Below are 260,115 nucleotides of genomic sequence, written 5' to 3'. Positions count from 1 at the left end.
TGTACGAGGTGAGGGACACCAGTAGTGTTCCTGCTGATTTTACCTGTAGGAAGTGTGCACACTTGCAGCTTCTGGAGGATCATGTTAAGGAGCTGGAGCTGGAATTGGAGGAACTCCGGATAATTCGGGAGGTTGAGGCGGACATTGATAGGAGTTACAAAGAGATAGTCACTCCTAAAAATGAGTCTTGGGTAACTGCTAGGAAGAGGGGTAAGAAGCAATCGGGGAGACAATCCCCTAGGGCTGTTCCCCTCCAAAATAAGTTTTCTGACCTGGAGGCTACAGTTGAGGAAGAATCAACTGGAGATAGCCAAAGGGAGCAGGTCTCTGGAGGTGAGCCTGCTGTGAAGGCTCAGGTGGGTAGGGGAAGTAAAAGATTGGGCCTGGTGATTGGGGACTCCATAGTTAGGGGGACAGATAGGAGAGTCAACAGTAATGGAAGGGACTCAGGGCCGGTGTGTTGCCTCCCAGGGGCTGGGGTCCGGGATGTTTCAGAGCGGGTGTTTAAGACCCTCAAGGGAAAGGGGAGTCAGCCCCAAATCATAGTTCATGTGGGGACACATGACATAGGGAGGATAAGGGAAGGGGATATTAAACAGAAATTTATGGAGTTGGGGTGGAAACTTAGGGCCAAATCAAACAGAGTGGTTATCTCGGGACTCTTGCCTGTGCCACGGGATAGTTTAGAGAAGAACAGAGAGAGGGAAAGTTTGAACTCGTGGCTGAGGGGATGGTGCAGGAGGGAGGGGTTCAGGTTCTTGAACAATTGGGGCTCATTCTGGGGAAGGTGAGACCTCTACAAGAGTGATGGTCTACACCTGAATCAGAGGGGAACCAATATCTTGGGGGGAAAATTTGCAAAGGCTATGCAGGGGGGTTTAAACTGATTCAGAGGGGGGGTGGGATCCTGAGTAGCAGGGATGAAATTGAGGGGGTCATAGATGAGCACTGCAAAGCGCGGCATGGTGGGGGTGGAGTAGAGCATGGTTTGAAATGCGTATACTTTAATGCGAGCAGTATTCGCAATAAGGTGGATGAACTTGCAGCATGGATCAGTACCTGGAACTTTGATGTTGTGGCCATTTCAGAGACATGGATAGAGCAGGGACAGGAATGATTGTTGCAGGTTCCGGGGTTCAAATGCTTCAGTCGGAGTAGAGAAGGAGGTAGAAGGGGGGGAGGAGTAGCATTATTAGTCAAGGATTGTATCACAGTGACAGAAAAGAAGTTTGATGAGGACTTGTCTGTTGAGGTAGTATGGGCTGAGATTAGAAATAGGAGAGGAGAGGTCACCCTGTTGGGAGTCTTTTATAGACCTCCTAAAAGTTCTAGAGAGGTAGAGGAAAGGATTACAGAGACGATCCTGGACAGGAGTGAAAGTAATAGGGTAATTGTTATGGGAGACTTTAACTTTACTAATATTGATTGGAATAGCTATAGCTCTAACTTGTTAGAGGGGTCAGTTTTTACACAAAGCATGCAGGAAGGTTTTTTGACTCAGTATGTAGATAGGCCAACTAGAGGTGAGGCTATATGGGATTTGGTGCTGGGAAATGAGCCAGACCAGTTGTTAGTCTTGGAAGTTGGTGAACGTTTTGGTGATAGTGACCACAATTCGGTTACATTCACCTTAGTGATGGAAAGGGATAGGCATGAACCTCGGGGCAGTAGTTATAGCTGGGGGAAGGGTAATTATGAGGCTATTAGGAGAGAATTAGGGAGCATAGGTTGGACTAGGAAACTACAGGGGCTTGGAACATCCGAAATGTGGAGTTTATTCAAGGAGCAGCTACTGCGAGTCCTTGATAAGTATGTCCCTGTCAGGCAAGGAGGAAATGGTCGAGCGAGGGAACCGTGGTGCACTAAAAAAGTTGATTCGCTGGTTAAAAGGAAAAAGGAGGCTTATGTCAGGATGAGGCTTGAGGGCTCAGGTAGTGCACTGGAAAGCTATAGATTAGCCAGGAGGGAGTTAAAGAGGCGATTACAGAGCCTCTGGCTCTGATCTTCAGGTCGTCGTTGGTCACAGGTATAGTGCCAGAAGACTGGAGGACAGCGAATGTTGTCCCATTGTTTAAGAAGGGGAATAGAGACTTCCCCGGGAATTATAGACCGGTGAGTCTTACTTTGCCCACAACAGAAGTATTAGAAAAAATTATTAGGGATAGGATTTATAGTTATTTAGAGAGTAATGAATTGATTGGAGATAGTCAGCACGGTTTTGTGAAGGATAGGTCGTGCCTTACTAACCTTATTGAGTCTTTTGAGAAAGTGACCAAACAGGTGGATGGGGGTAAGGTAGTTGACGTGGTATATATGGACTTTAGTAAGGCATTTGATAAGGTTCACCATGGAAGGCTTCTGCAGAAAATGCAGATGTATGGGATTGAGGGTGATTTAGTAATTGGATCAGGAATTGGCTAGCTGATGGAAGACAGAGGGTGGTGGTTGATGGAAAGTATTCGTCATGGAGTTCGGTTCCAAGTGGTGTGCCTCAGGGATCTGTTTTGGGGCCACTGCTGTTTGTAATTTTTATAAATGATCTGGATGAGAGTATAGTTGGGTGGATCAGTAAATTTGCTGATGACACCAAAGTCGGAGGAGTGGTAGATAGTGAAGAGGGGTATCATAGTTTACAGAGAGACTTGGACAAGTTGCAGAGCTGGGCTGAGAGGTGGCAGATGGAGTTTAATGCGGAAAAGTGTGAGGTAATTCACTTTGGCAGGAATAACCGATGTGTAGAGTATAGGGCTAATGGTAGGACTCTGAATAGTGTTGACGAACAGAGGGATCTAGGTGTATATGTGCATAGATCCCTGAAAGTTGGAAATCAAGTCGACAAGGTTGTTAGGAAGGCATACGGTGTCTTGGCGTTTATTGGTAGAGGGATTGAATTTAGGAGCCGCAACGTCATGTTGCAACTGTACAAAACTCTAGTGTGGCCACACTTGCAGTATTGTGTGCAGTTCTGGTCCCCACATTATAGGAAGGATGTGGAGGCATTGGAGAGGGTGCAGAGGACGTTTACCAGGATGTTGCCTGGTATGGAGGGAAGGTCCTATGAGGAGAGACTGAGGGATTTGGGGTTGTTTTCGTTGGAAAGAAGGCAGCTAAGAGGAGACCTTATTGAAACATACAAGATGATTAGAGGTTTAGATAGGGTGGACAGTGATAGCCTTTTTCCTCGGATGGAGAAAGCTCGCACGAGGGGACATAGCTTTAAATTAAGGGGTGGTAGTTATAGGACGGATGTCAGAGGTAGGTTCTTTACCCAGAGGGTGGTGGGGGAATGGAATGCCCTGCCTGCTGCAGTTGTAGATGTGCCTAGTTTGGGGGCGTTTAAGAGATCCGTGGATCGGTTTATGGATGGAAAGGGATTGGTTTAGGTTAGAGGGTCATTGCTTTTTCTTAATTGGTCGGCGCAACATCGTGGGCTGAAGGGCCTGTTCTGCGCCGTAACGTTCTATGTTCTAAATGCTGGCCTAGCCCATGGTCCCTTTGTCCCATGAAAGAATTAAATAAATCAATTTGTCTCTTATATCCATTTTGTGAGGTAACTTCCTACGAGGAATCTTGTCAAGCACTTTCAGAATATCCAGCGAGGCAGTATCTCTTATACTTCCCTCACCCACAACTCAAACTACTTCTTCAAAAACTCTTATGCAACATGGAGAACTTTGTGGAGTTGATTTTCAATATTCCTCCTGATGTTCAGGAGTCTCCATGATGACCAAGCTGCAATGACACTTTAGTCTATGTTTAATACAAGATGCTATCTTGATAAAGATCTGAAGGTTTCTGCCAGTAATTACTGCTCAGATATAAAAGAACGTAAGAAATAGGAGCAGGAGTAGGCCATCTAGCCCTTCGAGCCTGCCCGGCTATTCAATAAGATCATGGCTGATCTGACGTGAATCAGTTCCACTTTCCCACTCTCTCCCCATAACCCTTAATTCCCGTGTCTGTCAAAAACCTATCTACCCGTGACTTAAGTATATTTAGTGAAGTAGCCTCCACCGCTTCAACAGGCAGAGAATTCCAGAGATTCACCACCCTTTGAGTGAAGAAGTTCCTCCTCAACTCTGATCTAAACTGCACCCCCCCCCCCCCCCTTATCTTGAGGCTGTGCCCTCTAGTCCTGCTGTCCTTTCTAAGTGGGAAGAATCTCTCTACCTCTACCCTATCCATCCCTTTCATTATCTTATACGTCTCTATAAGATCCCCCCTCATCCTTCTAAACTCCAACGAGTACAGACCCAGTCTATTTAGTCTCCCTTCATAGTCCAATCCCCTCATCTCCGGTATCAGCCTAGGGAACCTCCTCTGCACTCCCTCCAAGTCCAAAATATCCTTGCGCAAGTGCGGCGACCAAAACTGCACACAGTACTCCAGCTGCGGCCTCACCAGTGACCTGTACAGTTGCAGCAAGACTTCCCTGCTTTTATATTCTATCCCCCTCGCTATAAAGGCCAGCATCCCATTTGCCTTCTTGATCACCTGCAGACTGGGTTTTTGCGACTCATGCACAAGGACCCCCAGGTCCCTCTGCACCGTTGCATGCTGCAGCTTTTTGCCCTTTAAATAATAATCCCTCCTACTATTATTTCTGCCAAAGTGGATAACCTCACACTTGCTAACATCGTACTCCATCTGCCAGGTCCTCGCCCACTCGCTCAGCCTATCCAGATCCCTCTGCAGACTTTCCACACTCTCCACACAATTTGCTTTTCCACTCATCTTTGTGTCACCGGCAAATTTCGACACCCTACACTCAGCCCCCTCCTCCATATCACCTATATAAATGGTAAATAGCTGAGGCCCTAGCCCTGATCCCTGCGGCACTCCACTAGTCACCAACCGCCAATCAGAATAGCAATAGCAAATATCAGAGTGGCAAATGTTGTGCCTTTGATTAAAAGGGGCTGCAGAGAAAAGCCTGGGAACTACAGGCCAGTGAGCCTCACATCTGTAGTGGGTAAGTTGTTGGAAGGTATTTTGAGAGACAGGATCTACAGGCATTTAGAGACACAAGGACTGATTAGGGACAGTCAGCATGGCTTTGTGAGTGACAAATCATGTCTCACAAATTTGATTGAGTTGTTTGTAGGGGTAACCAAGAAGATAGATGAGTGCATTTGATGTTGTCTACATGGACTTTAGCAAGTCCTTTCACAAGGTACTGCATGGTAGGTTGTTGCATAATGTTAAATCTCACGGATCCAGTATGAGGTATCTATATGGATACAGAATTGGCTCAGAGGATGGTTGTAGAGAATTATTTTTCAAATTGGAGGCCTGTGACCAGCGGTTTGCCTCAGGGATCATAGAGTCATAGAGGTTTATAGCATTTGGCCCAACTTGTCCATGCCACTCTTTTCTTTTAAGACCCCTAAGCTAATCCCAATTGCCTGCATGTGGCCCATAATCCTCTATACCCATTGTACCCATGTACCTATGTAAATGGATCAGTGCTGGGTTCACTGTTATTTGTCATTTATATTAATGATTTGGATCAGAATAACGGAGGCATGGTTAGTAAGTTTGCAAATGATACCAAGATTGGTGGCATAGTGGACAGTGAAGAAAGTTATCTCCAGTTGCAATGGGATCTTGATCAATTGGGCCAGTGGACTGACGAATGGCAGATGGAGTTTAATTTAGATAAATGCGAGGTGATGCATTTTGGTAGATTGAACCAGGGCAGGACTTACTCAGTTAATGGTAGGGTGTTGGGGAGAGTTACAGAACAAACAGATCTAGGAGTACATGTGCATAGCTCCTTGAAAGTGGAGTCACAGATGGACAGAGTGGTGAAGAAGGCATTCGGCATGCTTGGTTTCATCGGTCAGAACATTGAATTCAGGAGTTGGGACGTCTTGTTGAAGTCGTACAAGACATTGGTAAGGTTCACTCACCATCTGGCACTTGAAAAAGCTCTGCTTATGCGCACTCTGCATCCTATCTGGTAATCAATCCTCTTTCCATGTTAAAATACTACCCCTAATTGTGTATGTCCTTATCTTCCACAATAGACTTTTATGTGGCATCTTACTGAATCCCTTTTGGAAATCCAAATATATTAGATCTACTGGTTTCCCTTTATTTATTCTACTAGTTATTCCTCAAAAAAATCTCAAACAGGAATTCCCCTCAGTACAACCATGTTGACTTCTAATCATGCCATACTTTTCTAAAATAATTGTTCAGATTTCATTTGTAATAGATTCCAGCATTTTCCTAACCCTTTTATATTTGTTCTTGGGATGTAGGTATCACTGGCTGAACTAGCATCTATTGACCACCCCTAATTGCCTTGAAATAAATGACTTGCTAAGGCATTTAGACAACATAGAACATTACAGCGCAGTACAGGCCCTTTGGCCCTTGATGTTGCGCCAACCAGTGGAACCAATCTAATGACCCTCTAACCTAAACTATTCCAATGTTATCCATATGCCTATCCACTCACCATTTGAACACCCTTAAAGTTGGTGAGTCCACAGCTGCTGCAGGCAGGGCATTCCATGCCTTTACTACCCTCTGAGTAAAGAACCTACCTCTGACATCCGCCATATAATTATCACCCCTCAATTTAAAGCTATGTCCCCTCGTGTCAGCCATCACCATCTGAGGAAAAAGGCTCTTACTGTCCACCCTATCTAACCCTCTGATCATCTTGTATGCCTCAATTAGGTCACCTCTTAACCTTCTTCTCTCTAACGAAAACAACCTCAAGTTCCTCAGCCTTTCCTCATAAGACCTTCTCACCATACCAGGCAACATCTTGGTAAACCTCCTCTGCACCCTTTCCAATGCTTCCGCATCTTTCTTACAATTCGGCGACCAGAACTGTACGCGATACCCCAAGTGCAGCCGCACCAGAGTTTTGTACTGTTGCAACATGATCTCTCGGCTCCAAAATTCAATCCCTCTACCAATAAAAGCTAACACACCGTACGCCTTCTTAACAACCTTATCAACCTGGGTGCCAACTTTCAGGGATCTATGCACATGTACCCCGAGATCTCTCTGCTCATCAACACTGACAAGAGTCCTTCTATTAGCCCGATAGTCTGTACTCCTGTTACTCTTACCAAAGTGAATCACCTCACACTTTTCCGCATTAAATTTCATTTGCCACTTCTCAGCCCAGCTCTGCAGCTTATCTATGTCCATCTGCAAACTGTAACATCCATCCTCACTGTCTACAACTCGTCCGACTTTAGTGTCGTCAGCAAATTTACTAACCTGTCCTTCTCCACCCTCATCTAGGTCATTTATAAAAATGACAAACAGCAGTGGCCCCAAAACAGATCCCTGCAGTACATCACTTGTAACTGAACTCCAGGTTGAATATTTCTCATCAACCATCACCCTCTGTCTTCTATCAGCTAGCCAATTCCTGATCCAAACCGCTAAATCACCCTCAATCCCATGCATCCGTATTTTCTGCAGTAGCTTACCACGGGGAACCTTATCAAACGCTTTGCTAAAATCCATATACACCACATCAACTGCCTTACCCTTATCCACCTCTTTGATCACCTTCTCAAAGGACTCGATAAAGTTTGTGAGGTACAACCTACCCGTCACAAAACCGTGTTGACTATCCCTAATCAATTTATTTCTCTCTAGATGATTATAAATCCTATCTCTTATAATTCTTTCCAAAACTTTGCCCACAACAGATGTAAAGCTCACCAGTCTATAATTCCCAGGATGGTCTCTACTCCCCTTCTTGAACAAGGGACAGCATTTGCTATCCTCCAGTCTTCCGGCACTATACCTGTAGCCAATAACAACATGAAGCTCAAAGCCGTAGGCTCTGCAATCCCATCCCCAGCCTCCCAGAGAATCCTAGGATAAATCCCATCCGGCCCAGGGGACTTATCTATTTTCATACTCTCAAGAATTGCGAACACCTCCTCCTTATGTACCTCAATTCAGTCTAGTCTAAAAGCCTGTATCTCAGTATTCTCCTCGACTACATTGACTTTTTCCTGTGTGAATACTGATGAAAAATATTCATTTAGTGCCTCCCCTATCTCTTCAGGCTCCACGCACAACTTCCCACTACTGTCTCTGACTGGCCCTAATCTTGCCCAAACCAATCTTTTATTCTTGACATACCTACAGAAAGCTTTAGGGTTCTCCTTGATCCTACCTGCCAAAGTCTTCTCATGTCCTCTTCTAGCTCTTCTTAAGTCTCTCTTTAGCTCCTTCCTGGCTAGTTTGTAACTCTCCAGTGCCCTAACTGAGCCTTCACGTCTCATCTTTACATAAGCCTTCTTCCTCCTCTTCACCAGAGATTCAACTTCCTTAGTACACCACGGTTCCCTCACTCAACCACTTCCTCCCTGCCTGACAGGTGCATATTTATCAAGGACTTGCAGTAGCTGCTCCTTGAACAAGCTCCACATTTCAGTTGTTCCCAGCCCCTGCAGTTTCCTACTCCAACCTATACATCCTAAATCTCACCTAATCGCCTCATAATTACCTTTCCCCTAGCTATAACTTCTGCCCTTCGGTATATACCTATCCCTTTCCATCACGAAGGTAAACGTAACTGAATTGTGATCACTATCGCCAAAGTGCTCATCTACCTCTGAGTCGAACATCTGGTCTGGTTCAGTACCCAGTCCCAAATCCAATGTAGCTTCACCTCTTGTTGGCCTATCTACATACTGTGTAAGGAAACCTTCCTACACACACTGGACAAAAACTGATCCCTCTAACGTACTTGAACTATAGCTTTTCCAATCAATATTTGTAAAGGGCACAGGAACTGGATGAACTTTATATCATTTGGGAGGCAGAAAGGGTGAGAGAAAGCAATTATAGGAAAGTGGTAACACCTAAAAATGAAGCTAGCTGGATGACCGTCAGGAGGGGGGAGGTGAGGTAGCAGTAAGAACATAAGAACATAAGAAATAGGAGCAGGAGTAGGCCATCTAGCCCTTCGAGCCTGCCCCGCCATTCAATAAGATCATGGCTGATCTGAAGTGGCTCAGTTCCACTTTCCCGCTTTCTCCCCATAACCCTTAATTCCGTTGCCTACCAAAAACCTATCTACCCATGTCTTAAATATATTTAGCGAGGTAGCCTCCACCATTTCAACGGGCAGAGAATCCAGAGATTCACCACCCTTTGAGTGAAGAAGTTCCTCATCAACTCTGTTCTAAACTGCACCCCCCTTATCTTGAGGCTGTGCCCTCTGGTTCTGCTGTCCTTTCTGAGCAGGAAGAATCTCTCTACCACTACCCTATCCATCCCCTTCATTACCTTATATGTCTCTATAAGATCCCCCCCTCATCCTTCTAAACTCCAACGAGTACAGACCCAGTCTATTCAGCCTCTCTTCATAGTCCAACCCCCTCATCTCTGGTATCAGCCTAGTGAACCTCCTCTGTGCTCCCTCCAAGGCCAAAATATCCTTGCGCAAGTGCGATGACCAAAAATGCACATAGTACTCCAGCTGCGGCCTCATCAGTACCCTGTACTGTTGCAGCAAGACCTCCCTGCTTTTATATTCTATCCCCCTCGCTATAAAGGCCAGCATCCTATTCGCCGCCTTGGTCACCTGCTGCACCTGCAGACTGGGTTTTTGTGACTCGTGCACAAGGACCCCCAGGTCCCTCTGCACCGTAGCATGCTGCAGCTTTTCGCCCTTTACATCATAATCCCTCCTTCTATTATTCCTGCCAAAGTGGATAACTTCACACTTGCTAACATTGCCAGGTCCTCGCCCACTCGTTCAGCCTATCTAGATCCCTCTGCAGACTTTCCACACACTCCGCACAATTTGCTTTTCCACTTACCTTCGTGTCATCAGCAAATTTCGACACCCTACACTCAGCCCCTTCCTCCAGATCGTCTATATAAATGGTAAATAGTTGAGGCCCCAGCACCGATCCCTGCGGCACTCCACTTGTCACCAACCGCCAATCAGGATAGCACCCATTGATACCAACTCTCTGCCCCCCCATTAGACAACCAATCCTCTGTCCACGCTAACACCTTACTCCCAACTCCATGCCCCCTAACTGCCTGAAGCAACCCTTTGTGCGGCACCTTATCAAATGCCTTTTGAAAATCGAGAAACACCACATCCACCGGTTCCTCTCTGTCTACCGCACTAGTCGCATCCTCATAGAATTCCAATAAATTTGTCAATCATGACTTCCCCTTAACGAATCCGTGCTGCGTCTGCTCGATCAAACCATTCTTCTCAAGGTGCCTCGCTATTTCTTCTTTGATAACAGATTCAAGCATTTTTCCAACAACAGACATTAAACTGACTGGCCTGTAATTCCCTGCCTTTTGCTTGCTACCTTTTTTAAACAGCGGTGCAGGGATCCCCTGTGGTTGTTCCCCTCCAAAATAAGTATACCGTTTTGGATACTATAGGGGAAGGTGATCTTCCAGGGGTGAGCCACGGTGACCAGGTCCCTGGCACCCAGTCGGGCTCTGTGGCTCAGAAGGAAAACAGGGAGAATCGGAGAGCAATAGTAGTGGGGCACCCGATAGTTAGAGGCACAGACAGGTGGTTCTGTGGGCGTGAACGAGACTCCAGGATGGTAGTTTGCCTCCCTGCTGCCAGGGTCCTGGATGTCTCTGAGCGGGCGGAGAGCATCCTAAAAGGGGCGGGTAATCGGACAGATGTCATTGTCCACATTGGTACAAATGACGTAGGTAGAAAGAGCAGGGAGGTCCTGCAAGAACAATTTAGGGAGTTAGGTAGAAGGCTAAAAAACAGGACTTCGAGGGTAGCAATCTCTGGATTGCTCCCTGAGCCACGAGATAGTGAGCTAGGAACAAGGAGATCATGCAGCTGAACATGTGCTAAAGAACTGGTGCCGGACGGAGGGTTTCAGATTCATGGATAACTGGGAAGTCTTCCAGAGAGGATGGAATCTGTACAAGAAGGACTGTAGGAGAACGGATAACCAGCCATGGTTATCGAAGGAAATAAAGGAGAGTACTAAATTAAAAGCTGATGTGTTCAGAGCGGCTAAAAATTATGGGCAATTAGAAAATTCAGAAAGATTTAAAAAACAACAAAGAATGACTAAGAAGGTGATAAAGAAAGGAAAGATCGAGTATGAAACTAAACTAGCTCTAAATATAAAAAATGATAGTAAAAGTTTTTACAAATATATAAAGAAGAGGAGACTGGCTAGAGTGAATGTTGGACCGTTGGAGGACGAGGGGGGGCATTTAGCGGTGGGCGATGAGGAAATGGCTGAGGCTTTAAATAAGTTTTTTGTGTCGGTCTTCGTGGAGGAGGACACAAATAGTTTGCCGAATATTAAAGATAGAAGGATGGTACAAGATGAGGACCTTAATGTGATTACTGTCACTAGAGAGGTAGTGCTTGATAGACTAATGGGACTGAAGGTAGACAAGTCCCCGGGACCGGATGGAATGCATTCCAGGGTTCTGAAAGAAATGGCAGAGGTGATAGCGGATGCCTTAGTAATATTTATCAAAATTTGCTGGACTCTGGGGAAGTGCCGGCGGATTGGAAAACGCCTAATGTAATGCCGTTGTTTAAAAAAGGTAGCAGACGAAAGGCAGGGAATTATAGGCCGGTTAGTTTAACGTCTGTAAATGCTAGAATCCGTCATCAAAGAAGAAATAGCAAGACACCTAGAAAAGAATGGTTTGATAGAGCAGACGCAGCACGGATTCGTTAAGGGGAGGTCGTGTTTAATGAATTTATTGGGTTTCTATGAGGATGTGACTAGTGTGGTAGACAGAGGGGAACCGGTGGATGTGTGTTTTTAGACTTCCAGAAGGCGTTTGATAAGGTGCCTCACAAAAGGTTGCTGCAAAAGGTGACGGTGCACGGAGTTGGGGGTAAGGTGTTAGCGTGGATAGAGGATTGGTTGTCTAATAGGAAGCAGAGAGTTGGTATCAATGGGTGCTATTCTGGTTGGCAGTTGGTGACTAGTGGAGTGCTGCAGGGATCGGTGCTGGGGCCTCAACTATTTACCATTTATATAGATGATCTGGAGGTGAGGGCTGAATGTAGGGTAACAAAATTTGCTGCTGGCACGATGATGAGTGGAAAAGTAAATTGCGTGGAGGGTGTGGAAAGTCTGCAGAGAGATCTGGATAGGCTGAGTGAGTGGGCGAGGACCTGGCAGATGGAGTATAATGTTAGCAAATGTGAGGTTAACCACTTTGGTAGAAATAATAGTAGGAGGGATTATTATTTAAAAGGCGAAAAGCTGCAGCGTGCTACGGTGCAGAGGGACCTGGGGGTCCTTGTGCATGAATCACAAAAACCCAGTCTGCAGGTGCAGCAGGTGATCAAGAAGGCGAATGGAATGTTGGCCTTTATAGCGAGGGGGATAGAATATAAAAGCAGGGAGGTCTTGCTGCAACTGTACAGGGCACTGGTGAGGCCGCAGCTGGAGGACTGTGCGCAGTTTTGGTCGCCGCACTTGTGGAAGGATATATCAGCCTTGGAGGGAGTGCAGAGAAGGTTCACTAGACTGATACCGGAGATGAGGGGGTTAGACTATGAAGAGAGATTGAATAGACTGGATCTGTACTTGTTGGAGTTTAGAAGGCTGAGGGGGGATCTCATAGAGACATATAAGATAATGAAAGGGATAGATAGGGTAGAGGTAGAGAGATTCTTCCTGCTTAGAAAGGATAGCAGGACTACAGGGCACAGCCTCAAAATAATGGGGGGGGGGACAGTTTAGATCGGAGTTGAGGAGGAACTTCTTCACTCAAAGGGTGGTGAATCTCTGGAATTCTCTGCCCGTTGAAGTGGTGGAGGCTACCTTGCTGAATATATTTAAGTCACGGTTCGGTAGGTTTCTGATAGACAGGGGAATTAAGGGTTATGGGGAGAAAGCGGGAAAATGGACCTGATCCACTTCAGATCAGCCATGATCTTATTGAATGGCGGGGCAGCTGGAAGGGCTAGATGGCCTACTCCTGCTCCTATTTCTTATGTTCTTACGTTCTTATGGGTTACACCTGAACTGGAGGGGCGCCAATATCCTGGCTGGGAGGTTTGCTGGTATGATTCAGGTGGGTTTAAACTAATGTGGCGGAGGGTGGGAATCATAGAACATAGAACATTACAGCGCAGAACAGGCCCTTCGGCCCACGATGTTGCGCTGACCAGTTACAAAAATAATGACCCACTAGCCTATACCAATCCCTTTTCGTCCATAAACCTATCCACAGATCTCTTAAATGCCCCCAAACTAGGCGCATTTACAACTGCAGCAGGCAGGGCATTCCAATCCCTCACCACCCTCTGGGTAAAGAACCTACCCCTGACATCCGTCCTGTAGCTACCCCCCCCTTAATTTAAAGCCATGCCCCCTCGTGCTAGCTTTCTCCATCCTAGGAAAAAGGCTATCACTATCCACCCTATCTAAACCTCTAATCATCTTATATGTTTCAATAAGATCCCCTCTTAGCTGCCTTCTTTCCAACGAAAACAACCCTAAATCCCTCAGTCTCTCCTCATAGGTCCTCCCCACCATACCAGGCAACATCCTAGTAAACCTCCTCTGCACCCTCTCCAAAGCCTCCACATCCTTCTTGTAATGTGGGGACCAGAACTGCACACAGTACTCCAAGTGCGGCCGCACCAGAGTAGTGTACAGTTGCAACATGACGCTGCGACTCCTAAATTCAATCCCCCTACCAATAAACGCCAAGACACCGTACGCCTTCTTAACAACCTTATCTACTTGATTCCCAACTTTCAGGGATCTATGTACACATACACCTAGATCCCTCTGTTCATCCACACTATTCAAAGTCCTCCCGTTAGCCCTATACTCGACACATCTGTTGCTCCTACCAAAGTGAATTACCTCATACTTCTCCGCATTAAATTCCATCTGCCACCTCTCGGCCCAGCTCTGCAACCTATCTAAGTCTCCCTGCAGACTATGACACCCTTCCTCACAATCTACCACACCTCCGACTTTGGTGTCATCAGCAAATTTACTAATCCACCCAACTATACCCTCATCCAGATCATTAATAAAAATTACAAACAACAGTGGCCCCAAAACAGATCCCTGAGGCACACCACTGAATCAGAACAGGTCAGCAAGCGTAGAGACTGGGGATGAGCATGGGGCCAAGACAAGGCTACCTAAGAGGAAGAGCAATCTGGGGGAGGACGAACTCAGTGGGCCTGGACATCTGGAGTGTATGTGTTTCAATGCAAGGAGCGTAATGGGCAAAACAGATGAACTTAGAGCCTTAACACATGTGTGCAACTTGGATGTGGTTGCAGTGACGGAGACTTGATTAAAAAAAGGACAGGACTGGCAGCTGAATATTCCGGGGTAGAAGTGTTTTAGGCGAGATGGGGTTGGGCCGGGGGGCTAGAAGAGGTGGAGGAGTAGCAATACTGGTTAGGGAGCGTATTGCAGCAGTACAGAGGATGGACAGTTTGAAGAGATTAAATAGCGAGACGCTGTGGGTAGAGCTCAGGAACAGGAAGGGTGCAGTCATTCTGCTGGGGGTATACTACAGGCCTTCCAACAGCCCATGGGAAGTTGAGGAATGGAAATGTAAGGAGATTCTGGACAGGTGTAAAAAAAAAATAGGGTTGTTGTAGTGGGAGACTTTAATTTCCCTTGTATTGACTGGAAATCCCTTCGGGTTGGGGGTCTGGATGGGGAGGAATTTGTAAAATGTGTCCAAAGAAATCCTTGGGGATTTCTCTACATTTCTTTGGAACAATATGTTGATAGTCCTACTAAAGAGGCGGCTGTACTGGACCTAGTACTGGGGAATGAGCCCGGTCAGGTCATCAAAGTTTCGGTGGGGGGACATGTGGCGAACAATGACAGCAATTCTGTAAAGTTTCGGATAGTCGTGGAAAAGGATGAGTGTTGTCCTATGGGTAAAGTGCTGAATTGGGAGAAGGCTAACTACAGCCAGATTAGGCAGGAATTGGTGGCTGTTGATTGGGAGAGGCTGTTTGAGGGTAAATCCACATCTGGCATGTGGGAGTCTTTTAAGGAGCAGTTGATAGGACTGTAGGACAGGCATGTGCCTGTAAAAAGAAAGGATAGGAAAGGTCAGATTCGAGAGCCGTGGACAACCGGAGGAATTGTGGGTCTCATCAAAAAGAAAAAAGAGGCATATGTAAGATCCAGGCAGCTAAAAACAGATGAAGCATTAAAGGAATACAGAGAAAGTAGAAAAGAACTCAAACAAAAGTTAGAGGGGCAAAAAAAGGGTTAGGAGATGTCCTTGGCAGACAGGATTAAGGAGAATCCCAAGGCATTTTATGCCTACTTTAGGAGCAAGAGGGTTGTCAGAGAAAGAGTCAGACTTCTCAAGAACAAAGAGGAATTATGCTTAGAACCCAAGGAAGTAGGTGAGATCCTAAATGAATACTTTGCATCAGTATTCACAAAGGAGAGGGATACGTTGATTGTTAGTGTCTCAGAGGGATGTGTAGACCCGTTAGAACAAATCACAATTACAAGGGAGAAAGTGTTAGGTGTTTTAGGAAGCGTTAAGGTAGACAAATCCCCAAGGCCAGATGGCATCTGTCCTAGATTACTGAGGGGAGACAAGAGATGAAATTGCTGGACCTCTAACAGAAATCTTTGTTTCTTCATTGGACACAGGTGAGGTCTCAGAGGATTGGAGGATAGCAAACGGGTCCCGTTATTTAAAAAGGGTAGCGAGGATAACCTGGGTAATTATAGGCCGGTAAGCTTGACGTCCGTGGTAGGGAAATTGTTGGAGAAGATTCTTAGAGATAGGATCTATACGCATTTAGAACAGAAAAGTCTCATTAGCAATAGACAACATGGTTTTGTACAAGGAAAGTCATTACTCACAAATTTGGTTGAGTTTTTTGAGGCGGTGACAAAAATGATTGACAAGGGAAGGGCCGTGGATGTCATCTATATGGATTTTAGTAAAACATTTGACAAGGCCCCTTATGGCAGGCTGGGATCAGGGGTGAACTAGCTGGATGGATTCAGAACTGGCTTGGCCATAGAAAACAGAGCGTGACAGTGGAAGGGTCTTTTTCTGATTGGAGGTCTGTGACTGGTGGTGTTCGCAGGGCTCTGTACTGGGACTTCTGCTGTTTGTGATATATATAAATGATTTGTTAGAAGATGCAGCTGGTCTGATCAGTAAGTTTGCGGATGACACAAAGATTGCTGGAGTTGCGGATAGTGATGAACATTGTCAGAGAATACAGCAGGATATAGATAGGCTGGAAGATTGGGCAGAGAAGTGGCAGATGGAATTTAATCCATATAAATGCAAAGTGATGCATTTTGATAGATCTAATTCAGGGGGGAGCTATACAATAAATGGCAGAACCATCAGGAGTATCAACACACAGAGGTTTCTGGGTGTGCAAGTCTACAGATCCTTAAAGGTGGCAACACAGGTGGAAAAGGTGGTGAAGAAGGCACATGTCATGCTTGCCTTTATTGGACGGGGCATAGAGTATAAAAGTTGGCATGTGATGTTGCAGTTATATAGAATGTTGGTTAGGCCACATTTGGAATACTGGGTCCAGTTCTGGTCGCCACACTACCAGAAGGACGTGGAGAGAGTGCAGAAAAGATTTACCAGATGTTGCCTGGTATGGAGGGTCTTAGCCTGGTATGGAGGGTCTTACCTCCCCAAGCATCAAGTTCCAGGCACCCACCACCCTCTGTGTAAAAAAAAACTTCCCTCGCACCTTAAACCTATACCCCCTAGTAATTAACTGTTCCACCCTGGGAAAAAGCTTCTGACTATCCACTCTATTCATGCCCCTCATAATCTTGTAGACTTCTATCAGGTCATCTCTCAACCTTCGTCGCTCCAGTGAGAACAAACCAAGTTTCTCCAACCTCTCATAACTAATGCCCTCCATACCAGGCAACATCCTGCTAAATCTTTTCTGTACCCTCTCCAAAGCCTCCACACCCTTCTGGTAGTGTGCTGACCAGAATTGAACACTATATTCCAAGTGAGGCTTAACTAAGGTTCTATAAAGCTGCAATATGACTTGCCAATTTTTAAACTCAATACCTCGGCTGATGAAGGCAAGCATGCTTTATGCCTTCTTGACTACCTTCCCCATCTGCGTTGCCACTTTCAGTGACCTGTGTACCTGTATACCCGGATCCCTCTGCCTATCAATACTCTTAAGGGTTTGCTATTTACTGTATATTTGCCATCTATATTAGTCATTCCAAAATCATTACCTCACATTTGTCCAGATGAAACTCCATCTGCCATTTTTCCGCCCAAGTCTCCAACTGATCTATATCCTGCTGTATCCTCTGATGGTCCTCATCGCTATCCGCTAATCCACCAATCTTTTTGTTGTCTGCAAACTTACTAATCAAACCAGTTACATTTTCCTCCAAATAATTTATATATTACAAACTGCAAAAGTCCCAGCTCTGACCCCTGAGGAATGTCACTAGTCACAGCCCTCCATTCAGAAGTGCACCCTTCCACTGCTACTCTCTGTCTTCTGTGACCAAGATGCGGAGATGCCGGCATTGTACTGGGGTAAACACAGTAAGAAGTCTCACAACACCAGGTTAAAGTCCAATGGGTTTATTTGGTAGTACAAGCCACTAGCTTTCGGAGCCTTGAGCCTTGGCAGTGCTCCGAAAGCTAGTGGCTTGTGCTACCAAATAAATCTGTTGGACTTTAACCTGGTGTTGTGAGACTTCTTTCTATGATCAAACCAGTTCTGTATCCACCTTGCCAGCTCACCCCTGATCCCCTGTGACTTCACCTCCTGCATCAGTCTGCCATGAGGGACCTTGTTAAAGGCCTTACTGATGCCCATGCAGACAACATTATCTCATCGGACCTTGGGGGTCCAGGTCCATAGGACTCTTAAATCAGCCTTGCAGGTAGAGGATGTGGTCAAGAAGGCATATGGTGTGCTAGCCTTCATTAATCGAGGGATTGCGTTTCGGAATTGGGGGATAATGCTGCAACTTTATATGACCCTTGTCAGACCCCACTTGGAGTGCTGTGTGCAGTTCTGGTCACCACACTACAGGAAGGATGTGGAAGCTATTGAGAGGGTGCAGAGGAGATTTACAAGGATGTTGCCTGGATTGGGAGGCATGCCTTATGAAGATAGGTTGAGGGAGCTAGGTCTCTTCTTCCTGGAGGACGAAGGTTGAGAGACAACCTGATAGAGGTTTATAAAATGTTGAGAGGTATGGATAGGGTGGATTCTCGGAGGCTATTTCCCAGGGCTGAAATGGTCGCTACGAGAGGACACAGGTTTAAGGTGCTGGGGAGTAGGTACAGAGGAGATGTCAGGGGTAGGCTTTTCACTCAGAGGGTGGTGAGTGAGTGGAATCGGCTGCTGTTGGTGGTGGTAGAGGAGAACTCGCTGGGGTCTTTTAAGAGACTTCTGGATGAGTACATGGGATTTAATGGGATTGAGAGTTATAGATAGTCCTGGTAGGTATGGATATGATCAGTGCAACTTGTGGGCCGAAGGGCCTGTTTGTGCTGTAGTGTTCTATGTTTTAAAAAAAACCTTTCTATGTAAAAACATCCACCGCCCTACCCTTCTCAATCATCTTCGTCACTTCCTCGAAAAACTCGATCAAGTTAGTGACACATGACCTCCGCTTCACAAACCCATGTTACATCCACTTATTTCAAAGTGGGAGTAAATGCTGTCTTGAAGAATCCTTTCTAATAATTTTCCTACCACTGATGTAAAGCTCACCGGCCTGTAATTACCTGGATTATTCTTGCTACCCTTCTTAAACAAAGGAACAACATTGGCTATTGCTAATCCCCTGGGACCTCCCCTGTAGCCAGTGAGGATACAAAGATTTCTCTCAAGGCCCCAGCAATTTCTCTGTGTTTTGGGTATATCCCATCATGCTGTGGAGATTTGTTAACCTAATGTTTCTCAGAAACCCCAATACCTCCTTTTTGATCTCAACATGATCCAAACTATCTGCACACCCTCCCTGAGAGCTGTCATCCACCAAGTCCTTTTCTTTGATGAATACTGATGCAAAATACTCGTTTCATACCTTGCCCATTTCCTCTGGCTCCACACATAGATTCCCTCCCCTATCTTTTAGTGGGCCAACCCTCTCCCTGGCTCCTATCTTGCTTTTTACATATATGCATAAAAAGCCTTGGGATTTTTCTTAATCCTGTTGGCCAGTGACTTTTTGTGACCCCTTTTAGCCCTCCTTACACCTTGCTTAAGTTTCTTTCTCATAAGAACATAAACATAAGAACATAAGAAATAGGAGCAGGAGTAGGCCATCTAGCCCTTCGAGCCTGCCCCGCCATTCAATAAGATCATGGCTGATCTGTTGTGGCTCAGTTCCACATTCCCGCCCTCTCCCCATAACCCTTAATCCCCTCGCTTATCAAAAACCCATCAACCCGGGTCTTAAAAATATTTAGCGAGGCAGCCTCCACCACTTCAACGGGCAGAGAATTCCAGAGATTCACCACCCTTTGAGTGAAGAAGTTCCTCCTCAACTCCGTTCTAAACCGCCCCCCCTTTATCTTGAGGCTGTGCCCCCTAGTCCTACTGTCCTTTCTGAGCGGGAAGAGTCTCTCCACCTCTATCCTATCCATCCCATTCATCATCTTATATGTCTCAATGAGATCTCCCCTCATTCTTCTAAACTCTAACGAATACAAGCCTAGTTTATTCAGCCTCTCCTCATAGCTCAACCCCCTCAACTCTGGTATCAGCCTAGTAAACCTCCTCTGCACTCCCTCCAAGGCCAAAACATCCTTGCGTAAGTGCGGCGACCAAAACTGCACGCAGTACTCCAGCTGCGGCCTCACCAATGCCCTATACAGCTGCAGCAAGACCTCCCTACTTTTATATTCAATCCCCCTCGCTATGAAGGCCAGCATCCCATTCGCCTTCCTGACCACCTGCTGCACCTGCAGGCTGGGTTTTTGCGACTCATGCACAAGGACCCCGAGGTCCCTCTGCACCGTCACCTGCTGCAGTTTTTCGCCACGTAAGTAATAGTCCTTCCTACCATTATTCCTACCAAAGTGGACCACCTCGCACTTGCCAACATTAAATTCCATTTGCCATTTCCTGGCCCATTCGCCCAGCCTATCTAGATCCTTCTGCAGACTCTCCACACCCTCCGCGCAATTTGCCGTTCCACCAATCTTGGTGTCATCAGCAAATTTCGACACCATACACTCGGTTCCCTCCTCCAGATCATCTATATAAATGGTAAATAGCTGAGGCCCCAGCACCGACCCCTGGGGTACTCCACTAGTCACCAACCGCCAATCCGAATAGCCCCCATTAACCCCCACTCTCTGCCTCCTATTTGACAACCAATCCTCTATCCACACTAACACCCTACCCCCAACTCCATGTCCCCTTGCCTTCTGCAGTCACCTCTTGTGAGGTACCTTGTCAAACGCCTTCTGAAAATCTAGAAAGACCACATCCACCGGCTCTCCTCTATCCACCGCCCTAGACACATCCTCATAGAACTCCAATAAATTTGTCAGACACGACTTCCCCTTAACGAAACTGTGCTGCGTCCGCTCTATCAAGCAATTCCTCTCAAGATGCCTCGCTATTTCCTCCTTGATGACGGATTCTAACATTTTACCTACAACAGACGTTAAACTAACCGGCCTATAATTCCCTGCTCTTTGCCTGCCACCCTTCTTAAACAACGGCGTAACATTAGCCATTTTCCAATCTTCCGGCACTTCCCCAGAATCCAGCGACGTTTGGAAAATAACCACCAAGGCATCCACTATCACCTCCGCCGTTTCTTTCAGAACCCTCGGATGCATTCCATCTGGTCCTGGGGACTTCTCCACAATCAGTCCCTCCAGTCTGTCAAGCACTACCTCTCTAGGAACAGTAATGTCATTGAGACCCTCCAGTCGTACCGCCTTTCTATCGCTAACACCCTTTCTCCTTTCCTTGTATTCCACACTTGCTTTGTGTACCTCCAGCCTCCTAGCCATGCCACATGCTTCCTTTTTCTTTTTGACTAGGATTTCCTGTTAAATAGTAGCTATATCCAGTGATATAGCTGATAAGCTGCTTCCACCAGTGTTTTCTGACTCTTTTGTTCCTAATATTCACACAAACCGATTGTACTTAACATCTTTACTGATGCTCTTGCTATTCTCTGCCACTCCCACCACCCCTTCAACAGATTTCGCCAGACTCTTTAACCTTAACTTATCTAAAGGGACACATATATTAGTGAAAACTGTACTAATATATGTGACAATAATAAATCAAATCAAATCGCTATTATTTTCACGATCAATTCCACATATTGCCACCTTTTTAAAAAATTCAATTGTCGTACATGGGTGTCGATGGCTGACCAGCGTTTATTGCCCATCCCTAATTGCCCTTGAGAAGGTGGTGGTGAGCTTTCCTCTTGAATCGCTGAAGTCCATGTTCTGTGGGTAGACCCAGAATGCAATTAGGAAGGGAATTCCAGGATTTTGATCCAGTGACTGAAGGAACGGCGATATATTTCCAAGTCAAGATGGTGAGTGGCTTGGAGAGAAACATGCAGGTGGTGGTGTTCCCATGAATCTGTTGCCCTTGTCCTTCTAGATGGAAGTGGTTGTGTGTTTGGAAGATGCTTTCTAAGAATTGTTCGTGAATTTCTGCACTGCGTCTTAAAGACTATACACACTGCTGCTACTGAGTGTTGGTGGTGGAGAGAGTGGAGTTTGTGGATTTAGTGCCAATCAAGAGGCTGCTTTGTTCTGGAAGGTGTCAAGCTTCTTGAATGTTGTTGGAGCTGCACCCATCCAGGCAATTGGGAAGTATTCCATCACACCCCTGACTTGTGCCTTGTAGGTGATGGAAGGCTTTGGGGAGCCAGGAGGTGAGTTACTTGCTGCAGTATCCTCCGACCTGCTCTTGTAGCCACTGTGTTTATATAATGAGTTCAGTTGGGTTTCTGGTCAATGGTAACCCCACGGATGTTGACAGTAGGAGGTTCAGTGATGGTGACACCATTGAATGTAAAGGGGTGGTGGTTAGATTGCCTCTTATTTACATAGTCTTTGTCTGGCAATGGAAGGTCATTGATGAAGTGACTGAAGGTGGTTGGGACTGAGAGACTACCCTGAGGGATTCCTGCAGCAGTTTCCTGGAGCTGTGATGATTGACCCTCCACAATCACAACCATCTTTTGTGCCAGGTCTGACTCCAACCAGAGGACTGTTTGCCCCCAATTCCATTTTAGCTCAGTTCCTTGATGCCGCACTCAGTTAAATGTGGCAAAACTCCTTTTCTGGCAATGCTCCTTCTAAATTATCTCATCGCTCACCATTAAATTTGACTTGCCCCGTATCTCTTCAAATATTAACTTCTTTGGTCCAGTGAGTTTTCGCTTGCCTATGGGAATGAGCTTCAGCCAGAGTGAGGATATCGGAAATGCAGTGCTGAAGGAAAAGAGGTGCTCATCTTTGGGAGGGGCGGGACTGCGAGGGAGACTCGAGGGCAAGAGAAAGGTAGAAAGAAATCGAACCATGATGTCACAGCCAGCAGGTAAGTGATTGGCTGGTGATCAGTAAGTAGTTTTTCTTTTCTTTCTCTTGGCATTGTAGTTGTTGTTGTAAATTAACTTAATGGCAGGAGACCCCAGACCCATGTCATGCTTCTCTTGTGCAGTGTGGGAATTCAGGGATCCTTCTGTTGTCCCTGGCTCCTCCACGTGCAGGAAATGGATTCACTTTGGACATCTGCGATACTGAAGAAGTCGTGGATAACATGTTCAGTGAGTTGGTCACGCAGCAGATAAAAATTACTGAGGGAGATAGGGAATGGGTGACCACCAGAAAGAGGAAGAGTAGAAAGGCAATGCAGGGGTCCCCTGTGGTCATCTCCCTCCAAAACATATATACTGTTTTGGATACTGTTAGTGGAGATGCTCAGTAAGAAGTCTGACAACACCAGGTTTAAGTCCAACCGACTTATTTGATAGTAAACTCACAAGCTTTCGGGGTTTGCCCCTTCGTCAGGCGAATGGAGACTTCTGGCCTCGGACAGAGCATATAACAGCACAGACTGTTTACAGATTACTGATTAGAATGCGAATCTTTACGCACAACCTGCTATTCAAGTCTTAAAGTGGCCGACAATGTGAGTGGAAGGAGCATTAAGCCCCAGGTTAAGGAGATGTGAATTGTCTCCAGACAGTACAGTAAGTGAGGTTCAGCAAACCCAGGCAAGTCATGGGGGTTACAGATAGTGCGACATGAACCCAAGATCCCTGTTGAGACCGACATCATGTGTGCAGAACTTGGCTATCAGTCTCTGCTCAGCGACTCTATGCTGTCATGTGTTGTGAAGACTGCCTTGGAGAACGACAGCGCAGAGTCGCTGAGCAGAGACTGATAGCCAAGTTCTGTACATATGGACTTTAGTAAGGCGTTTGATAAGGTTCACCATGGAAGGCTTCTGCAGAAAATGCAGATGTATGGGATTGAGGGTGATTTAGTAATTGGATCAGGAATTGGCTAGCAGATACGAGACAGAGGGTGATGGTTGATGGAAAGTATTCGTCATGGAGTTCGGTTCCAAGTGGTGTGCCTCAGGGATCTGTTTTGGGGCCACTGCTGTTTGTAATTTTTATAAATGATCTGGATGAGGGTATAGTTGGGTGGATCAGTAAATTTGCTGATGACACCAAAGTCGGAGGAGTGGTAGATAGTGAAGAGGGGTGTCATAGTTTACAGAGAGACTTGGACAAGTTGCAGAGCTGGGCCGAGAGGTGGCAGATGGAGTTTAATGCAGAAAAGTGTGAGGTAATTCACTTTGGCAGGAATAACAGATGTGTAGAGTATAGGGCTAACGGTAGGACTCTGAATAGTGTTGATGAACAGAGGGATCTAGGTGTATGTGTACATAGATCCCTGAAAGTTGGAAATCAAGTCGATAAGGTTGTTAGGAAGGCATACGGTGTCTTGGCGTTTATTGGTAGGGGGATTGAATTTAGGAGCCGCAGCGTCATGTTGCAACTGTATAAAACTCTGGTGCGTCCGCACTTGGAGTATTGTGTGCAGTTGTGGTCCCCACATTTTAGGAAGGATGTGGAGGCATTGGAGAGGGTGCAGAGGAGGTTTACCAAGATGTTGCCTGGTATGGAGGGAAGGTCCTATGAGGAGAGGCTGAGGGATTTGAGGTTGTTTTCGTTAGAAAGAAGGCGGCTAAGAGGAGACCTTATTGAAACATATAAGATGATTAGAGGTTTAGATAGGGTGGACAGTGATAGCCTTTTTCCTCGGATGGAGAAAGCTAGCACGAGGGGACATAGCTTTAAATTAAGGGGTGGCAGTTATAGGACGGATGTCAGAGGTAGGTTCTTTACCCAGAGGGTGGTGAGGGATTGGAATGCCCTACCTGCTGCAGTTGTAGATGCGCCTAGTTTGGGGGCGTTTAAGAGATCCGTGGATAGGTTTATGGATGGAAAGGGATTGGTTTAGGTTAGAGGGTCATTGCTTTTTTAATTGGTCGGCGCAACATCGTGGGCCGAAGGGCCTGTTCTGCGCTTCTATGTTCTATGAACCTCACTTACTGTACTGTCTGGAGACAATACACATCTCTTTAACCTAGGGCTTAAAGCTCCTTCCAGTCACATTGTCGGCCACTTTAAGACTTGAATAGCAGGTTAGGTGTAAAGATTCGCATTCTAATCAGTAATCTGTAAACTGTCTGTGCTGTTATATGCTTTGTCTGAGGCCAGAACTCTACATTCGCCTGACGAAGGGGCAAACCCCGAAAGCTTGTGAGTTTACTCTCAAATAAATCGGTTGGACTTAAACCTGGTGTTGTCAGACTTCTTACTGTGTTTACCCCAGTCCAACGCCGGCATCTCCACATCAGTGGACATGCTCACCAGGGGAAGATGGCAGCAGCCAGGCTTATGGCACCATGGCTGGCTTTGCTGTGCAGGAGAGCAAGAAAAAGATTGGTAGAGCGATAGATAGGGGATTCAATTGTAAGGGGAATAGACATGCGCCCTGCAGACACAAGTGAGACTCCAGAATGGTATGTTGCCTCCTGGTGCAAGGATCAAGGATGTCTCAGAGTGGCTGCAGGGCATTCTGGAGGGGGAGGGTAACAGCCAGCTGCTGTGGTGCATATAGGCATCAGTGATATAGATAAAAATGTGATGAAGTCCGACAAGCTGAATTTAGGGAGTGAGGAGTTAAACTAAAAAGTAGGACCTTTCTCAGGATTGCTACCAGTGCCACGTGCCAGTCAGAGTAGGAATACCAGGAAAGCTAAGGTGAATACGTGGCAAGAGGGAGGGATTCAAATTTCTGGGATATTGGAACCAGTTCTGGGGGAGGTGGGACCAGTATAAATCAGACAGTCTGCACCTGGGCAGAACTGGAACCAATATCCTAAAGGGAGCATTAGAGCTGTTGAGGGGGATTAAACTAATGTGGCGGAGGGATGGGAACCGATGCAGGAAGTCAGAGGGAAGTAAAGTGGGTCAGAAATAAAAGGCCGTAAGAGGAAAAGTGGAAGGCAGAGAAACCAAAGACAGAAATCAAAAAGGGTGAATGGGTCCAGTAAGGCTAAGAGAAATAAAACACAGGAAAATGTACAAAACATGACAGGACAAATGGTCTGAGGTGTGTTCGCTTTAACGCAAGGAGCATGACAGGTAAGGCAAATGGATTTAAAGCTTGGATTACTACATGAAACTATGATGTTGTGGCAATTACAGAGACTTGGATGAAAGCAGGGCAGGACTGGCAGTTTAGCATTCCAGGATTTCGATGCTTCAGGCAAGGTAGAGATGGTGACAAAAGAGGTGGGATGCTGTTTAGGGAGAATGTCACAGTTATACAGAGGGAGGACACCTTAGTAGGATCATGCAGTGAAGCCATATGGGTAGAACTCAGCAACAGGAGCAGTGCAGCCACTCTGTTAGGGTTGTATTACAGACCTCCCCAACAGCCAGTGTGAAGTGGAGGAACTGATATGTCAGTAGATTATGGGAAGATGCAGAAACAACAGGGTTGCTACGATGGGTGATTTTAACCTCCACAACATAGACTTTAGTGCCAGATGCTTGGATGGGACAGAGTTCGGTGTGTCCAAGAGTGCTTCTGAGGCAATATATAGACAATGCAACTTGGGAAGGGGCTAACTTAGACCTGGTTCTGGGAAACAAGCCCGGACAGGTGATTGATGTTTCAGTGGAAGCCCATTTTGGGAACAGTGATCACAATTCTATAATTTTCAAGATACTTGTAGAAAAGGATAGTAGTCCCAGAGTGAAACTATTAAACTGAGGAAGGCTAACTATTGACAGTATTAGGCAGGAGCTGGGGAATGTAGACTGGGAATGGCAGTTTGAGGGTAAATCCGCATCCGATATGTGGGAATCTTTTAAAAATCAGTTGTTGAGACAAATATCAACTGCTACTAGAAGGTCATCAGCTCGGTGAAGGACGCACTTTGGTCTGCCCGAAACTTGCTGATCTGCCAGCTGAAAGAACTGTCCTCAGCCGAGTGTTGCAGATTGGCACATTCCAAGGTCCAGGACTACGTGCTGAGGGACGCGCTGAAGTTTGGGGCAGCTGCCGCAAAGGCACAATGGGGAAAGGCCACAGTGTAAGGCCTTTTGACGGAGGCAGACCGAGGGCCCGGGAACTGCAGAATACCCTCGACCTGCATAACTGTGTGCCAATCTGAGCACTAACGGCACACAGTAATTTATTGAGGCATGTATATAGCTTTAAGTATTGAAATGTATCGGCTGTAATTTGTATAAAAATGTAAAAATGTTTTGATTCTGCACTGTTTGCAATTCAAAGCCATGTAGATTTGCAACAGTTTATTTGAAATTTTTTATGAATAAAGTATATTTTTGGAAAAAAATCTGTTCTTATCAGTTTGCACAAATCTCCAGAGAACGGAGGGGAAAACGTACCCAATGCCGCCCTCATCCTGATGGCCACCTTTGTGTGCGGCTGCATCAAGCTGTGCGTAGATCCTCGGTACACTAACAGCAAGTGCCACTACTTTTTGAGGTTCTACCTGTCCCGAGTGTTGCGAAGGATGGGTCTGGCCACACTGCCGCGGAATGCTCCGAGTAGTTGGACCGTACCGCAGCACCTGTCCTTCGTGGAGAAATTCTTCTGCAAACACACCTTTGACCACATGACGATTAAGCAGTGGTTAGCGCGTTTGACAAGGTACCTCACAAGAGGTTATTGCAGAAGGTCAGGGGACATGGAGTTGGGGGTAGGGTGTTAGCGTGGATAGAGGATTGGTTGTCAAATAGGAGGCAGAGAGTGGGGGTCAATGGGTGCTATTCGGATTGGCGGATGGTGACTAGTGGGGTGCCCCAGGGGTCGGTGCTGGGGCCTCAGCTATTTACCATTTATATAGATGATCTGGAGGAGGGAACCGAGTGCAGGGTGTCGAAATTTGCTGATGACACCAAGATTGGGGGAACGGCAAATTGTGCGGAGGGTGTGGAGAGTCTGCAGAAGGATCTAGATAGGCTGGGCGAATGGGCCAGGAAATGGCAAATGGAATTTAATGTTGGCAAGTGTGAGGTGGTCCACTTTGGTAGGAAGAATGGTAGGAAGGACTATTACTTACGGGGCGAAAAACTGCAGCAGGCGACGGTGCAGAGGGACCTCGGGGTCCTTGTGCATGAATCGCAAAAACCCAGCTTGCAGGTGCAGCAGGTGGTCAGGAAGGCGAATGGGATGCTGGCCTTCATAGCGAGGGGGATTGAATATAAAAGTAGGGAGGTCTTGCTGCAGCTGTATAGGGCATTGGTGAGGCCGCAGCTGGAGTACTGTGTGCAGTTTTGGGCGCCGCACCTGCGCAAGGATATTTTGGCCCTGGAGGGAGTGCAGAGGAGGTTTACTAGGCTGATACCGGAGTTGAGGGGATTGAGCTATGAGGAGAGGCTGAATAAACTAGGCTTGTACTCGTTAGAGTTTAGAAGAATGAGGGGAGATCTCATTGAGACGTATAAGATGATGAATGGGATGGATAGGATAGAGGTGGAGAGACTCTTCCCGCTCAAAAAAGACAGTAGGACTAGGGGGCACAGCCTCAAGATAAAGGGGAGGCGGTTTAGAACGGAGTTGAGGAGGAACTTCTTCACTCAAAGGGTGGTGAATCTCTGGAATTCTCTGCCCGTTGAAGTGGTGGAGGCTGCCTCGCTAAATATTTTTAAGAAGCGGGTTGATGGGTTTTTGATAAGAGAAGGGATTAAGGGTTATGGGGAGAGGGCGGGAAAGTGGAACTGAGCCACGACAGATCAGCCATGATCTTATTGAATGGCGGGGCAGGCTCGAAGGGCTAGATGGCCTACTCCTGCTCCTATTTCTTATGTTCTTATGTTCTTATGTAATGTCCTTGGGGCCCTGAGAAAAAAGGAGATGGTGGATCCTGTCGGATGGTTCCCTGAGCAGACTGTCAGTGCCATCTGGCAGAATGCCTCATCACCAGAACTGACAAACAAGCACCAAGATCTGGCTTGGCTGGTGGTGAGAAAGGCACTCCCCATCAGATCCTTTATGCTCGTTCGAGGTCTCAACATCACCGCACGCTGCCCTTGAAGCGGCTGCGGGGCTGATGAGACGGTCGCACACCTCCATGTGGAATGTGCCTTTGCAAAGAAGGTCTGGAGTGAGATGCAGTGGTATTTGTCGGGGTTTGTCCGGAACAGCTCGGTGACGCAGGACTCTGTGCTCTATGGGCTGTTTCCGGAGACGCACACCAAAACAAATGTCAACTGCTGCTGGAAGGTCATCAACTTGGTGAAGGACGCACTTTGGTCTGCCCGAAACTTGCTGATCTTCCAGCTGAAAGAACTGTCCTCGACCGAGTGTTGCAGACTGGCACGTTCCAAGGTCCAGGACTATGTGCTGAGGGATGCACTGAAGCTTGGAGCAGCCGCTGCAAAGGCACAGTGGGGAAAGGCCACACTGTAAGGCCTTTTAACGGAGGCAGACCGAGGGCCTGGGAACTGCAGAATACCCTCGACCTGCATAACTGTGTGCCAATCTGAGCACTAACGGCACACAGTAATTTATTGAGGCATGTATATAGCTTTAAGTATTGAAATGTAGTGACTGTAATTTGTATAAAAATGTAAAAATGTTTTGATTCTGCACTGTTTGCAATTCAAAGCCATGTAGATTTGCAATGGGTTATTTGAGATTTTTATGAATAAAGTATATTTTTGGAAAAAAAAATCAGTTAACTGATCTGAGAAATAACGGCACACTTTTTAAGTAAATTTTATTTTAAGGCATGTATATAGTTTTAAGTTTTGAAATGTAATGACTAATTTGTGGAGGCCTGTAAAAATGTTTTTATTCTGCACTATTTGCAATTTATAGACATGTAGGTTTGTAATGTTTTAATTGAGGTTTTTATGAATAAAGTATATTTTTGAAATAAAAAAAATCAGTTGTTAACAATTCAGGACAAGCATGTTTCTGTAAAAATGAAGGATTTTTAATTGGAGCCAGATGAGGTGGGTGAGGTCTTTAATGAGTACTTTGCATGAGCATTCACAAAGGAGAAGGATGATGGTGAGAGTAGAAAGAGGATGTTGACATTCTAGGACATGTTGAGATAAAAAAGGAGGTATTGGAAGTTTAGAAAAAACATTAATCATAGAACTCTACAGTGCAGAAAGAGGGTCTTTGGCCCATCGAGTCTGCACCAAACACAATCCCACCCAGGCCCTACCCCCATATCCCTACATATTATACCCACTAATCCCTCTAACCTCTGCTACCCTGGACACTAAGGGACAATTTCTCAGCATGACCAATCAACCTAACCCGCACATCTTTGGACTGTGGGAGGAAACCCACGCAGACACGAGGAGAACATGCAAACTCCACACAGACAGTGACCCGAGCAGGGAATCGAACCCAGGACCCTAGAGCTGTGAAGCAGCAGTGCTAACCACTGTGCTGCTGTGCCACCCATTAAGGTGGACAAATCCCCAGGCCCAGATAGGGTCTATCCCAGAATATTGAGAGAGGCAAGGGAAAAAATTGCTGAGGCTTTGGCCAAAATTTTTGTATCCTCTTCAGCCACGGACGAGGTACCAGAGGATTGGAGAGTAGCTTTATTGTTCCTCTGTTTAAGAAGGGCAGAAGAGACAATCCGGGAAATTACAGGCTTATAGAACATAAAATAGTACAGCACAGTACAGGCCCTTCGGCCCTCGTTGTTGTGCTGAGCTATGTCCAAACCCAAGATCAAGCTATCCCACTCCCTATCATTCTGGAGTGCTCCATGTGCCTATCCAATAACCACTTGAAAATTCCTAAGGTGTCCGATTCCACTATCTCAGCAGGCAGTGCATTCCACACCCCAACCACTCTGAGTCAAGAATCTACCTCGGACATCCATCCTATATCTCCCACCGTGAACCTTATAGTTATGGCCCCTAGTAACAACTACATCCACCTGAGGAAATAGTTTCTGAACGTCCACTCTATCTATCCCCATCATCTTATAAACCTCAATTAAGTTGCCTCTCATTCTCCTCTGCTCTAAAGAGAAAAGCCCCAGCTCCCTCAACCTTTCCTCATAAGTCCGACCCTCCAAACCAGGCAGCATCCTGGTAAATCTCCACTGATCTCTCTCCAATGCTTCCACATCCTTCTTATAGTGAGGTGACCAGAACTGCACACAATAATCCAAATGTGGTCTCACCAAGGTCTGGTACAGTTTCAGCATAACCCCACAGCTCTTAAACTCAAACCCCCTGTTAATAAACACTAACACACTATAAGCCTTCTTCACGGCCCTATCCACTTGAATGGCAACATTCAGAGATCTGTGGATATGAACCCCAAGTTCTCTCTGTTCCTCCACATTCCTCAGAACCCTGCCATTGACCCTGTAATCCACATTCAAGCTTGTCCTATCAAAATGAATCACCTCACACTGAGTGTTAAACTCCATCTGCCACTTTTCTGCCCAGCTCTGCATCCTATCAATGTCTCTTTGCATCTTATAAGAGCCCTCTACCCCATCCACTACTCCACCAATCTTGGTGTCATCAGCAAATTTACTAACCCACCCTTCAGTCCCTTCTTCCAAGTCATTGATAAAAATCACAGATAGCAGAGGACCCAGCACTGATCCCTATGGTGCACCGCTGGTAACTGGCCTCCAGTCTGAAAATTGTCTCTCTACCACCACCCTCTGTCTTCTATGAGACAGCCAGTTTCTCATCCAACCGGCCAAATTTCCTTCTATCCCACACCTCCTTACTTTCTTCATGAGCTACCATGGGGAACCTTATCAAACGCCTTACTAAAATCCCTGTATACGACATCAACTGCTCTACCTTCATCTACACACTTACTTACCTCCTTAAAGAATTCAGTCAAATTTGTGAGACAGGACTTGGCCCTCACAAAACCGTGCTGACTATCCCTGATTAAGCTGCATCTTATGTTCCAATGAGACAGGGACGTTATGGTAGGTTACAGGAATCATGGTGTACAAAGGCTGTAATAAATCTAGTCAAGAAAAGAAAAGCTTACAAAAGGTTCAGAGAGAAGGTGGTGTAAAAACACAAGAACATGAGAAATAGGAGCAGGAGTGGGCCATCTAGCCCTTCGAGCCTTCCCTGCCATTCAATAAGATCATGGCTGACCTGAAGTGGATCAGTTCCACTTTCCCGCATTCTCCCTATAATCCTTAATTCCCTTGTCTATCAGAAACCTATCTACCCATGACTTAAATATATTCAGCGAGGTAGCCTCCACCACTTCAACGGGCAGAGAATTCCAGAGATTCACCACCCTTTGAGTGAAGAAGTTCCTTCACAACTCCGATCTAAACTGCCCCCCCCACTTATCTTGAGGCTGTGCCCTCTAGTCCTGCTACCCTTTCTAAGTGGGAAGAATCTCCCTACCTCTACCCTAACTATCCCCTTCATTATCTTATATGTCTCTGTAAGATCCCCCTCAGCCTTCTAAACTCCGAGTACAGACCCAGTCTATTCAATCTCTCCTCATAGGCTAACCCCCTTATCTCCGGTATCAGCCTCGTGAACCTTCTCTGCACTCCCTCCAAGGCCAATATATCCTTCTGCAAGTGCAGCAACCAAAACTGCACACAGTACTCCAGCTGCGGCCTCACCAGTACCCTGTACAGTTGCAGCAAGACCTCCCTGCTTTTATATTCTATCCCCCTCGCTATAAAGGCCAACATTCCATTTGCCTTCTTGACCACCTGCTGCACCTACAGACTGAGTTTTTGTGATTCGTGCACAAGGACCCCCAGGTCCCTCTGCACCGTAGCATGCTGCAGCTTTTTCCCTTCTAATAATAATCCCTCCTACTATTATTTCTACCAAAGTGGATAACCTCACACTTGCTAACATTATATTCCATCTGCCAGGTGCTCGCCCAGTCGCTCAGCCTATCCAGATCTCTCTGCAGACTTTCCACACCTTCCATGCAATTTGCTTTTCCACTCATCTTCGTGTCATCAGCAAATTTCGTCACCCTACAAAATGTTAGAGGTCTGGAAGAGTATACGGCTAATAGGAAGGATCTTAAGAAGGAAATTAGGAGAGCCAGAAGGGGTCATGAGGAGGCCTTGGCAGGCAGGATTAAGGAAAACCCCAAGGCATTCTACAAGTATGTGAAGAGCAAGAGGATAAGACGTGAAAGAATAGGACCTTTCAAGTGTGACGGTGGGAAAGTTTATATGGAACCAGAAGAAATAGCAGAGGTACTTAATGAATACTTTACTTCAGTATTCTCAGTGGAAAAGGATCTTGGTGGTTGTAGTGCAGACTTGTAGTGGACTGAAAAGCTTGAGCACATAGATATTAAGAAAGAGGATCTTTTGGAGCTTTTGAAAAGCATCAAGTTGGATAAGTCACTGGGACCAGATGGGATGTAAAACATCACTTACTGTACTGTCTGGAGACAATACACATCTCTTTAACCTGTGATCAGTGCTCCTTCCACTCACATTGTCGGCCACTGTAGGACTTGAACAGCAGGTTAGGTGTAAAGATTCGCATTCTAATCAGTAATCTGTAAACTGTCTGTGCTTTATATGCTCTGTCTGAGGCCAGAACTCTCCATTCACCTGACGAAGGGACAAACCCGAAAGCTAGTGAGTTTACTATCAAATAAATCGGTTGGACTTAAACCTGGTGTTGTCAGACTTTTTACTGTGATGATCTTCGCATCATCAATGGAGACAGGAGAGGTTCTAGAGGATTGGAGGATTGCGGATGTTGTTCCTTTATTCAAGAAAGGGAGTAGAGATAGCCCTGGAAATTATAGACCAGTGAGTCTAACGTCAGTGGTTGGTAAGTTGTTGGAGAAAATCCTGAGAGGCAGAATTTATGAACATTTGGAGAGGTAAAATATGATTAAGAATAGTCAGCACGGCTTTGTCAAAGGCAGATCATGCCTTACGAGCCTGATTGAATTTTTTGAAGATGTGACTAAACACATTGATGAAGGAAGAGCAGTAGATGTGGTTTATATGGACTTCAGCAAGACATTTGATAAGGTGCCCCATGCAAGGCTTATTGAGAAAGTGGGGGGGCATGGGATCCAAGGGGACATTGCTTTGTGGATCCAGAACTGGCTTGCCGACAGAAGGCAGAGAGTGGTTATAGATGGGTCATATTCTGCATAGAGGTCAGTCACCTCTGAGACCCTTACTCTTTGTGATTTTTATAAATGACCTGGATGAGGAAGTGGAGGGATGGGTTGGTAAGTTTGCCGATGACACAAATGTTGGTGGTGTTGTGGATAGTGTGGAGGGATGTCAGAAGTTGCAGTGAGACATTGATAGGATGCAAGACTGGGCAGAGAAGTTGCAGATGGAGTTCAACCCAGATAAGTGTGAAGTGGTTCATTTTGGCAGGTCAAATAGGATGGCAGAATATAATATTAATGATAAAACTCTTGGCAGTGCGGAAGATCAGAAGGATCTTGGGGTCCGAGTTCATAGGACGCTCAAAGCATCTGCGCAGGTTGAAGCTGTGGTTCTGAGCCACAACAGATCAGCCATGATCTTATTGAATGGCGGGGCAGGCTCGAAGGGCTAGATGGCCTACTCCTGCTCCTATTTCTTATGTTCTTATGTTAAGAAGGCGTATGGTGTACTGGCCTTCATCAATCGAGAAATTGAGTTCAGGAGTCGAGAGATAATGTTGCAGCTATATAGGACCCTGGTCAGACCCCACTTGGACTACTGTGCTCAGTTGAATGAGAAATTGCCTCATTACAGAAGGATGTGGAAGCATAGAAAGGGTGCAGAGGAGATTTACAAGGATGTTGTCTGGATTGGGGAGCATGCCTTATGAGGATAGGTTGAAAGAGCTCGGTCTTTTCTCCTTGGAGAGTCAAAGAATGAGGGGTGACCTGATAGAGGTGTATAAGATGTTGAAAGGTATTGATCAAGTGGATAGTCAGAGGCTATTTCCCAGGGCTGAAATGGTCGCCACAAGGGGACACAGGTTTAAGGTGCTGGGGAGTAGGTACAGAGGAGATGTCAGGGGTAAGTTTTTCACTCAGAGAGTGGTGGGTGCGTGGAATGGACTGCCGGCAAGGGTAGTGGAGGCGGATTCAGTAGGGTGTTTTAAGAGACTTTTAGATAAGTACATGGAACTTAGTAAGATAGAGGGTTATAGGTAAGCCTAGTAATCTCTAAGGTAGGGACATGTTCGACACAACTTTGTGCACCGAAGGGACTGTATTGTGCTGCAGTTTTTCTATGTTTCTAAATGTTCCCTGGAGCAAGTTGAGTGGAGGAGCGATTTGTGACTGGTGCAGTAAGGTAAGCGATTGAGTATATTTTTATTTTTTCGTGGGTTTTTTCTTTTAGCGAGTAGTTTAAATTTAAAGCAGAAGTAAGTAGCGGGGTGAGCTGGGAAGGGCGCACTATACAGCGGCAGCGTTGAGAGCAGGCACAGAGTGAGAGGGAGCAGAGTGAAGGCTGAAAGGGCTTCGGCTCAACGGGATTCGGCGAGAACAGGCAGAGGCAGGGCAGGTTGTGGTTTTGGTTCTTCCAAAACTATAAAGGAAAGGGTAATTATGAGTGAGAGGCCAGTTTGCTGCTTTCGGTATCGGATGTGGGAGTTCCTGGAGACAACTTTCCTCCCGGAAGTCCATATCTGTGCCAGGTGCGTGGAACTGCAACTCCTGAGGGACCGTGTTAGGGAGCTGGAGCTGCGGCCCATTGTCCTTAGTTTAGTCAGGGAGAATGAGAAATTCATAGATAAAAGTTATAGGCAGGTAGTCACACTGGGGCCTCGGGTGGAAGACACATGGGTCACAGTTAGGAACGGTAAAAGTCAGAAGGGTGATGTACCAGAGAGTACCCCAGTGGCAGTCTCCCATAATAGTAAGGGCTGGGTGACAGATGGGAGAGGGGAGGGGATTGAGCAGTCAGTGAAGAGATCCCCTGGGGTTGGCCCCCTCCAAAATAGGTATATTGTTTTGGATTCTGTGGAGGGAGATGACCCTCCAGGGGTAAGCCACGAGGACCAGATCGCTGGCACGGAGTCAGGCTCTGTGGCCCAGAAGGGAAAGAGGAGGATTAAGAGAGCAATAGTGGTGGGGGACGCGATGGTTAGAGGCATGGACGGGCGGTTCTGTGGGCGTGAGCGAGACTCCAGGATGGTAGTCTGCCTCCCCGGTGCTGGGGTCCTGGATGTCTCTGAGCGGATAGGAAGCATATTAAAAAGGGAAGGTAATCAAACAGATGTCATTGGTGAAAGTAGGTAGAAAGAGCAGGGGGATCCTGCGAGAGCAATTCAGGGAGATGAGTGCGAGGCTAAAAGGTAGGGCCTCTAGGGTAGCAATCTCTGCACTGCTCCCAGTGCCTCGTGCTAGTGAGGCTAGGAACAGGGGAATTGTACAATTGAACGCATGGCTAAAGGACTGGTGCAGAAGGGAGTGTTTCAAATTTGTGGATCACTGGGAAGTCTTCAGGAGAGGATGGCGCCTGTACAAGAAGGACGGGTTACATCTTAACTGGAACGGCACCAATGTTCTGGCTGGGAGTTTTGCTAGAGTGTTTCGGGAGGGTTTAAACTAATGTGGCAGGGGGGTGGGGAATCAAAACAGTAGGTCACTAAGCACAGAGGGTGGGGACGAGCTTGGGGCCAGGACAAGGCTATCTAAGAAGAAGAGCATTCTGGAGGAGGATGACCTAAGTGGGCCTGGAGGTCTGGCGTGCATCTGCTTCAATGCAAGGGGTGTAACAGGTAAGACAGACGAACTTAGGGCCTTAATGCTTACGCAAAATTTGGATGTGGTTGCGGTGAAGGAGACTTGGTTAAAAGAAGGACAGGACTGGCAGCTGAATATTCCAGGGTGTAAGTGTTTTAGGCAAGACAGAGGAGGGGCTAAAAGAGGTGGAGGAGTAGCAATATTAGTTAGGGAGCATATTACAGTGGTGCAGAGGGTGGACAGTTTAGAGGGGTCGTGTAACGAGTCGCTGTGGGTGGAGCTCAGAAATAGGGCGCAGTCACTATGCTGGGGGTATACTACAAACCTCCCAACAGCCCACGGGAAGTGGAGGAACAGATATGTGAGGAGATTCTGGATAGGTGCAGAAAAAATAGGGTTGTTGTAGTGGGAGACTTTAATTTCCCTTGTATAGCCTGGAAAGTGCTGAGGGCTGGGGGTCTGGACGGGGAGGAATTTGTAAAATGCGTACAGGAAGGTTCTTTGGAATAGTATGTACATGGCCCAACTAGAGAGGGGGCTATACTGGACCTAGTTCTGGGAAATGAGCCCGGTCAGGTCATCAAAGTTTCAGTTTTAACCCTCTGCTCTGCCACATGAGTTCACTACATCATAAGAACATAAGAAATAGGAGCAGGAGTAGGCCATCTAGCCCTTCGAGCCTGCCCCGCCATTCAATAAGATCATGGCTGATCTGAAGTGGATCAGTTCCACTTTCCCACTTTCTCCCCATAACCTTTAATTCCCTTGTCTATCAGCCTATCCAGAAACCCTCTGCAAACTTTCCACACCCTCCACGCAATTTGCTTTACCACTCATCTTCGTGTCATCAGCAAATTTCATTACCCTACACTCAGCCCCCTCCTCCAGATCATCTATATAAATGGGAAATAGCTGAGGCCCCAGCACCGATCCCTGCGGCACTCCACACTCCACTAGTTACCAACCGCCAACCAGAATAGCAACCATTGACACCAATTTCCTATTAGACAACCAATCCTCTATCCACGCTAATCAGGAAGTGAATTTTTAAACTCTTCCAAAATAATAATTTCTCTAAAAGCCTCATGAGCCTGGTCTATTTTCAGTGGCCTTACCTAGCTGTCAAAATTATTTTATTTGATCGTTTCAAGTTCTATGTACATTTGACCAGGTTTCTTCCTTAGATTTCTAAACTGTTTTCCGTATGTTTCTGGCACTAGTTCACATCTACTTAAGTGTCTTTTATCACCCCTTCGTACTACCCAGATACCTCTTCTGATAGTGATGTAAACATCTCACTAGCTCTGCCTAGCAACTTCATTTGAATCATTTGAAAATTTTCTTTTTCCTTTGCTTTTAATCCCAATTCAAACTGTTTCAATTCCTTTCCATGTCCCAGCTGTTTAAATTCTTTTGCTCTTTGTTTCTCACTCCATCTTGCTTTTGTTTCTAACGCCTTGCTATTGAAAGTTGGATCGGAAAGACTTTGGCGAAGTGCACAAGCTTTCAAAGGAGGCTGAATGTTTTAAGTGAGCATGTTTTAAAGGAGAAATGAGCCTGCTCAAGTGCCGGGACTAACTTTGGACTTGTTCCTGTAGTGCTACACAGAAGTGTGCTAAATGGCAAAAAACGTATTTCGATTGCATGAGTTAATGCAAAAATGGCTTTTCTTTGGATTGGTTTATGAGTTGCCTGTGAAGTCATGTTTTACTGATGTTGATTTTAGTTTGCTTGTTACAATAGAAGTCTTAAAACGTGAAATCTTGCTCTATAATAATCTGTCGGTCACTGGGAACTTCATCTTTTCTTTTAAAGTTATGGTTCAGTACTGGGATCATAACACCAACCATATAAAGCGCTCCTGGAAAAACTCCATTCAGCACCTGCAGATTGCTGTTTAAACTCAATTTACTCAAGTTGCATTATGTTAATCAGCAGTTTAGAACATAGAACACTACAGCACAAACAGGCCCTTTGGCCCACAAGTTGTGTCGATCATATCCATACCTACCAGTCCTATCTATAACTCTCAATCCCATTAAGCCAGAATAGTACAAAATTCCTGACTTTCAAACTGGCATATCTTATTAACACAGCACCCATTTATCATTCATTCATCCATGGGATGTAGGTCTATAGATTCATTGACATTTACAGCACAGAAGGAGGTTAATCACCCCAGCATGTCCACACGAGCCAAATATGATCTGACCACAGTAATTCCATTTCCAGCACTTGGCCATAGCCATGGAGGTTATGGCAATGCAACTGAATATCTAAATAAATGCAGTCATCACTGGCTTAGAATTTATTGCCCTTCCTTAATTGCCCTTGAGAAGATGCAGTTCCTGTAGGTGCACCCATGGTGCTATTAGGATGGGAGTTCCTAGATTTTAACCCAGTGATAGTAAAGGGACGGCCAATGTATTTCCAGATCAAGATAGTTACTGTTCTGTGAATTACTCACTTGTGCAACAAATTCTAAATCATCTAAATTGAACATATCCACAAAATTGTCCATTTGATTTTCTTGAACCAGTTTAACAAGTTCTCCCTCCTGTAATCCCATGTGCCAGTCACACTCTGAGTGCAGAAAGACTTCATCTCTCTCTTCACAACCATAATGATAATTTCAAATGAATGATACTTTATCATTAACTCTTTGGAATTATTAGTTGCAGAGTGACAGCTTACACCTTGGAAGACAATGGTTTCTACTTTACTGACTAACGCTGTGTTAAACATTGCCTGGTGTGGCTCAGGAGCTCCATTCCAACATGACATCTCCATACATTCGTTGCAGATCAGGGTACATAAGAACATAAGAAATAGGAGCAGGAGTAGGCCATCTGGCCCTTCGAGCCTGCCCCGCCATTCAATAAGATCATGGCTGATCTGTCGTGGCTCAGTTCCACTTTCCCGCCCTCTCCCCATAACCCTTAATCCCCTCTCTTATCAAAAACCCATCAACCCGCGTCTTAAAAATATTTAGCGAGGTAGCCTCCACCACTTCAACGGGCAGAGAATTCCAGAGATTCACCACCCTTCGAGTGAAGAAATTCTTCCTCAACTCCGTTCTAAACCGCCCCCCCCTTTATCTTGAGGCTGTGCCCCCTATGGGACACCTTATCAAAGACTTCTTGAAAATTTGTCTTAATTCAGGAGCCAAGGAGTAAACAACACTGATCCAGTAACATTAATTTTGCACTGTAAGTTCAAGTGTCACATTACTGAAAGAAAGCGCACACAATTCCATAAAGAATGGTGGCAGTTTAGAAGATTGGACAGAACGTAAAACACAGCAAGGGATGATTAAGTGAAAAAGAGGCAGAAAATAGAGTACAAGAGAAAGCTAGCTATAAATATATAAACAGATAGTAAGAGTTTCCACGGGTATTTAAGAGATAGTGTGGGGATTTGGAGAGGAATTTGCTGGTGATACTGTAAAGTGGTCCTCTACAGAGGGAGTCTGGGGAATTAATGGAAAATAAGGAAATGGTAGATTGATTGAACAGATGTTTTGTATGTCTTTATTGTACAGGCTACAGATAACATCCCAGAAATAAGTGTGCATCAGGAGGTGAAAGGGAGGAACTTGAAACAACCACAATCACCAGGGAAAGAGTATTTATAAAATTATTAGAAGTAAAAGCAGACACATCCCAGGTCCTGATGGACTTCATCCTAGGATCGTAAAAGAAAGGGCTGATGAGATGAGAATTAGGAAGCATAGGTTGGACTAGGAGACTATAGGGTCTCGGAACGTCCAAAATGTGGAAATTTTTCAAGGAGCAGCTACTGCGAGTCCTTGATATGTATGTCCCTGTCAGGCAAGGAGGAATTGGTCGAGCTAGGGAACCGTGGTGCACTAGGAAAGTTGATTCGCTGGTTAAAAAGAAAAAGGAGGCTTATGTCCGGATGAGACTTGAGGGCTCAGGTAGTGCACTAGAGAGCTTTAGATTGGCTAGGAGGGAGTTCAAGAGAGAGTTAAGAAGGGCTAAAAGAGGACATGAGAAGACTTTGGCTGATAGGGTTAAGGAGAATCCTAAGGCGTTCTATAGATATGTTAAGAACAAAAGGTTGGTTAGGGCAAGATTAGGGCCAGTTAGAGACAGCAGTGGGAATTTATGTGTGGAACCGGAAGAGATTGGTGAGGCATTGAACCAATATTTCTCTTCGGTGTTCACGCAGGGGGACATAAATGTAGTTGTAGAGAACACTGGGTTACAGGGTTGTAAACTGGACAGTATTGCAGTTGATAAGGAGGATGTGCTAGTTATTCTTGAGGGTTTGAAAATAGATAAGTCCCCTGGGCCAGACGGGATTTACCCTAGGATTCTCTGGGAGGCAAGGGAGGAGATTGCAGAGCCTCTGGCTCTGATCTTCAGGTCGTCGTTGGTCACCGGTATAGTGCCAGAAGATTGAAGGTTAGCGAATGTTGTCCCATTGTTTAAGAAGGGGAACAGAGACTTCCCCGGGAATTATAGACCGGTGAGTCTTACTTCTGTTGTGGGCAAGGTTTTAGAAAAAATTATTAGGGATAGGATTTATAGTTATTTGGAGAGTAATGAAATGATTAGAGATAGTCAGCATGGTTTTGTGGAGGGTAGGTCGTGCCTTACTAACCTTATTGAGTTTTTTGAGAAAGTGACCAAAGAGGTGGATGGGGGTAAGGCAGTTGACGTATATATGGACTTTAGTAAGGCGTTTGATAAGGTTCACCATGGAAGGCTTCTGCAGAAATTGCAGATGTATGGGATTGAGGGTGATTTAGGAAATTGGATTAGGAATTGGCTGGCGGATAGGAGACAGAGGGTGGTGGTTGATGGTAAGTATTCGACATGGAGTTCAGTTACGAGTGGTGTGCTTCAAGGATCTGTTTTGGGGCCACTGCTGTTTGTAATTTTTATAAATGATCTGGATGAGGGTATAGCTGGGTGGATTAGTAAATTTGCTGATGACACCAAAGTCGGAGGTGTGGTTGATAGTGAGGAAGGGTGTCTTAGTCTACAGGGAGACTTGGACAAGTTGCAGAGCTGGGCCGAGAGGTGGAGGATGGAGTTTAATGCGGAAAAGTGTGAGGTAATTCACTTTGGCAGGAATAATGGATGTGTAGAGTATGGGGCTAACGGTAGGACTCTGAATAGTGTGGATGAACAGAGGGATCTAGGTGTATGTATACATAGATCCCTGAAAGTTGGGAATCAAGTAGGTAGGGTTGTTAGGGAGGCATACGGTGTCTTGGAGTTTATTGGTAGGGGGATTCAATTTAGGAGCCGCAGCGTCATGTTGCAACTGTACAAGACTCTGGTGCGGCCGCACTTGGAGTATTGTGTGCAGTTCTGGTCCCCACATTATAGGAAGGATGTGGAGGCTTTGGAGAGGGTGCAGAGGAGGTTTACCAGGATGTTGCCTGGTATGGCGGGGAGGTCCTATGAGGACAGACTGAGGGATTTGAGGTTGTTTTTGTTAGAAAGAAGGCGGCTGCGAGGGGACCTTATTGAGACGTATAAGATGATTAGAGGTTTGGATAGGGTGGACAGTGATAGCCTTTTTCCTCGGATGGAGAAAGCTAGCATGAGGGGGCATAGCTTTAAATTGAGGGGTGGTAGTTATAGGACGGATGTCAGGGGTAGGTTCTTTACCCAGAGGGTGGTGAGGGATTGGAATGCCCTGCCTGCTGCAGTTGTAAATGCGCCTAGTTTGGGGGCGTTTAAGAGATCTGTGGATAGGTTTATGGATGGAAAGGGTTTGGTTTAGGTTAGAGGGTCATTTTTTTTTAACTGGTCGGCACAACATCGTGGGCCGAAGGGCCTGTTCTGCGCTGTATTATTCTATGTTCTATGAGATGGTAGCTGCACTGATTTTAATTTTTTGACATTCCCTATATTCTGGAAGGTCCCATTAGATTGGAAATAACAAATATAACTCCTCTATTTAGGTGTCAGGAAACTACATAGTTTAACATCTGTCACAAGGAAAATGCTAGAATTTATTATTAAGGAGGGCATTTACAAAACCTCAATACAATCACGCAAAATCAACATGTGTTCTCCAAAAGTCAGTTTTGGGTTCATTGCTCTTGAATTTTAATAAACAACCTCACCTCAGATGCACGAAAGAATATTATACAATTTGCAAATTATACAAAACTTGGAACATAGTGGAGAGTAATGATAGTTAGAGACATTAGGACGACTGACATGAAAGTGAAATAAGCTGCATCGCGTTAGATGGAGGTCACTGTAGAGAAGTGTGAAGCGAGTAATTTTGGGAGGACAAATGTGGAAAACTAATATATTATAAATGGCTTAATTTTAAAAAGCATAGGCAAGCAGAAAAACCTTGGTGCCAAAATACACAAACCCTCCAAGGTTGGAGGGCAAATTGAAATGCAGTTAAAAACATTGTACGGGTTTATAAATATAGAGACATAAAATATAAAAGCAAAGTGATTGGGCTAGAGCTTGATAGATCATTGGTTAGGCCGCCTCTGGAATACTGTGGACAATTCTGGCACCACATTTTAGAAAAAAATGTAACAGCCATAGAAAGAACACAGATAAGGGCTACCAGGATGTTACTAAGAACGAAGGCTTCAGATATAGAATCCTACAGTGCAGAAGGAAGCCACTCAGTCCATTGAGTCCGCACCAACCACAATGCCACCCAGGCCCCATCCCCATACATTTACCATAACTGTCCCCCTGACACTGAAGGGCAATTTAGCATGGCAAATCCACAAATCCGCACATCTTTGGACTGTGGGGTTAGCAGGGTAAGTATGTGGGGTTACAGGAATAGGGCCTGAGTGGGACCGTGGCTGGTGCAGACGCAATGGGCAGAAGCGGAGAAGATACAAGCCCCTTTTCTCAGGTTTTTGTTTAACTGATTTCCAATGCCCTAACAAGTAGTCAGCCTCCAAAGGTCACTGTTGTCAGTGACTTTGTCTTTCAGGGGAGGACTATGGTTGGTTAGCTGGGCAATATGTCTCTGGTCTACAGTTCAACCTCTGGAAGGTCACTGGCTGTGCCCTTTGTCCCTGCTTAGTTGGAACTGGGGCCCTTTAATTAGTGCCCCTCCTTATGACTGTATGCAATACTCCAAGTGCGGCCGCACCGGAGTTTTGTACAGTTGCAACATGATCTCACGGCTCCGAAATTCAATCCCTCTACCAATAAAAGCTAACACACCGTATGCCTTCTTAACAACCTTATCAACCTGGGTGCCAACTTTCAGGGAGCCATGCACATGTACACTGAGATCTCTCTGCTCGTCAACACTACCAAGAGTCCTTCCATTAGCCCTATATTCTGTAATCCTGTTACTCTTTCCAAAGTGAAACAGCGCACACTTTTCCGCATTAAACTCCATTTGCCACCTCTCAGCCCAGCTCTGCAGCTTATCTATGTCCCTCTGCAAACTGTAACATCCATCCTCACTGTCTACAACTCCTCCGACTTTGGTGTCGTCAGCAAATTTACTAACCCATCCTTCTACACCCTCATCTAGGTCATTTATAAAAATGACAAACAGCAGTGGCCTCAAAACAGATCCCTGAGGGTACACCACTTGTAACTAAACTCCAGGTTGAATATTTCTCATCAACCACCACCCTCTGTCTTCTATCAGCTAGCCAATTCCTGATCCAAACTGCTAAATCACCGTCAATCCCATGCATCCGTATTTTCTGCAGTAGCTTACCATGGGGAACCTTATTAAACGCTTTGCTAAAGTCCATATACACCACATCAACTGCTTTACCCTTATCTACCTCTTTGGTCACCTTCTCAAAGAACTCAATAAAGTTTGTGAGGCACATAGATAAGCTGCAGAGTTGAAAATAGGAACCACATCCTCAATCCTCCAATCCTCCGGAACCTCTCCGGTCTCCATGGACGATGCAAAGATCACCGCCAGATGAAAGATGTGGAGGCATTGGAAAGGGTGCAGAGGAGGTTTACCAGGATGTTGCCTGGTATGGTGGGAAGGTTTTATGAGGAAAGGCTGAGGGACTTGAGGTTGTTTTCGATAGAGAGAAGTTTAAGAAGTGACCTAATTGAGGCATACAGGATGATCAGAGGATTAGGTAGCGTGGACAGTGAGAGCCTTTTCCCTCAGATGGTGATGGCTAACATGAGGGGACATAGCTTTAAATTGAGGGGTGATAATTATAGGACGGATACCTTAATTATAGGATGGATGTCAGAGGTAGGTTCTTTACTCAGAGGGTACTAAGGGCGTGGAATGCCCTGCCTGCAGCAGTTGTGGACTCGCCAACGTTAAGGGCGTTCAAATGGTCAATGGATAGGCATTGGAATAGTTTAGGTTAGAGGGTCATTAGATTCGTTCCACTGGTTGGTGCAACATCGAGGGCCGAAGGGCCTGTACTGTTCTATGTTCTTATCACTCTCATAGTTGTGGGGAGGTGAGGATGATTGTGCCAAGAGGGAATTGATGGTCCCATGGATTTACTCACAAGATACCCGCCATGTACCTGTATATAAAGTCGAGGAGTTCTCTGGTAGACAGAGTGGCATCACATAGTCTGTTATTTCCACTTCATTTGGCAGTTCTAACAATGCAATGTCAAATTCAAAGGTTGAGCCGTTGTAACTGGGATGAGAGATAATTCTTTCAGCATGAAACACTTGTTCTGTGTTTTCTTTTCTCAATGTTTTGTGCCTCCCTGAAAGAGAGAGTCCAGAAGGTGAGAGAAAATAAGCATATCCATGGGTCCCAATCCGAAACAAATCACAGTGTGAAGTTTCTGATTGTGCTAGATTTCCCAATTCTCCCAATCTCATCACAACAATCACAAAAAAAGTTACAGAATTTGAAGCACAAATTGGATTCAGTATAACTTAAGATTTGGAGGTCTTTGTAGCTGGAAGCATGTCCCCCTAGAAAAGTGGCCAAATTTCAAGGCCAATCTTATATCATTTGTACTCATGTAGATGGGGGTTTCCTTTCAAGGTTTATGCAGTGCACTGATTTTGAAGACATAAATTTATTTAACCAAACAATCGAATTGGGGAATGATGTGAGGAAGCCCTGCAATCAAGGTTTAGAATATTGGCAGCCGGATATCATTTTCCCATTCGATCGTTTGTTAAATAAAATCATGTACACTGTTAAATAAAGTCAAAATCAGTACACTGCATTTTTGAGTCTTTGTATTAGCTTTAGTAGCTATACGTAGCTTCGAGAGGAAACCCCTGTCAACAGCTCATTTATTAAATTTTGAGTAGGTACAAAACTTAAATTAAACTGGAACTTTTGTGTATAAGGACATTGTTAAATATATTTGCAATGATTTTGAATATATTTTTCTTAAAAAATGATCACGGAATGAAATACTGTCTTATATTTCTGAAAGCCAGATGGGGAAGGATAGATCTGGATCTTTATCCACTTTCAAATGTATTTATTAACAAACATTTTAAATATACACCTCCTGACCCATGGAACATAGAACACAGAACATTACAGCGTAGTACGGGCCTTCGGCCCTCAATGTTGCGCCGACCTGTGGAATCAATCTAATGACCCTCTAACCTAAACTATTCCAATGTTATCCATATGTCTATCCACTGACCATTTGAACGCCCTTAAAGTTGGCGAGTCCACAACTGCTGCAGGCGGGGCATTCCACGCCCTTACTACCCTCTGAGTAAAGAACTTCCCTCTGACATTCGTCCTATAATTATCACCCCTTATCACCCAGCAACCATAACTGGTTCATTCCCAATTATTTGAGTGCAATTGAATCCCCAGTTAATGATGTAATCTGCATATAATTTAACACAATTAATATTCAATTAATAGATTATCTTCTCTTGCAAAATGAAAATTAGACTTGATATATAAAGGCTGAAATTCAAAACAATTTTGATTAAAATCTTCAATTGTCAGCACAAAGTATTCATTTGTGAGAGGTCCATCCACTCACACTCTTCATAACATATTTATAATTGCATATATTCTGCAAACAGTTTGACAGTGAATGTCATGCACCAAACCTTTAATATTGAGAATTACAAATTCTTCATTATTTGTTTCAAGCCAGTAAGGTCACTGTGTAAACCTCTCTCACTCACGGCCTGATTTTACCAACAACTTGCGCCCGTTTCGGGTGTGAAATTGTGGTAAAGTCGGGTGTGAGGCCTTTATCATGATCAGCACCCGAGTCCGTGCAGATTGCCTCTTTACCGAGACCCGTGAATGGCAGGATCCGTTCTGTGCCCACATCGGGAGCAACGACAATTTAAATGCATTTGCATACATTTAATTTGAATTAATGATCTGCCTGCCAACTCTATCAGCATTTCTCCCTTTACCACCGTGTTTACCAATCCGGAACTGCGTTTTTAGGGACCTGCTGAATAAAAGTCAAAGTCGGGTGCTCCAGCTCTGAAGAGCGCGTTCAGTGTTTCCAGTGGCTCCCTGACTCAGATCAGTGGTTGGGGTGGAGGGGGGTCAGATCATTCTCTGGTTGGAGGGAGGAGGAGGGGAGCGAGATTAGATTGTTGTCTGGTTGGAGTGGGGGAAAGGAGGAGGAGTTGGTCAGACATATCTCTGGCGGGGGGATAGGGCTGATCATTGTCTGGTGGTGGGGGAGAGGAGATGGGTCAGATGTTCATCTTGAGAGGAGGGGGAGTGAGGCCAGACCATTCTCTGGCGGGAGGGGGTTGGGGGGGAGTGAGGCAAGTTCATTGTCAGGGGTGGGAGAGTGAGGCCAGATCATTGTCTTGGGGAGGGAGGGAGGAGAGAAGTGGGTCAGATGGATCTCTGGTAGAGAGCAGGGGGGTCCGCTGCCACTCTGTGGGTGATCGGTGGGGGAGAGGGGGGGGCAGGGGTGGCGATCGTTCTGGGTAGTGGGTGTTGTGGATAAGGGGAGCAGTGATGTGTGTATGTAGCAGAATTAGAGGGCACAGCCTCAAAATAAGGGGGGGGGGTGCAGTTTAGATCGGAGTTGAGGAGGAACTTCTTCACTCAAAGGATGGTGAATCTCTGGAATTCTCTGCCCGTTGAAGTGGTGGAGGCTATCTCGCTGAATATATTTAAGATATGGGTAGATAGGTTTCTGATAGACAAGGCGATTAAGGGTTATGGGGAGAAAGCGAGAAAGTGGAACTTCAGATCAGCCATGATCTTATTGAATGGTGGGGCAGGCTCGAAGGGCTAGATGGCCTACACCTGCTCCTATTTCTTATGTTCTTATGTACCCTTTATCCAGCTCCCCTCACTACCCACATACATCACTGCCCCCTTATCCACCCCCCCCCACTACCCAGACCGATTGCCACCCCTGCCCCCACCCCCCCCAACCAATCATCCACAGAGTGGCAGAGGACCCCCCTGCCCCCCTCCTCCACCAGAGATCCATCTGCCCCTCCCCAGCAGATGGATGTCCCTCCTCACACTATGGTTGAACTAAGGTTCACACTAACCTTACACTCTTTGGCTTTGGACTGGGTCTGGACCGGGTCTTTATTAGCTCCTTGCTAGGTATAGTCTGGATCTAGTTTGGGATTGGACTAGATTGTCAGAGTTGTCTTTTACAGTGCAGTGTAGTGCACAATATGTAAATACCAACCTAAAATAACTTTAAATGATGTGGTGTTAATGAGATCGCAGTTGCTGAGATTTGTATTATCGGGGTCATACGGTGGGTGAAGGCAATGGGCTGCTGTTAAGATCCACTTCTTTCCTGTAGCACACATAAAAGCAGGCGGATTAGTCTTCAAGACCATAATGCTTTTATTTGGATTGCTGTAAAAGTGAAAAAACAAAAATAATAACAACGATAAAACAACAATTGGCAGTTTCAGGTTTCATACAGTAGACCAGAACATTACATTCTGCATTCTCTCATTTCCTTCTCTATGAATGGTATGCAATACTCTTCACTGTATACTAATACACGTGACAATAATAAATCAAATGAAATCAGGAGTTCTGTGGAATACAGATTCAGGGTCAATCAGGTCCCTATGTGAATCCATTACTCATAGCCTATGGTTGAAGCCTGACCCAGATAGGACAAGTGGCTACATGATAGATGCCATCCCTGTGGACAAGCACGCTCTAAAGCACTTCCTTGGTATGAGAAATAAACTTTATGTTTGTCCCACGTTATAGTGAATCTCTTTGTCAACTTCTCCACCAGGATGTCGAATGGTTTTGACAAGAGCATCACACAGCGACCTTCAACAGTTTTTTGGTTTATAAATAGTTTTTAAGTTATTTTATTGAGTGGGTGCAACTCTTTCCAAGACACTGCATTTGGCAACAAGGGTAAATGGAGCACTTTCCATCTACCATAATTCTCCAATATACAACGGTTAATAGACGCAACAAATAGCAAGGGCCCCAGGCAACACCACTGGAAACAGTTTTCCATTCACAAAGACATCTATCAGCCATTACCCTTTGTTTCATGTCACACTGGATCCAACTTTCCTCTTCCTCTGTATCCTATGGGCTTTTGGTTTTCTGACCAATCTGCCATGTGGGACCTTGTCAATGCCTTACTGATATCCATGTAGACAACATCCACTGCACTACCCTCATCAATACTCCTTATTTCTTCCTCAAAATATCATAAGATCATAACACACATCTTCACCTAACAAAACCATGTAGATTATCCCTAATCAATTTGTGCACTTCTAAGTGACAGTTTATCCTGTCCCTCAAAATTGCTTCCAATAATTTGCCCAGCACTGAATTCAGACTGACCGGCCTATAATTTTCTGGCCTATCCTTTGTATCCTTTTTATATTATGGTACAACATTTGCAGACCTCCAATCCTCTGACACCTTATTTGTATCGAGTGAGGATTGGGAATGATTCTCAGAGCATCCAATATTTCTCCCTTGGTTTCCTTCAACGATCTTGGATACTATCTCTCTGGCCCTGTTGATTTATCCACCTACAAGGATATCAGTACCTCCAATACTTCCTCTCTCACAATGCTTATTGCATCTAATATCATACTCCTCCAAAACTAAGCAGTCTCTATAACAAACAAATCTCTCAGAATGAACATCTGCGTGATGTTCTAGACTCTGGGTTGAATTACTGGATGGTAAACTGTGTCCATCAATTTGTGTCTGAGTAGTGGGTTCCTCTGGAGAGAATGCTAAAAGTAATGTAAACAATTAACTTTACTCACCAAGTAAAGAGCCTCCACAGAAAGGAATGCCATTCTTTGACAACATTACAATCCAAGGTGCTGATCCTTTAGTCACAACTTTCCCTTGGGCTATTTTAGGCTGGATTGATGATCTTTTTATTTTTGGTTTCCCGCACTCTGCAATGTTTCACACAAAACAATTGGCGATGAGAAATGAGCGCAAAATAATATTTAAAACTGCAGAACAGGCAAAACAAGATTATTCACTTCATGCAATTGTCTGAAGCCCCTGATGTTTTCCAGGGTCACATACACCTGCGGTGGGCCAATCACAAGGTTGCAGATTTGTGCCCGTCACACGCATTGAACTGATAACCTACGCTTTAAATCATTTCCCATCAACAACTGTTTCAGAGCAACGATTAAGTAGACATGCCATGTGAGAATGTGTGTGCTTCTGAGGAGAGGTGAGGTTAGATAGATCAATGTAACAAGCGCTTCACACTGTATGGAATTAACTTATATCTGAATTATAGATACAAATATGAAGATACTTATTACCAGGCACTGGAAAAGGAAAGTGCTGTTCAGTTCAAAGTCTTTGTAAATTCTGCTCACCCGACCCCTTAAAATTCCTCAAGATTTCTGCCTTCACATATCCTTCAGCAGATCCTGGAATTGAGAGATCCCACTGCCAACAACACCGTAATCAGTAAGGATAGGCAACAACACCCCCATGATCTTCCTCAACATTAGTGCCCCACAAGACTATGTCCTCAGCCCCTTAATATACTCCTTATACATCTATGACTGAATGGCAAAATTTCCCTCCAACTCCATTTTCAAGTTTGCTGATGACACCACCATAGTGATGTGGACTTAAACAATGATGAGACAGAGCACAGGAAAGCGATAGAGAATCTGGTGAACTGGTATGATGACCATAATCTCTTTCTCAATGTCAGCAAAATGAAGGAGATTGTCTTTGACTTCAGGAAACATAGTGGAGGGCGTGTTCTTGTCTACGTCAGCGGGGATGAAGTGGACATGGTCGAGAGCCTCAAGTTTCTAGGTGTCCAGATCACCAAATACCTGTCTTGGTCCCTCCATGCTGACATTACAGTTAAGGAAGCCCATCAACTCCTCTATTTTCTCAGGAGGCTGAGGAAATTTGGCATATCTGCTATGACTGTCACCAACGTTTACAGATGCACCGTAGAAAGCATTGTTTCTGGTTGTGTCACAGCTTGGTATAGCTCCTGCACCCCAGACATACTCTCTTCCGCCTTCTTCTGTCGTGAAAAAATACAAAAGTCTGAGGACACATACCAAACAACTCAAGAACAGCTTCCTCCCTGTTCTGTCAGACTTTTGAATGGACCTACCTCACATTAAGTTGATCTTTCTCTACACCCTAGCTATGACTGTAACACTTCATTCTGCACTCGCTCCTTTCCTTCTCTATGAACAGTATGTTTTTGTCTGTAAAGCGCGCAAGAAACAAAACTTTTCACTGTATGTTAATACATGTGACAATAATAAACCAAATCAAATCATTGACTGAGTTTTTCCTGACCAAGAATGTGTCTTTCTTTCCTCTCACACTAATGTGTAGTTAATTACCTACATAACAGTAACTGCTGAAATTGTAACATGCTGACAGATGTAAAGAAGATCTGGATAAATTTACATTTTTATCATAGTTTGTAAAGTTGAGAATCTGGAGACTTGTGCTGCACCTGGACAGCAAGTCAATGGAGAGGCCTTGCCCAGGATTCTGTGGTCTCACACACCCTATTAGCCCTGTCAGCTGCACGGGAGAATCCCTGCTGCTCATAAGAACATAAGAATTAGGAGCAGGAGTAGGCCATCTAGCCCCTCGAGCCTGCCCCGCCATTCAATAAGATCATGGCTGATCTGAAGTGGATCAGTTCCACTTTCCCGCTTTCTCCCCATAACCCTTATTTCCCTTGTCTGTCAGAAACCTATCTACCTGTGACTTAAATATATTTAGCGAGGTAGCCTCCACCACTTCAATGGCCAGAGAATTCCAGAGATTCACTACCCTTTGAGTGAAGAAGTTCCTCCTCAACTCCGTTCTAAACTGCACCCCCCCCCCCCTTATCTTGAGGCTGTGCACTCTAGTCCTGCTATCCTTTCTAAGCAGGAAGAATCTCCCTACCTCTACCCTATCCATCCCCTTCATTATCTTATACGCCTCTATAAGATGCCCCCTCAGCCTTCTAAACTCCAATGAGTACAGACCCAGTCTATTTAGTCTCACTTCATAGGCTAATTTTCCACATATAGATTGGGACTCGCAAACTGTTAAAGGTTTAGATGGGGTAGAGTTTGTAAAATGTGTTCAGGAGAATTTTCTACATCAGTATGTAGAGCTGCCAACGAGAGAGGATGCGATATTGGATCTCCTATTGGGAAATGAGTTAGGGCAGGTGATGGATATGAGTGTGAGGGAACACTTTGGATCCAGTGATCATAATGCCATTAGTTCAACCTGATCATGGATAAGGATAGATCTGGTCCTCGGGTTGAAGTTCTGAACTGGAAAAAGGCCAAATTTGATGAAATGAGAAGGGATCTGGGAAGTGTGGATTGGCACAGGCTGTTCTCTGATAAGGATGTAAATGGAAAGTGGGAGGCCTTCAAAGGAGAAATTTTGAGAGTGCGGAGTTTGTACGTTCCTGTCAGGATTAAAGGCAAAGTAAATAGGGATAAGGAACCTTGGTTCTCGAGGGAGATTGTAACACTGATTACATAGAAGATAGAACACTACAGCACAAACAGGCCCTTTGGACCACAAGTTGCGCTGATCATATCCATACCTACCAGGCCATAGAACTATCTATAACTCCCAATCCCATTAAATCCCATGTATTCATCCAGAAGTCTTTTAAAAGACCCCAGCGAGTTCGCCTCTACCACTACCGACAGCAGCTGATTCCACTCATCTACCACCCTCTGAGTGAAAAACTTACCCCGGCATCTCCTCTGTACCTGCTCCCCAGCACCTTAAACCTGTGTCCTCTCGTAGCGACCATTTCAGCCCTGGGAAATAGCCTCCAAGAATCCACCCTATCTATTCCTCTCAACATTTTATAAACCTCTGTCAGGTCGCCTCTCAACCTTCGTCTCTCCAGGGAGGAGACCTAGCTCCCTCAACCTATCTCCATAACGCATGCCTCCCAATCCAGGCAACATCCTTTAAATCTCCTCTGCACCCTCTCAATAGCTTCCACATCCTTCTTGTAGTGAGGCGACCAAAACTGCACACAGTACAGTGATAGACTAACGGGACTGATGGTGGACAAGTCCCCAGGACCGGATGGAATGCATCCCAGGGTTCTGAAGGAAATGGCAGAGGTGATAGTGGATGCCCTAGTGATTATTTACCAAAATTCACTGGATTCTGGGGAAGTGCTGGAAGATTGGAAAACGGCTAATGTTACACCGCTGTTCAAAAAAGATAGCAGACAAAAGGCAGGGAATTATAGGCCAGTTAGTTTAACATCTGTAGTTGGAAAAATGCTTGAATCCGTCATCAAAGAAGAAATAGCGAGGCACCTGGAAAGAAATGGTTTGATAGAGCAGACGCAGCACGGATTCGTTAAGGCGAAGCCGTGTTTGACGCATTTATTGGATTTCTATGAAGATGCGACTAGTGCGGTAGACAGAGGGGAACCGGTGGATATGGTGTTTCTCGATTTTCAAAAGGCATTTGATAAGATGCTTCACAAAAGGTTGCTTCAGAAGGTTAGGGGGCATGGAGTTGGGGGTAAGGTGTTAGCGTGGATAGAGGATTGGTTGTCTAATAGGAGGCAGAGAGCTGGTATCAATGGGTGCTATTCTATTTGGCAGCTGGTGACTAGTGGAGTGCACAGTAAAAAGTCTGACAACACCAGGTTTTAGTCCAACCTATTTATTTGATAATATACTCACAAGCTTTCGGGGTTAGCCCCTTCGTCAGGTGAATGGAGAGTTCTGGCCTCAGACAGAGCATATAAAGCACAGACAGTTTAGAGATTACTGATTAGAATGCGAATCCTTACACCTAACCTGCTGTTCAAGACCTGAAGTGGCTGATAATGTGAGTGGAAGGAGCACTGGTCACAGTTTAAAGAGATGTGTATTGTCTCCAGACAGTACAGTAAGTGAGGTTTTGCAAACCCAGGCAAGTCACGGGGGTTACAGATAGTGCGACATGAACCCAAGATCCCTGTTAAGACCGTCCTCATGTGTGCGGAACTTGGCTACCAGTCTCTGTTCAGCGACTATGCGATGTCGTGTGTCGTGAAGGCCGCCTTGGAGAATGCTTACCCGAAGGTCAGAGGCTGAATGCCCGTGACCACTGAAGTGTTCGCCAACAGGAAGGGAACAGTCTTGCCTGGTGACTGTCGAGCGATGTTCATTCATCCGTTGTCGTAGTGTCTGCATGGTCTCCCCAATGTACCATGCTTCGGGACATCCTTTCTTGCAACGTATCAGGTAGACAATGTTGGCCGAGTTGCAAGAGTATTTACCATGTACCTGGTGGATGGTATTCTCACGTGTGATGATGGTATCCATGTCGATGATCCGGCATGTCTTGCAGAGGTTGCTGTGGCAGGGTTGTGTGGTATTGTGGTCACTGTTCTCCTGAAGGCTGGGTAGTTTGCTGCGAACAATGGTCTGTTAGAGGTTGTGCAGTTGTCTGAAAGCAAGAAGTCGGGGTGTGGGGATAGCCCTGGCGAGATGTTCGTCTTCATCAATGATATGTTGAAGACTCCGGAGAAGATGTCGTAGCTTCTCCGCTCCGGGGAAGTACTGGACGACGAAGGGTACTCTGTCCACTGTGTCCTGTGTTTGCCTTCTGAGGAGATCGGTGCGGTTTTTCGCTGTGGCGCATTGGAACTGCCGATCTATGAGTCGAGCACCATATCCTGTTCTTATGAGGGCATCTTTCAGGGTCTGGACGTGTCTGTCACGATCCTCCTCATCTGAGCAAATCCTGTGTATACGGAGGGCTTGTCCATAGGGAATGGCTTCTTTAACATGTTTAGGGTGGAAACTGGAGAAGTGGAGCATTGTGAGATTGTCTGTGGGCTTGTGGTACAGTGAGGTGCTGAGGTGACCGTCCTTAATGGAGATGCGTGTGTCCAAGAATGCAACTGATTCTGGGGAATAGTCCATGGTGAGTCTGATGGTGGGGTGGAATTTGTTGATATCATCATATAGTTGTTTCAGTGATTGGCCATGAGGCCAAAGGAAGAAAATGTCATCGATGTATCTAGTGTACAGCATCGGTTGAAGATTCTGTGCAGTGAAGAAGTCTTGTTCGAACCTGTGCATGAAGATGTTGGCATATTGAGGTGCAAATTTGGTCCCCATGGCTGTTCCATGTGTCTGGATGAAAAACTGGTTACATAGAACATAGAACACTACAGCACAAACAGGCCCTTCGGCCCACAAGTTGCGCCGACCACATCACCTACCAACCTACAGACCTATCTATAACCCTCAATCTCATTAAACCCCATATACTCATCCAGAAGTCTTTTAAAAGACCCCAGCGAGTTCGCCTCCACCACCACTGACGGCAGCCGATTCCATTCACTCACCACCCTCTGAGTGAAAAACTTACCCCTAACATCACTTCTGAACCTCCCTCCCCGCACCTTAAATCTGTGTCCTCTCGTAGCGACCATTTCAAACCGGGGAAATAGCCTCTGAGAGTCCACCCTATCTATTCCTCTCAACATTTTGTAAACTTCTATCAGGTCGCCTCTCAACCTTCGTCTCTCCAGGGAAAAGAGTCCCAGCTCCCTCAACCTAACTTCATAAGGCATGCCTCCCAGTCCAGGCAACATCCTTGTAAATCTCCTCTGCACCCTTTCAATAGCTTCTACATCTTTCCTATAGTGAGGCGACCAGAACTGCGCACAATACTCCAAATGAGGCCTGACAAGGGTCTTATAAAGTTCCAGCATTACCTCCCGACTCCTAAACTCAATCCCTCGATTAATGAAGGCCAGTACACCATACGCCTTCTTGACCACCTCCTCCACCTGCGAGGCCGATTTAAGAGTCCTGTGGACCCGGACCCCAAGATCCTTCTGCTCCTCAACACTACTCAGACTTCTGCCCTTAATAGTGTACTCGTTCATCCCGTTGGTTCTGCCAAAATGGACGACAACACATTTATCCGCGTTGAAGTCCATCTGCCACTTCTCCGCCCAGTCCTGCATCCTATCTATGTCCTGCTGCAACTTTTGCCATCCTTCCAGATCATCCACAACACCACCGACCTTCGTGTCATCAGCGAACTTACTTACCCATCCCTCCACTTCCTCATCCAGGTCATTTATGAAAATGACAAACAACAAGGGTCCCAGAACAGATCCTTGAGGCACTCCGCTGGTGACTGACCTCCATTCAGAAAAAGCCCCATCCACAACCACTCTCTGCCTTCTGCAGGCAAGCCAGTTCTGGATCCACAAGGCCAAAGGCCCTTGGATCCCATGCCCTCTCACCTGTTGAAGGTGAAGACATTGTGGTCCAGGATAAAGCGGATGAGTTGTAAAATTGCATCTGGAAACTGGCAGTTGTCAGCATTGAGTACTGAGGCAGTCGCAGCAATGCCATCGTTGTGGGGGATGTTGGTGTAGAGCACTGAGACATCCATTGTGACGAGGAGTGTCCCTGGTTCAACTGCTCCGTGTGTGCTGAGTTTCAGTAGGAAGTCCATAGTGTCGCGACAAAAGCTGGGGGTTCTTTGTACAATGGGTTTCAGGATGCCCTCGACGTAGCCGGAGAGGTTCTTACACAGAGTTCCATTGCCCGATACGATGGGACGGCCGGGTGTGTTTGCCTTGTGTATCTTTGGGAGGCAGTAGAGATCTCCAATGCGGGGAGTACGTGGAATGAGAGCACGGAGGGTGCTCTGAAGGTCCGGATCAAAGGTCTTGATCAGATTGTTGAGTTGACGAGTGTGTTCTTTGGTCGGATCTGTGGGTAATTGTCTGTAGTGTTCCTCATTGTTTAGTTGTCGGTACATTTCTTTACAGTAATCCGTTCTGTTCAGTATGACAATGGCCCCTCCTTTGTCTGCTGGTTTGATGACAATGTTGCGGTTTGTCTTGAGAGCGTGGATGGCGTTGCGTTGTGCTTGGGTGATGTTCGGGGCTGTCTTGTGAGTGCGGCTGATGAACCTGGTGTTAACGCACCTCCTGATGGTTTGGGCATACAAGTCCAGTCGAGGGCAGCGGCCTTCCGGAGGAGTCCAATTGGATTCCTTCCTCTTAGGCTGTTGCACTGCGGATCTCTCTGTCGGCTGTTCTGGTTCATCGACTGTCTCATTGTGTTCGTTGCTGGCCTCTTGGGGTTTGTGGAAAAACTCCCGCAGCCTCATTCGCCTGATGAATTCCTCTGTGTCCGCTGCGAGACTGATGGGGTCCATTTTGGTGGTGGGGCAGAAATTGAGCCCTCGGCTGAGAACTTCGATTTCATCTGGTTGAAGTGTGTAGTCCGACAAGTTGACACCTCAGCACCTCACTGTACCGCAAGCCCACAGACAATCTCACAATGCTCCACTTCTCCAGTTTCCACCCTAAACATGTTAAAGAAGCCATTCCCTATGGACAAGCCCTCCGTATACACAGGATTTGCTCAGATGAGGAGGATCGTGACAGACACGTCCAGACCCTGAAAGATGCCCTCATAAGAACAGGATATGGTGCTCGACTCATAGATCGGCAGGTCCGATGCGCCACAGCGAAAAACCGCACCGATCTCCTCAGAAGGCAAACACAGGACACAGTGGACAGAGTACCCTTCGTCGTCCAGTACTTCCCCGGAGCGGAGAAGCTACGACATCTTCTCCGGAGTCTTCAACATATCATTGATGAAGACGAACATCTCACCAGGGCTATCCCCACACCCCAACTTCTTGCTTTCAGACAACCGCACAACCTCTAACAGACCATTGTTCGCAGCAAACTACCCAGTCTTCAGGAGAACAGTGACCACAATACCACACGACCCTGCCACAGCAACCTCTGCAAGACATGCCGGATCATCGACATGGATACCATCATCACACGTGAGAATACCATCCACCAGGTACATGGTAAATACTCTTGCAACTCGGCCAACATTGTCTACCTGATACGTTGCAAGAAAGGATGTCCCGAAGCATGGTACATTGGGGAGACCATGCAGACACTACGACAACGGATGAATGAACATCGCTCGACAGTCACCAGGCAAGACTGTTCCCTTCCTGTTGGCGAACACTTCAGTGGTCACGGGCATTCAGCCTCTGACCTTCGGGTAAGCATTCTCCAAGGCGGCCTTCACGACACACGACAGCGCAGAGTCGCTGAACAGAGACTGGTAGCCAAGTTCCGCACACATGAGGACGGTCTCAACAGGGATCTTGGGTTCATGTCGCACTATCTGTAACCCCCGTGACTTGCCTGGGTTTGCAAAACCTCACTTACTGTACTGTCTGGAGACAATACACATCTCTTTAAACTGTGATCAGTGCTCCTTCCACTCACATTATCAGCCACTTCAGGTCTTGAACAGCAGGTTAGGTGTAAGGATTCGCATTCTAATCAGTAATCTCTAAACTGTCTGTGCTTTATATGCTCTGTCTGAGGCCAGAACTCTCCATTCACCTGACGAAGGGGCTAACCCCGAAAGCTTGTGAGTATATTATCAAATAAATAGGTTGGACTAAAACCTGGTGTTGTCAGACTTTTTACTGTGTTTACGCCAGTCCAACGCCGGCATACCCACATCATGACTAGTGGAGTGCCCCAGGGATCGGTGCTGGGGCCTCAACTATTTACCATTTATATAGATGATCTGGAGGAGGGGGCTGAGTGTAGGGTAACAAAATTTGCTGATGACACAAAGATGAGTGGAAAAGCAAATTGTGCGGAGGGTGTGGAAAGTCTGCAGAGGGATCTGGATAGGCTGAGCGAGTGGGCGAGGACCTGGCAGATGGAGTACAATGTTAGCAAGTGTGAGGTTTGGCAGAAATAATAGTAGGAGGGATTACTATTTAAAGGGCGAAAAGCTGCAGCATGCTACGGTGCAGAGGGACCTGGGGGTCCTTATGCATGAGTCGCAAAAACCCAGTCTGCAGGTGCAGCAGGTGATCAAGAAGGCGAATGGAATGCTGGCCTTTATAGCGAGGGGGATTGAATATAAAAGCAGGGAGGTCTTGCTGCAACTGTACAGGGCACTGGTGAGGCCGCAGCTGGAGGACTGTGTGCAGTTTTGGTCTCCGAACTTGCGCAAGGATATTTTGGCCTTGGAGGGAGTGCAGAGGAGGTTCACTGGGCTGATACCGGAGATGAGGGGATTGGACTATGAAGAGAGACTAAATAGACTGGGTCTGTACTCGTTGGAGTTTAGAAGGATGAGGGGGGATTTATAGAGACGTATGAGATAATGAAGGGGATGGATAGGGTAGAGGTAGAGAGATTCTTCCCGCTCAGAAAGGACAGCAGGACTAGAGGGCACAGCCTCAAGATAAGGGGGGGGGGGGTCAGTTTAGAACGGAGTTGAGGAGGAACTTCTTCACTCAAAGGGTGGTGAACCTCTGAAAATTCTCTGCCCGTTGAAATGGTGGAGGCTACCTCGCTAAATATATTTAAGTCATGGGTAGATCGGTTTTTGATAGACAGGGAATTAAGGGTTATGGGGAGAAAGCGGGAAAGTGGAACTGATCCACTTCAGATCAGCCATGATCTTATTGAATGGCGGGGCAGGCTCGAAGGGCTAGATGGCCTACTCCTGCTCCTATTTCTTATGTTCTTATGTTCTTACTCCAAGCGGAGTCTGACAAGGGTCTTATAAAGTTGCAGCATTACCTCCCAACTCCTAAACTCAATCCCTCGATTAATGAAGGCTAGCATACCATACGCCTTCTTGATCACGTCCTCCACCTGCGAGGCCGATTTAAGAGTCCTATGGACCCAGACCCCAAGGTCCTTCTACTCCTCAACACTGCTAAGACTCCTACCCTTGATATTGTACTCCTTCAACCCATTGGACCTGCCAAAATGCACCACTACACATTTATCCGCGTTGAAGTCCATCTGCCACTTCTCCGCCCAGTCTTGCATCCTATCTGTGTCACGCTGCAACTTCTGACATCCCTCCAGACTATCCACAACAGCACCAACCTTTGTGTTGTTGGCGAACTTACTAACCCATCCCTCCACTTCCTCATCCAGGTCATTTATGAAAATGACAAACAGCCAGGGTCCTAGAACAGATCCCTGGGGCACTCCACTGGTGACCAACCTCCATGCAGAAAAAGACCCATCCACATCCACTCTCTGCCTTCTGCAGGCAAGCCAGTTCTGGATTCACAAGGCCAAAGCCCCTTGGATCCCATGCCCTCTCACCTTTTCAAGAAGTCTTGCATGGGGGAACCTTATCAAACGCCTTGCTGAAGTCCATGTAAACCACATCCACCGCTCTTCCTTCGCCAATGTGTTTAGTCACATTTTCAAAGAACTCAAGTAGGCTCATAAGGCACGATCTGCCCTTGACAAACCCGTGCTGACTATTTCTGATCATACTAAACTTCTCTAAATGCTCATAAATCCTGTCCCTCAGAATCCTCTCCATCAACATACCAACCACTGAGGTCAGACTCACCATTCGGTAATTTCCCAGGCTATCCCTGTTCCCTTTCTTGAAAACAGGAACCACATCCGCAATCCTCCGGAATGTCTCCCATCTCCATCGACGATGCAAAGATCATCACCAGGGGCTCTGCAATCTCTTCCCTCACCTGCCACAGTAACCTGGGGTACATCCCATCCGGTCCTGGCGACATCTATCTTGATAGAATTTAAAAGTTCCAACACATCCTGTTTAACATAGAACATAGGACACTACAGCACAAACAGGCCCTTTGGCCCACAAGTTGCACCGATCAAATCTATACCTACCAAGCTATAGAACTATCTGTAACTTGCAATGCCATTAGATCCCATATACTCATCCAGAAGACTTTTAAAAGACCCCAGTGAGTTCGCCTCTACCACCACTGACGGCAGCCGATTCCACTCACTCACCACCGTCTGAGTGAAAAACTTTCCCCTAACATCTCCTCTGTATTTCTTTCTTAAAGTCCACATACTCAATCTTTTCAGTCTGCCGCAAACCTGCAATAGAACCTCCCAGATCATTTTCCACCGTGAATGCTGAGGTAAAGTATTCATTAAGCACCTCTGCCATTTCTTCCGGTTCTACACAGACCTTTCCCCCTTCACCTTTTATCGGTCCAATCCTTTCACTTCTCATCCTTTTACTCTTCACATATTTGTAGAACACCTTGGGGTTCTCCTTAATCTTACCCACCAAGGCCTTCTCATGACCCCTTCTGGCTCTCCTAATTTCCTTTTTAAGCTCCTTTCTACAACCCGTATACTCCTCTAGATCCTTAACATCTCCTAGCTCCCGGAACCTTTTATACGCCTTTCTTTCCTTCCTGGCTAGGTTCATCACAACCTTCACGCACCATGGTTCCCGCGACCTACCAAAACCTCCTTCTCTCATCGGAACGTTGTCATGCAGAACTCCAGACAAACATTCCTTGAAAATCCGCCACCTTCCTTCAGTACTTTTCCCCAAGAACACCTCCTTCCAGTTTACTCGTCAAGTTTTCTGCCTGATATCTTCATATTTCCCCTTACTCCAGAGGAAGAGAGAGTTGTATGAAATGTACAGGCGGCAAGAGGAACAAATCAGATGCTGGAGGAGTATAAAAAATGCAAGAAGCTACTTAAGAGGGAAATCAGGAGGGCTAAAAGAAAGCATGAGGTTGCTTTGGCAGACAGGGTGAAAGAAAATCCAAAGAGCTTCTATAGGTATGTAAAGAGCAAAAGGATCGTGAGGGATAAAATTGGTCCTCTTGAAGACCAGAGTGGTAGACTGTGTATGGAACCAAAAGAGATGGGGGAGATACTAAATGGGTGTTTTGCATCCGTATTTACTGAGGAAACGAGCATGGAGTCTACGGAAATCAGGCAAACAGGTAGGGAGGTCATGGAACCTTTACAGATTAAAGAGGAGGAAATGCTGGCTGTCTTGAGGCAAATCAGAGTGGATAAATCCCCAGGATCGGACAGGGTATTCCCACGGACCTTGAGGGAGGCTAGTGTTGAACTTGCAGGGGCCCTGGCAGACATATATAAAATGTCAATATTCAGGGGGGAGGTGCCAGATGATTGGAGGGTGGCTCATGTTGTTCCGTTGTTTTTAAAAAAGGTTCCAAAAGAAATCCGGGAAATTATAGGCCAGTACGTTTGACGTTGGTGGTGGGCAAGTTATTGGAAGGTGTAATAAGGGATAGGATCTACAAATATTTGGATAGACAGGGACTTATTAGGGGGAGTCAACATGGCTTTGTGTGTGGTAGGTCACGTTTGACCAATCTAGTAGAGTTTTTCCAGGAGGTTATCAGGAATGTGGATGAAGGGAAGGTGGTGGATGTTGTCTACCTGGATTTCAGCAAGGCATTTGACAAGGTCCCTCATGGGAGGTTAGTTAGGAAGGGTCAGTCGCTAGGTATAGATGTGGAGGTAGTAAATGGGATTAGACACTGGCTCCATGGAAGAATGATGTGGAGGTGCCGGCGTTGGACTGGGGTCCTGAAGAAGGGGCAAACCCCGAAAGCTTGTGAGTTTACTATCAAATAAATTGTTTGGACTTAAACCTGGTGTTGTCAGACTTTTCAATGGAAGAAGCCAGAGAGTGGTTGTGGAGGATTGCATCTCTGAGTGGAAACCTGTGACTAGTGGAATGCCGCAGGAATCGGTGTTGGGTCCATTGTTGTTTGTCAACTATATCAATGATCTGGATGATAACGTGGTAAATTGGATCAGCAAATTTGCTGATGATACAAAGATTGGAGGTGTAGTGGACAGTGAGGAAGGTTTTCAAGCTTGCAGAGGGACTTGGACCAACTAGAAAAATGGGCTGAAAAATGGCAAATGGAATTTAATGCATACAAGTGTGAGGTATTGCACTTTGGAAGGACAAACCGAAGTAGAACGTACAGGCTAAATGGTATGACTCTGAAGAGTGCAATTGAACAGAGGGATCTGGGAATATAGATAAAGAACTCCCTAAAAGTGACGTCACAGGTGGATAGGGTCATAAAGAGTGCTTTTGGTACATTGGCCTTTATAAATCGGAGTATTGAGTATGAAAGTTGGAGTGTTATGGTAAGGTTATATAAGAACATAAGAAATAGGAGCAGGAGTAGGCCATCTAGCCCTTCGAGCCTGCCCCGCCATTCAATAAGATCATGGCTGATCTGAAGTGGCTCAGTTCCACTTTCCCGCCTTCTCCCCATAACCCTTAATCCCCTTGCCTATCAGAAACCTATCTACCCGCATCTTAAATATATTTAGCGAGGCAGCCTCCACCACTTCAACGGGCAGAGAATTCCAGAGATTCACTACCCTTTGAGTGAAGAAGTTCCTTCTCAACTCCGTTCTAAACTGCACCCCCCCCCCCATCTTGAGGCTGTGCCCTCTAGTCCTACTGTCCTTTCTGAGCAGGAAGAGCCTCTCCACCTCTATCCTATCCATCCCATTCATCATCTTGTACGTCTCAATGAGATCTCCCCTCATCCTTCTAAACTCTAACGAGTACAAGCCTAATTTATTCAGCCTCTCCTCATAGCTCAACCCCCTCAACTCCGGTATCAGCCTAGTGAACCTCCTCTGCACTCCCTCCAAGGCCAAAATATCCTTGCGTAAGTGCGGCGACCAAAACTGCACATAGTAGTCCAGCTGCGGCCTCACCAGTGCCCTGTACAGTTGCAGCAAGACCTCCCTACTTTTATATTCAATCTCCCTCGCTATGAAGGCCAGCATCCCATTCGCCTTCCTGACCACCTGCTGCACCTGCAGGCTGGGTTTTTGCGACTCATGCACAAGGACTCCGAGGTCCCTCTGCACCGTAGCATGCTGCAGTTTTTCGCCATGTAAGTAGTCCTTCCTACCATTATTCCTACCAAAGTGGACAACTTCACACTTGCCAACATTAAATTCCATTTGCCAGTTCCTGGCCCATTCGCCCAGCCTATCTAGATCCCTCTGTAGACTTTCCACACCCTCCACACAATTTGCCGTTCCACCAATCTTGGTGTCATCAGCAAATTTTGACACCATACACTCGGTTCCCTCCTCCAGATCATCTATATAAATGGTCAATAGCTGAGGCCCCAGCACCGATCCCTGGGGCACTCCACTAGTCACCAACCGCCAATCCGAATAGCACCCATTGACCCCCACTCTCTGCCTCCTATTTGACAGCCAATCCCCTGTCCACGCTAACACCCTACCTCCAACTCCATGCCCCCTAACCTTCTGTAACAACCTCTTGTGCGGCACCTTATCAAACGCCTTCTGAAAATCAAGAAACACCACATCCACCGGCTCTCCTCTATCCACCGCACTAGACACATCCTCCTTTCACCCTTAACCCATGGCATTGGTGAGGCCGAATTTAGAGTATTGTGTACAGTTTTGGTCACCTAGTTACAGGAAGGATGTAAATACGGTTGAAAGAGTGCAGAGAAGGTTTACAAGGATGTTGCCAGGACTTGAGAAACTGAGTTACAGGGAGAAATTGAATAGGTTAGGACTTAATTCCCTGGAGCGTAGAAGAATGAGGGGAGATTTGATAGAGGTGTATAAGATTTTGATGGGTATAGATAGAGTGAATGTAAGCAGGCTTTTTCCACTGAGGCTAGGGGAGAAAAAAAACAGAGGGCATGGGTTAAGAGTGAAAGGAGAAAAGTTTAAAGGGAATATTAGGGGGGGCTTCTTCACACAGGGAGTGGTGGGAGTGTGGAATGAGCTGCCAGATAAAGTGGTAAATGTGGAGTCACTTTTAACATTTAAGAAAAGCTTGGACAGGTTCATGGATGAGAGGGGTGTGGAGGGATATGGTTCAAGTGCAGGTCAGTGGGACTAGGCATAGAATGGTTCGGCACAGACAAGAAGGGCCAAAAGGCCTGTTTCTGAGCTGTAATTTTCTATGGTTTCTATGGAAAGTGGATGAAGGGAAGGCAGTAGACGTGGTCTACATGGACTTCAGTAAGGCCTTTGACAAGGTCCCTCATGGGAGGTTAATTAGGATGGTTCAGTCGCTAGGTATGCATGGAGTGGTAGTAAATTGGATTAGACATTGGCTCAATGGAAGAAGCCAGAGAGTAGTAGTGGAGGATTGCTTCTCTGAGTGGAGGCCTGTGACTAGTGGTGTGCCACAGAGATCAGTGCTGGGTCCATTGTTGTTTGTCATCTATATCAATGATCTGGATGATGATGTGATAAATTGGATCAGCAAATTTGCTGATGATACAAAGAGTGGAGGTGTAGTAGACAATGACGAAGGTTTTCAAAGCTTGCAGAGGGATTTGGACCAGCTCGAAAAATGGGCTGAAAAATAGCAGATGGAGTTTAATGCAGACAAACGTGAGGTATTGTACTTTGGAAGGACAAACCAAGGTAGAACACACAAGGTAAATGATGGGACACTGAAGAGTGCAATAGGACAGAGGGATCTGGGAATACAGATACATAATTCCCTAAAAGTGACGTCACAGGTAGATAGGGTTGTAAAGAGTGCTTTTGATTCATTGGCCTTTATAAATCAAAGTATTGAGTATAAGAGTTGGAATGTTATGATGAGGTTGTATAAGACATTGGCAAGGCTGAATTTAGAGTATTTTGTGCAGTTTTGCTCACCTAATTACAGGAAGGATATTAATAAGGTCGAAAGAGTGCAGAGAAAGTTTACAAGGATGTTGCCAGGACTTGAGAAACCGAGTTACAGAGAAAGGTTGAATAGGTTAGGACTTTATTCCCTGGAGCGTAGAAGAATGAGGGGAGATTTGATAGAGGTGTATAAAATTATGATAGGTATAGATAGAGTGAATGTAAGCAAGCTTTTTCCACTGAGGCTAGGGGAGAAAAAAATTAGAGGACATGAGTTAAGAGTGAAAGGAGAAAAGTTTAAAGGGAATATTAGGGGTGGGTTCTTCACGCAGAGAGTGGTGGAGTGTGGAATGAGCTGTCAGTTGAAGTGGTGAAAGAGGGCTCACTTTTAACATTTAAGAAAAGTTTGGAGAGGTAATGGATGAGACGGGTGTGGAGGGATATGGTCCAGGTGCAGGTCAGTGGGACTAAGCAAAAAAATGGTTCGGCACAGACAAGAAGGGTCAAAAGGCTTGTTTCTGTGCTGTAATGTTCTTTGGTTCTTTGGTTCCAACATGACTCGAACTGTCTACACATCCTTTCCCAGATTCATCACCCACCAAGTCCTTTTTTGGTGAATACTAATGCAAAGTACTCATTTAATACCCCACCCATTTCATAGAAATCATAGAAGCCCTCCAGTACAGAAGGAGGCCATTCAGCCCATCGAGTCTGCACTGACCACAATCCCACCCAGGCCCTACCCCAATATCCCTACATATTTACCCACTAATCGCTCGAACCGACACATCTCCAGACACTAAGGGCAATTTTTAACATGGCCAATCAACGTAACCCACACATCTTTGGACGGTGGGAGGAAACCGGAGTATCCGGAGGAAACCCATACAGACAGAGGAGAATGTGCAAACTCCACACAGACAGTGACCCAAGCTGGGAATCGAACCCAGGTCCCTGGAGTTGTGAAGAAGCAGTGCTAACCACTGTGCCACCGTGCTGCCCTGGTAGCACAGTGGTTTCATCTGGCTCCATGCATAGATTCCTCCCTTGTCCTTGAGTGGGCCAACTCTCTCCCTGGCTACCCTCTTGCTCTTTATATATGTATAAAAAGCCTTGGGATTTTCCTTAATCCTGCTGGCCAAAGACTGTCATGACCCCTTACTCCTTGCTTAAGTTTCTTTCTACTTTCCTTGTGTTCCACACTTGCTTCGTGTGTTCCCAGCCTCCTAGCTTTGACAACTTCTTCCTGTTTCTCTGACTCAGCTCCCAATATCCTTCATTATCCAAGGTTCTCAAAATTTGCCATACTTATCCTTCATCCTTCCAGGAATGTGCCATTCCTGTCAACTTACACTTGAAAGCCTCCCATATGCCAGGTGTTGATTTGCCCTCAAACATCTGCCCCCAATCTACATTCTTCAATTCCTGTCTAATATTGTTGTAATTAGCCTTCCCCCAATTTAGCACTTCACTTCAGTGCTGCTGTTATTTTTATCCATCAGTATCTTAAAGCTTACTGAATTGTGGTCACTGTTCCTGAACTGCTCCCCTACTGAAACATCGACCACCTGGCTGGGCTCATTCCCCAATATCTGGACCAATATGGCTCCTTCTCCAGTTAGACTATCTACATGTTTTAAGAAGCCATCCTGGATGCTCCTTACAAACTCTGCCCCATCCATGCCTCTAGCACTAAGTGAGTCCCAGTCAATATAGGGGAAATTAAAATCTCTGAGCACAACAACCCTGTTACTTTTACACTTTGCCAAAATCTGCCTGCATATTTATCCCTCTATCCCCTGCTGGCTGTTGGGCGACCTTTGGTAAACCCCCAACATTGTGACTACGCCCTTCCTATTCCTGAGCTCTACCCATATTGCCTCACTGTACGAGCCATCAGAGGTGTCCTCCCAATACAGCTGTGATATTCCCCTTAACCAGTAGTGCAACTCCCTCATCCCTTTTACATCCCCCTCTATCCCGCCTGAAACATCTGTATCCTGGAACATTAAGCTGCCAATCCTGTCCTTCCCTTAACCAAGTCTCTGTAATAGCAACAACATCATAGTTCCAAATACTAATCCAAGCTCTAAGTTCAGCTGCTTTATCTGTTATACTTCTCCCATTGAAACAAACACACTTCAGTCCACCAGACCCTCTTTGATTAGCAACCCCACCCTGCCTGCTCTTCCTTTGGCCCTACTTTCTGGTTCCCTTTCAGTTAAATCACCTTTGCTTTAATTCCCACCCCCACACTAGCAAACCTCCCGGCCAGAATGTTTATGCTCTTCCAGTTTCGTTGTAACCCATCCTTCTTGTACAGGTCATACCTGCCCTGGAAGAGACCCCAATGGTCCAGATATCTGAAACCCTCCCTCCTACACCAGCTGTTTAGCCATGTGTTGAGCTGCACTATCTTCCTATTCCTAGCCTCATTGGCACATGGCACAGGGAGTAATCCTGAGATTATAACCCTAGAGATCCTGCTTTTTAACTTTCTACCTAATTCCCTAAACTCCTGCTGCAGGACCTCATCACTCTTCCTGCCTAGTCATTAGTACCAGTATGTACCACACCCACTGGCTGTTCACCCTCTCCCTTCAGAATGCTTTCTGCCCATTCAGAGACATCCTGGACCCATGTACCATGGAGGCAAAATACCTTCCTGGACTCTATTTCACGTCCACAGAAGTGCCTATCTGCACCCCTAACTATAGAGTCCCCTATAACGATTGCTCTAGTCCTTTTTGTCCTTCCCTGCTTAACAACTGAGCCAGATGATGTACCACTGCTTTGGCTGCTGCTGCTGTTATCTCCTAATAGCCCATCCTCCCAACAGTATCCAAAACGTATACTTGTTAGAGAGGGAGACAACTAGAGGGGATTTCTGCACCGACTTGCCTGCTCCTTCTTGTGGACACCCATCTATCTGGCTGCACCTTGGGTGTGACCACGTCTCCAAAGCTCCTATGAATGATACTTGCCATCACCTTCATGCTCCCAAGTACATTCAACTGCTGCTCCAACTTATCCATGCGGTTTCCTCCCATTGGAGGACCCCTTAGCAATCCCATTCCTGAGCTCCAAACAGCAAAGGAGCATTGGAAATAGAGAACAGTGTCCATCAGATATAAACCAGGGTGGCAGCAGGAGGGGGTTTCAGCAAATTCCTTCAACTATTCAGTCGTGGTGGAACTGATTGGTGTAACGAATGGGTCGGTTCTATTTGGGCTGAAAATGAGGAAATGATGACCAGGCTGGAATGAAGGGAAGAAATTGGAAGGAGGAGTGAGGAAGAGTAGAATGATGATTATGGGATTATTGTATTTTGGGGATTGCTTGGAGGAATGCTTTTGGCCTGAATGAATAACTGTTCCTCATCTCTCCTCACAATGACAATGCTCTGAAGAAGATGGCAAGAGGCCTCAACCCTGTTCAGGGTGTTACTCCATGGTTACCGATCACAGCACCCAGCCCTCTCCCTGAAGCCCCCACCAACAGAATGCAGGCAATCCAAGTGTTGCTTCAAGACACCAAATCAATAATCATTCGGCTGGAATCACCACTCTTGCCTTTGGTCTGCTCTGCAGCTGTGGTGTTTCTGACTGCATTGGGGAACATTCTGAGTGATTGGCCCATGCCATCCAATAGCCAGCCTGTAACTGGGAGAGTCTAACTGAAATAAAGATGAGACAGGGGATTCATGCAGTATGAAAGGATGGCGATTGCTGTCAGGACAGCGGGCACAGACCGACGGCTTCTCTGCCTGAGTTTACAAAGCAGCTGCTTGTTGAGAGAGTGACATCCATCTCCACTGGTTAAAATGGCAGGTCCTCATGGGGAGAGGTGAGCCACACACCTTTTCATTTAAGCAATGAAAGCAAGTGGACAATACCGAGTGCTCTGTCCTGTTTCAGTGGGGAGAGTGATGTCTGTGTTCCTTCTGGAATAGAGATCCTGGGTGACCTTCCTGAGGCAGAAAATCAGCAACTTTAGCTGCCAGGCATTGGAAGGAGCCCGTGGGTTTAAGGAACCAGGAGGTTAGGTACCACAGTTTGTGCTGCCTCTGACTTGAAGCCACAGTATTTATATTTATGTGGGAATTTAGCAATGGTAATGCTATTGAATATCAAGGAAAGAGAGCCAGGTTCTCTCTTGTTGGAGATGGTCATTGCCTGGCACTTGTGAGGGGTGAATGGTACTTGCCACTTGTCAGCCCAAGCTTGGATATTGTTCAGGTCCTGCTGCATTTGGACATTAACTGCTTCAGTATCTGAGGAGTCATGAATGATACAGAACATCGTGCAGTCTTCAGCAAACATCCACACTTCTGACCTTATGATCAGTGGTACAGCAGCTGACGATCTTTAAGCCTAAGACCTCTTCCCCTACTCCTCTTTGATTAGGCTACTTCTATTCTGCTGCCTTCCACAGTATTCAGATATACCACCAATGTGTTCTCTCCACTGCCCAAAGGTAGCCCACCAAACAACCCAGAGAAACTACACCAGCAACAACAACACGTTTACAAAGTGAACTTCCAAAACCCTGGATCAATCACCAGAAATTGACAGGAGCCTGAAATAACAGACCAGCAACTGACCTGAAAGTTCTGGATGATCTCTTTAACTAGCTCTGGTGAGGGGTCCTTCCAGCCGTTTAGTGCCTGTGGTTTCTGGGTGTGGTCAGCAGAATCAGAATCAATCCTGCAAGGAGCACAGGATGCTGATTTTAATTACGTTCAATCCTTCAAACGTTCTGGCTCATTGCTCATTATAGCCAGAAATAAGCACACTTCCAGCTCCATGTAATCCAGCACACCACAAACAAACTGAAATCTGATTACTGAACCCCGGTGCTGTAATCATTCCGACTACTGAACCCTCGTACTGTAATCATTAGTTTACTCAACCCCAGAGAGTAATCATCCCAATTACTGATACTGTAATCATCCTAACTACTGACCCACGATACTGCAATCATCCTGATTACCGAACCTCAATATTGTAATCATCCTGATTACTGAACCTTAATATTGTAATCATCCTGATTACTGAACCCTAATATTGAAATCATCCTGATTACTGGATCCTAATACTTTAATACTGTAATGGTAATGTTGGAAAAAGCATTAGGTAGGAAATCAGAGATGCATGTGTTAAAGGAACATCTGTGATTATGGGTGACTTTAATCTGCATTTAGATTGGGAGAGTCAAATTGGTCACAGTGTAATAGAGGAGGAATATCTGGAGTGCGTACAGAATGGTTTTCTGGAGCAATAAGTTAAGGAAGCACCAAGGGAGCAGGCCACCTTGGACTGGGTGTTGTGCAATGAGAAAGGTTTATTGGCAATCTAGTTGTGAGAGAACCCTTGGGGACAAGTGACCATAATATGGTAGAATTCTTTGTCAAGGTGGATAATGATTCTGAGAATAGGTGATTCTCAATAAAGGTAACTATGATGGTATCAGGCATAAATTGGCCATGATGGACTGGGAAACATTACTGAAAGGAAAGATAGTGAACAGGCAATGGCAGGCATTTAAAGAATGAATAGGTGAACTCCAGAAGTTATTTATTCCTGTCTGGTATAGGAGTGATAAGGGAATTGAGCCAAACCATGGCTTACAAGGGAAATTAGAGATAGTATCAGATTCAAGGAGGAAACACACAAATTGGCAAGAAAAAGCAATAGACCTGAGGAGTTTAAACCAAGCAGTTTAAAATTCAGCAAAGGCAGGCCAAAGGATTGGTTGAGAAGAGAAAAATGGATATGAAAGTACCTAGCAGGGAACATAAAAACTGACTGCAAAAGCTTTGTAAAGAGAAAAAGGTTAGAGTCACAGAGGTTTAGAGCATGGAAACAGGCCCTTCGACCCAACTTATCCATGCCACCCTTGTTTTTTTAAACCCCTAAGCTAATCCCCATTACCTGCATTTGGCCCATATCCCTCTATACCCATCGTACCCATGTAACTATCTAAACCTTTTTAAAAGACAAAATTGTACCTGCCTCTACTACTACCTAAGAACATAAGAACATAAGAAATAGGAGCAGGATTGGATAGGGTGGACAGTGAGAGCCTTTTACCTCGGATGCTGATGGCTAACACAAGGGGACATAGCTTTAAATTAAGGGGTGGTAATTATAGGATGGATGTCAGAGGTAGGTTCTTTACTCAGAGGGTAGTAAGGTCGTGGAATGCCCTGACTGCAGCAGTTGTGGACTCGCCAACGTTAAGGGCGTTCAAATGGTCAGTGGATAGGCATACGGATAACATTGGAATAGTTTAGGTTAGAGGGTCATTAGATTGGTTCCACTGGTTGGCGCAACATCGAGGGCCGAAGGGCCTGTACTGCGCTGTAATGCTCGATGTTCTATGTTCTATCTAGCCCTTAGAACCTGCCCCGCCATTCAATAAGATTATGGCTGATCTGAAGTGGATCAGTTTCACTTTCCCGCTTTCTCCCCATAACCCTTAATTCCCTTGTCTGTCAAAAACCTATCGACCCGTGACTTAAATATATTTAGCGAGGTAGCCTCCATCACTTCAACGGGCAGAGAATTCCAGAGGTTCACCACCCTTTAAGTGAAGAAGTTCCTTCTCAGCTCTGATCTAAACTGCTCCCCCCTTATCTTGAGGCTGTGCCCTCTAATCTTGCTATCCTTTCTAAGCAGGAAAAATCTCTCTACCTCTACCCTATCCATCCCCTTCATTATCTTATATGTCTCTATAAGATCCCCCCTCCTTCTTCTAAACTCCAACGAGTACAGACCCAGTCTATTTAGTCTCTCTTCATAGTCCAACCCCCTCATCTCCGGTATCAGCCTAGTGAACCTCCTCTGCACTCTCTCCAAGGTCAATATATCCTTCCGCAAGTGCGGCGACCAAAACTGCACACAGTACTCCAGCTGCTGCCTCACCAGTGCCCTGTACAGTTGCAGCAAGACCTCCCTACTTTTAAATTCTATCCCCCTCACTATAAAGGCCAGCATTCCATTCGCCTTCTTGATCACCTGGTGCACCTGCAGACTGGGTTTTTGCGACTCATGCACACGGACCCCCAGGTCCCTCTGCACCGTAGCATGCTGCAGCTTTTCGCCTTTTAAATAATAATCCCTCCTGCTATTATTTTTGCCAAAGTGGATAACCTCACACTTGCTAACATTATACTCCATCTGCCAGGTCCTTGCCCACTTGCTCAGCCTATCCAGATCTCTCTGCAGACTTTCCACACCTTCCACGCAATTTGCTTTTCCACTCATCTTCGTGTCATCAGCAAATTTTGTCACCCTACACTCAGCCCCCTCCTCCAGATCATCTATATAAATGGTAAATAGTTGAGGCCCCAGCACCGATCCCTGCGGCACTCCACTAGTCACTAACCACCAACCAGAATAGCACCCATTGATACCAACTGTGCTTCCTATTAGACAGCCAACCTCTATCCACGCTAACACCTTACCCCCAACTCCGTGCACCCTCACCTTCTGTAGCAACCTTTTATGAGGCACCTTATCAAACGCCTTTTGGAAATCTAAAAACACCACATCCACCGGTTCCCCCCTGTCTACCGCACTAGTCACATCCTCATACAAATCCAATAAATTCGTCAAACATGACTTCCCCTTAATGAATCCATGCTGCGTCTGCTCAGTCAAACCATTCTTTTCTAGGTGCCTCGCTATTTCTTCTTTGATGATGGATTCTAGCATTTTTCCAACTACAGACGTTAAACTAACCGGCCTATAATTCCCTGCCTTTCGTCTGCTACCTTTTTTAAACTGCCGTGTAACATTAGCCGTTATCCAATCTTCCGGCACTTCCCCAGAGTCCAGCGAATTTTGATAAATAATTACTAAGGCATCCACTATCACCTCCACCATTTCTTTCAGAACCCTGGGATGCATTCCATCCGGTCCTGGGGACTTGTCCACCTTCAGTCCCATTAGTCTATCAAGCAGTACCTCTCTAGTGACAGTAATCGCATTTTGGCCCTTAACTCCTACCATCCTTCTACCTTTAATATCCGGCAAACTATTTGTGACCTCCTCCGTGAAGACCGAGGCAAAAAACTTATTTAAAGCCTCAGCCATTTCTTCATCTCCCACCACTAAATCCCCCCTCTCATCCTCTAAGGGTCCAACATTTACTCTAGCCAGCCTCCTCCTCTTTATGTATTTGTAAAAACTTTTACTGTCATTTTTTATATTTAGTGCTAGTTTAGCTTCATAGTCTATCTTTCTTTATCAACTTCTTAGTCATTCTTTGTTGATTTTTAAATCTTTCCCAATCTTCTAATCGCTCACTATTTTTAGCCACTCTGAACGCATCAGCTTTTAATTTAATACTCTCCCTTATTTCCTTAGATAACCACGGTTGGTTATCCCTTCTCCTACAGCCCTTCTTTACCATCGGAATATAGAACATAGAACATAGAACACTACAGCACAAACAGGCCCTTCGGCCCACGAGTTGCGCCGAACACATCAACACCTACCAATCTATAGACCTATCTATAACCCCCAATCCCATTAAACCCCATATACTCATCCAGAAGTCTTTTAAAAGACCCCAGCGAGTTCGCCTCCACCACCACTGACGGCAGCCGATTCCATTCACTCACCACCCTCTGAGTGAAAAACTTACCCCTAACATCACTTCTGTACTTTCCTCCCCGCACCTTAAATCTGTGTCCTCTCGTAGCGACCATTTCAACCCGGGGAAATAGCCTCTGAGAATCCACCCTATCTATTCCTCTCAACATTTTATATACTTCTATCAGGTTGCCTCTCAACCTTCGTCTCTCCAGGGAAACGAGTCCCAGCTCCCTCAACCTAACTTCATAAGGCATGTCTCCCAGTCCAGGCAACATATGTACAAGTACCGACAAAGATCTCCTTAAAAATCCTCTACTGTTTCTCAGCCATCCTACCAACCAATCTGCGCCCCCAATCTACATTCACCAATTCCTCTTTCATCCTATCATACTTCCCTCTGTTCAAGCAGAGGACACAGGTTCGGGACCCTACTTTCTTATCCTCCATCGGTATCAAAATTTCAACCATACTATGATCACTCATCTCAAGAGGATCCCTCACAAGAAGATCCCTAATTCTACCTGCCTCGTTACACAACACCAGATCTAAGATAGTTCGCTCCTTCGTAGGTTCCGTTACACACTGTTCAAGGAAACTATCCCGACATCATCCCAAGAACTCTTCCTCAAGCCCACCGCGTCCGACTTGGGTCATCCAATCAATATGCAGATTAAAATCCCCGATAATTATCACCGTTCCATTTTTGCACGCATCAATTATTTGCTTGTTTATAGCTCGCCCCACCTCAACGTTATTATTTGGGGGCCTATAGACCACACCCACCAGTGTCTTCCTCCCCTTACTATTCCTTATCTCCACCCACAACAATTCCACGTTCTGCTCTTTGGAGCCTATGTCTTCTCTTACTACCGCCCTGATATTATCCTTAATTAACAGAGGTAATTAATTTACCTTGGGCAACTTGTTCCAGGCACTCACCACCCTCTGTATAAAAAAAAACTGCCCCTTTGGACCCTTTTGTATCTCTTCCCTCTTACTTTAAATCTGTGCCATCTAGATTTAGACTACACTGCCTTTGGGAAAAGAAATTGACTATCAAACTGATCTATTCCCCTCATTATTTCATAGCCCTCTATAACCACACCCCTAAGCCTCCTACACTCCAGGGAAACAAGTCCCAGTCTATCCAGCCTCTCGTTGTAACTCAAATCATCAAATCCCTGAAGCATCCTAGTAAATCTCCTCTGCATTCTTTCTAGTTTAATGATGTCCTTTCTTGTTGAAGTTGTACAAAACATCCCAACTCTGTATTCAATGTTCTGACCAATGAAACAAAGCATGGTAAATGGCTTCTTCACCTTCTGTCCATCTGTGACTCCACTTTCAAGGGGCTATGAAGCTGTACCCCTAAATCTCTTTGTTCGATAACTCTCCCCAACGACCTACCATTAACTGAGTAAGTCCTGCCCAGGATCAATCTATCAAAATGCATCACCTTGTACTTATCAAAATTAAACTGTATCTGCCATTCATCAGCCCACTGGCCCAATTGATCAAGATCCCATTGCAATTGGAGATAACCTTCTTCATTGTCCACTCTGCCACCAATCTTGGTGTCACCTGCAAACTTATTAACCATGCCCCCTGTATTCTCATCCAAATCATTATATAAATGACAAATAACAGTCATTTGTCCCAGCACTGATCCCTGAGGCATACCACAGGTCACAGGCCTCCATTTGAAAAACAACCCTTTACAACCACTCTCTGTCTTGCGTCATCAAGCCAATTTTGTATCCATTTGGCTACCCCATCCTGGTGAATTCATAATGGAGAATAAGTAAATTGCCAAGGAATTAAACTCATACTTTGCTTCAGTCTTCACAAAAGAAGATATGAATAAGGTACCAGAAGTTTGAGAGAAACAAGTTTTAGTGAGGAGCTGAAGAAAATGTTAGTATCATCTGCAAACTTTGAGATGTTACATTTTGTTCCCTCATCCAAATCATTAATATATATTGTGAATAGCTGGGGTCTCAGCACCAATCCCTGTGGCACTCCATTAGTTACTGCCTGCCAATTTGAAAAGCACCCATTAATTCCTACACTTCGTTTACTCTCTGCCAACCAGTTATCTATCCAAGACAAATGGTATGTTGGCCTTCATAGCGAGAGGATTTGAGTACAGGGATAGGAGTGTTTTGCTGCAATCGAGCCCACACCTGGAGTATTGTGTGCAGTTTTGGTGTCCTTATCCGAGGAAGGATGCTCTAGCTCTTGAGGGAGTACAGCGAAGGTTCACCAGGCTGATTCCTGGGATGGCAGGAATGTCATATGAGGAGAGATGAAGGCGTTTAGACTAATAGTCACTGGAGTTTGGAAGAATGAGAAGGGATCTCATACAAACTTATAAATTCTAACAGGATTCGACAGGGCAGATTCAGAAACAATGTTTCCAATTCTGGGGGAGTCCAGAACTAGGGGTCATAGTTTGAGGATAAGGGGTAAACCTTTTAGAACTGAGATGAGGAAAAATGTCTTCACCCAGAGGATAGTGAATGTATGGAATTCACTCCCACAGAATGTAGTTGAGGCCAAAACATTGTCTGATTTCAATAATAAATTAGAGACAGCTCTTGAGGCTAAAGGGATCAAGGGATATGGGAGGAAGGGGAATCAGGATATTGAATCTGATGATCAGCAATGAACAAAATGAATAGTGGAGCAGGCCCGATGGGCCGAATAGTTTTCCCCTGTTTCTGGTTTCTATGTATTCATCCTGATTACTGAACTCCGATACTATAATCGTCCCAAATACTGAACGATGTTACTCTCCCCCGTTGCCTTATACCACATATATTAGTATACAACGAAAAGTATTGTTTCTTACAAGCTATAGAGACAATGCATACTGTTCATAGAGTGCATCGCAGAGAAGGAAAGGAGAGGGTGCAGAGTATAGTGTTGCAGTCATAGCTAGGGTGTAGAAAACAATAAATTTAATATGAGGTAAGTCCATTCAAAAGTCTGATGACAGCAAGGAAGAAACTGTTCTTGAGTCAGTTGGTATGTTATCTCAGACTTTTGTATCTTTTTCCTGACGGAAGATGGTGGAAGAAAAGATGTCCTGGTTGGCTGCTTTTACATAAGAACATAAGAAATAGGAGCAGGAGTAGGCCAACTAGCCCTTCGAGCCTGCCCCGCCATTCAATAAGATCATGGCTGATCTGTCTTGGCTCAGTTCCACTTTCCCGCCCTCTCCCCATAACCCTTAATCCCTTCTCTTATCAAAAACCCATCAACCCGCGTCTTAAAAATATTTAGCGAGGCAGCCTCCACCACTTCAACGGGCAGAGAATTCCAGAGATTCACCACCCTTTGAGTGAAGAAGTTCCTCCTCAACTCTGTTCTAAACCGCCCTCCCTTTATCTTGAGGCTGTGCCCCCTAGTCCTACTGTCCTTTCTCAGCGGGAAGAGTCTCGCCACCTCTATCCTATCCATCCCATTCATCATCTTATACGTCTCATAAGGACATAAGAAATAGGAGCAGGAGTAGGCCATCTAGCCCTTCGAGCCTGCCCCGCCATTCAATAAGATCATGGCTGATCTGTCGTGGCTCAGTTCCACTTTCCCGCCCTCTCCCCATAACCCTTAATCCCTTCTCTTATCAAAAACCCATCAACCCGCGTCTTAAAAATATTTAGCGAGGCAGCCTCCACCACTTCAACGGGCAGAGAATTCCAGAGATTCACCACCCTTTGAGTGAAGAAGTTCCTCCTCAACTCCGTTCTAAACCGCCCCCCCTTTATCCTGAGGCTGTGCCCCCTAGTCCTACTGTCTTTTTTGAGCGGGAAGAGTCTCTCCACCTCTATCCTATCCATCCCATTCATCATCTTATACGTCTCAATGAGATCTCCCCTCATTCTTCTAAACTCTAACGAGTATAAGCCTAGTTTATTCAGCCTCTCCTCATAGCTCAACCCCCTCAACTCCGGTATCAGCCTAGTAAACCTCCTCTGCACTCCCTCCAAGGCCAAAATATCTTTGCGCAGGTGCGGCGCCCAAAACTGCACACAGTACTCCAGCTGCGGCCTCACCAATGCCCTATATAGCTGCAGCAAGACCTCCCTACTTTTGTATTCAATCCCCCTCGCTATGAAGGCCAGCATCCCATTCGCCTTCCTGACCACCTGCTGCACCTGCAAGCTGGGTTTTTGCGACTCATGCACAAGGACCCCGAGGTCCCTCTGCACCGTCGCATGCTGCAGTTTTTCTCCATGTAAGTAATAATCCTTCCTACCATTATTCCTACCAAAGTGGACCACCCCGCACTTGCCAACATTAAATTCCATTTGCCATTTCCTGGCCCATTCGCCCAGCCTATCTAGATCCTTCTGTAGACTCTCCCCACCCTCCGCACAATTTGCCTTTCCCCCAATTTTGGTGTCATCAGCAAATTTCGACACCCTACACTCGGTTCCCTCCTCCAGATCATCTATATAAATGGTAAATAGCTGAGGCCCCAGCACCGAACTCCAAGGCAGCAGGAAGTGTAGATAGAGTCGATGGATGGAAAAATTGTTTGCATGATGGACTGGGCTTTGTTCATGTCCCTTTGTCATTTCTTGTGGTCTTGGGATAAGCAGGAATCATACCAAGCTGTGATTCATCCAGAAAGGATGCTTTCTACGGTGTATCTGTTAAAATTGGTGAGAGTCGTAGCGGACGTGTGGGCAAAAATTTGGCAAATGGAATATAATCTGTTTTTTCAGATGATGCAGTTTTCCATCTCACTGCCCGGTGGGGACCAGCTGGCGGACATCAGCTTCCACTGAACCAGGCATCAACTATGACGCTATGACTCTAACTGGCTCAGGGTAAGACTCCCACCCTCATCCCCTCTTCAATAACTGCTGATCAATCATCCTCCTGCACCTCCCTGCCAAGGAAATAATTTTGTAAACCTTTGCTGTAGTGACCCCAAAGTGTATGGCACATAAAAACATAAGAACATAAGAAGTAGGAGCAGGAGTAGGTCATCTAGCCCTTCGAGCCTGCCCCGCCATTCAATAAGATCATGGCTGATCTGAAGTGGATCAGTTCCACTTTCCCGCTTTCTCCCCATAACCCTTAATTCCCTTGTCTATCAGAAACCTATCTACCCGTGACTTAAATATATTTAGCGAGGTAGCCTCCACCACTTCAACGGGCAGATAATTCCAGAGATTCACCACCCTTTGAATGAAGAAGTTCCTCCTCAACTCCGATCTAAACTGCCACTCCCTTATCTTGAGGCTGTGCCCTCTAGTCCTGCTATCCTTTCTGAGCGGGAAGAATCTCTCTACCTCTACCCTATCCACCCCCTTCATTATCTTCTACGTCTCTGTAAGATCCCCCCTCATCCTTCTAAACTCCAACGAGTACAGACCCAATCTATTTAGACTCTCTTCATAGTCCAACCCCCTCATCTCCGGTAACAGCCTAGTGAACCTCCTCTGCACTCCCTCCAAGGCCAAAATATCCTTGCGTAAGTGCGGCGACCAAAACTGCACACAGTACTTCTGAAGGTAAATGCCAAGCTGTCCCAATCCAAATAGGGAAACTTGAAATAGCTGCCAAAACCGTTTTTGCAATTTGTATATTGTATAAAATATTGTATATTGTATAAAATTCTGAAATCAGGTAAGCCCATGGTAAAGGGTCTAACCTATTGGTATGAATTAAAGTTTAGCTGGCTAAACGGAAAAAGAGTGCTGGCATAAATGGGTCTTTTTCTGGTTGGCAGGATTTGACAAGCGTTGTGCCACAGGGATCAGTGCTGTGTCCCCAACTGTCATATCAATGACTTGGAAGAAGGGACTGAAGGTGTTCTTGCTAAATTTGCTGATGATACAAAGATGGGAATGAAACTACATTGTAAAGTGAATACGTGGAGGCTACAAAGGGACATTGTTAAGTTCAGTGAGTGATGTGATTTAATTTGATTTATTATTATCACATTTATTGGAATACAATGAAAAGTATTGTTTCTTGCGCACTATACAGACAATGCATACCATTCATTGAGTACATAGCGGAGAAGGAAAGGAGAGAGTGCAGCGTACAGTGTTATAGTCATAGCTAGGGTGTAGAAAAAGATTAACTTAATATCTGATGTCTGATGACAGCAGGCAAGAAGCTGTTCTTGAGTCAAGTTGGTACATTATCTCAGACTTTTGTATCTTTTTCCTGACCATAGAAGATGGAAGAAAGTATGTCAGGGTTGGCTGCTTTTCCAAGGCAGCAGGAAGTGTAGACAGAGTCAATGTATGGGAGTCTTGTTTGTGTGACTAACTGGGCTTCATTATGTCCCTTTGTCATTCCTTGTGGTCTTGGGATGAGCAGGAGCTATACCAAGTTTTGGTACATCCAGGAAGGACACTTTCTATGATGTATCTGTAAAAATTGGTGAGAGTCGTAGCGGACATGTGGGCAAAAATCTGGCAAATGGAGTATAATGTGGATGAATATGAAATTGTCCATGTTGGGCAGTAAGAATATAAAAGCTTATTATCTAATTGGTGAGAGATTGCAGAACCCTGAGGTTCAGAGGGATCTGGGTGTCCTAGCGCATAAATCACAAAATGCTAGTTTACAGGAATAGCAAGTAATTAGGAAAACAGTAGAATATTATCATTTATTGTGAGGGGTATTAATTACAAAGGTAGGGGGTTATGCTTCAGTTGAACAGATCATTGATGAGGCCATATCTGGAGGACTGTATATAGCATTGGTTTTCTTATTTAGGAAAAGATGTAAACACATTAGAAGCCATTCAGAGAATTTTACGAGATGAATGCCAGGAATAAGCAGGTTGTCTTATGAGGAAAGGTTAGAACATAGAACATTACAGTGCAGTACAGGCCCTTCAGCCCTCGATGTTGCACCAACCAGTGGAACCAATCTAATGACCCTCTAACCTAAACTATTCCAATGTTATCCATATGTCTATCCGTTGACCATTTGAACGCCCTTAAAGTTGACAAGTCCACAACTGCTGCAGGCAGAGCATTCCACGCCCTTACTACCCTCTGAGTAAAGAACCTACCTCTGACATCTGCCCTATAATTACCACCCCTTAATTTAAAGCTATGTCCTTCGTGTTAGCCATCACCATCTAAGGAAAAAGGCTCTCACTGTCAACCCTATCTAACCCTCTGATCATCATGTATGCCTCAATAAGGCCACCTCGTAACCTTCTTCTCTCTAATGAAAATAACCTCAAGTCCCTCAGACTTTCCTCATAAGACCTTCCCACCATACCAAGCAACATCCTGGTAAACCTCCTCTGCACCCTTTCCAATGCCTCCATAAGAACATAAGAAATAGGAGCAGGAGTAGGCCATCTCGCCCTTCGAGCCTGCCCCGCCATTCAATAAGATCATGGCTGATCTGAAGTGGATCAGTTCCATTTCCCGCTTTCTCCCCATAACCCTTAATTCCCTTGTCTGTCAAAAACTTATCGACCCGTGACTTAAATATATTCACCGAGGTAGCCTCCACCACTTCAACGGGCAGAGAATTCCAGAGATTCACCACCCTTTGAGTGAAGAAGTTCCTCCTCAACTCTGATCTAAACTGCCCCTCCCTTATCTTGAGGCTGTGCCCTCTAGTCTTGCTATCCTTTCTAAGCAGGAAGAATCTCTCTACCTCTACCCTATCCATCCCCTTCATTATCTTATATGTCTCTATAAGATCCCCCCTCCTCCTTCTAAACTCCAACGAGTCCAGACCCAGTCTATTTAGTGTCTCTTCATAGCCCAACCCCCTCATCTCCGGTATCAGCCTAGTGAACCTCCTCTGCACTCCCTCCAAGGCCAAAATATCCTTGCGCAAATGCGGCGACCAAAACTGCACACAGTCCTCCAGCTGCGGCCTCACCAGTGCCCTGTACAGTTGCAGCAAGACCTCCCTGCTTTTATATTCTATCCCCCTCGCTATAAAGGCCAGCATTCCATTCGCCTTCGTGATCACCTGCTGCACCTGCAGACTGAGTTTTTGCGACTCGTGCACAAGGACCCCCAGGTCCCTCTGCACCGCAGCATGCTGCAGCTTTTCGCCTTTTAAATAATAATTCATCCTACTATTATTTCTGCCAAAGTGGATAACCTCACACTTGCTAACATTATACTCCATCTGCCAGGTCCTCGCCCACTCGCTCTGCCTATCCAGATCCCTCTGCAGACTTTCCACACCCTCCACGCAATTTGCTTTTCCACTCATCTTCGTGTCATCAGCAAATTTCGTCACCCTACACTCAGCCCCCTCCTCCAGATCATCAATATAAATGGTAAATAGCTGAAGCCCCAGCACCGATCCCTGCAGCACTCCACTAGTCACCAACCGTCAACCAGAATAGCACCCATTGATACCAACTCTCTGCTTCCTATTAGACAGCCAACCTCTATCCACGCTAACACCTTACCCCCAACTCCGTGCACCCATACCTTCTGTAGCAACCTTTTATGAGGCACCTTATCAAACGCCTTTTGGAATTCTAAAAACATACATCCACCAGTTCCCCTCTGCTACCACACTAGTCACATCCTCATAGAAATCCAATAAATGCGTCAAACACGACTTCCCCTTAACGAATCCGTTCTCCACATCTTTCTTATAATGCGGCGACCAGAACTGTACGCAATACTCCAAGTGCGGCCGCACCAGAGTTTTGTACAGTTGCAACATGACCTCACAGCTCCAAAATTCAATCCCTCTTCCAATAAAAGCTAACACACCGTACGCCTTCTTAACAACCTTATCAACCTGGGTGCCAACTCTCAGGGAGCTATGCACATGTACACCGAGATCTCTCTGCTTGTCAACACTACTAAGAGTCCTTCCATTAGCCCTATATTCTGTATTCCTGTTACTCTTCCCAAAGTGAATCACCTCACACTTTTCCGTATTAAACTCCATTTGCCATCTCTCGGCCCAGCTCTGCAGCTTATCTATGTCCCTCTGCAAACTGTAACATCCATCCTCGCTGTCTACAACTCCTCCGACTTTGGTGTCATCAGCAAATTTACTAACCCATCCTTCTACACCCTCATCTAGGTCATTTATAAAGATGACAAACAGCAGTGGCCCCAAAACAGATCCTTGAGGTACACCACTTGTAACTGAACTCCAGGTTGAATATTTCCCATCAACCACCACCCTCTGTCTTCTATCAGCAAGCCAATTCCTGATCCAAACTGCTAAATCACCGTCAATCCCATGCATCTGCATTTTCTGCAGTAGCCTACCATGGGGAACCTTATCAAACGCTTTGCTAAAATCCATTTACACCACGTCAACTGCCTTACCCTTATCCAAGTCTTTGTTCACCTTTTCAAAAAACTCGATAAGGTTTGTGAGGCACGACCTACCCTTCACAAAATTGTGTTAACTATCCCTAATCAATTTGTTTCTCTCTAGATGATTATAAGTCCTATCCCTTATAATTCTTTCCAAAACTTTGCCCACAACAGAAGTAAGGCTCACCGGTTTATAATTCCCAGGATGGTCTCTACTCCCCTTCTTGAACAAGGGGACAACATTTGCTATCCTCCAGTCTTCCGGCACTATACCTGTAGCCAATGACGACATGAAGATCAAAACCAAAGGCTCTGCAATCTCCTCCCTAGCCTCTCAGAGAACCCCGGGGTAAATCCCATCCAGCCCAGGTTGGAGAGGTTAGGTTTGTATTCACTGGAGTTTTGGGTATTGAAAGGTTGGATGTGAAGAGAATGTTTTCCCTTGTCAGACAACCTCGTGTAGCCATATGGCTAACAGCAAGACCTCTTCTGATGGGAAAATAGCCAATCTCAGAAATATCAGAAGTATTAACAACTGAGTTTGAGATTCAGTGTACAGCAAAAAGAAAACGTGAGGTGAAATTAGACAGTTGAAAGACCAGGTCCCTGCACTAAGTGGTAGTGTTGGGCAAATTAATGGGACTAAAGGTAGACAAGTCTCCAGGGGACTAAAAGTGATGGCAGGAGAAATAACAAATGCACTAGCGGTAATTTACCAAAATTCGCTGGACTCTGGGGTGGTTCCCACAGATTGGAAAACAGCAAATGTGACGCCACTGTTTAAAAAAGGAGGTAGACAAAAGTCAGGTAACTATAGGCCGGTTAGCTTAACTTCTGTAGTAGGGAAAATGTTTGAATCTATCATCAAGGAAGAAATAGCGAGACATCTGGATATAAATTGTCCCATTGGTAAGATGCAGCATGGGTTCATGAAGGGCAGGTCATGTTTGAGTAATTTGGTGGAATTTAGAACATAGAACATCACAGCACAAACAGGCCCTTCAGCCCACAAGTTGCGCTGATCATATCCCTACCTACCAGGCCTATCTATAACCCACAATCCCATTAAATCCCATGTACTCATCCAGAAGTCTCTTAAAAGACCCCAACGAGTTTGCCTCCACCGCCACCGATGGCAGCTGATTCCACTCACCCACCACCCTCTGAGTGAAAAACTTACTCCTGACATCTCCTCTGTGCCTACTTCCCAGCACCTAAAATCTGAGTTCTCTCATAGCGACCATTTCAGCTCTGGGAAAAAGCCTCTGAGAATCCACCCGATCAATACATAGAACATAGAACACTACAGCACAAACAGGCCCTTCGGCCCACAAGTTGCGCCGATCACATCAACACCTACCAATCTATAGACCTACCTATAACCCCCAATCCCATTAAATCCCATATACTCATCCAGAAGTCTTTTAAAAGACCCCAGCGAGTTCGCCTCCACCATCACTGACGGCAGCCGATTCCACTCACTCACCACCCTCTGAGTGAAAAACTTACCCCTAACATCACTTCTGTACTTGCCTCCCCGCACCTTAAATCTGTGTCCTCTCGTAGCGACCATTTCAACCCGGGGAAATAGCCTCTGAGAATCCACCCTATCTATTCCTCTCAACATTTTATAAACTTCTATCAGGTCGCCTCTCAACCTTCGTCTCTCCAGGGAAACGAGTCCCAGCTCCCTCAACCTAACTTCATAAGGCATGCCTCCCAGTCCAGGCAACATCCTTGTAAATCTCCTCTGTACCCTTTCAATAGCTTCTACGTCCTTCCTATAGTGAGGCGACCAGAACTGCGCACAGTACTCCAAATGAGGCCTGACAAGGGTCTTACAAAGTTGCAGCATTACCTCCCGATTCCTAAACTCAATCCCTCGATTAATGAAGGCCAGTACACCATACGCCTTCTTGACCACATCCTCCACCTGTGAGGCCGATTTAAGAGTCCTGTGGACCCGGACCCCAAGATCCTTCTGCTCTTCAACACTACTAAGACTCCTGCCCTTGATAGTGTACTCGTTCAATCCATTGGTTCTGCCAAAATGGACGACTACACATTTATCCGCGTTGAAGTCCATCTGCCACTTCTCCGCCCAGTCCTGCATCCTATTTATGTCCTGCTGCAACTTCTGACATCCTTCCAGACCATCCACAACACCACCGACCTTCGTGTCATCAGCGAACTTACTTACCCATCCCTCCACTTCCTCATCTAGGTCATTTATGAAAATAACAAACAGCAAGGGTCCTGGAACAGATCCCTGGGGCACTCCTCTCAACATCTTATAAACCTGTATCACGTCACCTCTCATCCTTTGTCTCTCCAGGGAGAAAAGACCGAGTCCTCATAAGGCATGCCACCCAATCCAGGCAACATTACATGTGCAGTGGATAATGGGGAACCTGTGGATGTGGTGTATCTGGATTTCCAGAAGGCATTTGACAAGGTGCCACACCAAAGACTGTTACATAAGATAAAGGTGCACAGAGTTACGGGTAATGTATTAGCATGAATAGAGGATTGGTTAACTAACAGAAAGCAAAGAATGGGGGTAAATGGTTGGCGATCAATGACTAGTGGTGTGCCTCAGGGATCAGTGTTGGGACTGCAATTGTTTACGATTTACATAGATGATTTGGAGTTGGGGACCATGTGTAGTGTGTCAAAATTGGCAGATGACATTAAGATAAGTGGAACAGCAAAGTGTGCAGAGGATGCTGAAAGTCTGCAAAGGAGTATATGTAACCGAAGTGAGTGGGCGAGGGCCTGGCAGATGGAGTACAATGTTGGTAAATGCGAGGTCATCCATTTTGGTAGGAATAACAGCAAAATGGACTATTATTTAAATGGTAAAAAATTGCAGCATGCTGCTGTGCAGAAGGACCTGGGTGTCCTTTGCAGGAATCTCAAGGAGTTGGTTTGCAGTTGCAGCAGGTAATTAAGAAGGCAAATGGAATGTTGTCCTTCATTGCTAGAGGGATGGAATTTAAAAACAGTGAGGTTATGTTGCAGCTGTATAAGGTACTGGTGAGGCCACACCTGGAGTACTGTGTACAGTTTTGGTCTCCTTACTTGAGAAAGGATATACTGGCACTGGAGGGGGTGCAGAGGAGATTCACTAGGTTGATTCCAGAGTTGAGAGGGTTGGCTTATGAGGAGAGACTGAGTAGACTGGGACTATACTGTACAAAACTAATCTGTACAAAACTCTGGTGCGGCCGCACTTGGAGTATTGTGTGCAGTTCTGGTCCCCACATTATAGGAAGGATGTGGAGGCTTTGGAGAGGGTGCAGAGGAGGTTTACCAGGATGTTGCCTGGTGTGGAGGGAAGGTCCTATGAGGAGAGACTGAGGGATTTGAGGTTGTTTTCGTTAGAAAGAAGGCGGCTAAGAGGGGACCTTATTGAAACATATAAGATGATTAGAGGTTTAGATAGGGTGGACAGTGATAGCCTTTTTCCTCGGATGGAGAAAGCTAGCACGAGGGGGCATAGCTTTAAATTAAGGGGTGGTAGTTATAGGACGGATGTCAGGGGTAGGTTCTTTACCCAGAGGGTGGTGAGGGATTGGAATGCCCTGCCGCTGCAGTTGTAAATGCGCCTAGTTTGGGGGCGTTTAAGAGATCCGTGGATAGGTTTATGGATGGAAAGGGATTGGTTTAGGTTAGAGGGTCATTGTTTTTTAACTGGTCGGCGCAACATCGTGGGCCGAAGGGCCTGTTCTGCGCTGTAATGTTCTATGTTCTATACTCACTGGAATTCAGAAGAATGAGGGGAGATCTTATTGAAACATATAAGATTATGAAGGGAATAGATAAGATAGAAGCAGGGAAGTTGTTTCCATTGGCGGGTGAAACTAGAATTAGGGGGCGTAGCCTCAAAATAAGAGGGAGCAGATTTAGGACTGAGTTGAGGAGGAATTTCTTCACACAAAGGGTTGTGAATCTGTGGAATTTCCTGCCCAGTGAAGCAGTTGAGGCTCCCTCATTGAATGTTTTTAAGGCAAGGATAGATAAATTTTTGAACAGTAAAGGAATTAAGGGTTATGGTGAGCGGGCAGGTAAGTGGAGCTGAATCCATGAAAAGATCAGCCATGATTTTATTGAATGATGAAGCAGGCTCGAGGGGCCAGATGGTTTATTCCCGCTCCTAGTTCTTATGTTCTTCTGTAAGGGTCCTGTGGTTACAAAGGTCACTGTTGATAGGGAACAATGGATCAGGCGTTTTCCTGTTTTCATGATCCATGGACAGATTATCTCAACATTGGGAGGTCTTGGACAGGCAAGCAGAAATTGTATAAAGGTGGAAGACTTAAAATCTCGGCAGTGACAACCTGCGGTGAACCATCATGAAGGAAGACCCTGAGTTCAGAACTCAGAGAAAGCTACAGACCATGAAATGAACCTGGCTAGTTCAACACAGATGGATAGTATTTTAAATCCAAGTTGTGAGTCTTGCAACCTGTCATAGGTACGTGCTGAAGTAGAGTAGTGTGCTAAACACATGATCTTTATGAAAGAAGGTATATTGAGTATTTTTATGTCTTGTGTGTTCAAGTTTAAACAATAAACTGTAAGCTGAACCAGTTTATCGACTGGGATCTTCGTCTGATACGATAATTAGAAAATAAACAGTTGACATCCTCAAGAGATGAGAAAGGTCAACACAAGGACTAAGGGTCACTGTTTAAAAATAAGGGGTCATTCATTTAAGACAGGGATGAGAAGAATTTATTTGCTCAGAGACTTATGAATCTGTGGAACCCACTCCTTAGAGGATAGTGGGAGCAGAATATTTTTCTGGCAGATCTAGAGACATTCTTGATTAACAAGGAGATGTAAGGTTATTAAGGTAAAATGCATGTGGGGTTGAGGTTACAATTTGCTCAACTGTGATTTTATTGAATGGCAGGGCAGGCTTGAGGGATTGAGTGGCCAACTCCAGCTCTAATTCGTGTGTTTGTGTAAAATTATATCCCAGACTACTTGTGTTGATTTCATTGTAAATATTTATTAAAATATAAAGACAAACAAAATTACATTGAAACACAAGAATGGCTTCATCCAGTAAATAATATTTTAACAGTTTCAAAAGATCTTAAACTATCCTCAGAGCTAACCCTCCCCATTTCTCTTTAGCAATTGTTCTGATAGATTTTAAAATTTATTCCAGTATTTTTTTCCACGTAGTGCTCTCTTTCTCTTGGTCTGATCTCTGAGGCGTACAGCAGCTGCTTCTCCGGATCTGGCCTTATTCTCACTCTCTTCTGAGAGTTCTGATCAGCTACCCTGATGTGTTCTGGGAGAACTAAGCAGCTACTTCCTCACAAAGCCTTCGATATTTCCTTAAATACATTTTTTCCCTTTGATCTTGGTATTATCTCACCCAGTCTCTGTAGAGATACTTTTTTCCCAGAATTAATTAACTTTCTTTCCTTTAGCTCTCAGGTTCAGAGAAACAGAGGCATCTTGGGGTACTTATTCACAGATTCCTGAAGGTGGCAGGTGGTTAATATTGGAGTTGAGAAGGCAAATGGGACACTTGCTTTCTTTATCTGTCGTGGCATTAGAGGAGTAGGGAGGTTCTGTTGGATCTGTACAAAACCTTGGTGAGGCCACAGCTGGGGTACTGCAGTTCTGGTCACCTCACTATTGAAGGAGGTGATTGCACTAGAGGAGGTATAGAGAAGATTCACCAGGATGCTGCCTGGGAAGGAACATTTGAGCTATAAGGAGAGGCTGAATAGGCTTGGACTGTTTTCTTCAGAGCCGAAAAGGCTGAGGGACAACCTGATTGAGGTGTATTAGATTATGAGGGCTATGGACAGGATGGATAGGAGGCAGCTGTGCCCTTAGTTGAAGGGTCAATAATGAGGGGCAGGAGATATAGAGGAGATTTGAGGAAAGATCTTTTCATCCTGATAGTGGTGGGAATCTAGAATGTACAGCTTGGAGAGTAATGGAGGTGGGAACCTCACAACCTTTAAAAGTGGGTGAGCACTTGAAATGTCACAATGTTCAAGGCTATTGCCCAAATTCCAGGGAGTTGGATTAGTGTAGATTTAATGTAGTTTTGTTGGTGCAGACTTGATGGATTGACGGGCCTCTTCTGTACTGTATCACTCTATAACTTTATGACTCTAAAAAATATAAATTTACCCTATCCTTACTTTACTTATTTACATCTTTTACAATCTATATATAGTCCCCTTTGAACTAAAACAGCTCAATATAAAACTACTCAAGTTATTGCTTTTTGCAAAATTCTGATTGAAGCTGCTTTTTGTCCATTAACGTATCAAACTATTTCTTAATTTTAGTTTTAGATTCTTACAGCCATTGTGTCTCTTACTTCAATTACATAATCACAAACCCCCACAACAACCTGTCTTCCAGTACTGCAGAAATATGACAATGACGTTAACAAAGAGAAATATTGCATTTTCTTGACAAATGCAAATATATCTTTCCTCTGAGAAAAAGAGTAACTGTGCAAATTGTATTCCTAATGTGATCTCATCAAAACAACTGCAGCGAGACTTCTTTGCTCCTTTACTCCAATCCTGCAATAAAGCCCACATACCACTTGATTTCCTAATTATTCAGAATCATAGAACATAGAAAAACTACAGCACAAACAGGCCCTTCGGCCCACAAGTTGCGCCAATCTTATCTCAGGATTGAGGGTTATAGGTAAGCCTACTAGATAGAGATAGGATTGAGGGTTATAGGTAAGCCTACTAGATAACTAAATCCCATGTACTCATCCAGAAGCCTCTTAAAAGACCCTATCGAATTTGCCTCCACCACCACCGACGGCAGCCGATTCCACTCACTCACCACCCTCTGAGTGAAAAACTTACCCCTGACATCTCCTCTGTACCTACTCCCCAGCACCTTAAACCTGTGTCCTCTTGTGGCAGCCATTTCAGCCCTGGGAAAAAGCCTCTGAGAATCCAACTGATCTATACCTCTCAACATCTTATACACCTCTATCAGGTCACCCTTCATCCTTCGTCTCTCCAAGGAGAAAAGATCAAGCTCTCTCAACCAATCCTCATAAGGCACGCCACCCAATCCGGGTAACATCCTTGTAAATCTCCTCTGCACCCTTTCTATGGCTTCCACATCCTTTCTGCAATGAGGCGACCAGAGCTGCGCACAGTACAGGGTCTTGTAAAACTGCAGCATTATCTCCCAACTCCTAAACTCAATTCCTCGATTGATGAAGGCCAGTACACCATACGCCTTCTTAACCACACCCTCTACCTGCGAAGCCAATTTGAGAGTCCTATGAACCCGGACCCCAAGATCCTTCCGATCTTCCACACTGCTAAGAGCCTTACCCTTAATATTATATTCCTTCATCCCATTTGACCTGCCAAAATGTACCACTACACACTTATCTGGGTTGAAGTCCATTTGCCACTTCTCTGCCCAGTCTTGCATCCTATCAATGTCTCGCTGCAACTTCTGATATCCCTCCATACTATCCACAACACCTTATCAGCAAACTTACAACCCATCCCTCCACTTCCTCATCCAGGTCATTTATAAAAATCCCAAACAGCAGGGATCCCAGAACAGATCCCTGGGGCACTCCACTAGTGACCGACCTCCATGCAGAAAAAGATCAATCTACAACCACTCTTTGCCTTCTGCACGCAAGCCAGTTCTGGATCCACAAAGTAATGTCCCCTTGGATCCCATGCCCCCTCACTTTCTCAATAAGCCTTGCGTGGGGGACTTTATCAAATGCCTTGCTGAAGTCCATGTAACCACATCTACCGCTCTTCCTTTGTCAGTGTGTTTAGTCACACTTTCAAAAAACTCAACCAGGCTCGTAAGACACGATCTGCCTTTGACAAAGCCGTGCTGACTACTTTTGATCATACTAAACTTCTCTAAATGTTCATAAATCCTGTCTCTCAGGATTTTCTCCATCAACTTACCAACCACTGAGGTTAGACTCTCCGGTCTATAATTTCCAGGGCTATCTCTGCTCCCTTTCTTGAATATAGGAACCACATTCGCAATCCTCCAATCCTCCGGAACCTCTCCCGTCTCCATCGATGATGCAAAGGTCATCGCCAGAGGCTCTGCAATCTCTTCCCTTGCCTCCCAGAGTAAGATGGGGCATATCCCATCTGGTCCTGGTGACTTATCTATCTTGATGCTATTCAAAAGCTCCAACACATCCTCTTTCTTAATGTCCACATACTCAAGCTTTTCAGGCTGCTGCAAGCCTGCAGTACAACCACCAAGATCTTTTTCCACCGTGAAAACCAAAGTAAAGTATTTATTGAGCAATCTGCTATTTCTACCAGTTCTATACAAACTTTCCCACCGTCGCATTTTATAGGTCCTGTTCCTTCACATTTCCTCCTTTTACTCTTCACACATTTGTCGAATGCCTTGGGGTTTTCCTTAATCTTACCTGCGAAGGCCTTCTCATGACTCCTTCTGGCTCTCCTAATTTCCTTCTTAAGTTCCTTCCTACAAGCTGTATACTCCTCTAGATCCCAAACATTACCTGGCTGTTATACCTGTACACTGACTTTCTGTGTTCTGTGTATGAACACGTCCATGTCTCTTAGAACAAATTCAATCTCTCTGAAGAGTCATTTGGACTCATAGAAACATAGAAAATAGGAGCAGGAGGAAGCCATTTGGCTGATCGTCCAATTCAGTAGCCTAATCTTGTTTTTTCCCCATAACCTTTGACCCCATTTGCCCCAAGTGCTATATCAGCTGCCTCTTTCATTCAGTGTTTTGGCATCAACTACTTCCTGTGGTAATGAATTCCACAGGCTCACCACTCTTTGGGTGAAGAAATGTCTCCTCACCTCCATACTAAATGGTCTACCCTGAATCCTCAGATTGTGACCCCCGATTCTGGACTCCCCCACCATCGGGAACATCCTCCCTGCATCTGTCCTGTCTAGTTTTCTTAGAATTTTATAAGTCTCTATCAGATCCACCCTCATTCGTGTGAACTCCAGCGAAAACAATTCTAACCTGGTCAATCTGTCCTCATACATCAGTCCCGCCATCCCCGGAATCAGCCTGGTAAATCTTTGCTGCACTCCCTCGAGAGCAAGAACATCCTTCTTCAGAAAAGGAGACCAAAACTGCACATAATACTCTAGGTGTGACCTCACCAAGGCCCTGTATAATCGCAACAACACGTCATGAAGGCCAACATACCATTCGCCTTCTTTACCGCCTGCTGCACCTGCACGCTTACCTTCAGTGACTGGTGCACAAGGACACCCAGATCCCTCTGCACACTCCCCTCTCCCAATTTACAGCCATTCAGGTAGTAACCCGTTTTCTTGTTTCTGCTTCCAAAATGAATAACCTCACATTTATCCAAATTATACTGCATCTGCCATTGATTTGCCCATTCACCCAACCTGTCCCGATCATTCTGAAAGATCTCTGCATCCGCGTCACAGTTCACTCTCCCACCCAACTTGGTATCATCTGCAAACTTTGAGAACTTTGTTCCCTTATCCAAATCATTAATCTATATTGTGAATAACTGGGGTCTCAGCACTGATTCCTGTGGCATCTCATTAGTTACAGCCTGCCAATTTGAAAAGCACTCATTAATTCCTACTGTTTGTTTCCTCTCTGCCAGCTAGATTTCTATCACATCTCAATATACTCCCTCCAATCCCATGTGCTTTAATCTTGCTCGATAGTCTCTTGTGCAAGACTTTGCCAAATGCTTTCTGAAAGTCCAAATATACCACATCGACTGGCTCCTCCTTCTTAACTCTACTAGTTACATCTTCAAAGAATTCCAACAGATTTGTCAAGCATGATTTTCCCTTTATAAATCCACGCTGACTCTGTCTGATCCTGCCACTGCTTTCTAAGTGCTCCGCTATAAAGGCCTTGATAATGGGTCTGAGAATCTTCCCCATGACTGATGTTATGCTTACTGGTCTAGACTCAAAATGATAACTCTTATTGTCTCACTTCTCAGGTTTGCCAGAGCTGCTGAGTTTTCCAACATTTTCTGTTTTTGGAACAACATTTAAGATTTTATACTTCTTAAAACTTATATTGCTTTTCTGTTCTTCTGACCAAATGAAAAACCTCACACTTCCTCACATTAATATGGGAATTAGGTGCAAATTTAGCTCTCCTTTGACCTGTCTATATCTTTATGCAGCCTCTTTCTGTCCTTTCTATGAGCTAACCTTTCCAATTAGCCTGAATCTTCGGAAAACTTGGCAACACGGTGGCACAGTGGTTAGCACTGCTGCCTCACAGTGTTAGGGACCTGGCTTCAATTCCCAGCTTAGGGGGTCACTGTCTGTGTGGAGTTTGCACATTCTCCCCGTGTCTGTGTGGGTTTCCTCTGGTGCTCCAGTTTCCTCCAACAGTATGAAAGACATGCTGGTTAGGTGCAGTGACCTGAACAGGCGCCGGAGTGTGGCGACTAGGGAAATTGCACAGAACTTCATTGCAGTATTAATGTTAGCCATTGTGACTAATAAATGAACTTTAAACTTTAAAACGTTGATATGTTCCTCTCTATCTATTCATCTAAGTTATTAATATCAGTTGTAAATAGCTGAGGCCCCAGCACTGGTCCTTGCGGTGTTCCACCAATCACAGCCCACTAATTTGAAAATGCTCCATCTACCCCTATTTTCTGCTTCCTGTCCTTTAACCAGTCTGCCACCCTTGCTGCTCCAAACAGACACACAGATAGGCAGTAATGTGTTGGGGCTGCAAACGGCAATCTGCTTTCTGAATTTTGGGTCACAAAAAATCATTGGCCAGCAGGATTAAGGAAAATCCCAAGGCTTTTTAAACATATATAAAGAGCAACAGGGGAGCCAGGGAGAGGGTTGGCCCACTCAAAGACAGGGGAGGGAATCTATGCATGGAGCCAGAGGAAATAGCAAGGTATTAAATGAGTACTTTGATCAGTATTCACCAAAGAGAAGGACTTGGTGGGTGATGAGTCTGGGAAAGGATGTGTCATGTTAAGATCAAAAAGGAGGAGGTATTGGGGTTCTTGAGAAACATTAAGGTAGACAAGTCCCCAGGGCCTGCTGGGATATACCCCAGAATACTGAGAGAGGCAAGGGAGGAAATTGCTGGGGCCTTGAGAGAAATCTTTGTATCCTCACTGGCTACAGGGGAGGTCCCAGTGGATTGGAGAAGAGCCAATGTTGTTCCTTTGTTTAAGAAGGATAGCAAGAATAATCCAGGTAATTACAGGCCGGTGAGCCTTAGATCAGTGGTTGGGAAATTATTGGCGAGGATTCTTCGAGTGAATTTATTCCCACTTGGAAATAAGTGGACTTATTAGTGAAAGGCAACATGGTTTTGTGAAGGAGATGTCATGTCTCACGAACTTGATCAAGTTTTTTGAGGAAGTGACAAAGATGATTGATGAGGGTAGGGCAGTGGATGTTGGCTACATGGACTTCAGTAAGGCCTTTTGATAAGGTCCCTCATGGCTGACTGGTGCAGAAGGTGAAGTCGCATGGGATCAGAGGTGAGCTGGCAAGGTGGATACAAAGCTGTCTCAGTCGAAGAAGACAGAGGGTAGCAGTGGAAGGGTGTGTTTCTGAATGGAGGGCTGTGACAAGTGGTGTTCCTCAGGGATCAGTGCTGGGACCTTTGCTGTTTGTAATATATATAAATGATTTGGAGGAAAATGTAACTGGTTTGATTAGTAAGTTTGCAGACAACACAAAGATTGGTGGATTTGTGGATAGCGATGAGGACCGTCAGAGGATACAGCAAGATATGGACCAGTTGGAGACTTGAGCGGAGAGATATCAGATGGAGTTTAATCCGGACAAATGTGAGATAATGCATATTGGAAGGTCTAATACAGATAGGAAATATACAGTAAATGGCAGAACCCTTAAGAGTATTGATAGGCAAAGGGATCTGGGTGCACAGGTACACAGGTGACTGAAAGTGGCAATGTAGGTGGAGAAGGTAGTCAAGAAGGCATATGGCATGCTTGCCAGGACACTGAGCTTAAAAATTGGCAGGTCATGTTGCAGCTTTATAGAACTTTAGTTAGACCACACTTGGAATATAGTATTCAATTCTGGTCACTACACTACCAGAAGGATGTGGAGGCTTTGGAGAGTGTACAGAAAAGATTTACCAGGGTGTTGCCTGGTATGGAGGGCATTAGCTATGAGGAGAGGTTGGAGAAACTTGGTTTGTTCTCACTGGAGCGACGGAGGTTGAGGGGAGACCTGATAGAAGTCTACAAGATAATGAGAGGCATGGACAGAGTGGATAGTCAGAAGCTTTTTCCCAGGGTGAAAGAGTCAATTACTCGGGGGTTTAGGTTTAAGGTGCAAGGGGCAAAGTTGAAAGGAGATGTATGAGGCAAGTGTTTTTTACAGAGAGAGTGGTGGGTGCCAGGGGAGTAGAGGAAGCGGATATGATAGTGACTTTTAAGGGGCATCTTGACAAATACATGAATAGGGTGGGAATAGAGGGATATGGTTCCCGGAAGGGTGGGGGGTTTTAGTTAAGTTGGGCAGCATGGTCAGTGCAGGCATGGAGGACCGAAGGGCCTGATCTTGTGCTGTAATTTCCTTTGTTCTTTGAATTTTGAAGGTACGCAACAAAATGAAGATGAGGATTGGGATATTGTGTGGTGTACTTCACTAAATAGGAAATAAAAATACTTCAAAGTAATTTATCTTTGTATTTGTGCGTATTGAAAATAAGGTCTAGCTTTAGGTAAGTTTAATTTTCTGATTCTGTTGTTGGATGCCAAGAAGTGGTTAAAACTTAAGTTTTAGTTTGATTTTAAAAGAGATGCTTGCAAGTCTGTTGGTTGGTTTAGATGCCTGCATTCTAATGAGAATTTTGCAATCTTAAAGCAAATATGGGGTTTAAACAAAAATTAATAATCAGGGACTGACAGGGAAAAACAATAATAGTTTGTTGAGTTGAAAGTAGCTCTCACAGAATCTGCTCGAACAGGCAGGACAATGGACACGGACAGAAAGTCAATCACAAGCTCCTGAAATTTGGGAATTGGCCAGGAGAGAGTTCCAAGAAGACTGTGAAGTTAAAGGAACAAAGGACAGGAATCTGAACAAATTAAAGTAAGGAGCAGAGATAGGGCTGCAGATTATAGACACACTTGCAGGAAGCAGATTTAAAGATAGTTTGAGAGAAGCCACAAGTCCAAAATTAACCATAGGGTGGTAACACTTTAACGTAGCCTGTGCAGCTGTGGTGTTCTGTTGGCTTGGCTGGGTATCTGAGAGATCGTGTGGAATCTAGAATGGACAGGTGAATACCGGAAGGAGGAGTTGAAACCCTTGAGGTAGATCCTTGTAACCAAGGAAAGTCATTGCTTGGGAGAAGATACCAAGTGTGTTCTTTAAGAGTGGAATTTAGAAATCCTCCTGTGAGAGACAGTGTTCCAATCAGACCAGTTGGCTCATAGTGTGAAATAATCGGACAGGATCAGTCGCTTAGTTCTGAATGTGGGGTGTCTGACCACATTTTACCTGTCGGTTCATGCACAAAGCCGTGCTGACTATCCCTCATCAGTGCTTGCCTTTCCAAATGCATGTAGATCCTATCTCTCAGAATTCCCTCCAACAACTTTCCCACGACTGATGTTAGGCTCACCCTGTCTGTTGGTTTGTCCCTGCTGCCTTTCCTAAATAACAGCACAACATTCCCTCCAGTCTTCTGGCATCTCACCCTTGGCCGTCTATGACACAAGTATCTCTGCTAAGGACCCCACAATTTCTTCCCTAGCTTCCCCAACATCCTGGGCTACACTTGATCAGGCCTCAGGAATTTAATTACCTTTACGCATTTTAAGACCTCCAAAATCTCCTCTTCTACAATGTGGATGCTTTTCAAGACATCACTCCTTACTTCCCTGAGTTCGCTAGCTTCCGTGCTTTTTTTTACTTTATATATTGATGAGAAATATTCATTTAGGATCTCACCCATCTCTTGTGATTCCACACACAGACGACCATGTTGATCTTTAAGGGGCCCTATTCTCTCCCCACTCACATTTTTTGCCGTTAATATCCTTGTAGAATTTCTTTGGATTCTCCTTTACTTTATCTGCCAAAACGACCTAATGTCCCCTTTTCACCCCCCCGATTTCCCTTTAAAGTGTACTCCTACACCCCATATATTTCTCAAGGGATTCACTTGACCCCTGCTGCCTACACTGGACATATGCTTCCTTTTCTTTATTGACCAGAGCCTCAATATCTTTAATCATCCAGTGTTTGCTACTCCTGCCAGCCTTGTCCTTCACTCTAATAGAAACATGCTAGCCCTGACCTCCTGTTATCTCACTTCTCAAAGCTAGAGTTTACCAAAGGAGCAGACAGAATTCAAGTAATTGTGCACCATTTGAAATTGGAAGAGACACCAAGAGACCACATTCTCCCAGCGGTGAATCAATTGCATTGGCTAAGATTCAGCTACCACTTGGGAAAACTTGAAATAGAGGCAGAAAAAAAAGAGAGAGAAACATAGAAAAACTACAGCACTATACAGGCCCTTCAGCCCACAAAGTTGTGCCGAACATGTCCCTACTTTAGGGATTAGGCTGACCTGTAACCCTCTATCTTACTAAGTTCCATGTACTTATCTAAAAGTCTCTTAAAAGGCCCAATCGAATCCGCCTCCACCACTGTTGCCGGCAGCCCATTCCACGCACCCACCACCCTCTGAGTGAAAAACTTACCCCTGTCATCTCCTCTGTACCTACTCCCCAGCACCTTAAACCTGTATCCCCTTGTGGCAACCATTTCAGCACTGGGAAAAAGCCTCTGACTATCCACTTGATCGATACCTCTCAACATCTTATAAACCTCTATCAGGTCACCCCTCATCCTTTGTCTCTCCAAGAAAAGACCGAGCTCTTTCAACCTATCCTCATAAGGCATGATCCCCAATCCAGGCAACATCCTTGTTAATCTCCTCTGCACCCTTTCTATGGCTTCCACATCCTTCCTGTAATGAGGCGACCAGAACTGAGCACAGTAGTCCAAGTGGGGTCTGACCAGGGTCCTATATAGCTGCAACATTATCTCTCAACTCCTAAACTTGATTCCTCGATTGATGAAGGCCAGTACACCATATGCCTTCTTAACCACAGCTTCAACCTGCGCAGCTGCTTTGAGCATCCTATGAACTTGGACCCCAAGATTCTTCTGATCTTCCACACTGCCAAGAGTCCTACCATTAATATTATATTCTGCCATACTATTTGACCTGCCAAAATGAACCACTTCACATTTATCTGGGTTGAACTCCATCTGCCACTTCTCTGCCCAGTCTTGCATCCTATCAGTGTCTCGTTGCAACTTCTGACATCCCCCCCACTATCCACAACACCTCCAACCTTTGTATCATCAGCAAACTTACCAACCCATCCCTCCACTTCCTCATCCAGGTCATTTATAAAAATCACAAACAGTAAGGATCCCAGAACAGATCCCTGGGGCACTCCGCTGGTGATTGACCTCCATGCAGAATGTGACCCATCTATAACCACTCTTTGCCTTCTGTGGACAAGCCAGTTCTGGATCCACAAAGCAATGTCCCCTTGGATCCCATGCCCCCTCACTTTCTCAATAAGCCTTGCATGGGTACCCCTTGCTGTTCCTAACTTCCACCCACAGAGACTCCGTAGACAATCCCTCCATGGTGTCCACCTTCTCTACAGCCGTGACACTATCCCTGATCAACAGTGCCACTCCGCCACTTCTTTTGCCTCCCTCCCTGTCATAGCACAAACAGGCCCTTCGGCCCACAAGTTGCACCGATCACATCTATACCTACTAAGCCATAGACCTATCTATAACCCCCAATCCCATTAGATCCCATATACTCTTCCAGAAGTCTTTTAAAAGACCCCAGCGAGCTTGCCTCCACCACCACTGATGGCAGCCGATTCCATTCACTCACCACCCTCTGAGTGAAAAACTTACCCCTGTCCTTCCTGAAACATCTGAATCCTGGCACCTGAAGTACCCAGTCCTGTTCCTGAGACATCCAAGTCTCCATAATGGCCACCACATCACATTCTCAAGAAGCAATCCATGCTCTAAGCTCATCGACTTTATTCACTACATTCCTGGCGTTAAAATAGACACACCTCAGACCTTCGGTCTGGACGCTTCCTTTCTCCATCACCCGTCTATCCTCCCTTTTACACTGTCTATAGTCCTTCTCTACTTGCGAGCTAACCTCCTCGCTCTCAGTCACCTCATCTCGATTCCCTCCCCCCTACCTTTCTAGTTTAAAGTCCCCCCAGTAGCCCTAGCCAACCTTCCCGCCAAGATATTGGTCCCCCTGTGATTCAAGTGCCACCCGTCTTTATTGTACAGGTCACACCTGCCCCTAAAGAGGTCCCAATGATCCAGGAAGTTGAATCCCTGCCCCCTGCTCCAGTCCCTCAGCCACACATTCATTCTCCACCTCATTCCATTCCTGCTCTCACTCTCCCACAGCGCAGGCAGCAATCCCAAGATTACTACCTTTGCATTCCTCTTTCTCAGCTGTCTACCTAACTCCTTATAATCTATTTTCATGACCCCTTCCCTCTTCCTGACTATGTCAGCGGTACCAATATGTACCATGACCTCCAGCTCCTCTCCCTCCCCTTTCAGGATTTCTGGGACGCGCCCAGAGACATCCCAGATCCTGGCACCAGGGAGGCAAACCACCATCTGCGGCTCCCGTCGGTGTCCGCAAAAATGCCTGTCTGACCCCCCTCACTGTAGACTCCCTGATTAACACTGCCTTCCTCCTCCTTTCCTTATCTTTTTGAACTACTGGGTCGGGCTCAGCTCCAGAGACATGGCCACTGCTGCTTCCCCCGGGTGAACTGTGCCCCTAGCAGTACTCAGACAGAATCTTGGGATTCTTATCCACAGAAACCAGAACTAGAGAGCCTCAAAATAAGTGGGGGGGGGGGGGGGAGGGTGCAGTTTAGAACAGAGTTGAGGAGGAACTTCTTCACTCAAAGGGTGGTGAATCTCTGGAATTCCCTGCCCACTGCAGTGGTGGAGGCTGCCTCATTGAATATATTTGAGTCAGGGTAGATAGATTTCTGATAGACAAGGGAATTAAGGGTTATGGGGAGCAGGCAGGAAAGTGGAACTGATCCACTTCAGATCAGCCATGATCTCATTGAATGGCGGGGCAGGCTCGAAGGGCTAGATGGCCAACTCCTGCTCCTATTTCTGTTGTTCTTACAGATCTCTGAAGATTGCCAGTCAAGTGGATAGAGCTGTGAAGCATACTTATAATGTGTTAGTGTTTATTAACAGGGGGTTTGAGTTTAAGAGCCGTGGGGTTATGCTAAAATTATACTGGACATTGGTGAGACCACATTCGGAATGTTGTGTTCAGTTCTGGTCACCTAACTACAAGAAGGATGTGGAAGCATTGGAGAGAGTGCAGAGGAGATTTACCAAGATGCTGCCTGGTTTGGAGGGTAGGTCTTATGAGGAAAGGTTGAGGGAGCTGGGGCTTTTCTCTTTAGAGCGGAGGAGGATGAGAGGCGACTTAATAGAGGTTTATAAGATGATGAGGGGGATAGATAGAGTGTACGTGCAGAGACTATTTCCTCGGGTGGATGTAGCTGTTACTAGGGGACATAACTATAAGGTTCATGGTGAGAGATATAGGAGGGATGTCCGAGGTAGATTCTTTATTCAGCGAGTGGTTGGGGTGTGGAATGCACTGCCTGCTGTGATAGTGGAGTCGGACACTTTAGGAACTTTCAAGTGGTTATTGGATAGGCACATGGAGCACACCAGAATGATAGGGAGTGGGATAGCTTGATCTTAGGTTCGGACATAGCTCGGCACAACATCGAGGGCCGAAGGGCCTGTACTGTGCTGTACTGTTCCACGTCCTATGTTCTAAGACGTACTCAAAACCCAGACTTAAAATCACAGCATCTTATAGCATGAGAGAGGCACATCGCCTGCTTCCTGAAGCTGGCTGTTAGAAACAGTGGTTTAAACTGAACTCCATTGCTCCCAAATCTTGGAAATTCATCCTCTTCAAACACATGTCAACTTTTCTTTGCATTGTTGCTATGGAGTCTGATTCCACTATCTAGACCATTCCAAATAACTTCTCCTCATTTACCCTATTTTCCAATGATGAGAAACCTATAGCCTTAGTTTACACACCCGCTTACTCTATCAAAGAACCTTCATCATTTTAAACAGCTTATTAAATCTCCTCTTAATCTTCTCCACTCTGATGAAAACAATTCCTCTTTTCTTCATCGCCTCACATAACTGAAGTCTCTAATTCCAGTAACCTTCCTTTGCACCCTTCTCCAAGGTCCTAGCATCCTTCTAAGATGCAACGGCAGAATTGAACACAATACTCTTATGGGGCTTAACCAGTGATTTGCAAAGGTTTAGTAGATACTAAATCCAACACCTTTCTTAACCACCTTAGCAATGTTCTGCCACTTTCAAAGGTGAATATGTTCATTTAAGTCACACAGAATCCAGATCAGTGAGTGTAAATCACATAGAATCCAGATCAGTGAATATAAATCACACAGAATCCAGATCATATAGAACATAGAACATAGAACACTACAGCACAAACAGGCCCTTCGGCCCACAAGTTGCGCCGAACACATCAACACCTACCAATCTATAGACCTATCTATAACCCCCAATCCCATTAAACCCCATATACTCATCCAGAAGTCTTTTAAAAGACCCCAGCGAGTTCGCCTCCACCACCACTGACGGCGGCCGATTCCATTCACTCACCACCCTCTGAGTGAAAAACTTACCCCTAACATCACTTCTGTACTTTCCTCCCCGCACCTTAAATCTGTGTCCTCTCGTAGCGACCATTTCAACCCGGGGAAATAGCCTCTGAGAATCCACCCTATCTATTCCTCTCAACATTTTATAAACTTCTATCAGGTCGCCTCTCAACCTTCGTCTCTCCAGGGAAAAGAGTCCCAGCTCCCTCAACCTAACTTCATAAGGCATGCCTCCCAGTCCAGGCAACATCCTTGTAAATCTCCTCTGTACCCTTTCAATAGCTTCTACGTCTTTCCTATAGTGAGGCGACCAGAACTGCGCACAGTACTCCAAATGAGGCCTGACAAGGGTCTTATAAAGAGTGAGTGTAAATCACATAGAATCCAGATCAGTGAATGTAAATCACACAGAATCCAGATCAGTGAGTATAAATCACACGGAATCCAGATCAGTGAGTATAAATCACACTGAATCCAAATCAGTGAGTATAAATCACACAGAATCCAGATCAGTGAATATAAATCACACAGAATCCAGATCAGTGAGTGTAAATCACACAGAATCCAGATCAGTGAATATAAATCACACAGAATCCAGATCAGTGAGTATAAATCACATAGAATCCAGATCAGTGAATATAAATCTCACAGAATCCAGATCAGTGAGTATAAATCACACTAATCGCACAGAATCTAGATCAGTGAATATAAATCACACAGAATCCAGATCAGTGAGTATAAATCACACAGAATCCAGATCAGTGAGTATAAATCACACAGAATACAGATCAGTGAATATAAATCACACAGAATCCAGATCAGTGAGTGTAAATCACACAGAATCCAAATCAGTGAGTATAAATCACATAGAATCCAGATCAGTGAGTATAAATCACACAGAATCCAGATCAGTGAGTATAAATCACACAGAATCCAGATCAGTGAGTGTAAATCACATAGAATCCGGATCAGTGAATATAAATCACACAGAATCCAGATCAGTGAGTATAAATCACATAGAATCCAGATCAGTGAGTATGAATCACACAGAATCCAGGCCAATGAATATAAAACACACAGAATTTAGACCAGTCCATGTTCAATCAACAGGATCCTTGCTTTGAAAGGCAGTTTGTTTTTCTCTTCAGGCACTGTTCACATGTTAAGCATTACTCAGAGGAATTGCTCATTTTATCTGCCAGCCAGCTTGCATATTTGGAAATCTTGGTGTAAACTCCATATACCCGTTTACTGCCACACTTCTCAGGACCACCCCAAGACACCAGCCCTTGAGCCACCCAGCTCTGTGTGCTTGAGTCATATGTAATGAATGCCCCTCCACTGTCCCCTAGACATGTGTCTTTCCCACCTTCGTAGAAGCCAGCGCAGAACATGTTATCTGTCACATTGTAGCTATCAGAACGTGACTCGTAACTGCTCTTGCACTCAGCCTGCAGGGTGACCGGAAGCTTCACATACTGTAAGATGTTTGAGAGTGTTGCCTGGTCACTGCCACTGGCATCGTCCAGGGTCAGGTTCGGGTTGGTAATGCCCCAACCAGCTACTAATCCCAGAGTATTTGGCTGTGGTTCTTCCATCTCTTGGTGAAGACTGGGAAGACACAAAGGCATCACAAAGACATTCATCGACACTTTATCCTTCATCTTCACCAGAGCAATATCATTATTGTAAGTTCTGGGGTCAAAGGCTTTGTGAAGAATGATTTTCTCGACAGTTCTCTTCACAGCAGCTTCCTTCTGTCGGACGTCGTGGAGACCCAGATAGATAGTGACATATTCACTTGGAACCAGAGTGATGGTATCCTGTCTTTGTGAGCGCAACACGTGAGCTGCTGTCAGTACCCATGTTCGAGAGAGCAAAGCTCCACTCCCAAACCACTTGTCCTTTGGGACTCGGCTCACATCCTCTACCACTATCAATAACTGCCAGGGGAAGAAGCCTGGAGCTGCAGTCCGCCCTCCAATAATCCGCTTGTTGTGTGGTGGCAGGGGTCGAGCAGGCCTTCCACAGACTATTATTAACAAATAAAAACACAACAGTGAGAGTCCAGTTAAATAATCAGTGCACAACGAGAACATTTCTGTACAATTGTCAGGGTGCAGGTTACAAAGCGATCAATGGTTTCTCCCTCAGTATTTCCGTCTATTTCTAATGAAACCTCTCTGACTCTATAACGGACTTCAACATAAATTTTCCATTTTTCCTCAAAATGAAGTAGATAATGGATTTCAAATACAGAGAATGGAATTGTTAGTTATCCGATCGGGTTGGACAAATGTTGCAAGTAGAAATCTCAGCTGGAATCGGGTCAGTTGAGAATCAGAAATTAAAATAGTTGGAGCAAGAAAGGATGTAATTCTTCAATTTGAAACACAACTCATATGGGCTGCGATAAAGGTGGCGATTGGTTATCTGACAAGCAGATTCTCAAACTGTCTGGGCCATGATGATACCAACGCAGAGAGATTTATTTCAGCAAATACTTAAACTAATGAAAAAACAGGATTTTAACATGATTGAGAGATTATACCGAGTGCAAAAAACAAGGTTAACATAGAACATGGAACATTACAGCGCAGTACAGGCCCTTTGGCCCTCGATGTTGCGCCGACCAGTAAAACCAATCTAATGACCCTCTAACCTAAACTATTCCAATGTTATCCATATGCCTATCCACTCACCATTTGAACGCCATTAAAGTTGGCGAGTCCACAACTGCTGCAGGCAAGGCATTCCACGACCTTACTACCCTCTGAGTAAAGAACCTACCTCTGACATCCATCCTATAATTACTACCCCTTAATTTAAAGCTACGTCCCCGCGTGTTATCCATCACCATCTGAGGAAAAAGGCTCTCACTGTCTACGCTACCTAACCCTCTGATCATGTTGTATGCCTCAATTAGGTCAGGTCTTAACCTTCATCTCTCTAACGAAAATAACCTCAAGTCCCTCAGCCTTTCCTCATAAAACCTTCCCACCATACCAGGCAACATCCTGGTAAACCTCCTCTGCACCCTTTCCAATGCCTCCACATCTTTCTTACAATGCGGCGACCAGAACTGTACGCAATACTCCAAGTGCAGCCGCACCAGAGTTTTGGACAGCTGCAACATGACCTCACGGCTCCGAAATTCAATCCCTCTATCAATAAAAGCTAACACACCGTACACCTTCTTAACAGCCTTATCAACCTGGGTGCCAACTTTCAGGGAGCTATGCACATGTACACCCAGATCTCTCTGCTCGTTGACACTACCAAGAGTCCTTCCATTAGCCCTATATTCTGTACTCCTGTTACTCTTACCAAAGTGAATCACCTCACACTTTTCCGTATTAAACTCCATTTGCCATCTCTCGGCCCAGCTCTGCAGCTTATCTATGTCCCTCTGCAAACTGTAACATCCATCTTCACTGTCTACAACTCCTCCAACTTTAGTGTCATCCACAAATTTATTAACCCATCCTTCTACACCCTCATCTAGGTCATTTATAAAAATGACAAACAGCAGTGGCCCCAAAACAGATCCTTGAGGTACACCCCTTGTAACTGAACTCCAGGTTGAATATTTCCCATCAACCATCACCCTCTGTCTTCTATCAGCAAGCCAATTCCTGATCCAAACTGCTAAATCACCCTCAATCCCATGCATCTGCATTTTCTGCAGTAGCCTACCATGGGGAAGCTTATCAAACACTTTGCTAAAATCCATATACACCATGTCAACTGCCTTACCCTTATCCACCTCTTTGGTCACCTTTTAAAAAACTCGATACCCTTCACAAAACGGTGTTGACTGTCCCTAATCAAATTATTTCTCTCTAGATGATTATAAATCCTATCCCTTACAATCCTTTCCAAAACTTTGCCCACAACAGAAGTAAGGCTCACCGGTCTATAATTCCCAGGATGGTTTCTACTCCCCTTCTTGAACAAGGGGACAACATTTGCCATCCTCCAGTCTTCCAGCACTATACCTGTAGCCAATGACGACATGAAGATCAAAGCCAAAGGCTCTGCAATCTCCTCCCTAGCCTCCCAGAGAATCCTAGGATAAATCCCATCCAGCCCAGGGGACTTATCTATTTTCATACTCTCAAGAATTGCTAATACCTCCTCCTTATGTACCTCAATTCCTTCTAGTCTAAAAGCCTGTATCTCAGTATTCTCCTCAACTACATTGACTTTTTCCTGCGTGAATACTGACGAAAAATACTCATTCAGTGCCTCTCCTATCTTCAAGCTCCACGCACAACTTCCCACTACTGTCCCTGACTGGCCCTAATCTTGCCCTAACCAATCTTTTATTCCTGACATACCTATAGAAAGCTTTAGGGTTTTCCTTGATCCTACCTGCCAAAGTCTTCTCATGTCCTCTTCTAGCTCTTCTTAACTCTCTCTTTAGCTCCTTCCTGGCTAATTTATAACTCATGATGTGGATATGCCGGCGTTGGACTGGAGTAAACACAGAAAAAAGTCTGACAACACCAGGTTTTAGTCCAACCGATTTATTTGATAGTAAACTCACAAGCTTTCGGGTTAGCCCCTTTGTCAGGTGAATGGAGAGTTCTGGCCCCAGACAGAGTGTATAAAGCACAGACAGTTTACAGTTTAGAGATTACAGACAGTAATCTCTAAACTGTAAACTGTCTGTGCTTTATACACTCTGTCTGAGGCCAGAACTCTCCATTCACCTGACGAAGGGGCTAACCCGAAAGCTTGTGAGTTTACTATCAAATAAATCGGTTGGACTAAAACCTGGTGTTGTCAGACTTTTTACTGTAATTTATAACTCTCCAGTGCCCTAACTGAGCCTTCACATCTCATCTTTACATAAGTCTCCTTCTTCCTCTTCACGAGAGATTCAACTTCCTTAGTACACCAAGGTTCCCTCTCTCGACCACTTCCTCCCTGCCTGACAGGTACATATTTATCAAGGACTCGCAGTAGCTGCTCCTTGAATAAGCTCCACATTTCAGTTGTTCCCAGCCCCTGCAGTTTCCTACTCCACCCAATGTATCCTAAATCTCACCTAATGGCCTCATAATTACCTTTCTCCCAGCTATAAATTCTGCCCTTTGGTATATACCTATCCCTTTCCATCACGAAGGTAAACGTAACCCAATTGTGGTCACTATCACCAAACTGCTCACCTACCTTCAAGTCTAACACCTGGTCTGGTTCATTACCCAGGATTGGTTAAGGATTGGTAAACACAGAACATAGAACATTACAGTGCAGAACAGGCCCTTCGGCCCACGATGTTGCGCCGACCAATTAAAAAAGCAATGACCCTCTAACCTAAACCAATCCCTTTCCATCCATAAACCTATCATAGAACATAGAACATTACAGCGCAGAACAGGCCCTTCGGCCCACGATGTTGCGCCGACCAGCTTTTTAAAAAAAAACACTAACCCACTAATCTAAACCAATCCCATTTTGTCCATAAACCTATCCACAGATCTCTTAAACGCCCCCAAACTAGGTGCATTTACAACTGCAGCTGGCAGGGCATTCCAGTCCCTCACCACCCTCTGGGTAAAGAACCTACCCCTGACATCAGTCCTATAACTACCCCCCCTTAATTTAAAGCCGTGCCCCCTCGTGCTAGCTTTCTCCATCCTAGGAAAAAGGCTATCACTATCCACCCTGTCTAAACCTCTAATCATCTTATATGTTTCAATAAGGTCCCCTCTTAGCCGCCTTCTTTCCAGCGAAAACAACCCCAAATCTCTCAGTCTCTCCTCATAGGATCTCCCCTCCATACCAGGCAACATCCTGGTAAACCTCCTCTGCACCCTCTCCAAAGCCTCTACATCCTTCCTGTAATGTGGGGACCAGAACTGCACACAATACTCCAAATGCGGCCGCACCAGAGTTGTGTACAGTTGCATCATGACGCTGCGACTCCTAAATTCAATCCCCCTACCAATGAACGCCAAGACACCGTATGCCTTCTTAACAACCTTATCTACTTGATTCCCAACTTTCAGGGATCTATGTACACATACACCTAGATCCCTCTGCTCCTCCACACTATTCAAAGTCCTCCCGTTAGCCCTATACTCAACACATCTGTTATTCCTACCGAAATGAATTACCTCACACTTCTCCATATTAAACTCCATCCGCCACCTCGCGGCCCAGCTCTGCAACCTTTCTAAGTCACCCTGCAAACTATGACACCCTTCCTCACAATCTACCACACCTCCGACTTTGGTGTCATCAGCAAACTTACTAATCCACCCAACTATACCCTCATCCAGATCATTAATAAAAATTACAAACAGCAGTGGCCCCAAAACAGATCCCTGAGGCACACCACTCGTAACTGAACTCCATGACGAATATTTACCATCAACCACCACCCTCTGTCTCCTATCTGCTAGCCAATTCCTGATCCAATTACTTAGATCACCCCCAATCCCATACATCTGCATTTTCTGCAGAAGCCTACCATGGTGAACCTTATCAAACGCCTTACTAAAATCCATATACACCACGTCAACTGCCTTACCCCTATCCACCTCTTTGGTCACTTTCTCAAAGAACTCGATAAGGTTAGTAAGGCACGACCTACCCGCTACAAAACCATGCTGACTGTCTCTAATCAATTCATTACTCTCCAAATAACTATAAATCCTGTCTCTAATAATCCTTTCCAAAACCTTACCCACCACAGAAGTAAGACTCACCGGTCTATAATTCCCAGGGAAGTCTCTTCTCCCCTTCTTAAACAATGGGACAACATTTGCTGTCCTCCAATCTTCCGGTACTATACCAGAGACCAACGACGACCTGAAGATCAGAGCCAGAGGCTCCGCAATCACCTCTCTTGCCTCCCAGATCCCACGGATCTCTTAAACGCCCCCAAACTAGGCGCATCTACAACTGCAGCAGGCAGGGCATTCCAATCCCTCACCACCCTCTGGGTAAAGAACCTACCTCTGACATCCGTCCTATATCTACCACCCCTTAATTTAAAGCTATGCCCCCTCGTGCTAACTTTCTCCATCCGAGGAAAAAGGCTATCACTGTCCACCCTATCTAAACCTGTAACCATCTTATATGTTTCAATAAGGTCCCCTCTTAGCCGCCTTCTTTCTAACAAAAACAACCCCAAATCCCTCAGTCTCTCCTCATAGGACCTTCCCTCCATACCAGGCAACATCCTGGTAAACCTCCTCTGCACCCTCTCCAAAGCCTCCACATCCCTCCTATAATGTGGGGACCAGAACTGCACACAATACTGCAAGTGTGGCCACACCAGAGTTTTATACAGTTGCAACACGACGTTGCGGCTCCTAAATTCAATCCCCCTACCAATAAACACCAAGACACCGTATGCCTTCCTAACTACCTTATCGACTTGATTTCCAACTTTCAGGGATCTATGTACACATACACCTAGATCCCTCTGTTCATCAACACTATTCAGAGTCCTACCGTTAGCCCTATACTCTGCACATCTGTTATTCCTGCCAAAGTGAATTACCTCACACTTTTCCACATTAAACTCCATCTGCCACCTCTCGGCCCAGCTCTGCAACTTGTCCAAGTCTCTCTGTAAACTATCTCTTCACTATCTACCACTCCTCCGACTTTGGTGTCATCAGCAAATTTACTGATCCACCCAACTATACCCTCATCCAGATCATTTATAAAAATTACAAACAGCAGTGGCCCCAAAACAGATCCCTGAGGCACACCACTTGGAACCAAACTCCATGACGAATATTTACCATCAACCACCACCCTCTGTCTCCTATCCGCTAGCCAATTCCTGATCCAATTACCTAAATCACCCTCAATCCCATACATCTGCATTTTCTGCAGAAGCCTTCCATGGTGAATCTTATCAAACGCCTTACTAAAGTCCATATATACCACAAAAGTGAGAACTCTAATTTAACTGTAAAAGTTTGTAAAAAGTAATATTGACAAAGAAATGCAGAATCAGAGAAAAATAACAGAGTTTAAAATAAATTCATTCCACAGAAATAATAAATTGAAATAAAGCATCACGGAGAAATAAATAGGAGTGGAGAGAGACAATGGGAGGGTCATGGAGAGGGGGAGGAGGGGGTGATGGGGAGGGGTGGGGGAGGAATGGGGAAGGGGAGGATGGGAGGGAGTTACGGAGAGGGTGGGATGGTAAGGAGGAGGAGGGGTGATGGGGAGGGTGAGGAGGGGGAGATGGGGAGGGTGAGGAGGGGGAGATGGGGAGGGGACGGGGGAGATGGGGAGGGTGAGGAGAGGGAGATGGGGAGGGTGAGGAAGGGAGGGGAGATGAGGAGGGAAGGGGGAGATGGGGAGGGTAAGGAGAGGGAGATGGGGAGGGTGAGGAAGGGAGGGGAGATGAGGAGGGAAGGGGGAGATGGGGAGGGTGAGGAAGGGAGGGGAGATGGGGAGGGTGAGGAGAGGAGATGGGGAGGGAGAGGAGGCGGGGATGGGGAGGGAGAGGAGGGGCTGATGGGGAGGGTGAGGATGGGGAAGGTGAGGAGGGAGTGATGGGGAGGGGGAGATGGGGAGGAGGGGATAATGAGGAGGAGAGGGGAGGGATGACAGAGAGAGTGGGATGGTCAGGCGGAGGAGGGGGAGATGGGGAGGGTGAGGAGGGGAGGGAGAGGAGGGGGAGATGGGGAGGGTGAGGAGGGGAGGGGGAGATGGAGAAAGTGAAGAGGAGGTGATGGAGAGAGGGAGGAGGGGGAGATGGCGAGGGGGAGGATGGGGAGATGGGGAGGGTGACGAGTGGGTGATGGAGAGGAGGGGGGATAGGGAAGGGGAGGAGGGTGAGATGAGGGGAGGCGGGGGTGATGGAGAGGGGGAGGAAGGGGACATGGAGAGGGGGAGGAAGGGGAGATGGGGAGGGGAGGAGGGGGTGATGGAGAGGGGGAGGAGGGGGAGATGGGGAGGATGGGGAGGAGGGGGAGGGTGAGATGGGGAGAGGGAGAAGGGGGTGATGGAGAGAGGGAGGAGGGGGAGATGAGGAGGGGGAGATAGAGAAGGTGAGGACGGAATAATGGGGAGAGTGAGGAGGGGGCAATGGGGAGATTAAGGATGGAGAGTTAGGGAGGGTGAGGAAGGGGCAATGGAGAGGGTGAGGAAGTGGAGATTGGGAGGTGTTGTGTGGAAGGTGGGAATGAGGGGATGTAAGGGAGAAAGCGATGACATGGTGGCTGAGAGGGTCAGGCAATATCAGAGAGAACTTTGGGATATCAAGGTTTTGAAAGCACTGTGGTTATGCTCTCTTACTGAGCATTCAGCAATTAATTATGGGAGCGTGTAACAAAGAAAATGTAATTATTGTTGGGAACTTTAACCTTCAAATTAGACAGAGATGGTCTGGAAGATAAGTTTATAGAATGTTTACATGACAGTTTCCTGCTGCAATGCGTTGTGGGTAAAGTTTTCCTTGATTTTGTATTGTGACGATGAAGCCAAATTGGTTCATAATCTCTGAAAAATCCACTTGAAAATAATGATCTTGACATCACGTTGACTTGAAACCTGAGATAGCTGCCTAGATAGTGGCTGCTTATTTCCTAATTGAAAATCAGAAAATCTAACAACATAGGAACATTTGGATTTATGAGCAGGAGTAGGCCATTTGGCCCTTCGGCCTACTTCACTATTCAATAACATCATGGCTGATCTGGTTCTGGTCTCAGCTCCACTTTCTTGTCCATGACCCTTGACCCCATTGTCTGTCCAAATCTGTTTTACTGAGCTCCGGTTTCCTCCCACACCCCAAAGACATGCTGGTTAGGGTGCATTGGCCATGCTAAATTCTCCCTCAGTGTAACAGGTGCCAGAGTGTGGCGACTAGGAGATTTTCACAGGAACTTCATTACAGTGATAACATAAGCCTGTTAGTGACGAATAAATAAACTTTAAACTTTTCCTAATTTTCTGCCTGTTTTCTTTTTGATCATTCTTTGCTGGTTCTTAAAATCTGACCAACTTCTGACCACTGCGAACCTTTGCTGATTTCTTCAACGATTCTTTCAATTTGGTATAATCCTTCACCTCCTTATTTATGTAGACAGAGATAATGTATCCTTCTCAAACACTGGAGTATTTGTCACTCTGGATAAATATCTGTCTCACTGGATAAATATTACTGGTTATTAAGTATTTTATTAAACTCTGCCATGGCATCTCTACTGTCACACCTTTCACCTTGTTTCCCAGTTCACTTTAGCTTTAAAATATTAGTCTTAGACAAAAGGGAGTGGGATAGTTTGACCTTGGGTTCGGACATAGCTCTGCACAACATTGAGGGCTGAAGGGCCTGTACTGTGCTGGACTGTTTTCTGTTATATATGAAATTGTACCCGCCTCTACTACTACCTCTGGCAGCAAGTTCTAGACACTCACCACCCTTTGAGTGAAAAATTTGCTCCTCTGGACACTTTTGTATCTTCCCCCCTCTCACCTTAAACCTATGCCCTCCAGTTTTAGACTCCCCTACCTTTGGGAAAAGATATTGACTATCCAGCTGATCTGTGCCCCTCATTATTTTATAGACCTCTATAAGATCACCCGTCAGCCTCCTACGCTCCAGAGAAAAAAGTCCCAGTCTATTCAGCCTCTCCTTATAACTCAAATGATCAAGTCCCGGTAACATCCTAGGAAATCTTTTCTACACTCTTTCTAGTTTAATAACATCCTTTCTATAATAGGGTGACCAGAATTGCACACAGTATTCCAAGTGTGGCCTTACCAATGTCTTGTACAACTTCAACAAGACGTCCCAACTCCTGTATTCAATGTTCTGACCAATGAAACCAAGCATGCTGAATGCCTTCTTCATCCACCACCAAGCAGTGGGTATCCCTGTTCATCCATAGTTTCCAGTTGGGAAACAGAAGGATTTGCTTCTTTGGCGCACAGTCTTCTACACACATACTTATGAAGTCAGTTACTCGTCACTCAGGTTAGTCGCTGAGTTTTAAAATTGACCAGTCCACTTGTACAAGATCATCTGATTCCTCAGCCAACATTGGGTGAGATCCTAAATGAATATTTCTTATTGGTATTTACTGTTGAGAAAAGCATGGATGTTAGGGAATTTGGGGAAATAAATAGTGATGTTTTGAGGAGTGTACATATTACAGAGAAGGAGGCGCTGGAAGTCTTAAAGCGCAGCAGCAAGATCATAGAACATTACAGCACAGTACAGGCCCTTTGGCCCTCAATGTTGCGCCGACTGTGAAACCAATCTAAAGCCCATCTAACCTAAACTATTCCAATATCATCCATATGTTTATCCAATGACCATTTAAATGCCCTTAATGTTGGTGACTCCACGACTGTTGCAGACAGGGCATTCCACGCTCTTACTATTCTCTGAGTAAAGAACCTACCTCTGACATCTGTCCTATATCTATCACCCCTCAATTTAAAGCTACGTCCCCTCATGTTTGCCATCTCCATCCGAGGAAAAAGGCTCTCACTGTCCACCCTATCTAATCCTCTGATCATCTTATATGCCTCAATTAGGTCACCTCTTAACCTTCTTCTCTCTAACAAAAACAATCTCAAGTCCCTTGGCCTTTCCTCATAAGACCTTCCCACCATACCAGGCAACATCCTGGTAAAACTCCTCTGCACCCTTTTCAATGCCTCCACATCCTTCTTATAATGCGGCGACCAGAACTGTACGCAATACTCCCAAATGTGGCTGCTCCAGAGTTTTGGACAGCTGCAACATGACCTCATGGCTCCAAAATTCAATCCCTCTACCAATAAAAGCTAATACACCGTACGCCTTCTTAACAACCCTATCAACCTGGGTGCCAACTTTCAGGGATCTATGCACATGGACACCAAGATCTCTCTGCTCGTTTACACTACCAAGTAACTCACCATTAGCCCAGTACTCTGTAATCCTGTTACTTCTTCCAAAGTGAATCACCTCACACTTTTCTGCATTAAACTCCACTTGGCACCTCTCAGCCCAGCTGTGCAGCTTATCTATGTCCTTCTGTAACCTGCAACATCCTTCCGAACTGTCCACAACTCCACAGACTTCTGTGTCATCCGGAATTTACTAACCCATCCTTCTACGCCCTCATCTAGGTCATTTATAAAAATGACAAACAGCAGTGGCCCCAAAACAGATCCCTGTGGTACACCACTAGTAACTGAACTCCAGGATGAACATTTTCCATCAACCGCCACCCTCTGTCTTCTATCAGCGAGCCAATTCCTGATCGAAACTGCTAAATCACCCTCAATCCCATGTATCTGTATCTTCTGCAATAGCCTACCATGGGGAACCTTGTCAAACGCTTTACTGAAATCCAATATACACCACATCAATTATTTTACCCTCATCCACCTCTTTGGTTATCTTCTCAAAGAACTCAGTAAGGTTTGTGAGGCACGACCTACCCTTCACAAAATCGTGTTGACTATCCCTAATCAAATTATTTCTTTCTAGATGATTATAAATCCTATCCCTTACAATCCTTTCCAAAACTTTGCCCACAACATAAGTAAGGCTCACTGGTATGTAATTACTGGGATCGTCTCTACTCCCCTTCTTGAACAAGGGGACAACATTTGCTATCCTCCAGTCTTCCGGCACTATACCTGTAGCCAATGACGACATGAAGATCAAAGCCAAAGGCTCTGCAATCTCCTCCCTAGCCTCCCAGAGAATCCTAGGATAAATCCCATCCGGCCCAGGGGACTTATCTATTTTCATACTTTCCAGAATTGCTAACACCTCCTCCTTATGTACCTCAACTCTGTCTAGTCTAAAAGCCTGTATCTCAGTATTCTCCTCGACAACATTGTCTTTTTCCTGTGTGAATACTGACGAAAAATATTCATTTAGCGCAAGGTAGATAAATCCCCAGGACCTGATGAAGTGTATCTCAGGACATTGTGGAGGCTAGGGAGGAAATTGCGGGTTCCCTAGCAGGGATATTTGAATCATCGATAATCACGGGTGAGGTGCCTGAAGATTGGAGGGTGGCAAATGTTGTGCCTTTGTTTAAAAAGGGCTGCAGGGAAAAGCCTGGAAACTACAGGCCAGTGAGCCTCACACCTGTGGTGGGTAAGTTATTGGATCGTATTTTGAGAGACAGGATCTACAGGCATTTAGAGACACAAGTATTGATTAGGGACAGTCAATATGGATTTGTGAGTGGAAAATCATGTCTCACAAATTTGACTGAGTTTTTTGAAGGGGTAACCAAGAAGGTAGATGAGGGCAGTGCAGTTGATGTTGTCTACATGGACTTTAGCAAGGCCTTTGACAAGGTACCACATGGTAGGTTGTCGCATAAAGTTAATTCTCACAGGATCCAGGGTGAGGTATCTAAATGCATACAAAATTCGCTTGATAACATAAGCCAGAGGGTGGTTGTAGAGGATTGTTTTTCCAACTGGAGGTCTGTAACCAGCACTGTGCCTCAGGGATCAGTGCTGGGTCCACTGTTATTTGTCATTTATATTAATGATTTGGATGAGAATTTAGGGGGCATGGTTAGTAAGTTTGCAGATGACACCAAGATTGGTGGCATGGTGGACAGTGAGGAAGGTTATCTCCAATTGCAATGGGATCTTGATCAATTGGGCCAGTGGGCTGACAAATGGCAGATGGAGTTTAATTTTGACAAATGCGAGGTTATGCATTTTGGTAGATTGAACCAGGGCAGGACTTACTCAGTTAATGGTAGGGCACTGGGGAGAGTTACAGAACAAAGAGATCTAGGGGTACAGGTTCATAGCTCCTTGAAAATGGAGTCACAGGTGGACAGAGTGGTAAAGAGGCATTCAGCATGCTTGGTTTCATTGGTCAGAACATTGAATACAGGAGGTGGGACGTCTTGTTGAAGTTGTACAAGACATTGGTAAGGCCACCCTTGGAATACTGTGTGCAATTCTGGTCATCTTATTGTAGAAAGGATATTATTAAACTAGGAAGAGTGCAGGAAAGATTTACTAGGATGCTACTGAGACCTGATTGTTTGAGTTATAAGGAGAGGCTGAACAGACTGGAACTTTTTTCCCTGGAGCATAAGAGACTTAGGGTTGATTTTATAGAAGTCTATAAATAATGGGGGACATAGATCAGCTAGATAGTCAACATCTTTTCCCAAAGGTAGGGGAGTCTAAAACTAGAGGGCATAGGTTTAAGGTGAGAGCGGAGAGATACTAAAATTCATTGGACTCTGAGGTGGTTCCTGCAGATTGGAAAATAGCAAATGTGATGCCACTGTTTAAAAAAGGAGGTAGACAAAAGGCAGGTAACTATAGACTGGTTAGCTTAACTTCTGTAGAAGGGAAAATGCTTGAATCTATCATCAAGGAAGAAATAGAACATAGAAACTTCAGCACAAACAGGCCCTTCGGCCTACAAGTTGCGCCGATCATATCCATACCTACCAGGCATATCTATAACTCTCAATCCCATTAAATCCCATGTACTCATCCAGGAGTCTTTTAAAAGACCCCAGCGAGTTCACCTCTACCACCACCGACGGCAGCTGATTCCACCCACTCACCACCCTCTGAGTGAAAAACTTACCCCGACATCTCCTCTGTACCTGCTCCCCAGCACCTGAAACCTGTGTCCTCGCGTTGCGACCATTTCAGCCTGAAGAAATAGCCTCCGAGAATCCACCCTATCTATTCCTCTCAACATCTTACAAACTTCTATCAGGCCACCTCTCATAAGAACATAAGAACATAAGAAATAGGAGCAGGAGTAGGCCATCTGGCCCTTCGAGCCTGCCCCGCCATTCAATAAGATCATGGCTGATCTGTCGTGGCTCAGTTCCACATTCCCGCCCTCTCCCCATAACCCTTAATCCCCTCTCTTATCAAAAACCCATCAACCTGCATCTTAAAAATATTTAGCGAGGTAGCCTCCACCACTTCAACGGGCAGAGAATTCCAGAGATTCACCACCCTTTGAGTGAAGAAGTTCTTCCTCAACTCCGTTCTAAACCGCGCCCCCTTTATCTTGAGGCTGTGCCCCCTAGTCCTACTGTCCTTTCTGAGCGGGAAGAGTCTCTCCACCTCTATCCTATCCATCCCATTCATCATCTTATACGTATCAATGAGATCTCCCCTCATTCTTCTAAACTCTAACGAGTACAAGCCTAGTTTATTCAGCCTCTCCTCATAGCTCAACCCCCTCAATTCCAGCATCAGCCGAGTAAACCTCCTCTGCACTCCCTCCAAGGCCAAAATATCCTTGCGTAAGTACGGCGCCCAAAACTGCACACAGTCCTCCAGCTGCGGCCTCACAAATGCCCTATACAGCCGCAGCAAGACCTCCCTACTTTTATATTCAATCCCCCTCGCTATGAAGGCCAGCATCCCATTCGCCTTCCTGACCACCTGCTGCACCTGCAGGCTGGGTTTTTGCGACTCATGCACAAGGACCCTGAGGTCCCTCTGCACCGTCGCCTGCTGCAGTTTTTCTCCACGAAAGTAATAATCCTTCCTACCATTATTCCTACCAAAGTGGACCACCTCGCACTTGCCAACATTAAATTCCATTTGCCAGTTCCTGGCCCATTCGCCCAGCCTATCTAGATCCTTCTGCAGACTCTCCACACCCTCCGCGCAATTTGCCGTTCCACCAATCTTGCTGTCATTAGCAAATTTCGACACCATACACTCGGTTCCCTCCTCCAGATCATCTATATAAATGGTAAATAGCTGAGGCCCCAGCACCGACCCCTGAGGCACTCCACTAGTCACCAACCGCCAATCCGAATAGCACCCATTGACCCCCACTCTCTGCCTCCTATTTGACAACCAGTCCTCTATCCACGCTAACACCCTACCCCCAACTCCATGTCCCCTGACCTTCTGCAATAACCTCTTGTGAGGTACCTTGTCAAACCTTGTACCTTGTCTCATCCTTCGTCTCTCCAGGGAGAAGGGACCTAGCTCCCTCAACCTATCCTGATAAGGCGTGCCTCCCAATCCAGGCAACATCCTTGTAAATCTCCTCTGCACCCTCTCAATTGCTTTCACACCCTTCTTGTAGTGAGGCGACCAGAACTGCGCACAGTACTCCAAGTGGGGTCTGACAAGGGTCTTATAAAGTTGCAGCATTATCTCCCGACTCCTAAACTCAATCCCTCGATTAATGAAGGCCATACACCATACACCTTCTTGACCACATCCTCCACCTGTGAGGCCGATTTAAGAATCCTATGGACCCGGACCCCAAGATCCTTCTGCTCCTCAACACTGCTAAGACTCTTACCCGTGATATTGTACTCCTTCATCCCAATGGACCTGCCAAAATGGACCACTACACATTTATCCGTGTTGAAGTCCATCTAGAACATAGAACATAGAACATTACAGCGCGGAACAGGCCCTTCGACCCACAATGTTGCGCCGACCAGTCTTATTTTTAAAAAAAAACATTGACCCACTAATCTAAACCAATCCCTTTTCGTCCATAAACCTATCCACCAATCTCTTAAACGCCCCCAAACTAGGCACATTTACAACTGCAGCAGGCAGGGCATTCCAGTCCCTCACCACCCTCTGGGTAAAGAACCTGCCCCTGACATCCGTCCTATAACTACCCCCCCTTAATTTAAAGCCATGCCCCCTCGTGCTAGATTTCTCCATCCGAGGAAACAGGCTATCACCATCCACCCTATCTAAACCTCTAATCATCTTATATGTTTCTATAAGATCCCCTCTTAGCCGCCTTCTTTCCAGTGAAAACAACCCCAAATCCCTCAGTCTCTCCTCATAGGACCTCCCCTGCATACCAGGCAACATCCTGGTAAACCTCCTCTGCACCCTCTCCAAAGCCTCTACATCCTTCCTGTAATGTGGGGACCAGAACTGCACACAGTACTCCAAGTGCGGCCGCACCAGAGTTGTGTACAGTTGCAACATGACGCTGCGACTCCTAAATTCAATCCCCCTACCAATAAACGCCAAGACACCGTATGCCTTCTTAACAACCTTATCTACTTGATTCCCAACTTTCAGGGATCTATGTACACATATACCTAGATCCCTCTGCTCCTCCACTCTATTCAAAGTCCTCCCGTTAGCCCTATACTCAACACATCTGTTATTCCTACCGAAATGGATTACCTCACACTTCTCCGCATTAAACTCCATCCGCCACCTCGCGGCCCAGCTCTGCAACCTGTCCAAGTCACCCTGCAAACTTCGACACCCTTCCTCACAATCTACCACACCTCCGACTTTGGCGTCATCAGCAAACTTACTAATCCACCCAACTATACCCTCATCCAGATCATTAATAAAGATTACAAACAGCAGTGGCCCCAAAACAGATCCCTGAGGCACACCACTCGTAACCGAACTCCATGATGAATAATTACCATCAGCCACCACCCTCTGTCTCTATCTGCTAACCAATTCCTGATCCAAGTACCTAAATTACCACCAATCCCATACATCTGCATTTTCTGCAGAAGCATACCATGGTATGCAGAAGCATACCATGGCCACTTCTCCGCCCAGTCTTGCATCCTATCTATGTCTTGCTGCAACTTCTGACATCCCTCCAGACTATCCACAACGCCACCAACCTTCGTGTTGTCGGCAAACTTACCAACCCATCCCTCCACTTCCTCATCCAGGTCATTTATGAGAATGATGAATAGCAAGGGTCCTAGAACAGATCCCTGGGGCACTCCACTGGTGACCAACCTCCACGCAGAAAAAGACCCATCCACATCCACTCTCTGCCTTCTGCAGGCAAGCCAGTTCTGGATCCACAAGGCAACAGCCCCTTGGATCCTATGCCCTCTCACCTTTTCAAGAAGTCTTGCATGGGGGACCTTATCAAACGCCTTGCTGAAGTCCGTGTAAACCACATCCACCGCTCTTCCTCTGTCAATGTGTTCAGTCACATTTTCAAAGAATGAAACTAGGCTCGTAAGGCACGACCTGCCCTTGACAAAGCCGTGCTGACTACTTTTGATCATACTAAACTTCTGTAAATGTTCATAAATCCTGTCCCTCATTATCCTGTCCATCAACTTACCAACCACTGAGGTCAGACTCACCGGTTGGTAATTTCCCGGGCTATCCCTCTTCCCTTTCTCGAAAATAGGAAATAGCGAGACATCTGGATATAAACTGTCCCATTGGTAAGACACAGCATGGGTTCATGAAGGGCAGGTCATGTTTGACTAATTTGGTGGAATTCTTTGAGAACATTACATGTTCAGTGGACAATGGGGAGCCTGTGGATGTGGTGTATCTGGATTTCCAGAAGGCATTTGACAAAGTGCTGCACAAAAGACTGCTGCATAAGATAAAGATGCACGGTGTTACGGGTAATGTATTAGCATGGATTGAGGATTGGTTAACTAACAGAAAGCAAAGAGTGGGCGTAAATGGGTGTTTTTCTGGTTGGCGATCAGTGACTAGTGGTGTGCCTCAGGGATCAGTGTTGGGACTGCAATTTTTTATGATTTACATAGATGATTTGGAGTTGGGGACCAAGTGTAGTGTGTCAAAATTTGCAGATGACACTAAGATGAGTGGCAGAGCAAAGTGTGCAGAGGATGCTGAAAGTCTGCAAAGGGATATAGATAGTCTAAGTGAGTAGGTGAGAGTCTGGCAGATGGAGTACAATGTTGGTAAATGTGAGGTCATCCATTTTGGTAGGAATAACAGCAAAATGGATCATTATTTAAATGGTAAAAAATTGCAGCATGCTGCTGTGCAGAGGGACCTGGGTGTCCTTGTGCAGGAATCTCAAGGAGTTGGTTTGCAGTTGCAGCAGGTAATTAAGAAGGCAAATGGAATTGTGTCCTTCATTGCTAGAGGGATGGAGTTTAAAAACAGTGAGGTTATGTTGCAGCTGTATAAGGTACTGGTGAGGCCACACCTGGAATACTGTGTACAGTTTTGGTCTCCTTACTTGAGAAAGGATATACTGGCACTGGAGGAGGTGCAGAGGAGATTCACTAGGTTGATTCCAGAGTTGAGAGGGTGGCTTATGAGGAGAGACTGAGTAGACTGGGGCTATACTCATTGGAATTCAGGTGGGATCCTGAGTAGCGGGGGTGAAAGTGAGGGGGGCATAGATGGGGTCTGCAATGCACGGCATCGTGGGGGTGAAGCGGAGCAGGGTTTGAAATGCGTATACTTTAATGCGAGGAGTATTCGCAATAAAGTGCATGAACTTGCAGCGTGGATCAGTACCTGGGACTTTGATGTTGTGGCCATTTCAGAGACATGGATAGAGCAGGGTCAGGAATGGTTGTTGCAGGTTCCGGGGTTCAAATGCTTCAGTCGGAGCAGAGAAGGAGGTAGAAGGGGGGGAGGGGTAGCATTATTAGTCAAGGATTGTATCACAGTGTCAGAGAGGAAGTTTGATGAGGACTTGTCTGTTGAGGTAGTATGGGGCTGAGGTTAGAAATAGGAGAGGAGAGGTCACCCTGTTGAGAGTCTTTTATAGACCTCCTAAAAGTTCTAGAGAGGTTGAGGAAAGGATTGCGGAGACGATCCTGGATAGGAGTGAAAGTAATAGGGTAATTGTTATGGGGGACTTTAACTTTACTAATATTGATTGGAATAGCTATAGCTCTAGCTCGTTAGAGGGGTCAGTTTTTGTGCAAAGCGTGCAGGAAGGTTTTTTGACTCAGTATGTTGATAGGCCAACTAGAGGTGAGGCTATATGGGATTTGGTGCTGGGAAATGAGCCAGACCAGGTGCTAGACTTGGAAGTTGGTGTGCATTTTGGTGATAGTGACCACAATTCGGTTACGTTCACCTTAGTGATGGAAAGGGATAGGCATGAACCTCGGGTCAGTAGTTTTAGCTGGGGGAAGGGTAATTATGAGGCTATTAGGAGAGAATTAGGAAGCATAGGTTGGACTAGGAGACTACAGGGTCTCGGAACGTCCGAAATGTGGAGTTTTTTCAAGGAGCAGCTTCTGTGAGTCCTTGATATGTATGTCCCTGTCAGGCAAGGAGGAATTGGTCGAGCTAGGGAACCGTGGTGCACTAAGAAAGTTGGTTCGCTGGTTAAAAAGAAAAAGGAGGCTTATGTCCGGATGAGACTTGAGGGCTCAGGTCGTGCACTAGAAAGCTTTAGATTGGCTAGGAGGGAGTTAAAGAGTGAGTTAAGAAGGGCTAAAAGAGGACATGAGAAGACTTTGGCTGATAGGATTAAGGAGAATCCGAAGGCGTTCTATAGATATGTTAAGAACAGAAGGTTGGTTAGGGCAAGATTGGGGCCAGTTAGAGACAGCAGTGGGAATTTGTGTGTGCAGCCGGAAGAGATTGGAGAGGCATTGAACCAATATTTCTCTTCGGTCTTCACACAGGAGGACATAAATGTAGCTGTGGAGAACACTGGGTTACAGGGTTGTAAACTGGATAGTATTGCAGTTGATAAGGAGGATGTGCTAGATATTCTTGAGGGTTTGAAAATAGATAAGTCCCCTGGGCCAGACGGGATTTACCCTAGGATTCTCTGGGAGGCAAGAGAGGCAATTGCAGAGCCTCTGGCTCTGATCTTCAGGTCGTCGTTGGTCACAGGTGTAGTGCCAGAAGATTGGAGGATAGCGAATGCTGTCCCATTGTTTAAGAAGGGGAACAGAGACTTCCCCGGGAATTATAGACCGGTGAGTCTTACTTCTGTTGTGGGTAAGGTTTTAGAAAAAATTATTAGGGATAGGATTTATAGTTATTTGGAGAGTAATGAATTGATTGGAGATAGTCAGCATGGTTTTGTGGAGGGTAGGTCGTGCCTTACTAACCTTATTGAGTTTTTTGAGAAAGTGACCAAAGAGGTGGACGGGGGTAAGGCAGTTGACGTGGTATATATGGACTTTAGTAAGGCGTTTGATAAGGTTCACCATGGAAGGCTTCTGCAGAAAATGCAGATGTATGGGATTGAGGGTGATTTAGGTAATTGGATCAGGAATTGGCTGGCGGATAGGAGACAGAGGGTAGTGGTTGATGGTAAGTATTCGTCATGGAGTTCGGTTACGAGTGGTGTGCCTCAGGGATCTGTTTTGGGGCCACTGCTGTTTGTAATTTTTATAAATGATCTGGATGAGGGTATAGTTGGGTGGATTAGTAAATTTGCTGATGACACCGAAGTCGGAGGTGTGGTAGATAGTGAGGAAGGGTGTCTTAGTTTACAGGGGGACTTGGACAAGTTGCAGAGCTGGGCCGAGAGGTGGCGGATGGAGTTTAATGTGGAAAAGTGTGAGGTAATTCACTTTGGCAGGAATAACAGATGTGTAGAGTATAGGGCTAACGGGAGGACTCTGAATAGTGTGGATGAACAGAGGGATCTAGGTGTATGTGTACATAGATCCCTGAAAGTTGGGAATCAAGTAGATAGGGTTGTTAGGAAGGCATACGGTGTCTTGGCGTTTATTGGTAGGGGGATTGAATTTAGGAGCCGCAGCGTCATGTTGCAACTGTACAAGACTCTGGTGCAGCCGCACTTGGAGTATTGTGTGCAGTTCTGGTCCCCACATTATAGGAAGGATGTGGAGGCTTTGGAGAGGGTGCAGAGGAGGTTTACCAGGATGTTGCCTGGTATGGAGGGGAGGTCCTATGAGGAGAGACTGAGGGATTTGAGGTTGTTTTTGTTAGAAAGAAGGCGGCTAAGAGGGGACCTTATTGAAACATATAAGATGATTAGAGGTTTAGATAGGGTGGACAGTGTTAGCCTTTTCCCTCGGATGGAGAAAGCTAGCATGAGGGGGCATAGCACTAAATTAAGGGGTGGTAGTTATAGGACGGATGTCAGGGGTAGGTTCTTTACCCAGAGGGTGGTGAGGGATTGGAATGCCCTGCCTGCTGCAGTTGTAAATGTGCCTAGTTTGGGGGCGTTTAAGAGATCCGTGGATAGGTTTATGGATGGAAAGGGTTTGGTTTAGGTTAGAGGGTCATTGCTTTTTAACTGGTTGGCGCAACATCGTGGGCCGAAGGGCCTGTTCTGCGCTGTAATGTTCTATGTTCTATGAATGAGGGAGATCTTGTAGAAACATATAAGATTATGAAGGGAATAGACAAGATGAATAGATAAGATGAACAAGATGAATAGATAAGATGAACAACTTCCAGGGAAGTTGTTTCCACTGGCGGGTGAAACTAGAACTAGGGGGCATAGCCTCAAAATAAGGGGGAGCAGATTTAGGACTGAGTTGAGGAGGAACTTCTTCACACAAAGGGTTGTGAATCTGTGGAATTCCCTGCCCAGTGAAGCAGTTGAGGCTCCCTCACTGAATGTTTTTAAGGCAAGGATAGATAAATTTTTGAACAGTAAAGAAATTAACGGGTATGGTGAGCGGGCAGGTAAGTGGAATTCAGTACATGAAAAGATCAGCCATGATCTTATTGAATGGCAGGGGGAGACTCGATGGGCCAGATGGTTCACTCCTGCTCCTAGTCCTTATGTTCTTTTGTACAATAGAGTCCAAAGGGCATTTTTTTCACACAGAGGGTGGTGAATGTCTGGAACAAGCTGTCAGAGGTAGTATTAGAGGTGGGTATAATTTTGTCTTTTAAAAAAGTGTTTAGATAGTTACATGGGTAAAATGGGTACAGAGGGATATGGGCCAAATACGGGCAATTGGGACTAGCTTAAGGGTTTAAAAAAAAGGGCAGCATGGACAAGTTGGAGCAAAGGTCCTGTTTCCATGCTGTAAACCTCTATGACTCTATCACATGAGTTTCTATGTCAGATCCTCCCGTTCCAGTTTTTATTTGTTAGCCGGGAGCAGTACAGCCTTATGGTCTGATTTACCAAAGTGTGGGCGGGCGCTAGAATGGTAGGCATGTTTGATATTTGTGTAGCAATGGTCTAGGATGTTTGTGGTGGAGTAAGATACAAGTAAGATACACATTGATAGGATGCTCTTGAGCTTGACCTGATTGAAGTCCCCAGCCACAATGAACAAGGCCTTGTCTCAAGGCTATTTGTATTGGTGTATATTTCATTCAGTGCTATCTTCACGTCCGCATAGGGTGGGATGTAATCTATTGGCAGGACAACTGAGGTAAACTCCGCGGAAGGTAGTAAGGGCAGCATTTTAACATTAGGTATTCTGAGTCCGGGGAGCAGAAACTCCCTCGTGTTGCTACGTCTAGGCACCACAAGGTGTTGATTAGGAAGCAGACCCCACCTCCCTAGCCTTGCCTGAGGCTGCTGTATGTCCATTCAGTGGATTGAGAAGCTCTCTGGTTGTAGAGCACAGTCTGGTGAAGCAGGGCCTGTGTGATGGGGCCGAGGAGTTGCTCTTCGAATGTGCCAGAAAGCCAATTGTTATTCAGACGGAAAATCTAGGATGAATGATGGCTGGACAAGGGTGATGAAGGCTGAGGGTCACTGAAGGCTCAGTAAGGATACGGAGCGACAGGCCAGGCCCATGGCATCCTGATTGCATCCATATCACAACAAGATCCCTCGATTTCATGGAATGTTACTGTTTGAATGCTGGTAACTTTGGGGAGTTACTCCTGACAATCAGCCTGTTTGAGTGTTGTTGAGATATCGCACCTGGACATTCATTCAATGAAGCAGTAATGGCTCACTGATTTCTTACCGCCCTGTCTTTCATGATTGGCTGGGACCCTCATGTCTACATATCTAATCGGTTGACTGCTCCATGATCAGGTGCAACTGTTCTGAGCTGCTGTTTAATCAGACTCTTCAGAACAACAAGTCTGTTTCCAATCCAAATGAGGCTTCTCTCATTTCATCTGTCTCATCTCCAATATTTCCACTGCCCTTTTCCTTCACATACTCACCAAGGTTTCTTTAGAATGCACCGAAGGAATTTATCTCACTGACTTCCTGTCGTAGTGAGATCACGTTTTAATCATATTCTGCACTGGAAGAGGCAGTTTATTCTTCTCTCCTTCTTGGGTTTATTGAGAACTAGCTTGTCTTTGTGATCTCAAATTTCTGATTCTCCAGCAAGGTGGAATATTCTCTCCATTTAATCTGTCCAAAGCATTTATTATTTTACACTCTCTAATCAGATCACCTTCATTGACCAAAGCAAAAGCTGCAACCTGTTAAATCCATCCCAATAACTCATCTCCAAAATCTCAGATCACTCCATAAGACCTGTTTGCATTTTTTACAATGATTCAATTTTTTTTAATATCTGATTAGAAGCAGAACTGACCGAGTGCACCAACTGGAAACTGCCAAGATTAACATAATTTGATAACATTTCCATTTTATATTCCTCAACATAAAGTCCAGTGTTTCTTCAACATTGTTAAGTGCATTGTTAAACGTAATGCTGTTTTAATGATTTGTAAACCTTTTTCCTAGATCTTTTGTGTTAACCCTCATTCAGTTTTGATTTTCTGAGATGTAAATGATATTTTCATTCACTGAAATCCAATGTATGAGAATTATATTGCGAACCAGTGTACATGAATTACACTGCCACCCGGTGTACATGAATTACACTGCCACCGAGTGTACATGAATCACACTGCCACCCGGTGTACATGAATTACACTGCCAGCGAGTGTACATGAATCACACTGCCACCCGGTGTACATGAATTACACTGCCAGCGAGTGTACATGAATCACACTGCCACCCGGTGTACATGAATTGCACTGCCACCCGGTGTACATGAATCACACTGCACCCGGTGTACATGAATTGCACTGCCACCCGGTGTACATGAATTGCACTGCCACCCGGTGTACATGAATTATACTGCCACCCGGTGTACATGAATTATACTGCCACCCGGTGTACATGAATTATATTGCTAACCAGTGTACATGAATCACACTGCCACCCAGTGTACATGAATCACACTGCCACCCAGTGTACATGAATTACACTGCCACCCAGTGTACATGAATTACACTGCCACCCGATGTACATGAATTACACTGCCACCCGGTGTACATGAATTACACTGCCACCGAGTGTACATGAATCACACTGCCACCCGGTGTACATGAATTACACTGCCAGCGAGTGTACATGAATCACACTGCCACCCGGTGTACATGAATTACACTGCCAGCGAGTGTACATGAATCACACTGCCACCCGATGTACATGAATTACACTGCCACCCGGTGTACATGAATTGCACTGCCACCCGGTGTACATGAATCACACTGCACCCGGTGTACATGAATTGCACTGCCACCCGGTGTACATGAATTGCACTGCCACCCGGTGTACATGAATTATACTGCCACCCGGTGTACATGAATTATACTGCCACCCGGTGTACATGAATTATATTGCTAACCAGTGTACATGAATCACACTGCCACCCAGTGTACATGAATCACACTGCCAGCCAGTGTACATGAATTACACTGCCACCCAGTGTACATGAATTACACTGCCACCCGATGTACATGAATTACACTGCCACCCGGTGTACATGAATTATACTGCCGCTCGGTGTACATGAATTACACTGCCACCCGGTGTACATGAATTACACTGCCACCCGGTGTACATGAATTATACTGCCACCCGGTGTACATGAATTATATTGCTAACCAGTGTACATGAATCACACTGCCACCCAGTGTACATGAATCACACTGCCACCCAGTGTACATGAATCACACTGCCGCCCGGCGTACATGAATTAGACTGCCGCCCGGCGTACATGAATTACACTGCCGCCCAGCGTACATGAATTACACTGCCGCCCAGTGTACGTGAATTGTACTGCCACCCGGTGTACATGAATTACACTGCCGCCCGGTGTACGTGAATTATACTGCCGCCCGGTGTACATGAATTACACTGCCACCCGGTGTACATGAATTACACTACCACCCGGTGTACATGAATTATACTGCCACCCGGTGTACATGAATTATATTGCTGACCAGTGTACATGAATCACACTGCCACCCAGTGTACATGAATTATACTGCCGCCCGATGTACATGAATTATACTGCCACCCGGTGTACATGAGTTACATTGCCACCCAGTGTACATGAATTACACTGCCACCCAGTGTACATGAATTACACTGCCACCCGGTGTACATGAATTATACTGCCGCCCGGTGTACATGAATTACACTGCCACCCGGTGTACATGAATTATACTGCCGCCCGGTGTACATGAATTAGACTGCCGCCCGGCGTACATGAATTAGACTGCCGCCCGGCGTACATGAATTACACTGCCGCCCGGCGTACATGAATTACACTGCTGCCCGGCGTACATGAATTACACTGCCGCCCGGCGTACATGAATTATACCGCCGCCCGGCGTACATGAATTATACCGCCGCCCGGCGTACATGAATTATACCGCCGCCCGGTGTACATGAATTACACTGCCGCCTGGCGTACATGAATTACACTGCCGCCCGGCGTACATGAATTACACTGCTGCCCGGCGTACATGAATTATACCGCCGCCCGGTGTACATGAATTACACTGCCGCCTGGCGTACATGAATTACACTGCCGCCCGGCGTACATGAATTACACTGCTGCCCGGCGTACATGAATTACACTGCCGCCCGGCGTACATGAATTATACCGCCGCCCGGCGTACATGAATTATACCGCTGCCCGGCGTACATGAATTATACCGCCGCCCGGTGTACATGAATTACACTGCCGCCTGGCGTACATGAATTACACTGCCGCCCGGCGTACATGAATTACACTGCTGCCCGGCGTACATGAATTATACCGCCGCCCGGTGTACATGAATTACACTGCCGCCTGGCGTACATGAATTACACTGCCGCCCGGCGTACATGAATTACACTGCTGCCCGGCGTACATGAATTATACCGCCGCCCGGTGTACATGAATTATACCGCCGCCCGGTGTACATGAATTATACCGCCGCCCGGTGTACATGAATTACACTGCCACCCGGTGTACATGAATTATACTCCAATCTGATGGAATGCAACCGACAGCTGCTGTATGTGGACAATACTGTCACCTGCTGTACATAAATTAAACAGCCAACTAGTGTACATAAATTATACTCCAACCTAGTGCATCTGAATTCTACTGATAACTGGTGTACCTGAAGTAACAAAAGAAGGGAGTATTTAATAAATGGCAGGACACTGAAGCTCAGGGGTACATATGAATCTTGGTGTAATTATTCACAGATCCCTGAAGGTGACAGAGCAGATAAATAGGATTGTTAAGAGGGCATAGGGGACATTTTCTTTTATCAGTTGTGGTATAGAATGTAAGAGTAAGGGGGTAATGTTGGAGTTGTACAGGGTGTTGGTTGGACCACAGCTGGGGTACTGTGTGCAGTTCTGGTCACCTCACTATAGGAAGGATGTGATTGTACTGGAGGGGATGCAGAAGAGAGTCACCAGGATGCTGCCTGGGGTGGAACATTTGAGCTGTAAGGACAGGCTGGATGGGCTTGGATTGTTTTCCCTAGAGCAGAGAAGGCTGAGGGGGGACATGATCGAGGTGTATAAGATTATGAGGGGTAGGGACAGGGGGAATAGGGAGCAGCTGTTCCCCTTGGTTGAAGGGTCAATCACAAGGGGGTGTCGTTTTAGAGTAATGGGCAAGAGATTCAGAGGAAATTTGAGAAAACATTTTTTCCCTTAGAGAATGGTGGAAATTTGGAATGTGCTGCCTGGAAAGGTTGTGGAGGCTGGAAACCTTTAGGAAATATTTAGATGAGCACTTGAAATATCAAAACATTCAAGGATAAGGGACAAGTGTTGGAAAATGGGATTATCGTGACTTTAATGGTAGTTATTGTTGGTGTGGACTTGATGGGCCGAATGGGCCTTTTCTGCATCGTATGACGCTCTGACTCTGTAACGTACACGAACTATACTCCACACCGGTCTCTGGGATCGATACTAACAACTGATATATAGGAATCGTGGTGCCAATAGCAGTACGTGAATTAAACTTCTGAATTATGACCATGTATTATTCTGCCTGGTTACCACCTATGATACGAGAAGTTGGGGAGGGTTTAAACTAATGTGGCGGGGGGATGGGAACCGATGCAGGAAGTCAGAGGGAAGTAAAGTGGGGACAGAAACAAAAGGCAGTAAGGGGAAAAGTGGAAGGCAGAGAAACCAAAGACAAAATTAAAAAGTGCCACAGTACAGAGTACAGAGACTGTGGACAGCTCAGAGAATGGGTCCAGTAAGACTCAGAGAAATAAAACAGAGAGCGTACAAAATGTGACAGGACACATGGACTGAGAAAGCAGAGCAGAGTGGAAGGGAAGTCTAGATTCAACTGCATTTATTTCAATGCAAGAGGCCTGATGGGCACGGCAGATGAATTCAGGGCATTGATGGATACATGGGACTGGGATATGATAGCAATTACTGAAACATGGCTAAGGGAGGGACAGGACTGGCAGCTCATGTTCCAGGGTACAGATAACATAAGAACATAAGAAATAGGAGCAGGAGTAGGCCATTGAGCCCTTCGAGCCTGCCCCGCCATTCAATAAGATCATGGCTGATCTGAAGTGGCTCAGTTCCACTTTCCCGCTTTCTCCCCATAACCCTTAATTTCCTTGCCTACCAAACACCTATCTACCCATGTCTTAAATATATTTAGCGAGGTAGCCTCCACCACTTCAACGGGCAGAGAATTCCAGAGATTCACCACCCTTTGAGTGAAGAAGTTCCTCCTCAACTCCATTCTAAACTGCTCCTCCCTTATCTTGAGGCTGTGCCCTCTAGTCCTGCTGTGCTTTCTGAGCAGGAAGAATCTCTCTACCTCTACCCTATCCATCCCCTTCATTATCTTATATGTCTCTATAAGATCCCCCCTCATCCTTCTAAACTCCAACGAGTACAGACCTAGTCTATTCAGCCTCTCTTCATAGTCCAACCCCCTCATCTCCGGTATCAGCCTAGTGAACCTCCTCTGCACTCCCTCCAAGGCCAAAATATCCTTGCGTAAGTGCGGCGACCAAAACTGCACACAGTACTCCAGCTGCGGCCTCACCAGTGCCTTGTACAGTTGCAGCAAGACCTCCCTACTTTTATATTCTATCCCCCTCGCTATAAAGGCCAGCATCCCATTTGCCTTCTTGATCACCTGCTGCACCTGCAGACTGGGTTTTTGTGACTCGTGCACAAGGACCCCCAGGTCCCTCTGCACCGTAGCACGCTGCAGCTTTTCGCCCTTTAAATAATAATCCCTCCTACTATTATTTCTACCAAAGTGGATAACCTCACACTTGCTAACATTGTACCCCGTCTGCCAGGTCCTCGCCCACTTGCTCAGCCTATCTAGATCCCACTGCAGACTTTCCACACCCTCCGCACAATTTGCTTTTCCACTTATCTTCGTGTCATCAGCAAATTTCGACACCCTACACTCAGCCCCCTCCTCCAGATCATCTATATAAATGGTAAATAGCTGAGGCCCCAGCACCGATCCCTGCGGCACTCCATGAGTCACCAACCGCCAACCAGAATAGCACCCATTGATACCAACTCTCTGCCTCCTATTAGACAACCAATCCTCTATCCATGCTAAAACTTTCCCCCCAACTCCATGCCCCCTAATCTTCTGAAGCAACCTTTTGTGCAGCACCTTATCAAACACCTTTTGGAAATCTAAAAACACCACATCCACCGGTTCCCCTCTGTCTACCGCACTAGTCACATCCTCATAGAATTCCAATAAATTTGTCAGACACGACTTCCCCTTAACGAATCCGTGCTGCGTCTGCTCTATCAAACAATTCTTCTCAAGGTGTCTCGCTATTTCTTCTTTGATGACGGATTCAAGCATTTTTCCAACAACAGACGTTAAACTAACCGGCCTATAATTCCCTGCCTTTTGCCTGCTACCTTTTTTAAACAGCAGCATAACATTAGCCATTTTCCAATCTTCCGGCACTTCCCCGGAATCCAGCGAAGTTTGGTAAATAATCACGAAGGCATCCACTATCACCTCTGCCATTTCCTTCAGAACCCTGGGATGCATTCCATCCGGTCCTGGGGACTTGTCCATCATCAGTCCTGCTAGTCGATCAAGCACTACCTCTCTAGTGACAGTAATCGCATTCAGGCCCTCAACTCCTACCTTCCTTCTATCTTTAATACCCGGCAAACTATTCGTGTCCTCCTCCGTGAAGACCGAGGCAAAAATCGGCGCAACTCGTGGGCCGAAGGGCCTGTTTGTGCTGTAGTGTTCTATGTTCTATGTTCTAAACTTATTCAAGGCCTCAGCCATTTCCTCATACCCCACTACTAAATCCCCCCTCTCATCCTCTAAGGGTCCAACATTCACTCTAGCCAGCTTCTTCCTCTTTATATATTTATAAAAACTCTTACTGTCCTTTTTTATGTTTAGTGCTAGTTTAGCTTCATAGTCTATCCTTCCTTTCTTTATCAACTTCTTAGTCATTCTTTGTTGACTTTTAAACTTCTCCCAATCTTCTACTCGCCACTACTTTTAGCCACTCTAAACGCATCAGCTTTTAATTTAATACTCCTTTATTTCCTTCGATAACCACGGCTGGTTATCCCTTCTCCTACGCTCCTTCTTTACCATCGGAATAAATTTCTGCTGAGCACCGAAAAAGATCTCCTTAAAGATCCTCCACTGTTCCTCAGCAGTCCTACCAGCCAATCTGCGCCCCCAGTCTACATTTGCCAATTCCTCTCTCATCCTATCGTACTCCCCTCTGTTCAAACAGAGGACACAGGTCCGGGACCCTACTTTCTCATCCTCCATCTGCATCAAAAACTCAACCATAAAATGATCACTCATCTCAAGAGGATCCCTCACAACAAGATCCCTAATTCTACCTGCCTCATTACATAACACCAGATCTAAGATAGCTCGCTCCCTTGTCGGTTCCATCACACACTGTTCAAGGAAACTATCCCGACAGCATTCCAAGAACTCTTCCTCAAGCCCACCGCGTCCGACATGGGTCAACCAATCAATATGCAGATTGAAATCCCCCATAATTAATGCCGTTCCGTTTCTGCACGCATCATTTATTTGCTTGTTCATAACCCGCCCAACCTCCAAGTTATTATTTGGGGGCCTATAGACCACACCCACCAGCGTCTTCCTCCCCTTACTATTCCTTATCTCCACCCACAACGATTCCACATTTTGCTCTTTGGAGCCTATATCTTCCTTTACTACCGCCCTGATATTATCCTTGATTAACAGAGCTACCCCACCCCCTTTTTCCTCCCGTCTATCCTTCCTAAATACCTGATGCCCCTGGATATTCAGTTCCCAGTCCCAGTCACCCTGCAACCACGTTTCTGTAATGGCCACGAGATCATATCCATTTGTGCTGATGCGTGCCATCAGCTCATTCACTTTGCTTCGAATGCTTCGTGCATTCAGGTAAAGCGTCTTCATCCCAGCCTTTATCTGGACCCGATTAGTAAGTTAGTAAATTTGCTGACGACACCAAAGTTGGAGGAGTTGTAGACAGTGAGGATGGATGTTACAGTTTGCAGAGGGACATAGATAAGATGCAGAGCTGGGCCAAGAGGTGACAGATGGAGTTTAATACGGAAAAGTGTGAGGTGATTCACTTTGGTAAGAATAACAGGAGTACAGAATATAGGGCTAATGGAAGGACTCTTAGTAGTGTTGACGAGCAGAGAGATCTCGGGGTACGTGTGCATAGCTCCCTGAAAGTTGGCACCCAGGTTGATAAGGTTGTTAAGAAGGCGTACGGTGTGTTAGCTTTTATTGGTAGAGGGATTGAATTTCGGAGCTGTGAGGTCATGTTACAACTGTACAAAACTCTGGTGCGGCCGCACTTGGAGTATTGCGTACAGTTCTGGTCGCTGCATTATAAGAAAGATGTGGAAGCATTGGAAAGGGTGCAGAGGAGGTTTACCAGGATGTTGCCTGGTATGGTGGGAAGGTCTTATGAGGAAAGGCTGAGGGACTTGAGGTTATTTTCATTGGAGAGAAGAAGGTTACGAGGTGACCTGATTGAGGCATACAAGATGATCAAAGGATTGGATAGGGTGGACAGTGAGAGCCTTTTTCCTCAGATGGTGATGGCTAACACGAGGGGACATAGCTTTAAATTAAGGGGTGGTAATTATAGGACGGATGTCAGAGGTAGGTTCTTTACTCAGAGGGTAGTAAGGTCGTGGAATGCCCTGCCTGCAGCAGTTGTGGACTTGCCAACTTTAAGGGTGTTCAAATGGTCAGTGGATAGGCATATGGATAACATTGGAATAGTTTAGGTTAGAGGGACATTAGATTGGTTCCACTGGTCAGCACACATCGTGGGCCAAAGGGCCTGTACTGTGCTGTTTTGTTCTATGTTTTGTAAAAACACTGCTAACCTCTCCCGTGTCCCCCTACTCCTTTAATTAGTGGAATGTCCTCAACATTAACCTGCACATTAACCCTCTCCTTTACTTTAGGTTTTGTAATTCCCCCTACCCCTGACCCTCCCCCCCACTAATTCGTATTTAGATGTGCACTTGTGATGCCATGGGTGGCACAGTGGCACAGTGGTTAGCACTGCTGCCTCACAGTTCCAGGGACCTGGGTTCAATTCCCGGCTTGGGTCACTGTCTGTGTGGAGTTTGCGTGTTTTCCCCGTGTCTTTGTGGGTTTCTTCTTTGTGCTCCAGTTTCCTCCCACAGTCTGAAAGACATGCTGGTTAGGTGCATTGGTCGTGCTAAATTCTCTCTCAGCGTACCCGAGTAGGTGCCGGAGAGTGGTGACTCAGGGATTTTCACACAAACTTCATTGTGTATTAATACAAGCCTACTTGTGACAAATAAACAAACTTTAACTTAAGGCAAACATGGTATGGGCCCATTGCTGGAATTAGAATAGTTAGATGCTTTGTCTTTAACCGGCGCACAAGTGATGGGCTGAAGGGCCTGTTTCTGTGCTGAGATCTCTTATGATTCTGTATGTGACTCTAGGCCCACCACAATGTGGTTGACGCTTAACTGCCCCCTAAATGGCCCAAGACCTTCAGTTCAAGGCAGTTAGGGATGGGAAATAAATGTTAGCCTGGCCAGTGACACCCATATCCATGAAAGATTTTTAAACATACAGTTTTACAATGTGACTTCATTCAGATCAATGCAAATTTCTATTTCGAAGGCATTCTTGTCTAACTCTGCCGTGGATTGGGCAGTTTACAGACACACAGAGCACAGCAACAGGGAGCAATCTCAGAGCAGCAAAAAAACACAATGTTAAAGGTTGCCCTTCACTCTTTGGGACTTACCTGGCTGACAGGTAGGGAGGTCGGTGCCCAGCTCATCATTGACCCAAAATCCATTCTCCATACAGGTGTAAGTAGCTGGCAGGGAAGATATTATTTCAGTGATCGGAAAGTGTTAGAGAATGCCGCAATAACAGAAAAAACACAAAAATACTTCTCATTGAAAGGGCAGAAATGTCACATTATTGCACAATTTCCAATATTCAGACTGATATCCCACCCAGTCTAATCCCACTCCCGCCCTCACTCCCCGCACCCTTTAATATCCCACCCAGTCTAATCCCACTCCCGCCCTCACTCCCCGCACCCTTTAATATCCCACCCAGTCTAATCCCACTCCCGCCCTCACTCCCCGCACCCTTTAATATCCCACCCAGTCTAATCCCACTCTCCCCCTCACTCCCCGCACCCTTTAATATCCCACCCAGTCTAATCCCACTCTCCCCCTCACTCCCCGCACCCTTTAATATCCCACCCAGTCTAATCCCACTCTCCCCCTCACTCCCCGCACCCTTTAATATCCCACCCAGTCTAATCCCACTCTCCCCCCTCACTCCCCACACCCTTTAATATCCCACCCAGTCTAATCCCACTCTCCCCCTCACTCCCCGCACCCTTTAATATCCCACCCAGTCTAATCCCACTCTCCCCCTCACTCCCCGCACCCTTTAATATCCCACCCAGTCTAATCCCACTCTCCCCCTCACTCCCCGCACCCTTTAATATCCCACCCAGTCTAATCCCACTCTCCCCCTCACTCCCCACACCCTTTAATATCCCACCCAGTCTAATCCCACTCTCCCCCCTCACTCCCCGCACCCTTTAATATCCCACCCAGTCTAATCCCACTCTCCCCCTCACTCCCCGCACCCTTTAATATCCCACCCAGTCTAATCCCACTCTCCCCCTCACTCCCCGCACCCTTTAATATCCCACCCAGTCTAATCCCACTCTCCCCCCTCACTCCCCACACCCTTTAATATCCCACCCAGTCTAATCCCACTCTCCCCCTCACTCCCCGCACCCTTTAATATCCCACCCAGTCTAATCCCACTCTCCCCCTCACTCCCCGCACCCTTTAATATCCCACCCAGTCTAATCCCACTCTCCCCCTCACTCCCCGCACCCTTTAATATCCCACCCAGTCTAATCCCACTCTCCCCCCTCACTCCCCGCACCCTTTAATATCCCACCCAGTCTAATCCCACTCTCCCCCTCACTCCCCGCACCCTTTAATATCCCACCCAGTCTAATCCCACTCTCCCCCCTCACTCCCCGCACCCTTTAATATCCCACCCAGTCTAATCCCACTCTCCCCCTCACTCCCCTCACCCTTTAATATCCCACCCAGTCTAATCCCACTCTCCCCCTCATTCAAAGAACAAAGAAAATTACAGCACAGGAACAGGCCCTTTGGTCTTCCAAACCCGCACCGACCATGCTGCCCGACTGAACTAAAACCCTCTCCCCTTCCAGGAACCATATCACTCTATTCCCATCCTATTCATGTATTTGTGTAGACTCCCTTTAAAAGTCAATACCGTATCTGCTTCCACTATCTCCGTAAAAAGTCTGACAACACCAGGTTTTAGTCCAACCGATTTATTTGATAGTAAACGCACAAGCTTTCGAGGTTTCCGTCTTCGTCAGGTGAATGGAGAGTTATCTTGGATCTGGTGCTATGTAATGAGGCAGGTAGAATTAGGGACCTTGCGGTGAAGGATCCTCTTGGAGAGAGTGATCATTGTATGGTGGAGTTTCTGGTGCAGATGGAGGAGGAGAAAGTGGGTTCCCGGACACGCGTCCTTTGTTTGAATAGAGGGGAGTACGGTAGGATGAGAGAAGAATTGGCGAATGTGGACTGGGGGAGTGCATTGGAGGGAGGGTCTGCTGAGGAGCAGTGGAGGATCTTTAAGGAGATCTTTCTTGGTGCTCAGCAGAAATTTATTCCGATGGTCAAAAAGGACTGTAGGAGGAGTGGTAATAAGCCATGGATAACGAAGGAGGTGAAGGAAAGTGTTAAATTAAAAGCAGAGGAATTTAGAGTAGCTAAGAGTAGTGGGCGAGAAGAGGATTGGGAGAGGTTTAAATGTCAACAAAGATTGACAAAGAAGCTGATAAAGGAGGGTAGGAGAAACTATGAAGCTGGGCTAGCGCTTAATATAAAAAAGGATAGCAAGAGTTTTTATAAATATATAAAAAGGAAGAGGCTGGCTAGGGTGAACGTTGGTCCTTTAGAGGATGAGAAAGGGGACCTAGTGGTAGGGGATGGGGATATGGCTAAGGTATTGAATAACTTTTTTGTTTCTGTCTTCACAGAGGCGGACGTGAATAATTTGCCGGGTGTTAGCGATGGAAAGGTGGTAGGACTGGAGGGTCTTAATGACATTACTGTTACTAGAGAGGCGGTGCTCGACAGACTGGAGGGGCTGATTGTGGACAAGTCCCCAGGACCGGATGGAATGCATCCGAGGGTTCTGAAAGAAATGGCAGAGGTTATAGTGGATGCATTGGTGGTATTTTCCAGATGTCGCTGGATTCCGGGGAAGTGCCGGAGGATTGGAAAACGGCTAATGTTACGCCGTTGTTTAAGAAGGGTGCCAGGCAAAAGGCAGGGAATTATAGGCCGGTTAGTTTAACGTCTGTGGTAGGTAAAATGTTAGAATCCGTCATTAAGGAGGAAATTGCGAGGCATCTTGAAGGGAATTGCTTGATAGAGCAGACGCAGCACGGTTTCATGAAAGGGAAGTCGTGTCTGACAAATTTACTGGAGTTCTGTGAGGATGTGTCTAGTGCGGTCGATAGAGGAGAGCCGGTGGATGTGGTCTTTCTGGATTTTCAGAAGGCGTTTGACAAAGTACCTCACAAGAGGTTATTGCAGAAGGTCAGGGGACTTGGAATTGGGGGTAGGGTGTTAGCGTGGATAGAGGATTGGTTGTCAAATAGGAGGCAGAGAGTGGCGGTCAACGGGTGCTATTCGGATTGGCGGATGGTGACTAGTGGAGTGCCCCAGGGGTCGGTGCTGGGGCCTCAGCTTTTTACCATTTATAAAGACACCAAGATTGGGGGAATGGCAAATTGTGCGGAGGGTGTGGAGAGTCTGCAGAAGGATCTAGATAGGCTGGGCGAATGGGCCAGGAAATGGCAAATGGAATTTAATGTTGGCAAGTGTGAGGTGGTCCACTTTGGTAGGAAGAATGGTCGGAAGGACTATTACTTACGTGGCGAAAAACTGCAGCAGGCGACGGTACAGAGGGACCTCGGGGTCCTTGTGTATGAGTCGCAAAAACCCAGCTTGCAGGTGCAGCAGGTGGTCAGGAAGGCAAATGGGATGCTGGCCTTCATAGCGAAGGGGATTGAATATAAAAGTAGGGAGGTCTTGCTGCAGCTGTATAGGGCATTGGTGAGGCCGCAGCTGGAGTACTGTGTGCAGTTTTGGGCGCCGCACCTGCGCAAAGATATTTTGGCCTTGGAGGGAGTGCAGAGGAGGTTTACTAGGCTGATACCGGAGTTGAGGGGGTTTGAGCTATGAGGAGAGGCTGAATAAACTAGGCTTGTACTCGTTGGAGTTTAGAAGAATGAGGGGAGATCTCATTGAGACGTATAAGATGATGAATGGGATGGATAGGATAGAGGTGGAGAGACTCTTCCCGCTCAAAAAAGACACTAGGACTAGGGGGCACAGCCTCAAGATAAGGGGGGGCCGTTTTAGAACGGAGTTGAGGAGGAACTTCTTCACTCAAAGGGTGGTGAATCTCTGGAATTCTCTACCCGTTGAAGTGGTGGAGGCTGCCTCGCTAAATATTTTCAAGAAGCGGGTTGATGGGTTTTTGATAAGAGAGGGGATTAAGGGTTATGGGGAGAGGGCCGGAAAGTGGAACTGAGCCACGACAGATCAGCCATGATCTTATTGAATGGCGGGGCAGGCTCGAAGGGCCAGATGGCCTACTCCTGCTCCTATTTCTTATGTTCTTATGAAACATCGAAAGCTTGTGCGTTTACTATCAAATAAATCGGTTGGACTAAAACCTGGTGTTGTCAGACTTTTTACTGTGTTTACCCCAGTCCAACGCCGGCACTTCCACAGCATGTCCACTACCTCCCCCAACAACGAGTTCCAGGGACCCACTACTCTCTGTAAAAAATCTGCCTCGTACATCTCTTTTAAACCTTACTCTTCGCGCCTCAAACCTATGCCCCCTAGTAATTGACTCTTCCACCCTGGGAAAAAGCTTCTGACTATCCACTCTGTCCATGCCTCTCATAATCTTGTAGACTTCTATCAGGTCTCCCCTCAACCTCCGTCGCTCCTCCAAACAAACCAAGTTTCTCCAACCTCTCCTCATAGCTAATGCCCTCCATACCAGGCAACATCACGGTAAATCTTTTCTGTACCCTCCCCAAAGCCTCCACATCCTTCTGGTAGTGTGGTGACCAGAATTGAACACAATATTCCAAGTGCAGCCTAACTAAGGTTCTATAAAGCTGCAACATGTCTTGCCAATTTTTAAACTTAATACCCTGGCCGATGAAGAAAAGCATGCCATATGCCTTCTTGACTACCTTCCCCACCTGCATTGCCACTTTCAGCGACCTCTGTACATGTATATCCAGATCCCTTTGTCTATCAATACTCTTAAGGGTTCTGCCATTTACTGTATATTTCCGATCTGTATTAGGCCTCCCAAAATGTATTATCTCACATTTGTTTGCATTAAACTCCATCTGCCATCTCTCCACCCAAGTCTCCAACTGATCTATATCCTGCTGTATCCTCTGATGGTCCTCATTGCTATCCGCAAATCCACCAATCTTTGTGTTGTCCACAAACTTACTAATCAATCCAGTTACATTTTCCTCCAAATCATTTATATATATTAAAAATAGCAAAGGTCCCAGCACTGATCCCTGAGGAACACCACTTGTCACAGCCCTCCATTCAGAAACGCACCCTTCCACTGCTACCCTCTGTCTTCTTTGACTGAGCCAGTTTTGTATCCACCTTGCCAGCTCACTGATCCCATGCAACTTCACCTTCTACACCAGTCTGCCATGAGGGACCTTGTCAAAGGCCTTACTGAAGTCCATGTAAACAACATCTACTGCCCGACCCTCATCAATCATCTTCATCACTTCCTCCCCTTCACAAAACCATGGTACCTCTCACAAATAGGTCCACTTATTTCCAAGTGGGAATAAATCCTGTCTCAAAGAATCCTCTCCAATAATTTCCTGACCACTGATGTAAGGCTCACCGGCCTGTAATTACCTGGATTATTCTTGCTACCCTTCTTAAACAAAGGAACAACATTGGTTGTTCTCCAATCCTTTGGGACCTTCGCTGTAGACAGTGAGGATACAAAGATTTCTCTCTAGGCCCCAGCAATTTCCTCCCTGTCTCTCTCAGTATTCTGGGGTATATCCCATCAGGCCCTGGGGACTTGTCTACTTTAATGTTTCTCAAAAACCCCCAATACCTCCTCCTTTTTGATCTCAACATGACTCAAACTATCTATATACCCTTTCCCAGACTCATCATCCACCAAGTCCTTCTCGTTGGTGAATACTGACGCAAAGTACTCATTTAATACCTTGCCCATTTCCTCTGTCTCCATGCATAGATTCCCTCCCTTGTCCTTGAGTTGGCCAACCCTCTCTCTGGCTACCCTCTTGCTCTTTATATATGTATAAAAAGCCCTGGGATTTTCCTTAATCTTGCAGGCCAATGATTTTTCATGACCCCTTTTAGCCCTCCTTACTCTTTGCTTAAGTTTCTTTCTACTTTCCTTGTATTTCACACTTGCTTCGTGTGTTCCCAGCCTCCGAGCTTTGAGAAGGCTTCCTTTTTCTCTTTGACGAGGCTCACAATATTTCTTGTTATCCAAGGTTCCCAAAACTTGCCTTACTTATTCTTCATCCTTACAGGAATATGCCAGTCCTGAATCTCTATCAATTTACACTTGAAAGTCTCCCACATGCCAGATGTTGATTTGCCTTCAAACATCTGCCCTCAATCTACATTCTTCAGTTCCTGCCTTATATTGTTGTAATTAGCCTTCCCCCAATTTAGCACCTTAATTTGATGACTACACTGATCTTTATCCATCAGTATCTTAAATCTTAATGAATTGTGGTCACTGTTGCCCTACTGAAACATTGACCACCTGGCTGGGTTCATTCCCCAATACCAGCTCTAGTATGGCCCCTTCCCTAGTTGGACTATTTACATACTGTTTCAAGAAGCCCTCCTGGATGTTCCTTACAAACTCTCCCCCATCCACGCCCCTCGCACTAAGTGAGTCCCAGTCAATATTGGGGAAATTAAAATCTCCCACCACAACAACCCTGTTACTTTTATACCTTGCCAAAATCTGCGTACATATCTGTTCCTCAATCTCCCGCTGGCTGTTGGGCAGCCTATAGTAAACCCCCAACATTGAGACTACACTTTTCCTATTCCTGAGCTCTACCCATATTGCCTTGCTGTATGAGCCCTCCGATGTGTCCTCCCGGAGTACAGTTGTGATATTCTCCTTAGTAAGAAGTCTGATAACATCAGGTTGTATCGACACCATATTCTCCTTAACCAGTAGTGCAACTCCCTCACTCCTTTTACATCCCCCTCTATCCCGCCTGAAACATCTGTATCCTGGAATGTACCCTTTAATAACCCAAGGTCTATGATGGAACTAAGAGCTGTTGTTGGAGGACGGGTTAGTTGACAATGCGTGGGTGTGTGAATTGTCAATGACCCACTCCCACTTCAGCTCTGGGGGTTTCTGTTCACACACAGCTTCCATTTGAAATTGAGATCCTTTATATGAAACTGGTCCACTTACTATTTAGCTCAGGATCCAGGTGATAAAATAAATCAGGACAGGAATATTCAATATGACTTCTGAACAGTGTGAGGTTCTCTTTTGAATGGTATGTGATGATTCCATCTTCCAGGGGTCGCGGTGCCCCACAATCTATAACTAGAAACAGAATCCCACCAGTAGGACCCTTTAAATAATCACATTGATAATCACAGTACTCTCTCCTTACTGATGTAACATTTTTATAGCATCACCTATTCCTCTTCCCACAATCCCTGCATCACTCCCAAAACACCCACACACACACACACACACACACAGTCCATATCCTTGTCCCATCCCTTTCCTGCAACCATCTCTCAGCAGGTGCTGATTCTGTTTCTGGGGATATTTCGCTACCTTATGCTAATTCAACCCAAGTAAACACAAACAATGAACTGTCAGAGGGTCAGTGCTGAGGGAGTGCTGCACTGTCAGAGGGTCAGTGCTGAGGGAGTGCCGCACTGTCAGAGGGTCCGTGCCGAGGGAGTGCCGCACTGTCAGAGGGTCAGTGCTGAGGGAGTGCCGCACTGTCAGAGGGTCAGTGCTGTGGGAGTGCCGCACTGTCAGAGGGTCAGTGCTGAGGGAGTGCCGCACTGTCAGAGGGTCAGTGCTGAGGGAGTGCCGCACTGTCAGAGGGTCAGTGCTGAGGGAGTGCTGCACTGTCAGAGGGTCAGTGCTGAGGGAGCGCCGCACTGTCAGAGGGTCAGTGCTGAGGGGGTGCCGCATTGTCAGAGGGTCAGTACTGAGGGAGTGCTGCACTGTCAGAGGGTCAGTACTGAGGGAGTGCTACACTGTCAGATTCTCGGCTTTTTGTCAGGAGCAGGGTACCAGTGGTGTTGGATTTCCCTAACCTCTCTCTGTTAATTACAGCTTCCCAGGGGTCTCTATCCTTTCAAACTCTGCATTGAAGTCAGCAGGGAGGATCTGCTTGCCATGTTGAGACTCAGGTCAAGGATTAGAACCGTAGAACCCTACAATCCCACCCAGGCCATACCCCCATATCCCTACATATTTACCCACTAATCGCTCTATGGGATTGAGGGTGATTTAGCAGTTTGGATCAGGAATTGGCTAGCTGATAGAAGACAGAGGGTGGTGGTTGATGGGAAATATTCAACCTGGAGTTCAGTTACTAGTGGTGTATCTCAGGGATCTGTTTTGGGGCCACTGCTGTTTGTCATTTTTATAAATGACCTGGTTGAGGGTGGAGAAGGATGGATTAGTAAATTTGCTGACGACACCAAAGTCGGAGGAGTTGTAGACAGTGAGGATGGACGTTGCAGTTTGCAGAGGGACATAGATAAGCTGCAGAGCTGGGCCGAGATGTGGCAAATGGAGTTTAATACAGAAAAGTGTGAGGTAAGAGTAACAGGAATACAGAATATAGGGCTAATGGAAGGACTCTTAGTAGTGTTGATGAGCAGAGAGATTTCGGGTTACATGTGCATAGCTCCCTGAAAGTTGGCACCCAGGTTGATAAGGTTGTTAAGAAGGTGTACGGTGTGTTAGCTTTTATTGGTAGAGGGATTGAATTTCGGAGCTGTGAGGTCATGTTGCAACTGTACAAAACTCTGGTGCGGCCGCACTTGGAGTATTGCGTACAGTTCTGGTCACTGCATTATAAGAAAGATGTGGAAGCATTGGAAAGGGTGCAGAGGAGGTTTACCAGGATGTTGCCTGGTATGGTGAGAAGGTCTTATGAGGAAAGGCTGAGGGACTTGAGGTTATTTTCATTAGAGAGGAGGTTACGAGGTGACCTAATTGAGGCATACAAGATGATCAAAGGATTGGATAGGGTGGACAGTGAGAACCTTTTACCTCGGATGGTGATAGCTAACATGAGGGGACATAGCTTTAAATTAAGGGGTGGTAATTATAGGATGGATGTCAGAGGTAGGTTCTTTATTCAGAGGGTAGTAAGGGCGTGGAATGCCCTGCCTGCAGCAGTTGTGGACTCGCCAACTTTAAGGGTGTTCAAATGGTCAGTGGATAGGCATATGGATAACATTGGAATAGTTTAGGTTAGAGGGACATTAGATTGGTTCCACTGGTCGGCGCAACATTGAGGGCCGAAGGGCCTGGACTGCGCTGTAATGTTCTATGTTCTAACCTAAGCATCCTAGTACACTAAGGGGCAATTTCTTAGCATGGCCAATCAACCTAGCCTGCACATCTTTGGACTGTGGGACGAAACTGGAGCACCCAGAGGAAACCTATGCAGACACGAGGAGAATGTGCAAACTCCATACAGACAGTGACCCAAGCTGGGAATCGAACCCAGGTCCCTGGAGCTGTGAAGCAGCAGTGCTAACCCACTGTGCTACCGTGCCACCCATATCTGAGGCTGGAGTAAAATTCTTCTTTGGACTGGTCTGCAGCTGCCAGTGTTGGAATGCAGTAGCACGCTGGTTCTGGCCTCGCGTGAGCTGAAGGGACATCAGGAACCCAGTTACTCCACAAGGGGAGCCTCTGAAACATACAACCAGTTTGTTCTTAATGGTGAATCCAACTTCGTGAGCTATCCATCTTCCTCTGGTTTAACTTTCCAGTAAAAAGTCTGACAACACCAGGTTTTAGTCCAACCGATTTATTTGATAATAGACTCACAAGCTTTTGAGGTTTCCCTCTTCGTCAGGTGAATGGAGAGTTCTGGCCTCAGACAGAGCATATAAAGCACAGACAGTTTAAAGATTACTGATTAGAATGCGAATCCTTACACCTAACCTGCTGTTCAAGACCTGAAGTGGCTGACAATGTGAGTGGAAGGAGCACTGATCACAGGTTACAGAGATGTGTATTGTCTCCAGACAGTACAGTAAGTGAGGTTTTGTAAACCCAGGTAAGTCACGGGGGTCACAGATAGTGCGACATGAACCCAAGATCCCTGTTGAGACCGTCCTCATGTGTGTGGAACTTGGCTATCAGTCTCTGTTCAGCGACTCTGCGCTGTCGTGTGTCGTGAAGGCCACCTTGGAGAATGCTTACCCGAAGGTCAGAGGCTGATATAGCTAAGTTCCGCACACATGAGGACGGTCTCAACAGGGATCTTGGGTTCATGTCACACTATCTGTGACCCCCGTGACTTGCCTGGGTTTACAAAACCTCACTTACTGTACTGTCTGGAGACAATACACATCTCTGTAACCTGTGATCAGTGTTCCTTCCACACACATTATCAGCCACTTCAGGTCTTGAACAGCAGGTTAGGTGTAAGGATTCGCATTCTAATCAGTAATCTCTAAACTGTCTGTGCTTTATATGCTCTGTCTGAGGCCAGAACTCTCCATTCACCTGACGAAGAGGGAAACCTCGAAAGCTTGTGAGTCTATTATCAAATAAATCGGTTGGACTAAAACCTGGTGTTGTCAGACTTTTTACTGTGTTTACGCCAGTCCAATGCCGGCATACCCACATCATTAACTTTCCAGCTCAGAGTGTCACCATCACCTGGATCTTGAGCTGCCATTCCCTGCCCACCAGGTCTCGCTTAGGGCAGCAATGTCAAAACATCTGAGCTCCCGGGCAATGAAAATAGGACATTATTCTGCTCTGTCATTGTTGGTGTTGTCCATGGGGTCTCAATGCCTGAGGCCCGAACTTTATTTTAAGGGATGGAGGATTTTTTAAAATTCATTTGTGGGATCTGGGTATCACTGGCTAGCCAGTGTTTATTGCCCATCCCTGATTGCCCCCTGCAGAGCAGTTGAGAGTCAACCACATTGCTGTGGCTCTGGCATCACGTCGGCCAGACCAGGTAAGGATGGCAGATTTTGTCCCCTAGATGGACATTAGTGAACCAGATGGGTCTTTAACGAAAATCAACAATGGTTTCAAGGTCATCAATAGGTTCTTAATTCCAGATTTTTTCTACTGAATTCAAATTCCACCATCTGCCATCCCCGGGTCTCCAGAACGTCAGCTGAATTAATCGTCTGTGATAATAGCATTAGACCGTCACCTCCCCCAAATGCCTGGATATGTGTTAACATGGTGTGCCCATTCCTCACCAGCTACTACACAGGTTTGACAGAGCAGGGCCTTGGTCCAGCAACTAAGATGAGTGGAGACCATGAGGGAAGAGCAGACATACTCCAACTGTTCTCCTTCTTCTTCACACAGGACATCGCTCCCTGGGATTCCAAGGAGGCAGTGGTGGCATCATGAGCTCATGAGGGTGGCACTATCCTTTCTTCATTAACAGCCAGGAGAGAGGGGCCATTCACAGAGAGAGAGGGAGAGAGAGAGACAGGGGCAATAGGGCCATTCACAGAGAGAGAGAATGACCCCATTGCCCCCCCTCCCTCTCACTGTGAATGGCCCCATTGCCCCTGTCTCTCTCTCTGCGAACGGCCCCTCTCTCTCTCTCTCCCTCTCACTGTGAATGGCCCCATTGCCCCCCCGCTCTCTCTGTGAATGGTCCTACTGCCCCTCTCTCTTTCTGTGAATGCCCCCACCTTGCTCTGTGAATGGCCCCCCCTCTCTGTGAATGTCCCCCCACTCTCGCTCTGTGAATGGCCCCCCTCTCTCTCCCTCTCTGTGAATGGCCCCCCTCTCTCTCTCTCTGTGAATGGGCCCCCCCCCTCTCTCTCTCTGTCTCGCTCTGTGAATGCCCCCCCTCTCTGTGAATGCCCCTCCTCGCTCTGTGAATGCCCCCCCACTCTCGGTCTGTGAATGGCCCCCTCTCTCTCTCTCTCTCTCTCTGTGAATGGTCCCCCCCTCTCTCTCTCTGTGAATGGCCCCCCTCTCTCTCTGTGAATGGCCCCTCCCTCTCTCTCTCTCTGTGAATGGCCTCTCTCTCTCTCTCTCTGTGAATGGCCCCCTCTCTCTCTCTCTCTCTCTCTGTGAATGGCCCCCCTCTCTCTCTGTGAATGGCCCCTCCCTCTCTCTCTCTCTGTGAATGGCCCCCTCTCTCTCTCTCTCTCTCTCTCTGTGAATGGCCCCCCTCTCTCTCTGTGAATGGCCCCCTCTCTCTCTCTCTCTCTGTGAATGGCCCCCCTCTCTCTCTGTGAATGGTCCCCCTCTCTCTCTGTGAATGGCTCTCTCTCTCTCTCTCTGTGAATGGCCTCTCTCTCTCTCTCTCTCTCTCTCTGTGAATGGCCTCTCTCTCTCTCTCTCTCTGTGAATGGCCCCCCCTCTCTCTCTCTCTCTCTGTGAATGGTCCCACTGCCCCTCTCTCACAACCATCTTCTTTTGTGCCGAATGGAACTCCAACCAATGAAAGATTTTCCCTGATTTCTTTTGACTCCAGTTTCGCTCTAGCTCCTTGGTGCCACACCCGGTCAAATGCAGCCTTGATATCGAGGGCAGTCACCCTCACCTCACCTCTGGAGTTCAGCTCTTTAATCCAAGTTTGGATCAATGTTGTAACGAAGTTAGTGGGTGACCCTGGGTGAAACCCAAACTGGCGTCACTGAGCAGGTTATTGGTGGCCTCAAATTGGTTGGACTCAAATCTGGTGTTGTCAGACTTCTTACTGTGTTTACCCCAGTCCAACGCCGGCATCTCCACATCAGGTTATTGCTGAGCAGGTGCTGCTTGATAGCGCTGTCGATAACCCCTTCCATCACTTTACTGATGATCGAGAGTAGACTGATTGGGCAGTAATTGGCTGGGTTGGATTTGTCCTGCTTTTCCACATTGTCAGGTAGATGCCACTGGAACAGCTTGATTAGGGTTCCAGCAGGTTCTGGAACATAAGTCTTCAGTACTATTGCTGGAATGTTGTCAGGGTCTTTGGCGCGTCTGATGTCTTCAGCTGTTTCTTGCTAACATTGTGGAGTGAATTGAAATGGCTGAAGACTGGCATGTGTTATGCTGGGAACCTTCGAAGTGGATCATCAGCACTTCCAGCTGAAGATTGCTGCGAATGTTTCAGCCTTATCTTTCACACTGATGTGCTGGGTCCATCATTAAGGATGGGGATATTTGTGGATCCTCCTCCAGTGAGGTGTTTAATTGTCTACCACCATTCACAGCTGGATGTGAGAGGACTGCAGAGCTTAGATCAGATCCATTGGCTGTCAATCTTATTACTTGCTGCTTATGCTTTTTAACATGCATGTTGTCGCGTGTTGTAGCCCACATGCAAAATCTGCAGGAATGAATCTACAAGTGAGGCTGGAGTGAATCAGATAAAGTCCTTTTCATCAGTGTGACACCGAATTCACAAGCTAGGAATAAAGAGACTTGTGATAAATCCAGCTTTAATCTCCGACTCCCAACCTATCACTAAACATTCAGCCATTATTTCCAAGCACAAGTCATGAACTTTCCTGAAGAAAGAATCAGCATTAATATCAAAAGCTGGCTGCTCTGAAATTGTGTCAGAAATTCTGTTGTTGAACATGAAAGGATTATTTTAGTTGCTTCGCATTTTTATGTCCCTGTGTTAAGTTGTTTTTGGCAAATCCTGCACAGTCATGTCTTACCTTTACATGTAGGAATGCTACTACTCCAGTTTCCCGATTTCTGGCATTCGATTTGATAGGCTTCCACCTCGTCACCAGCCTGAAAATCAGCCAATATTGTGTCAGGGACAGTCTGTCAATGCCGAGTATGAAAATCTATACCATAAACAGGAGGCTCTCAGATCTGAAAAGAAAGACTTGCATCCAAATTGCACTTTTCAGAGTCACTGGGTATCGCAAATCATTTTACAGCAAATTTAGTACAAAAGTTGAGATGTGTATTCACTGGCGCGCAGTGGGAATGTGAAGCCAAACTGCACAAAGAAAGATCCCACAAACAAGGATATGATCATCAACAGATAATCTTTCTTTGATATTATGGAAGAACATAAAAACTTGGAGGAGAAGGTCATTCAGTCCATTGAGCCTGCCTTGGGTGTGCTTGAATGAAGAATGCAAAGAGTTGAGGTACACACAGCAAACAATTAGGAAGGCAAATGGCTTTTATCACAAGGGGGTTGGTGTAGAGGAATATGGAAATCTTCTGACAAATGTACAGCATTTTGATGAGACCACATCTGGAGTGCAGATTTGGTCTCCACATTTAAAAATTGAATTGGTAAAAGTAAAGTTTATTTATTACTCACAAGTAGGCTTACATTAACACTGCAATGAAATTCCCCGAGTCGCTACTGTCCAGCGCCTTTTTGGGTCAATGCACCAAACCAACATGTCTTTCGGACTATGGGAGGAAACCAGAGCACCCAGAGGAAACCCACGCAGACTCAGGTAGAACATGCAAACTCCACACAGATAGTGATCGAAGCTGGGAATCAATCCCGGATCCCTGACGATGTGAGGCAGCAGTGCTAACCATTGTGCCATGTCGCCGCAGTACAGCGACGGTTCACTAGATTGGTCCTGAGATGAGGGGGTTGTCCTCTGATGAAAGGTTGAATAAATTAGGTCCCTGTTCTCGGGATATTTCTTGTTAGTTTACTCTCATTAAAAAAATTCCCTTTACTTTTTTCACTCATTCTTTTCTATTTTCTAAAATGTTCCTATCATCAAGCCTAACAACATTCTTAATTCTACACCTTTTCTTTCAATTTGATACTAACTTGTTAACTTCCTTAGTTAGCTATAGTGTAGTTCTGTAGTCCCTCTTGTGTAGTTTTTCTTTTTCAATTGAATATATCTTTCCTGAGAATTAGGAACAATTTCCTTAAATATCTGTGCTGTGAAAATACTATTTTCCTCCTGAATTGATTTCCCCAGTTCACTTTAATCAATTCCATCATTAAACCTTTATAATCACTTTTAAAAATTATGTTTAAGACACGAGTTTCAGACCAAAGTTTCTCACCTTCAAACTTAATGTGGAATTCCATCATATTTTTATCACTCTTGTCAAGAGGATCCTTACTATGAGATCATAGGAGATCATCAGGGGAATTTCACAGTAACTTCATTGCAGTGTTAATGCAAGCCTTACTTGTGATTAAAAAATAAAGTTTAACTTTACATTAATTAATCATATCACATTACACATGAGATCCATAATAGTCTGTTCCATGGTTGGTTCCACACTATTATTGTATAAAACTGTATAAAATACACTCTATAAACTTGTCTTCAGGGAGACAGTGGCACAGTCATATTGTCACTGAACTAGTAATCCAGAGATCCAGGGTAATAAGAACGTAAGAAATAGGAGCAGGAGTAGGCAATCTAGCCCTTCGAGCCTGCCCCGCCATTCAATGAGATCATGGCTGATCTGAAGTGGATCAGTTCCACTTTCCCACTTTCTCCCCATAACCCTTAATTCCCTTGTCTGTCAAAAACCTATTGACCCGTTACTTAAATATATTTAGCGAGGTAGCCTCCACCACTTCAACGGGCAGAAAATTCCAGAGATTCACCACCCTTTGAGTGAAGAAGTTCCTCCTCAACTCCGATCTAAACTGCGCCCCCCTTATCTTGAGGCTGTGCCCTCTAGTCCTGCTATCCTTTCTAAGCGGGAAGAATCTCTCTACCTCTACCCTATCCATCCCTTTCATTATCTTATACGTCTCTATACGATCCCCCCTCATCCTTCTAAACTCCAATGAGTACAGACCCAGTCTATTTAGTCTCTCTTCGTAGTCCAATCCCCTCATCTCCCGTATCAGCCTAGTGAACCTCCTCTGCACTCCCTCCAAGGCCAAAATATCCTCGCGCAAGTGCGGTGACCAAAACTGCACACAGTACTCCAGCTGCAGCCTCACCAGTACCCTGTACAGTTGCAGCAAGACCTCCCTGCTTTTATATTCTATCCCCCTCGCTATAAAGGCCAACATTCCATTCGCCTTCTTGATCACCTGCTGCACCTGCAGACTGGGTTTTTGTGATTCGCGCACAAGGACCCCCAGGTCCCTCTGCACCGTAGCATGCTGCAGCTTTTCGCCCTTTAAATAGTAATCCCTCCTACTATCATTTCTGCCAAAGTGGATAATCTCACACTTGCTAACATTGTACTCCATCTGCCAGGTCCTCGCCCACTCGCTCAGCCTATCCAGATCCCTCTGCAGACTTTCCACACCCTCCACGCAATTTGCTTTTCCACTCATCTTCGTGTCATCAGCAAATTTTGTCACCCTACACTCAGCCCCCTCCTCCAGATCATCTGTATAAATGGTAAATAGCAGAGGCCCCAGCACCGATCCCTGCGGCACTCCATTAGTCGCTAGCCACCAATCAGAATAGCACCCATTGATACCAATGTTCTGGGAACCTGGGTTCAAATCCCACCAGGGCAGATGGTGAGATTTGAATGTCATAAAAATCAGGAATTAAAAATTAAATAGAACATAGAACATAGAACACTACAGCACAAATAGGCCCTTCGGCCCACAAGTTGCGCCGATCACATCACCTACCAACCTACAGACCTATCTGTAACCCTCAATCTCATTAAACCCCATATACTCATCCAGAAGTCTTTTAAAAGACCCCAGCGAGTTCGCCTCCACCACCACTGACGGCAGCCGATTCCATTCACTCACCACCCTCTGAGTGAAAAACTTACCCCTAACATCACTTCTGAACCTCCCTCCCCGCACCTTAAATCTGTGTCCTCTCGTAGCGACCATTTCAAACCGGGGAAATAGCCTCTGAGAGTCCACCCTATCTATTCCTCTCAACATTTTGTAAACTTCTATCAGGTCGCCTCTCAACCTTCGTCTCTCCAGGGAAAAGAGTCCCAGCTCTCTCAACCTAACTTCATAAGGCATGCCTCCCAGTCCAGGCAACATCCTTGTAAATCTCCTCTGCAACCACAAAACCATTGTCAATAGTTGTAAAAACCCATCTGGTTCACTAATGTTCTTTAAGGAAGGAAATCTGCTGTCCTTACCTGGTCTGGCCTACATGTAACTCCAGACCCACTCTAAAATGGCAGGGCAAGCCACTCAGTTCAAAGGCAATCAGAGACGAGCAGTAAATGCTGGTCTTGCCAGCAATGCCCATATCTACTGGGAAAAAAAGCCTTTAATCTACATGAAAATTAAAGTTACCCACTTCAGTACCACTTCAACTCTCTTCTGACAAGTTCCCATTAATAATTGATGCATACTCTGTCCTACAGTGCAGCTTTCACTAAGGTGACCACTTTGTTCTTTCTTACCTCCACCAATCCTTATTATACATGCTTCTTTTTTGAACAATGATCATTTCTCACCACTGTCCTGATCTCATCCTTCATTAACTGAGCTATGCCACCACCTTTCCTTTCTGCATAACTTCTAAAATGTCAGATATCCTTCAATATTCACTTCATCATCTTGGTCAACTTGTAACCATGTTTTCTGGTGCACACTTCACTCTCTGCACCCTGTAACTTCTTGTCACACACGGATTATCATTATCCAAATTGTTATTGCTTTTAGCTTCCATATTTTCCCTTACCTGATCCATCCCTTCTCACTATTTAAACTACGTTGATACAGAGTAAAGCTCTGTCCCCCATCAAACACTCCCAGGACAGGTACAGCACGGGGTTAGATACGGAGAAAAGCTCCCTCTATACTGTCCCCATCAAACACTCCCAGTTCAGGTACAGCATGGGGTTAGATACAGAATAAAGCTCTCTCTACGCTGTCCCCATCAAACACTCCCAGTTCAGGTACAGCACGGGGTTAGATACAGAGTAAAGCTCTCTCTACACTGTCCCCCATCAAACACTCCCAGGACAGGTACAGCACGGGGTTAGATACAGAGTAAAGCTCTCTCTACACTGTCCCCCATCAAACGGTCCCAGGACAGGTACAGCACGGGGTTAGATACAGAGTAAAGCTCCCTCTACACTGTCCCCCATCAAACACTCCCAGGACAGGTACAGCACGGGGTTAGATACAGAGTAAAGCTCCCACTACACTGTCCCCCCATCAAACGGTCCCAGGACAGGTACAGCACGGGGTTAGATACAGAGTAAAGCTCCCTCTACGCTGTCCCCATCAAACACTCCCAGGACAGGTACAGCACGGGGTTAGATACAGAGTAAAGCTTTCTCTACTCTGTCCCCCATCAAACACTCCCAGGACAGGTACAGCACGGGGTTAGATACAGAGTAAAGCTTCCTCTACACTGTCCCCCATCAAACACTCCCAGGACAGGTACAGCACGGGTTAGATACAGAGTAAAGCTCCCTCTACGCTGTCCCCATCAAACACTCCCAGGACAGGTACAGCACGGGGTTAGAGACAGAGTAAAGCTCCCTCTACGCTGTCCCCCATCAAACAGTCCCAGGACAGGTACAGCACGGGGTTAGATACAGAGTAAAGCTCCCTCTACACTGTCTCCATCAAACACTCCCATTGATTTGGATTATGAAGAGCCGTGGTCCTTGCACATGCACTGTCCAGATACTGCACTAACTAATCAGTTCCAGAGCAGTGAGATGTACATAAGTAGCAGGGGAATAAACTCCCACCCTTTCTAGATGCTAATAGAAACATAAAATATAGGTACAGAAGTAGGCCATTCAGCCCTTTGAGCATGCACCACCATTCAATATAGTCATGTGCCAACTATCATGGGGAGAGGCTGATTCGAAATAGGCTGGCCCCTAATTTAATCATTACAGCCAAGTCAGGGTCAACACATTTCATTAAACTGCCTTTTGAAATTATGCTTAAGATATGAAAGTGTAAGATTATGACCACAAACTTGTTGACTGACAGAGAATGTATTCAATTGGTTTCAGAGTGTTGATGGAAAATACCTTTACAAATTTAAATCCAGTGTTGCATCTGATCTGGACTTGATCTTTGAAAGAATATTGGTCTTGGACAGGTTCAATTGTGCCATTGGCAGGAGGATGAACGATAGGACAAGGAGTTCCTGAAAAAAACACAACATATACATTAATATATGAAAATATATTAATGTATTAATATTTAAAATATAATATTTTAATATTCTAATTGGTAGAGACACTGCCATGGAGATTGTGGGCATAAATTGGAGTCCACTTGCTCACCAACCAGCCCTCTTGTCTCATGCAATATAAATTGTTGTTCCGTTCATAATTTGGTTCTCGTGTGAATTGCTCTGATGAGCGCAAGATGAAAAACTTCAACAACGTGAGTTTTTAATTGAAGGAGTTCCTCATCTCAGTGCTAAATTCTCAGCTCTGCTTCCTGAATCTGTACAAATGCCTCAGTTTATAAATTCTGCAACCAGCAAAAATGATCCCTCAGTGTTTACCGCTACGAAGCCCCTTCAATGTGACAGCTGCTCGTTCTTCTGAACTGGAAAGATATGGGTCTAGAAATCAGGAGAAGACTACGATACAATTAAAGAAATTAGTATAGGCAGAGAGGAGGTTTTATGTGGTCTGGGAGGCTTAAAAGTCAATAATCGACTTTTATCGATAATTTGATAAGAAAGGAAGCAGGGATAATCCAGCAATTTACCCCAGTCCAATGCCGGCATCTCCACATCGTGGTTATAGAAGACAGAGAGTAGCGGTGGAAGGGTGTTTTTCAGATTGGAGATCTGTAGCTAGTGGTGTTCCGCAGGGATCAGTGCTGGGATCCCTGTTGTTTGTAATGTATATAAAAGATCTGGAGGAAAATGTGGGGGGTCGGATTAATAAAATGGTGCCGGGGATTGCCAGAGGATACAACAGGATTTAGATTGGAGACTTGGACACAGAAATGGCAGAAGGAGTTTAATCCAGATAAATGTGAGGTGATGCATTTTGGAGGATCAGATTTAGGTGTGAATTATACTATAAATTGCAGAATCCTTAGGAACATTAACATACAGAGGGATCTGGGCGTGCAGGTCCACAGTTCCCTAGAAGTAGCAACACAGATGGCCAAGGTGATTAAGAAGACATATGGCATTCTTGCCTTCATCAGCTGGGGCATCGAGTACAAGAGTTGGGAAATGATGTTGCAGGTATATAAAACCTTGGTTAGGTTGCATTTGGAGTATTGCGTGCAGTTCTGGTCACCACCCTATCAGAAGGACATGGAAGCTTTGGAGAGAGCGCGAAGAAGGTTCACCAGCATGTTGTTTGATCTTGAGGGTGTTGGCTACGAGGAGAGATTGAATAAACTGGGATTGTTTTCACTGGAAACCGGAGGCTGAGGGAGACCTGATAGAGGTCTACAGAATTGTGAGAGGCACAGACAGGGTGGATAGTCAGAGGCTTTTTGCTAAGATGGAAGAGTCAATTACAAGGGGACACAGGTTCAAGGGGAGAGGGGGAAAGTTTAAGGGCGATGTGCTAAGGAAGTTTTTCACTCAGAGAGTGGTGGGTGCCTGGAACGTACTGCCAGAGGAGGTGGTGGAAGCAGGCACATTAGCAACATTTAAGAGGCATTTGGATGGGTACATGAATAGGGAGGGAATAGAGGGATATAGACCGAGTAAGGTTTTTTATTAGTTTTGTTAGGATATCATGTTTGGCACAGGCTTGGAGGGCTGAAGGCCTGTTCCTGTGCTGTACTTTTCTTTGTAAGAAAGGAGGAAGGAGTAAATCACCAAACTATAGGCTAGTCAGTCTAACCTCAGTGATGGGGAAACTATTGGAAGCAATTCTGAGAAACAGAATGAATCTGCACTTGGAGAGGCAGAGATTAATCAAGAACAGTCCGCATAGAATTGAAAAGGGGAGGTCAAGGCTGACCAACTTGATTGAATGTTTCAAAGAGGTGACCAGGTGTGTAGATGGGAGCAATGATTTGATGTGGTCTCCTTGGACTTCAGCAAGGCTTTTAATAAAGTCCCACATGGGAATTTGACAGCAAAGGTAAGAACCCATGGGATCCAAGGAAATTTGGCAAACTGGATCCAGAATTGGTTCAGTGGCAGGAAGCAGAAGGTGATCGTCGGGGGGGATGTTTGACTGGAAGATCCCAGTGCAGTCTCGCAGGGATTAGTGATGGGCCTTGCTGTTTGTGGTTTGTAGCAAAGATTTAGACTTGAATGTAGGAGGGTTGATCGGTATGTTGGTAAATAGTGAGGTGGATAGCCTTAGATTGCAGGATACGTAGATGGGCTGGTCAATAGCAAATGGAATTCAATCTGGGTAAGTCTGAGGTGATGCATTTGGGCAGGACAAACAAGCCAATACATGATGAATGGCAGGACCCTGGGAAGCATCAAAGATCAGAGGAGTCTTGGTGTGCATGTGCACAGGGCCCTTGAGGTACTGGATAGATGGATAAATTGGTTAAGCAATACAAAGAAAAGATGTGCTGACCTTGGAAAGGATCCAGAGGAGGTTCACAAGAATGATCCCTGGAATGAAGAGCTTGTCGTATGAGGAACAGTTGAGGACTCTGGGTCTGTACTCGTTGGAGTTGAAATGGATGAGGTCGGGGGGGGGGATGGTGTAGGTGGAATCCTATTGAAACTTACAGGATACTGCGAGGCCTGGTTTGAGTGGACATGGAGAGGATGTTTCCATTAGTCGGAAGAACTAGAACCAGAGGGCACAACCTCAGGCTAAAGGAATGATCCTTTAAAACAGGGATGAGGAGGAATTTCTTCAGGCAGGGAGTGGGGAATCTGTGGAAGTCTTTGCCACAGAAGGCTGTGGAGGCCAGGTCATTGAGTGTCTTTAAGACAGACATAGATAGGTTCTTGATTAATAAGGGGATCAGGGGTTATGGGGAAAAGGCAGGAGAATGGGGATAAGAAAAAAATCAGCCATGATTGAATGGTGGAGCAGACTCGATAGGCTGAATGGCCTAGTTCTGCTCCTATGTCTTATGGTTAAGAAGGCAAGTAATTTACTTGCCTTTATTAACTGATGCATAGAGATTCAGAGCAGGGAAGTTATGCTGGAACTATATAACAAGTTGGTTAGGCCACAACTAGATTATTGTATATAGTTCTGGAATCCACACTAAAGGAGCTATATGATAGCACTGGAAACAGTGCAGAGGAGATTATAGGAAGGGTTTATGAAAACAAACTTTATTTAACAACACAGTTTAACTATGACAAATTAATTAAATTAACATTTAACATATCACTGCTTAAACATAACAAGATACAAATTTTAACTGCTCATTTGTCCCTTTGAGTTCTAATTCAATCACTATTCCTCTTAAAGATTTAAAGGGATGGCACAGTGGTTAGCATTGCTGCCTCACAGCATCAGGGACCCGGGTTCGATCCCTGGCTTGGGTCACTGTCTGTGTGGAGTTTGCACTTTCTCCCTGTATCTGCTTGGGTTTCCTCCGGGTGCTCCGGTTTCCTCCCACAGCCTGAAAGATGTGCGGGTTAGGATGCATTTACTTGAACAGGTGTCAGAGTGTGGTGACTAGGGGAATTTCACAGTAAGTTCAATGTAATGTAAACCTTACTTGTGATTAATAAATACACTTTATTTTATATTTAAATCCCCTCTTCAAACTGTTTGCAAAACACAGGCATTCTGGCTGTAACTTCGGTTCCCAGCCCTGGAGCTCTCTGAGAGGCCTTTTCAGAGAGAGAGAGCCACTTCTTTTAAAGCTCCAGTCAGCAACTACCTTTGTTTTTCAAATGAAACTGAAACAGTACCTCCCATTTTTTATTATTCAGTCTTGGTTCATGGGGGTCATTGGCTGGCCAGCGTTTACAAACAAGGAATAACAACAAAGGAAGAACAGCACAACACAGGAACAGGCTCTCCAGCCCTCCAAACCTGCACCAATCATGTTTACCTATCTAAGCCAATGGCTTATATCCCTCTATTCCCCATTTGTTCATATGAGTATCAAGTCTTAAAGTGGCTAACGTAACTGCCACAATCACCTCACTTGGTAGTGCATTCATCCACTCTCCTTGTAAAAAACTTCCCCCCACACATCTCCACCATCCAAAGCTTTTCCGCCTTATCTTGAACTTGCATCCCCTTGTAATTGTCATTTCTGCCCGGGGAAAAAGCTTCCAACTGTTCACCCAATTGATACCCCTCACAATTTTATAAAGTTCTATCAGGTTTCCCCTCAGCCTCTGTCTTTCCAGGGAGAACAATCCCAGTTTACTTAATCTCTCCTCGTAGCTAATACCCTCCATACCAGGCAACATGCTGGTTATCCTTTTCTGTACTCCCTCCAAAGCCTCCATGTCCCTCTGGTAGTGTGGCGACCAGAACTGGACACAGTACTCCAAATATGGCCTAACCAATGTTCTATACATAATTTGCCAACTTTTGTACTCGATGCCCCTTCTGATGAAGGCAAGCATGCCATCTGCTTTCTTCACCACCTTTTCCACTGTGCTGCTACTTCCGTGAACCTGTACTTTCTGTGTATGTCTATGCTCTGGATTATTCTGCCATTTATTTTATAGCTCCCACCTGAATTGGATCTATCAAAATGCATCACCTCGCATTTGTCCGGATTAAATTCCATCTGCCATTTCTCTGCCCAATGTTCCAGTCCATCTATATCCTGCTGTATTCTCTGACAATGTTCATCACTATCAGCAACACTGCAAATCTATCATCTGCAAACTTGCTAATCAGACCAGCTACGTTTTCTTCCAAGTCATTTCTATATATTACAAACAGCAGAGTTCCCGGCACTGATTCCTGTGGAACACCACTAGTCACAGATCTCCATTCAGAAAAACACCCTCTCTGTTCTATGGCCAAACTAGGTCTGAATCCATCTAGCTAGTTCACCCTTGATCCCGTGAGATTTACTCTTTTGACCATTTATTGCCCATTCCTACTTGCCTCTTGAGAAGGTCGTGGTGAGCTGCCTTCTTCAATCGCTGCAGTCCATGTGCTGTGGGTTGACCCATAATGCTGTTAGGGAGGGAATTCCAAGATTTTGACCCAGTGACTGCGAAGGAATGATGATATATTTCCAAGTCAGGATGGTGCTTGGCTTGGAGGGGAACTTGCAGGTGGTGGTGTTCCCAGGTATCTGTTTCCCCTGTCCATTAACAACATGATTCTGTATACCTAGTCTAAAATCCCAGGAGAACCTATATAAACAAAAGGTCCATTCACTCTGTTCGGGAACAGATCAGAAATTCCAAAAAGTTAGCCTAGACTTCAACTTTTTTGGGCATTAATATGAGCACAATAGTTGTTTTGCTCCAGATGTGAATCTGCTGACCCATTAGAAAATAGAACAGTACAGCACAGTACAGGCCCTTCAGCCCTCAATGTTGTGCCAAGCTATGTCTAATCCCAAGATCAAGCTATCCCACTCCCTATATTTCTGGTGTGCTCCATGTGCCTAAAGTGTCCGACTCCACTATCACAGCAGGCAGTCTATTCCACACCCCAACCACTCTCTGAGTGAAGAATCTACCTCGGACATCCTTCCTATATCTCCCACCATGAACCTTATAGTTATGCCCCCTATTACAGATATCAGAGGGACGTATTTCACACAGAGGGTGGTGGGGGCCTGGAATGCACTGCCAAGCAGGGTGGTACAGGTGAACACGCTGGGATCGTTTAAGACTTATCTGGATAGCCACATGAACAGACTGGGAATGGAGGGATACAAATGAATGGTCTAGTTGGAAGCATGAGCGGCGCAGGCTGGGAGGGCTGAAGGGCCTGTTTCCTGTCCTGTACTGTTCTTTGTTCTTAGTAACAGCTACATCCACCCGAGGAAATAGTCTCTGCACGACCACTGTATCGATCCCTCTCATCATCTTATAAACCTCTATTAAGTTGCCTCTCATCCTCCTCCACTTTAACGAGAAAAGCCCCAGCTCCCTCAACCTTTCCTGATAAGATCTACCCTCCAAACCAGGCAGCATCCTGGTAAATCTCCTCTGCACTCTCTCCAATGCTTCCACATCCTTCTTATAGTGAGATGACCAGAACTAAACACAATATTCCAAATGTGGTCTCACCAAGGTCCTGTACAGTTGCAGCATAACCCCATGGCCCTTAAACTCAAACCCCCTGTTAATAAACACTAACACATTATAAGCCTTCTTCACGGCTCTATCCACTTGAGTGGCAACCTTCAGAGATCTGTGGATATGAACCCCAAGATCTCTCTGTTCCTCCACATTCCTCAGAACCCTGCCGTTGACCCTGTAATCTGCATTCAAGTTTGTCCTGCCAAAATGAATCACCTCGCACTTATCAGGGTTAAAATCCATCTGTCACTTTTCGGCCCAGCTCTGCATCCTATCAATGTCTCTTTGCAGCCTGCAAGAGCCCTCCACCTCATTCACTACTCCACCATTCTTGGTGTCGTCAGTAAATTTACGAACCCACCCTTCAGCCCCCTCTTCCAAGTCATTGATAAAAATCACAAATAGCAGAGGGCCCAGCACTGACCCCTGTGGTACACCGCTGGTAACTGGCCTCCAGTCTGAAAATTGTCCCTCTACCGCCACCCTCTGTCTTCTATGAGATATGATGTGGAGATGCCAGCGTTGCACTGGGGTAAACACAGTAAAAAGTCTCATAACGCCATGTTAAAGTCCAACCAGTTTATTTGATAATAAGCCCACAAGCTTTCGGAAACACTTCCACACACCTGACGAAGGAACAGTGTTTCCGAAAGCTTGTGGGTTTATTATTAAATAAACTGGTTGGACTTTAACCTGCTGTTGTGAGACTTTTTTCTATGAGACGGCCAGTTACTTATCCAATCGACCAAATTTCCTTCTATCCCACACATCGTTATCTTCTTCATCAGCCTACCATGGGGACCCTTATCAAATGCCTTACTAAAATCCATGTATACAATATCAACTGTTCTACCTTCATCTACATGCTTAGTTACCTCTTCAAAGAATTCAATCAAATTTGTGAGGCAGGACTTACCCTTCATGAAACCATGCTGACTATCCCGGATTAAGCTGCATCTTTCCAAATGGTCATAAATCCTGTCTCTCAGGATCCTTTCCATTAACTTACCAAACACCGAAGACTAACTGGCCTATAATTACCAGGGTTATTCCTATTTCCTTTCTTGAACAGAGGAACAACATTTGCCACTTTTTTTTCTGCCAGCCCTGCCCCCTACAACAACAACAACACCTGCTCCCTTAGGAAGTTTCTATTGAGACAAACTTCATTTAACAACACAGTTAAAATATAACACGTGGCCACACAAGTAGATGGGGTGGTAAAGAAAACATATGACATGATTGCCTTTATTGTTCGGACATTGAATACAAGAGTCAGGATGTCATGTTGCAGCTTTATAAAACTTTGGTTAGGCTGCACTGACAATATTGCGTTTAATTCAGGTCACCACATTACAGGAAGGATATGGAGGCTTTGGAGAGGCTGCAGAAGAGATTTAGCAGGATGTTGCCTGAATTAGAGGGTAAGGAGAGGCTGGACGAACTAAGGTTGTTTTCTCTGGAACAGCAGTGGCTGAGAGGAGACCTGAATAGAAACCTGTAAAATTAGGAGAGGCACAGGTAGGGTTGATAGTCAGAATTTTTTCCCTGAATTGAAATGTCTAATACTAGACAGCACGCACTGAAGGTGAGGGAAAGTTCAAAGGAGGTGTGAGGGGCAGGTTTCTTACACAGAGAGTGGAAGGTATCTGGAACATGCTGCCAAGGGTGGTGGTGGAGGCAGATACGATAGGGAGGTTTAAGGGAATTTTAGATAAGTACAGGAATATGCAAGGAACAGAGCGATATGGAACAAGGGCAGGCAGAAGGGATTGGTTTAATTCGGTGTTCGGCACAACATCGTGGGTCGAAGGGCCTTTTCCTAATCTGGACTCTTCTATGTTCTATTGATTTTTTTTCTGCCTTTCCTCAGCCTCCAATCGGTGACTTTTACTTTGTCACAGAGGAAGAAGCTGAATGAATGCTACAGAGTCGAGAAAGCAATAGAGAGAGAGAGAGAATTACAGATAAAACTGAAGACCAAAACCACAGTAATCTCATCGGTTGGTTGGGAAGTAAAGACTTTTCTTAAGGTATGTTAGTGCATGGAATGTGTATCCTGCAAGCTGTGGGAAATCATTCAGGCACAAAGTGCCCTTAATGCCACATCAGTGGGAAGTGAAATCAGCTACAGGAGCCTGAACTCCAGGTTGGGGTATGCAAGGGCAGCGGGAGTCACTGTGGTGCATCTACAATGTTGAAGATTACATGAATAGCATGCTTAAAGGTGGTCACATTGAAGCTAAGAACTACACAGGCAGAGAGGAAATGGGTAACTACCAGAGTATCTCAGAGAAATAGGCAGGTAATGCAGGAAACCCCAAGGCTATCTCACTCGCCAATCACTTTTTCATTTTGCATACTGGTGAGTGAGATGGTTTCTCTGGTATCTGTGACTAGAGAAAAGCTCACGGCACCACAGGTAGCTCAGCTGTGCAGGAGGAGGGGAAAGAATGGAATTGCTACGGTGACTGGGAATTCCATAGTTAGGAGAATAGACAGCCATTTCTGCGAATATAGACTGAATTCAGGATGGTATGTTGCCTCCCTGGTACTGTGGTCAAGGATGTCACAGAGCGGCCGCAGAGCATTAAACAAGAGGGGGGTGAAAAGCCAGTGGTCTCCACGTTGGGACTAAATGAGAGGTAGAAGAAGTGGATGAAGTCCTGCAATCAGAGTTTGCCGAATGAGGAAGCGAATTAAAAAAGCAGGAGCTCAAGGGCAATAACCTCAGGATTATTCCCAATGCCACACACTATTGAATATAAGAACATAAGAACATTACAACATAAAAACTAGGAGCAGGAGGAGGCCATCTGGCCCCTCGAGCCATTCAGTAAGATCAGATCATGGCTGATCTTTTTGTGGACTCAGCTCCACTTACCCACCCGCTCACCATAACCCTTAATTACTGTTCAAAAATGTATCTATCCTTGCCTTAAAAACATTCAGTGAGGGAGCCTCAACTGCTTCACTGGGCAGGGAATTCCACAGATTCACAACCCTTTGCGTGAAGAAGTTCCTCCTCAACTCAGTCCTAAATCTGCTCCCCCTTATTTTGAGGCTATGCCCCCTAGTTCTAGTTTCACCCACCAGTGGAAACAACTTCCCTGCTTCTATCTTATCTATTCCCTTCATAATCTTATATATTTCTATACGATCTCCCCTCATTTGTCTGAATCCCAGTGAGTATAGCCCCAGTCTACTCAGTCTCTCCTCAGAAGCCAACCCCCTCAACTCCGGAATCAACCTAGTGAATCTCCTCTGCACCCCCTCCAGTGCCAGTATATCCTTTCTCAAGTAAGGAGACCAAAACTGTACACAGTACTCCAGGTGTGGCCTCACCAGCACCTTATACAGCTGCAACATAACCTCACTGTTTTTAAACTCCATCCCTCTAGCAATGAAGGACAACATTCCATTTGCCTTCTTAATTACCTGCTGCAACTGCAAACCAACTCCTTGAGATTCCTGCACAAGGACACCCAGGTCCCTCTGCACAGCAGCATGCTGCAATTTTTTACCATTTAAATAATGATCCATTTTGCTGTTATTCCTACCAAAATGGATGACCTCACATTTACCAACATTGTACTCCATCTGCCAGACTCTCACCTACTCACTTAGACTATCTATATCCCTTTGCAGACTTTCAGAGTCCTCTGCACACTTTGCTGTTCCACCCATCTTCGTGTCAACTGTGAATTTTGATACATGACACTTCGTCCCCAACTCCAAATCTTCTGTGTAAATCGTAAACCATTGCGGTCCCAACACTGATCCCAACCAGATCGTCATCCAGAAAAACATCCATTTACCTCCACTCTGCTTTTTATTAGTTAACCAATCCTCTATCCATGCTAATACATTACTAGTAACACTGTGCACCTTTATCTTATGTAACAGTCTTCGCTGTGGCACCTTGTCAAATGCCTTCTGGAAATCCAGATATACCACATCCACAGGTTTCCCATTGTCCACTGCATATGTAATGTTCTCAAAGAATTCCATCAAATTAGTCAAACATGACCTACATAAGAACATAACAACATAAGAAATAGGAGCAGGAGTAGGCCATCTAGCCCTTCGAGCCTGCCCCGCCATTCAACAAGATCATGGCTGATCTGAAGTGGATCAGTTCCACTTTCCCGCTTTCTCCCCATAACCCTTAATTCCCCTGTCTGTCAGAAACCTATCTAACCGTGACTTAAATATATTTGGCGAGGTAGCCTCCACCACTTCAATGGGCAGGGAATTCCAGAGACTCACCACCCTTTCAGTGAAGAAGTTCCTCCTCAACTCTGTTCTAAACTGCCCCCGCCTTATTTTGAAGCTGTGCCCCCTAGTTCGGCTATCCTTTCTAAGCGGGAAGAATCTCTGTACCTCTACCCTATCCATCCCCTTCATTATCTTATATGTCTCTATGAGATCCTCCCTCAGCCTTCTAAACTCCAACGAGTACAGACCCAGTCTATTCAATCTCTCCTCATAGTTCAACCCCCTCATCTCTGGTATCAGCCTAGTGAACCTTCTCTGCACTCCCTCCAAGGCCAATATATCCTTCCGCAAGTGCGGCGACCAAAACTGCACACAGTACTCAAGCTGCGGCCTCACCAGTACCCTGTACAGTTGCAGCAAGACCTCCCTGCTTTTATATTCTATCCCCCTCGCTATAAAGGCCAGCATCCCATTCACCTTCTTGATCACCTGCTGCACCTGCAGACTGGGTTTTTGTGATTCGTGCACAAGGACCCCCAGGTCCCTCTGCACTGTAGCATGCTGCAGCTTTTCGCCTTTGAAATAATAATCACTCCTACTATTATTACCTGCCTTTCATGAACCCAGGTTGTGTCTTACCAATGGAACAATTTATATCCAGATGTCTTGCTATTTCTTCCTTGATGATAGATTCAAATATTTTCCCTACTACAGAAGTTAAGCTAACCAGCCTATAGTTACATTAGAACATAAGAAATAGGAGCAGGAGTAGGCCATCTAGCCCTTCGAGCCTGCCCCGCCATTCAATAAGATCATGGCTGATCTGTCGCGGCTCAGTTCCACTTTCCCGCCCTCTCCCCATAACCCTTAATCCCCTCTCTTATCAAAAATCCATCAACCCGCGTCTTAAAAATATTTAGCGAGGCAGCCTCCACCACTTCAGCGGGCAGAGAATACCAGAGATTCACAACCCTTTAAGTGAAGAAGTTCCTCCTCAACTCCGTTCTAAACCGCCCCCCTTTTATCTTGAGGCTGTGCCCCCTAGTCCTACTGTCTTTTTTGAGCAGGAAGAGTCTCTCCACCTCTATCCTATCCATCCCATTCATCATCTTATACGTCTCAATGAGATCTCCCCTCATTCTTCTAAACTCTAACGAGTACAAGCCTAGTTTATTCAGCCTCTCCTCATAGCTCAACCCCCTCAACTCCGGTATCAGCCTAGTAAACCTCCTCTGCACTCCCTCCAAGGCCAAAATATCTTTGCGCAGGTGCGGCGCCCAAAACTGCACACAGTACTCCAGCTGCGGCCTCACCAGTGCCCTCTACAGCTGCAGCAAGACCTCCCTACTTTTATATTCAATCCCCCTCGCTATGAAGGCCAGCATTCCATTCGCCTTCCTGACCACCTGCTGCACCTGCAAGCTGGGTTTTTGCGACTCATGCACAAGGACCCCAAGGTCCCTCTGCACCGTCGCCTGCTGCAGTTTTTCGCCCCGTAAGTAATAGTCCTTCCTACCATTCTTCCTACCAAAGTGGACCACCTCACACTTGCCAACATTAAATTCCATTTGCCATTTCCTGGCCCATTCGCCCAGCCTATCTAGATCCTTCTGCAGACTCTCCACACCCTCCGCACAATTTGCCGTTCCCCCAATCTTGGTGTCATCAGCAAATTTCGACACCCTACACTCGGTTCCCTCCTCCAGATCATCTATATAAATGGTAAAAAGCTGAGGCCCCAGCACCGATCCCTGGGGCACTCCACTAGTCACCATCCGCCAATCCGAATAGCACCCGTTGACCCCCACTCTCTGCCTCCTATTTGACAACCAGTCCTCTATCCACGCTAACACCCTACCCCCAACTCCATGTCCCTCGACCTTCTGCAATAACCTCTTGTGAGGTACTTTGTCAAACGCCTTCTGAAAATCTAGAAAGACCACATCCACCGGCTCTCCTCTATCCACTGCCCCAGACACATCCTCATAGAACTCCAGTAAATTTGTCAGACACGACTTCCCTTTAATGAAACCGTGCTGCGTCTGCTCTATCAAGCAATTCCCTTCAAGATGCCTTGCAATTTCCTCCTTAATGACAGATTCTAACATTTTACCTACCACAGACGTTAAACTAACCGGCCGATAATTACCCGCCTTTTGCCTGGCACCCTTCTTAAACAATGGCGTAACATTAGCCATTTTCCAATCATCCGGCACTTCCCCGGAATCCAGCGACGTCTGGAAAATAACCACCAAGGCATCCACTATCACCTCCGCCATTTCTTTCAGAACCCTCGGATGCATTCCATCCGGTCCTGGGGACTTGTCCACAATCAGCCCCTCCAGTCTGTCGAGCACCGCCTCTCTAGTAACAGTAATGTCATTAAGACCCTCCAGTCCTACCACCTTTCCATCTCTAACACCCGGCAAATTATTCACGTCCTCCTCCGTGAAGACAGAAACAAAAAAGTTATTCAATACCTTAGCCATATCCCCATCCCCTATCACTAGGTCCCCTTTCTCATCCTCTAAAGGACCAACGTTCACCCTAGCCAGCCTCTTCCTTTTTATATATTTATAAAAACTCTTGCTATCCTTTTTTATATTAAGCGCAAGCCCAGCTTCATAGTTTCTCCTACCCTTCTTTATCAACTTCTTTGTCAATCTTTGTTGACATTTAAACCTCTCCCAATCCTCTTCTCGCCCACTACTCTTAGCTACTTTAAATTCCTCCGCTTTTAATTTAACACTTTCCTTCACCTCCTTCGTTATCCACAGCTTATTACCTCTCCTCCTACTATCCTTTTTGACCATCGGAATAAATTTCTGCTGAGCACCAAGAAAGATCTCCTTAAAGATCCTCCACTGCTACCTGCCTTTTGTCTACCTTTTTTAAACAGTGGTGTTAAGAACATAAGAAATAGGAGCAGGAGTAGGCCATCTAGCCCTTCGAGCCTGCCCCGCCATTCAATAAGATCATGGCTGATCTGTCGTGGCTCAGTTCCACATTCCCGCCCTCTCCCCATAACCCTTAATCCCCTCTCTTATCAAAAACCCATCAACCCGCGTCTTAAAAATATTTAGCGAGGTAGCCTCCACCACTTCAACGGGCAGAGAATTCCAGAGATTCACCACCCTTTGAGTGAAGAAGTTCCTCCTCAACTCCGTTCAAAACCGCCCCCCCTTTATCTTGAGGCTGTGCCCCCTAGTCCTACTATCCTTTCTGAGCGGCAAGAGCCTCTCCACCTCTATCCTATCCATCCCATTCATCATCTTATACGTCTCAATGAGATCTCCCCTCATTCTTCTAAACTCTAACGAGTACAAGCCTAATTTATTCAGCCTCTCCTCATAGCTCAACCCCCTCAACTCCGGTATCAGCCTAGTAAACCTCCTCTGCACTCCCTCCAAGGCCAAAATATCCTTGCGTAAGTACGGCGCCCAAAACTGCACACAGTACTCCAGCTGCGGCCTCTCCAATGCCCTATACAGCTGCAGCAAGACCTCCCTACTTTTATATTCAATCCCCTTCGCTATGAAGGCCAGCATCCCATTCGCCTTCCTGACCACCTGCTGCACCTGCAAGCTGGGTTTTTGCGACTCATGCACAAGGACCCCAAGGTCCCTCTGCACCGTCGCCTGCTGCAGTTTTTCGCCCCGTAAGTAATAATCCTTCCTACCATTATTCCTACCAAAGTGGACCACCTCGCACTTGCCAACATTAAATTCCATTTGCCAGTTCCTGGCCCATTCGCCCAGCCTATCTAGAGACTTCTGTTGACTCTCCACACCCTCCGCACAATTTGCCGTTCCACCAATCTTGGTGTCATCAGCAAATTTCGACACCCTGCACTTGGTTCCCTCCTCCAGATCATCTATATAAATGGTAAATAGCTGAGGCCCCAGCACCGACCCCTGGGGCACTCCACTCGTCACCATCCGCCAATCCGAATAGCACCCATTGACCCCCACTCTCTGCCTCCTATTTGACAACCAATCCTCTATCCACGCTAACACCCTACCCCCAACTCCATGTCCCTCGACCTTCTGCAATAACCTCTTGTGAGGTACCTTGTCAAACGCCTTCTGAAAATCAAGAAAGACCACATCCACCGGCTCTCCTCTATCCACTGCCCTAGACACATCCTCATAGAACTCCAGTAAATTTGTCAGACACGACTTCCCTTTAACGAAACCGTGCTGCGTCTGCTCTATCAAGCAATTCCTCTCAAGATGCCTCGCTATTTCCTCCTTGATGACGGATTCTAACATTTTACCTACAACAGACGTTAAACTAACCAGCCTATAATCCCCTGCCTTTTGCCTGGCAGCCTTCTTAAACAACGGTGTAACATTAGCCGCTTTCCAATCTTCCGGCACTTCCCCGGAATCCAGCGACGTCTGGAAAATAACCACCAAGGCATCCACTATCACCTCCGCCATTTCTTTCAGAACCCTCGGATACATTCCATCCAGTCCTGGCGACTTGTCCACAATCAGCCCCTCCAGTCTGTCGAGCACCGCCTCTCTCGTAACAGTAATGTTATTAAGACCCTCCAGTCCTACCACCTTTCCATCTCTAACACCAGGCAAATTATTCACGTCCTTCTCCGTGAAGACAGAAACAAATAAGTTATTCAGGACCTCAGCCATATCCCCATCCCTACCACTAAGTCCCCCTTCTCATCCTCTAAAGGACCAACGTTCACCCTAGCCAGCCTCTTCCTTTTTATATATTTATAAAAACTCTTGCTATCCTTTTTTATATTAAGCGCTAGCCCAGCTTCATAGTTTCTCCTACCCTTCTTTATCAACTTCTTTGTCAATCTTTGTTGACATTTAAACCTCTCCCAATCCTCTTCTCGCCCACTACTCTTAGCTACTCTAAACGCCTCCGCTTTTAATTTAACACTTTCCTTCACCTCCTTCGTTATCCACGGCTTATTACCTCTCCTCCTACTGTCCTTTTTGACCATCGGAATAAATTTCCGCTGAGCATCAAGAAAGATCTCCTTAAAGATTCTCCACTGCTCCTCAGCAGACCTACCTTCCAACGCGCTCCCCCAGTCCACATTCGCCAATTCTTCTCTCATCCTACCATACTCCCCTCTGTTCAAACAAAGGACGCGCGTCCGGGAACCCACTTTCTCCTCCTCCATCTGCACCAGAAACTCCACCATACAATGTTTTCCAACCTGCGGGAACCATCCCAGAACCAGCAAATTTTGGTGAATTACTACTAGTGCATTTGCTATTTCTCTCACCATCTTTTAGTACCCTGGGAGTGCATTGCATCAGGACCAGGAGACTTGTCTACCTTTAGCCCCATTAACTTGCCCAACACTACCTCTTTCATGATAATGATAGTTTCTAGGCTCTCACCTGCCAGAGCCTTCCTGTCATCAGTTTTTGGCATGTTATTTGTGTCTTCCACTGTGAAGACCGACACAAAATACTTGTTCAATTCAGCAGCCATTTTCTCATTTCCAGTTATTACATCCCCCTTCTCATCCTCTGAAGGACCAATGTTTACTTTCGCCACTCTTTTTCAATTTATATTTTTGTAGAAACTTTTGCTATCTGTTTTTATATCCTGAGCTAATTTACTCTCATAATCCATCTTACTTTTCTTTATAGCTTTTTTCGTGGCTTTCTGCTGACCCTTAAAGGTTTTCCAATCTTCTAGGTTCCCACTAATCTTTGCCACTTTGTATGCATTTTTTTTCAATTTCATATTCTCCTTTATTTCCTTAAATAACCATGGCAGATTATCTCTTTTTCCACAGTCTTTATCACTGGTATATACTTTTGCTGAGCACTGTGAAAGATCGCTTTGAAAGTCCTCCACTGTTCCTCAATTGTCCCACCATAAAGGTTTTGCTCCCAGTCTACCTGAGCCAACCCTTCCCTCATCCCTTTGGAGTCTCCTTTGTTTAAGCACAAGACACTGGTATTGGATTTTACCTTCCCACACTCCACCTGTATTTTAAATTCAACCATTTCAGGTGACCAAAGAGGTGGATAAGGGTAAAGCAGTTGACGTGGTGTATATGGATTTTAGCAAAGCATTTGATAAGATTCCCCATGGTAGGCTGCTGCAGAAAATGCAGATGCATAGGATTGAGGGTGATTTAGCAGTTTGGATCAGGAATTGGCTCGCTGATAGAAGACAGAGGGTGGTGGTTGATGGTAAATATTCAACCTGGAGTGCAGTTACTAGTGGTGTACATCAGGGATCTGTTTTGGGGCCACTGCTGTTTGTCATTTTTATAAATGACCTAGATGAGGGTGTAGAAGGATGGATTAGTAAATTTGCTGATGACACCAAAGTCGGAGGAGTTGTAGACAGTGAGGATGGATGTTACAGTTTGTAGAGGGACATAGATAAGCTGCAGAGCTGGGCTGAGGGCAGCAAATGGAGTTTAATGCAGAAAAGTGTGAGGTGATTCACTTTGCAAGGAGTAACAGGATTACAGAATATAAGGTTAATGAAAGGACTCTTGATAGTGTCGACGAGCAGAGGGATCTCGGTGTACATGTGCATAGCTCCCTGAAAGTTGGCACTAAGGTTGTTAAGAAGGCGTACGGTGTGTTAGCTTTTATTGGTAGAGGGATTGAATTTCGGAGCTGTGAGGTCATGTTGCAACTGTACAAAATTCTGGTGCGGCCGCACTTGGAGTATTGCGTACAGTTCTGGTCACCGCATTATAAGAAAGATGTGGAAGCATTGGAAAGGGTGCAGAGGAGGTTTACGAGGATGTTGCCTGGTATGGTGGGAAGGTCTTATGAGGAAAGGCTGAGGGACTTGAGGTTATTTTCATTGGAGAGAAGAAGGTTACGAGGTGACCTGATTGAGGCATACAAGATGATCAAAGGATTGGATAGGGTGGACAGTGAGAGCCTTTTTCCTCAGATGGTGATGGCTAACACGAGGGGACATAGCTTTAAATTAAGGGGTGGTAATTATAGGACGGATGTCAGAGGTAGGTTCTTTACTCAGAGGGTAGTAAGGGCGTGGAATTCCCTGCCTGCAGCAGTTGTGGACTCACCAACTTTAAGGGCATTCAAATGGTCGGTGGATAGGCATATGGATAACATTGGAATAGTTTAGGTTTGAGGAACATTAGATTGGTTCCACTGGTCGGCGCAACATCGAGGGCTGAAGGGCCTGTACTGCGCTGTCATGTTCTATGTTCTATGTTCTAACATGCCCTTTCACTTTCAGGGATCTGTGAACAAACACGCCAAGGTCCTTTTGTTCCACAGAACTTCCTAGTGTCTTCGCAATCATTGAGTACTTCTTAGTCAAATTACTCCTTCCAAAGTGTATCACCTCACACTTTTCAGGTTAATTTCCATCTGCCTCTTATCTGTCCATTTGACCAGTCCGTCTATATCTTCTTTTAGCCCTAGACACTCCACCTCACTGTTAACCACCTGTCCAATCTTTGTGTTATCCGCAAACTTATTATACTACCCTCCCACATAGTCATCAATGTCATTTATATAAATGACAAATAAGAGAGGGCCCAACACAGATCCCTGTAAGCCACTGGCCATTGGCTCCCAGTCACTAAAGCAACCTTGTGGGCAGCATGGTGGCACAGCGGTTAGCACTGCTGCCTTGAGGCACCAGGGACCCAAGTTCGATTCCCAGCTCGGGTCACTGTGTAGAGTTTGCACATTCTCCCTGATCTGTATGGGTTTCCTCCCATAGTCCAAAGATGTGCGGGTTAGGTGGATTGGCAATGTTAAATTGCCCCTTAGTGTCACGGGGACTAGCTAGGGTAAATGCATGGGGTTATGGGGATAGGGCCGGGTGGGGTTGTGATCGGTGCAAACTCGATGGACCAAATGGCCTCCTTCTGCACTGTAAGGATTCTATGATTCCATGATTCATCATCCTCTGTCTCCTATATCCAAGCCAATTTTGAATCCACTTCACTAAGTTACTCTGTATCCTCTGTAGATTTACCTTCTTTACAAGTCTCCCTTGTGGGACCTTGTCCAAGGCTTGCTGAAATCCATATAATCGACTGTACTACCTTCGCCTACACACGTGGTCACCTCTTCAAACAATTCAATCATAAGAACATAAGAACATAAGAAATAGGAGCAGGAGTAGGCCATCTGGCCCTTCGAGCCTGCCCCGCCATTCAATAAGATCATGGCTGATCTGTCGTGGCTCAGTTCCACTTTCCGGCCCTCTCCCCATAACCCTTAATCCCCTCTCTTATCAAAAACCCATCAACCCGCTTCTTGAAAATATTTAGCGAGGCAGCCTCCACCACTTCAATGGGTAGAGAATTCCAGAGATTCACCACCCTTTGAGTGAAGAAGTTCCTCCTCAACTCTGTTCTAAAACGCCCCCCCAATCAAATTTGTTAGGTATTCTCTCCCTCTGATGAAACCATGCTGACTATCTCTGATCAAGCTTTGTCTCCAAGTGGAGATCAATTCTCTCCTGTAGACGTTTCTTCAATAGTTTTTCTGTCACTGATGTGAGACTCATCTCTACAAACCTTCTTAAAGAGCAGAACCACATTAGTTGTTCTCCAGCTCCCCTGTGGCCACACAGAAATTTAATATTTAGGTCACAGTCCCCGCAATTTCCTTGCCTCGCACAGCAGCCTAAGGCACATTCATCTGGACCTGAAGATTTATCCACTTTTAAGGCTGCCCACTCCTCCAATATCTTGTCCTTCCCTACGTCAATTTACTCAACCCTAACTCAAGTTTCTCATAGTCTCCCTGAATTCCATCGGATCATCCTCATTCTCTTGGGTCCCCAACGGTTCCCCCACAATTAGCTTACCAACTAATGCTTTCTCATTGCACAATACCCAGTCTAAGATGGCCTGTTCCCTTGTTGGTTCCCTAACATTTTGTCCAGACAACCATTCTGTAAACACTCCAGAAATTCCTCCTCTATCACAGAATCATAGAATCCTTATGGTGCAGAAAGAGGCAATTTGGCCCATCAAGTCTGCACCGACCACAATCCCTCCCAGGCTCAACCCCATGACCCCACTTATTTACCCTACTAACCCTCTGACACTAAGGGACAACTTAGAACATAAGAACATAATAATAGCATAGCCAATCAATCTAACCCACACATCTTTGGACTGCAGGAGGAAACCGGAGCACCTGGAGGAAACCCACATAGACATTCAGCATAGAACACAGCACAGTACAGGCCCTTCGGCCCTCAATGTTGTGCCGAGCTACGTCCAATCCCAAGATCAAGCTATCCCACTCCCTATCATACTAGTGTGCTCCATGTGCCTATCCAAAAACGACTTGAAAGTTCCTAAAGTGTCCGACTCCACTATCACAGCAGGCAGTGCATTCCACACCCCAACCACTCTCTGAGTAAAGAATCTACTTCGGACACCCCTCCTGTATCTCCCACCATGAACCTTATAGTTATGCCCCCCTAGTAACAGCTACATCCACCCGAGGAAATAGTCTCTGCACATCCATTCTATCGATCCCTCTCATCATCTTATAAACCTCTATTAAGTCACCTCTCATCCTCCTCCGCTCCAAAGAGAAAAGCCCCAGCTCCCTCAACCCAGCTGCCTCCCCCCAAGCGCGAATTGGCACAGGGTCAATAGGATTAAGGAGGTGAATGCGTGGCTCAAGGATTGGTCTGGGAGGAATGGGTTTGAATTTATGGGGCATTGGCACCAGTATTGGGGCAGGTGGGACCTGTTCAGATGGGATGGTCTTCGTCTGAATCGTGCTGAGACCAGAGTCCTAGCGAATCGTATAACTAGGATTGTAGATAGGGCTTTAAACTAATTGAGGGGGGGAGGGCGCAGGAGTGGGGGAAATTACAAAATCTAAAGTAAAGGAGAGGGTACATGTGCAGGTTAATGTTGAGGACTTTCAATGAGTTAAAGGAAGAGGGGGCTCGGGAGAGGTTAGTAGCATTTCAACAAATCGGGTCCTGCACGAAGCATTCGGAACAAAGTGAATGAGTTAATGGCACAAATCAGCACAAATGGATATAATCTAGTGACCATTACAGAAACGTGGTTGCAGGGTGACCGGGACGGGGAACTGAATATCCAGGGGTATCAGGCATTTAGGAAGGATAGACAGGAAGAAAAAGGGGGTGGGGTAGCTCTGTTAATAAAGGATAATATCAGGGCGGTAGTAAGGGAAGATATAGGCTCCAAAGAGCAGAACGTGGAATCGTTGTGGGTGGAGATAAGGAATAGTAAGGGGAGGAAGACACTGGTGGGTGTGGTCTATAGGCCCCCAAATAATAACGTTGAGGTGGGGTGGGCTATAAACAAGCAAATAATTGATGCGTGCAGAAACGGAATGGCGATAATTATGGGGGATTTTAATCTGCATATTGATTGGGTGACAGAAGGCGGACACGATGGGCTTGAGGAAGAGTTCTTGGAATGCTGTCGGGATGGTTTCCTTGAACAGTACATGACGGAACCTATGAGGGAGCGAGCTATCTTAGATCTGGTACTGTGTAACGAGGCAGGTTGAATTAGGGATCTTCTTGTGAGGGATCCTCTTGGGACAAGTGATCACAATATGGTTGAGCTTTTGATGCAGATGGAGGATGAGAAAGTAGGGTCCCGAACCAGTGTCCTTTCCTTGAACAGAGGGTAGTATGATAAGATGAGGGCGGAATTGGCGAATGTAGATTGGGGGCACAGACCGGTTGGTAGGACGGCTGAGGAACAGTGGAGGATTTTTAAGAAGATTTTTTTCAGTGCTCAGCAGAAATATATTCCGATGGTAAAGAAAAGGGATAACCTGCTGTGAATAACAAAGGTAATAAAGGAGAGTATTAAATTAAAAACCGATGCGTACAGAGTGGCCAAAAATAGTGGGGAATTAGAAGATTGGGAAAGATTTAAAAAAACAACAAAGAACGACTAAGAAAGCGATAAAGAGAGGAAAGAGAGAGTATGAAACTAAAGATAGAGTATGAAACTAAACTAGCGCTAAATATAAAAAATGATAGTAAAAGTTTTTACAAATATATAAAGAAGAAGAGACTGGCTAGAGTGAATGTTGGACGCTTGGAGGACGAGACGGGGGATTTAATAGTGGGAAACGAGGAAACGGCTGAGACTTTAAATAAGTTTTTTGTGTCGATCTTCATGGTGGAGGACACAAATAGCTTACCAAATATTAACAATCGAGGGTTGGTAGGAGATGAGGTCCTTAATACAATTACTGTTACTACAGAGGTTAGGGTTAGGGTTAGGGTTAGTGCTTGGTAGACTAACGGGACTGAAGGTAGACAAGTCCCCGGGACCGGATGGAATGCATCCCAGGATACTGAAAGAAATGGCAGAAGTAATAGCAGATGCCTTAGTAATTATTTATCAAAATTCGCTGGACTCTGGGGAGGTGCCGGCGGATTGGAAAACAGCTACTGTTACGCCGCTGTTCAGAAAAGGAAGTAGACAAAAGGCAGGGAACAACAGGCCGGTTAGCTTAATGTCCGTAGTTGGGAAAATGTTGGAATACATCATTAAAGAAGAAATAGCAGGACACCTAGAAAAGAATGGTTCGATCAAGCTGACGCAGCACGGATCCGTGAAGGGTAAGTCGTGTTTGACGAATTTACTGGATTTTTATGAAGATGTGACTAGTGCGGTAGACAGGGGGGAACCGGTGCATGTGGTGTTTTTAGATTTCCAGAAGGCATTCGATAAGGTGCCTCACAAAAGGTTGCTGCAAAAGGTTGGAGTACACGGAATTGGGGGTAAAGTGTTAGCGTGGATTGAGGATTGGTTGTCTAACAGGAAGCAGCGAGTTGGAATCAATGGGTGCTATTCTGGTTGGCAGTTGGTGACTAGTGGCGTGCCGCAAGAATCGGTGGTGGGTTCTCAACTGTTTATCATATACATAGACGATCTGGAGGAGGGGCTGAGTGTAGGGTAACAAAGTTTGCTGATGACACGAAGGTGAGTGGGAAAGCGAATTGCGTGGAGGACGTGGAAAGTCTGCAGAGAGATTTGGATGGGCTGAGTGAGTGGGCGAGGACCTGGCAGATGGAGTATAATGTTAGCAAATGTGAGAATATCCACTTTGGAAGAAATAATAGTAAAATGGAATATTATTTAAATGGTGAAAAATTACAACATGTTCCTCAGGGATCAGTGCTGGGTCAACTGTTATTTGTCATTTATATTAATGATGTGGATGAGAATATAGGGGGCATGGTAAACTAATCCCAATTGCCCACATTTGGCTCATATCCCTCTATACCCATCGTACCCATGTAACTATCTAAATGTTTTTTAAAAGACAAAATTGTACCCGCCTCTACTACTACCTCTGGCAGCTTGTTCCAGACACTCACCACCCTCTGTGTGAAAAAATTGCCCCTCTGGACACTTTGTATCTCTCCCCTCTCACCTTAAACCTGTGCCCTCTAGTTTTAGACTCCCCTGCATTTGAGAAAAGATATTGACTATTTAGCTAATCTGTGTCCCTCATTATTTTATAGACCTCTATAAGATCACCCCTCAGCCTCCTACACTCCAGAGGAAAAAGTCCCAGTCTATCCAGCCTCTCCTAAGTCAAATCATCAAGTCCCGGTAGCATCCTAGTAAATCTTTTCTGCATTCTTTCTAGTTTAATAATATCCTTTCTATAATAGGGTGACCAGAATTGCACACAGTATTCCAAGTGTGGCCTTACTAATGTCTTGAACAATTTCAACAAGGCATTGTAACTCCTGTATTCAGTGTTCTGACCAATGAAACCAAGCATGCCGAATGCCTTCTTCACCACTCTGTCCACCTGTGACTCCACTTTCAAGGAGCTATGAACATGTACCCCTAGATCTCTTTGTCCTGTAACTCTCCCCAGTGCCGTACTATTAACTAAGTCCTGCCCTGGTTCAGTCTACCAAAATGCATCACCTTGCATTTGTCTAAATTAAACTCCATCTGCCATTCATCAGCCCACTGGCCCAATTGATCAAGATTCCATTGTAATTGGAGATAATCTTCCTCACTGCCCACCATGCCACCAATCTTGGTGTCATCTGCAAACTTACGAACCATGCCCCCTATATTCTCATCCAAATCATTAATATAAATGACAAATAACAGTGGACAAACTGTGCAGAGGGACCTGGGGGTCCTTGTGCATGAATCACAAAAACCCAGTCTGCAGGTGCAACAGGTGATCAAGAAGGCGAATGGAATGTTGGCCTTTATAGTGAGGGGGATAGAATATAGAAGTAGGGAGGTCTTGCTGCAACTGTACAGGGCACTGGTGAGGTCGCAACTAGAGTACTGTGTGCAGTGTTGGTCCCCTTATTTGCGAAAGGATATATTGGCCTTGAAGGGAGTACAGAGAAGGTTCACCAGGTTGATATCGAGATTCGGGGGTTAGCTAATGAGGACAGATTGACTAGATTGGGCCTGTACTCATTGGAGTTCAGAAGGCTGAGGGGAGATCTTATAGAGACATATAAGATATTGAAGGTGCTAGATAGGGTAGAGGCAGAGAGATTCTTTCCATTTAGAAAGGAAACCAGAACTAGAGGGCACAGCCTCAAAATGAAGGGGGGTCAGTTTAGAACAGAGTTGAGGAGGAACTTCTTCCCTCAGAGGGTGGTGAATCTCTGGAATTCTCTGCCCATTGAAGTGCTGGAGGCTACCTTGTTGAACATGTTTAAGTCACAGGTAGATAGATTTCTGAAGGAGTTAAGGGTTATGGCGAGCAGGCGGGAAAGTGGAACTGATCCACTTCAGATCAGCCGTGATCTTATTGAATGGCGGGGCAAGCTCGAGGGGCTAGATGGCCTACTCCTGCTCCTATTTTTTATGTTCTTATGTTCTTTCCTCATAAGACCTATCCTCCAAGCCAGGCAGCATCCTGGTAAATCTCTCTGCACTTTCTCAAGAACATAAGAAATAGGAGCAGGAGTAGGCCATCTAGCCCCTCGAGCCTGCCCCACCATTCAATAAGATCATGGCTGATCTGTCGTGGCTCAGTTCCACATTCCCGCCCTCTCCCCTTAACCCTTAATCCCCTTGCCTATCAAAAACCTATCAACACGCGTCTTAAAAATATTGAGCGAGGCAGCCTCCACCACTTCAACGGGCAGAGAATTCCAGAGATTCACCACCCTTTGAGTGAAGAAGTTCCTCCTCAACTCCGTTCTAAACTGCCCCCCCTTTATCTTGAGGCTGTGCCCTCTAGTCCTACTGTCCTTTCTGAGCGGGAACAGCCTTTCCACCTCTATCCTATCCATCCCATTCAACATCTTATACGTCTCAATGAGATCTCCCCTCATTCTTCTAAACTCTAACGAGTACAAGCCTAGTTTATTCAGCCTCTCCTCATAGTTCAACCCCCTCAACTCCGGAATCAGCCTGGTAAACCTCCTCTGCACTCCCTCCAAGGCCAAAATATCCTTGCGTAAGTGCGGCGACCAAAACTGCACACAATACTCCAGCTGCGGCCTCACCAATGCCCTGTACAGCTGCAGCAAGAATGCTTCCACATCCTTCTTGTAGTGAGGTGACCACAATATTGCAAATATGGTCTCACCAAGGTCCTGTATAGTTGCAGCATAACCCCACGGCTCTGAAACTCAAACCCCCTGTTAATAAACACTAACACACTATAAGCCTTCTTCACGGCTCTATCTACTTGAGTGGCAACCTTCAGAGATCTGTGGATATGAATCCGAAGATCTCTCTGATCCTCCACATTCCTCAGAACCCTGCTGTTGACCCTGTAATCCACGTTCAAGTTTGTCCTACCAAAATGAAACACCTCACACTTATCATGGTTAAACTCCATCTACCACTTTTCGGCCCAGCCCTGCATCATATCAATGTCTCTTTGCAGCCTCCAAGAGCCCTCCACCTCATCCATTACTCTACCAATCTTGGTGTCATCAACAAATTTACTAACCCACCCTTCAGCCCCTTCTTCCAAGTCATTGATAAAAATCACAAATAGCAGAGGACCCAGCACTGATCCCTGTGGTACACCGTTGGTAACTGGCCTCCGGTCTGAAAATTTTCCTTCCACCACCACCCTCTGTCTTCTATGAGATGGCCAGTTACTTTTCCAACTGGCCAAATTTTCTTCTATCTCACACCTTCTTACTTTCTTCATGAGCCTACCATGGGGAACCTTATCAAACGCCTTCTTAAAACCCATCTCTACAACATCAACTGCTCGACATTCATCTACACACTTAGTTACCTCCTTAAGGAATTCAATCAAATTTGAGAGGCAGGACTTACCCCTCACAAAACTGTGCTGATTATCCCAGATTAAGCTGTATCTTTCCAAATGGTCATAAATGCTATCTCTCAGGACCCTTTCCATTAACTTACCAACCACCGAAGTAAGACTAATTGGCCTATAATTACCAGCGTTAGTCCTATTTCCTTTCTTGAAGAGAGAAACAATATTCGCCACTCTCCACTCCTCTGGCACAATCCCCATGGACAGTGAGGACCCAAAGATCAAAGCAAAAGGCTCCACAATCTCATCCCTTGCCTCCCAAAGTATCCTAGCATGTATCCCATCTGGCCCAGGGGACTTACCGACCCTCAGGTTTTTCAAAATTGCTAATACATCTTCCCTCAGAACATCTACCTCCTCCATCCTATCAGACCATATTACACTCTGATCCTCAAAAACATGGCCCGTCTCCTCGGTGAACACTGAAGAAAAGTATTCATTCATCACCACTCCTATCTCTTCTGACTCCATGCACAAGTTCCCACTACTATCCTTGACTGGCCCTAACCTCATCCTGATCATTCTTTTATTTCTCACACAAGAGTAAAAGCCTTGGGGTTTTCCTTGATCCAACCCACCAAGGACTTCTCATGCCCCCTCCTTGCTCTCCTAAGCCCTTTTTCTTAACTCATTCCTCGAAAACTTGTAACCCTCAAGCGACCCAATTGAACCTTGTTTTTTCATCCTTACATACACTTCCTTCTTCCTCTTGACAAAACATTCAATCTCCTTTGTGAACCATGGCTCCCTCACTCAGCCATTTCCTCCCTGCCCCTCAGGGACATACCTATCAAGGACACTCTCTATGCATAATCTCTATCCTTGTTCTACCTACATGGGCCACAGCAATGGGATCCTCTCCCTCCCACTGCAAGTTCCTCTCCATGCCAGAGCAGATTTTCCAAACCCTGGCACCGGATATACAGCCGTATGGACTGTCACCCCTTGCTGCAGAAACAGTGTCAATCCTCCTGACTTTACCGGTCCCTACTACCACTACATTCCTTTTAGCTGCCCTGGTACCTTCGCCGGGCTGATCAACCACCCTGCAGACCTCACTTTTGTCTACACAAGTTTTCAGAAACTGAAATCTGTTTGACAATTTCAACATTTGAGGTTCCTTCACTCCAGACTATGCAGTCCTTTTACCCACCTCACTCATGGTCATATTTCCTGTCCCTCATTGCTGACCAAAACAGATGACCTGGTTCTAAGAGGTGTGACTGCCTTCTGGAACCAAGGGCACAGGTGTTTCTCCCCCTCCCTTTGGGTGCGCTGTGTCTGCAGGTCGCCTTCTAGATCGATAATCTTGATTATATCGTTGGCCGATGTCTTTGTCCCAGATTGCTTTGGTATCCAAAAACTTCCCACATTCCACAGGTGCAACTGAATACCTGTCCTGCCATTGTTACTTATTTCGTTACTTAATTTAATTAACAGAACATAGAACACTACAGCACAAACAGGCCCTTTGACCCACAAGTTGCGCCGATCATATCCCTACCTACCAGGCCTATCTATAACCCTCAATCCCATTAAATCCCATGTACTCATCCAGAAGCCTCTTAAAAGACTCCAGTGAGTTTGCCTCTACCACCACTGACGGCAGCGATTCCACTCACTCACCACCCTCTGAATGAAAAACTTACCCCTGACATCTCCATTAATTAATTTAGAATGACTCCTGTGCATGGCAATTTACTCTGCTCATTAAATGCTTGAACTCCCAGAAGTAAACATAAGGGTTTTACGTTTCAAAATTACACAGGTTTGCGTTTTAGGTATTTACTTTAATTACAGTAAAATAAAATATAAAACAAAATCATTAAAATAAAGTTTTAGTTCTTGTTATTTATGTACTTTAACACCTAAACTGGTTTTGAACACTGTCCTTTACACCAAGCACTTACTAGTTAATCTACTTACCAGTTTCCTGCAATGTCACATTTGCTTCTTTTTATTCTATTTCTTCAGCAGCTGAGATGCCTTCTCCCGACTGCCTCTGCTCTGATCCCAGGTAGGAAAGCTGGAGACATTGGTATAATTTTGGCAATGTTATCAAATGGAGGAGCAGTCTTGAGGGGCTGAATGGCCTAGTCCTGCTCCTAATGCATATGCTGATATGTCATCCTGGATGGATGAGATGAGCTGGGCGAGAGGGCGTCACCCTTAACCATCTTGTGAATGGATGATGAAATCGTGGCTGGAGTTGTTCATTTTATTGTAATGAAAGTTTACTGAGCAAGCTTTGTGGGAGGAGGTTGGCAGGACAGAAATATATAATAGACTATTAGTCAATTAGTAGTCTGTTTTACACTGCACATGATTCCTAAGAGTCTTTTCCACTGAACCCAACCTTGTGTCTCGACCATACCATTCTATTTTTGGGCTTCTTATGAGTTATTTTTTGAAGTCTTGAATGTCTTGATAAAGTTGTGTTGCATCGTAGTATTAAGTATATATTGCAGTGAGAAGCAGCAATCAGCAGTGTTCAGACTTGCTGATCAAGAAAACAGTACGAACTGTTCAGTCTTTGTTTTCTATCTCTTAAAAGTTGGTATTGTATACAGACACTTGAGAATTCCAATGCTTCACTAACAGTGAAAAGCTATATTATTCAATCGTTTCACTTTGTTACTCAGGAGTCATTTTATCTTTCTACCCCATGAGATTATTTGATAAAATAGGATCCAATCATACTCCCTGTATGAAATAATTAAATTGAAAACTGTCATGCACTCAGTCAGGAGAGAGCCTTCCACTTGTACAGAATGGCAAAGATCTTGTGCGGTTTATTTGTGTTACAAACCTTGAAACTTTCACCAGATTCTGTAAATATGTTCATTTGGTCCAATGTGCAGAACATGTTAGTGAGGGCTGAGCAGGCACCAAAATTGTCTGCATAGTGGACAGTGATGAAGGTTAGGATTGCAATGGGATCCTGATCAATTGGGCTAGTGGGCTGACGAATGGCAGATGGAGTTTAATTTAGACAAATGTGAGATGATGCATTTTGGTAGATTGAACAAGGGCAGGACTTACTCAGTTAATAGTAGCGCTTTGGGGAGAATTCCAAAACAAAGAGATCTAGAGTATAGGTACATAGCTCCTTGAAAGTGGAGTCACAGGTGGACAAAGTGGAGAAGAAGGCATTCAACATGCTTGGTTTCATTGGTCAAAACATTGAATAGAACCATAGAACCATAGAAAATTACAGCTCAGAAACAGGCCTTTTGGCCCTTCTTGTCTGTGCCGAACCATTTTTTGCCTCGTCCCACTGACCTGCACTTGGACCATATCCCTCCACACCCCTCTCATCCATGAACCCATCCAAGTTTTTCTTAAATGTTAAAAGTGACCCCGCATTTACCACTTTATCCGGCAGCTCATTCCACACTCCCACCAATCTCTGCGTGAAGAAGCCCCTCCCTAATATTCCCTTTAAACTTTTCTGCTTTCACCCTTAACCCATGCCCTCTGGTTTTTTTTCTCCTCTAGCCTCAGTGGAAAAAGCCTGCTTGCATTCACTCTATCCGAACCCATCAGAGGTTGGAACATCTTGTTGAAGTTGTACAAGTCATTGGTAAGGTCACACTTGGAATACTGTGTACAGTTCTGATCACCCTATTATAGAAAGGATATTATTAAAATAGAAAGAGTGAAGAAAATATTTACTAGGATTCTACCAGGACTTGATGGTTTGAGTTAAAAGGAGAGGCTGGATAGACTGGGACTGTTTCCCCTGGAGTGCAGAGCTGAGGGGTGATCTTTTAGAGGTCTGTAAAATAATGAGGGGCACAGATCAGCTAGATAGTCAATATCTTTTCCCAATGGTAGGGGAGTCTAAAACTAGAGGGCATAGGTTTAAGGTGAGAGGGGAGAGATACAAAAGTGTCCAAAGGGGCAATTTTTTCACACAGAGGGTGGTGTGTGTCTGGAACAAGCTGCCAGATGTAGTAGTAGAGGTGGGTACAATTTTGCCTTTAAAAAGTGTTCAGACAGTTACATGAGTACATGAGTATAGAGCGATATGGGCCAAACGCGGGCAATTGGGACTCGCTATGGGTTAAAACAGGGCAGCATGGACAAGTTGGGCCAAAGGGCCTGTTTCCATGCTGTAAACCTCTATGACTCTAGTGTTGTAAATAATAGCAGGATATTTTCCTATCAAATTAACAACATTGCACAATGCTAACAAACTAACACTGCGTTATATTGTTGCTGCTCTGATATATATTGGTCAATAACCAGTTGTCAACAATGGATGTTTTAATTCTACTAGCGTCTTTCTGTATTTTTTTTGGTGAAATGTTTCTTAAAAAAATGGAACACCAGGTTCAGCAAGCGGCTTTGTGCTGCTACTGTGCACTGGCTACACAAGTTGTATTGTCCACAAACAGGATATTATTGTCAGTCTATTGCTGCCTCACAGAGTCAGAGATCCGAGTTCAATTCCGACCTCAGGTCACTGTCTGTGTGGAGTTTGCACATTCTCCCCGTGTCTGCATAGGTTTCCTCCGGGTGCTCCAGTTTCCTCCCACAGTCCGAAGATGTGTGCATTAGGTTGATTGGCAATGCTAAGTTGCCCCTTAGTGTCAGGGGGATTAGCAGGGTAAATACGTGAGGTTATAGGAATAGGGCCTTGGCAGGATTGTAGTCAGTGCAGAGTCGATGGGCCGAATGTCCCCCTTCTGCACTGTAGGGATTCTGTGACTCTATGATTCTAATGGGATGTGGGTGTCGCTGGTTGGGCCAGCAATTATTGCCCAGCCCTGATTGTCCTTGAACTGGGTGGCTTGATAGGCCATTTCACAGCGTATTTATGAGTCAACAACACTGCTCTGAGTCTGGAGTCACGTGTAGGCCAGACCAAGTAAGGATGGCAGATTTTCTTCCCTAAAGGATATTAGTGACCCAGATGGGTTTTTAGGATAATCAACAATAGTTTCATGGTCATCATTGGACTTTTAATTCCATATGTCTTAGCATGCTAATAGTTAAACTAACATCCAGCTTATGGTAATTAGTCAGGTTTGTTGGGATATACGCAAATGAGGATTCTTCACTGGCAAGCAAAAGCGATAGGTTCAACTTTAGACCTGAGTTACCCAGGAACTTCAGGGGACCAATAGTTAGTTCCCTGTTGCTTTCTCCAAGGCAAAGCCTCGGCCGGAATTGACTTGCAGCCTTTTCTCCTGTTGTATAAATGGTTAAGATTGTTTGGAATTTGGTATTCTTGGGTTTGTCTTGAAGAGTGGGAGATTAAAATTGTCAGCAACTTATCTCTCTTTTCAGTATTAATAATTGATTCCAACAATTCCAATGACTGACGTTAGGCTAATTGTTGGTCGTTCACTGATTTCTTTCTTTCTCCCATCTTGTAAAGCTATTTAACATTTCCCATTTTCTACAGGGACTGTTCTTCAATCTAAGGAATTTTGGAAAATCATAATCAGCATATCCACCATCTCTTTTATAACCACAGGTTGTAGGCCATCAGCACCTGGGGATTTGTTAGTTTTTTTATTCATTCATGGGCCATGGGCATCGCTGGCTGGCCAACATTTATCGCCCATCCCTAGCTGCCTGAGGGCAGTTGAGAGTCCACCAGATTGCTGTGGCTCTGGAGTCACATGTAGGCCAGACCAGGTAAGGATGGCAGATTTCCTTCCCTAAAAGACATTAGTGAACCAGATGGGTTTTTATAACAATCGACAATGGTATCATGGTCATCAGTAGATTGTTAATTCCAGATATTTTTATTTTACTGAATTCAAATTCCACCATTTGCCATGGCAGGATTCGAACCTGGGTCCCCAGAACATTAGCTGAGTTTGGGGATTAATAGTCTAGTGATAATACCACTAGTCTTCACCTCCTCTTTGTTCCTTAAGTTTCTATAATACTTTTTCTCTGCTCATATTAATTACCTTCGTTTCTTCAATCTTTCCAGCCCCTGGTTACCGGCTAGTTCTGGTATGAAATTTGTGTTTTCTATCCTGAAGACAGACACAAAATATTTGTTCAATGTATCTGCCATTTCCTCATTCCCAATGATAATTTCTCCTGTCTCTGCTTCTAACGGGACCACAGTAAAAAGTCTGACAACACCACGTTTTAGTCCAACCGATTTATTTATTTCGCCACAGCAAAAAACCGCACCGATCTCCTCAGAAGACAAACACGGGACACAGTGGACAGAGTACCCTTCGTCGTCCAGTACTTCCCTGGAGCGGAGAAGCTACAACACCTTCTCCGGAGTCTTCAACTTATCATTGATGAAGACGAACATCTCGCCAGGGCCATCCCCACACCCCCACTTCTTGCCTTCAGACAACCACACAACCTCAAACAGACCATTGTTCGCAGCAAACTACCCAGTCTTCAGGAGAACAGGGACCACAACACCACACAACCTTGCCATAGCAACCTCTGCAAGACATGCCGGATCATCGACATGGATACCATCATCACACGTGAGAATACCATCCACCAGGTACACGGTAAATACTCTTGCAACTCGGCCAACATTGTCTACCTGATATGTTGCAAGAAAGGATGTCCCGAAGCATGGTACATTGGGGAGACCATGCAGACGCTACGACAACGGATGAATGAACATCGCTCGACAATCACCAGGCAAGACTGTTCCCTTCCTGTTGGCGAACACTTCACTGGTCACGGGCATTCAGCCTCTGACCTTCGGGTAAGCATTCTCCAAGGCGGCCTTCACGACACACGACAGCGCAGAGTCACTGAGCAGAGACTGATAGCCAAGTTCCACACACATGAGGACGGTCTCAACAAGGATCTTGGGTTCATGTCGCACTATCTGTAACCCCCAACACTTGCCTGGTTTGCAAAACCTCACTCACTGTACTGTCTGGAGACAATACACATCTCTTTAACCTGTGATCAGTGCTCCTTCCACAAACATTGTCGGCCACTTTAAGACTTGAACAGCAGGTTAGGTGTAAAGATTCGCATTCTAATCAGTAATCTGTGCTTTATATGCTCTGCCTGAGGCCAGAACTCTCCATTCACCTGACGAAGGGACGAACCCGAAAGCTTGTGCGTTTACTATCAAATAAATCGGTTGGACTAAAACCTGGTGTTGTCAGACTTTTTACTGTGTTTACCCCAGTCCAACGCCGGCACATCCACATCATGACTACTAACGGGACCAGCATTCACTTCAGAACAAAGAAAATTCCAGCACAGGAACAGGCCCTTCGGCCCTCCAAACTTGCACCGACCATGCTGCCCGACTGAACTAAAACCCGCTACCCTTCTGGGGACCATATCCCTCTATTCCCATCTCATTCATGTATTTGTCAAGACACCCCTTAAAAGTTACTACTGTATCCACTTCCATTCCCTCCCCCGGCAACGAATTCCAGGCAGCCACCACTCTGTAAAAAATCTGCCTCGTACATCTCCTTTAAACCTTGCCCCTCGCGCCTTAAACCTGTGCCCCCTAGTAATTGACTCCTCCACCCTGAGAAAAAGCTTCTGACTATCCACTCTGTCCATGCCTCTCATAATCTTGTAGACTTCTATCAGGTCTCCCCTCAACCTCCGTCGCTCCAGTGAGAACAAACCAAGTTTCTCCAACCTCTCCTCATAGCTAATGCCCTCCATACCAGGGCAACATCCTGGTAATTCTTTCCTGCACCCTTTCCAAAGCCTCCACATCCTTCTGATAGTGTGGCGATCAGAATTAAACACAATATTCCAAGTGCGGCCTAACTAAGGTTCTATAAAGCTGCAACATGACTTGCCAATTTTTAAACCCAATGCCCCAGCCAATGAAGGTGAGCATGCCGTATGCCTTCTTGACTACCTTCTCCACCTACATTGCCACTTTCAGTGACCGGTGTACCTGTACACCCAGATCCTTCTGCCTATCAATACTCTTAAGGGTTCTGCCACTTACTGTATATTTCTTATCTATGTTAGACCTTCCAAAATGCATTGTTCTGTTTGTCATTGGAGTATATCGTTTACAAACTTAACGTGGAATGCAATGGTATTATCATCACTATTTCCCAGAGGACCTTTTACTGTGAAATTATTAATTAACTTTGTTTCATTGTACAACATTAAAACTAAGACAGCTTTATCCCTAGTCGCTTCCACAATATATTGTTCCAAGAAACTGTCACAAAATCATTTGTCTAACTCATCTTCCAAACCACTCTTGGCAATTTGATTGTCCCAGTTAATATGAAGAGCAGGGTCAGGAATGGTTGTTGCAGGTTCCGGGGTTCAAATGCTTCAGTCGGAGCAGAGAAGGAGGTAGAAGGGGGGGAGGGGTAGCATTATTGGTCAAGGATTGTATCACAGTGTCAGAGAGGAAGTTTGATGAGGACTTGTCTGTTGAGGTAGTATGGGCGGAGATTAGAAATAGGAGAGGAGAGGTCACCCTGTTGGGAGTCTTTTATAGACCTCCTAAAAGTTCTAGAGAGGTTGAGGAAAGGATTGCGGAGACGATCCTGGTTAGGAGTGAAAGTAATAGGGTAATTGTTATGGGGGACTTTACCTTTACTAATATTGATTGGAATAGCTATAGCTCTAGCTCGTTAGAGGGGTCAGTTTTTGTGCAAAGCGTGCAGGAAGGTTTTTTGACTCAGTATGTTGATAGGCCAACTAGAGGTGAGGCTATATGGGATTTGGTGCTGGGAAATGAGCCAGACCAGGTGCTAGACTTGGAAGTTGGTGTGCATTTTGGTGATAGTGACCACAATTCGGTTACGTTCACCTTAGTGATGGAAAGGGATAGGCATGAACCTCGGGTCAGTAGTTTTAGCTGGGGGAAGGGTAATTATGAGGCTATTAGGAGAGAATTAGGAAGCATAGGTTGGACTAGGAGACTACAGGGACTGGGAACGTCCGAAATGTGGAGTTTTTTCAAGGAGCAGCTACTGCGAGTCCTTGATAGGTATGTCCCTGTCAGGCAAGGAGGAATTGGTCGAGCTAGGGAACCGTGGTGCACTAAAAGAGTTGATTCGCTGGTTAAAAAGAAAAAGGAGGCTTATGTTCGGATGAGACTTGAGGGCTCAGGTAGTGCACTAGAAAGCTTTAGATTGGCTAGGAGGGAGTTGAAGAGTGAGTTAAGAAGGGCTAAAAGAGGACATGAGAAGACTTTGGCTGATAAGATTAAGGAGAATCCTAAGGCGTTCTATAGATATGTTAAGAACAGAAGGTTGGTTAGGGCAAGATTAGGGCCAGTTACAGACAGCAGAGGGAAGTTGTGTGTGGAACCAGAAGAGATTGGAGAGGCATTGAACCAATATTTCTCTTCGGTGTTCACGCAGGGGGACATAAATGTAGCTGAGGAGAACACTGGGTTACAGGGGTGTAAACTAGACAGTATTGCAGTTGATAAGGGGGATGTGCTGGACAGTCTTGAGGGTTTGAAAATAGATAAGTCCCCTGGGCCGGACGGGATTTACCCTAGGATTCTCTGGGAGGCAAGAGAGGCGATTGCAGAGCCTCTGGCTCTGATCTTCAGGTCGTCGTTGGTCTCAGGTATAGTGCCGGAAGATCGGAGGATAGCGAATGTTGTCCCATTGTTTAAGAAGGGGAACAGAGACTTCCCCGGGAATTATAGACCGGCGGGTCTTACTTCTGTTGTGGGCAAGGTTTTAGAAAAAATTATTAGGGATAGGATTTATAGTTATTTGGAGAGTAATGAATTGATTGGAGATAGTCAGCATGGTTTTGTAGCGGGTAGGTCGTGCCTTACTAACCTTATTGAGTTTTTTGAGAAAGTGACCAAAGAGGTGGATGGGGGTAAGGCAGTTGACGTATATATGGATTTTAGTAAGGCGTTTGATAAGGTTCACCATGGAAGGCTTCTGCAGAAAACGCAGGTGTATGGGATTGGGGGTAATCTAGGTAATTGGATCAGGAATTGGCTAGCAGATAGGAGACAGAGGGTGGTGGTTGATGGTAAGTATTTGTCATGGAGTTCAGTTACGAGTGGTGTGCCTCAGGGATCTGTTTTGGGGCCACTGCTGTTTGTAATTTTTATTAATGATCTGGATGAGGGTATAGTTGGGTGGATTAGTAAATTTGCTGATGACACCAAAGTCGGAGGTGTGGTAGATAGTGAGGAAGGGTGTCATAGTTTGCAGGGAGACTTGGACAGGTTGCAGAGCTGGGCCGAGAGGTGGCGGATGGAGTTTAATAAGGAGAAGTGTGAGGTAATTCACTTTGGCAGGAATAACAGATGTGTCGAGTATAGGGCTAACGGTAGGACTCTGAATAGTGTGGATGAACAGAGGGATCTAGGTGTATGTGTACATAGATCCCTGAAAGTTGGGAATCAAGTAGATAAGGTTGTTAAGAAGGCATAAGGTGTCTTGGCGTTTATCGGTAGGGGGATTGAATTTAGGAGTCGCAGCGTCATATTGCAACTGTACAAAACTCTGGTGCGGCCGCACTTGGAGTATTGTGTGCAGTTCTGGTCCCCACATTACAGGACGGATGTGGAGGCTTTGGAGAGGGTGCAGAGGAGGTTTACCAGGATGTTGCCTGGTGTGGAGGGGAGGTCCTATGAGGAGAGACTGAGGGATTTGGGGTTGTTTTCGTTAGAAAGAAGGCGGTTAAGAGGGGATCTTATTGAAACATATAAGATGATTAGAGGTTTAGATAGGGTGGACAGTGATAGCCTTTTTCCTCGGATGGAGAAAGCTAGCACGAGGGGGCATAGCTTTAAATTAAGGGGGGGTAGTTATAGGATGGATGTCAGGGGTAGGTTCTTTACCCAGAGGGTGGTGAGGGATTGGAATGCCCTGCCTGCTGCAGTTGTAAATGCGCCTAGTTTGGGGGCGTTTAAGAGATCCGTGGATAGGTTTATGGATGGAAAGGGATTGGTTTAGGTTAGAGGGTCATTGTTTTTTAACTGGTCGGCGCAACATCGTGGGCCGAAGGGCCTGTTCTGCGCTGTAATGTTCTATGTTCTATGTTCTATATCCTTCATAATTATTATATTCATTTTGTTGCACTAATTATAATGGTCCTTCTTGGAACTGAAAACCTGGTGCAAACAGGGAAAAGACCCTGGTGAAGGAATATCAGGAGGAAGACTCAAAATTAAAAATTAGCAAAAATAGAATTCTCTAGGTTATTACTTGAGTCATAGAGGCTTACAGCATGGAAACAGGCCCTTCGGCCCAACTTGTCCATGCCGCCCTCTTTTTAAACTGCTAAGCTAATTCCAATTGCCCACATTTGACCCATATCCCTCTATACCATCTTACCCATGTAACTATCTAAATGCCTTTTAAAAGATATTATTAAACCAGAAAGAGTGCAGAAAAGATTCATTAGGATGCTACTGGGACTTGATGGAGAGGTTGGATAGACTTTTTTCTCTGGAGCGTAGGAGGCTGAGAGGTGATCTTATAGAGGTCTATAAAATACATGGGCAGCACGGTAGCACAGTGGTTAGCACTGCTGCTTCGCAGCTCCAGGAACGTGGGTTCAATTCCCAGCTTGGGCCACTGTCTGTGTGGAGTTTGCACATTCTCCTCGTGTCTGTGTGGGTTTCCTCCGGGTGCTCCAGTTTCCTCCCACAATCCAAAGATGTGCAGGCTAGGTTGACTGGCCATGCTAAAAAAATTGCCCTTTACTGTCCTGGGATGCGTAGGTTAGAGGGATTAGCAGGTAAATGTGTAGGGATATGGGGGTAGGGCCTGGATGGGATTATGGTCAGTGCAGATTCGATGGGCTGAAGGGCCTCTTTCTGCACATAGGGTTCTGTGATTCTATGATTCTATGATAATGAGGGGTGTAGATCAGCTAGATAGTCAATATCTTTTCCCAAAGGTAGGAGAGTCTGAAACTAGAGGGCAGAGGTTTAAGGTGAGAGGGGAGAGATACAAAAGTGTCCAGAGGAGCAATTTTTTCACACAGAGGGTGGTGAGTGTCTGGAACAAGCTGCCAGAGGTAGTAGTAGAGGCGGGTACAATTCTGTCTTTTAGAACATATTTAGATAGTTACGTGGATACAATGCGTATAGAGGGATATGGGCCAAATGTGGGCAATTGGGATTAGTTTAGGGGATTTAAAAAAAAACGGCAGCATGAACAAGTTGGGCCGAAGGGCCTGTTTCCATGCTGTAAACCTCTATGACTCTATGAAAAGACAACATTGTACCTGCCTCTACTACTATCTCTGGCAGCTTGTTCCATGATGTGGATGTGCTGGCGTTGGACTGGGGTAAACACAGTAAAAAGTCTGACAACACCAGGTTTTAGTCCAACCGATTTTTTTGATAATAAACTCACAAGCTTTCGAGGTTTCTCTCTTCGTCAGGTGAATGGAGAGTTCTGGCCTCAGACAGAGCATATAAAGCACAGACAGTTTACAGATTACTGATTAGAATGCGAATCTTTACACCTAACCTGCTGTTCAAGTCCTAAAGTGGCCGACAGTGTGAGTGGAAGGAGCACTGAGCACAGGTTAAAGAGATGTGTATTGTCTCCAGACAGCACAGTGAGTGAGGTTTTGCAAACCCAGGCAAGTCATGAGGGTTACAGATAGTGCGACATGAACCCAAGATCCCTGTTGAGACCGTCCTCATGTGTGTGGAACTTGGCTATCAGTCTCTGCTCAGCAACTCTGCGCTGTCGTTGTCATGAAGGCCGCCTTGGAGAACGCTTACCCGAAGGTCAGAGGCTGAATGCCTGTGACCACTGAAGTGTTCGCCAACAGGAAGAGAACAGTCTTGCCTGGTGATTGTCGAGCGATGTTCATTCATCCTACAGTAATCCGTTCTGTTCAGTATGACAATGGCCCCTCCTTTGTATGCTGGTTCAGAACGGATTACTGTAGGGTGAATGAACATCGCTCGACAATCACCAGGCAAGACTGTTCCCTTCCTGTTGGCGAACACTTCAGTGGTCACGGGCATTCAGCCTCTGACCTTCGGGCAAGCGTTCTCCAAGGCGGCCTTCACGACACACGACAGCGCAGAGTCACTGAGCAGAGACTGATAGCCAAGTTCCGCACACGAGGACGGTCTGAACAGGGATCTTGGGTTCATGTCGCACTATCTGTAACCCCCATGACTTGCCTGGGTTTGCAAAACCTCACTCACTGTACTGTCTGGAGACAATACACATCTCTTTAACCTGTGATCAGTGCTCCTTCCACACACATTGTCAGCCACTTTAAGACTTGAACAGCAGGTTAGGTGTAAAGATTCGCATTCTAATCAGTAATCTGTAAACTGTCTGTGCTTTATATGCTCTGTCTGAGGCCAGAACTCTCCATTCACCTGACGAAGAGGGAAACCTTGAAAGCTTGTGAGTTTATTATCAAATAAATCGGTTGGACTAAAACCTGGTGTTGTCAGACTTTTAGCTTGTTCCAGACACTCACCACCCTCTGTGTGAGAAAAAAGTGCCCCTCTGGACACTTTTGTACCTCTCCCCTTTCACCTTATGTTCAAATTGGCATTGGAACTGATCAATCCAGAGAATTTTTAAAAATTCTTTTATTGGATGTGGAGACTAGCATTTATTCCCCCTCCCTAATTGCCTTGGTAAGGTGGTGGGAAGCTTCTTTCTTGAACCGCTGCAGTCCTTAAATTCCACAGTTTGCTATGGTGGGATTCGAACCCAGGTCCCCAGAGCATTACCCTGGCTGTCTGGATTGCCAGTCCAGTGACAAAAGTATTGCACCACCCAGGTACGCTCACAGTGCTGTTAGGGAGGGCGTTCAGGATTTTGACCCAACAACAGTGAAGAAACGCCAACATGTTTCCAAGTCAGGATGGTGAGTATCTTCTAGGTGGTAGTGTGGTGGGTTTGGAAGATGGTGCAATGTTTTTATTGTTGGACTAGTAGTCCAGAGAGCCAGGGTAACTGTCAAGACCCGGGTTCAAATCCCACATGGCAGATTGTGGAATTTAAACTCAATAAATTATGTGGAATTAAAAATCTAATTATGACCTTGAAATCATTGTCAATTGTTGTAAAAACCCACCTGATTCTCTAATATCCCTTTTGACAAGGAAATCTGCTGTACCTACCCGGTCTGGCTACATGTGACTGACTCCAAACGCCCTCTGAAATAGCCTAACAAACCACTTGGGTTATCCAGCCACTATGAAGAAAACACAATAGAATGTAACTGGATGGACAATCCGCCATCGACCCGGGCACCGGAAACAACAAACCCAACCCTGCAAGTTCCTCCTTAATAATACCTGGGGGCCAGTGCCAAAATTGGGAGAACTGTCTCACAGACTAGTCAAGCAACAGCCTGACATAGTGATTCTCACACAATCATACTTTACAGATAATGTCCCAGACATCACCATTACCATCCCTGGATACGTCCTGTCTCGCCAGCAGGACAGACCCTGCAGCGGTGGCAGCCAGTGGTATACAGTCAGGAAGTGGTTTCCCCGCAAGTCCTCAATATCAACTCTTGGCCCCATGAAATCTCATGGTCAAACATGAACAAGGAAACCTCCTGCTGATTATCACATACTGTTCCCCTTCAGCTGATGAATCAGTATTCCTCCATGTTGAACAATACTTGGAGGAAGCACTGAGTGGGTGGAGGGGGGGAGGGGGAGGGAGGGTGCAGAGTGTACTCTGGGTGCGGACTTCAATGTCCATCTCCAAGAGTGGCTCGGTAGCAGCACCACAGACCGAGTTGGCCGGGTCTTAAAGGACATCACTGCCAGACTGGGACTGCGGCAGGTGCTGAGGGAACTAACAAGAGGGAAAGATTTACTCATCCTCACCAACCTGCCTGCCACAAATGCATCTGTCCATGACAGTATCAGTAGGAGTGACCATCACCCAATCATCTTAAAGAGAAAGCAGTCAGAAAGATTAGAAAGGGTAATTAATATTTCCAAAGGCAGTGAACAGATAGCACAGAGCAATAATCAGACATTGACTGTGGATATAGAGAGACTGATAGCCCAGTGATACAAGAATCAGACACAGTGTCCAGGAAGAGTCAGACTGGGGGTCGGAATGGCCATCCTGTGCTTTGATATTTTCATTACTTTACTTTTGTGTTTGTAAAAGAAAAAAAATAACGTCTGTGACCAAATTCATCAGATCAAAAAGGGAATTTAATTAAAATCACCAGAGACATTAGTATCATAACAGAAATATCTCAAACTATAAATATCATAATTACTATTTTCATCAACATTACCATCGACACAATCAACTTTAATATCGACATCAATAACATTCATCATCTACAATATCATCAGCAACAATGCACAAGAGCCACTACCTAAGGGTAAGTTGTGTGAGGTTGAGAAACAAGGTTTGGGTTGTAAGAGAAACTAGTTGACTTGCAAAGATGGATGGAATCATTAGTATTGGTCATTCTGCATGGAAACTGATTACTAATGGAATGCTTACAATGTGCGCAGGATTCCTTCCTTACCCAATATATAAGCAGCTCAACAAGACAGGATCTAGCAAATGAACCAGAACTGATAAGAGAAGTAAAAATTGAGGAACATCTAGGCAATAGTGATCACAACAATAAGGGAGTCAAGAAATTGCTGGAGAAATAATAGTGAATTAATAGTATTTAGCATGGTTATTTTATAGAAAATCTAGCAATTTGCAGTGAAGAGAGAGAAGCTCCAAGTTTGTATTTACAACAAACTTCTGGCCTCAGCGACGTCAAGTACATTTCAATCTCACTGTGAGTCACCTTACTGAAGTTCAATGTGTATTGATATATTTACACCATTTTTTAAAAAGTTCATTCATGGGATGTGAGTGTTGCTGGCTAGGCTAGCATTTATTGTCCATCCCTGAAGGTATTTAAGAGTTAACCACGTTGCTATGGGTCTGGGTCACATGTAGGCCAGACCAGGTAAAGACGGCAGATTTCCTTAGTGAACTAGACGGGTTTCTGTGGCAATTGATAATGGTTTCATGGTCATCAGTAGACTTTTAATTCCAGATTTTTATTGAATTCAAATTTTACCATCTGTCATATTAAGATGGAAACCTGGGTCCCCAGAGCATTCCCCTGGATCTCTGGGTTCCAAGTCCAGTGAGAATATCACTATGCCACTACCTCCCTAAAATGCGAAAGACTTCACGTTGGAAGCACCCTGTTAATGATGTGATGTAGAATTTTGACATTTCCACAATGCTGAAGGCCCAGAAAATGAACACTGAAGCTATAGAATTTCATTGCAGCAGTTGTGAATTATTCTTACAAGTATCTAAAGTTATTTTTTTCAGTCTTGTTAGATTTTAGATAGCTAGATTTACATGTGTTCACACACTGTTAGTGTTAAAGGTAACAAGTTTCAGTTGTTTTGACGTTCAGAAATTAAACATTTATTTTGGGAGATAAATTTGTGATAAAGTACAATAATCTAAAACATGATATGGTGAGTGTAACATACTTGAAAGGAAAAGTTAGGAATACTTTTTTAACGCAGCGAGACTCAGATGTGAAACGCCCAAGTGTGGGATGGAGGTAGATTCAGTCGTGATGATTAAAAAGAACTTGGGTAAACATCTCCAGAGTTAAAATTGAGGGTGAAAGGAAAGGACAGCAATGTGAATGAGAACCAGCATGGATATCATAGTATCGGTGATTTCTGTAACTGGATTGGTCCTTTCTCATCCTGCAATTCCTCTTCCCCTTTCAGAGGAGATTCACTGTTTTCAATTAGGATCATGGCGCTCCTGGTTTGCTCAATCCCAGTGAAGACTTTTTATGCTTTACAACTCAAATTATCTGTTCAGAAGTTCATTAAAGAGGTTAGGTGGCGGGGTTGAGGGCTGGCGGGGGGAGGGATGAGTGTCATTGGCTAGGCGTAGCATGTATTGTCCATCCTTAATCGCCCTCGAGAAGGTGGTGGTGAGCTGCCTTCTTGAACTGCTGGAGTCCCCGAGGTGTAGGTACACCACAATGCTGTTAGGGAGGGAGTTTCAGGATTTTGACCCAGTGACAGCGAAGGAACTGCGATATACTTCCAGTCAGGATGGTGAGTGAGCTGGAGGGGAGTGTTCAGGAGATGGTGTTTCCCAGGTATCTGTTACCGTTGTCCTTCTGGGTGAAAGTAGTTGTGTGTTTGCAAAGGTGCTTCTGAAAGAATCTTGGTAAGTTTCTGTGGTGCATCTTGTAGATGGTACACACTACATGTTACTTGTCACTTGTCAGCCCGAGTCTGGATATTATCCAGACCTTGTTGCATTTGGGAATGGACTGCTTTAGTATCTGAGGAGTCATGAATGGTGCTGAACATTGCGCAATCATCAGTGAACATCCGCATTTCTGACCTTATGATGGAAAGAACATCATTGATGAGGTTTTAAAAGCAGAATATAGGAAGTTGGCAAATAAGTTGAAAAGTAGGACCTCAAAGATAGTTACCTCAGGATTACTACCAGTGCCTCGTGCTAGCCAGAGTAGAAATAGCAGGATATATATAGGATAGCATGGCTGAAGCAATGGTGCGAGGGGGCATTGGGACTGGTTGTGAGGGAGGTGGGACAAAATGGATGGGTTACACCTGGGGAATAACCAGTTCTGATGTTCAAGAGGGAATATTTGCTCAGCGGTTGGGGAGGGTGTAAACTAAAATGGCTAGGAGATGGGAATGTGTGCAAGGAATTAGAGGAATAGAATCAAGGACAAAAACTAAAGACAGAAAGGGAATAAGAAAAGTGATAGGCAGAGAAATCAAGGGTTAGATTCAAACTGGACTACTATGAAGAATAGTGGGATGGAGACCAGTAATGTTAAAAAGACAAGCCTTAAGGTTTTGTACCTTAACACACGGAGAATTCGCAATAAAGTGGATAAATTAATTGCATAAATAGATGTAAATTGACATGATGAGGAAGTGGAGGGATGGGTTAGTAAGTTCGCGATGATACGAAGGTTGGTGGCATTGTGGATAGTCTGGAGGGATGTCAGAAGTTGCAGCGTGACATAGATAGGATGCAAGACTGGGCGGAGAAGTGGCAGATGGACTTCAACGCAGATAAATGTGTAGTAGTCCATTTTGGCAGGACCAATGGGATGAAGGAGTACAATATCAAGGGTAGGAGTCTTAGCAGTGTTGAGGAGCAGAAGGATCTTGGGGTCCGGGTCCAAAGGACTCTTAAATCGGCCTCGCAGGTGGAGGATATGGTCAAGAAGGCGTATGGTGTACTGGCCTTCATTAATCGAGGGATTGAGTTTAGGAGTCGGGAGGTAATGCTACAACTTTATATGACACTTGTCAGACCCCATTTGGAGTACTGTGTGCAGTTCTGGTTGCCTCACAACAGGAAGGAGGTAGAAGCTATTGAAAGGGTACAGAGGAGATTTACAAGGATGTTGCCTGGACTGGGAGGCATGCCTTATGAAGATAGGTTGAGGGAGCTGGGACTCTTCTCCCTGGAGAGACGAAGGTTGAGAGGCGACCTGATAGAGGTTTATAAAATGTTGAAAGGAATAGATAGGGTGGATTCTCGGAGGCTATTTCCCAGGGCTGAAATGGTTGCTACGAGAGGACACAGATTTAAGGTGCAGGGAAGCAAGTACAGAGGAGATGTTAGGGGTAAATTTTCACTGAGAGGGTGGTGAGTGAGTGGAATCGGCTGCCGTCAGTGGTGGTAGAGGCGAACTCACTGGGGTCTTTTAAAAGACTTCTGGATGAGTACATGGGATTTAATGGGATTGGGAGTTACAGATAGTTCTATGGCCTGGTAGGTATGGATGTGATCGGTGCAACTTGTGGGCCGAAGGGCCTGTTTGTGCTGTAGTGTTCTATGTTCTATGATACAGTCAGGATAATGGAGACATGGCTGCAGGTGACCAGGGATGGGAAATGAACATCCAAGTATTTAGAAAGGACAAACAAAAAGGAAAAGGTTGTGTAGTCGCATTGCTGGTTAAAGAGGAAATTAATATCAAACTGAGGAAAGATATTCGCTCTGACAATGTGGAATCGGTATGTGTAGATTTAAGAAACATTGAGGTGCAAAAATGTTAGTCAAGGCTGTTTATAGACCCACAAACTAGATGTTGGGAATGGTGTTAAAGAGGAAATGAAATATCCATGTGATAAGGGAACATCTGTAATTATGGGTGACTTTAATCTGTACATAGACTGGGCTAATCAACTTAGTCAGAATACATAAGAACATAAGAAATAGGAGCAGGAGTAGGCCATCCAGCCCTTCGAGCCTGCCCCGCCATTCAATAAGATCATGGCTGATCTGTCGTGGCTCAGTTCCACTTTCCCGCAGTACATAGAGGAGGAACTCCTGAAGTGTATACGGGATGGTTTTCCTGGCCAATATGTCGAAGAAGCAATGAGAGAAACAGGCCATTCTAGACTGGATACCATGTAATGAAAAAGGAATAATCGGCAATCTGGTTGTGTGAGACCCCTTGGGGATGAGCGACCATAACATGATAGAATTTTTTATGGACTTCAGCAAGGCGTTTGATAAGGTGCCCCATGCAAGGCTTATTGTGAAAGTGAGGGGGCATGGGATCCAAGGGGACATTGCTTTGTGGATCCAGAACTGGCTTGCCCACAGAAGGCAAAGAGCGGTTGTAGTTGGTTCTTTTTCTGCATGGAGGTTGGTCACCAGTGGAGTTCTGGGATCCTTACTGTTTGTGATTTTTATAAATGACCTGGATGAGAAAGTGGAGGGATGGGTTGGTAAGTTTGCCGATGGCACAAAGGTTGGAGGTGTTGTGGATAGTGTGGAGGGATGTCAGAAGTTGCAGCGAGACATTGATAGAATGCAAGACTGGGCAGAGAAGTGGCAGATGGACTTCAACTCAGATAAGCGTGTGGTTGTTCATTTTGGCAGGTCCAATAGGATGAAGGAATATAATATTAAGGGTAAGACTCTTAGCAGTGTAGAGGATCAGAAGAATCTTGGGGTCCGGGTTCATAGGACTCTCAAATCGGCTTCGCAGGTAGAGGATGTGGTGAAGGAGGATATGGTGTTCTGGCCTTCATCAATCGAAGAATTGCGTTTAGGAGTCAGGAGATAATGCTGCAGCTTTATAAGATCCTGGTCAGACCCCACTTGGAGTACTGTGCTCAGTTCTGGTCACCTCATTACAAGAAAGATGTGGAAGCTATTGAGAGGGTGCAGAGGAGATTTACAAGGATGTTACCTGGATTGGGCGGCATGCTTTATGAGGATAGGTTGAGAGAGCTCGGCCTTTTCTCCCTGGAGAGACGAAGGATGAGGGGTGACCTGATAGAGGTGTATAAGATGTTGGGAGGTATTGATCGAGTGGATTCTCAGAGGCTTTTTCCCAGGGCTGAAATGGCTGCCACAAGAGGACACAGGGTTAAGGTGCAGGGGAGCAGGAACAGAGGAGATGTCAGGGGTAAGTTTTTCACTGAGGGTGGTGGGTGCGTGGAATTGGCTGCCGTCGGTGGTGGTGGAAGTGGATTCGATAGGGTCTTTTAAGAGACTTCTGGATGAGTACATGGGATTTAATGGGATTGAGGGTTATCGGTAAGCCTAGTAGGTAGGGATATGATCAGCGCAACTTGTGGGCCGAAGGGCTTGTTTGCCCTGTAGTTTTTCTATGTTCTATCAAGATGGAGAAGGAGGCCTTTCGGTCCATTGAATCTGCACCGAACACAATCTCACCCAGGCCCTACCCCCATATCCCTACATATTATACCCACTAATCCCTCTAACCTCCGCTACCCTGGACACTAAGGGGCAATTTCTTACTATGGCCAGTCGACCTAACCCGCACACCTTTTGACTGTGGGAAGAAACTGGAGCACCCAGAGGAAACCCATGCAGACACAAGGAGAATGTGCAAACTCCACACAGACAGTGATCCAAGCCGAGAATCAAACCCAGGACCCTGGAGCTGTGAAGCAACAGTGCTAACCACTGTGCTATCGTGCCGCCCAGATGTAGTTGATGTAGTTGGATGAATTGTGTCCCAGGCTAATGCGGGAGGAAAGGAAGGAAATTACAGGGGCTCTGACCCAAATTTTAAATTCCTCTCTGGCCACAGGGGAGGTCATGATGTGGAGATGTGGAGACTGGGTAAGCACAGTAAGAAGTCTCACAACACCAGGTTAAAATGCAACAGGTTTATTTGGTAGCACAAGCTTTTGGAGCCTCGCTTCTTCTTCAGGTGAGTAAAGAGCTGTGTTCACAAACAGGATGTACATGGACACACAGGCAACTTACAAGTTGACTTACATTGTCTTACAAGACAATGCCCGGGGACTGATTGGTGGCAGCTCTGGACCAATAGGAAGAAGGGGCAGGGCTGGAGGACTGAGCAGGAGTGGCTGGTCCTCCAACCAATTGGAGTAAATGTGGGGCATGGCTGAACTGAACCTGGAGCTCCTTTTGTCTGCACACGCGCCCGGCCGCATGTTCTCAAAATGGCGGTCATTCACCCGGGCCCTGTCTCGGGGTAAAGCCCGAGCAGCTTTCACCATTTCAAATATTGAATTCGAGCTTTGTACTGGGGACCTGAGGCCTACATGAGATATTTTATGAAGCCTCCAAATCCATCCACTGTCTCTATCTCTCATTCCTGATTTATCCGGCGGTATCTCCCAGGCTGATAATTTCCACAACTGCCGCAATCCTCAGCTGTAAAAACCACTGCGCATGCTCCAGATGACCGGGGAGGTACCAGAGAACTGGAAAACAGTTAATGTGGTCCCATTACTTAAGAAAGATTGTAGAGACAAGGCAGGGAATCTCATGTCTGTGGTTGGGAAACTTCTGGAGATGATTCTGAAAGAGATGATCTATCTCCATTTGGAGAGGCAGCAGGGAAGAAGCTGTTCTTGAGTCAGTTGGTATGTGATCTCAGATTTTATATCTTTTACCTGACAGAAGAAGGTGGAAGAGAGAATGTCTGAGGTGCATAGGGTCCTTAATTGTGCTGACTGCTTTGCCGAGGCAGTGGGAAGTGTGGGCAGAGTCGGTGGATGGGAGGCTGGTTTGCGTGATAGATTGGACTACATTCACGAACTTTTGTAATTCCTTGTGATCTTGGGCAGAGCAGGAGCCATACCAATCTGTGACACAACAAGAAAGAATGCTTTCTATTTGTAAAAGTTGGTGAAAGTCTTAACTGACATGCCAAATTTCCTTAGTTTTCTGAGAAAGTAGAGGCATTGGTGGGCTTCCTTAACGATAATATTGGCATGGAGGGACCAAGACAGGCTGTTGGTGATGTGGACACCTAAAAACTTGAAGCTCGCTACCCTTCCCACTTCGACACTAGATGGGGAAGGTGCAGGAAGCATGTTCCCAATGGCCAGGCTGTCCAAAACCGAAGGAAACCGGGTAGACCATTTAAAACAAAGAACAACGAAAATTGCAGCAGAGGAACAGGCCTTTCGACCCTCCAAACCTGCACCGACCATGCTGCCCGACTGAACTAAAACCCCCTCCACTTCCAGGGACCATATCCTTCTATTCCCATCCTGTTCGTGTATTTAGTTCTGAGATGAGGAGAAATTTCTTCACCCAGAGGGTGGTGAACCTGTCGAATTCACTACCACAGAAAGTAGTTGAAACTAAAACATTGGATGTTTTCAAGAAGCAGTTGGATATACCACATGGGGTTAAAGGGATCAAAAAATATGGGGGGAAAGTGGGCTCAGGCTACTGATTTGGATGATCAGCCATTATCATGATGAATGGTAGAGCAGACTCAAAGGGCTGAAGGGCCTCCTCCTGTTCCTATTTTCGATGTTTCCATGAAGCAGTTGAAGATAGTTGGATCTGGGACACTACCCTGAGGAACTCCTGCAGCGATGTCCTGGAGCTGAGATGATGGACCTCCAATCACCTTCTTTTATGCCAGATATGACCCCAACCAGAGGAGAGTTTGCTCCCTGATTCCTATTGACTCCAATTTTCCGAGGGCTTCTTGATGTCACGCTCGGTCAAATGCGGCTTTGATGTTAAGGGCTGTCCCTCTCACCTCACCTCTGGAATTCGCCTCTTTTCCCCATGTTTGAACCAAGGCTGTAATGAGGTCAGGGGCTGAGTGACCCTGGAGAAACCCAAACTGGGCATCACTGAGCAGGTTATTGCTGAGCAGGTGCTGGGGATCGCGCTGTCGATGACCCCTTCCATCACTTTACTGATGATCGAGAGTAGACGGATTGGGCAGTAATTGGCAGGGTTGGATTTGTCCTGCTTTTTGTGTACAGGTCATACCTGGGCGATTTTCCACATTGCCGGGTAGATGCCAGTGTTGTAACTGCATTGGCACAGCTGGACTAGGGGAGCGGCAAGTTCTGGAACACAAGTCTTCAGTACTATTGCTGGAATGTTCTCAGGACCCATTCCCTTTGCAGCATCCAGTGCCTTCAACTGTTTCTTAATATCACAGGGAGTGAATGGAATTGGCTGGAGACTGATATCTGGGATGCTGGGGACCACTGGAGGAGGCTGAGATGGATCATCCACTCGGCACTTCCAGCTGAAGATTGCTGCGAATGTTTCAGCCTTATCTTTCACACTGATGTGCTGGGCTCCTCCATCATTGAGGATGGGGATATTTGTGGAGCCTCCTCCTCCAGTGAGGTGTTTAATTGTCCACCACCATTCACAACTGGATGTGACAGGACTGCAGAGTTTTTCCTATTGCTCTCCCATACAATCATAGAATCCTACAGTACAGAAGGAGGCCATTCGGCCCATCGAGTCTGCACTGACCACAATCCCACCCAGGCCAATACCCATAACGCTTGCTATTGCCCCTAATACTAAGGGTCAATTTAGCACGACCAATCCACCTAACCTGCACATCTTTGGACATGGGAAGAAACTGGGACACCCGGAGAAAACCCACACAGACACGGGGAGAATGTGCAAACACCACACAGACAATGACCCAAGCTGGGAATTGAACCCGGATCCCTGGTGCTGTCAGACAGCAGTGCTAACCACTGTGCCACCGTTAATCGGGACTAAACTTGTCATCCAAGGTCTAATGAAAGCTATACAATGGCATGATCACTGCTACATAGCTGTGAACTGAACCTGTGAAAGCATCAGGAAATTTTCTGGGATACCTCAAAGCTGTATGTATATTTATCCTGGGAAGTCTGCAAGGATTCCTCTGCCTGATAGAATCACTCAGAGAAAGGGAGCCGTTGACCATGGACATCTTGCTGAGGGTCCTAGTGGTTTGCTGGAGGAATGGGAGGAGGATGTGAGAGCAGGTCGAGCAGTATCAGCTGCTGCGAGAGAGAGAGAAAGAGGGGGAGACACCTTCCCCACTGTGGGTACAGGACATCTCTTCCCCTGGATCTATCCTGTATATATTAACCAACACTCTTCACACCTTCAGTGGTAGAGGATGTAAAGTCATAGCAAGGACCCAGGAAAATTGTATCAAAATTGAAAACGGTGGCACAGTGGTTAGCACTGCTGTCTGACAGCACCAGGGATCCAGGTTCAATTCCCAGCTTGGGTCATTGTCTGTGTGGTGTTTGCACATTCTCCCCGTGTCTGTGTGGGTTTTCTCCGGGTGTCCCAGTTTCTTCCCATGTCCAAAGATGTACAGGTTAGGTGGATTGGTCATGCTAAATTGACCCTTAGTATCAGAGGCAATAGCAAATGTTATGGGTATTGGCCTGGGTGGGATTGTGGTCAGTGCAGACTCGATGGGCCAAATGGCCTCCTTCTGCACTGTAGGATTCTATGATTCGATGAGATAGTATGAATTTAGTATGATCAAAAGTCGTCAGCACAGCTTTGTCAAGGGCAGGTCGTGCCTTATGAGCCTGGTTGAGTTCTTTGAAAATGTGACTGAACACATTGACGAAGGAAGAGTGGTGGATGTGGTTTATATGGACTTCAGCAAGGTGTTCGATAAGGTCCCCCATGCAAGACTTCTTGAGAAAGTGAGAGGGCATGGGATCCAAGGGGCTGTTGCCTTGTGGATTCAGAACTGGCTTGCCTGCAGAAGGCAAAGAGTGGTTGTGGATGGGTCTTTTTCTGCATGGAGGTCGGTCACCAGTGGAGTGCCCCAGGGATCTGTTCTGGGACACTTGCTGTCTGTAATTTTCATAAATGACCTGGATGAGGAAGTGGAGGGATGGGTTGGTAAGTTTGCCAATGACTTGAAGGTTGGTGGTGTTGTGGATAGTCTGGAGGGATGTCAGAAGTTGCAGCGTGACATAGATAGGATGCAAGATTGGGCGGAGAAGTGGCAGATGGACTTCAACGCGGATAAATGTGTATTGGTCCATTTTGGCAGGTCCAATGAGATGTAGGGATATAATATTAAGGATAAGACTCTTAGCAGTGTAGAGGATCAGAAGGACCTTGGTGTTCGGGTCCATAGGACTCTTAAATCGGCCTCGCAGGTGGAGGGTGTGGTCAAGAAGGCGTATGGAGTACTAGCCTTCATTAATCGAGGGATTGAGTTTAGGAGTCAGGAGATAATGCTGCAGCTGTAAAAGACCCTTGTCAGACCCCACTTGGAGTACTGTGTGCAGTTCCGGTCGCCTCATTACAAGAAAGATGTAGAAGCTATTGAAAGCGTGCAGAGGAGATTTACAAGGATGTTGCCTGGATTGGGAGGCATGCCTTATGAGGATAGGTTGAGGGAGCTAGGTCTTTTCTCCCCGGAGAGATGAAGGTTAAGAGGTGACCTGATAGAGGTTTATATGATGTTGAGAGGTATAGATTGGGTGGATTCTTAGAGGCTATTTTCCAGGGCTGAAATGGTCGCTATGAGAGGACACAGGTTTAAGGTGCTGGGGAGTAGGTACAGAGGAGATGTCAGGGGTACGTTTTTGACTCAGATGGTGGTGGGTGAGTGGAATCAGCTACCGTCGATGGTGGTGGAGGCGAACTCGTTGGGGTCTTTTAAGAGACTTCTGGATGAGTACATGGGATTTAATGGGATTGAGGGTTATAGATAGGCCTGGTAGGTATGGATATGATCAGCGCAACTTGTGGGCCGAAGGGCCTGTTTGTGCTGTAGTTTTCTATGTTCTATGTCCTGCCATTAACTACGATCATGGATGCTCTTGCCTCAGTCTCATCTCCAACTTCCTGCCTGCTCCCTATAACCCTTCATCCCAGTACTAATTAAAAACTTACTCATTTCCTTAAATTTATTCAATGTTCCAGTATCCACTGCACTCTGAGATAGAGAATTCAGATTCACAACCTTTGAATGAAGTAATTCCTCCTCATTTCTGTTTTGAACCTGTCACCCCTTCATCTAAAACCAAGGCCGCTTATTCTAGAACGTCCAACAAGGGGAGACATCTGCTCTGTGTCTATCCTGTCAATCCCCTTTAGCATCTTGTACACATCAATTAGATCCCCTCTCACTCTTCTAAACTCCAGTGAGTATCCTAAACTGCTCAATCTCTCTTCACGAGACAAGTTCTTCGTCCCTGGAATCAATCTAGTGAAATTTACATCTTAGTTACAAGTTGGCTTACATTAACACTGCAATGAAGCTACTGTGAAAATCCCCTTGTTACCACACTCCAGCACCTGTTCGGGTACACTGATGGTGAATTTAGCACGGCCAATACACCTAACCAGAACTTCTTTCGGACTGTGGGAGGAAACCGGAGCAGCCGGAGGAAACCCATGCAGACATGGGGAGAATGTGCAAACTCCTCACAGACAGTGACCCAAGCTGGGAATTGAACCTAGGTCCCTGGCGCTGTGAGACAGCAGTGCTAACCACTGTGCCACCCCTTCTCTGATCTGCTTCTGATGCATTTACGTGCTTCCTCAAGTAAGGGGACCAAAATTGTGCGCAGTACTTCAGATGCGGTCTTATCAATGCCCTTTGTAGTTGCAACAGCACCTCCCTACTTTTATACCCCATTCCATCAGTCATATTTTTGAGTACAAAAGTGAGGAGATAATGTTGGAGTTGTACAGAGGTTAGTTAGGCCACAGCTGGACAGGTTGGGATTGTTTTCTCTAAAGCAGAGATGGCTGAGGGGGAAATGATTGAGGTGTATAAATTATGAGGGATAGGGACAGAGTAAGCAGGGAGCAACTGTTCCCCTTCTTTCCAGGGTCAATCAGGAGGGGACATAGTTATAGGGTAATCTTTTCACTCAGAGGGTGATGATGGGAATCTGGAATGCGCTGCCTGGGAAGGTAGTGGAGGCTGGAAACCTCACAACCTTTAAAAATATTTGGATGAGCGCTTGAAATATCAAAACATTTAAGGATATGAAACAAGTGCTGGGAAATGGGATTAGTATGACTTTAATGATAGTTATTGCCAGTGCAGACTCAATGGACCAAATGGCCTTTTCTGCACTGTATGACTCTGAATCTATTGAATATTCCATACAGTTTCTGTCTCCTTATCTAAGGAATGATGAATGGATGGTTGGGCCAATATTCTTCATCTTTACCTGTGATCGCAGTAAGGGAATCTAAGAAATTGTCTGCGACTTTACAGGGTTTACACAAACGTAGGTGAGGCCACAAAGATCTTAATGAAAAAAATAGATTACAGATAGATTTACAGATAGATCTGGACTTGATGAGAGAATGTGCTCAAATCTGGAAGATATTTCTCAGTGCAGGTCAATGCAATGTCATATACATGGGCAAGAGGTAACAGCTACAGAAAGCTGTGGGGATTAGGCGGTAGGTAATTAGACATGGTCTATTAGGGCTGTAGGCATCTTTCTCTATTTGAGAGAGACAATTGGTTAAATAGTTTGTGGGGCACAATTATATACCAAGCAAGGTGCAGGGCAAGGAGGCAGATTCCACTTCTACCTCAGCCTGAACAGTATTGAACCTTGCACTATTGGGAACCACACAACAGACATAGAATCATAGAATTCCTACAATGGAAGGAGGCGGCAATTCAGCCGATCGAGTCTGCACCAACAACAATCCCACCCAGGCCCTATCCCCGTAACCCCGCATATTTACCTGTTAAACCCCCTGATACTAAGGAGATTATCATGGTCACTCAATCTAACATCCAGGTCAACTGAGTTAACTGGCTCCCGGTCATTATCATTACTTCCATTTATAATTCACTGGAGATCCACGGCCAGTCCCATTAAGTTATCGATTAAGTAAATAGTGTTTGGATATATTGCCAATTACAAGGGCCAATTTCATCATTGTGCAAGACCTTGTTCGACTTCAGCTAGAATACTGGATCTAGTTTTGATCTCTTATGGAGGGTGAATTAGAATCCTGTACATGATTCAGGAAGGGCTAGAATACTGACACAGACTTTAAGTGTCCTTTGTTACCAGAATGGCCTTGCAAAGCTGGAGCTTTCTGTTATAGAAAGACATAGACTTTGAGGATTTTAGAACCTTGCAGTCAGGATAATAGTGGTGTCTAGGAGGATCACAGGACACAAGAATATATTACACAAACATGGAAGAAGGTTAGATGTGAGAAGATGCTTCATTGAGCTGGTTGTTGATGGCTGGTTTATGCAGTTAGTGCAGATTCCCTTCAACCAGGAAGCTGGATGAGTTCCTGTATGGATATTGAGGATGTATCTCCCAGTCACTGTGATCTCCCGGAGCTCCTTTGACTTCCTTCAGGATCAGGAAGGAATTTCCCAGAATGTTTTCCTAAGTTACCAACATCAATATCACTGGCATCAACTTTGGCATCACTAATACTGTCAAGATCTTCAACTTAACAGCAGCAGAATTCTCGCTGTCAGTACCACATGCATCAAAATCATTAAAACAATCATTATCATTGCACGCCCAGCTCAACATTGGATCTAAATAACACCATCAGTATCAACAATATCATTTCCAACATCAACAACATATACAGTACACGTAAAATACAGGTAACACCTTAAATACAAAATACTTGAAAAGGATTGGTGATATCCACTAAGAACAGGACCAATACGTAGTAGTTATTTGAAGTGATGGGAGAAAGGAAAGATGTGAAAAGGAATGCATGAGGAGGCAGCTCCAAATGGCAAAGCCGGAAAAGTGAATGAAAGAGACGTATAAGATAACGAAGGGGCTCAATAGGGTAGAGGTAGAGAGATTCTTCCTGCTTAGAAAGGAAAACAGAACTAGAGGGCACAGTCTCAAAATAAGGGGGGGTCAGTTTAGAACAGAGTTGAGGAGGAACTTCTTCACTCAAAGGGTGGTAAATCTCTGGAATTCTCTGCCCATTGAAGTGGTGGAGGCTACCTCGTTGAATATATTTAAGTCACGGGTAGATAGATTTCTGATAGACAAGGGAATTAAGGGTTATGGGGAGCAGGCAGGAAAGTGGAACTGATCCACTTCAGATCAGCCATGATCTTATTGAATGGCGGGGCAGGCTCGAAGGGCTAGATGGCCTACTCCTGCTCCTATTTCTTATGTTCTTATTTGGAATGGAAAATAAACCAGTCAGAAAAATTGAGAATTAAAATAAAGATCTGCAGAGATTCAAGAATGAAATGAGGGCCCAGAGGGATTTGAAAATGAGGATGTCGGTTTTGAAATGAATGAGTATGGTCAGGAATTGGGAATATTCCAGAGGGTCACTCCTCTGTCTGACCAACACTTGCCCCCTGACTGACCCATTGCCCACTTCCTGAAGCCTATGGCAACCACCTAGTTGCAGAAGGCTGAGAGGCTGTGACCAACTTGTGGACATTCAGGCGCTGGCCATGGGGATCCAGCCTGCCAGTTGTGACAGAATCTTTTCCAAGTTTCGGGTAGTTGAGATTGGATTACAAAGTAGGACCTCAAGAACTTGGCCAATCCAGCTGGCAGATCTGTAATAACATAGGAGTCATGTCATCTGCAACATTGCTGGGAGAGACAGGTACTGTCTTTCCGTCATCCTATAGCAAAATATGTGGATGGCTTCACATTTCCAAGCTGTAGCAAGGAAGCAAAATGTGCAACTTTCAACATTTCCATTGCAAAATGCTGGGGTCTGAAAACAAAGCCAGCCAGACTGCCCTAAAACAACCAGAACTATCAGCAAGTGGAATGCTGTGATTGCAAGTACTAGTCCCTCAAACACAAAGTTTCTTCTATTTTGTTTATGGGTCAGCATTTATTGCCCATCCCTGAGGGCAGTTAAGAATGAACAACATTACTGTGGGTGTGGAGTCACATGTAAGCCTGACCAGGTAAGAACGGCAGATTTCCTTCCCTAAAAGACATTTGCGAACCAGATGGGTTTTTACGACAACTGACAACAATTTCATGGTGATCAGTAGATTCTTAATGTCAGATTTTTATTGAATTCAAATTTTACTATCTGCTGTGGCAGGATTCGAACCTGGGTCCCCAGAGCATTACCCTGGGACTCTGGATTACTAATCCAGTGACAATACCCACTACGACACCGCCTCCCTGTGCATGTGTGTGCAGTTGCACACAAACACGCGGGCACATACTGGCACACATTCTCATATGGACATACACACAGCTGATGCTAAAGGACTAAGGCTAGGCAGGTAATGAGAGACTGGTTACACTGACCAGAGCTGCAGGTGAAAGGTTCAGCATTCTCAGCAGGGGAAGGATAAACCCCAGATATTCCCAATTATTCCAAAGCTCCTGTTTATCTGTCCACATGCACTGATCTTTGCTGAGAATGGGCTGGTTTCCTGAAACTAAATGCCATGTGGATCTGAACACCCACAGCCAGAGGTCTGGGGCGGTCAGTTGGAGAGTTCCTGGGGACAAGCTCTACCCAGGAAGCCATCCCACAGATCCGGAATCGGGAAAGGTGAAGAGAATGACTCTAACAATGAGAATGACCCTTAGCCCCCATGAGCCCAGTGAACCTACCAACTGACAGGAATGACATCTTCCAGCCTTGGTTATCCCCTGAGTCATCGCTGTGGAAGAGAATCTGAACACTACTGCTGTTTGTATCGATCTTTCCCGGACTTTTATCCCCACAGAAAGGACCAAACTCCGTTGATCCAGCTTTAATCTGCAGCACACAGACAGAAAACATGGAGGTAGAAATCTGAATTCCAAGCTTGTCTAAGAATCGACAAGATGCTTTACAGATGCATTCCCAAAAAGAAAGAAATCAGCAGAAATATAACTGAAAGATTACACAGGCCCTGCAATCAAGCACATCAATCCTGGAATGCAATTTCACTGTCACTCATTCAGCTCATCACTTCTCTCAATTTAAACAAAATTGTGTCTTTGCCCCACTGAATGCCGCGCCGTCAGAGGGTCAGTGCCGAGGGAGTGCCGCGCCGTCAGAGGGTCAGTGCCGAGGGAGTGCCGCGCCGTCAGAGGGTCAGTGCCGAGGGAGTGCCGCGCCGTCAGAGGGTCAGTGCCGAGGGAGTGCCGCGCCGTCAGAGGGTCAGTGCCGAGGGAGCGCCGCGCCGTCAGAGGGTCAGTGCCGAGGGAGCGCCGCGCCGTCAGAGGGTCAGTGCCGAGGGAGCGCCGCGCCGTCAGAGGGTCAGTGCCGAGGGAGTGCCGCGCCGTCAGAGGGTCAGTGCCGAGGGAGTGCCGCGCCGTCAGAGGGTCAGTGCCGAGGGAGTGCCGCGCCGTCAGAGGGTCAGTGCCGAGGGAGTGCCGCGCCGTCAGAGGGTCAGTGCCGAGGGAGCGCCGCGCCGTCAGAGGGTCAGTGCCGAGGGAGCGCCGCGCCGTCAGAGGGTCAGTGCCGAGGGAGTGCCGTGCCGTCAGAGGGTCAGTGCCGAGGGAGTGCCGCGCCATCAGAGGGTCAGTGCCGAGGGAGTGCCGCGCCGTCAGAGGGTCAGTGCCGAGGGAGTGCCGCGCCGTCAGAGGGTCAGTGCCGAGGGAGTGCTGCACTGTGGGAGAGGCTGCATGAATATAAACATCCAAACCCATGCTCATCCTGTGTGCTGTTTGAAATTGTAAATAACACTTTCTCACATGTACGGTGCTCTGGGCACTGCCTCTGCTCACCTTCAGATAGTCATATGGACAGGGAACATCTGGGTGGTCTTCTAAATCAAACATGTCTGCAAACTCCAATGAGATGATGTAACCTTCCTCAAGTTCAATGCGGTACAGACAGTCGGAGCTTTTGGGATATGGATTGGGATAGTCTGGACTTCTGATAACTCCTGACTTTTCAGTGAATACGTTGTCATTGCACTCAACTTGTGAGAAATGGAAACAAGAGTTAGAAATGGTTTAGGAGGAACAGGATTATAAACAGCAGCTCATCGTGTCCAAACAACTCATATCATCTCCAAATCAGCAGATGGCACAAAATTAGGAAAGAGATTGAAAAGTGAGGGTGACTGGAACAACCTCCAGCGAGGTGGAGATAGACAAATAAACAGTATATGAAGTTTAACTGAGGGAAGTGTTTTTGATTGGGATAGTGAGGAACTGCAGTGTGCAGCAACTGGCTTTAACCTGGGAATATTGTGTTCAATCTGGGCAACACACATTAGTAAGGAAAACCTGCCCAGGAGTTGTTGTGCTCTGGAAGACAGTAGAAGCAGTTTGAATAAGATCTGCTTTTCTTCAGTGTTCACCAAGGAGATGGGTCATGTATTTGAGGATGAGAGTGTGATACAGGCTGATAGGATGGAGGAGGTGGATGTTATGAGGGAAGATATATTAGCAATTTTGAAAAACCTGAGGGTCAATAAGTCCCCTGGGCCAGATGGGATACATGCTAGGATTCTTTGGGAGGCAAGGGATGAGATTGTGGAGTCTTTGGCTTCGATCTTTGGGTCCTCACTGTCCATGGGGACAGTGCCAGAGGACTGGAGAGTGGCAAATGTTGTTCCTCTGTTCAAGAAAGGAAATAGGAATGACCCTGGTAATTATAGGCCAGTTAGTCTTACTTCGGTGGTCAGTAAGTTAATGCAAAAGGTCCTGAGAGATAGGATTTATGACCATTTGGAAAGATGCAGTTTAATCCGGGATAGTCAGCACGGATTCGTGAGGGGTAAGTCCTGCCTCACAAATTTGATTGAATTCTTTGAGGAGGTAACTAAGTGTGTAGATGAAGGTCGAGCAGTTGATGTCATATACGTGGATTTTAGTAAGACATTTGATAAAGTTCCCCATGGTAGGCTCATGAAGAAGGTAAGGAGGCGTGGGATGGAAGGAAAGTTGGCCGATTGGATAAGTAACTGGCTGTCTCATAGAAGACAGAGGGTGGTGATGGAGGGAAAATTTTCAGACTGGAGGCCAGTTACCAGCGGTGTATCACAGGGATCAGTGCTGGGTCCTCTGCTATTTGTGATTTCTATCAATGACTTGGAGGAGAGGGCTGAAGGGTGGGTCAGTAAATTTGCTGATGACACCAAGATTGGTGGAGTAGTGGATGAGGTGGAGGGCTCTTGTAGGCTGCAAAGAGACGTTGATAGGATGTGCAGCTGCACCATAAAGTGGCAGATGGATTTTAACCCTGATAAGTGCGAGGTGATTCATTTTGGTAGGACAAACTTGAATGCGGATTACAGGGTCAACGGCAGAGTTCTGAGGAATGTGGAGGAACAGAGATCTTGGGGTTCATATCCACAGATCTCTGAAGGTTGCCACTCAAGTGGATAGAGCCGTGAAGAAGGCTTATAGTGCGTTAGTGTTTATTAACAGGGGGTTTGAGCTTGAGAGCCGTAGGGTTATGCTGCAACTATACCGGACCTTGGTGAGACCACATTTGGAATATTGTGTGCAATTCCGGTCACCTCACTATAAGAAGGATATGGAAGCATTGGAGAGAGTGCAGAGGAGATTTAGGTTTATGGATGGAAAGGGATTGGTTTAGGTTAGAGGGTCATTGTTTTTTAACTGGTCGGCGCAACATCGTGGGCCGAAGGGCCTGTTCTGCGCTTCTATGTTCTATTTACCAGGATGCTGCCTGGTTTGGAGAGTAGGTCTTATGAGGAAAAGTTGAGGGAGCTGGGGCTTTTCTCTTTAGAGCGGAGGAGGTTGAAAAGCGACTTAATAGAGGTTTATAAGATGATGAGGGGGATAGATAGAGTGGATGTGCAGAGACTATTTCCTCGAGTGGATGTAGCTGTTACTAGGGGGCATAACTATAACGTTCATGGTGGGAGATATAGGAGGGATGTCTGATGTAGATTCTTTACTCAGAGAGTGGTTGGGGTGTGGGATGCACTGCCTGCTGTGATAGTGGAGTCGGACACTTTAGGAACTTTATTGGATAGGCACATGGAGCACACCAGAATGATAAGGAGTGGGATAGCTTGATCTTGGTTTCAGGCAAAGCTCAGCAAAACATCAAGGGCCAAAGGGCCTGTAAGAACATAAGAACATAAGAAATAGGAGCAGGAGTAGGCCAACTAGCCCTTCGAGCCTGCCCCACCATTCAATAAGATCATGGCTGATCTGTCGTGGCTCAGTTCCACATTCCCGCCCTCTCCCCATAACCCTTGATCCCCTCTCTTATCAAAAACCCATCAACCCGGGTCTTAAAAATATTTAGCGAGGCAGCCTCCACCACTTCAACGGGCAGAGAATTCCAGACATTCACCACCCTTTGAGTGAAGAAGTTCCTCCTCAACTCTGTTCTAAACTGCCCCCCCTTTATCTTGAGGCTGTGCCCCCTAGTCCTGCTATCCTTTCTGAGCGGGAAGAGTCTCTCCACCTCTATCCTATCCATCCCATTCATCATCTTATACGTCTCAATGAGATCTCCCCTCATTCTTCTAAACTCTGACGAGTACAAGCCTAATTTAGTCAGCCTCTCCTCATAGCTCAACCCCCTCAACTCCGGCATCAGCCTAATAAACCTCCTCTGCACTCCCTCCAAGGCCAAAATATCCTTGCGTAAGTACGGCGCCCAAAACTGCACACAGTACTCCAGCTGCGGCCTCACCAATGCCCTATACAGCCGCAGCAAGACCTCCCTACTTTTATATTCAATCCCCCTCGCAATGAAGGCCAGCATCCCATGCGCCTTCCTGACCACCTGCTGCACCTGCAGGCTGGGTTTTTGCGACTCATGCACAAGGACCCCGAGGTCCCTCTGCACCGTCGCCTGCTGCAGTTTTTCTCCACGTAAGTAATAATCCTTCCTACCATTATTCCTACCAAAGTGGACCACCTCGCACTTGCCAACATTAAATTCCATTTGCCATTTCCTGGCCCATTCGCCCAGCCTATCTAGATCCTTCTGTAGACTCTCCCCACCCTCCGCACAATTTGCCTTTCCCCCAGTTTTGGTGTCATCAGCAAATTTCGACACCCTACACTCGGTTCCCTCCTCCAGATCATCTATATAAATGGTAAATAGCTGAGGCCCCAGCACCGACCCCTGGGGCACCCCACTAGTCACCATCCGCCAATCCGAATAGCACCCGTTGACCCCCACTCTCTGCCTCCTATTTGACAACCAGTCGTCTATCCACGCTAACACCCTACCCCCAACTCCATGCCCCCTGACCTTCTGCAATAACCTCTTGTGAGGTACCTTGTCAAACGCCTTCTGAAAATCAAGAAAGACCACATCCACCGGCTCTCCTCTATCCACCGCCCTAAACACATCCTCATAGAACTCCAGTAAATTTGTCAGACACGACTTCCCTTTAACGAAACCATGCTGCGTCTGCTCTATCAAGCAGTTCCCCTCAAGATGCCTTGCTATTTCCTCCTTGATGACGGATTCTAACATTTTACCTACAACAGACGTTAAACTAACAGGCCTATAATTCCCCGCCTTTTGCCTGGCACCCTTCTTAAACAACGTACTGTGTACTGTGCTGTACTGTTCTATGTTTCACAGGGAAATGAGTTCAATATTGAAGGAGGTTGTCTGGCTCTGGAGAAAGAGCAAAGCAGCAAGATTCACTGCACTGTTTGTCAAAAAATGGGCCAAACTCATCACTCTGTGCTGCCTGTTAGCACCACATAATTACACACACACCAGTGCGAGAGTGAGTGTGCACAGACATGCGAGTTGTGTAGTTAGTGTGAGAGCGAGTGTGAGAGTGAATGTGAGTCTGCGTGTACACAGGTTTTAGCATGTGTGTGTACGAGTGTACGGTCAGAGAGCGCATGTGTACAAGAGTGTGAGTTTAAAAATACCTTTACAGGTCCGATTATCCGTGTGTAGAATGTAGCTAAATCTGCAGGAGCAATAATATCCACCAATGTAATTGTGACAGAAATGGTCACAGGCTAATGCTTCATCTAGTTTCTCCACACACTCATCGATATCTGCAAAGAAATCATCTCCATGTTAACCAGTTACTTTATTCATTGAAATAGAACTGACAGGTCCAACTCCACTGACTAGAAAGACAATTGACCAGTGAAACACCACTAGTCAGCGATATACCACTGACCCTTGAAACCTCCCAACGGAACATTGTTGGCCAACGAAATTGCACTGACCAGCGAAACTGCACTGATCATTATGAAGTGCTTTGAAAGGTTAGTCATGGCACGAATCAATTCCAGCCTCCCAGACTGCTTGGATCCACTACAGTTTGCCTATCGCTGCAACAGGTTGAGAGCAAACGCCATCTCCCTGGTCCTGCACTTAACCCTGGAACACTGAGATAACAAGGAAACCTATGTCACACTCCTATTTATTGACTACAGCTCAGCCTTCAACACCATTATTCACACAAAACTCTTCTCCAAACTCCATTGCCGCGGCACCTCCCTCTGACTGGACCCTGAACTTCCTAACTCACAGACCACAATCAGTAAGGACAGGCAACAACACCTCCTCCACGATCATCCTCAACACCAGTGCCCCAGAAGGCGGTGTTCTCAGCCCCCTACTATTCTCCGTATACAACTATGTGTGACCAAATTCCCCTCCAACTCGGTTTCCAAGTTTGCTGACGACACCATCGTAGTGGGTCGGATCTCAAACAATGACAAGACAGAGTACAGGAATGAGTTAGAGAATCTGGTGAACTGGTGCAGCGACAATAGTCTCTCCCTCAATGTCAAACCTGTTGCAGCAGTAGGCAGACTGTAGTGGATCCAGGCAATCTGGGAGGCCAGAATTGATTTATGTCATGGCTAGCTTATTAAAGTATTTCATAATGGTCAGTACTGTTTCATAGAACATAGAACATTACAGCGCAGAACAGGCCCTTCGGCCCGCGATGTTGCGCCGACCAGTTAAAAAGCAATGACCCTCTAACCTAAACCAATCCCTTTCCATCCATAAACCTATCCACGGATCTCTTAAACGCCCCCAAACTAGACGCATTTACAACTGCAGCAGGCAGGGCATTCCAATCCCTCACCACCCTCTGGGTAAAGAACCTACCCCTGACATCCATCCTACAACTACCACCCCTTAATTTAAAGCTATGCCCCCTCGTGCTAGCTTTCTCCATCCGAGGAAAAAGGCTATCACTGTCCACCCTATCTAAACCTCTAATCATCTTATATGTTTCAATAAGGTCCCCTCTTAGCCGCCTTCTTTCTAACGAAAACAACCTCAAATCCCTCAGTCTCTCCTCATAGGACCTCCCCTCCATACCAGGCAACATCCTGGTAAACCTCCTCTGCACCCTCTCCAAAGCCTCCACATCCTTCCTATAATGTGGGGACCAGAACTGCACACAATACTCCAAGTGCGGCCGCACCAGAGTTGTGTACAGTTGCAACATGACGCTGCGGCTCCTAAATTCAATCCCCCTACCAATAAACGCCAAGACACCGTATGCCTTCCTAACAACCCTATCCACTTGATTCCCAACTTTCAGGGATCTATGTACACATACACCTAGATCCCTCTGTTCATCCACACTATTCAGAGTCCTACCGTTAGCCCTATACTCTACACATCTGTTATTCCTGCCAAAGTGAATTACCTCACACTTTTCCACATTAAACTCCATCCGCCACCTCTCGGCCCAGCTCTGCAACTTGTCCAAGTCCCCCTGTAAACTAAGACACCCTTCCTCACTATCTACCACACCTCCGACTTTGGTGTCATCAGCAAATTTACTAATCCACCCAACTATACCCTCATCCAGATCATTTATAAAAATTACAAACAGCAGTGGCCCCAAAACAGATCCCTGAGGCACACCACTCGTAACTGAACTCCATCACCGGTCATTGACTTCAGGAAGTGTAATGGAGAACATGCCCCTGTCTACACCAATGGGGACAAAGTAGAAAGGGTCGAGAGCTTCAAGTTTTTAGGTGTGCAAATCACCAACAACCTGTTCTGGTCCCCCCCATGCCGATACTGTAAGTAAGAAAGCCCACCAACACTTCTACTTTCTCAGAAGACTAAGGAAATTTGGCATGTCAGCTATTGTTCTCATCAACTTTTACAGATGCCCCATAGAAAGCATTCGTTCTGGTTGTATCACAGCTTGGTATGGCTCCTGCTCTGATCAAGACCGCAAGAAACAATAAAGGATCATCAGCGAAGCCCAGTCCATCACACAAACCAGGCTCCCATCCATTGACTCTGTCTACACTTCCCGCTGCCTCGGTAAAACAGCAGCATAATAAAGGACCCCCTCCATGCACCTCAGACATCCTCTCTTCTACCTTCTTCTGTTGGGAAAAAGATATAAAAGTCTGAGGACACATACCAACCGACTCAAGAACAGCTTCTTCCCTGCTGCCATCAGAACTTTGAATGGACTTTTCTTGCAGTAAGTTGATCTTCCTCTACACCCCAGCTATGGCTAACACTACATTCTGCACTCTCTTGTTTCCTTCTATATGAACAGTATGCTTTGTCTGTGTAGCGCACCAGAAACAATACTTTTCACTGAATGTTAATACATAATTTGGTGACCTAATTGAGGCTTGCAAGATGATCAGAGGATTAGACTGAGTTACGAGGAAAGGTTGGAGAAACTGGGACTTTTCTCCTTGGAAAGATGGAGATTGAGGGGAGACATGATAGAGGTATATAAGATACTGAAGGGAATAGATAGAGTCAATAGTGAGAGGCTGCTCCCTAGACTGCGTACAATTACGAGAGGTCATGATCTAAGGGTAAGGGGGGAGAAGTATAATTTGGATGTGAGAGGAAGGTTCTTCACGCAGAGGGTCGTGGGGGTATGGAACTCGCTACCGAGTAGGGTGGTGGAGGCAGGAACGTTGGACTTGTTTAAGGTTTACTTAGATAGACACATGAGTGAAACAAGGATGGAGGGTTATAATAGGGGGTATTAAATAGGATCAGAGCCTCGGGAGACACCGGAAATGCAGACTTATATGTTAACGTTTTTGTCTTTTTATTCCACAGGTGGAGGTCCACCTCGTTGTCAAATGAGGGGCATGCACACGGTGGGTCGTGCGTGGGCTGCTCTTGGAGGTTCCGGGAGTGGCCTAGTACTTCGTGTCGGTGTGTGTGCTTGATCCTGGACCGGTAGACGGGCGCCGCAACAGCTCGGTGACTAGCACTGCTAGCTGTGCAGATACATGGATTTGGGCCTGTGTCTGTGGGAGTTTGCGCATTCTCCCTGTGGTTGCGTGGGTTTCCTCCGGGCGCTCCGGTTTCCTCCCACACCCCAAAGATGTGCTCTTAGGCTGATTGGTTTACCAAACTGACACTATTCTCCCCTGAATCTGGCTAAGTTAGGGGTTCCACTCGCAGACACGCAGGGCAGGGTAGGTGTAGGGTGATGCGGCGGCGCGGCTCGTTGGGCCGAAGGGCCTGTTTCCCGTGCTGGGTTGTTCTTTGTTCTTTGTAGATAAGGTGGACAGTGAGGGCCTTTTTCCTCGATGGTGATGGCTAACACGAGGGGACATAGCTTTAAATTGAGGGGTGATAAATATAGGACAGATGTCAGAGGTAGGTTCTTTACTCAGAGGGTAGTAAGGGCGTGGAATGCCCTGCCTGCAGCAGTAGTGGACTCGCCAACTTTAAGGGCATTCAAATGGTCAGTGGATAGGCATATGGATAACATTGGAATAGTTTAGGTTAGAGGGTCATTAGATTGGTTCCACTGGTCAGTGCAACATTGAGGGCCGAAGGGCCTGTAATTTCCTGTAATGTTCTATGTTCTATCTGTCAATAATAAATCAAATCGAAGACCAGTGAAGGATCACAGTTCTCTCGCTGTGACCTCACCAGAGTCTACACAATTCCTTGTTTTTGTAACCAGTGCCTCGCCTGATAAAAGCAAGCATCCAATATGCCTTCTCACCACCCTACTAACGTACCCTTCCACTGGACTAGTAAAACTTCACTCACCAATGAAATATCACTGGCCAGCCACAGATCCCCTGCCTCTGGCCATATGGTTCTACCTCTACACTAAGGGAATGATTACAATCTTTCCTTTCCAGTACTCTCACCAGATGACTGACCCCATTCCATCTCTCCAACACTTCCAATGTCTCACAGAAAAAAAACATAGAACAATACAGCACAGTACAGGCCCTTTGGCCCTCGATGTTGCAACGAGCTATGTCCGAAACCAAGATCAAGCTATCCCACTCCCTATCATTCTGGAGTGCTCCATGTGCCTATCCAATTCCCACTTGAAATCTCCTAAAGTGTCCAACTCCACTATCACAGCAGGCAGTCTATTCCACATCCCAACCACTCTCTGAGTAAAGAATCTACCTCGGGCATCCCTCCTATATCTCCCACCATGAACCTGATAGTTATGCCCCCCTAGTAACAGCTACATCCATCTGTGGAAATAGTCTCTGAACGTCCACTCTTTCTAGACCCCTCATCATCTTATAAATCTCTATTAAGTTGCCTCTCATCCTCCTCCGCTCTAAAGAGAAAAGCTTTAGCTCCCTCAACCTTTCCTCATAAGACCTACCCTCCAAACCAGGCAGCATCCTGGTAAATCTCCTCTGCACTCTCTCCAATGCTTCCACATCCTTCTTATAGTGAGGTGACCAGAACTGCACAGAATATTCCAAATGTGGTCTCACCAAGGTCCTGTACACTTGCAGCACAACCCCATGGTTCTTAAACTCAAACCCCTTGTTAATAAACGCTAACACATTATAAGCCTTCTTCACAGCTCTATCCACTTGAGTGGCAACCTTCAGAGATCTGTGGATATGAACCCCAAGATCTCTGTTCCTCCACATTCCTCAGAACCCTGCCGTTGACCCTGTAATCCGCATTCAAATTTGTCCTACCAAAATGAATCACCTTGCACTTATCAGGGTTAAACTCCATCTACCACTTTTTGGCCCAGCTCTGCATCCTATCAATGTCTCTTTGTAGCCTGCAAGAGCCCTCCACCTCATTCACTACTCAACCAGCAAATTTACTGACCCATCATTCAGCCCCCTCCCCCAAGTCATTGACAAAAATCACAAATAGCAGAGGACCCAGCACTGACCCCTGTGGTACACTGCTAGTAAATAGCCTCCAGTCTGAAAATTGTCCATTCACCACCATCCTCCGTCTTCTATGAGACAGCCAGTTACTTATCCAATTGGCCAAATTTCCCTCTATCCCACACCTCCTTACTTTCTTTATGAGCCTACTATGGGAACCTTATCAAATGCCTTACTAAAATCCATGTATACCTCAACAACTGCTCTACCTTCATCTACACACTTAGTTACCTCCTCAAAGAATTCAATCAAATTTGTGAGGCAAGACTTACCCCTTACGAATCGGGGCTGATTATCCTGGATTAAGCTGTATCTTTCCAAATGATCATAAATCCTGTCCCTCAGGACCTTTTCCATTAACTTACCGATCACCGAAGTAAGACTAACTCTATTATAATTACCAGGATCATTCCTATTTCCTTTTTTGAACAGAGGAAGGACTCTCCAGTCCTCTGGCACTATCTCCGAGGACAGTGAGAACCCAAAGATCAAAGTCAAAGGCTCTGCAATCTCATCCCTTGCCTCCCAGAATCCTAGGATATATTCCATCTGGCCCAGCATTCTGACTCTCAGGATTTTCAAAATTGCTCATACATCTTCCCTCAGCACATCTATCTCATCCAGCTATTTTGGGTCTCGGTGTCTGTCTTCAATATCTTTTTCTTCTATCACTGAAGCAAAAGCAGGCCATTCAGCCCTTTGAGCTTGATCCACCATTTATTTTGATCATGGCTGATCATCAAATTCAATATCCTTCCCCCATATCCCTTGATCCCTTTAGCCCCAGGAGCTATACCTAATTCCTTCTTGAAATCATACAACGTTTTGACCTCAACTACTTTCTGTGGGAGTGAATTCCACAAATTCACCACCCTCTGAGTGAAGAAATTTCTCCTCACCTCAGTTCTAAAAGGTTTACCCCTTATCCTCAAACTATGACCCCTAGCTCTGGACTTCCTCACCATTGGAAATATCCTTCCTGCACCTACCCTGTCTAATCCTGGTAGAATTTTATAAGTTCCTATGAAATCTCTTCTCACTCTTCTAAACTCCAGTGAACATAGAACATAGAACACTACAACACAAACAGGCCCGTCGGCCCACGAGTTGTGCTGATCACATCAACACCTACCAATCTATAGACCTATCTATAACCCCCAATCCCATAAAACCCCATATACTCATCCAGAAGTCTTTTAAAAGACCCCAGCGAGTTCGCCTCCACCACCACTGACGGCAGCCGATTCCATTCACTCACCACCCTCTGAGTGAAAAACTTAACCCTAACATCACTTCTGTACTTTCCTCCCCGCACCTTAAATCTGTGTCCTCTCGTAGCGACCATTTCAACCCGGGGAAATAGCCTCTGAGAGTCCACCCTATCTATTCCTCTCAACATTTTATAAACTTCTATCAGGTCGCCTCTCAACCTTCGTCTCTCCAGGGAAAAGAGACCCAGCTCCCTCAACCTAACTTCATAAGGCATGCCTCCCAGTCCAGGCAACATCCTTGCAAATCTCCTCTGTACCCTTTCAATAGCTTCTATGTCTTTCCTATAGTGAGGCGACCAGAACTGCGCACAGTACTCCAAATAAGGTCTGACAAGGGTCTTATAAAGTTGCAGCGTTACCTCCCGACTCCTAAACTCAATCCCTCGATTAATGAAGGCCAGTACACCATACGCCTTCTTGACCACCTCTTCCACCTGCGAGGCCGATTTAAGAGTCCTGTGGACCCGGACCCCAAGATCCTTCTGCTCTTCAACACTACTAAGACTCCTGCCCTTGATAGTGTACTCGTTCATCCCGTTGGTTCTGCCAAAATGGACGACTACGCATTTATCCGCATTGAAGTCCATCTGCCACTTCTCCGCCCAGTCCTGCATCCTATTTATGTCCTGCTGCAACTTTTGACATCCTTCCAGACCATCCACAACACCACCGACCTTCGTGTCATCAGCGAACTTACTTACCCATCCCTCCACTTCCTCATCCAGGTCATTTATGAAAATGATAAACAGCAAGGGTCCTAGAACAGATCCCTGGGGCACTCCACTGGTGACTGACCTCCATTCAGAAAAAGCCCCATCCACAACCACTCTCTGCCTTCTGCAGGCAAGCCAGTTCTAGATCCACAAGGCCAAAGGCCCTTGGATCCCATGCCCTCTCACCTTCTCAAGAAGTCTTGCATGGGGGACCTTATCAAACGCCTTGCTGAAGTCCATGTACACCACGTCCACGGCACTTCCTACGTCAATGTGTTCAGTCACATTATCGAAGAACTCAACTAGGCTCGTAAGGCACGACCTGCCCTTGATAAATCCATGCTGACTATTCCTGATCATGTCAAACCTCTCCAAATGCTCGTAAATCTTGTCCCTCAGAAGCCTCTCCATCAGCTTACCAACCACTGAGGTCAGTAAGCTGATGGAGAGGCTAATCCTAACCGATTTAGTCTCTCCTCATATGACAGACCTGCCATCCCAGGAATCAGCCTGGTAAACCTTCGCTGTACTCCCTCTACAGCAAGGACATCCTTCCTCAGGTAAGGACACCAAAACTGTACACGATACTCCAGGTGTGGCCTCACCAACACCTTACATAATTACAGCAAAACATCGCTATCCCTGTACTCCAATCCTTTCGCTATGAAGGCCAACATACCATTTGTCTTCTTTACTGCCTGCTGTACCTGCACGCTTACTTTCAGTGACTGATGCATAAGGACGACAAGGTCTCTGAGGGTCCGCCTCTCTCAGTTTACACCCATTCAAATAATAATGTCTTCCTATCATTGCGCCCAAAGTGGATAACCTCACATTTATCCACATTATGCTGCATCTGCTATGCAGATACCCACTCACTCAGCCTGTCCAAATCACACTGAAGCATCTTTGCATCCTCCTCACAGCTCACCTTCCCACACAACTTTGTTTTATCTCCAAACTTGCAGATGATACATTCAGGTCCCTCTTTCAAATCATTAATATATAACATGAACAGTTGGGGTTCTAGCACAGATCCCTGCAAAATCCCACCAGTCACTGACTGCCAGTCAGAAAAAGATCCATTTATGCCAACTCTTTGTTTCCTATCTGTTAACCAGCTTTCTATCCATCTCAAGGTACTACCTGCAATCCCATATGCTTTAACTTTACATAGTGGTCTGTTATGTGAGGTGTGGATGAAAGCCTTCCGAAAGTCTAAATAAACCACATCCATTGGTTCTCCTTGGTCAACTTTAGAGGCAGCACAGTGGTTTGCAATGCTCCCTCACAGCGCTAGAAACTGGGTTTGATTCCCAGCTTGGATCATTGTCTGTGCTAAGTTTGCACGTTCTCCCTGTATGCGTGGCTTTCCTTTGGGTACTCCGGTTTCCTCCCATAGTCAAAAAATGTGCAAGTTAAGTGGATTGGCCATGCTAAATTGACTGTTAGTATCAGGGGACTAGCTAGACTAAATTCCTGGGGTTATGGGGATAAGACCTGGGTGGGATTGTAGTCGTTGCAGACTCAATGAGTCGAATGGCCTCCTCCTGCACTGTAGGATTCTATGATTCTGACTCTACTGGTTACATCCTCAAAGAATTCCAATAGATTTGTCAAGCATGATTTCCCTTTTGTAAATCCGTGCTGACTTTGTCTGATTATCCCACTGCCTTCCAAATGCTGAGTTATGAAATCCTTGATAATAGATTCTTGCAACTTCCCCAGTACCGACGTTAGACTCGCTGGTCTACAGTTCCCTATTTTCTCTCCACCTCCCTTTGTGAATAGTGGGCTTACATTAGCCATCCTCTAATCTATAAGAACCAGTCCAGGATCCAAATAATTTTGGACAATAACCACCTACTATTTCCATGGTCACTTCCTCAAGTAATCTGGGATGAAGATTATCAGGACCTGGAGATTTAGCCACCTTCAATCCCATCAATTTCCCCAAAACCATTTCCCTACTAATGCTGATTTCCTTCAGCTCCTCACTAAAACTTGTTTTTCTCTGCACGTCTAGCACATGATTCATGTCTTCCTTTCTGAAGGCTGAAGCAAAGTACAAATTTAATTCATCAGCCATTTCTTTGTTCCCATTTCTGACTGTAAGATGCCTATATCCAAGGGTGCGGTCACTGAGTCTACATGGGTAGAACTAAGAAATAAGAAGGGGGAAATCACTTTGACAGGGTTGTACTATAGGCCCCCAAATAGTCAGTGGGAAATTGAGGAGCAAATACGTAAGGAGATTACAGATAGCTCCAAGAAAAATAAGGTGGTAATAGTAGGAGATTTTAATTTTCCCAACATTGACTGGGACAGCCATAGTATTAGAGGGTTGGATGGAGAGAAATTTGTTGAGTGTATTCAGAAGGAATTTGTCATTCAGTGTGTGGATGATCCAACTAGAGAGGGGCAAAACTCTTGGGAAATAAGGAAGGGCAGATGACAGAAGTGTTAGTGACAGATCACTTTGGGACCAGGGACCATAATTCTGTTAGTTTTAAGATAACTATGGAGAATGAGAGGTCTAGCTCAAAAGTTAAAATTCTAAATTGGGGCAAGGCCAATTTTGATGGTATCAGGCAGGAACTTTCAAAAGTTAATTGGGGGAGTCTGGGAAGGAAAAGGGATGTCTGGTAAGTGGCACACTTTCAAAAATGTGTTAACCAGGGCTTAGGGTAAACACATTCCTCTTAGTGAAGGGAAAGGCTGGCAGAGGTCAGGAACCCTGGATGACTAGGGATACTGAGGCCCTGGTCAAGAAGAAGAAAGAGGCACATGACATGCATAGATAGCTGGTATCAAGTGAATCTCTTGAAGAGTATAGGGGGTGTAGGAGTAGAGTTAGAAGAGAAATCAGGAGGGCAAAAAGGGGACACAAGATTGTTTTGGCAGATAAGGCAAAGGAGAATCCAAAGAGCTTCTACAAAAATATAAAAGGCAAAAGAGTAACAAGGGAGAAAGTAGGGCCTGTTAAGGATCAACAAGGTCATCTGTGTGTGGATCCACAAGAGATGGGTGAGATCCTCAATGAATATTTCTCATCAGTATTTACTGTTGAGAAAAGTATGAATGTTAGGGAACTTGGGGAATTAAATAGTGATGTCTTGAGGAGTGTGCATATTACAGAGAAGGTGGTGCTGGAAGTCTTAAAGCGCATCAAAGTAGATAAATCCCCGGAACCTGACGACGTGTATCCCAGGACAGGCTAGGGAGGAAATTGCAGGTCCCCTAACTGAGATATTTGAATCATTGATAGTCACGGGTGAGGTGCCTGAAGATTGGAGAGTGGCAAATGTTGTGCCTTTGTTTAAAAAAGGGCTGCAGGGAAAAGCCTGGGAACTACAGGCCAGTGAGCTTCACATCTGTGTTGGAAGGTATTTTGAGAGATAGGATCTACAGGCATTTAGAGACACAAGGACTGATTAAGGACACTTTGAGAGTGACAAATCATGTCTCACAAATTTAATTGAGTTTTTTGAAGGGGACACCAAGAAGGATGACAGCAGTGCAGTTGATGTTGTCTACATGGACTTTAGCAAGGCCTTTGACAAGGTACCACATGGTAGGTTGTTGCATAAAGTTGAATTTCACGGGATCCAGGGTGAGGTATCTACCTGGCTTCTTCACAGAAGCCAGAGGGCGGTTGTAGAGAGTTGTTTTTCAAACTGGAGGCCTGTGAGCAGCCTCAGGTGTGCCTCAGGGATCAGTGCTGGGTCCACTGTTATTTGTCATTTATATTAATGATTTGGATGAGAAAAGAGGGAGCATGGTTAGTAAGTTTGCAGATGACACCACGATTGGTGACATGGTGGGGTGAGGAAAGTTATTTCCAATTGCAGTGGGATCTTGATCAATTGGGCCAGTGGGCTGAAGAATAGCAGATGGAATCTAATTTAGACAAATGTGAGGTGATGCATTTTGGTAGGTTGAAACAGGGCAGGACTTACTCAGTTAATGGTAGAGTGTTGGGAAGAGTTACAGAACAAAGAGATCTCGGGGAACATGTTCATAACTCCTTGAAAGTGGAGTGACAGGTGGACAGAGTGGCTAAGAAGGCATTCGGCATGCTTGGTTTCATCGGTCAGGACACTGAATACAGGAGTTGAGACGTTTTGTTGAAGTTGTACAAGACATTGGTAAGGCCACACTTGGAATACTGTGTGCAATTCTGGTCACCCTATTTTACAAAGGATATTATTAAACTAGAAAGCTGCAGAAAAGATTTACTCGGATGCCACTGGGACTTGATGGATTGAGTTATGAGAAGAGACTGAATACACTGGGACTTTTTTCTTTGGAGTATAGGAGCATGAGAGGTGACCTTACAGAGGTCTATAAAATAACGAGGGGCATAGACAAGGTAAATAGTCAATACCTTTTTCCAAAGGTAGGGGAGTCTAAAACTAGAGGGCATAGGTTTAAGGTGAGAGGGGAGAGGCAATGTTTTCACAGAGAAGATGGTGAGTGTCTGGAACAAGCTGTCAGAGGTAGTAGAGTATGCAGGTACAATTTCATCTTTTGAATAGCATTTAGATAGTTACGTGGGTACGATGCGTATAGAGGGATATGGGCCAAATGCGGGCAATTGGGATTAGCTTAGGGATTTAAAAAAAAAAGTAAGGGCGGCATGGACCAGTTGGGTGAAAGGGCCGGTTTCCATGCTGTAAACCACTATGACTCTATTCATTTTTGTCAATCTTTTTCTCTTTACACACCAATTCACTCAATTTCTGTCGCTTAATAATGTCTCATTCTTTGCGGTCTCCTGCTCCAAATCAGCGATCTTGTTCTCCGGGCCCGTTCACATCTCTCCTCTCCCTGTGGGATAAAGCGGGATTGCACCCAGTCCTTGCCAGCCTGGCCCCCTGACACTGCGTAAGGAACAAAGTGGCACTGCCCACCACGGCTGCCAATTGGGGGTCAGATAGGGGGGAGGCATTAAGGCTGGCCCAGACACCATCCCGGGAGGCCATTGATCTTGGGGGGGGTGTCAGAGGGTCGGGGGTCTGGCAAACGTAATCACTGTATTAGTGGTCAGTGTTTGGGAGACCGGCAGTGCAGGGCTACTGGGCAAAGCTCCCATCTCTGCTGTGACAAACCAGCATATGTGCAGCTGCCTGCTTAGCACTATGCTGCCCTACCCAAGATCTTTCACATAATTCACGCTAGCACTCTCCGTGATGCACAGAGTGTGAGAGATTCATTCTGAAAAGCACAGCAGCATTCACTCCACTTTTTACACAAATTCAGCATGAATATTTTGAGGAGAATCCCTGCTGAACCGACTGAACACAGGATCACTGTGTGTCAAACAACAGAGGCAGTAAGTAATAGACAGAGCTAAGTGATCCCAAAACCAATGGATCTGATCTAAACTCTGCAGTCCTGTCACATCCAGCTGTGAATGGTGGTGGACAATTAAACAACTCACTGGAGGAGGCTCCACAAATATCCCCATCCTCAATGATGGAGGAGCCCAGCACATCAGTGTGAAAGATAAGGCTGAAACATTCGCAGCAATCTTCAGCTGGAAGTGCCGAGTGGATGATCCATCTCAGCCTCCTCCAGTGGTCCCCAGTATGATGTGGAGATGCTGGCGTTGGACTCGGGTAAACACAGTAAGAAGTCTCACAACACCAGGTTAAAATCCAACCTGTTTATTTGATTGTAAACCCACAAGCTTTCGGGGTTTGCCCCTTCGTCAGGTGAGTGGAGAGTTCTGGTCTCAAACAGAGCATATAAAAGGCAACATCCCAGATATCAGTCTCCAGACAATTCCATTCACTCCCTGTGATATTAAGAAACAGTTGAAGGCACTGGATGCTGCAAAGGGAATGGGTCCTGATAACATTCCAGCAATAGTACTGAAGACTTGTGCTCCAGAACTTAGAATCATAGAATCTTACACAGAAGGCCATGCAGCTCTTCGAGTCTGCACTGACTGCAACCCCACCCAGGCCCAATCCCCACTATCCCATACATTTACCCTCGCTAGTCCTTCTGACACTAAGGAGCAATTTAGCATGGCCAATCCACCTAACACACATCTTTGCACTGTGGGAGGAAACTGGAGCATCTGGAGGAAATCCACGCAGACACAGGAAGAATGTGCAAACTCCACACAGATAGTGACCCAAGGCTGAGAATCAAACCGGGGTCCCTGCTGCTGTGAGGGTAGCAGTGCTAACCACTGTGCCACCATGCCGCGCCCTCAGCCAATCTGTTCCAGTACAGCTACGACACTGGCATCTACCTGGCAATGTGGAAAATTGCTCAGGTATGTCCTGTACACAAGAAATAGGACAATTATTGTCCCAACAGTCTATTCTCGATCATCGATAAAGCAGTGGAAGGGTCATCAACAGCGCTATCAAGTGGCAGTTTTGCAACAATAATCTCAGTTTGGGTTCCGTCAGGATCACCCAGCTCCTGACCTCATCACAATCTTGGTTCAGATGAGGTGAGAGTGACAGCCCTTGGCAGCATTTGACTGAAAGTCGCATCAAGCACCCGCAACAAAACTGGAGGCAATGGGAATCTGGGAAAACCGTCTGCTGGTTGGAGTTAACACCTTGCACAAAGGAAGAAGGTTGAGGTGATTGGAGGTCAATCATCTCAGCTCCAGGACATCAGGGTAGTGTCCAACCCAACCATTTCCAGCTGCTTCATCAATTATGTCTTTGGAGCTTTTGAATAGCATCAAGATAGATAAGTCTCCGGGATCGGAAGGGATGTCCTCCAGGTCACTGTGGGAGGTGAGAGAAGAGGTTGCAGAGCCCCTGGCGATGATCTTTGCGTCATCGATGGAGATGGGAGAGGTTCCAGAGGATTGCGGGTGTGGTTCCGATATTCAAGAAAGGGAACAGGGATAGCCCAGGAAATTATCGACCGGTGAGTCTAACCTCGGTGGTTGGTAAGTTGATGGAGAAGATCCTGAGGGACAGGATTTATGAAAATTTAGAGAAGTATAGTATGATCAAAAGTAGTCAGCACGGCTTTGTCAAAGGCAGATCGTGCCTTACGAGCCTGGTTGAGTTCTTTGAAGATGTGATTAAACACATTGATGAAGGAAGAGCGGTAGATGTGGTTTTTATGAACTTCAGCAAGGCATTTGATAAGGTCCCCCATGCAAGGCTTATTGAGAAAGTCAGGGGGCATGGTATCCAAGGGGACGTTGCTTTGTGGATCCAGAACTGGCTTGCCTGCAGAAGGCAGAGAGTAGTTATAAATGAGTCTTTTTCTGCATGGAGTTCGGTTACCAGTGGAGTGCCCCAGGGATCTGTTCTGGGACCCTTGGTGTTTGTAATTTTTATAAATGACCTGGCTGAGGAAGTGGAGGGATGGGTTGGTAAGTTTGCCAATGACACAAAGGTTGGAGGTGTTGAGGATAGTTTGGAGGGATGTTAGAAGTTGCAGCGTGACATAGATAGGATGCAAGACTGGGCGGAGAAGTGGCAGATGGACTTCAATGTGGATAAATGTGTAGTGGTCCATTTTGGCAGGTCCAATGGGATGAAGGAGTACAATATCAAGGCTAAGACTCTTAGCAGTGTGGAAGATCAGAAGGATCTTAGGGTCTGGGTTCATAGGACTCTCAAATCGGCTTCGCAGGTAGAGAATGTGGTTAAGAAGGCGTATGGTGTACGATCGAGGGATTGAGTCTAGGAGTCAGGAGATAATGCTGCAGCTTTATAAGACCCTGGTCAGACCCCACTTGGAGTACTGTGTGCAGTTCTGCTTGCCTCATTACAGGAAGGATGTGGAAGCCATTGAAAGGGTGCAGAGGAGATTTACAAGGATGTTGCCTGGATTGGGTGGCATGCCTTATGAGGATAGGTTGAGGGAGCTCGGTCTTTTCTCCTCGGAGAGACAAAGGATGAGGGGTGACCTGATAGAGGTTTATAAGATGTTGAGAGGTATTGATCGAGTGGATTCTCAGAGGCTTTTTCCCAGGGCTGAAATGGCTGCCACAAGAGGACACAGGTTTAAGGTGCTGGGGAGTAGGTACAGAGGAGATGTCAGAGGTAAGTTTTTCACTGAGGGTGGTGGGTGAGTGGAATCGGCTGCCGGCGGTGGTGGTAGAGGTGAACTTGCTGGGGTCTTTTAAGAGACTTCTGGATGAGTACATGGGACTTAATAAGATTGAGGGTTATAGGTAAGCCTAGTAGGTAGGGATATGATCGGCGCAACTTGTGGGCCAAAGGGCCTGTTTGTGCTGTAGTTTTTCTATGTTCTATGATTCTATGAATGACCTTCCTTCCACCATAATATCAGAAGTGGAGATGTTTGTTGACGATTGCTCAGTGTTCAGCATCACTCGCGTCTCCTCAGATACTGAAGCAGCCCGTGTCCAAATGCAGCAAGACCTGGACAATATCTAGGCTTGGGCTGATAAGTGGAACATTCACAACACACAAGTCCCAGGCAATGACCATCTCCAGTAAGACAGAATCTAACTATCTCCCCTAAACCTTCAATGTCATTACTATCACTGAATCCCCCACTGTCAACATCCTGAGGGCTACTGTCAACCAGAGACTGAACTAGACTAGCCATATAAATACTGTGGCTACAAGGTCAAAGTCCATGACTCCTGCGCAGGAGGAGTCACCACCTGAATCCCCAAAGCCTGTCCACCAATCTCAAGGCTCAAGTCATGAGTGTGATGGAATACTCTCCCATTGCCTGGATGGTGTAGCTCCAACAACCCTCAAGAAGCCAAACACTACCCAGACAAAGCAGCCCTACTTGATTGGCACCCCATCCACAAACATTCACTCCCTCCAGCACCCATACACAGTGGCAGCCATGTGAACTATCTGTAAGATTCACTGCACGAACTCACCACGGCTCCTTCAACAGCACTTTCCAAACCCATGACCTCTACCATTTAAATGGACAAGAGCAGCAGATAGCTGGGGATACCCCTACTCTGAGATTCCCTTCCAACCCACTCACCATCCATTCTTCACTATCGTTGAGTCAAAATCCTGGAATTCCCTCCCTAACAGCACTGTGGGTATATCTACACCTTGGGGACTGCAGCGTTTCAAAAAGGCAGCTCAGCACCACCACCCTCTAGAAGGCAATTAGGGATGTGCAACGAATGCTGGCCTAGCCAGCGACACCCATGTCCCGTGAAAGAATAAAATAAATTCAATTTCAGGCGATCTTCTCAAATGAGGCGAGATGTCGTTCAACTCCAACCTCGATGAATTTAGAAACGAAAGATTTTCAGTTAAGTCAAATTCCTCATAGGAATCAAAGTCACAATTCTAATCACCATCTCTGCTTGCCATTATCTTCTGTGTCACTGTTTAGCTTCTCTCTCTCTCTCCCTCAATTGCTAACTTCTCTCTTTCAAGTTCAAGACCAAGCTTCCGCATTTCTTTCTTTTAATCCATCCTTTTCATAGAATCCCTACAGTACAGAAGGAAGCCATTTGGCCCATTGAGCCTATGTCAATCACAATCCCACCTTGGACCTACTCCCACACATTTACCCTGTTAGTCCCCCTGACAATTTAGGGGCAATTTAGCATGGTTAATCCATCTAACCCGCAGATATTTGGACTGTGAGAGAAAACCAGAAACTCGGAGGAAACCCACACAGACATGGGGAAAATGTGCAAACTCCACACAGACAGTGACCCAAGCCAGGAATTGAACCCAGGTCTCTGGCACTGAGAGGCAGCAGTGCTAACCACTGTACCACCATTCTCCTTTCTCTCCAATTCAAGTTTCCCCATTCCTTTCTTTTTTCCTTTCTTCCCATGGCCATCGCCTCATGGATTTAATCAGGTCCCCATCCCCAACCCTCCTGCCTGCTTAAATGCCTCCAGCACGACCAACTTGCCACGGTGGAGGACAGCAGATTCAACACACTATTTGGTTCAGTCTGCACAGACTTCAGAATCCAGCCACTCACCGACAGCAGAATAATGAGCCTCGAAGCCGGTGAAACGCTCCTCATTGGAAAAGTCAGTCTTGAATGTGACAGCCATGGTATTGCCGTTAGTCAGGACAAACTCTCGGCCTGGGATTTGCTCAGTATCAGTGCTCTCTCTGCCACAGAACGTTTCCATCAAATCTTCATCAGACACAACCTAGAATCAAAAGGCAGATTTTACCACCCTGCTTGAGGAATAGCAAGATCCCATTGTTTCTCCTCAGGTTTTGACCACTCAAGCATCTTTTTTCATCCAACAACAATGGCATCTCCTTGCTTTCAGGATACAATATCCTGGGTCACTCTGCCACAATCCACTCTGCCCAGGTGAAATATCTGCTGTTCCTTTCCCCTCACTGTCTGAATGAACACTACCCAATTCTGGAGTCTGGATTACGTCAAACGCACTCAGTAGAACCGTGACAGAGAGGGAGAAAAAGCAAGTCACAAGCAGCGTCTTGGTTAGAAAGCTAGTACCTTACCAGGTGAATTGCTATCGAGTAACCTGTGATAAAGTGAGGGTATCTTTGGCAATGTTACAAGGACCACTTTTGGATTGACCCATATTGCTGCCCCTTTCTGCTGATGCTTTTGTTCAAATATTTACATTGAACTCCAGGCTAATCCATGTTGCTGACTGGTTCCTCAGACCTTTCCACACACAACATGATCTTCATTCAGCTCAATGTGCGTGAGAGAGTGGGGGTTGGCAGGGTCAAAAAAACCTCAGAGCCCCTAGATTTGAGAGTGAGAAGCAATTAGATCTGTTCAGAATCCAGAGCTTCCAGCTAGAAGCTGACACCACATTGTCCTCAGCAAACCAGCTAGAATAAGGTCAAATGTGATGACTTCCAGTCATCATCAATGTCCAGCACACCTTATCCTGGAAAACAGGTGAAGAGTGACCACTCGGTGCCCAGCTGCAGGGCACCATCACAATAATCCCCCAGTGAACATAAGAACATAAGAAATAGGAGCAGGAGTAAGCCATCTGGCCCTTCGAGCCTGCCCCGCCATTCAATAAGATCATGGCTGATCTGTCGTGGCTCAGTTCCACATTCCCGCCCTCTCCCCATAACCCTTAATCCCCTCGCTTATCAAAAACCCATCAACCCGCTTCTTAAAAATATTTAGCAAGGCAGCCTCCACCACTTCAACGGGCAGAGAATTCCAGAGATTCACCACCCTTTGAGTGAAGAAGTTCCTCCTCAACTCCGTTCTAAACCGCCCCCCCCTTTATCTTGAGGCTGTGCCCCCTAGTCCTACTATCCTTTCTGAGCTGATGTAATATTTGGAGATGTAACCAGTAGAATTGACAAGGGGGAGCCAGTCGATGTGGTATATTTGGACTTTCAGAAAATGTTTGACAAAGTCCCGCACAAGAGACAATCGAGCAAGATTAAAGCACATGGGATTGAGGGAAGTGTATTGAGATGGATAGAAAACTGGCTGGCAGAGAGGAAACAAAGAGTAGGAATTAATAGGTGCTTTTCTAATTGGCAGGCAGTAACTAGTGGGGTGTCACAGGGATCAGTGCTGAGACCCCAGCTATTCACAATATAGATTAATGATTTGGATGAGGGAACAAAATGCAACATCTCAAAGTTTGCAGATGACACCGAGTTGGGTGAGAGGGAGAACTGTGACGAGAATGCAGAGATCCTTCAGAATGATCTAGACAGGTTGGGTGAGTGGGCAAATCAATGGCAGATGCAATATAATTTGGATAAATGTGAGGTTATTCACTTTGGAAGCAAAAACAAGAAGGCAGATTACGACCTGAATGGCTGTAAATTGGGAGAGGGGAGTGTACAGAGGGACCTGGATGTCCTTGTGCACCAGTCACTGAAGGTAAGCGTGCAGGTGCAGCAGGCGGTAAAGAAGGCAAATGGTATGTCGGCCTTCATTGCGAGAGGTTTCGAGTACAGGAGCAGGGATGTGTTGTTGCAATTATACAGGCTTTTAGACTAGATGGGGTTGAAGTACATGAGGAGGAGATGATAGTGATAGCCTTTTTCCGATAGTGATAGCCTTTTTCCTCGGATGGAGAAAGCTAGCACGAGGGGGCATGGCTTTAAATTAAGGGGGGGTAGCTACAGGACGGATGTCAGGGGTAGGTTCTTTACCCAGCGGGTGGTGAGGGATTGGAATGCCCTGCCTGCTGCAGTTGTAAATGCGTCTAGTTTGGGGGCGTTTAAGAGATCTCTGGATAGGTTTATGGACGAAAAGGGATTGGTATAGGCTAGTGGGTCATTGTTTTTGTAACTGGTCGGCGCAACATCGTGGGCCAAAGGGCCTGTTCTGCGCTGTAATGTTCTATGTTCTACGTTAGCAATTCTAGAAAGTATGAAAACAGATAGGTCCCCTGGGCCAGATGGGATTTATTCCAGGATTCTCTGGGAGGCTAGGCAGGAGATTGCAGAGCCTTTGGCTTTGATCCTGATGTCATCAATGGCTGCAGGTATAGTACCGGAAGACTGGAGGATAGCAAATGTTGTCCCCTTGTTCAAGAAGGGGAGTAGAGACCATCCTGGAAATTATAGACCGGTGAGCCTTACTTCTGTTCTGGGCAAAGTTTTGGAAAGAATTATAAGAGATAGGAATTATAATCACCGAGAGAGAAATAGTTTGATTAGGGATAGTCAACACCGTTTTATGAAGGGTAGGTCGTGCCTCACAAACCTTGAGTTCTTTGAGAAGGTGACCAAAGAGATGGAAAAGGGTAAAGCAGTTGACGTGTTGTATATGGATTTTAGCAAAGCGTTTGATAAGGTTCCCTATGGTAGGCTACTGCAGAAAATACAGAAGCATGGGATTGAGGGTGATTTAGCAGTTTGGATCAGGCATTGGCTAGCTGATAAAAGACAGAGGGTGGTGGTTGATGGGAAATATTCAACCTGGAGTTCAGTTACAAGGGGTGTACCGCAGGGATCTGTTTTGGGGCCACTGCTGTTTGTCATTTTTATAAATGACCTAGATGAGGGTGTAGAAGGATGGGTTAGTAAATTTGCTGATGACACTAAAGTCAGAAGAGTTGTAGACAGTGAGGATGGATGTTACAGTTTGCAGAGGGACATAGATAAGCTGCAGAGCTGGGCTGAGAGGTGGCAAATGGAATTTAATGCAGAAAAGCATGATGTGATTCACTTTGGAAGGAGTAACAGGATTACAGAGTATTGGGCTAATGGAAGGACTCTTGGTAGTGTCGACGAGCAGAGAGATCTCGGGGTACGTATGCATAGATCCCTGAAAGTTGGCACCCAGGTTGATAAGGTTGTTAAGAAGGCGTACGTTGTGTTAGCTTTTATTGACAGAGGGATTGAATTTCGGAGCCATACGATCATGTTGCAACTGTACAAAACTCTGGTGCGGCCGCACTTAGAGTATTGCGTACAGTTCTGGTCGCCGCATTATAAGAAGGATGTGGAAGCATTGGAAAGGGTGCAGAGGAGGTTTACCAGGATGTTGCCTGGTATGGTGAAAAGGTCTTATGAGGAAAGGCTGAGGGACTTGAGGTTGTTTTCATTAGAGAGAAGGTGAAGAGGTGACTTGATTGAGGCATACAAGAACATAAGAAATAGGAGCAGGAGTAGGCCATTTAGCCCTTCGAGCCTGCCCCGCCATTCAATAAGATCATGGCTGATCTGAAGTGGATCAGTTCCACTTTCCCGCTTTCTCCCCATAACCCTTAATTCCCTTGTCTGTTAAAAACCTGTCTACCCGTGACTTAAGTATATTTAGTGAGGTAGCCTCCACCACTTCAACAGGCAGAGATTCACCACCCTTTGAGTGAAGAAGTTCCTCCTCAACTCCAATCTAAACTGTCCCCCCCTCCCCTTATCTTGAGGCTGTGCCCTCTAGTCCTGCTATCCTTTCTGAGCAGGAAGAATCTCTCTACCCCTACTCTATCCATCCCTTTCATTATCTTATACGTCTCTATAAGATCCCCCCCTCATCCTCCTAAACTCCAACGAGTACAGACCCAGTCTATTTAGTCTCTCTTCATAGTCCAATGCCCTCATCTCCGGTATCAGCCTAGTGAACCTCCTCTGCACTCCCTCCAAGGCCAATATGTACACAACTCTGGTGCGGCCGCACTTGGAGTATTGTGTGCAGTTCTGGTCCCCACATTATAGGAAGGATGTGGAGGCTTTGGAGAGGGTGCAGAGGAGGTTTACCAGGATGTTGCCTGGTATGGAGGGGAGGTCCTATGAGGAGAGACTGAGGGACTTGGGGTTGTTTTCGTTAGAAAGAAGGCGGCTAAGAGGGGATCTTATTGAAACATATAAGATGATTAGAGGTTTAGATAGGGTGGATAGAGATAGCCTTTTTCCTAGGATGGAGAAAGCTAGCACGAGGGGTCATGGCTTTAAATTAAGGGGGGGTAGTTATAGGACGGATGTCAGGGGTAGGTTCTTTACCCAGAGGGTGGTGAGGGATTGGAATGCCCTGCCTGCTGCAGTTGTAAATGCGCCTAGTTTGGGGGCGTTTAAGAGATCCGTGGATAGGTTTATGGATGGAAAGGGATTGGTTTAGGTTTGAGGGTCATTGCTTTTTAACTGGTCGGCGCAACATCGTGGGCTGAAGGGCCTGTTCTGCGCTGTAATGTTCTATGTTCTAATATATCCCTGCACAAATGCGGCGACCAAAACTGCACACAGCACTCCAGCTGCAGCCTCACCAGTACCCTGTACAGTTGCAGCAAGACCTCCCTGCTTTTATATTCTATCCCCCTCGCTATAAAGGCCAACATTCCATTCACCTTCTTGATCACCTGCTGCACCTGCGGACTGGGTTTTTGCGACTCGTGCACAAGGACCCCCAGGTCCCTTTGCACCGTAGCATTCTGCAGCTTTTTGCCTTTTAAATAGTAATCCTTCCGACTATTATTTCTGCTGAAGTGGATAACCTCACACTTGCTAACATTATACTCCATCTGCCAGGTCCTCGCCCACTCGCTCTGCCTATCCAGATCCCTCTGCAGACTTTCCACACACTCCACGCAATTTGCTTTTCCACTCATTTTCGTGTCACCAGCAAATTTTGTCACCCTACACTCAGCCCCCTCCTCCAGATCATCTATATAAATGGTAAACAGTTGAGGCCCCAGCACCAATCCCTGCGGCACTCCACTAGTCACCAACCACCAATCAGAATAGCACCCATTGATACCAACTCTCTGCTTCCTATTAGACAGCCAATCCTCTATCCACGCTAACACCTTACCCCCAACTCCGTGCACCCTAATCTTCTCTAGCAACCTTTTATGAGGCACCTTATCAAACGCCTTTTGAAAATCTAAAAACACCACATCCACCGGTTCCCCTCTGTCTACCGCTGATGATCAGAGGATTAGATAGGGTGGACAGTTAGAGCCTTTTTCCTCAGATGGTGATGGCTAACATGAGGTGGCATAGCTTTAAATTGATATATAGGAGAGATGTTAGAAGTATGTTCTTTACTCAGAGAGTAGTAAGGGCGTGGAACGCCCTGCCTGCAACAGTTGTGGACTTGCCAACATTAAGGGCATTTAAATGGTCATTGGATAAACATATGGATGATATTGGAATAGTGTAGGTTAGGCGGGCTTTAGACTGGTTTCACAAGTCTGTGCAACATCAAGGGCCGAAGGGCCTGTACTGCACTGCAATGTTCTATGTACACTGTCCCCATCAAACACTCCCAGGACAGGTACAGCACGGGGTTAGATACAGAGTAAAGCTCCCTCTACACTGTCCCCATCAAACACTCCCAGGACAGGTACAGCACGGGGTTAGATACAGAGTAAAGCTCCCTCTGCACTGTCCCCATCAAACACTCCCAGGACAGCTACAGCACGGGGTTAGATACAGAGTAAAGCTCCCTCTACACTGTCCCCATCAAACACTCCCAGGACAGGTACAGCACGGGGTTAGATACAGAGTAAAGCTCCCTCTATGCTGTCCCCACAGATTTTCTAGTTGTATTTCGAGACAGCTGCTAGGAGATGTGCCACTGAGTTGCAGTCTTCACTCCAGCTGTTGATCTGATCGTTGAAAGTCTGGGAACGGAAATGTGTTTCACAAGTTCGCTGCAACATAAACAAATCTTATTGGAGCTGCCAACATTTACTGCAGCAAAAGACTCAGTGGAGACTTGCATTTTGAACTTTCTAGTAAATCAATCCTGGCTCTTGGCTCTTAAGAGAGAGATCAAAGAGGAAGATTTTCAGATCAGCACTCCATAATTAAGACATCATTTTCAAGCTGTAACTGTCCTGGGAATGTTAGATGGGAACATTGTAGAGGGAGCTTTACTCTGTGTCTAACCCCGTGCTGTACCTGTCCTGGGAGTGTTTGATGGGGGACAGTGTAGAGGAAGCTTTACTCTGTGTCTAACCCCGTGCTGTACCTGTCCTGGGAGTGTTTGATGGGGGACAGTGTAGAGGAAGCTTTACTCTGTATCTAACCCCGTGCTGTACCTGTCCTGGGAGTGTTTGATCAGGGATAGTGTAGAGGGAGCTTCCACGATACTCCCTAAAATCCTACCATTCACCATGAAAGTCCTAGCTTGATTTGATTTTCCAAAATGCAACCACCTCACTCTTATCATTTCCCTAGTTGATCAGGATCCTGCTGCAATTTTTGATAACCTTCCTCACTGTCTACAATACCACCTATTTTAGTTTCATCTGCAAACTTACTGATCATGCTTTGTTCATTCTCATCCAAATCATTGATATAGATAAGAAATAGTAATGGGCCCAGCACTGACCCCTGAGGCACACCACTCGTCACATTCCGACAAGCATCCTTCCACCATTATCCTCTGCGTCCTATCATCAAGCCAATTGTATATCCAGTCTGCCAGCTCGCCCTGGATTCCATGTGATCTAACCTTCCAGAGCAGCCTACTATGTGGAACTTTATCAAACCTGTATTGAAAAATACAAGTGTATTAATTACTTCAATGATATCTACATTTAGTCAGATTTTAACTGGTCCAGAAATAGTTTAGGTTAGAGGGTCATTAGATTGGTTCCACTGGTTGGCGCAACATCGAGGGCCGAAGGGCCTGTACTGCGCTGTAATGTTCTATGTTCTATAAAAATGTTTCCACTATGCAGTAAAAGCTTGAGAGCACTGCGGAACTGACCATTTTGTTACTATTTTCACCCAGGATGGGTGATATTAAATAATCATTATCATCTTTCTTCATTGTCATCCTACAGAGATTACAACTATAAATCCCACCAAACATTTCCCCTGAATCAGCTGATTATCTCCCTTACACCCCTCCCCTTCTTCTCTCCCTCCTTTCCCCTCCCCTCCAGCTCTGCCAATCCTTTCCCCCATCCCTCTCCTCCTTTCCCCCATCCTTCCCTCCTCTGCATAAAACCTGCAAGTGACATTCTCCTGGGCGTCAGAGTGAAGATTTGAAATTGATCCAGAAGCAGCATTACGGAGCAGGTGTGGGGACTCTGGGGGTCCCCGCACTCAGAGCAACTTCAGGGGTCCAGCATCTGGAACAAATTTGCGGGTCACCAAGGCCTGGAGTTTGGAAGGAGGGGAGAGAGGGGGAGGGGGGGGGGAGAGAGAGAGAGAGAGAGAGCAAGGGGAGAGAGAGAGAGCAGGGGGAGAGAGAGAGAGAGCAGGGGGAGAGAGAGAGAGAGAGCAGGGGGAGAGAGAGAGAGAGAGCAGGGGGAGAGAGAGAGAGAGAGCAGGGGGAGAGAGAGAGAGAGAGCAGGGGGAGAGAGAGAGAGAGAGCAGGGGGAGAGAGAGAGAGAGAGCAGGGGGAGAGAGAGAGAGAGAGCAGGGGGAGAGAGAGAGAGAGAGCAGGGGGAGAGGGAGAGAGAGAGCAGGGGGAGAGAGAGAGAGAGAGCAGGGGGAGAGAGAGAGAGAGAGCAGGGGGAGAGAGAGAGAGAGAGCAGGGGGAGAGAGAGAGAGAGAGCAGGGGGAGAGAGAGAGAGAGAGCAGGGGGAGAGAGAGAGAGAGAGCAGGGGAGAGAGAGAGAGAGAGCAGGGGGAGAGAGAGAGAGAGAGCAGGGGGAGAGAGAGAGAGAGCAGGGGGAGAGAGAGAGAGAGCAGGGGGAGAGAGAGAGAGAGCAGGGGGAGAGAGAGAGAGAGCAGGGGGAGAGAGAGAGAGAGCAGGGGGAGAGAGAGAGAGAGCAGGGGGAGAGAGAGAGAGAGCAGGGGGAGAGAGAGAGAGAGCAGGGGGAGAGAGAGAGAGAGCAGGGGGAGAGAGAGAGAGAGCAGGGGGAGAGAGAGAGAGAGCAGGGGGAGAGAGAGAGAGAGCAGGGGGAGAGAGAGAGAGAGCAGGGGGAGAGAGAGAGAGAGCAGGGGGAGAGAGAGAGAGAGCAGGGGAGAGAGAGAGAGAGCAGGGGGAGAGAGAGAGAGAGCAGGGGGAGAGAGAGAGAGAGCAGGGGGAGAGAGAGAGAGAGCAGGGGGAGAGAGAGAGAGAGCAGGGGGAGAGAGAGAGAGAGCAGGGGAGAGAGAGAGAGAGCAGGGGGAGAGAGAGAGAGAGCAGGGGGAGAGAGAGAGAGAGCAGGGGGAGAGAGAGAGAGAGCAGGGGGAGAGAGAGAGAGAGCAGGGGGAGAGAGAGAGAGAGCAGGGGGAGAGAGAGAGAGAGCAGGGGGAGAGAGAGAGAGAGCAGGGGGAGAGAGAGAGAGAGCAGGGGGAGAGAGAGAGAGAGCAGGGGGAGAGAGAGAGAGAGCAGGGGGAGAGAGAGAGAGAGCAGGGGGAGAGAGAGAGAGAGCAGGGGGAGAGAGAGAGAGAGCAGGGGGAGAGAGAGAGAGAGCAGGGGGAGAGAGAGAGAGAGCAGGGGGAGAGGGAGAGAGAGCAGGGGGAGAGAGAGAGAGAGCAGGGGGAGAGAGAGAGAGAGCAGGGGGAGAGAGAGAGAGCAGGGGGAGAGAGAGAGAGCAGGGGGAGAGAGAGAGAGCAGGGGGAGAGAGAGAGAGAGCAGGGAGAGAGAGAGAGAGCAGGGGGAGAGAGAGAGAGCAGGGGGAGAGAGAGAGAGCAGGGGGAGAGAGAGAGAGCAGGGGGAGAGAGAGAGAGCAGGGGGAGAGAGAGAGAGAGCAGGGGGAGAGAGAGAGAGAGCAGGGGGGGAGAGAGAGAGAGAGAGCAGGGGGGGAGAGAGAGAGAGAGAGCAGGGGGAGAGAGAGAGAGAGCAGGGGGAGAGAGAGAGAGAGCAGGGGGAGAGAGAGAGAGAGCAGGGGGAGAGAGAGAGAGAGCAGGGGGAGAGAGAGAGAGCAGGGGGAGAGAGTGGGGTCTAGAGAGCAGGGGGAGAGAGATGGGGGGGTGAGAGAGAAGAAGGGGAGGGGTGTAAGGGAGATAATCAGCTGATTCAGGGGAAATGTTTGGTGGGATTTATAGTTGTAATCTCTGCAGGATGACAATGAAGAAAGATGATAATGATTATTTAATATCACCCATCCTGGGTGAAAATAGTATCAAAATGGTCAGTTCCGCAGTGCTCTCAAGCTTTTACTGCATTGTGGAAACATTTTTATGGACCAATTAAAATCTGAATAAATGTAGATATCTAGATGGGGACATGAATAGAAAGGGATTAGAGGATACGGACCGAGTAAGGTCAGAAGGTTTTTTTCTGAATTTAGTTACAGCAGCTTGCAGGTGCAGCAGGTGGTCAGGAAGGCGAATGGGATGCTGGCCTTCATAGCGAGGGGGATTGAATATAAAAGTAGGGAGGTCTTGCTGCGGCTGTATAGGGCACTGGTGAGGCTGCAGCTGGAGTACTGTGTGCAGTTTTGGGCGCCGTACTTACGCAAGGATATTTTGGCCTTGGAGGGAGTGCAGAGGAGATTTACTAGGCTGATGCCGGAGTTGAGGGGGTTGAGCTATGAGGAGAGGCTGAATAAATGAGGCTTGTACTCGTTAGAGTTTAGAAGAATGAGGGGAGATCTCATTGAGACGTATAAGATGATGAATGGAATGGATAGGATAGAGGTGGAGAGACTCTTCCCGCTCAGAAAGGACAGTAGGACTAGGGGGCACAGCCTCAAGATAAAGGGGGGGCAGTTTAGAACGGAGTTGAGGAAGAATTTCTTCACTCAAAGGGTGGTGAATGTCTGGAATTCTCTGCCCATTGAAGTGGTGGAGGCTACCTCGCTAAATATTTTTAAGAAGCGGGTTGATGGATTTTTGATAAGAGAGGGGATTAAGGGTTATGGGGAGAGGGCGGGAAAGTGGAACTAAGCCACGACTGATCAGCCATGATCTTATTGAATGGCGGGGCAGGCTCGAAGGGCTAGATGGCCTACTCCTGCTCCTATTTCTTATGTTCTTATGTTCTTATCACGATTGACACAAGTCTGGAGGGCCGAAGGGCCTGCTCCTGTGCTATACATTTCTTTGTTCTTAACTCCGAGTGTGGAAAACTGGGGTGAGAAAGGAGAAGAGTTTAGAAGCTGAGACCTGGGGAGTAGATGGGATTGAATATATCGACCTTGAGACTAAACTCAATTCAGTGCTGATGGGAATAAACAATGTTCTTCCATTTTTATGGACTAAATAAAATCTGAATAAATTTAGATATCATTTAGGTAATTAATTAACTTGTATTTTTCAATGTAGACTCCTGAATGCACAGGGATAGCTTCGAGGTCGCTATCAAATTCAATCCAAATTATAAGTTTTGATGTCAAATTGTAATCGACAGCACTGAGCGCAAATGAAAGTAAAAACGATGTTAAGATGTTTGGGGAGGGGTGCTTCCATCTCACCTTCACGTAGTCGTATTCACAGAGATAGGAGGGCTCCAGGTCAAAATGCATGAAGTAGAGCTTGATTCGAAATCCAGTGGGTACTGTTATATTCCAGGTTACGTCTAAATCACTTGGGTATCCTTCCGGATAATTGGGAGACTGAATCTGCCCAAACATCCCTGTCAATTCAGTCACGTCTGCTCCAACAGAGATAAAGAAGCTTAGCACGAACAACCAGAAACATCTGTCAAAGGAAAGAGAGAGAACCATTGAGAAACCACATCTTTGAACACCAGAATTGGAGACCATAAGCTGGGAGAGTTCAGGGAGTTAAACATTTTCTAAAAGTGAAGACAATGCAAAGATGTTGGTGGGCTTTCTTACTATAGCATTAGCATGGAGGGACCAGGACAAGTTGTTGGTAATTTGGACACGTAGACATCTGAAGCTTTCGATCATTTCCACTTCATCATCATTGATGTAGACAGGGGCATGTTCTCCACTACGCTTCCTGAAGTCGATGACAATCTTCTTCATTTTGTTGGCATTGAGGGAGAGATTATTGTCACCGCAACAGTTAGAACCATAGAACACTACAGCACAGAAACAGGCCTTTTGGCCCTTCTTGGCTGCGCTGAACCACTTTTCTGCCTAGTCCCACTGACCTGCACTTGGACCATATCCCTCCACACCTTCTCATCCATCTACCTGTCCAAGTTATTCTTAAACGTTAAAAGTGAGCCCGCATTCACCACTTCTTCTGGCAGCTCATTCCACACTCCCACAACTCTCTGTGTGAAGCCCCCCCCAATATTCCCTTTAAATTTTCCCCCCCTCACCCTTAACCCATGTCCTCTAGTTTTTTCCTCCCCTAGCCTCAGTGGAAAAAGCCTGCTTACATTCACTCTATCTATACCCATCATAATTTTATACATCTCTATCAAATCTCCCCTCATTCTTCTACACTCCAGGGAATGAAGTCCTAACCTATTCAATCTCTCTCTGTAACTCAGTTTCTCAAGTCCCGGCAACATCCTTGTAAACTTTCTCTGCACTCTTTCAACCTTATTAATATCCTTCCTGTAATTAGGTGACCAAAACTGCACACAATACTTTAAATTCAGCCTTGCCAATGTCTTATACAACCTCACCATAACATTCCAACTCTTATACTCAATACTTTGATTTATAAAGGCCAATGAATCAAAAGCACTCTTTACGACCCTATCTACCTGTGACGCCACTTTTAGGGAATTATGTATCTGTATTCCCAGATCCCTCTGTTCTATTGCACTCTTCAGTGTCCCATCATTTACCTTGTATGTTCTACCGTGGTTTGTCCTTGCAAAGTACAATACCTCACACTTGTCTGCATTAAACGCCATCTGCCATTTTCAGCCCATTTTTCTACCTGGTCCAAATCCCTCTGCAACCTTTGAAAACCTTCCTCACTGTCCACTACACCTCCAATCTTTGGATCATCGGCAAATTTGCTGATCCAATTTACAACATTATCAGCCAGATCATTGATATAGATGACAAACAACAATGGACCCAGCACTGATCTCTGTTGTACACCACTAGTCACAGGCCTCCACTCAGAGAAGCAGTCCTCCACTACTACTCTCTGGCTTCTTCCATTGAGCCAATGTCTAATCCAATTTACCACCTCTCCATGTATACCTAGCAACTGAACCTTCCTAACTAACCTCCCATGCGGGACCTTGTCAAAGGCCTTACTGAAGTCCATGTAGACAACATCTAATGCCTTCCCTTCACCCACTTTCCTGGTATCCTTCTCGAAAAAATCTAATAGATTGGTTAAATATGACCTACCCCGCACAAAGCCATGTTGACTCTCCCTAATAAGTCCCTGTCCATCAAAGTATTTGTAGATCCTATCTCTTAGTTCTCCTTCCAATAATTTACCTACTCCTGACATCAAACGTACCAACCTATAATTTCTTGGATTACTTTTTGAGCCTTTTTTAAACAACAGAACCTCATGAGCTATCCTCCAATCATCCAGCACCTCAACCGTGGATACCGACATTTTAAATATATCTGCCAGGGCCCCTGCAATTTCAACACTAGTCTCCTTCAAGGTCCGAGGGAATACCCTGTCTAGTCCTGGGGATTTATCTACTCTGATTTGCCTGAAAACAGCAAACACCTCCTCCCCTTTAATCTGTATATGTTCCATGACCTCCCTACTTGTTTGCCTTATTTCCATAGACTCCATGCCAGTTTCCTTAGTAAATACGGATGCAAAAAACCCATTTAATATCTCCCCCATTTCTTTTGGTTCCATACAAAGCCGACCACTCTGATCTTCAAGAGGACCAATTTTATCCCTTACTATCCTTTTGCTGTTAATATACCTGTAGAAGCTCTTAGGATTATCCTTCACCTTGACTGCCAAAGCAACCTCATGTATTCTTTTAGCCCTCCTGATTTCTTTGTTAAGTAGTTTCTTGCACTTTTTATACTCCTTAGCCATCTTATTTGTTCCCTGTTGCCTATACATGTCATACATCTCTCTCTTCTTCTTTATCAGAGTTGCAATATCCCTCGAGAACCAAGGTTCCTTATTCTTATTCACTTTGCCTTTAATCCTGACAGGAACATACAAACTCTGCACTCTCAAAATTTCTCCTTTCAAGGCCTCCCACTTACCAATCACATCCTTGCCAGAGAACAGCCTGTCCCAATCCACACTTTTTAGATCCTTTCTTATTTCTTCAAATTTGGCCTTTTTCCAGTTCAGAACCTCAACCCAAGGACCAGATCTATCTTTATCCATGATCAAGTTGAAACTAATGCGTTATGATCACTGGAACTAAAGTGTTCCCCTACACACACTTCCGTCACTTGTCCTAACTCATTTCCTAATAGGAGATCTAATATCACATCCTCTCTAGTTGGTACCTCTGTATATTGAGTTAGAAAACACTCCTCAACACATTTTACAAATTCCAACCTGTCTACACCTTTAACAGTGTGGGAGTCCCAATCTATATGTGGAAAATTAAAATCTTCTACCAACACAACTTTATGTTTCCAGCAGTTGTCTGCTATCTCTCTACAGATTTGCTCCTCCAATTCTCGCTGACTACTGGGTGGTCTATAATACAACCCCATTAATGTGGTCACACCTTTCCTGTTTCTCAGCTCCATCCATATGGCCTCTGTAGACAAGCCCTCTAATCTGTCCTGCCTGAGCACTGCTGCAACATTTTCCCTGAGTAGCAATGCCATCCCCCCACCCTTCATCCCTCTGCCTCTATCACGTCTGAAACATTGGAACCCTGGAACATTGAGCTGCCAGACCTGTAGCCAAGTTTCACTAATGACTATAATGTCATAATTCGATGTGTCAATCCATGCCCTTAACTTGTCTGCCTTCCCCACAATACTCCTGGCATTGGAATAGACACACCTCAGAAGATTATTACCACCACACACAACCCTTCTATTTGTGATTTTGTTCACCAGATTCTCTATCTCTTTCCTGTACTTTGTTTCATCATTGTACAATCGTGTCATCAGCAAACTTGAGAATCAAGTTGGAGTTGCAAATGCGTGATGGATGCAGTATGATGTGGATAAATGTGAAGTTATCCACTTTGGTAACAAAAATAGGCAGACAGATTATCTGAATAGCTGTAAATTGAAAGAGTGGAATACGCAACGAGACTTGGATGTTCTTGTGTACCAGTTATAGAGTCATAGAGGTTTATAGCATGGAAACAGGCCCTTCAACCCAACTTGTCCATGCTACCCTTTCTTGTTAAACCCCTAAACTAATCCCAATTGCCTGCATTTGGCCCATATCCCTCTATACCCATTTTATCCATGTAACTGTCTAAATGCTTTTTAAAAGACAAAATTGTACCCACCTCGACCACTACCTCTGGTAACTTGTTCCAGCCATTCACCATCCATTGTGTGAAAAAATTGCCCCTCTGGACACTTTTGTATCAAGATAAGTTGCTGAAGATAGGCATGCAGGTGCATCAAGAGGTAAAGAAGGCAAATGGTATGTTGGTTTTCATTGCGAGAGGATTTGAGTTCAGGAGTAGGGATAGAACATTACAGCGCAGTACAGGCCCTTCGGCCCTCGATGTTGCGCCGACCAGTGGAACCAATCTAATGACCCTCTAACCTAAACTATTCCAATGTTATCCATATGCCTATCCACCGACCATTTGAACGCCCTTAAAGTTGGCGAGTCCACAACTGCTGCAGGCAGGGCATTCCACGACCTTACTACCCTCTGAGTAAAGAACCTACCTCTGACATCCGTCCTATAATTACCACCCCTTAATTTAAAGCTATGTCCCCTCGTGTTAGCCATCACCATCCGAGGAAAAAGGCTCTCACTGTCCACCCTATCCAATCCTTTGATCATCTTGTATGCCTCAATTAGGTCACTTTGTAACCTTCTTCTCTCCAATGAAAATAATCTCAAGTCCCTCAGCCTTTCCTCATAAGACCTTCCCACTATACCAGGCAACATCCTGGTAAACCTCCTCTGCACCCTTTCCAATGCCTCCACATCTTTCTTATAATGCGGTGACCAGAACTATACGCAATACTCCAAGTGCGGCTGCACCAGAGTTTTGTACAGTTGTGACATGACCTCACGGCTCCGAAATTCAATCCCTCTACCAATAAAAGATAACACACCGTACGCCTTCTTAACAACCTTATCAACCTGGGTGCCAACTTTCAAGGAGCTATGCACATGTACCCCGAGATCTCTCTGCTTGTCAACACTACTAAGAGTCCTTCCATTAGCCCTATATTCTGTACTCCTGTTACTCTTACCAAAGTGAATCACCTCACACTTTTCCGTATTAAACTCCATTTGCCACCTCTCGGCCCAGCTCTGCAGCTTATCTATGTCCCTCTGCAAACTGTAACATCCATCCTCACTGTCTACAACTCCTCCAACTTTGGTGTCATCAGCAAATTCACTAACTGCAACATCTCACTAACTGTCCTGTCTGGAGACAATACATACACATCTCTTTAACCTGTGCTTAACCCTCTCTCCACTCGCATTGTCTGCACCTTTAAAGACTTGATTAGCTGTAAAGACTTGCATTCCAACTATTATTTTGTAAATTGAGTTTGTGTCTTTATATGCTCTGTTTGTGAACAGAACTCCCACTCACCTGATGAAGGAGCAGCGCTCTGAAAGCTTGTGATTTGTGCTACCAAATAAACCAGTTGGACTTTAACCTGGTGTTGTGAGACTTCTTACCATCAATGTGACCATCGGCTATTGGAGCTGAGGTGCGGCATTGCACACGCCTGCAGAAACAGCAGATCAGCTTTCGTATTGGCAAGGTAATCCAAGGTAGCCACACATCACATAGTGGATTTAAATTATGCATGTTAATGGAAATGATCTTCATCCCTGTTTTAACAAATTTTGTCGCTTACCAGACCTGTTGTCTTTGACAGCTCCTGTCAGTTCCTGCCAGGCCCTCAGCATCCACAATTGTTTCAGTTTGAATGGGCTCAGGAAATTGTCCTGAATCCCTCCCAATGGATTGTTCCACCCTGGTCCTGTCATTTCCTTGATTGGGAGAGTCTCTCCCATCCATCCCCCTCCAGGGGCATTACTACTCCTGAATTCCCAGTGTTAGGGTGTGCTGGTCTCCTCACTTTGGGGTTGGAGTTGGGGTACACTGGTCACTGCTGGGATCTTGGGTTCATGTCACACTATCTGTTTCTGAACAGAGGTCTCCTTCTCCAACTCCCTTGAATTCTGTCCTTTCTTCTCCAGATGCTCATTGTCATCTGTGTCCAAGCGTGGCCATGTCCACTGTCTGGGTTGGGTGGGAATGCTCTTACGCTACTCATCAGCGAGGTGAGATTCTCCTTTTCTCCATTTCTTCCTGCCCTCCTCACCAGCTGCCAACCTCCCAACAACTCACCCTCTGATGGATCCTCCTGCATTGGTTCGATCCGTTGAGAGGTGAGGGTGGGGAGTGGTGTTTGACCATCTACTGCCTTCCTCATTGCCCCATTCTGCTGCCTGCAGGCTTTGTTGCTCAGTTTGCACATATTGTGGGCAGCACTCAGGCCAGCTTTTTCATCTGCTCGGCCAGTCTTGGCTTTCGTTGCCTGTGAATAAGCAAGGCCACATTTGGAGCAGGTCTTGTAGCAATGGCCTGCTCTGTCACAAGGTTTACAGCACTTAGCCTGCCTGCAGTCCTTTGTCTGGTGCTCTTCCTGCTTGATTTGATTTGATTCATTATTGTCACATGTATTAACATACAGTGAAAAGTATTGTTTCTTGCACACTATACAGACAAAGCATTCCATTTATAGAGAAGGAAACAAGAGAGTGTAGAATGTAGGTGCACGAGGCAAGTTTTTTTTTTACGCAGAGAGTGGTGGGTGCCTGGAACCCGCTGCCAGGGGAGGTAGTGAAAGCGGATACGATAGTGACTTTTAAGGGGAGTCTGGACAAATACATGAATAAGATGGGAATAGAGGGATATGGTCCCCGGAAGGGTAGAGGGTTTTAACTCAGTCGGGCAGCATGGTCAGTGCAGGATTGGAGGGCCGAAGGGCCTGTTCCTGTGCTGGAATTTTCTTTGTTCTTTATAGTGTGACAGTCATAGCTAGGGTGTAGAGAAAGATCAACTTAAAGCGAGGTAGGTCCATTCAAAAGTCTGACAGCAGCAGAGAAGAAGCTGTTCTTGAGTTGGTTAGTACGTGACCTCAGACTTTTGTATCTTTTTCCCGAAAGAAGAAAGTGGAAGAGAGAATATCCAGGGCGCATGAGTTCCTTGATTATGCCATTGCTTTGCTGAGGCAGCAGGAAGTATAGACAGAGTCAGTGGATGAGAGGCTGGTTTGTGTGATGGATTGGGCTACATTCGTGACCTTTTGTAGTTCGTTACAGTCTTGAGCAGAGAAGGAGCCCATACCAAGCTGTGATACAACCAGAAAGACTGCTTTCTATGGTGCATCTGTAAAGTTGGTGAGAGTCATCGCTGACATACCAAATTTCCTTAGTCTTCTGAGAAAGTAGAGGTGTTGGCGGGCTTTCTTAATTATAGTGTCAGCACTGGGGAGACCAGGACAGGTCGGTGATCCGGACACCTAAAACTTCAAGCTTATGACCATTTTTACTTTGTCCCCGTTGATGTAGACAGGGACATGTTCTTCTTGAACACTTACAGGAACCTGATGCCAAAAGCGACATTCTTGAAGGACAGCACGAGGTGGCGCAGTGGTTAGCACCTCTGCCTCGCAGCACCAGGGACCCAGGTTTGATTCTGACCTCGGGTCACTGTCTGTGCAGACTCTGCACATTCTCCCCGTGTCTGCGTGGGTTTCCTCCAGGTGCTCTGGTTTCCTCCCAAAAATGTGCCGGTTAGGTGCATTGGCCATGCTAAATTCTCCCTCAGTATACCCGAACAGATGCCAGAGTGTGGTAACTCTGGGATTTTCACTGCAGTGTTAATGTAAGCCTTACTTGTGACATAGTAAAAATAGTAAAGAAGATACACCCAATCATTGCCTTCGTTGTGCTGGATTCCTGTGGATTTGAAGCTACAGATATTCATTGTCTGCAGGATTTCCCCAGCGTTGGATTCTGCTTATTATTTATTGAAATTTATTTGTTAATGGCTGATCTGAAGAATGGTGGGGCAGGCTTGAAGGGCAAGATGGCCTACTCCTGCTCCTACTTCTTACGTTCTTATGACATTAATAAATAAATTTCAATAAATAATAAGCAGAATCCAACGCTGGGGAAATCCTGCAGACAATGAATATCTGTAGCTTCAAATCCACAGGAATCCAGCACAACGAAAGCAATGATTGGGTGTATTTTCTTTACTATTTTCTCTGCTAATGTGCTATGTACCCCCTGGTTTAGGGCTCGACTGATTGCAGCCATCATCTGTTCCCATGAAGGACCACAGGCCAGAACCCTGCACTAACTCCACAGAAACTACTTTGTTTTTGTTATAAACCTCTTGAATCCAGGAATTAATATATTCTGCAATTTCATCGGTGCTATCCAGCAGTGTGTGGAAGCTCCAATTCAAACTGTGATGTCCTGTTTAACTATCGGTGATAGCTTTCATCCATTAGACAAGCTGTCCCCAAAGGTTGGCCCTTTTACAAACATTTATAACCTGGAATATTTAACTCACCATCATAAATGGTTTGCAGTCCTGCCTCTGGAATAAAGATTTGAACTAGGAGCAGGAGGAGGAGGCCACTTGGCCCTTCAAGCCTACTCCACCATTCATTCAGATCATGGCTGATCTCCACTCCACTTCTCTACCTGACCCCCACATAACCTTTAACTTTCTTGTCAAACAAAAATCTGGCATTCTTGGCTTTGAATTTTTGGGCAGCACACTAGCACAATGGTTAGCACTGCTGCTTCACAGCTCCAGGGTCTTGGGTTCGATTCCCAGCTCGGGTCAGTCTGTGTGGAGTTTGCACATTCTCCTCGTGTCTGTGTGGGTTTCCTCCGGGTACTCCGGTTTCCTCCCACATTCCAAAGATGTGCGCGTTAGGGTGATTGGCCATGCTGAGAAATTGCCCCTTGGTGTCCAGGGATGCGTAGGTTAGAGGGATTAGTGGGTATAATATGCAGGGGTATGGGGGTAGGTCCTGGGTGGGATTGTGTTCGGTGCAGACTCAGTGGGCCAAAGGGCCTCTTTCTGCACTGTAGGGTTCTATGGTTATGTCCAATGACGTGGAGATGTTGGCGTTGGACTGGGGTAAACACAGTAAGAAGTCTGACAACACCAGGTTTAAGTCCAACCGATTTATTTGATAGTAGACTCACAAGCTTTCGAGGTTAACCTCTTCATCAGGTGAATGGAGAGTTCTGGCCTCAGACAGAGCATATAAAGCACAGACAGTTTACAGATTACTGATTAGAATGCAAATCTTTACACCTAACCTGCTGTTCAAGTCTTAAAGTGGCCGACAATGTGAGTGGAAGGAGCTCCTCGAAAGCTTGTGAGTTTACTATCAAATAAATCGGTTGGACTTAAACCTGGTGTTGTCAGACTTCTTACTGTGTATATCCAATGACCCCAGACTCAGCTGTCTCTGAGGAAGAGAATTCCAGAGACTCACTGCCCTTAGAAAATAATCCCCCCTCATCTCTGTTTTTAATGGGAAACCCCCCCCCCTTGGTGGAATTGGTAAATCTTTTCTGTACCCTCTCCAAAGCCTCCACATCCTTCTGGTAGTGTAGTGACCAGAATTGAACACTATTCCAAGTGCAGCCTAACTAAGGTTCTATAAAGCTGCAACATGACTTGCCAATTTTTAAACCCAGTGCCCTAACCAATGAAGGCAAGCATGCCATATGCCTTCTTGACTACCTTCCCCACCTGCATTGCCACTTTCAGTGACCTGTGTACCCGTACATCCAGATCCCTCTGCCTATCAATACTCTTAAGGGTTCTGCCATTTACTGTATATTTCCTATCTGTATTAGACCTTCCAAAATGCATCACCTCACATTTGCCCAGATTAAACTCCATCTGCCATCTCTCCACCCAAGTCTCCAACTGATCTATATCCTGCTGTATCCTCTGATGGTCCTCATCACTACCTGCAAATCCATCAACTTTTGTGTCGTCCGCAAACTTACTAATCAATCCAGTTACATTTTCCACCAAATCATTTATATATATTACAAACAGCAAAGGTCCCAGCACTGATCCCTGAGGGACATCACTTGTCATGATGTGGGTATGCCGGCGTTGGACTGGCGTAAACACAGTAAAAAGTCTGACAACACCAGGTTTTAGTCCAACCTATTTATTTGATAATAGACTCACAAGCTTTCGGGGTTAGCCCCTTCGTCAGGTGAATGGAGAGTTCTGGCCTCAGACAGTGTGTGCGCACACATGAGGACGGTCTCAACAGGGATCTCGGGTTCATGTCGCACTATCTGTAACCCCCGTGACTTGCCTGGGTTTGCAAAACCTCACTTACTGTACTTTCTGGAGACAATACACATCTCTTTAACCTGTGATCAGTGCTCCTTCCACTCACATTATCAGCCACTTCAGGTCTTGAACAGCAAGTTAGGTGTAAGGATTCGCATTCTAATCAGTAATCTCTAAACTGTCTGTGCTTTATATGCTCTGTCTGAGGCCAGAACTCTCCATTCACCTGACGAAGGGGCTAACCCTGAAAGCTTGTGAGTATATTATCAAATAAATAGGTTGGACTAAACATAAGAACATAAGAAATAGGAGCAGGAGTAGGCCATCTGGCCCTTCGAGCCTGCCCCGCCATTCAATAAGATCATGGCTGATCTGTCGTGGCTCAGTTCCACTTTCCCGCCCTCTCCCCATAACCCTTAATCCCCTCTCTTATCAAAAACCCATCAACCCGCTTCTTAAAAATATTTAGCGAGGCAGCCTCCACCACTTCAACGGGCAGAGAATTCCAGAGATTCACCACCCTTTGAGTGAAGAAGTTCCTCCTCAACTCCGTTCTGAACTGCCCCCCCTTTATCTTGAGGCTGTGCCCCCTAGTCCTACTGTCTTTTTTGAGCGGGAAGAGTCTTTCCACCTCTATCCTATCCATCCCATTCATCATCTTATACGTCTCAATGAGATCTCCCCTCATTCTTCTAAACTCTAACGAGTACAAGCCTAGTTTATTCAGCCTCTCCTCATAGCTCAACCCCCTCAACTCCGGTATCAGCCTAGTAAACCTCCTCTGCACTCCCTCCAAGGCCAAAATATCCTTGCGCAGGTGCGGCGCCCAAAACTGCACACAGTACTCCAGCTGCGGCCTCACCAATGCCCTATACAGCTGCAGCAAGACCTCCCTACTTTTATATTCAATCCCCCTCGCTATGAAGGCCAGCATCCCATTCGCCTTCCTGACCACCTGCTGCACCTGCAGGCTGGGTTTTTGCGACTCATGCACAAGGACCCCGAGGTCCCTCTGCACCGTCGCCTGCTGCAGTTTTTCGCCACGTAAGTAATAGTCCTTCCTACCATTCTTCCTACCAAAGTGGACCACCTCACACTTGCCAACATTAAATTCCATTTGCCATTTCCTGGCCCATTCGCCCAGCCTATCTAGATCCTTCTGCAGACTCTCCACACCCTCTGCACAATTTGCCTTTCCCCCAATCTTGGTGTCATCAGCAAATTTCGACACCCTACACTCGGTTCCCTCCTCCAGATCATCTATATAAATGGTAAATAGCTGAGGCCCCAGCACCGACCCCTGGAGCACCCCACTAGTCACCAACCGCCAATCCGAATAGCACCCATTGACCCCCACTCTCTGCCTCCTATTTGACAACCAATCCTCTATCCACGCTAACACCCTACCCCCAACTCCATGTCCTCTGACCTTCTGCAGTAACCTCTTGTGAGGTACCTTATCAAACGCCTTCTGAAAATCCAGAAAGACCACATCCACCGGCTCTCCTCTATCCACCGCCCTAGACACATCCTCATAGAACTCCAGTAAATTGGTCAGACACGACTTCCCTTTAATGAAACCGTGTTGCGTCTGCTCTATCAAGCAATTCCCTTCAAGATGCCTCGCAATTTCCTCCTTAATGACGGATTCTAACATTTTACCTACCACAGACGTTAAACTAACCGGCCTGTAATTCCCCGCCTTTTGCCTGGCACCCTTCTTAAACAACGGCGTAACATTAGCCGTTTTCCAATCCTCCGGCACTTCCCCGGAATCCAGCGACATCTGGAAAAACCTGGTGTTGTCAGACTTTTTACGGACATCACTTGTCACAGCCCTCCATTCAGATACGCACCCTTCCACTGCTACCCTCTGTCTTCTTTGACCAAGTCAAAAGTCACAATTAGGCTTACATTAACACTGCAATGAAGTTACTGTGAAAATCCCCCAGTTGGCACACTCTGATACCTATTTGGGTAGTGAAAAGTCTGACAACACCAGGTTTTAGTCCAACCTATTTATTTGATAATATACTCACAAGCTTTCGGGTTAGTCCCTTCGTCAGGTGAATGGCTATTTGGGTACACAGAGAGAATTTAGCATGGCCAAAGAACCTAACCAGCATGCATTCAGATTGTGGGAGGAAACTGGAGCACCCAGAGGAAACCCATGCAGACACAGGGAAAATGTGCAGACTCCACACAGACAATCACCCAAGACTGTGAATTGAACCCGGGGTGCTGACCACTGTGCTGCCTACTCAAGGGAGCTGGAAAATTCTATCCCCAAGTCTGAGGTTTCCTCATGAGGACACAAGCTGGTGTTGTGAGACTTCTTACTCATGAGGACAAACATCCTGTTGCCCACACCTTCACAATCCTACAGTCTTTGTCTGCAGTGTCACACACCTTAAGCTGCATCTGAGTTTTAAACTAGCAATTCACTTCTTACCCAAACACACTTCAGCCTGATTGTGTGTTAGAATGAGAGGGAGCAAGCTGGTTTAACACAGACTCCCAATATAAACTCAAACTGGGCATGCTGTCTCTCACAAAGACTAGCTGGTACTTGGGATCCATTCTTTAGCTGTTAGTTTTTGGGATGTTGGCATCACAGGAGAAGCACACGATTGAGTTACTGCCCCTGAACAAGCACGGCTATGGAACTAAGGTTCTTCAGAGAACCCATACAGGATCTATGTGGCAGAACTAAATGGAGGGGCTGAATGGCCTCCTCCTGTTGAGGCAGCGATTGACACATTTTTGTGGTTTTTTTAATATATGTACGCAGACAGAGAGAGAGACAGACACACAGACAGAGAGAGAGAGAGAGACACACAGACAGAGAGAGAGAGACAGCCACACAGACAGAGAGAGAGAGAGACAGAAAGACAGACACAGACAGACAGAGACTGACAGACAGAAAGACAGACACAGACAGACCGACACACACAAACATCAGAGACTCAGACAGAGACACAGCGGGAGAGACACACACAGCGACAGAGAGAGAGAGACATACCCACAGACAGAGAGAGAGAGACAGACAAACACAGACAGACAGAGAGAGAGACAGACAAACACAGACAGACAGAGAGAGAGACAGACAAACACAGACAGACAGAGAGAGAGACACACAGACACAGAGAGACAGACAGAGAGATGGGCAGAGACACAAATCAAGCTGTCCCGGACTGAACAAAACTTGCCGCTTGGACAAAGGAGATGGCAACAAAACTGCAACCCAGACAAAACCCCCCTGTCCGAGACACACCCTGCCCCGGGAGGGGGGGGGGTAAGGAACAATCCCCACCCCCCCGGGGGTCTCACTCACCCCATTCCGCTCTCGGGGCTCCGCTCACTTTCCCAGTTTGTGCCGCAGTTTCTCCCGGGAACCGACAAAGACAATTCACCCTCACCCCGCCCCCTCCCCACCCCCTTCCCCTCCGCCCCCTCCCCACCCCTTCCGCCCCCTCCCCACCCTCACCCCGCCCCCTCCCCACCTCACCCTTCCACCCTCTCCCCACCTCACCCTTCCACCCTCTCCCCAGCCCCTCCCCCTCCCCTTCTCCCCTGCCCCCTCCCCAGCCCCTCCCATACCCACCCCCCAGCCCCACCCCCACCCTCTCCCCCTCCCCTGCCCCTCCCCCGGACCCACCAGCACCCTCCTCCCACCCTCTCCCCCTCCCCTTAACTCTCCCTCCCCAGCACCTCCCTCTCCCCTGGACCTATAACCAGCCCCACCCTCTCCTCCTCCCCATGACCTTCCCCCTCCTCCCAGACCCATGCCCACCTCCCCCCCCCTCAACCCCCCGTCCCCCCAATTCCCCCCTCCGCCCAGACGTTCCCCCTGGACCCACCCCCAGACCCCTTTCTAACCCCCCCCAGGACCCCTCCCCACAAATCCTCCCCAAGCCCCTCACCCTCAGACCCTCCCCTTCTCCCAGACCCCTCCCGAAACCCCTTTCCCAACCCCTGTCTAACCCCACCCAGGACCCCTCCCCGATCCTCCCCCTCAAACCTCTCCCCCCAATTCTTGCCCAACCCCCCCTTTCCCCCCACCCCCAGCAACCCACAGGGACCCATCCAAACAAATTCCAACACAACAATTTCTCAAAACACTGCCCCTCACCTCCACTACCCCCAATCCTCTCTGTCTCTCACCTCCACTGCCCCTCACTCCCACTGCCCCTCACTCCCACTGCCCCTCACCCTCAGTGCCCCTCATCCTCACTGCCCTTCGCCCTCACTGCCCCCTCACTCCCACTGCCCTTCATCCCAACTGCCCCTCACCCCCACTGCCCCTCACCCCCACTGCCCCTCATCCCCACTGCCCTTCATCCCAACTGCCCCTCCCCCCACTGCCCCTTATCCCCACTGCCCCTCACAACCCTGCTTCCTCACCGTCAACTATCTTTCCCACTCTCTCCCCCTCACTCTGTCCCCCTCACTCTGTCCCATCAGTCTTTTCCCCTCACTCTCTCCCCCCTCACTCTCTCCCCCTCACTCTCTCCCCCTCACTCTCTTCCCCTCACCCTCTCCCCCTCACCCTCTCCCCCTCACTCTCTCCCCCTCACTCTCTTCCCCTCACTCTCTCCCCCTCACTCTCTCCCCCTCACTCTGTCCCATCAGTCTTCTCCCCTCACTCTCTCCCCCTCACTCTCACCCCCTCACTCTCTTCCCCTCACTCTCTCCCCCCTCACTCTCTCCCCCTCACTCTCTCCCCCCTCACTCTCTCCCCCCTCACTCTCTCCCCCCCAGTCTCTACCCCCTACTCTCTCCCCCTCACTCTCTTCCCCTCACTCTGTCCCATCAGTCTTTTACCCTCACTTTCTCCCCCTCATTCTCTCCTCTCACTCTCTCCTCTCACTCTTTTCCCCCACTGTCCCCCTCACTCTCCCCCCTCACTCTCTCCCCCTCTCTCCCCCCTCACTCTCTCCCCTCGCTCTCTCCCCTCGCTCTTTTCCCCTCACTCTCTCCCCCCTCACTCTCTCCTCTCGGTCTCTCCCTCAACCTCCCCCCTCACTCTCTCCCCCCTCACTCTCTCCCCCCTCACTCTCTCCCCCTCCTTCTCTCCCCCCTCACTCTCCCCCCTCACTCTCCCCACTCACTCTCTCCCCCCTCACTCTCTCCCCCCTCACTCTCTCTCCCCCTCACTCTCTCCCCCTCACTCTCTCCCCCTCACTCTCCCCCCTCACTCTCTCCCCCTCACTCTCTCCCCCCTCACTCTCTCTCCCTCACTCTACCCTCACTCTCCCCCCCTCACTCTCCCCCCCTCACTCTCTCCCCCCCTCACTCTCTCCCCCCCTCACTCTCTCTCCCCCTCACTCTCTCCCCTCCCCTCACTCTCGCCCACTGCTCTATTATTGTGTTGGAAAGTGGTTTGAGGCTTTGCCAGTTCCCTGGGGAGTGTCTTTGCCAACATTCTGTGCGAGTTCCCACTGTTTGTCTTGATTGCTGAATGTGGAGAATGGTTGCCAGGGTAACCAAGCCTAAACCGGTGGAAATGGCTGCTGAATAATTACAGGCTCAGGCGATTCCAACAGACTGACTGAGAAACATGCAACTCAAGCAGCAGTGACGCCTTTCACTCTGAGGAAAGTGCAGATGTGGCGCTGGAGATGAGCAGAGTATCTTTGGGAGCACCAGCTGGTTGTTTGAAGGGCAGCGGATATCTGGGAACACAACCACCTGCAAGTTCCCCTCCAAAACATTCACCATCCTGATTTGGAAATATATCACCGTTCCTTCAATGTCACTGGGTCAAAATCCTGGAACCCACTCCCTAACAGCACTGTGGGTGTACCTACACCTTAGCGACTGCAGCGTTTCAACTCTCAGTTTCACACCAATGATGGCAAAGCAATGAATAGAGATGATCTAAATATCAGAGAGAGTTTGGGGTCCAGCTGCTTAATGTCAGCAGCCACACGATGAGGGCCTTAATTTTCCACCTAAGGCCTTTAAGAGGCAGTCAGGCAGGAAGAATGTCCACGAGTACTCACCCACCACCCCTCCCACATGATTAAATGCCCCCCTGGTCCCAACTCACCATGAGTGAGGACATTAAATTCCACCTCTGGTTATCCAGGTGATAAGGAATATCCTGGGACTCCCACATGGAACAGGATGTACACTTCAGGAGTCAGAGCTGATCTGCCATTGCTTTTTCTATTAGGTAATAAAGCTTACTACCATAAAAATAAAGACTGACCAGCCAATAGCTTCACTTCTTCTGTGTATAGGCAGTAGATTGAAAAGTTTTATTTAACCCTCAAATGGAAAAAGAGAAATATATCCTTCCTCAGCTTCTTAGGCTAGCTTTGGAGAAAGAGAAACTAAGTTAAGATATTCACCAGCCAATCAACTCATGTCCTTCCTGGAATGTCAGTTTGGTGTTTTTTTTACTCTCTTTCATTTCAGGTGATCCCAGTCTGCTTCACACATGGAACCTTGGGATGAACTAAGAAAGTTGGGATCGAGGGTGGCACAGTGATTAGCACTGCTGCCTCACAGCGCCAAGGACCTGGGTTCAATTCCCAGCTTAGGTCACTGACTGTGTGGAGTTTGCACGTTCTCCCCATGTCTACTTGGGTTTCCTTCGGGTGCTCTGGTTTCCTCCTACACTCCAAAGATGTGCAGGTTAAGTGAATTGGGCCATGCTAAATTAGAGTCATAAAGGTTTACAGCATGAAAACAGGCCCTTCAGCCCAACTTGTCTATGCTGTGCTTTTTTTAAAAACCCCTAAACTAATCCCAATTGCCTGCATTTGCCCATATCCCTCGATACCCATCGTACCCCTTGGTGTCAGGGGGATTAGCAGGGTGGGATTGCTGCTGCAGGCTCGATGGGCCAAATGGCCTCCTTCTATACTATGGTGATTCTATGATTCTAAGTTAAGCATCAATAAATGCATCATGAAGATGACCAGAATGTCAGTTTTTGGAATGGTGTACATACCTGACAGGGTCAAGTCAACACAGCTATTTGTTTCAGAGACAAGAATAAGTTGAAAAGTTACCTTGATTTGATCCGGCTCGAATTCTTTCACAACTAACAGAAAATCCATGAGAGAAGATATTGAGCATCAGTGGCCAGAATCATGACAGGAGGTTCGACAAACTCAGGAGTA

At 46.0% G+C, this 260,115-nt stretch overlaps 1 protein-coding gene across 2 annotated transcripts; it reads right to left on the bottom strand.

The window, feature by feature from the left end:
* Positions 1-102,928: 102,928 nt before the first annotated feature.
* Positions 102,929-256,366, bottom strand: LOC145341215 (mannan-binding lectin serine protease 1-like). Of its 2 annotated transcripts, XM_080186136.1 has the most exons (11): positions 256,317-256,366; positions 243,048-243,273; positions 232,308-232,485; positions 215,162-215,293; positions 211,055-211,251; positions 209,951-210,098; positions 153,570-153,688; positions 148,331-148,409; positions 141,882-142,019; positions 135,046-135,120; positions 102,929-103,861 (listed from the first exon to the last, which is right to left on the bottom strand). In XM_080186136.1, the coding sequence occupies exons 1-11, from the start codon at positions 256,319-256,321 to the stop codon at positions 102,999-103,001; spliced, it is 2,160 nt and encodes a 719-aa protein (XP_080042262.1). In that variant the 5' UTR covers positions 256,322-256,366; the 3' UTR covers positions 102,929-102,998. The 2 variants fall into 2 exon arrangements, with proteins under 2 accessions (XP_080042262.1, XP_080042261.1); XM_080186135.1 differs by lacking the exons at positions 102,929-103,861; positions 135,046-135,120; positions 141,882-142,019; positions 148,331-148,409; positions 153,570-153,688 and adding an exon at positions 207,128-207,757.
* Positions 256,367-260,115: the final 3,749 nt, after the last annotated feature.

Source organism: Carcharhinus amblyrhynchos, chromosome 3 (genome assembly GCF_965287045.1).
Source record: "Carcharhinus amblyrhynchos chromosome 3, sCarAmb.v2.hapA, whole genome shotgun sequence".
NCBI classification, from domain to species: domain Eukaryota; kingdom Metazoa; phylum Chordata; class Chondrichthyes; order Carcharhiniformes; family Carcharhinidae; genus Carcharhinus; species Carcharhinus amblyrhynchos.
Note: the sequence above shows the minus strand (reverse complement) of the source record. Positions and strands in the feature narration are given on the sequence as shown.

What these genes read in the sequence shown, in the direction of transcription:
- LOC145341215 (XM_080186136.1), bottom strand. An exon ending in GGATAATCGGACCTGTAAAG is followed by an intron (nt 211,252 to 215,161) that starts GTATTTTTAAAC and finishes ATTTCTCACAAG; the next exon opens with TTGAGTGCAATGACAACGTA. An exon ending in GTCCATATGACTATCTGAAG is followed by an intron (nt 210,099 to 211,054) that starts GTGAGCAGAGGC and finishes TGTGTGCTGCAG; the next exon opens with ATTAAAGCTGGATCAACGGA.